Source organism: Fundulus heteroclitus, chromosome 21, assembly GCF_011125445.2.
Source record: "Fundulus heteroclitus isolate FHET01 chromosome 21, MU-UCD_Fhet_4.1, whole genome shotgun sequence".
Classification (NCBI taxonomy): domain Eukaryota; kingdom Metazoa; phylum Chordata; class Actinopteri; order Cyprinodontiformes; family Fundulidae; genus Fundulus; species Fundulus heteroclitus.
In genome coordinates, this window is record NC_046381.1 from 33,438,107 (window position 1) to 33,673,106 (window position 235,000).

General features: G+C 43.6%; 8 protein-coding genes across 14 annotated transcripts; 5 read left to right on the top strand and 3 right to left on the bottom strand.

The window, feature by feature from the left end:
* The first annotated feature begins 5,853 nt into the window (after positions 1 to 5,853).
* Positions 5,854 to 15,049, top strand: mcur1 (mitochondrial calcium uniporter regulator 1). The gene is made up of 9 exons (XM_036125772.1): positions 5,854 to 5,932; positions 8,053 to 8,169; positions 8,259 to 8,362; positions 9,969 to 10,070; positions 10,280 to 10,321; positions 10,480 to 10,551; positions 12,278 to 12,331; positions 12,476 to 12,590; positions 12,973 to 15,049. Exons 1-9 carry the CDS (start codon positions 5,854 to 5,856, stop codon positions 13,026 to 13,028), a joined length of 741 nt encoding a protein of 246 aa, XP_035981665.1. The 3' UTR covers positions 13,029 to 15,049.
* Positions 15,050 to 17,314: 2,265 nt separating this feature from the next.
* LOC105925034 (2-(3-amino-3-carboxypropyl)histidine synthase subunit 2-like) lies at positions 17,315 to 22,086 on the top strand. Its single transcript, XM_036125316.1, has 6 exons — positions 17,315 to 17,713; positions 17,863 to 17,975; positions 19,127 to 19,347; positions 19,422 to 20,111; positions 21,077 to 21,259; positions 21,373 to 22,086. The coding sequence occupies exons 1-6, from the start codon at positions 17,564 to 17,566 to the stop codon at positions 21,495 to 21,497; spliced, it is 1,482 nt and encodes a 493-aa protein (XP_035981209.1). The 5' UTR covers positions 17,315 to 17,563; the 3' UTR covers positions 21,498 to 22,086.
* On the bottom strand, positions 21,632 to 29,037 carry ncf2 (neutrophil cytosolic factor 2). 2 transcript variants are annotated; one of them, XM_036125313.1, is made up of 15 exons: positions 28,835 to 29,033; positions 28,529 to 28,611; positions 28,298 to 28,406; positions 26,347 to 26,481; positions 26,093 to 26,200; positions 25,869 to 25,928; positions 23,806 to 23,849; positions 23,436 to 23,577; positions 23,285 to 23,350; positions 23,025 to 23,079; positions 22,902 to 22,939; positions 22,631 to 22,779; positions 22,449 to 22,554; positions 21,922 to 22,045; positions 21,632 to 21,837 (listed from the first exon to the last, which is right to left on the bottom strand). In XM_036125313.1, exons 1-15 carry the CDS (start codon positions 29,006 to 29,008, stop codon positions 21,746 to 21,748), a joined length of 1,485 nt encoding a protein of 494 aa, XP_035981206.1. In that variant the 5' UTR covers positions 29,009 to 29,033; the 3' UTR covers positions 21,632 to 21,745. The 2 variants fall into 2 exon arrangements, with proteins under 2 accessions (XP_035981206.1, XP_035981208.1); XM_036125315.1 differs by lacking the exons at positions 21,632 to 21,837; positions 21,922 to 22,045 and adding an exon at positions 22,306 to 22,390 and having other exon boundaries at positions 22,424 to 22,554; positions 28,835 to 29,037.
* Positions 29,038 to 30,843: 1,806 nt separating this feature from the next.
* Positions 30,844 to 42,280, top strand: garem (GRB2 associated, regulator of MAPK1). Of its 2 annotated transcripts, none has more exons than XM_021312496.2 (6): positions 30,844 to 31,230; positions 31,759 to 31,899; positions 32,312 to 32,442; positions 34,932 to 36,116; positions 38,871 to 39,025; positions 39,118 to 42,280. In XM_021312496.2, the coding sequence occupies exons 1-6, from the start codon at positions 31,089 to 31,091 to the stop codon at positions 39,974 to 39,976; spliced, it is 2,613 nt and encodes an 870-aa protein (XP_021168171.2). In that variant the 5' UTR covers positions 30,844 to 31,088; the 3' UTR covers positions 39,977 to 42,280. The 2 variants fall into 2 exon arrangements, with proteins under 2 accessions (XP_021168171.2, XP_021168172.2); XM_021312497.2 differs by having other exon boundaries at positions 39,121 to 42,280.
* A 3,256-nt stretch (positions 42,281 to 45,536) lies between these two features.
* prkdc (protein kinase, DNA-activated, catalytic subunit) lies at positions 45,537 to 94,652 on the bottom strand. The gene is made up of 86 exons (XM_012855851.3): positions 94,428 to 94,652; positions 93,864 to 93,940; positions 93,662 to 93,766; positions 93,507 to 93,581; positions 91,811 to 91,919; positions 91,599 to 91,711; positions 91,274 to 91,373; positions 91,122 to 91,177; positions 89,963 to 89,993; positions 89,692 to 89,849; positions 89,437 to 89,583; positions 89,157 to 89,321; positions 87,600 to 87,768; positions 86,060 to 86,109; positions 85,854 to 85,961; positions 85,543 to 85,692; positions 85,353 to 85,462; positions 85,030 to 85,189; positions 84,800 to 84,886; positions 83,997 to 84,116; positions 83,474 to 83,633; positions 83,262 to 83,371; positions 83,023 to 83,110; positions 82,180 to 82,343; positions 81,945 to 82,097; positions 81,721 to 81,828; positions 81,426 to 81,652; positions 81,197 to 81,291; positions 79,682 to 79,784; positions 79,449 to 79,582; positions 79,114 to 79,344; positions 78,797 to 79,023; positions 78,499 to 78,707; positions 77,315 to 77,447; positions 76,172 to 76,330; positions 75,839 to 76,042; positions 73,958 to 74,146; positions 73,766 to 73,870; positions 73,519 to 73,686; positions 72,050 to 72,177; positions 70,922 to 71,129; positions 70,583 to 70,761; positions 70,331 to 70,499; positions 68,926 to 68,991; positions 68,781 to 68,844; positions 68,494 to 68,642; positions 68,235 to 68,375; positions 67,989 to 68,108; positions 67,287 to 67,430; positions 65,849 to 66,000; positions 65,350 to 65,481; positions 65,009 to 65,120; positions 64,790 to 64,914; positions 64,542 to 64,691; positions 63,311 to 63,484; positions 61,174 to 61,272; positions 60,860 to 61,070; positions 60,592 to 60,766; positions 60,283 to 60,486; positions 59,862 to 59,977; positions 59,624 to 59,755; positions 59,362 to 59,541; positions 58,302 to 58,510; positions 58,086 to 58,224; positions 57,740 to 57,928; positions 55,589 to 55,813; positions 54,751 to 54,859; positions 54,507 to 54,609; positions 54,261 to 54,423; positions 53,989 to 54,163; positions 53,723 to 53,916; positions 53,425 to 53,608; positions 52,336 to 52,496; positions 51,991 to 52,202; positions 51,799 to 51,886; positions 51,568 to 51,711; positions 49,535 to 49,742; positions 49,240 to 49,307; positions 48,943 to 49,163; positions 48,114 to 48,206; positions 47,865 to 47,948; positions 47,706 to 47,777; positions 47,424 to 47,625; positions 47,143 to 47,331; positions 46,254 to 46,393; positions 45,537 to 46,020 (listed from the first exon to the last, which is right to left on the bottom strand). Exons 1-86 carry the CDS (start codon positions 94,588 to 94,590, stop codon positions 45,816 to 45,818), a joined length of 12,327 nt encoding a protein of 4,108 aa, XP_012711305.2. The 5' UTR covers positions 94,591 to 94,652; the 3' UTR covers positions 45,537 to 45,815.
* A 3,298-nt stretch (positions 94,653 to 97,950) lies between these two features.
* Positions 97,951 to 132,372, top strand: LOC105920303 (rho GTPase-activating protein 29). Of its 2 annotated transcripts, XM_021312493.2 has the most exons (23): positions 97,951 to 98,265; positions 99,600 to 99,984; positions 115,704 to 115,847; positions 118,968 to 119,064; positions 119,461 to 119,533; positions 119,880 to 119,940; positions 120,277 to 120,423; positions 121,261 to 121,325; positions 121,410 to 121,520; positions 121,928 to 122,008; positions 122,583 to 122,765; positions 122,870 to 123,007; positions 123,093 to 123,283; positions 124,599 to 124,768; positions 126,481 to 126,609; positions 127,757 to 127,855; positions 127,953 to 128,116; positions 128,913 to 129,101; positions 129,342 to 129,479; positions 129,568 to 129,803; positions 129,922 to 130,222; positions 130,299 to 130,407; positions 130,507 to 132,372. In XM_021312493.2, exons 2-23 carry the CDS (start codon positions 99,708 to 99,710, stop codon positions 131,475 to 131,477), a joined length of 4,074 nt encoding a protein of 1,357 aa, XP_021168168.2. In that variant the 5' UTR covers positions 97,951 to 98,265; positions 99,600 to 99,707; the 3' UTR covers positions 131,478 to 132,372. The 2 variants fall into 2 exon arrangements, with proteins under 2 accessions (XP_021168168.2, XP_021168169.2); XM_021312494.2 differs by lacking the exons at positions 97,951 to 98,265; positions 99,600 to 99,984; positions 115,704 to 115,847 and adding an exon at positions 117,749 to 118,005.
* Positions 132,373 to 134,398: 2,026 nt separating this feature from the next.
* LOC105920304 (retinal-specific phospholipid-transporting ATPase ABCA4) lies at positions 134,399 to 186,924 on the top strand. 3 transcript variants are annotated; one of them, XM_036125048.1, is made up of 51 exons: positions 134,399 to 134,514; positions 134,632 to 134,962; positions 135,306 to 135,399; positions 135,501 to 135,642; positions 137,530 to 137,669; positions 140,527 to 140,654; positions 144,642 to 144,839; positions 148,890 to 148,979; positions 152,630 to 152,864; positions 153,571 to 153,710; positions 156,326 to 156,442; positions 158,743 to 158,940; positions 163,022 to 163,227; positions 163,299 to 163,475; positions 163,594 to 163,816; positions 164,302 to 164,523; positions 166,527 to 166,731; positions 166,812 to 166,889; positions 167,003 to 167,203; positions 167,517 to 167,694; positions 167,774 to 167,905; positions 169,076 to 169,215; positions 169,298 to 169,435; positions 169,567 to 169,745; positions 169,986 to 170,088; positions 171,194 to 171,399; positions 171,699 to 171,753; positions 172,155 to 172,238; positions 173,647 to 173,804; positions 174,517 to 174,641; positions 174,735 to 174,833; positions 174,911 to 175,100; positions 175,213 to 175,307; positions 175,406 to 175,438; positions 175,646 to 175,751; positions 176,539 to 176,613; positions 176,722 to 176,891; positions 177,050 to 177,227; positions 177,319 to 177,434; positions 179,371 to 179,518; positions 179,604 to 179,727; positions 181,150 to 181,279; positions 181,396 to 181,516; positions 181,621 to 181,683; positions 181,773 to 181,879; positions 182,167 to 182,308; positions 183,343 to 183,477; positions 183,609 to 183,712; positions 183,816 to 183,908; positions 183,991 to 184,237; positions 185,984 to 186,924. In XM_036125048.1, exons 2-51 carry the CDS (start codon positions 134,897 to 134,899, stop codon positions 186,101 to 186,103), a joined length of 6,954 nt encoding a protein of 2,317 aa, XP_035980941.1. In that variant the 5' UTR covers positions 134,399 to 134,514; positions 134,632 to 134,896; the 3' UTR covers positions 186,104 to 186,924. The 3 variants fall into 3 exon arrangements, with proteins under 3 accessions (XP_035980941.1, XP_035980942.1, XP_035980943.1); XM_036125049.1 differs by having other exon boundaries at positions 134,739 to 134,962; XM_036125050.1 differs by lacking the exon at positions 172,155 to 172,238 and having other exon boundaries at positions 134,400 to 134,514.
* An 8,325-nt stretch (positions 186,925 to 195,249) lies between these two features.
* LOC110367257 (very-long-chain enoyl-CoA reductase-like) lies at positions 195,250 to 224,870 on the bottom strand. 2 transcript variants are annotated; one of them, XM_036125568.1, is made up of 14 exons: positions 224,718 to 224,870; positions 205,231 to 205,291; positions 204,769 to 204,819; positions 204,590 to 204,641; positions 204,068 to 204,112; positions 201,393 to 201,496; positions 201,172 to 201,287; positions 198,610 to 198,715; positions 198,302 to 198,374; positions 196,617 to 196,660; positions 196,490 to 196,547; positions 196,294 to 196,382; positions 196,108 to 196,153; positions 195,250 to 195,739 (listed from the first exon to the last, which is right to left on the bottom strand). In XM_036125568.1, exons 2-14 carry the CDS (start codon positions 205,276 to 205,278, stop codon positions 195,612 to 195,614), a joined length of 960 nt encoding a protein of 319 aa, XP_035981461.1. In that variant the 5' UTR covers positions 205,279 to 205,291; positions 224,718 to 224,870; the 3' UTR covers positions 195,250 to 195,611. The 2 variants fall into 2 exon arrangements, with proteins under 2 accessions (XP_035981461.1, XP_035981462.1); XM_036125569.1 differs by having other exon boundaries at positions 195,250 to 195,707; positions 196,294 to 196,388.
* Between the last annotated feature and the right edge of the window lie 10,130 nt (positions 224,871 to 235,000).

Below are 235,000 nucleotides of genomic sequence, written 5' to 3' on the forward strand. Positions count from 1 at the left end.
GCCATTGTTCTACTTAAATAGCGGTGGAGGGGAGGTGGCGATCGCTACACGGGACCAGAGAAGCGGAGTCGATGCGCTGCAGTAGCAGCCGCTGGCGGCTGCATTACGCCCCCGTTCACGCGCTCTAGTACGTCTGTGGTTTACGCTGCAATGTCCCCAACACCGTATTCATGTCTGTGGCCGACACCCCCACCCATTTTACAAGACAAAAACACCAAAATAATCCGTAGTAACACAATTTTTTTGAACCTACCGGTGGCGGGTCTTCCTCTTCGTCTGTACTGACCTGCGTGTTTATGAGGTAGCTGTATGTCGCGGTACGGAGCACTTGGCCAGCATTTCACAGACTCGCTCCGTCCCTTCAGGCTTTTGCTGTGTGGATCTGGCAATCTGATACCATCAACCATCAACTTACTCTTAAAACGATCTTGTGATACGTTATCTAAAAAAGAGTTCTCTGTTTACATCCGCCATTGTGTTTGCCTTGTGCCTACCAGTCCGGCGCGCATGCGCGAAAAACCCGAATCAAAGCAATAATGAAGTGGTCTATAAACGGTTCGAGCAGAAAACATAAAAACTCTTTAAAAACAAACAAAAAAAATAAATTAATAAATGTGCAGTACACAAGACATGTATTAATATATATTTTTTTAAATGGGGGGGGGGGGGGTTGTGGGAATGCATCCCCCCCAGAGATGAAACATGAATGACCAGAGGGGGGGACATCACAACCAGAGGGGGGGTAAATCCCCCCCCGGCAAATCGCACCCTGCTTAAAACACAGACATATATACCGGTACTCTTATATTATGTCTATGACTTAAAAGACAACAAGGCAGCATGTATTTCCGGTCGGTACAGACTGACTGAGCAGGCAGCGCCCCCTGCTGTCCAATCAAGGGTACTGCCCACAAGTTACAGATCATTTGAAAATGAAGGCGTAACTTGTAACGTTGAATTTGTGACTCACAGCAGCAGATTTGTGCAGTTGTAAATTATTGATTTGTATTTGTGTAGAGGGAAAAAAAATAATTTGAACAGGTGTAAAAAAAAATTGTACTTTTTTTTTTTTATTCTACAAATACAAAACTTAGAATTTAACTCCTTCTACAACTTCAAATTCACGCTTACAATGCACAAATCGTATTGGAACAAGATTACCTTCATAATCGGAGGAAAAGAGCGGTGATTAATTAACAGAAAAAGTTAACATTATAGTTAAAAAAACATAATTTACCTGGTCGGGAACGGACGGGGATTTTATGAGAACTATATCGGTTTTTGTAAGTTTTGTATTTATTTTTATTCATTTTTACCGTGTTGTACTTTTTTCTTTTGGCGGGGAGCTAACGCTAAAAACACGTAGCTATCAGCGAAGAAATGCTCCGCCATAAACTGTTATCAGATCAATATGTTGGGTTTATGAAAGAAGAATTTATTTGTACAATTTGAGGATTTAAAAAGAGTTTTATTGTGTTGTGGCCTGTTTACACAGGTCGGGTTTTTTTTGTTCGGTTTGAAGCTCGGTCGGAGCGAAGATTGGTCTGCAGTGTGCGGTGTGCACATTCACAGACGGGATTCTAGATGGCGAGCCAGACCTAGACCTTCAATTCATCTTCTCCATCGCATCAAGGAGAGACTCTCCTGCGTATGGTAATTCGCTGCCGGAGCGGTAGGAATATCAGGAACTAGTTCGAATCGAATTGAACAGAACTGAGAACTGATTGAATAATTATTTTTTGGACTGAACTCAAACTGAGACTTTTCGTTGAACTGAACATCTGAACTTACATTGGGACTTGAACTTGAAGTTAAAGTGCCATACTTTGATTTTCATATGTTTGTGTCTCTGAATGTGATTTGAACAATTGTGGTCCGTGTTGATTTAAATTGTGTTTGAAGGTATTTCCCTACCTGTAAAAGAAAGGATAACGAGTTAACTCAGGAAGAAAAACAGGAATCTTAAAATAGGTGCAACCTAGGAAAAAAAAGAGACTGATCTAATTAACTCAAATTAGTCCGCCTAAAATAACCTAGGAGAACCGAGATTGGTCTAATTAAATAGATTAGTCTTATTAAAACAAACTACGTGAATTAAAGAGTAAAAAGAAAAAGAGTGATATACTTTTTTACCTTCCCTCTTTTCCCATTTATATTTACCTCATTATTAGAATCTGCAGGGTATTTTTAAGTTCATGTGTTGTATTTTATGTGTGTGCTCTGCAATCAGTAAATTGCCGGCCTTGACCATATAAAGCAGCGGTCTCTGGTGTAATTACTCTTGCTCCCCACTCCTTAGAGCCTAGAACTGGTCGAGTAGCGCAGTTAGTGGTGATACGGGTGCTTCATATAGCAGCATAACTATAGAGAGAACAAAAAGTTATAAGCTGAAATGACAACAGTCATTTCAATGCAATGAAATGCAAAACTGGAGAACAGTAGAAATCAGTAGAGTGAGAAAAATAGGCCCTGATGTCCTCTACTAGCCTACACCTATAGCAGCATAACTATAGAGGTAGCTCAGAGTACCACGAGCAGCTCTAACTATAAGCTTTGTCAAAAAGGAAAGTTTTAAAGTTTTACCCCCTTTATTTTGGTTTAACAAGGGTACCACCATGCAATAGATTTTTCTTTTGTCTCGTTTGTTTTTGGGGTTACTTCTTTGTCAATTTTTAAAAGATTACAAAACCAAAGAAAGCAGAATATATTTACCACCTATAGACAATCTTACGTGCCCAATTAACCTAAAATGCATATCTTTGGACTTTGAGGGGGAAGCCGGAGCACCCGGAGAGAACCCTTGCATGCATGGGGAGAACATGTAAACTCCATACAGAAAGATCCCAGCTAGGTTCAGATCAGGGACCTTTCTGTTAAGCCACACCAGCCCTTAAAACATGAGCCACCATGCAGCCCCATTATACAGATTGGGTCAAATTATATTGATTGCTCAAAAACATTTCCTGTATAAGGGAACCAATTGATTGCATCAAAGTCTTGACAAGCAGCATTTACTCCTGGAGAAGCGTCGAGCCACAGGGAGAGTCGTCTGCATTGTACATGGCTTTGAAGCAATCCCTCATACTGAGCAAGCATGGAGCGACAGTGGAAAGAAAAACTCCCCTTTAACGGGAAGGAAACCTCCAGCAGAACCAGGCTCAGTGTGAACGGTCATCTGCCTCGACCGACTGGGGGTTAGAGAAGACAGAGCAGAGACACAACAAGAGAGACAAAAAAGCACAGAAGCACACATTGATCCAGTAATCTGTTCTACATTAGATGGTAATAGCAGGTGATCTATCTTCTCTGGATGATGTCAAAGCTAACAAAACTCCAGACCAGGTGTACCTACTATGAAGAAAAAGGAGAGAGAACAAAAAGTTATAAGCTGAAATGACAACAGTCATTTCAATGCAATGCAAAACTGGAGAACAGTAGAACTCAGTAGAGTGAGAAAAATAGGCCCTGATGTCCTCCAGTAGCCTACACCTATAGCAGCATAACTATAAAGGTAGCTCAGAGTAACATGAGCAGCTCTAACTATAAGCTTTGTCAAAAAGGAAGGTTTTACAGTTTTACCCCCCTTTATTTTGGTTTAACAAGGGTACCTCCATGCAATAGATTTTCTTTTGTCTCGTTTGTTTTTGGGGTTACTTCTTTGTCAATTTTTTAAAAGATTACAAAACCAAAGAAAGCATGAATATATTTACACCTATAGACAATCTTACGTGCCCAATTAACCTAAAATGCATATCTTTGGACTTTGAGGGGGAAGCCGGAGCACCCGGAGAGAACACTTGCATGCATGGGGAGAACATGTAAACTCCATACAGAAAGATCCACAGCTAGGTTTCAGATCAGGGACCTTTCTGTTAAGCCACACCAGCCCTTAAAACATGTTCCACCATGCAGCCCCATTAGCTTTTTTTTCCCTCTATGTCTGTTTTTTTTGTTGAGGGTACAGTATATTATATTTCTTTCTTTCTTTTGTTTTGTTCCCAGTTACAAAGAAGCATACCAACTTTGATAAAGTTCTTGAATTGTTGAACTTATCCAGCATTTTCTGAATTAATTTGAGAACATGGTGTGATAAAGATATATTTGGCTTGACTGTCTTCTTCTTCTTGCTGTACTTTCATGTTCTTGTTCAGGGGTAGCTTTGATCCAAGCACCAAATTCGTCATCACCTTCGTTGTACTTCTCGTAGATGTAGATAAACCCATTGTGGGAAATATCTGCTACACAGTCTCTATTTGAAGCTGTTACCTCGGTATCTTCAACCTTGTATATATTTGTCCACACATCAGATATGTGTAAAGTGTGAAAACCCCAGATGCAGGCTTTGGCTGCAAATGACTGAGGAAGACGGTACAACTGGGTTCCATCTTTTACAGGAACGTCAATGGTATTACTAGTAATAACAGGACAGTTTAAACCCATCTCACTGGTTGGCAATTCGCGGTAAAGGACTATTACATTATTGTCATGGATAAACATTTTTTTCTTAAAGATGGAATTGCAGTCGATACAATGATCGTGGTCGAAGTCAACAACCATACGGTTAAAAAGAGAAGTGGTACTGTCGTATGGTTCTGGCTCTGGTAGTCCTAAGACTGGACCAGCTGAACAGTCCTCATAGCAGACAGTCTGACATTGTTCACAAATTGAAGCTCTATACGCCTTGGAAAGTGCTTTGATACCAGAACAATGTAACCTGGCCAAAATAAAATCCAAAAAGTATACTGGGTCGTTCTCCTCTGTCAAGTCAAGTGACGGCACATTTGCTAGTATTTCCATAACAACTTGGTAGATTTCCCTTAAGGTGAAATGTTTCCCTGGGTGCTGCATGGCAGAGCAGAGAAGTTTGGCACATAACGGACTTGCTGACAAGCTTTTAAAAATCTTTTCGGGATGCTGAGCCACAACCTTCCTAGCTACGCTCAGGTGCAGGATGCTCTGCATTGAGGCATTCAGCCAAGAGTTCTGAAAAGAGTTGGGAAATTTGCAAAAGAACATGGTGGGGTCAGGATCCTGATTTGTTTGACTGTTTTCTCCTTGGTAGCAACACTCTGTTTGATTCAGCACTTCAGAAATTATTATATTACCTGCACGTTCCTTGTTTATTTCTTTAGCTTGAAAGGGGTGGCTCGGTTCATTCTGTGTTATGTTTTCATCTAATTGAGGGGCTGGATGGGTTAAAGTTTTCAGCTCCCTACCACATCTTGTCCTTGTTGGTATATTTGCTGTACTTTCAGGGTTGCAATGTTCTTGTTCAGGGGTAGCTTTGATCCAAGCACTAAATTCGTCATCTCCTTCGATGTACTTCTCGTAGATGTAGATAAACCCATTGTGGCAAAATATCTGCTACACAGTCTCTATTTGAAGCTGTTACCTCGGTATCTTCAACCTTATATGTCAAAGCGGAGATCTGCCAGTCTATGGTTTATCGCTGTTCAATCATTTTTAACCTTTGGAAGAACATCTCAAACTGACCACAGATGGTATGAATGAAAGTAGCTATGGTCAAAGGTTTTCTTTGGATTTATGCGAACCAGCAGGTCTGAAAGTTCAGCTGATAGAACAGCTGACAACAACTTTCCTCGGTAAGCGTGTCTGTTGCTGCTCTTACAGTTAATTGATGAGTTATTTCCACCTGTGGCCACATCACCTGTCAGTGTTTATTCCCTCGCTTCCAGTAATTGAGCTGATAAACGCAGCAACTAACCAGAGATCCCCCCATGATTCACTGTTATGTTTTATTTAAAACTGAAAGAGTAACGCTCTAGATCAGTTAATTTAGCATGACACGGTTTTTTTTTTTTTGAAGAAGAAGAAGGGTCGGCATGTGAAACGATGTCCCGGTTTGACTGGGACATCGGCTGTCAGTCAAAGCAGCAGCCTCCACCTCATGAGCAACTGAACCAGGACACTCGTTAAATAAAATGACGAGGATTATGATGCATACAGATTATTAAGGAAACTACATGAAAACTAAAACAAATAAACTGCAACTACAACATGGACTGGAGAACGGGTTCTAACTGTGTGAGACCAGAGAAAGGCGATTCTCAGAGTTTTTGTAGTTATTTGTTATTTTACACGGAGTGGAGCGCGATGTGAAGCGACGCTGTAGAAGCGAGTCACACCAGAAACATGTGAAAAAGCCTCCTGTGGATCTATGGAGTAATTTTACTCCAACCCAAAAACACCTCCCAGACAGACAAGCTAAACCAGCCAAGGTTACCTTAAACAGTATATAACTTAACGCAGAAGTTTAATAAAAAAAAATTCTAATGAGAAATGTTCATCTTTAAAAGCAAGTTACGTTTTTTTTCTGATAAACTTTAAGCAATTTTACTAAACTTTTTAAAACTCTGACCTCCCATCTATGGATTTTCTATACCTGCTTTTCCATGCAGGTGTTACGTCATGCCGTATCTGATGGGGGAAACGCGGCTTGACGTAACACAGGGTCTTGGTTGACTATCTCCACCAGTCAATGAGGAACACAGAGTCCATCCTGGAAATGTCACTGGGCTAAAATATAACCGTTTTTATAAACTTAAAAAAAGTTAATGCCTTTTTATAAACTCATGAGTTGTGATAATTAATTGGTGAGCAATATGGGCAAAGCAGACACTGATTATTGTAATGTGCGATCTGTGTCGTGTTGGTTTTGTGTCCCTCTTTGTCCATGGCTGTGGTTGGCCTTGTATGATCATAGGATTGATTTATATTGAATGTGACAGTGGAGTTAATGTACAGGTGTGAAGAACATGATGTAATGACGCAAGCTGCTGTCTTTTGAATTAGCTGCAGTTTATGGAGGGTTTTGAAATTGTAAAGTGGAAAGGTGAGTGGACTGTGGACCAGTTTGGAAAAGTGTGAAGGAAGAACTTGCTTGATGCTGCAAAAATTAAAGTTAACCAGGTGATGTTATGGATGTGGAATGTGAAGGAGATTATGGAGAGGGCTGTCCAGGATGGCGCCAAGGCTCTGAAGCTGGAAGGTGGGAGAGATACAGGAATTGTCAATGGAACTACCAGATTTGGTTAAAGTTGACTTTGCACAATAAGCAAATGAGGTTACTAAGGTGGCATGATGTCCATTGTTTATATTAGATTGTGATTTTTCTATTAGATAGAGAGATACAGGTCTACACGTCCAAGTTTTTGTGACTTTTCTCCAAAATTGCATCTACTCCAAGAATACATCAGAGCTTTAGACATTGGTGAATAATATCTATCTATCTATCTAAATATCTATCTAAATATATATATATATATATATATATATATATATATATATATATATATATATATATATATATATATATATATATGTCATTCTGGCCAGCTGCCTCCACTTCCATTCAGCACCCAATTAGAAGCTCTACACAGGGCCGAAACAATGTATATATATATATATATTATATATATATATATATATATATATATATATATATATATATACACTTTATCCTTTTATTTCTAAAAGTGTAAAAGCCTATTTGGGCATTTTAATATGTATTTTGACACTAATAAAAAACATGCTTGTACAAAAAATATTTTTATTTTTTATTTTGCAAGCACTTTTCAGCATTGGAATGAAAACATATGGCTAATGGCTAAATCACTAATCATAACGCCCTGATGTTTACACAATGTATAAATAAATACCTGTTTTCATGCTGAAATATTTTTTCGCCTCTTAAACAAAGATAGACATGGTATTAAGCATTTACGTATAAGGTAATACTAATTTTACATTTCAATAAAGTCACAAGTTTTATTGTCCATTTTTTCACTCTCTCTCCCACACTCTCTCTGACCGGCAGTGAACTAAGGGGCATGGCCCCTTAGTTCACTGCCGGTCTGAATGCCTTGTGCTTCGCTTCATACACCTGTGGCCACGAAAGGGATTGGAGCACCTGGTTTCCTCATTACTCGATACCTAAACCATACCTGATTAATCCCTACAGGGTAAGCGGAGGCGGTGCCTGTTTACTTTAACAATTCTGCTTTATTTTTTTTTTTATTTTTTTTATTTCAGGACTCACGACCTCCTCCGGGGACCTCCAGTACGATCTGAAACCAAACATCCCAAAAACCGAAGGCCGTAAGCTGTTTTTTGACACGCATGCGGTTGTGCGACTCTTTGAGGAAAATGGTCAGGGTTTTTTATTTATTTATTTTTAAATTGTGATACATGCAGCCAATTAAGTCATTTCTCAGTCATTTTCCCTTTCCCGTCATCAGGGTTGAGCACTCAGCAGGCTGAGGTGTTGGTTAAAGTGCTGGTCGGGACGACAAACTCTAACATGGACGTCATTTATAGTGACATAGTGACCAAGGTGCAGCAGGTGAGACCTTCCAAGGAAGATGATGTGCGGCATATTTAATGTCCTGAACCCACAACCTGCCGTTTATTTTTACAACGCAATTATGACTGTTTGAGTTGAATAATAGCAGTAGTCCAGAGTTTGGTCAGGTTACTAGAAAACATTTTCAACCTTAGTGGGTTTCTTTACCCAGAGATTGGCATAAGAAGCAGCTCTTTTTGCCCCTCGTTGAAATTTAAAACTCTTAGACTGAAACCTATTAAGAACCCCAGTTAGCAGCCAGACATGTTCAGGATGTCCCGATCTCCTCACATGGTCCCCGATTAGCACCTTTTCAAATTATCGATGCTAGAGACCCTGACGAAACTCAAATCCTGATACCTGTTTCAGGTCGCAGCTCCAGCAAACCTAACAGACTCAAGGAAGTACAACTCATTTTCAAGAGCACGCCTCGTAAAAGCACACTATAGGTCGCTCACATTACTTTGCTGGTCCAAATGTTCTGGATTGTCCTGACGGTGTCGGTCTCGTTCACCTGTTACAACGACGTTCGCAGTGGAGGAGACTGTATTGGCTGCGACGGCTCCTGGTCTCTCTCTGTCACGTGACCTGCTCTGTGCTCAGATGTCCTCTGCTGTCCTGGCAGGGAGCAGCTGGAACGCCGGCGGTCGAATTGTGGTAGGAAAACCAAACAATAACTGACTTCCCAGACTTCAGGAACAAGGAAACAGTGAAGGGGTCAAGTTCCAGCACTTTACTGAGAAACGGAGCGGAGATTACGTAGAGGAAAGTTATCCCAACGGTCCCGCTGCAGCCTTCGTCTCGCCCTGTTTCTGTCCGGCCCCTGTTCTCGCCTCTTACTAATACCTGACAGCAGCCTTGCCGTGAGACAAAACAAAGACAGGCATATCCTGGACATTCATTATCCTGCACAGTAAAACACGCTGGCGTTGGCCTTGGCAATCGGCGGATAGCAGAGCTGATATACAGTTCTCGTGTCTCCAGCGCTCACGTTTGAAGTGGCTAATAGAGGATACTAAACCAATAACACAAATGTAGTTAGTGTTAGGAATATAGTGGTGGATGAGGTACCTGCAACATAATCACAATAATGTTCTACTGATGACAAGCAGTTTGCTCAATTACTGCTTATACATAGCCTAGGTTGTAGAAAATAGACTTATTGTCATTGAACAGCAGACTTAAGATGTACATTTAAAGTATTAACACTGCAAAAATGGAACTAAAAGTAGGTAACATTTTCTTAAAATTTGTGTATTTTTTCTTGATTTGTGCACCTAAAAAAGACAATTTGCCTATGGAATAAGAGTTCTGCACTTAAAATAAGAACATTTCATCTCCATCATCTTATTTCAAGTGCCGTATATCTAATTATCTTGTCTTAGGGGTAAAAATACAAATTCCATTGGCAAATAGTCTTATTTAGCTGCTCAAATCAAGGGAAAATATTATAACTTTACTTACTTTTAGTTCCCGTTTTGCAGTGAACCTGGGGCTATAATGGCTCTTTTTAAATCCTCACGGGACCACATCCAGTTTTCCTTTAGCCTTAAGACACTTTTCAATGCCCAGTTGTTCAATGCATTTTATTTTGTTTTTTCTCCAGGAAATCATGCTGCAGCAAGTGATGTCTAAAATAGCTGCTGTAAAGAAGGACATGATTATCCTTGAGAAGAGCGAGTTCTCCACTCTTCTGGCAGAGAACGAGGTAAAACATGGTTATCGTAGCTATCTTCAGCAGCAGGTGGGGGGGTTGACTCCTTTAGTGCACAGCTAAACATCAGGCGCCTGAACCCAGGGTGTTACCAGTAAGATGGCCGTCTTGGTTTATCTGCAGAGAATCGTCTAAATCACTGCGGAGCGTTTGTTTTTGTGTGTTTGTGGTCTGACAGTTTCGGTGTTTTCTCATTTCTCCAGAAACTCAAGATCCAGTTGCTACAGCTGAAGGTCCAGCTGGGTGTAAGCGCTCATGTTGATTGTTCTTTGATTTTTGCACGTTTCCTAATACCTTCATAAGCACTGTTTTGAAAATGCAACTTTTTTTCCCATTTAATTAACTGAATTCATTCAGCGTTGTTTTTCTCCCCTTGGTGTCCTTCATCTCCTCCGCCTGGCAGGATGTGATTAACAAATTGCGCTCGGATAATATTTTGGACTTGAATTTGGAGAAGAGCCGCGTAAAAGAACGGGTGAGTTTTAGAGTTGCAGTAAGATTATTTTGACCTCACTATACGTAATTATAGAGTTTAACACCGTATGTTGTTGGTAATGTGATAACGATAAAATGCATGATAAAAGACTATTGCCGGCTTCTTGTCTTTTTGGGTAACTTTGAGGCTGTGACTTCAGGTAAATTACAACCCCATAAATACAAATACTACCCTTAAAAACACATTTAATAATGTAACATATATTAAAACTAAATTTGAAATGTTTCATCTGGACATCAGGAATTGTATAAAGAAAAGTGATTTTTATCACTAAACTGCACACAGTAACAGCATTTAATTATATTTTTGAATTCATTGACATTTATTGATGCTCTGAAGAAACCAACAGTGGCGAAAATAGCTAAGATAACAATTCTGACAATGCTGACAGTTTCTGGGGGTATCATCATTAGCAATATAAACCCAAAATTTTCACGATAACGATAAAGGTCCACCCCTACTACATCACGTAGATCTGTGTTAGATATTTTGCGCCAGGATTTCTGGCACAAGACTGTCTGTTTCGTTACAAATAGATTTTGTTGACCCCGTTTTAGGTTCAGTAGCGGTCGCACGAGACCAGTGGGTCTCCCAGTTTGAAGGATTCCTACTAAAAAAAAAAGTTTATTATTGTAGAATAAAACCCTTTGGAAAGTTACAGCAGTGATTTACTCATCTGCGATAGAGCTAGATTAATCTTTGGGATCATTTAGTGGAGTATCTGGAATAAAGCAGTTAGAGCTCCTGATACTCAGTAGTTTCAGCTTCATGAGATAATATAAATGTTTTTCAACGAGTTAAGCAGTTCATGTCAACCTTTTCCCTGTATGATCACCGCGAGGCGACGCAGCGTCAGAGATGACTGCAGAGCGTGATCTGTGTGTAGGTTGCTTTTATCTTGTTGGGCTCTCTAAGTTATCAAAAATATCAGTTTATGTCTAAAAAAATGAGGACTGACTGCTTTTCATGGGGGTATAATACGGCGGCTGACCGTGACTTTTCCTGCTACAAGTTTTAACGTCAGCAGCACAGAATTGACCTGGATGTGTCTCTTAAATTGAATTAAATTGGTTTTAGTCTTTAAAAAAAGCCTTAAGTATTTCCAGATTTGAGTCCCAGCTTTCTAGTTACATCATAAATCTATTGTTGAGCTATGCACCGGCGACCGGTTGCTCCATGTGTTGTAGTCCTATTTAAGGAACTAAATCGTTTTAACTATAAAACTCATAATGGTGGGAATTAGGCCTCTCACGCTAAAAAACTTTGCTGGATCATCATTTTTTTTAACCATTTTCACATAATCTGATAATGGCATAATAACGCAAGTATATCCCCTGGAAATGCCGCCTCAGATGGATCAAGCGGTCGGCCGCCGTCATTTGGCTTAAATTAAAAAAAAACTCCTTACCTGATGCACATGTGGACAAAAGCAAGCACGCATTCGCAAATTATGAAGCTTATTTTAATTATGGTAATCATGATTAAAATTTATTGTGCAATTAATTGATTTATTGTTTATCGCAACAGGCCTAGTGGGAATCAAACATCCCCATCAGGAGGAATTTATCCCCTGAAATGTAGTCATTTCAAAAGTCAAAAGTGTAATTCTCAGGTTCTCTGTTATAATGTAAAGGTTTAAAGAGACCTCTAACCACATGCTCTAATTGTTGGGATCACGTTGAAAACCAAATGTTCTTGTTTCCAGAAAACGGAGCACGACAAGAAGCTTCTGGAAACGAGAACTGAGATTCTGGAAATGGTTTGTATAAATCTTAAAGCCTTATAATTTTTACCCATAGTAATCGATGTAACGCGCGGTTGGAAACGGCTGCATTCAGCGCAGTTCGTCCTGCTATGAACACGCCGTCTCTAGGCTGAATCTCCTAATTGCCTTTTTGTGCAGACAGCAGAGCAGGACCGCCATCTAACCCAGACAAACATGAAGATAGACACCGAAGTGGCCGGTTTGAAAACCATGCTGGAGGCTCATAAACTGGACACCATCAAATATCTTGCAGGTGAGAAATTGCTGTTTTTTTTTTTTGTGAGTGAAAAAAAGTTTCTTCAGAAAGTTCGGGACCTCAGCACTCACACATACCGGCAGCTGTGCTCCACATAGTGAGGAGACACTGCCCTTGGTGCCCTTGGAAAATAATTTGCTTAATATTTTTTGCAAGAAAGTGTTAAGCCAAAGTTAGTGGATGTTATTTTCTCACATCCACTAGCGGCCAACAATCTTCTGTGTTCTGAGAGGGAGGATGGGAAACATGACCCGCATGCAGCATTCACTCATACAAACATATAAACCTTGTAAATTACATCCTGAACTGCCTGCTTGGTGCTTTTGTAAGACATTCTCCTGGACTCCTTCCTATCAAAGGCTTTTTTTCTCTCTTTCAGGTTCAGTGTTCACCTGTCTCACCGTGGTCCTGGGATTTTATCGGATTTGGATGTGAACAGGAGAAAATTGACAACTCCTGTATGGACTGCAAGGATGCTGACGGTGAAGCCGCTAAAGAACAACTATTTCATGTTGGAACTTATTTTGTTGCATTTCATTCCCATTTTGCCCAAGAATGGGTCTGTCACTGTGTTCTATTTAAGGGCAATCCACTCATCAATGCATCTCGAAAGGACTGAGTAATTATTATTTCCCTTTTTTTGGTTTTACTTGAATACATTTGCTTTCCCTGGCCTGTGTTTATCATTTCTGCTACCTGTACAAACCAGCTGTGTGTTATTTAAAAAAGTTAATCTCTCTCAGGCGAGGCTGGTGGCTGCAGACTTTGTTTAGATGGAGACACTTCAGATCTCTTTTTATTTAATTTTCTAACCTTTAATTATACATGTCTCTTTGAGATCCAGGATCTCATTTACAAGAGATACAAGAGGTATAAACACAATATTTGATACAAATAATATTTGGTTCAAATTGAATAAGCTCACAAAATATAAGCAAAAAAGAGCAAGTTTTGTTGGAATATATCTGTAGTTATTGGCATCCAAGGCTTTACGGAGCTCATTTACATCTTTTTTTTGGTGGCTGGGACTGTATTGGTGCTGCTTCCTGAAACCACACTGATGACATGACAAGATGTTGGCAGCACACAACTAGTCTTTAAGCCAAGGTGTAGAATAACCTTGGCTAAAATACAAAGTTTTAAAATTGGGATGATAAGTGTTTAACACACGGGGATCACCGCCTTTCAGTAGTAGTTAGATGATGTTGGCTTGAGGAGAGAGATTAACAAAATGAGAGACTGGTCCAGCTATAACATGCTGTTAAACCTAAGAAGTGAGGAGAACCAATCAGCTTCAGTGTCAGATCTCCTTGCAGCTGCTCAAAGCTGATTTCTCCTGTGCAAGAGACTTGCTAATTCAGTGCTGAAGCAGGTACTTACCAGACCCCTAACTCTCCGTTGATTAAACTTAGCAAGTTTGTCATTAAAATGATTAAAACTATGGAAAAAAGGGTCCCAGGGAAAAACATCAGACAAAAACGCTTCCAATTATAGTGAAATAAATCATCAAGGAAGACACGTTCACGAACATCCTTCAAGGTTTTTTTTTTTTTTTTTTGACAAGAACCGACTTAAGACGGGATTTTAGTGTCTCTTACCACGCCAACCACGCAATGATCTGATTATTCGCAAAAGCTGCCATGCTGATGAAAAGAGGAAGAGAGGATTTGTCTGGATATTTAGAATTAGTGCAAGTAGCTGGTGGATTGAGTTTTTGACAAAAAGATACGATTATCAACAGGGCAGTCGGCTCTTCAGAACTTTAAGGTCAAAAGCAACTTTTGAAAGTCACGCAGTTTCAGGTCACTGTCTAAATGTGCTGTGCAGCAGGGAAGAACTGGCTTGATCACAGGGAAACAATCCTGCGATTTAAAGGGTTATTTCCTCTGACCGGTCGCAGAGTGGACCTGGCCTACTGCTGTGGTTCAATTCCTGGAGTTTCTCTGTCTATTTTGTTGCCATTTGATCACAGTAGTGCAGGAAAACACAAAGCCTAAGCTCTGCTCTCAAGGCTCCATTAAGAGCTCAAATGACGGGATCAGCAGCAGCAGCTTTATTTCTGTAGCGCATTTTAAAAACCACAGATAACGGCAACAAAAAGCGGACATATCTCATTTTTAACATAACTAAAGCTGTTATAAGATTTTAATAAAATTTGCTTTGTTTTATTTAAATAGATCCTTTCTTGTCTTTTTGATGATTAAAAATGTATTAATAGGTGTCAATTACAATTATCCTGCTGCTAAGGGATATTTTGATTTTCTTTTTGCAAACGTTTGACAGCAAAGCCAGCTCAGGTCAATATCTTATCAAATTATTTTAAAGGAACTATATTTTTGTATTCTGTATATTTTGTTATTCCCAATCTTTTGCATATTTCAGTTTGGATTTGTACTTTCAGAGTTGATTCTCAGATTATATTCACCTTAATCAAATTAAAGTTGCAATGACACAAACCTTCTTGTAATACTCGGGTGGTTTTGAGCATCGGCCTGTCAAACTGTCTAAATGATTTTAGATGTCTTTTTTTCATCCCTTGTGCATGGCTATTCATTTGAGCTACCTTACCGATGGCTTGCCAAAGAACCCCCGGCCAGTTGCTTGAAATGTGGCTGCGGAAAACAAATGGCATGGAGTTCTATCCACAAAAATGCCAAAGGTGACCTATTTTAACAGCTATAAATATTTTTTCATAAGATGGTTCTCAAAAAACTTCTATCTGAACTTGACATATGATAATGAGTTAAATGGTGATCCATCTCTCGATTCTTTAGTCAATGCATTGCCCGTTTTTTAACTGATTCTTGACTTTCATTTTGTGCTGATTCTTTTTTCTTAAATGTTTTTTTGGTCTGTCATGGCTTTAACTCTTGAATCTACTTAGTAATTTTCTTGTAGACATTTATATTGCTAAGAGCAGATTGTTGCACTATGCTGCTTGTAACCTAAAAAAACAACAAATGCAATAAAAGGTAAAGCCTATTACATAGACTGGCCGCAAAAATGACTAAAACAAATTTCCATAATAAGCAATTTTTGCCTTTGGGATGAACACCATGCCTCGTCAGTCAGCTGGTCTCCAAATAAGCCTCTTCACCACTGGAACCCAGCCTGGCTAGGCTTCTGGATCCTCCTTCCGTCCCTCTTCCAACTTGCCACTGTCTCCGCTCAATAAGCTGGATGGAATGCAGATCAGAGGGACACAACTTGAAGACAGGCGTCATTCACCTGGAAGATGTCCTTTGTCAGGTGGACATTGTAAAGTGCAGCATCGTCCTGTTGAAAAACCCAGACATCACCACACAGATGAGGGGGTCAGCATGAGAAAGGCCCTTACGCAACCTGAAGCTCTATGAAAGGATAAGCACCCCAAATCATGATGCCGCCTTCTCCAACAAAGCCACATAGAAAACGTCTCAGATGGGATCTCCTTGTCATGCCAGTAATGTTGGAAGCCATTGAGACGATCAAGGTAAAAAAAAAAAAAAAAAATCTCACCACAGAATAAAACTTTCCTTTCATTGTGTCATGTTTGGTGCTCCAAACATGACACAAATCTGCCAGTCCAAACTGGAGCTTCAAATCTGCCAGTTTGGACTGGCAGATTTGGGGCGTTAAAGGAGACAAAGCTTTGAAGACACTTTTTGAAGCCCTTCCCTCGCTGAAGCCATCTGATGATTATAGGGCCAGACTCAGCACCAGTAATGGCCTGAATTTGAGTCAAACATCCTCCCATCTCAAGATGGACAGCCAGTCAGATCCTCTGGCTTTTGGGTCTACCCCTCGGGTACCTAATGGATTTTGGGCCCCATGAAAAGAAAAAAAATTAAAATCATCCAGAAAGCTCATATGTATGTAATTTTCTGTTTTGGGCCCCCTGTCAGTCTGGCGCCCTTGAAATAGTCCTAACTTTCCCACCTATATGGCGCCCCTTCCACCACCAGACTTCTTTTGTTCCACAACCCTCAGGATCTTGTAAGAAACTCGAAATGACTGTCTCAATGCCTCCAGCCTCAGCGGTGATAGTGGGTTGTAAAAAGCCTTTCTTAATGTTACGGAGCTCAACAATCTAACCACGTTTAATGTCTGTGAGCTTTACCATCCGGAGATCGAAAACGACATGTAATCCAAAATGTTGCACAGATTTTGGCTTTTAAAGGATGTCGTCTTAAACTTTTGATCAGCTGATGAACAGCCAAGTTAAATTCTTTCAGTAAATTCCCTGCTCCAAAGTTTTTGCCTTTTGCTCCCATTTCTTTTTTTTCTTGCTATGAAGCTTCATAAGACCAAGCAGTGTGAAATTCTAATTCTTGGAAAATTTTTAACTGGTGTAGAAAATTTGATCGGGGAACACAAATAATCAATCTGGATCATTAGTTTTACGGCGGGGCAAGTATCACTGGTTTTTGCTGACATTTTTGGTATTGCTTGTTTGCAAGATACACATAAAAAACTCTCTCTCTCTCTTTATTTATATATATATATATATGTGTGTGGATTAATGTGGCAAAAATTATATAGTGGTTTTATACATTTTTGTTAATTATGTAAATCATTATGATGCAACATTACGTTGCATCATAATGATTTACAGATTGAATGTACTCCTTATAAAAACTAAGAAATGAAAGGTTCACTCCTGATCTTGATCTCTAGAGAGGCTCGTGTTTTATTTTGAAAAGTGGAATCTGAACCGGAAGTGTTTCTGCATGAGTTCCGGTTGAACTCTAGACATGTGTTTCCGACAAGCACACAACTACAGGGAGATTGGTTGTAAGTCACATATTGTGTGGACATGCCAGCTAATTACAGTCCAGTTTGTGCTTGGGTGCTTTTTAGGTTTAAATAAAAACGCCACGTCTCAGTGACAGCCGCAGGATGGCTGACTATTTGTTTACGTGTAATTAAAAGCGCACATAAACAAGCCTTTAGAGCGTTAGTTTGTCGGACATCAGTGGGAGTCTGCTGCCATGGCTGATGCGTTCAGCAGCAGCTCGGAGACGGTGATTCAGCGCGTGCTGGACGTTAGCCCGAATGGAAACACCCCGACGGAGGACCTCCGGGAGCTGTACCAGATAACCGAGACGTGTGCGTTCATCAGCGAGCACCGCTTTGCAAAGGTGAGGCCCTTTAACTTTTTAAAACACGTTGACCCGTGTGTTCACCACAGGCCTGTGGGATTAAACAAAATGTGTCTGAAAGTGGAAGGAAACTCCATGTCTGTCATTTCTCTATTATGGATTCGTTTGTGTTTTTTGTTTTTTTTCAGGTTGCTCTGCAGTTTCCTGATGAGCTGCTGGTTGACTCAGCGGCCGTGGCTGAGGAGATTGAGCGAAACAGCCAAGCCAAAACTTTTATTTTAGGAGATACGTCCTATGGCAGGTACTGTAACGTGTGTGTGTGTATGGTGGGAGGGGGACACATTTTTTATTGACTTCAACAATGCCCTACAACTTTAACATCTTGTCTTGTTAAAACCACAAAGTCGAATGTATTTTATTAGGATTTTATGATAGACCAATATTAAAGTGACACCGTATAACTTTTAATGACATACTAGAAGGGGGCGCTAGACGTGTAACTTCCAGGTCTAGCGCCCCCGAAGGCCACCGGCAACACTGCGCTGTCGCACAATGAAACAGTTTCCGTGTTTCGGAACTTGATAGCAGACCACTTTGGACCAGCTAATTGAGAAGTCATGGGGTTACTGGTAAATACAAGGCCACATTCACCCCTCTTGATTAAATCCTACATCAGAGAACCAAAAATATGTCTGATTAGGTGTCATATCTGTTTTGTTGTTACAGCAATCTGAACTCAGCCTGTGGTATTTTAGGAAGAGTCATGTGACCTAGAGTGGCGCTCTTGGTCAGACGTTGCATAGAAAGGCAGCCCACAAGGAGCATCGACACACGCCAAGTGCTGTAAATTGACCTGATGTTGACCTTTCTGCATCACCACCCCAACCACCCAGCCAGACATGTAGGGAAACGCTTGCCATCGAATCATCTTCCTATCACAATTGGACAAAGTCCAGAGCAAAGCACAATTGAGAATCTATTGCAAAACTTAAGAGCTGATGTTCACAGGAGCTCGTTACCCAGCACGACATAACTTGAGCAAAGAAGAGTGATCAAAAATCTAGAGGGCTACCTTAAAAGACACGCTGCAGCAGTAAAAGGCGGTTTTACAAATTCACCAGAAATCTACAGAGAAGTTGAATTCAAGTGCTCACCACAAAGCACACTTTTCAGATTATTATTGGTTATTATATTATTCATTTTCCTTCCACATAACACTTGCTCACTTCTCTGTTCTGGTCTACAAAATCATGAATCCAGGGAAATAAACGGAGTATGAATGCATTTGCAAGGCGGTGTCGGTCCTGCACAGTAACAAAAATGTAATAACGGTGTAACGACCTAAGTCAGAATCCGTTTTGTCAACTCGATGAAATGAACTCCCATGTGAAGTGGGTTTTTGTAAGGAGCGGGCGTGTGACCTCCTCGCTCTTATCCCCCTCTCCTGGGCAGCTGCTGCGTTGACGAGGTAGCCGCAGAGCACGTCGGAGCCGACTGCATGGTGCACTACGGCAGCGCCTGCCTCAGCCCGTCCAGGAGGCTTCCCGTCATGTACGTCTTTGAGAAGAGGCCGCTGGACATTCAGATGTGCAGCGCCTCCTTCAGGGAGCTTTACCCGGACAGGCAGACGCACGTCGTCCTCCTCTGTGACGTCAACTACGACCATGCCATCGGTAAGTTTTCCCAGAGAGACATACCCGGGTCTCTGTTGAAATCGGACTTCCTGGCTATTTGTTTTCTTTTTCAGGTGATCTTGCGACGCTCCTGATACCGGAGTATCCAAACCTTGTAGCCGCCGAGCTTGTTGTCGAAGGGGAACAGTGTTACAGCCATGGACGGATCAAGAGTATCAATCCCGAACCCTGTCCTTCTGAGGACGGCGGCGCTGAGATCGTCTGTCAGTTCGGACGGCGGTTCTCCTTAAAAAGCGGTTCGTCTCTGACGGATTACCGGATCTTCTATGTGGGCCGGGAGGGAGCCACGTTACGGAACTTCATGATGACCTGGAACCGCTGCTCCTTTTGCTCTTTCGACCCCGTCTCGGCGACGGGACGGGTCGAGTCCGTCAACGTCAACCGCGCTCTGATGAAGCGCTATTACGCCATCGAGAGGGCCAAGGACGCCGGCGTGGTGGGCGTCCTCGTGGGCACCCTGGGCGTGGCCGACTACCTGGCCGTCATCCGGCAGCTCAAAGAGACGCTCCGCAGAGCCGGCAAGAAGAGCTACGTGTTCGCCATGGGGAAGCTCAACGTGCCCAAGCTGGCAAACTTCCTGGAAATCGACGTCTTCGTGCTCATCGCGTGTCCCGAGAACTCGCTGCTGGACTCCAGCGAGTTCTACAAACCTGTGGTGACGCCGTTTGAGATGGAGGTGGCCTGCAACAGGGACAGGGAGTGGTCTGGGGAGTACGTCACAGATTTCCGACATCTGCTGCCAGGTTTGAATGCTTTCTTCTTTTTAATTCAGCAGTTCTCTGGAACGCTACAGAGAGCAACGTACCCCGGAGTGCAGCACCTCCAGATCTTAATAAGTATGGAAAGATATTTGTGCTTGACCACCCCTCCCCAAATGTTAATCTCTAACAACTGAAAACACAATTTATTCATCGTTTAATATCCACACCTTTTACATTCTATGTAATTTCATAGTAAATACGACCACATCTGTCTGAGGACCTTAACTCAAATGCAAACTTTTGTGCATTAAAAGCAGTTTTTTCAAATCGTTAATAAAAAATTTGCTAAATACAGAAAGTGTTTTCAAGCCCTGTTCTCATAATTCAGTTTTTATCAATGGAGTTTAACATAATATGTAAACTGGATGACCATTTTTTAATAAAGCAAATGGGCAAAACCTGTTTTTTAACTTTAGATCTAAAGTGATTTAACATCCCTTTCCTTCAGAAAATCTGACAAATTTGTTTAATTAAAACAATCATTTTGTAGAGCAGTTTAAAAAAAATCACAACTTAATGTGGTTGGCACATTTGGCATGACTAATTACCTTTATTTTCATTCTTTAAAGTCAAACCACTTTAAAAACATCTGCCATGAGGTCATAATCAGCTTTTGTTTGTTTTTACCTAAAATGCTCCAGGTAGAGCCTACGCTCTGGAAATTTGAGTCTTCAACATTATAGACTTTCACAAAGAGGAAAATTAGTCGGAACTATGCAGAAAAATTCATTATTCTTATTGTACATCTTGGAAAACATTTGAGTGGCCTTAATAAAAGCAGCGCTGAAAGGTTTTTCATTACAAAGGAACATCCTTGTTCCTTACTCCTCTCCATCTCAATTCAGATTCACTCCAGCATGCTGCTCTTTATAAAAAATAGCAAATAGTATTTAACTTCTGCATTCTTATTGATCCATTACATCCGCGTCTCTTTATCCCCGGAACAGGCGGACGGAGTCACGTGCCCATGGCTGATCAGCAGGAGGACGACGACAGGACGGACGTGTCGTTAATAACCGGAGCTCTGCGCTCCCACAACCTGCTGAGCAGCGAGCCTGTTCAGTCCTCGTTTGGCTCCTCCGTGGTGCTGAGGAACCAGACTCTGACTGTGGCCAACACAAACTCCGCGGGTACAGAACGACCACAGACATCTGCCGCGGTTATCCGACATACTTATTCCTGGTTGCATTTTCGTACAGCACGTTCAAAGCTGTTTTTTTTCTGCTCTTTCTTTGTTTTCCAGCATCTTTCCTGGCAGGTCGAAGCTGGCAGGGCCTGGAGCAGAAGCTGGGAGAGACTCCTGTAGTAAAGGCAGTGGAGGGCAGGAGAGGCATAGCCATCGCCTATGAAGAGGAAGGAACATCCTGATAATTTACTGGAAATCCTCACAGAAGCCCAAAGATAATTTCTTTTTTTCTGAATGGACTCAGTATAAATGTGTACATTTTTCCACCTGGAGCTGAATATATATGTTTCTTCCCTAAAATACCAGCCAGCATGACTTTTTATTTCAGTAATGTTTAATGAATACTTGAATGCAACACAACTTTAATCACTGCTTACAATTATTTCTTATCTGTTACATGTGCAACAAAATTCGTATCCAACTTCACTAGTTATGGTTCATTCGTTGGAACTTCCTCTGCAAACGATGCAGGAAATATACCAGTGTTCCCGTTACACTGCCCTTCCAACCAGTCCTGGTTTACTAAAGGGAAAAGACGAGACTATAGGTTAGACTTGCATCCTTAATGCAATAAGTTTCTGAAATGTTTAGTCACATGAAGCCCACCTCTGGAGAGCAATCGGATTTGATCTCCCTGCTGAAAGCTCAGGTCCTCTGGATTTGAAGACTCGTAGGAATGAAGCGCCACCAAGTGAATCTCTCTCTGAGTCTCTGACTTTCCGTCACTTTGCTGTAATCACATAAACATATGAGCAATCGGTTTAAAAATGACTGGTGAGTCTTTTTTTCTCCTTTATTTAAAATGTGTTTAGATGCATAAATGAAAAATTATGGAAATGTCCGTGGCTCACAAAACTTTTCACCCAGCCTATCGATGGGTTTCTGTTCTTGTTATTTCAAGGTTCTCATGCAAGGCTGCAAACTAATCTTCATATTGTTTTAAACTGTTAAGGATGGAGAACTCTAGAGTCTGGTTAAGATGGCAGGAACGCGGTATTTGCGTTCTCCACACAAGTATAAATTAAATTGCACGATCCCTGCGAAACATGTAAGTTTAATTACATTCTGTCACAAGCCTCTACCATGCTGTGTTGGCAGCAAGCCCAAGAACTGCACCATTGCCCCCACCGTACCTCTTTGGTAGTACACCACAGGGTGATGCGCCCACCCTGCGCACCGCTCCACACGTCCTTCATCTGCGTGTTGTTGTCGACGAGTCTTTTCCCTCGAGCATCTGAGCTGAAAACAAAAACCTCTGTGGGTATGACAACCTTCACAATCCCCGAGATGCCAGTTCAAAGGCAGACGCTTGTACCTCAGGGTGATCGCGGCGGAGGGGATTTTCAGCTTCTCGCTGATCTTCTCTAGCAGAACCACGTAAGGGGACCCGTGTGGCACCGAGACGGCGAAGTTGAAGGTGAAGTGGATTTTGACCAGGCAAGAATTGTTCGTTTGCTGCGTGGTCTGGGAATGGTTAAAGGAGTAGAAACATACACATCTAAATATCCAAACTGAATCATTGTCTTGGAGAGGTTGGCACAGAGGATGAAATTTATATGGACATGCAAGGAACACCCCTGGCGTACCTGCTGCTGAGTGTTCCCGCTGCTGCCGAGAGGGCGACCTTTCAAGCAGAGAACGAGGTAGAGATGCTTACATCTGGATCAATGATGTCTTTAAACTCAGCTTTGCTTCATCAAAATGCCTACCTTGACTCCTCTCTGGTCTGCTTGGAGCATCTCGGCTGTGAAGTCTAGCCACACCCTGTTGATTGCCGTCGATAATACAAAAAGGGATAACTTACAGGGACAATGAGGCGAGCTCAGAAATGTAGCATCTAATATATAATGACAGTCCCAGCAATGCGTTGGAGCACCGCTTAGGCGAAGATGAATGAGTCAGTTGAAATGTTTCCCAAAAAAAGTATAAACAGCACAAGAAATTAATCATACTGATAAGATTTTCATACCTTTACTGGTTTAGAACCCAGAGAGATGTCCAAACGTTCCAGGTAGTTGTAAGGAACAAGTCCCTTCTGCAATTTACATCATAGCGACCATTTATGAATTATGTTAAAGCATCAGACTACGCTGAACTGAAGTGGATGATGGCGGTCCTACCCTTTCATTGAAGACCACGTATGCCCAGTTGTCGGCCCCCTTCTGCAACACAAACACGATGTTGCCCGGCACTACAGCCAACTCATCGCTGGTCTCAGGAACAAACTCAAACAGCACGGTGTGGGCCTCCCCTTCCAGAGCTCTGTGACAACACCACATCCACATGGCATCAAGAGAACCGAGTCATCTTATAATACAGGAAACTTGCTTATTGAATCTACTGTTCAATAGATTGAATATATATTGAATATGAAAGTCAATTGAGCAGCACGCTGTAGGTGTAGGAAGTCAAATCTTTAAAAAGTAAGCAACTATGTAACAACTGTGTAATGTGTTTTTAGGGACGGTAACCCTCCAAAGAGCTACATACCTCAGCACCTCTGGTTCTTTAGGAGCAGCTGGACCGTCTTCTACCTTCAGTCAGAACACAGACTGGATCATCAGAGAGTAAACTAAATTTCACACAATACAGTTATATTAAATTCATTAGAAAATGTGTTCTAATAAGACTAATTTCTCAGATTCAAAATACATTTTGAAAATAACCTTTAAGCGGGTATAAAATATTGTTTTCAACAAGCCAACATTTCTCTATTAAAATGTTCTTTTAGTGGTCTGATGTAATCTAATCTTAAATGTAACTGCAGCTGTAAGCGGAAAATTATCATATTTAACTGAAATAAAGGCTTGAAACATCAGTCTGGTGTGTAATCTATAAAATGTGTATCACTTTGTGAATTAAGTTGCTGAATTAACTTTTTAATAATCTAATTTGTTGAATATGGTTGTACATTACAGGCCCATCTGTGAATGTGTTTGCATATATATAAAATATATTTTTTTAAATATTAATACGTGAGAGTTTGGAGTTAGGACCAGGAGCAGAGAGGCTCCCAGGAACGGCACAGTGAATTGAAAGATTTAATCCTATCTAAAACCAAAACTTACAGATTGACCCAAGGAGATCAGGAGATGAAACAAGGACAACGTTAAAGACTCACAGCTGAGACAAAGGACAGGGCAAATGGAAGAATCCGGCATGGAAGACTGACCAACACAGTGCTTATATGCTGAGGGAGGTGTGGAGAATGACAGGACGCTGGTGTTGATAATGAGGTAATATGGAGCAGAAGGTACGCAGGGAAACAGATTAACACAGAGAACCTGAACTAAAAGGAGGAAGGGTGAAGGACAGAAATAAACGGAGGAAACTGAACACAAATGGATGAACTAATATGGCAAGACCAAAACGAACATAAACAACAAGACAAAAGAAACTAAAACCCAAAGACATGCAGACTGTGACAAATACAACTAGATCTGAACAAACTGCAGCATGTTAAAGTTGAGAAGATGTAGTCCATGGTCTATTTTACACGTTTGGTTATTAGCATAAACATTTTTTTAGATTACAGCTTTAAAATGGCTAAAATATTCCACCCCATGATCCAGTCCCACTATGCCAGAATAAGCGCTGGATTTTTCTATGACTCAATAAAGCTCTGAATAATGGAAGCACTACCCATCACCCTGTAGCTGCATACTGCGTTTTTCCCTTGCTTACATTAAAAAGTCACCGTAACCCTTTTTGAACAACAATACAGTCTTTGAGCTAAGAGTGGCTGTTAAGCAGACGACCGAAGCCTTTCTGCTGGAACAGATATCCTGACCAGTTATCCAATCAAAATAACCTTGATGGATAAGTACTTCTTGCTAAAGTGCAGAACAGATGAACCAACAGCCTTCTGCACAATAAGCACTTGAAAACTGTTTCTAAATTTAGCAGGTGTTTATTTTTATTTTTTTAATTTATGGGCACTAGCAATGGGCAAGTATTACTACCTCCCTTCCTGTGTGCCTCGTTAGACATCTTGCAGTCTGGAAGTTATGGATCTGTTTCCACCTTTCGCCTGCCACACGATGTGGCAACAAACCAAGACTTTCCTAGGTTGGTGTATGTGCAACTGCGTGAATAAGCCTCATACAGCAAAATAATAACTGTTATAGGTGACATTAGCAGTAATAATTAACAAGTTATGTTATTTCTGGAGCTGTAAGAACACTTTGTTGCCTTTCTGTTTTAAAGAAAAGCAACTGGATCATGTGACGCAATTTTGCTTTAAAGCAGGATAGCAAAAGCTAAAGGATTTTTACAGATGATTGCCCGGATTGGTGACAAGTTGAAATGACACCAGTGTTGTTCACGTGCATGTCTTCTAAGGTAAGAAACCTATAAATATTGAAGTTAGCTAATGTTCTTTTGCTAATTTATCAATTACAGTGGAGACTCAACAAAGCAGCCAGGTGAACAAGAGCGTGCGGCGATTCATGCGCACCCCCAGAGGATTTTTCTTTCCCAAAATACATATGAGATTTTATAGACAAAAAGCTCATAACACAGAGATCTTTATCTTATATGAACCTGTTTCTCACCTGTGGCTGTAATGGGGCAAATCCAGAGAACTCGTCTTGTGGAACGACAGAGGCAAGAACCTGAGGATGTAAAAAACAGAAAGAGGCTGTAAACATCACGCCTGAGTCCTGAACGTAATAATATTGTAAATGAAAAGGAATCGGGTTACTTTAAAAAAAAAAAAAAAAGCCATTTACACAAAATTACGCAAAAGTAGCTTTGCCACTCAGTCGTGTTATACTACCTTTGCTTTACCCAGGTAGTCCTTCTTCTCCAGCTCTGCTACGTAGTTCTTGTTGGGTTTGAACAATGTTTTTAAGGGGAACTCGACTAGTTTGAAATGCTTTTGTTTCTGCAAATAAAAGACAGCAGTTTTAAACTATTCTCTGAGCATTCCACATGTTCTGAGGATATGAGGCTGAATGTACAGGTCTAAATGTCACGAGTACAACGAGCAGCTAAAAACGACGGGTTAGGTTTATAATAGTCATAACTGACCAGAGTTGCCTGCAGAGCTTTGTCGATGATGCTGAGTTTGGACTCTGTTTTGTAGTCGAGGGCCTTAGCCAGGTTTTGTTCGGCCTTTTCCCAGTTACCCAGCCGAGCCTCAGCCAGAGCTATATTGTGGAGAACCTGTGGTATGAAATATCAACGTCATACAACACAAGAAGTATTTCCCTTTTTTAGATTTCATCGTCCCCTACGGGTTTGGATATATAGTACCTTGCAAAATTATTTATAACTTCTTCAACTTTATCACATTTTGTCCCGTCACCACCCCAAACTTTAATGTAATGTATCACCCTCTACACCCCATCTTGAGAAGTTCTCAGATGAATCTGCCATAGTCGGCATCATCATAGGTGAGGACGACTCAGTATACAGACAGTGGAAACAGGAATTTGTGGACTGCTGCCAGCAGAACCATGTCCTGATTAACACTAATGTCTATGTTGTAAATGTATCTATCTATCTATCTATCTATCTATCTATCTATCTATCTATCTATCTATCTATCTATCTATCTATCTATCTATCTATCTATCTATATCTATATATATATATATATATATATATATATATATATATATATATATATATATATATATATATAGAACCAACCAAAGTCTGGAAAGCGTGGCCTACAATTGGAATTGGCCCCAGTGTCTCAACACTTTGCAGAACCACCTTTTGCTGTAACTAAGCTGAAACTTAGTAGCGGTGTGCCTCTGCCAGCCTAGCCTATCTACAAACGGACATGTTTTTCCCCATTCTTCTTTTCCTTTCTGAGCTTGATCTCAGTCAGACGGAATGAGAAATTCTCTGGAAATCAGTTCTCAAGCCCTGCCACAGATTGTCGTGTTGGCTTTAGGTCCGGACAGGGTCCATAATCACACATGGATATACTTTGATCTAACTCACTTCATTGTTGCTCTGGCTGTTATTGGGCCATTGTCCTGCAGGATAGCAAGTCCTTTATGGCTTCTATTTCTCATGCAGTATTGCCGTGTATTTCCTCTATCTCTTCATTACCTCTGGCCAAACTTCCCTGTCCTTGCTGAAGATAGGAATCCTCACGTCACACACCACTGCCATTGCCAACTTTCATTGTGGTGCCAATGTGTACATGGTGATGAGCAGTCTTAGTTTTCTGGCACACATTGAATTTTGCAGGGCTTTTGTCAAAGTTTAAATAGGTCTACAGATTTGTCTACTAGAGCTGCTGATTTCTGCAACTCCCCCAGAGTTGCCATGGGCCTCCTGGCTGTGTTTCTGCTGAATGCTCTCAATGCCAAATGTGTGCCTTCATGTGGATCACCATTCATTGGAACCCTTCCTTCTAAGTCTCAGGGAAGAGACAGCTCCTGCTCCCAAACAGGAGATAGCGATGGCTGGGGCTGCTTTTGCTAATCTTTAAGGTCCAAGGTGGGAATTCAAGACCCCATTTAAAAATTCACAGATCAATTATGGACCATTTGAAAAGTGTATAGGGTTCTAAACTTGTAGAATGTTTTATCTTTAAATAAACACTTTGACACATGTAGGCATGCACATAGGCAAGGCGAGCTTATTTTAAAGCACTTTTCAGGAACAAGACGATTCAAAGTGCTGCATAAATACACAGTCCTTGATCATAATAGCATCAGGGTCATAAATATTGCATGGATTCAAAGATCGCAGGAACATCATCTGTAGAATGCAAGATTATTTTAGCTCAGGGGGCCTGGGCGGAAGCGACCAAATGTAGGGAGCAAAAGGTCACATCTGATCGTCATGGTAACTCTGTGTGACGAAATGTAAAAAAATATTCCAAGGGAAGTGAATATCTTTGCAGGGCACAGTAAAGGTTACTTATTTTATGACGACTGGATGTTGTGACAGTCAGCTGAGCTCCTCTCACATCGTTCTGATGAGAGTTGAAAGGAGAGGCTTATAGTAAACTGCTTACCTCGCATGCATAGAGGATGTATCTGAGGCCGAGGGCTTTGTAATCTATCAGCTGGTTGTTTCTGAGTGCTTTGTAAGCTCTCTGAAAATCAGCCGAGCTCTCCTCATACCTGTAGACAGAGTGGGGAAGTGAATTACACGTGATAGCTGACAGCTAAATCTATATTCAGAGTTAGGCATAAAACAACAGTAAGAAAGTGGGCGTTTTATTGAGATGAGCTCCGTGACTTGCCTCTTCTTTTTGTAAAAGGTTATTCCTCTTTGAAAGAAGGCAACCGCCAAATGCTCATCCTTACGGATGCTGCAATCGAATGCCTGAGAAACAGTAGAAAAGAGTGTAACTTCCTCTAAAAGAACGGCAGAAAGCTGAACTACTTCTTCTTTCAGGGTGACTTGCACTTTCAGACACTGCCACATCGCTTTGTTTCATCTCACAGCCACACCAGCACAATCTGGAGGATTTTTTTTCTGACATGGTAGAAACAGCTGACGGTCTGGATAAATATGGCCGACGGTTCTCTTTGTGATCCGGACATACCTTTTCAGCAGCATCCAGGTCTTGATTGAGAAGATGGATGCAGCCGATGTCGAAACAGATTTTGGAGTTGGGTTGTTGAATAGACAGAAAGATGCTGAGGGCTTCGGCCCAGTCCTCTCTGTCAGCGCAGGTCACGGCCTCATCCCACTGCCGCAGAGTGTCCACGAAAGACATGGTGGCTGGCTACAAGCGCACTGAGAGCAAATTGGGGAAGTTCTTCTGATTTGTACCAGCAAAATCAGGAAGTGTGAGGACATGTAGGTGTTGAGTGTTTTCCTGCACCGCAACAAGTCTAAGTCCTATATCTATATATGGGAAATCTTGAGAGCATGACACATAAGGTGTTTAAATACAAGGTTGGAGAGGTGCTACAATCCAAGATATTTAATAAAATAAGCACACATACAAACACACACAATCTATCTATCTATCTATCTATCTATCTATCTATCTATCTATCTATCTATCTATCTATCTATCTATCTATCTATCTATCTATCTATCTATCTATCTATCTATCTATATCTATATAGATATATATATATAAAGTCATCCAATCTAGACTGAATTAGTTCAATAAAAATGTTATCAAAAAAAGAAATTATGGCTTTGGAGCACAGCAGACAAAAAATTCTGTGTTTTCCTGCAGCGCAACAAGTCTAAGTCCTATATCTATATTTGGGAAATCTTGAGAGCATGACACATAATGTTTTTTTTAATACAATGTTGGAGATGTGCTACAATCCAAGATATTTAATAAAATAAGTACACACACACACACACACACACACACAATATCTCTCTCTCTCTCTCTCTCTCTCTCTCTCTCTCTATATATATATATATATATATATATATATATATATATATATATATATATATATATATATATACATAAAGTCATCAAATCTAGACTGAATTAGTTCAATAAAAATGTTATCAAAAAAAGAAATGATGGCTTTGGAGCACAGCAGACAAAAAATTCTGGCTACAAATGTATCAATCCACAGGGGGCTTAATCCGACTTCACAGAGAAAGTGAAACTGATAAACTGCTGCGATAGGCTGGTCAAATTTGCTGATATGTAATTGCCGTGACTCAGAATGGTACTCAGAAGTTTTGCGTGGTCCCTGTTTGCTTGTATGCATGCCTGACAACGAGCCACCACCAAACTGTTCCTGCTGAACTATGTCAGCATCTATAGCATCTGACTTAGAATGCTCCTAGGAGGATGGACCTCCATGCCCTTCAAAAACAGCAGTGCACCAACTGCAGGTTGCTCAAGTGAATAGGTGTAGAAACGTATTCAGAAAGAACTGAACGAAAGTCTGATTACCTCTGATTTAAGCCTGTTTGCTGTTGCGATGACCTGGATAACAGAGAATTTGCACAAGCATTAACATTTGTTCATGACTTTAAGTTCTAAATAACTATTAAATTTGCTTTTCAGAAGCTTTTCAAGTTATTGTCCTAATTTATCGGGCTTTCTCTGTTTGTTTCCATCTGGTAAAATATTATTTATATATTTTTTGCTTTAGAAAGCTTCTAAATGTGATGTAGTGACATCTTTTGTTAAAAAAATGCTATTGAGGAGCGTTAGTTTTGGTTTTTTCATGCCCATAAGGCTGCACCATTTAATTTATTTCCTTGCCCCTGTTGAAGGGAGACATTCCCACAGCATGATGCTGCCACCACCATGTTTCGCCCATTGTGTTTTAACTCGGCGGCAGCAACCCGGGTTATTTCCAGACAAGTGAGGGATCTCCTCCTGATCTTTTTGATTAACTTTAAAGCACAACACACAACTTCCGGTCTACACCTTTAAAGTAAATTGCCTGTAAATAGCCAAAGTTCTCATTTGATAAACTATTATCCCTTCTACTATTAAAAATAGTGTAAGATAATTTGTTCGATGTTTGTAATGTTTGTAGAGTTATTTTCAAGGATGTTAATCACGCGTCTCCTTTACGTCTAAAGAAACAGCGCTCTTACTTCGAAAGACCAAACGTGCACTTCCGCTAGCCGTCGCTAGCTAAACAAACATGGCTCTGCTACCTTTTCGGACAACGGACCTTGACGATACGTAGGCCAGCAGGACAACGAGGGGGAAACATGCAACGGATGGAAAGGCGTCGTGTTGTTTTTTCTGTGCAACTTTAGCTTAAGGGGAGCGGCGTCTCCTTGTCGTTTTGGCCCGGAGAAGCCCTTCGTGGCCGCCGCGTCTGCAACGCAGCGAGCTCACCCCAGCTGGCTAATGGAAGCTAGCTGCAGCAAAATGGACCTTGGAACTATGCTGTACAACAATTTAAAAGATGTTACTTGGAGCACGACCTCCTTGCCTTTAGACCAGCTCGTCAGTGCTTATAAGCTGCCACAGATAGTCAGACTGGATAACGGTGAGTTAGCCCGGGGGGGCTAGCTTGGCGTTGGCTAGCAGCAAACTGAATGTTATAAACCTGTAGTTAATGCTACACTTTAGTTGATTGTGGTTCTTTTTTTTTTTTCTTTTTTTTTTTTAGTCGTTCTCTATGGTTGTACTCTTAAAGGGGAAAATCTGTTGTGCTCTCATGTGTCCAAAGCATATATGTTAGTGTTAAAGCGTCAGTGTAAGGAATAATTGATCTTTTTTTTTTTTTTTTTTTTTTTTAAACACCATGGAAACAAGCTGCACAGAAATGCAGTGTTCGCATAAAAAAAAGCTTGCAGTGCAAACTGTAGCTACCACAGTTATAATCAATCACCTGTAAACAGATTCAAAAGGAAAGGCGACTGCCTGGGCTTGTGAAATGTTTAACCTTCTGTCTCAGCAGCACCAGTAGAATCATGGTGAAAAAAAAAGGGCCAGACTGGTCTGATCCTAAGAGCCTTTTTTATTTTCCCCACACTGGGGCTTGTGAGCATTTGTCACTCTGTAATGTGTGCAGGTCAGCTCGTGGAAGGGCTCCGAGACAACGACTACCTCTTGGTTCACTCCTGCCGGCAGTGGACCACTATCACTGCTCACAGTCTAGAGGAGGGACACTACGTGATTGGGCCCAAGATAGAGATCCCGGTCCATTATGAAGGTGAGCTCCAGCAGCGAGGATGTCAGCGGCTCTGTGTGGGTCCACCAAGGCCTACGCCCGCTCTCTTCCCACATATTACCTTTTTTGTCCCCTATCTCCTTCCGTTGCGTTGCCATTTGAAGACTAATTTGCATCCGTGTATTTGGAATTTGACTGCAGTGTATCAGGAAATAATGCAATTTAGATAATCCAGTTTGTTATGGTAAAACTGATGCGATTAGGCAACATTTCTCCTCCATAATGCATTTTTGCACAATTCATTATAAGGTCCTGTATCTGTGTCACAAAAACATGTCCCAGGCTTGGGTATCAAAAGCAGGAAAAGTCCATAAACATTTGATGTGTTGATTTTTGCCAATGTCTCATAACTGGCTTGACTTTTTTCTGTTTTGTTTTTGTTTTTCAACTTCAGGTCAGTTCAAGCTTCTGGAGCAGGACAGAGATGTCAAGGAGCCTGTGCAGTACTTCCACAGTGTGGAGGAGGTGGCCAAGGCGTTCCCTGAGAGGGTGTACGTCATGGAGGAAATCACCTTCAACGTTAAGGTACATTCAAGCCGCTCAGCCGACACTGATTAAAGCTGCTTTAAGTGAGACATGAGAGTACAGGTAGACGGTACGGCCTCAACAATATTATCACAGTTTGTGATAATGGTGTTTCTGACGTTATAAAAAAAAGAACCCCCCACCCCCCCCCCCAAAAAAAACAAAACTCATGCATGACTTTGTTCCTACTAGCAGTTTTTATTTATTCAGCAAAAGGTTTTTTAAGCTTAAACTTAAATAACAGACACATTTAAGCTGAGCTCATCGGTCCTATCAGGCATTAAGTTAGACTGCAGTGCCGTAACAGCAAAGAGAAAGAACACATTTAAATCCTGGGATGTTATGGCTATGTTACATACGTAGGCTTGTTCAGTGGTGCTTAGTTTCCACTGATCGCCGCTGTCATATATTTACCTTCAGACCACATGCGCAGCTCTCCCTCTGCCGCAGTGCTTGTTTCTGCCTACAGGGAAACGGGAACGATGCGTTTCTGGGTTTATCCGTGAGCGTTTTCCTGCACGTTTTATAGGAGGCTGTGAGTTGTTTGCCATCTGTCGGCCTTTATTAAAAAGTTGCAACGTTCAGAAAAAAAGTTTCTGGATTGCATTTTTTGTTCTTCCAAATTTCCATTTACAAAACCTGTTCTTTGCTTGCAACAATAACGGAGCGAAATTCTCTCTATAGATGTTTAAATGGGGAGAGAAGTTTTGCTGATGATGCGGTTCTTCTTCTGGGCTTTAAATGCAGCTGGCAGAAGTGAAAGATGCATCGCAGCCAGCAGCTGAGCTGAAGCAGAGCCAGTAGGGTCTTATGGTCTCTAGATGATATCATGATATGTTGTGGTATTTACAAGGAAAGGGTTGTAGTAAAAAAAATTAAATAAATTCCTTACAGTCTCCTTGGCTATATTTCTCATAAAGTCAAAGCCCTACAAACAAAAACACTGCCTTTGAGGAGTAACTCGTTATCAAATAGGCTTATTTAGTACAAGTTGATCTGTGCATTCTTATTATTTTACGGCAACACAATAGTTACAGTCAATTGTATTTCTAAATATAAATATTTATTAATGGTCAATAAATGAATGAATCAAGCCTTCAGCTAAAAAGTTTTGACATTAATCATTTAATTTTTTATGTTATCTAAAACTTGTTAGTTGATTTTGACAGACTTAGGAGAAAATACGGCACAAACACCAACTAAATCTTGTCGTTTTCAACCACGTTGCGCTGAAGATGATCTTTTTTTTAATTCTTTTTTTTTTATTTTTTGCTGTTCTGCTGTTTATGGAAGAATGCAACTATGATGTGGGCTGGGCTGGTTTAGGCGTCCGGCTATCTCCTGGGGTTGCCAGCCTGCTGGGAGTGGCTATAATTGGTGGGAGCATAGTTTTAGCCAGCTGAGCAGCAGTGTGCAGCAGCGCTACACTGCAACGCTCCATACAACGTGAGAAAACTCTTGTCTCTCCTTCGCTTTCTGTGTTTTCTCAATACTAAACTCTTTTTAAACTGCTATAGAACGGTATGAAAGAAAAGACTTCCTGCTTTGAAGCGTACCTTTTCAAAGCCTTTGTACCTTGATGTCGATAACCTGCCCATGCTTAGTGGGAGACTGTGAAGCTGCACAAAGGACAGCATTCCTCTCACGGCTTTTTTATGGGCCTTGGCTCCAACAATAAAAGGGAAACGCGTGTTTGGCGGAAGGCAGACGAGTCCCAATCAGCTCCTAGATGTTTACGATAATGCATACCAGCCTCTTAGTCTCACTCCATCCCTGTGTTTGGTTTACCTTTTCTTTAGGGTAAAGTAAGAAAATCTCTTTTTGTCATTCAGCCGGTTTGTACCGGATGTTTTCTTATAGCACGTACTAAAGATAAGCACGTTTGAAGAACTAGTCACCTTTAGGAATGTGGGCTGTACTGGTTTGCAGCTGCATTCTGTATAGATTTTCAACAAAAGGTTATTAAAAAGACATTTAAACAGTTCTATGAACCACAGTCAGAAATACCTAATGTAACAGAGAACAGGATCCTGGCCTTCTGCTAGAAGTATGCCAACAGCAGCATAATGATTGTAATGGAGCTTTTATCCCTTTCTGTACAGTCATAGCTTTAACATAAACTAAGATTACTACCCTTAAAATGCTCTGGGAGGCTCAGAGGAGGATGTTGCAGCTTTCTAAACCTCTCATTCACAACATTTGAGTGAAATGGAGACACATCTGAAGGGGCATCCTTGTGATTTGGGTCATGGTAACTGAGCTAAAACAGGAAAAGGTGCGTCTGATGTGTCTTTCTTTATGGTGTGTATAAACTGTGTTGATTTGGACCTCTTCATTTCTCAATAAGGGGAGTTTTAAAATGAAAATACCCATAAATGTTTAAACGACGAAGCGGCTTTGTACTGCATGTTTGTTTAAACCCCTTTTCTAGTTTTCTGTCTCCTCTCCCGCTAACAGTTTGTTTTATTGATGCCACGTTTTGCCCTCAGATGGCTTCGGGCGACTCCAACGAAGACACGGAGGTCTACAACATAACACTAAGCACCGGGGACGAGCTGACGCTGATGGGCCAGGCCGAGATCCTTTACGCCAAGACCTCCAAGGAGAAATCGCGGCTCAACACCATTTTCAAGAAGATCGGCAAGCTCAACTCCATCAGCAGGATCGGCCGGGGCAAGATGCCCTGCTTGATCTGCATGAACCACCGCACCAACGAGAGCATCAGCCTGCCCTTCCAGTGCAAAGGCTGGTTCAGCACCTGCAGCCCGCTGGAGCTGCAGATGCAGGACGGCGAGCACACCATCAGGAACATCGTGGAGAAGACGCGGCTCCCGGTGAACGTGGCCGTCCCCGCCGCGCCGCCCCGCAACCAGTACGACCTGCACGTGATCCGCGAGGGCCACCGCTACAAGCTGGTCAACGTGCAGACCAAGACGGTGGTGGTGTGCTGCATCCTGCGGAGCAACAAGATCGTGCCCTTCCACTTCCCCTTCCACGCGGCCATGCCCAGGTTCCTGGTCCCGGAGGAGCTGCTGCAGGGCGAGCTGTGGCTGGAGACCATGGTGCACCGCTGGTTCTCCTTCTGCCAGGAGCAGTTCGACATAGACGGCTACTCGCGGGCCGTGCGGGACGTGCGCGCAGACCGCAGCGACGACGGCAAGAGCCCGAAGAAGAGCAGCGGGAACGGCAGCTGCGGCGGCGGCTCCAACGGCTGCCCGGGCCACAAGCAGGTGCCCAGCTCTCTGACCTACGCCCGAGACGAGCTCACCCAGTCCTTCCACCGCCTCTCCGTGTGCGTGTACGGCAGCAACCTGCACGGCAACAGCGAGGTCAACCTGCAGGGATGCATGACGCTGTGCGGGGACTGGGCCCCCCTGCCCCCCGACGGCAGCCAGGCCGAGCCGGGGGAGAGCGAGCGCCAGTTCCCCGAGCCGGCGGACTGCACGGGCCAGCACGCGTACCTCAACAAGCTGGACGTTCCCTACGAGGAGCTGTGGCTGGATCACCTGAAAGGGCAGAGCGGGAAACCTCCGGGCGACGGCGGGAGAGCCGCGGCCGACGACTGCGCGACGACGGCGGCGGCGCTGTCGTATCCGGTCACGTGTCCTCTCGGCGCCGCGCCCAGTTTAGACGTTCCTCTGACTCCACCGCCTGTCCCGCCTAAGTCTGAAGCTGTGAGTATAACTAAGGATCCGTAATGCTGTAGTTCTTTAGTGTGCCTTCAATGTGTTTCTGCTAGATTGGCTTTATTTCTGCTGTAAAAGCGTACTAGAACCCACCCCGGATCCACAGGCCTTAAGAATGGCTGCTGGATTATTTCAGCACATTGTTATGAGTTCTCCTTTAGTGAAGTGGATGGTTGTATGATCTGCTGGTGCTCACAGTGACTCTGTTTTTGGCTCTAAGGGATCACTCCATGGTGCCTTAGGTATTCATACTCTAACTTTTTAAAGTTTTTCCCCTTACAACCTCAGATACCGTAGTTTTCTGACCATAAGGCGTAAAATCTAAAGGTTTTAAGTGCGCCTTATAGTCCGAAGTATACGGTATTATTGTTGGGATTTTACGTTACAGCCCACCATAAAGCACTGAATCTCTGTGAAGTAAAGACATTTTTTCCCCCCTTTCTTCTAAAAACATACAACCACCTTTTGCAACTACAGGTCTAAGCGCTTTGGGTTGATCTTAACGTTCCTGGCTGCATGTCTAATGCCAGCAGCTGTGTTTACGTGGATGTGAATAATGGGAATAAAGGGCCGGTTGGAAGGTTGTGAACCTATTAAACTCAACCAGAACAATTTCCTGAATGAGAGACGGTGGTTTCTGCTGGCCGTCTATCCAGACAGCGTCCACCCGAACGCTTGTTCCCGTCACGTCATCCGGATTCGTGCAAACCGCTCTGACTGCGCACGTTGACCAACAGACACGCGTTTCTAAGCCTGTAGCGAGCGCCATTACGTCAAAAAACGCTCTTAGAACCCGACCCAGGTCCATTCTGGGCGTCCGGAGGACAGAGCAAACACACTTTTGCCTTTTTTTCTTTATGCATTTGTTTTAGTTTTCTTTGTTGGTCCACTTTTTTTAAATTTAATGAAATTTCAAAAACTAAAAAACTTTAGATTTTCCTCCGGCACAGACAGAAACAGAGCTTGTTCTGTGGTTTTTAGGGAAATATGGCGAAGCTGCTGCAGTCAGAGTGCTTGTATCCTGAACTACGTCTGGTGCACGTATGACACGATCAGATTGGTTCTGTGCTCAGAAACGACGTATTTGGATCATTGTTTCCTTGTTCAACTCGATCAAATAGTTTTCACATGTAAACGTAGCTGTAGTCCTGCTGGAAGGTGAAGTCTTTAGCTTCCTCTGATAGGTTTTCTTCCAGTGTTGTCCTGTCTTTAGCTCCATCCATCTCCCAAAGCCACTCTTCACTTACAGACAAGGCAGGGTTTAATGTTGGGCGCTATCATTCCGCCTTTGGGTACCCTAAATTTCCATTGGGTAACTCCTAGCACATTTATGCCTCTAATCATCAAGCAGATCTACTCTGTAGTGGACGTGTTGGAATCTTAGTCAGCAGAACACCAGTAGCACCAGTATGGACCAATATCTCTCCATCACAGCCCGTCCACGCTGAGATAAACCTGTTTACAGCACGGCAGACACACAGTCCTCTGCTGTACGCCGCTGTTGGACGAGGAACAGTATCCACACGGTTGGCTTTGCCGTCACTGCACAACTACACAATTAATATGTGGCTCAGCACGTTTGCCTGGGAAAATACTCCATCCTCATGGAAATCTCTGTGTAAGGCACTCTGTTGTAAGTGCTGCTATAATTAGCTTCCCTTTTAGTGCACGGTTCATGCGACGCTCCAGAGGAAAGCCGGTTATCTTGTTCCGGGACCCGAAGAGTCGCCCGTCGCCTGCTGCACTTGTCCAGCTCCTCCTTCACCCCGACTCTCAGCCGTCCGACACATTTAACGTCGTCCGGCTGCAGTCGGTTGTGTGGTTTGCTTTGAAATCCTGCACCACTGACCTGATGCAACGGGGAAATGGTGAAACTACCCCACATGTGTCCTTAGCTACCCCACGTTTACCACGTTTAGTGAGGTCATAAGCACCAAACTCACAGTGTCTGGTTGGGACTTTGTGTACGGCGGAGCAAAGCAAAGTTGGTGCATACCTGGAATGGAAAGGATGCAGGGTGACCTTCACCCAGATACCTTCACACTCCCCTTCATTAGTAAATAGTCTGCCGGTGTGCAGTTTGATCAATGCAGCTGCTCTGCAAAGGCCTCAGAGGTTTGTTCGAGAGTTTCAGGGAACAAACCAGAAACACAAAGACCAAGGGACACAGCAGAAATGTCAGAGGTCACGTTGGCAGACCTTTAAAACAGGGTTAGGTTATTAAACATCTCAAGCCCTGTGAACGAGTAGAGCTCGACTGCATACCCACCTACGTAGATCAGAGGAGCAGCCTAGAGGCCCTTGGTGTCTCTGGGGGAGCTGCAGACAATCACTCCTCAGGCAGGAGAATCAGTCAACAGGACAACTTTTAGTGTAAGGCGTCATTTGATAGAAAGATATTGGTAGACCTGCTGGCCCTGAACACACCGCCCTTACAGTAAAACACGGTAATGGCCGCGTCATGCTGATGGCAGGTTTTCTTCACTGCAGACTGGGAAGCTGGTCAAAAATACCAAACATCGTCATCATCCTTTCTCTTCACAGCTATGTACGACTTCATTTTGGTCTGTCACGCCACACTGTCTGTCACACGTTGATTGATGTTTGTGGTTGTTGGGTAAAAACCGTGTGGAAAGGCTGCAGGCACAGTGATACTGGCCCAACTCGGGCAACCTGAAGGGTATCCTGGGCTTGAATAATAATTAACAAAACTGTTTCAAAATGATGCGATGTGCTTTTTAGGTGAAGGAGGAATGTCGCCTTTTGAATGCTCCGCCCATCCCTCCCAGAAGTATGAAGCAGCTGCCGTCTTTGCCCATCCCGTCGAAGCCCCGCCAGCAGGACACTCGCTCTCCGAGTCCAACGCTTTCCTATTATTCTTCTGGTCTCCACAACATGTAAGACTTTAAAAGCCTTTTCATGCGATTGCGTGTCTACTTGTGAAACTGCAAATGAATCTTGGGGATTATTTTTTTTTTCTCCCCATTAGCAGCGGAGGAAGTGAGCAAGAGGGGGCCGACCTACTGGAGCAGAGCCACGTCTGCTACCCCTGCAGCTGGGGTAAATCCAGCAGCATGGAGAAAAGACCCGCCTCGCCCGGCGGAAGCCCGCCGTCCGACGGCGTGTCGTCCCGTTTGTCTTGGCCTAACAACTTCAGCGGGGGAGACTCGCGCTGCCTGGACGAGTTTGTGCCCGCGAGCTGCCGGAGCTACTTCAGCTACCCCAGAAAGAGGACCCCGAGTTCCTCGAAGACGTGCACGTCCAGTCTGGACGACTTTGACCGGCGGGAGCGCGCACGCTGCAGCGGGGAGTTCAGCTCGCAGAAGGGCCCTCTGGACCAGATCTGCACCAAATCTTCAAGCTACAACTCAGAAATGTACAGAAACAAGCCGATAGAGGAATCAAACAGTAAACAGAGCTTATCCTGCCCCATCCTCCCACCAAGAACACCTAAATCCAATGCCATCAAGGCGTGCCCAGACTTCCCCTCGGAGTGTGCCCGTGACGCCCCACAGGGGGCCGTTACTCAAACCGAGCCGGGACAGGACATCTGCTCCCCCTGCAGCTCCGCAGCTCCAAACTGTCGCCCCGTTTCTCCCACGGCGGCTCAGTGGCAGCCGCCTTTAGACTTGTCCGGCATCTCCATCGAAGAGGTGTCCAAGTGTCTGAAGTTCATCGGCCTGCCGGACGACATCGTTTGCCTGTTCGTGTCCGAGAAGATCGACGGCAATCTCCTCCTGCAGCTCACCGAGGAGATCCTGTCCGAAGACTTCCAGCTGAGCAAGCTGCAGGTGAAGAAACTGGTGCAGTTCATGAATGGCTGGAGACCCAAGAGTATGAAACACTAAGTGTGGTCGTGAAGCTAAGAACTCAATGCCTTCAGTATATACGCTATGCACAGAACGCCGCACACCGGCTGGGGATTTTCCTCCGATACGTTGAAGTCATTTCCGTTACTACGTCGTGGGGAACGTACTGCGGCTGGGTGATGTCCTCACGCTCTCCGGCAGCCTGGGACGTCAACCGAGCAAAACAATTTGGCACTTTCACAAAGGCATATTTACGCCAGAATCTTAGTATGTCTCTCTCTCCACGGCCTACGAAAGTCAATGACGCGAAAGAGATTTGAATCCACAAATCAAGCTCAAACGGAGGCAAATGTGATGAAACTAAGGATGCTAGTAAATTGATTACGATTTTTTTAGAGCACAAACTACATGTCTGTCTTAAAAGTAACGCAAAAAGTATATAAAAAAAAACGGTATTTTAACTACATCCAAAAATACACTATACTCTAGTTGAAGGGAAAGTTTTTTTTTTTCAAGAGGTTTTGTTGATTGATTATAAGCACTTTATATCCTACCTGCAATAGCTAACTCTTGCTGTCTTCATTAAATTTACTTTTTCTTTATCAATTCTTCAGTCTATTTTGCTGAAATTGCTCACATACAATAAAAATAAAAGGTCAATGTAGCCAATTTAGTTAGCGTAGGGGTCTGAGGCTGATGAGCTAGCTGGAGAGGAGCTGAGGCCAAAGCAGACTACCATCCGTAAAACAACGGCAATCGTACAACTGTCCCAGCGGGTGTGTGGAGCATACTTTAAGAGCTCTTAAGTCATCTTCATGTTTGCAGTGGGTGGGTATGTACGATCAGTGGCAAAGGAAAGGGTGAGTTGCAGCTGAAGCTTGTGGCTCAGCATGCGGGAGGGTCACTTGGCGACGGTAGCTGTTGAGTAAGAGATGATGCCCGACGAGGTGTCCATTATCAGTAATTAGTGGACGACGCGGAGCATTTCTGTTAATGGACACCTCGAACGGCATTATCACATTTATACAACGGTCACTTTCGAAATAAATATTAAATTAGTTACTAATACTCAAATGTTTTTTTTCCCCTGTTAAAATCATAACTTTTTCACAAGATGCAGCAAAGAGAACCATTTAATATCTCTCGTTCTGACGCCTTGCCAAGGTAACCAATGTGACTGTTGTCGTTACCAGCTAACGTTTGAGCTAGCTAATTTAGAGCAATCAGGCTATTTGACTGAAACTTTTTTTATTGGTTCCCTATAACGCTTTTTAAGGACACCTTCTTTTACTGACTCGGGACATAAAAAGTAAAAAAAACCTGTAAAACCATTTTATGGCTGACAAACTTTATGCTAACAAAAGACAGCTGCTGTTGCCTTGGTGGTCTGGCTGTTAACTCCCTGCTGGTTAACACCTGCTCTGACATAGCTCAACCACTTTTGCAACATTGATAACCTTTGCAGCAAAACTACTCACGTTGGCATTTTTTTATTTTATTTAATTTTTTTCTGCCAATAAGCAGTCAGTCATGCATCTGTTCCCACGTGTTCATGTTGGAAGGGTCTTTCTTTCATAAAAAGACCAATATGAACTGGTATATGGTGAAGCCCCTGTCCTATGCAATACAGAAGTTCAGATAGCGTGACATTCTCCATATATGGTACTCACTTCCTGTTTTTAAGACAGGAGTGGCTACAAAGGCTCTTTTTGTTGTCAAAGTGCGTTTGAAATTATTTCTGCCTTGACAAAACAACAGATTTAAACTTTTATTATTGTTTCTAAAACATTTTGTGTTAAAATGTTTACTTAATTATTGATAATCTATGACTCCGTTTGAGGTTTTATTATATGACAGTGGAAGTCTGCTTTGGGCTTGGCCCCTTTTGGACAAGCTGTGTATAAAAATCTTTGGGTCTTCAGACTCCAGGTCCAACCAATCAGATTTTCTGCTCGTGGTACTTCATTAGAGCTCAAAGCATCAGCCGTGGCATTAGTTAATACGAATGATGAGTGAATAAATGCTAAATGAACAAAACCAGGCTTCAGGAAAGTATTACACGGAAGAACATTTGCTTAAGTGACAAGCGCATAACCCGACCTGAGTTTGTTGTTGTGCCCGACAGAAACACGCTTACCTTATATGCAAACCGTGTTTATGATACCGTGTGAAGGTTACAATGATTTCCACCGACTACATGAGAGTGAGATTGTGCCCTAACTCTGAAACTAACATGACTCTGATCCTCGCCAAACACAAATTATGCACCATGAACTTTGGCAGACTCTAAGTTAATAATGCAGTTGGGTTTAAAGCCTATTGAAGTGTTTTTTTTTTTTTTTTTTTTTTATGCGAGTAAATTTTCTGAAACTGCAACGGTACGTCTGTTTTCTCGTCGCTGTTGTTTGTTCCAAAGTGTCCTCTAATGCAGGAAGTTTCTCAGCGCCTTAACCCAAAGCCCTTAACGATGTTTAGCAGTTTTACTTCTGGCTCCACATGTCGCACTCGGCAGGGAGTTATGTTGTGTTTTTAACCCCCCCCCTCTAAGGGGCATTGAAGCGAAAACCCTAAATTATCTTGCTTCTGTGGGATATTTGCGTGCTTCTGTAACGGTTTCCCGCCTTCGATGTATTTTTTTGCGGGGGATTTCTATGCGACGGATCGACGGTAAGCAGAGTATAGTTGGGAAGTGGAAGGTGAAACGATGCGTTGGTTTTTACGACGTTTATTTTTTCTAAACGAAAATCGGAAAGGTGTGGCACATGCTTGTATTCGGTGCCCCTGAGGCAGTGAATTCCAGTCTGGCCAGCCTTCCTGTCCTTGCTGAAGAAAATGATTCCCACAGCATGATGCAGCCACCGCCATGTTTTGCCATGGTAGTTTTCTGCCTCAGTGTTTATGAATGTCAGCTAAAAAAATGGCATTTTGTTCTAATCTGATGCAAGCACCTTTTTCTTTTTTATGTTTTTTTGTTCTTCCTATAATGACAAAGGTCTGATAGCTTATATTTAATTGTGTGGCCTCTAAAGGAAATTGCAGATTGTTTTTATGGGGAACAGAATAAAAAAACAAATAATTTTCCTTCTACTTAACAATTATGCACTACTTTGTGTTGGTCTAACATGAGATCTCCCCTGCTGAAATTTGTCTTTCCGAGGCTGTAAATATGCAGATCAGTTCAGCATCGAGTCAGGACGGTCGAGCCCTCCTCCTCCCCCCTGAGCCGCTTGTTGCCAAGGGTTGTTACATATTTTACTTTATTTTATTTTTTTTGTCCATGTATTTTTTTAAAGAAGAATAATTACTAATGTTATTTTTACCAAGATTTTGTGTGAATTCCTGTTAATAACTGTAAAATGTGTGTTTTTGTTTTTATTGAAATCATTTTTAATAATGATTTTGACCACGGGGGGGGGGGACTTCAGCAAGAATCAGCCACACTACATATATATATATATATATATATTAAAGGAAATTATTACTAAACCTTGATCGTGGTCTTTTCAGATTTCTGTTAGATTCTGTCCTTGTATCAATATGTGTGTAGAGTCGTCCATTAACGCAGGTGATGTTTTTTATAATAACCCAGGTTCTCTAAGGAGAGCTAGGGAAGGAAGGAACAGCAGCAGTGGAGACTTACACGAGGTTAAGATTCAGCTCCTGGTAGAAATCATGCAACGTTTCTTTAGATTATTTTTATTTTAATACATACAGGACGTATAGTAGAAAACCTTTTAATTTACCAGCTAGACTCCAAAAAGGCCTTCATGACTAGGCGTCTTTGGATTTAAGTCACATTTTCCTCCCGCCAATATTGTGAATTACCAGCCATCACATACAACTTTAACCAGTATTTTCAAAAATTATGTCTTTTATGTTTTTCTTTTTACAATTGTTTTCTTTACAGTAATTGCATCGATAATGTGAAAAAGCATTTACCATTTAAAAAAACAACAACTCGACTTTCTGGAGCTTTTTATACGTCGCTAAAGGAATAACGAGACTTCAGGTTAGTTTTAGAAATGTGTTGCAGGTCACGTCTTACGAAGATTACCAGGAACGAGAATGTGTCGATAGTTCTGCTTTCCTGGGGATTTACAGCTGCCGCTTCCTGCCTTACATAATCCAGCCCGGCTCTTGATGCTTCGTATATCAGAAGAGTTCTGCTTTTCTTCTTTAAAACATGTTACTGAGCATGTTTAATGGTTCTAATCATAGTCTTATCCCATGTACAGATGCTTTGTCTGAAGGCACAGGTGAGGCCAGTGGCGTTATAATCCTGGTAGCAAAACCAGAAAACAACCTTTAGAGGCCACGGCCTCATGATGCAACTCTAGATGGTTGTGTCACATCTAGAGTTGCACCATTTCTTTAGACAATAATGAGTAATGAGTTCCAGCACCAAGCTATATATATATATACACACCAATCAGTCACTCTCATTTAGAAATTTATCAGTCTGAAGTAAATTATTTCCTGTTGAAAATTTTCTGTCACACATTTTAAAAGACAAAAGGATCGTTTATTTTTTTTTTAGAATTAAAATATTGTCAAGCTCATACATAGTTTAAGATAAGAAAATCAACATGAGGTACTAATGCTAATTAGTAGTTATTTATCAGATCCTGAATGCATTTACACAGTCATATTCAGTAAATTAGATTACCAAAAAGTCAGTTGGTTTCAGTAACTTGGTTAACAGGGTTAAATCAGAGGCCAGACTTTCACTCAGTCTTTCTGAAGATCTCGACACCTGTCCAGGAGTCATGTTTAACAGAACAAAATCCATTAAACCATAATCTTTTGAACAATCATATTTTTTTCTGCTTGATATGAAAGATCTAAAAAAAAAAGTTTCTTTTTAGACCCGTGTGTATTTAACTTATTTGAGCGATCACACTACCTGTTGGAGAATCACAACTAAACTCTGAGGTAAAGGATAAGTGGTCCTTCAATACAATATTTTATAGTGATTTTGTAGTGGGGGTAATTAGCTTCATCGTTCTAAAATTAGTATAAAAAGATTTGTATAGATTGATAATTTAAACAGACCTGTTTTCTGCTTCTAACCTAACGGCAAATGTTTCTTTTCTTTGGACAATGCCCAGAATATTACAAATGTCAGCCCAGCTGTCTCTTTTTTTTGTCCTTCCACATCCCATATCTTTTTTTTTTTCTTTTTTAACAAAGCATGGGTTTAATATGTATTTATATGTGGTGATAAATTTATTTTTCAAACTTCCCAAATGTTCTCTAATAAACCAGGGAGGCATTGGTGGAACGGCTGTATTTCTACACGCAGGGGGACTCATTTACTAATTCATTTATGGATGGACTTTATTTTAGGGAATTAAGCTGGATGAATACGATGCACGTCTTTGTGAAATGTTAAAAACCATGCATCCTTTCCTTACCACTTCTCAGCTTATTTTCTGTAGGTCTATCACATAACATACGTAGTAGTAGAGTGACAAACGTGGAAGATGTCAAGGGGTGTGAATACTTTTCTTAGGCACTTTAAATAATCAAAGGATAAAAAAAAAAAAAATATGATTCTAATTTCTGAATATCACAGCTAAAATCAGCCCCACACGCCGACGACTTAGTAACATTTTATTTGAATCTAGACGCTTACAGCAATCTTACAGGATCACAACTCCAGGTTTACATTTGGTTTGATTTTGTTAATTTCTGTTAAAATGCAGCAATTTTTCCGTTTCTCAGTTCATGAAAGTTAATTTCCACAAGACAGTAGCCATTCAACATGTTTTAACCTTAAAAACGCGCTCACATCCAACATAGCAACAAGTTGGTCCCCCCCAACAATTACAACCATTTCATCCAACAACAAGTATCAAGAACAAACAGGCGATTGACATCACATCCATGGCTCCCAGCCCACGTAAACTCTGCTGAGCACATTTGGGTCCATGGCCTGGTCGAGCAGACAGTCCACCTGCTGCTCCACAGACAGGCCTGCAGCGGGATGCTTGGCCCGGATGTTGTGCTCCGCAGATCCCAAAGCCACCCCCTGCATCCCTGGGAAGGCAGCGTCCTTCTCGAAGCCCAGCTTCAGCTCCTCGCTGTTGGAAGAGACAAATCGTGAGACACGGGTAATATCTTTGCAGGGTAAGTAGGAGTCATGGTGGAAGCTGTATAAAAACCATTATTAGAAAAGCAGGATTAAATGACATGCAGTGCATTCCAGATTAGGGCACCGCATCTACTCATAATATGGAATAAAAAAACCTTGGCCTTCAATTTATACCCCCTAACTTCACTGTAAATCCCCAAATATACAATGAGGTGCAGGTACCTGGTTATTGTGGCAGGATTAGCGCCCTCTAGTTTCCTTCTGGCGAACTTCACCTTCTGCAGGGGGAACCAGTTGATTTCTTTGGTGTTGATGCTCTCGGTCCACGTGCCTCCTTTTTTCAGTTGTTTCATCTCGAAGTTCTGCGTAAAAGCAAAGGGGGAAAAAACAAGATTATTTTTAACGTATTTGTAACATCCCTGAAACTAATTCAGACAAATTAGGACCATGAAGTCCCCAACGCAACCATCAGATTCTGAAGCTTACAGATTTATATGGAAATAAGAGGTTGTGCAGAATAGCCCAATGGCTTTGAGACATTCACAAGAGATTTTAATTGGATTTTATTTTATGACTGTCTTAATTTTTACACTTAATAAAAATCGTTTTATGAATTTATTTATTTTTTTACTTTTTGTTTTTTACTAATTACACAGAACAGCACCCCAGCTCCACCCACCCCAGCATGGAGATCTATTTTAAAAAGTACAATAAGGAGCTGTAAACATTTCTGAAATTATTTCATTACATTTAGGATTAATCAAGCTCTTTCTCCAGCATGTCCCACTGTTGAGCTAGATGTTTGCTAATATCCTGTGTTGTAGAAAAAGCAGATACATTATAATTTTAATACTAATTCAATAAAAATCATAATGGAATGGGGGAAAGTTCACAGAAAAACAAACTAAAAAGTCACTTTCTGTTGAGTGGGATGGTCACAGAGTTACATCTGGATGTAACAGATTAGATAATGAATAATAAGGTATATCTCAAAGTCAAGATATGAAACTTGAGGAGAGGCCAGATACTATAACCTCCTATTCTACACAGAGCAATGGATCCATGATGGAGAAACGTGATCATTGGGAACCTGAGCAGTCCTTCTGGTTACCTTCCAGTCCAGCGAGGGCTCCTTTACGAACACATCCATGGTGTTTAGCAGCAGGTCCGGCTCGGCCCTGTAGGCTCGCAGAGAGTGGACCATGGTGCTCTGGATCAAACCGGACTCCTTCAACGGCTTCATCAGATTCACAAACTGCTGAGTCAGTCGGAAGGGCATGAGCTCCGGCACAGGGAGGAACTGGAGGGAGGCATGACAATCCACGGTGTGAGCAGACCTCATCAGACCTGGAACCATAGCACGTTTAAGGGCTTTTAGGGCATTAGGCACACCTGTGTGGCTGATCCAAAGGCGTGGCCGAAGTCGATGCCGATCATGCCTCCAGTTTCCATGTTGATCATGAAGTTGGAAAGGTGGCGGTCTCCGATTCCCAGAACCCAGTGGCTCACGCACAGCAAAGCGTGGGAGCTGGTGAAGTGGGACCGCAGGGAGAGGAACGCCTCGGGACCGTTGCACATCTTCAGGAAAGCTCTCCTGAGAGCAAAACATAAGAGAGAGCGACCTCCGAGAGGCAAACACTAATCGCTACATTTATTTTGAAGTATCGGACATACTTGAGCAGATCACTGGGCACGTGCTGCAAGATTTTCAGGAAATTGCTGACTGCATCGGCCCGTTTTGCTTTCCTAGTAAAGACAACCATGGAGGTAAAGTTGGGATGAATATTTCCCATCACATACAACAGAGATACGCAGCCCATTCACCCAGCTTACTTGTAAGACAGTCCATACAGGTGGATATCAGATGAAGAACCTTCTTTAAAGGTGGCGAGCCATTTTCTATAAAGGTCAGTACATCTGAAACAGAAAGAGAATATTCTGAAATAGAGAAATCAATGCAGTGTGCAACAGTACTGGAATAAGACCTGATTTATTTAATAATATCAGCTTTCAAATCTCAGAGAGGTTTCGTTAGCGTCGCAGATGAAAGGCTAAGTGTCGGTAAAACAATACGTAGCGTACTTTCCTGTCGTTTGGCTCTCCTCTGGCGTCAGGGTGTTGCAGATGAACTCTTTCAGAGTGCATGTATTTTCCATCCACTCAATTAGACCAATTCTGGAAAGCAAAGATAAGCAACTTATTGTCGTTTTATCCTTCAACACTGAATCGTTTTTTTTTACCCCTTATTTATTTCAGTGGAGTTATTGAACCAAAGGTCAGTGACTGGCAAAGGGATTCAAACCACTTTAACTTTTACACGTTTTGTCACGCTGTAGCCGCAAACGTCAACGTATTTTATTGGGACCACAGATTCTCAGTTGGATCTAGACCCAGACTTCATTTGGGCCATTCTAAAAAAAAAACAATATGCTTTGATCTAACCCAGTCTATTGTAGTCATCTGCTGTTGTCCACAGCCTCACACAGGTTATTTGTGTATAGGTCTTTTTAGCTCCATCCTTACCATCAGCTCTGACTAGCTTTCTTGTCTCTGCTCAAGATAAAATAGCCTCACGACATGATGCAGCCACCACCAGGTTTCACATTTAGATGATTCAGAGTTTGTTCAACACAAAGTAGGCCAAAAAATTCTATTTAGATCGGTCCAGGGCACCTTCGTCTACACTGTTAATGGAACCCAAACTCAAATGACGTTGAAATGTCACAGAATTTAAAAAATGCCACAAAATAGTAATATGTTCTTGTATATACTCTATGAGGCAATTAAGTTGGCAAAGGGAGAACGTCGTTAAAGCTTGATGGGGTGTCACCATATCCCTCTATAAGTCTATATAGTAGGTGTTAATGTAGACTAAAAGGTAAAAGGAGTGAAGAAGAGACAGGTCCAGTACCTGGTGGTTATGGGAATGACTTGATAAGTGCGGAGCTGCAACCCTCTGCGCGTGCAGGAGGTGTCGTGGCTCAACACAATGTTCATTACGGCAAAAAGCTGCTCGATGCGCTGGTCCTGCCGCAGGTCCTCCCCACCTTTCACCAGAAACGGGTGGTCCCGTTCATCGTCCCCTCGGATGACCAGACGTTTGGGACGACGCATGGAAGACATCACCTTTACCTGCGAGGCATATGCTGAACCCAGGTTAATACAACAGCTGTGTTCTCTTTTAAAGTGGATGTGCACAACTGCCTACCCTTTCATCAAAGCCAGTTATTTTTGCATGATACTCTGGTAATGGTTTAGATCGCCCATCATATTGTCCTGCAAAGAGGAAATAAAACAGCTTTACATTTAAAAAGTATCCCTTTTCACATCTGAAACATTAGAATTGTGATAACTGCAGGGCATATGATACAATGATACCATATTATATATTATAACTACATTAATTAAACACATTTCCTTTTTATTAAATTTAAGACAGAAAATGACCCAACACTCTTCATGCTGAGTTTTTTATAAGGATGATTGTGATCTAGTTGAGTGACCTGGAATCTCCAGCTCGTTGCTGAATGGATCGGCTTTAAATCCACTCAACCAGGGTGAGTACTCCTTCAGATTCCCCGGTTCCTTCTGAAATCCACGCATGGAGTCTGCCAGATTATTCACCTCTTGCAGAAACTTTTTGTCTTTCCTCTTCTCAAAAACATTGTTACCGTTACGTCCCAAGAGTTTCTCCACATTTTTGGAGAATTTCTGCAAGAACAGAACAGAGTCCAAGGTGACCCTCTCGTTTGATACCTCCGAGTCTAATCAGCAAAATGCAGTGAAAGGTTTTTCAAACACCTCAAAAAGGCATGTAACAATTGCAGTCAACTACAATGGAGTGAAAATTAACTGGACGTTTTTCAAAGTGGCGTGTTGTAAGGACGTAAACATGCAAGAGTTGAGTTGTACCAATTTTTTTATGTTTATATGAAACAAATGAAGGGCATGTAATTCTGCCAGACTAAAAACTCAAGCAAACGCAAAGCATCTAGTATTTCAATAATTTCTGCGTTAATATATTTAACGTCATCCATTAAACCATATGCACTTTTCTTATGCTACATAGCTTCCCTACAGGGTGCTGAGTAGAAGTAAAATAAAGAATTAGAAATTAGTATGATGAGAACTTCATGTAGTTGAATAACAGGAAATATATCAAACTTCTGCTCACTTCAATACACTATTGATTTTTCTCCAGAGACGGAATATTAAAAAAATTATTTCCAACTTGAGGTACTACCTACTGTAGCGAAATGGACTTTTAGGTCAGTAAAGGGATTCTCTGCTCATTTGCAGTCCATTTAAATGGACTAGCTGAGTTACAGCTGTAGCAATTTCTGTGTTGAGAAATATTAAAGCACATAGACGGTAAAAATTTAATTGGCATGAATCCTAAGATAAAATATCCAATAAATACTTCATTGCCAAATATATTTTGTACTTTTGTATTTACTATTTTGTTAATTTTTGGTGTAAAAAAGTCTTTTGTCTATTTTCTTACTAGCATCACAGCTAGCATAGCTAGTACTTGCTAGCTAGCTGTTCCTGCTAGCTAGCACAAGCTATTTAAAAAAAAAAAAACACACAAGAAATTATATAACATATTATTATTATGAATGAATTACAATCAACTAGAAATTATGTTATGAGCAGTTTGTGTAAATAACAAATAATTAGCATGTAGGATGGACGGCATGGAAAACATGCAATACAAAACATCATAACAATTTTAAACCCAATTTCCCTGCATAAAATCATAACTCGTAAAGAAAAAAACATTCCTTAACAGATTTAAATCAATCTGATTTAAGATCTCAGTTTGTATCAAAAATAACTGAAATTTAATAGCGTTCTGCACTTGCCTAAAACAGAGAAGTTTATTATTTTATTGAGTTGGGGGAAAACAAGAACAAAGTTTGTTCTGGCTAGGACATTTCAGAATCCAGAATTAGTTTCAATTGCCAGGCTGCTTCATTCAACAAGGGATTTTACTTTGGTTCCACTTTTCTCTCAGTGAAGAGATTTTAAGTACAATATACAAAAAAGTTCAATAATTATTTTTTTTTATAAATATGTATACATTTTAGTGAAAAAAGACATGACTGGTATAAATGTGCATGGTATTAATCTGGGCACTCTTAATTGTTAAGTGCTCATCAGAGTGACAGCATGGGGATGACACATTTTCTGTGTTGTCTGGTTTTTGCAAGTAAAGCTTTGTAGTACCAACCTGAAGATAAAACTGTAAGCAGCATGTGTGCAGGATGTGTGGGGTCTGTGGAGATGTAAGCTGTGATTTTGTTGTAATGTATTGCCATTCATTTGGTTTTAATTTTGTTCAGTGTCCTTGAGTGTTATGAAAGGCGCTTTTAAAAAAATGCATTAATATTATTATTAACTGCAAAAATGCAAAACAAATTAGGAATTCTGACTATTATAATTAGAAACTGCACTTTTGAAATTTTTATTTTGAAAAAATTTAAATACGCATTTGTTATGTAGAATATAAATTGCAGTAAAGTAAGGTACAAACTTGTATAAATTTCTTGCGAAACACTCCGTGGCCCTTGGTGTTTGGATCTAAGAGCAAGGAGTGTATCTCCTCATACATGTCACCCATCTGCTTCTTGCTGAAGGTAGGCTTCTCCATTTCATTTTTCACACTTTCCCACCAGTCCTGTGAAAGGCAGGCGAAACAGTGTCAGGCCAAAGAAAACACACAAAAATAAAGCTGTAGTTTGATTTTTATGGCACGGAAAATAACCTTAAAGATCATTTCAGGATTTGACAGCTGCTGCAGGGCATCCACAAAGTTCTTCACAGCGCCTCCTTTATCTAGTAAGCTCCTGAGCCTATTGACACATAAACATTCACAAAAAATTATACATAAAAAAAAAGAAAAAGTAAAACAATGAAAAATTGCTCTTTGAAAACAAATTAAACGTAAGAAGTCAACCTGTTGACAAATTCCCGCTGCTGGTGTCCAGTTGCCGACTCCTCAAAGCGGTAACTCTCACCGCTGATCATGAGAGGGTAGACCAGCGCTTGAGGGTAGCACTTCGCTACCTGCTCAACGCAGTGCTGCACAGCTACAGCCTCAGGCTTGTCCAGCAGAGCAACCATCTGGCTGATCCAGCTGATCAGGATCCAGCAGGGAACCGACATCATCTGAACACAAACAGAGCGATGGATCCACTGGGCTCTCATTCTTTTAAAATACTTGCCTAATTTACACAATTAGGTTTTTAGCGCCTACATCTGAAGGCCAGTTTACATACACGGTGTGAACGGGTAAACGCACCTCTTTGGTCATGAGGTCCAGCGTTTCGGAGGGATACAGCTCGATGATCTGCAGCAGACGCGGAAACTTGAGGCGAGCCTCCTCGGAGTTCATCTTCAGTGCGTTCAGCATGCTCTGCACTACATGCACAGGCAGGGCCAGGAGCTCTGGGAATTGACTGACTGTATTCAAATGCATGAGAAGAAGAAATGACCACCTTGGAAAATACTGTGACAATTTATAACAAACGAGCATCGTCTCAGTTACCCAGAAGGGGGAAAAATCCACACACATCAAATAATTAAATATCTGTCTTGCATATTTACAGTGTCTTGCCAAAGTATTCATAACACTTAAAGTATTTGGGATTTAATGTGATAAATCAACACAAAGAGGTGCCAGATTGCAGGGTGGATATGAAACAATACATAAAATAAACCAACATCTGCTCGTCTCTTTGTCTCTCCTAGCTGTGCACATCTAGGGACTAACATGTTTGACTGTCTTGCAGAATAGCTGAATATCAGACCAATATGATCTGTGGGCATAAATATTTAAGTCTTGCAGCAAATTCTTGATTGGGTTTGGTCTGGACTTTGACTAGGCCTTTTAAACACATCAAAATGCTCTGCTCTAATCCATTCCTTTGTAACTCTGGTTGCATGTTCAGGATTGTTGTCCTGCTGGAAGGCAAACCTCGGTCCTAGAACCAAAGTCTTCTGGATTTCTTCCAGCATTTCCGTCGCTGTTGACACAAAGCGTCCCCGCAGCATGATGCTGCCTACACCATGTTGTATGATAGGGATGCTGTGTCAGGGTGATGTGCAGTATCATTTTTCCTGTAGCCCAAAACGTTCAGCTGTATTTCTGAGATTAAACACTAACCAGATGCGCTCATTAGATTGGACAACAAAACACATGCAGACTGAATTTACAATGGAGTTGCCTTCTGAAGGCAATTAGGTGTGCAGAATTTAGCTTAAGAGGTATCAGAGTAAAGGGGGTTGATCATCACACACACTCCTGATCACGGCTTAAACCAGATGAAACAGGAAATGCTTTAGCAGGGCCCTGTAAATGTGCGGCGTTGATACTAAGTCGGTCAGTCACCGGTGTCGTTCTGCTCGACGTCTCGCAGCAGCTTGTCGCAGAAGTTGGCCAAAGCCATGTACGTCTCTGTGATGCTGCTGCTCTCCACGAAGTCCTGAGCAAAAGACTGCCGCTCCTCGTCGGCCTTCCTGCTCGCCTCACACAGCAGCCGCAGCGCACGCAGCTGCAGTCCCACCTCCGCTTCCTGCAGGCATGGAGGGCATAACGTTAGATGCTTTTCAACTTCATCGTTACGAATCACAGATGGAAAACCGTTCACCGAGTATGCTTGAGAAAGACCAAAGTGTTTTATGGGCACCTCTGGATTGTCAGTGGGCCACGCAGCTCCTGAAAGCTGGACGACTCTCTCCTTTTTGTCAGCTCCGAGAGTTCCCAGGACGGACGGACTTCTGCCCACAGCCGAGGCCAAGATGTGGAAAGACGTGCCCTGGAGTATCTTCTGCCGTCTGAACACTTTCGATTCGGCGCTCTGGCAGTCTGCCTCCAGCTCCTCTGCACAGGAAAAGGAGGTTACTCAAACATGGAAATGTTCCCCATGCGGGAGGAGAGGGTGGTTGTTATTACCCAGCAGCGGGATGGTCTTCAGCATGGAACCGATCTGCTCCACCGGCCCCTGCGCATGGCTGCGCTTGTGGTTATAGCTGCTGAAGCAGTGGACCCAGCGCAGCAGCCAGCCTCTGTTGCTTCTGGCTTCCCTGTGGAGTTCCTTCAGCAGCTTGGTGGTGACTGAAAAGTTTTTCTAAAACGAAAGAAGATTTTACTCTTTAAGGTGAGTCTGACAGGATAGGAGGGCATGAAAAAAAAACAAAACAAAAAAACACTTCCTAGCTGAATACCTGCTGACAGGCGCTGTCAGCCATGTGCAGCTTCATGGTGAACTTGCAGTCGTTCACTATCGTCTCGATGTCGCCCGCCGGGTCTTGTGCCTCGTCCACCTCCATGGTGTCGCTGGGGGCCGGGCCCCTCAGCTTCTCTCTAATCTGGTCTAAAAAGAAGCACCTGAAACACAGGAGGCGGGATGAGCCGGGCCGCGGCTCTCTAAGCTATGGGTGAAACAGCAAAAATAATACCCCCATCCTCACCGGGATGTGATGATGTCATCCCATACGGTCACCGGATCCACTTTAGCGTCGGGGTACCGGTCAGTCCAAGATCCGATGAGGCGCTTAAGAGAGCCCACAGACACTATCAGATGAAACACAGCAGGAGAGCGAAAATATCAAAATATGAAGAGTTCCAGAAGAAATGCTGGGATAATTAATTTGATGTTTTAAATTTCCAGTTATATGACATCAGATGCAATTTTTCAAGACAGCATGATCTCACCATCTCCCTTAATGTAGAACAGGAAGTCCTGGATCTCGGTCAGAGCCTGCACCGACTGCAGGATGGTCAGCCGGCTCTGAGTCAGAAGTGTATCTACGCTGGAGTAACTCTGGACGAGGCAAGCAGGTCGCACATGAGCCGGCGGTCTCAGCAACACAAATAAATCATGACCAGTCTTCTACTTGTTCACGAAATTCCTTCACATCTACACCGGTTATAAAGCTTTGGCCATGCTTTGATAGTCTGATCCAAACTGTTGCTCTGAAAGGGAAGTGATCAGAACGAGGAGCGACACGGCTTAAGGCTTGAAGGAGAAGTTGCTAGGTAAAGGATAGTCCTGGCTGGACAATTATCCCAAAGCAGGCTAACATTTTGCTACTGGAAGGACTCTATTCAAATTTACAGACAGGGCTTAAAAGCTGCTTGGGTTCTACTATTCCTGATAGGAAGAGGGATCAAATCTACAGCCAGGATTATAGAAGGACCTTGTTGTTGGCTGCACACGACAAGGTTACCCAAATGTTATGTACAGAATTAAGCCTCCTCAGTGTGTATTATATATATATATATATATATATATATATATATATATATATATATATATATATATATATATATATATATATATATATATATATAATAGGAATCCACCAAAGTTTATAACTTCTGCATTCAGTTCTTTATTTTGAAAAACAAAAGTTGAATCTCGTGTCATCAAAACAAAGGCATCAATAAAAGCCCAGAAGCGCTATTTTCCTGCCAAGCCGATGAGTGTATGTAAACTTCTGGCACCTGTGTATGCCTTTTCTGTTCAACGACTGGAGACACGGGGACGAACCTCTATGAAGAGCTGCATGGCGTAGTTGGTGTAGTACTTGGCGCGGTCGTAGTCCTCCTGCAGGATGTAGAGCAGGCTGAGCTCCTGGCTGTGGCGGCTCTCCAGCAGCTTCTTGCGCTCCTCCACCTTCATGGCCTGGTCGATGAAGCTGAGCAGAGTTTGGTCGCGCTCACCCAGCTGCAGCTGCTTCAACATGCTGCGAATCATGTGCTGCAGGTACATTTCCTGACAGGACAGGAAAGAGACGCTTCTTAGACCCAGGAGCCAGCTGTTTATTTTCTTTTGCTCTCATTTAGATGAGAAACGCACAGCAATACTGCAGAACCACACAGGGGAGGAGACTGAGACAATGAACAGGTGGTAAAGAAAATGGATTTTAAAACAAACAGAAATGTATCCATTTTATTATATAGCTACTTTACAGATAAATATGTAGAGTCATGCCCAAAGCTTTTAGCAGCTGCACTGATGGAAACCATCATCTCAATGAAACACGGTGATGGCGCCATCATGCTGTGGGGACACTTGTGTACTCTCCACTTCCAGAAAATAAGACAGATATGGTATAAACAATAATTTATACCTAATCAGTGAGGGTTTATAATCCAGTATCAAGCCAAAATACAATCTGACTGGGCTTGAGCTATTTCAAAGATTTACATGAGTATCATCTGCATAACTATTAATAGAGATGTGAAGCTTCCTAAGCAACAACAGTGAGAACAGAGTCTTGAGGCATTTCTCAAAAGATGCAGATAAGAAGAGCAGCGCGAAACCTCTGATGTACAACTAAGATCTGAATCATGCTAGTGGGAGGCCTTTAATTCACTCGTCTTTCTATTAAGACATGAGCGGAAATTATTCTTATGTCTGGTGACTAACTGAGAAGCATTAAAAGCAAAGATCATTATAAGTTTCCTAAAACACAAATACAACTTCGCTTTTAATAAAAAACTTCTGTTTGATCCAACTTTTTCTTTACTGGGGTATCAATTTGTTTCTTAAAGTTAAAATCACTGTCAAATACCACACCTATGTTTTTTTACATACAATTTCAGAAAAGGCACCCATCTACCCAGATCCAAAGTAGCCGTTTTAGAAAGAATAAAAAAACAAACCAGAAATGCACTGATTTTCAACAGTGCAAACGAGCAGTAGTTTAAGAGAAAATGAATATTTTTCCTTTAATTGAACGTTTATCTGAGTATGTGAGTATGGGCCTGAGCATAGATCCTAGAGGCACTCCCCCAGAGTCTGGGGCAGAGGACGAGGCGTTTGTTGGGTAGATAAAATCCAATCCATGTTAGTGCAAGGTGTTTAAAATCCACATTTAAGACAAGAATGGTCCCCGTCCGTCAAAAGAGAACTTCAGAAGTTATGAGGATGAACGTGCACTGTAAATTTACAAAGATATTAGGAAACTAATGAAATGTTTTGTTCTTATTATAACATATAACTCAAAAAATTCCGGACCATAAGCCGCACCGGATTATAAGGCACATTAAATATTCATCCCAAGTGTGTAATATCATTCCACCCACACATCTCTCTCCTGAAAGAGAGAGCTATCCGTCTCTGTCAGGAGGACAGAGTAGTTGGACTACACTGCCCTGTTTCTGACATAAGGCCAAAATAAACTGAACTTTTATATTGAATTAACTTGGTTTATTGTTGCTAGCACATACTCCAGGTGCGGGCTGCCTTACATGAATGCACTTCTAGTTTTTACAGTCAGGCAGTCTTGTGGACAGCTCAGGGGTCCGATCAGGTTGTGACACCGTAATGCTCTGAATATCCATTGAGCGGAGCGGCTTCGTTGCTTACCAAAGTCATACTTATACATTTTAACAGATGTTTGAGTGCATTGCACCACATAAAATCAGTCAGTAAACTCAACCAGTACGGTAATCATATATAAGGGCGCACTATCAATTTTTGAGACAATTTAAAGATTTTAAGTGCGCCTTATAGTCCAAACAATACGGTATTCAAACTACTAATGCAATGTTTGCGTCAATGCTAAAACATTTTGTGATGACAACTCATTTTGAATTGTTGAGCGCATATTCCATAAGAGGGGAAGATCCTAGTTTTGTTTGGCTTAAAACATAAATAATATTAAAGTTTGAGAGTTGCAGGTCCTTTTGTTACCTGGTAGACAGGCTCTGACCACATCCTCTCCAGGTCGGGAGGAGACTTCTCATCAATGTACACAGTGGAGCAGTACTGAAGAGACTTCCACTCAGTCAGCTGGTTATACGCCTCCAAAGCTGCGGTTTCCCAGAAATCCTTCTCAGAGTCAGTGGGTTCGCCATCCGGCCACTCCTCAGTGTTCAGAGCCTGCCAGAATAAAAAAAACAACTAATATATTTACATTGCTGCTAAACACAAAGAAAAGAACCTCCATCTGGGCTAAGCTTTAAGGTTGTGATCCATTATCTTAGACATACTAGGGGACTTGACCAACAGCTTCTACCACCAAGGCAGGGCGCCGTACCTCATTGTAAAGTTTGACGGCTTCAGCAAAGTCTGTGTTTGCTTCGGCTTGAAGAGCCGTACAGGTGATCGACTTTGTGCCAACTTTGCCACCAAAGATGCCGCGCACCACATCGTAATCCTCCAGCGCCCTGTAAAGTCTGCAGACAGAACGTTTTGCCTTTTTAACTTCCGGGTCCACTTCTGTAAGTCTGTGGACTGTAAACCTGCAGCTTACTTTGCCAGGTGGATCCATTTGTTGGTGTCAGGCGGGATTTCCCTGCGTCCTCGCGCCCGTTTGGCGGGGCGTTCCTCGGGTCCGGCGTCCTGCAGCAGACACTCCTCCAGCAGCAGGATGCCCGATGGCTGCTGGAGGCTCACCAGGCAGGTGGAGCTAATGGCCGCTGGCTCGAGCTGCTGCAGCTCCCTCTGCTGGTAGCACATGTCCTAAAGAGACGACAGGATCCACTGGTCAGCCTTTAGTAATAAACAGGGTTCCCACACCTTGGTGAACATCAAATTCAAGGACCTTTCAAGGACTTTCCAGGACCAATTTCCTCAAATTCAAGGACCACACGTGGCGGCATTTACCTACTGTGACCGCTGAATAGGTTATCATATTTTAATACAGTGCAAATTCAATAAAAGACTAAACGGCATAGAAGTTGTTGGGTTAGAAGCAATGCAAGAAAGTGGACTTAATTTATAGCCTACATTGATATTGATCATATTCATAGCCTACATTTATATCCACAGTACATGGCTATGCCATACTACATTACATATAAGATGTACATTAGTCTACCGTTTCATGGAATTTTATGGAAAAAAGTGCAGCATTGAGATGTTCAGAATTATATCAATTTGTTTCACTTACTTTCATCTTTGATTAAGCTAGTTTTTGACTTTGACTCTGAAAAGTCGCTAAAAATAGCGACAAAGTCGCTGAGTTGGCAACACTGCATGAATGTAACCTATTGGACGCACGTAGGCCTAAACCACAGCCTACCAACTAACGAAGAAGAGCGAACGTACTTTTGCAAATTAAAAGTCTGTGGAATCAACATCATTTTAAAAGATCGTGTGGTAGTAAAATAATGACACGAGTCGTCATCCGTGTGAACTTTCAACCCCACAAAAAAAATTCAAGGACTTTAATGGACAAGGTGTTTTTTGGCTGTTTTCAAGAACTTTCAAGGGCCTTGAATTTATTTCACAAACTATCAAGGATTTCAAGGACCTGTGGGAACCCTGAAAGTTTCCTCCCCCAGACCCTCTCCACGTTGCTAGCTTCTCACCTGCACGCACGCTATGAATGGAGGGAAGCAGAGCGTGCTCTTATTTAGGAAGGTGTTCATGTTGCAGCGCAGCTCCTCCTTAATCCTGCCACTCGCCTGCAGATCCTGTCTCTTATCCGCTTCTTGGAGGATGCCGGCAAAAAGGGAGCTGAAGAGCTGCTTGGCCAAAATCGGATCTCTCTAGGGGACAAAGCAGAAATACTCATGGTCCAAAGCCACAACGGTTTTCCGTACCCCTTTCTTCTGCCAGTGGCAGCCTTGCCTGAGCTAAAGCTTGAAGGGGAGCGATGAGGCTGCTGTACGGGATCTGGACATCCGGGAAGTCGCCCACCCTGTAGTTGCGATACAGAGTCACCTGGGCCTCCTTTCGCAGCCTCTGGTCAGCTTTTTCTTCCTGCGGGAGAGATCCAGCTGATATTAAGACGCAGGCCACCACCGGCTACACGAATACTGAATAAACACATTGGGTTGAGCGTCAGCAGCTCGGTCCTGAGCCTGACCTTCTTCCGTTTCTGCTGCTGGATCTCTTTTTGGGCGAAGCCCAGACTGACTTTCTCCTGGTCTTTCAGGAATCTGCGCCTCAGCCTCAGAATGTTGCTCCGTCGCTCGTTTTCAGCTGCCGACGACGCAGAAGGAAAACGTCACAGCATCTCCAGGGTTTCAGCAAAATGTTTCCGTCAAAATTGTAAACCTGGCCGGATGATCTCAGAAAACATTTTTAGACTATTTTTAGACATTTTTTTCTTCCACATGTTATTTTCTTCTTTCATATTATTGTTGGCACCTAAAGAAATGCTCAAGTCAAACTCCAGTGCTTGGCCAGACTCTTCTACCTGAGCAGGAAGTCAGCGTTTCAAGTTTCAAGTGAAGACCCCACACCTTCATTTCATTTCACCTTTCCAGAGCTCCTCTGAAACTAACCTCTGGTGCGGCTGTCCACCTCATCCGTGGACGCGGTCAGGCGCCTCATGCCGAAGCCCTCGCCTACTGGCCTTCTGGCCGCCGCCTGCCGCTCCGATTTCTTATCGAACACGAGCAGCGACGACAGAGACTCGGAGCTGTAGGAGTAATCTGCCAGGGTGTCCACGCTGCTGCCCGTCAGCCAGTTGTAGGCGGTGCGACGACCTAGAAGACCAAAAAAAACGACGTTGAACTGAATTCGCGCCGCGGCTTGAAACGTAAATCTCACTTCTCGTGCTTTTCGCTGCACACGCTGGATGCCGGCAGTACCTGGCGCCTGGGTTTGGCTAAACTCTAACGAGGTCTGAGTGGCTCGCAGCTTCCCCTTCATGGCCCCGGACTGGGAGGGCCCTGCGCTCTCGGGGCCCTGAGAGCTTTGGGTCTCAACAAACATGGGAGTCATTACCGTGCTCCTGAAGCGCCAGTTTGAATCAATCACATAGTCCTGCAAGTATAAAAAAAAAAAAAGGAATAAAAACATCTGGAGAGGGTCTATTTGGAGATCCTAAACGAAGAAATGAGGAGAACCTGCGCCGACCTCGAAGGTGCACTCTGACAGAGGAAACTCAAACATGTTCCGCTTGAAGTCGGGGCTCTGGCTGGTCACCTCCAGCAGCAGGTTGGTGGCCAAGCTCAGGAAGCAGCGCTCTATCTGGCAGGAGTACAGCGAACCGAGCACCGTCAGCATTCGCTCCAGGGTCGACGTGGGGAGGCGCTTCTCCTGACTCCAGAAGTTCCGGACGTAAAGCCTGGGGGGGGAAAGGACGGGAGCCGAGGAGCGTCGATTTGACACAAATCTAATATTTAGAACAATCTTTGGTCTGACAAAGGCTTCGGCTGCTGGCGACGTACTGGAGGCCTTGGTTTTCCTCCGAAAGTCCTTGAAGTAAAGTTTCTTTCGCTGCCTCCAGAATCTCCACAGAGGTGCCGTCGGCCATGCTTTCTTCATCGCTGCCGACACAAAACGCCGAGAAGAGACACGAGTAAAATCAGAGACTGCATCCGCTGATTAAGATATGAGATATGAAACGTAAAAAAAAAAAAATAAATCATTTGCTGTGATTGCAGCTGCATGATCTCACACTGCAAAAGTTGAGCCAAGTCCAACCTTCGATTCATGCCCATTTACACAGTGAGGGAAAACCCCACATGGAGAAACAATGGCTTTTAACAAAATCCTCCCTTTGCCAGATGTATTAGAACCCCTAAAACTCCTTTAAATACATACGACAGACATTTTTATTTACTAAACTTTTTAAAGACAATCAAAGTTTCTAATCATTTCTAACAGGTAATCCACGCCTTCATGTTTTCCTGGAGAATACGAATACGGCTCAGCACAACCGGCCCGTTTCTTTAAGCCACCAAAAATTAGACTATTTGCCAACCAGTGCTTTAGAAGTGATGCCAAAATAAAACCTTTTCTGTCTAAACGTCACAAACATCAACTCTACTAAGACTCTAGCTGGAGCTGTGTGCTTTGATATGAGGGATCCGTGACTGAGCTACAGAAACACTCCAGGTGGGCATAGAGTCAAAGAAAGGATGGATCTCATCACAGCTGCATACGGCGGAGGACGCTGCGGGCCTGTTTCCCTCCCAAAGACCCTGGGAACCTTATTAGTGAGCGCTGCGTCATAAAGTCTTTGTAGCAGGACACGTGTCAATCAATAGAGATCTGATGGAAACTGAAACAGGAGCATCACTGGGTCTTTGAGCAGGACAATGATTAGCATCGGTCGCTCACTCAAAGCGGACAGTTTTGTCCGTCCTGTGATCGACCAGACGGAAACTCAAAAATCCCATCTGTCCCAGTCAGTTCTAGACTGTGTTTAGACATCTAAAAGGTCGTGCTGTACAAAGCTAGCCATGTACGGCATCAGTGTGGCGTCTCAAACGCAGTCAGAGGAAGCAGACGTGGAAGGAGCTTTAAAGTTGAATTTTCTACACCGTTTTCAGTAGGGCTGAACGATTTTGGAAAATAATCTAATTGCGATTTATTTTCTTAATATTGCGATTTAATGCGATTTTTTTTCCAGTTTAATTTATCATGTCGTTTTAAACATATACAAACAACAAATCATTTTGTTTCCTCGCTGTGCAGATTAGTTGCTAAAAGACCCGCAGCATCTAAACTCAGAGCAGAAATAATTGCGTTCTGTCTACAATATATTTCAACCAAAATTGCAATTTTGACTTTTCTCTGCGTTAACCACAAGCAACAAAAAGTGACGTCTAAATAAAGATGTTTGTAAACAAGGACTATTTAAAACAAGAACTTTTAATGTTTCTATTAATCAGAATATTGTTCAAGAGAACAGCTTTTAGTTGATTTGGACATCAATCCTTGTTGAACATAAAGTGCAACCAACAAGCAAGTCTATGTATTAAACTGATTGACCTGTACTTAATGCTATGTATGATTATATAAACTAGTAAACAAGTAATAAAATTATATTATCTCACTGCTGCAACTGTCTTCCCTTCCATGTGCAGCAAACCCACTTTAAACATTTTACTGACGCCTAATGGACGTGTCTAATTCCCTGATTGTTACATAGCCAAAAATTGCAGACTGCGATTTGGAAATTGCGTTTTTTTAAATCGCGATTATATTAAAAATTCGATTAATTTTTCAGCCCTAGTTTTCAGACAGTTCTGTGATGCAGTGAGGCTGCCAGAGAGCGAGAGAGAGAAAGACATCCATCAGATACCAGGAAGGCCTTCCAGGTTTTAGCATCTTTCTGTTAGGAAGGTGCTGGATTTGGAAATGATGTGGGCCTTTTTTTTTAAAAAAAAAAAAAAATTTGGTTAAAATCTACGTTCTCTTGGAAAACATACAGACTGATGCTTGCAGACAGCAGCTTTCAGCGTGAGACCATGGTACGGCAGCCAAAGCTCATGTTAAGCCTTTTAAACATTTTAACCAGGGCTACCAATAAGTGAGTGACTATGATCTGTCGGACGAACGGCGCCCTGGAAGACTGACCCGTAGTTGTCCTGGATCCACATGAGGATGTCGTACATCCTCTCCCTGCAAACGGGCGACGGATGAGAGACGAACGTCGTCACGGCTCCCAGCAGCTCCTGCAGTTCCACCGGGGTCAGGCGGGCAACTATCTTGTGGATGATATCCAGACACACCCTCTGTCTCGCTTCGTCCCTGAAACATTTGTAACGCACAGCCGAGAGAAGGTCAGCGGCTGCACTTGTGACATGAGGAAGCGCGGGTGTTTCAAACGTTTCTGTGGTGCACTTCCGTTTCCGATTTCGCTCGACATCTGGAAGCCCAGCTCAGAAAGGCAATAAAGGAACCAGGGTAGAAATAACGGATGTATTCCTGGAAGTGCATTTGCTTTTTATTTAATACACATTTATCAGCCAATAGCGTGGTTGGTTGGAGGGAGGTGTCACCAGGGTAGTACCCAGAATTCCTTGCTTTAGCTTTGAGCCTATTGGCTGCCAGACGTGATTTACAGAGCAGCCATGACTTTATCCTGCATCCCTGCCATTAAATGAGACAAACTGCTGCCATCCCATTGTTGTTATTTACCGATACAGAAAACCTTGACCTCCCTCCATTCCTAGTCCTAGTTCTGACCCTGATCCACGTTGCTTGGCAAGGTAATTAATTGTGATCAAGGTTACTCATTCACCTCCTAGTAGAGCAGGACGATAATTCAATAACAGTATATATCGATCGATAAACGTATATCGATAATAGTGAAAAGGTCAATAAAAAGTTCAGCAGAATAAAAGTTTTCCCTCCTTATGCATTTTAACCATGTAGGTTAATATTTCAGTCGTTACGTCCTCCCAACCAATCACAAGCGCAGACCCATTTCCAGGCTCCGCCCCTTCAAAGAGTTCAGAGAGCACGCAGTCTTTTTTGTTTTTAAGAACTTGAAGTTTTGGTAAAAAGTTGGTTGACTAAAAGGGTTGCGTTTGAATTCAGTGTTTGTGTGTTCTGTAACTAATAACGGGTTGCTAAGCAACAGCATAAAATGGCCAGGGCTGCACTTAAAACATATGTTTTGAATTTGTTGATAATTATCAATATTGATCAATAGGATTTCTTTTTCTATTGATATGCTTTTTTTTTTCCCCTGTGTCGTCCAGCCCTACCTCCTACTTCACCTCTTAGGGCAAACAACACGCTGAGTCGTCCCCAGAAGGAACAGGACTGAGCCCTATGATGGCGGGAGATGCTTAGGACCCACCTGTGGCTCATCGTCTGAATGAAACCCGAGCTCTTCAGCTGCAGAAAGATGTCTGGGATGACGTCGGCTCGGCTCAGCACGCACTCCAGACAGTGAGTCTTTAAGACGCCGTGCAGCTTCGGCAGCAGGAAAAACACATGGTTGACGAACCTGAAACCCAGACATGCATGCATGCGTAAAACGCACTGACGCCAATCACTGCTATGAAAGAGGAAGACTGAGTTAGCCCGGTGCTTTTCTTCACCCACCGATCCATAAAGGGCGGGAAGTGTTTGGACACTTTGTTCAAGCAAATGATGAACTTGTCATCCAGATCTTTTTTCTTCAGAGCGGTTACTGCAGAAGCAGCGAGACTGAAAAGTTCTTGCTGTTGCTGTGATATGACGGAAAAAGATACAGTCAAAAAATATTTCAATGACTTTTTTTTTAGCAATAACTAATCAGGCGAAATGAGACAAAGTTGGTACGTCGCTTTTTTCGGCCATGTTCTTCAGGACGAGGCCAATGATTTCAGCTCCGGCCGAGTAGACCTCTTTGTATCTGGTAAAGGACACGTTGCTGCTGAGCGCCTGGATGTATCTGAAAACGCCAAACAAAGACAGGAAATCGAATTTATTAGCGTGCTGGAGCATCTCGGCTACAACACGCATTCAGTGGAAATGAACCATGAAGCTAAAACGCTACACGGTCAAATTTAACCTCCTCGACAACGCCTTTACACGCTCTTTACAGCCTAAGCTTCCACACATTACTGTTAGCAAAGGAAAATAACATTGAGTCTGAGCTGAAAGCGTCGAAAAGGTTCCACCTCTCGTATTGGATTCCACAGGAAGCATCGTAGGCGGGCAGGTTGTTGGCCAGAATGATCCCCAGCAGCTGGAGCCCCACAGAGTTGTCTTTGCTGTTTGGGTCGGTGCCACAAAAGCGCTCGTATATTAGACTAGTGAGGGAAAGAATAAAGAATGAGCTGGAGTCGTCATTTTCTACAAGCAATGTTTCATGCAGATTCACATCATTTTGTTTATATTATTAGCAAAATATTCAAATAATCTCAGTTGGTAATTAAGCTAAATGTGAGCCACGGCCAACGGTGGTCACAATATTTGGTGTTTGCGTGTGAGAACAGGTAATATTACCATGAGATGTCCTCATGTCTCATATTTGTCAGCTTTTTTGTTATTCTGGCCTAGAAATAGCTTCCATTCAACAAATCGTTTTTCCCCCTACATTTCTTTACAGAAAAGAGTGAACGGTCTAGCGTCCGGCACGTGACACGCCAACGTCTGTTCAGTGTGCCTCTGGGTTACCTGTAGGGCACATGCAGGCAGTCTTTCCAGCACTCTACCAAAGTGCGGATGATCTCCAGGTTGTGGCGGAAAACGGCCCTTTTGTGGTGGAAGCAGTTCTTCATGAGGAATTCCAACAGCCGATTGGCGAGGACTTCATCTCGCGGGTTTCCCTGGAGCAGAAGATGACAAGGCGGGTTTGGTTGTACAGACCATTTCAGAACAAGCACAATGCAAAGTGCTTTATGTGATTAAAACATAGGACAATAAAAGCAAGTACAAAACAGTTGGAATAAAATGTAGGAAAATTGAAACAACATAAATACACAGGAAAATGGAAATAGTTTATTGTCATTATGTGACAATAAATTGGTGGTGAGGCAGACACCACATAAAATGCACATAAATACACATAACACGCACACTCAACAACACATGAGCTTTCCTTATTAACAAAGACTGTAATTTCCCTCTGGGATTATTGAAGTATTTCTGATTCTGAAATAGTTAATTGTACTGCCCAACAACTATTGTCCCTTAGGGGCTTAAAAGTGCATACAGGCCTTAGTAGCTAATGGACTTATTGTCAAGTCAGAAAGACAGCAGTGTCCGATAATTTAGTTGAAGAATTGTACAATTTGCATGGATGTCTAACCATACAGCCCCTGAGAGAGTGAGAGATCATGATGGTGAGACTGAGGAAGATGTCTGAGGATGAAGATTATGAGTCTGTAAGGGATTTAAAGAGGTCTCAAAAGGAATCAGGCATTCAGAAAACAGCCTACAAGTTAAAGACATGCCCATGTCTGGCCATGCCAGTAGGTTCACCCTGAGAGCAGACCGCAGGATGCTAAAAGAAGTCTCCAAAAACCCTAAAATGTCAACAAGAGTCCTCCAGCAGGCGTTGGTTGCTGTTGATGTGACCCTGCATGTCTGTACAACAGGAGAGAGACTTTACAAGTTGACCTTCCAGTGGAAGTGTTTAAGGACAAAACCTTTGCTCCATTGAGAGAATGGTCTGTAGACGAGGAGCAGGGCTTCCTAAATAATGTTCTGTGGACAGATGTTTTTAAAGTCTGGCTTTAAGAGGGAAGGCTGTCTCATCTTTAACCCAGCTAAACTACAAAAACACCTTTATAACGATTTAAACAAGGGCGGTTTTTGTTGTTCACCTGTAATTAAATCCCCTTTATTTTTTTTAGAGACTAAAACAACAGACATCAATGTGTGAACATTTCTGGTGAAAAAACTAAATATAAAAATTTTTTTGACGACTGCATGAGTGAAAAACTAACCGCTTCAATGTTTTTAGATGACTTTGCTTTCATACATCAAAGTTTTTTGAATTGTATTTCTATATTATACTCAACGATGGCGACTATTACTGCGCAAAAAGCCCGCAATTAACATGATCCAGTGTCCATCTTCCGATTTTCTGAACCTTCGCCGTTTGGCTAACCTTCGGAGTGACCAGGCCGGTCCAGGACAGAACCGTGACCACGATCTCCACCACCATGAAATGGATCCCCACTCCTCCGTTGTTTCCGGACACCACCAGCTGCAGCAGGGGCCCCAGCCAGTGCTTGGCATACGGCCGGAAAACCTGCAAAACAAAGAAAGAACCCCAGCCATAACAAGGGGAAGGGTCGGGCGCTGCAGCGAAACGCCAAAGTATCGGCACCTCCTGAATGCTCTCAAACGTTATGTTACAATAATCCATTTTCATTCATTAGGGCTCCGTGTGATTGGCCAACACAAACCAGTGGACGACTATGGAGCGCAGGAATAGTGACGTATGGTTTTAAACGTTTTTTTACAATTAAAACCTGAAAAGTTTGCCTGCGTTTTTTAGTAAGCCTTTATGGCTCCAGAAGTCCCCTAACTAGCAAATAGAGCCCGTCTGTGTGTAATTTCATCTCAGCGTGGATCCAGATGTTCTGTCAAGGCTTTAGAAGGTTGTTAGAGAGCAAGCAGCCTGCAACATGGTTTAGAGTGGAGTGGTTGATGTTATTTATGCACAACTTTGTTGCAATGTTGCATATAATCTCAATATAAAGCACATGAAGGTTTGCGGTTCTGATGTTGTGAAATGTAAAAGCAAATTGTTCAAAGGGTGGGAATAGTTTTGTGAGGCAGTGTTGAGAGAAGCAGAGGTACTCACCTCCTCTGTGTTGGTGATGAGCTTTGAGAGGAAGAGCCGAATGTTGAGGGGTGTTGCTGGATTGGCCAGCTTTCCGTGCAGAAACTTCATCCACGGAGGGAGCTCACTGGGCATAATTCCCTGTTTCACACAGAGCATCACGGCTACATAAAACACAAAGGTCTGGGCACAAACATAATCTGATATTTTGATCGGAGGCCAAGGACCCCAGCTAGGCGTGGGCACGCAGCAAACAACGCTGCTGACCTGCTGGACGTTAGGCGTTATGTTGCTCCTCTGCATGTGCTGTACCAAAGCCGTCATGGTCGCCATGCACTCATGCTGGTTCAGCTCGTCCATCTCCAGATCCACCGTTCCGTCCTGGGAGGGACTGCGGTCCTCGGCTTCCTTCACACGCAGGAAACCAGAACAACCACAGCCCAGCATTAGAAACGGGCCTAAAACCTGGACCCGTGTTACTGAGATGGGTTGATCTGACGACGAGACGAGGAAACGGGGGGCAAACCTTTTTCACCCGGGTGCGTTTTTGTCCTTCTGGGTTCTGTGAGCTGAAGGAGAAGCTTTGGACCCCCGTGGAGAAATCGAACTGACTCATCTCCTCACTCAGGCTGCTGTCGGCCATGTAGGACTGGGAGGAGAGGTAGACGGGCGCCTCTGTGGAAAACACAAGCCGTTTCCTGAGCAAGGCACTTCTAGGATCTGAACCGTAACAATGCTGCACCACTGGCTAGAAATGATGTCATTTGATTTTAAACAACAGGGTTCAGAAACACCGCTGGGAGCGAGTTATACCTCCGGTCTCGTCGCTGACTTCTTTTCGAATCATGAAATATTTCTTCTTCCTCTCAAGCGGGACCTGGAACGCCGAGGAAAGGACGTCACGTCAAGCTGTGCTCTCAACACACTTTGCTCGATCTTTTTTTCAAAGACAGCCTACCTCAATCTCAATGGGAAAGTTGTAGGAGCGTTGAACATCAATGATGTTTTCAAGAATGAACTGATTCTGGGAAAGAAAAAACAAAACAACAGCAACATAGTTGAGGAAGCGCCTTCAGTCACAGGGTTTTGTCATCTACGGCTGTCGTTGGGTCCAATTTCTAAAGGTTTATAAGCAACAAGAGACTACTGATGACTTTAGCCGTACACACAATTTATTCGCTGGTAAAAAATGATAAAAACTGAGATAAAAAAGTCTGTTCAAAGGCAAAAAGACAAGCATTAATAAAGATCTAGTAAAGATCTAGACATTTTTGTGACTTTTTTCTTGGACTCGAAATACTGGGGTGTTGTTGACAAAAAGGGAGCAATGAGAGCTCGCTCATACTCATAACCCAAAAATCTCTGCTTTTCTAGATTAGCGTTTCCTTTTCTAACCTATCCTACAAGCGCAAAAGTATAAAAGTTCGGTGGCAATCTACGGCGGAGTTCTCAACAGGCTTTTAATGTGAAAGAGCGATGAACAGAGGTGTCTGAGGATGGACAGACGGACAGTGGATGGATGGATCGAAGGGAAAGGGAATAAAAGTCTGGAAATACATATTTATTCTTATTTATAGTAGCTAAATCCAATCCTTACATTAACGTGTCTCCGTATAAACGGGGGCTTTTTCGTCTAATTCCAAAGCCCCTATGGACGGAGAAACTGGTTCATCTGTAAGTGACTGAAGCTCACGCTGAAAAAACCCACGTTTAGTGTCAAACACGCTTCATGTCAGACTCTGAGCTGGTTTGTTTTTGTGAGCAACAAGAAGTCAAATCTCCTTCATCCTTGTACCCCCCCACCCTGAGAAGAAGGTTGTGGGTTTAACTCCAAAGGGGCCCAGCTGGTCTGCATATAGCAGTGTGAATGTTAGTGAGGGTGAATGGGAATCAGGATGGCCATACAGTCACTCCTCGCTGCCAATGAGGCTCATCGACAAAATGTACAAACTGCTGTTTGCAAGAAGCAAGTCAAACAGGAACAAGTGAAAAAGTTCAACCCTGTAGGGAAAGATCCAGCTGGAGAGGTTTCTCAGCAAAGCCTTCCTAGATCATCCCTGAGCCACCGCTGCGTTTCAGTGTACGCTGCATTTCTCCTCCTTCAGACAAACTGCGGGGCCATAGATCTAAACACAGTCCCTGTTTTGAGTCATCACCCCAGAGATCTCAGAACCTCAACTATGTTTAGATACATGTCAGCAAACTGGACCTTTGGGTCAGTGGTGACCCAAAGGTGTCTGCCGCACCGTACCTCCAGACCACAGCGTTTTAATCTCCTGCATCCTTCCACCTGACTCGTAAAAACTCTTCATTTTGTCTAACTCCTGAACCTAATTTTGGCTCAGACTGAGGCGGGGCGCTACCTTCTCGGGTTTCTCGCTGAAGAGGAAGCCCTGGTAGAACCTGGGCTCGCTGAAGCTGCAGCTGATGACGGCGATGGCGCAGTTGTACGCAGCGCAGTGGTAGCTTCTCCTGATCTCCAGGAGCTGAGTCTCACCGGCCATGTTCTCCGTGAAGGCTTCGAAGCATGACCTGTTGCACGAAACAAACAGATTTAGGATCCAATAAGGAACAGAAAAAAAAAAAAAAAAAAAGACATTTTAGTTGAGATGTACTTGATCAAGGTTTTGGACAACTCGTTTCCCTCCGTTTTCTCCAGGCGAGAGTAGGCCTGATTGATGCGGGACTCCTTGGAGTAAACTTCCTCTTTAGGGAGCCGGGAATAGAGCAGCTCCATCAGCTTGTAGCAGCCGTTCTTCTTCCGCAGCTGGAGCTCGAAAGCGCTTTCACTTGACTTCAACAGACAAAGACGCACGTTCAAATTCACCAATTACCTAATTGGTGTTTATGTATAAGGATAGGAAAAGTGTATCAATTCTCACTTAAACGCAACACCAAAAAAACACAACAACTACATTTAAGCAAACGCCAACAACGGCCGATGAGAGGCGAACCTTTGTGAAACGACTCTGCAGGAAGGCGATTATGTCAAAGACGTTTGACACGAAGAAGTCGCTCAGGGCCCTGGTGCTGCAGTGGGAGGCCAGAGGCAGCAGAACCCTCTCCATCATGGCCTGCAGCGTGGAGCTAGCCGGCACGTCGCCCTGCTGGATGACCTCATGCACCGCGCGCAGCAGCTGCAGCTGCCGCTCCGCGCTCGCTCTGAGGGGACGGACACAGGCACCGGGGTCAGGTCAGGGCTTCTGGACGTCTCAAGCCTCAACTTCCTAAAGTTCTCAGTCCTTTACACCCATTTCTGAATGATAAACCGCAACTGTGAACTCCACTGGTTGGACCGCAAGGAGGAAAGGCGGGAGAGGATATGAGGAAGGAAAGGCAACCAGGGAACGAGTAAGGGAGGAAAGAAAGGAAGGACACGAGAGAGGTGGGAAGCGAAGGCCACGAGGATTGGAGGGACGCAGGACACAAAAAAAAAAGGAAGGAAGGACACAAGGAAGGAAAGACGGGAAATACACAAGAAAAGGGACTAAAGAAGAGGTAGAGCAAAAGGGAAAACGAGGGAGAAAAGAAGGACACAAGGAAGGAAATAAAGAAGCTAAGGGAGTAGGAAGGAAGTGAGACAGAAGGCTGGACAATGGAAAGAAAGGAAAGAAGGATAAAAGGCATGAAGGAGGAAGGAAGGATTGACAAGGGGAGACGTGGAAGGACAGAAGAGGGGAGATGAATGGGACAGAAAGAAGGAAGGAGATCCATCCTGCCTGCAGCCATCAGCATCTTTAACAACCCATTCAAGAAACCAACATAACAGGAGGTACATCTAATTTCAATTCAGAAATAAATTATTTCTGAATTGACAGAGGGAAAGAAAGAAGGTAGGAAAGAAACTATAAGTAGGGAGAAAGTAGGCAGAAAGGACAACAATGGGATAGCGAGTAAAGTCTGTAAATACAAATATTTTTTCCCACAGTGTTATCTTCTTTTCCCGTACTCATCCAGGACCAGAAAATCCCGAAATCAGATTCCATACTTTGGTCCACAAGGATCCTGTGTGATGCCACTTCTGTATCATTCGTTCACACGGGGCCCTACAGGGACTCCTGCACATGAAGAACTTTACTAACCTCTTTGCAATTCTTTGGAAACAGCCTTGAAACTGCTCCTCCATGATGTGCTTCCCATCCCGACACAGAACCCCGGCCATCAGCCGCAGCAGCAGAGGACTCTGGGAAAGCTCCAGGGCATCCAGCAACTAAAACGCAGACGTTCACCTTTTATCTTTTCATTTCTCCCTCTTCTGTTATGTTTCAGCACACTCAAGTCACACCCGCTGTTTGCCTTCCTCGTCGGGTGACATCCCTTTCTTAAAGGTCTATGTGAGGAGAAAGCAGGCCCTCACATGTTTCCCACACTCTCTCCTATTTTTCCACAGAATGGCACCTTTTTGAATGGAAATTATGGCATGAATGGAGTGAGCTTATGGAGTGCATCAGTATTTTAGTGGTAAAGTGGGACATTAAAGTGGGACGTTACTTATCACCATCCTTTTTAAAGAAACAAGCAGAAAATAGGTCAGATCTGTGACACTTTGACATGAAAACAACTGAACATGCTGCGCAGTGAAGGCTTCATGGGTTAAGACTAATTTCGCTGTAAGACTGCAGTCAGTCTTCCCAGGTTTACCATATATGGTTTCCTGAAATAAAAAAAAAACACGTGTTGAGTAGGGGTGTAATAATACATCGATCCACATCAATATGTCAATTAAATGATTAATGATCCAATTAAACAATACATTAATGCAAAATGTAAATATTGATCCATATCATCATTTTTAACAGGGTTTGCCCTGCTGTATTATTTACTTTACTCGCCCCCCTCCCCTCGCCAGTCTAATCGTTGTTTTTACTTTTATTTTTATTTCAAATGCGTCGATATTTCAGAGCAACAGAAAATGGTCAGTAAAGTTAAGTAAAGGAGAAAACCTCCCGGTCATAAGCTAACACGCTAGCTGTTATTGGCTCCACGCACACTACGTCCACACTGCACCCCACCCCAGCTTCCACAAGAACATATCCGCGCGCACTTCCTGGAACCCACCACGGCAAGGATTAGCCCACCTTCTGTGGGAAACCCTGTTAAAGGTGCACCATTTATTTATAATAACAGATCAACTTTACAGTTGATCTGTTATTATTATTATTATTTTGAAATTAAAGGAATGATGTTTTTGATTCAAATGCCTGCTTAGAAATAAAATGGTCAAATCATATTTGTTTTTTTGCGAGTTCATGTCAATGGACGTAATTTACTTACTTTCTTCAAATTCACGGTCCCTTAGTCTCTGCTAGAATTGTCTTTTGTGATTTTTTTGTAAACTGCAATGTGAGAAATTGATGCAAAGCAGGAGATTCAGGACCGTTTTTTAGATGTCGGTCTTCAGATAAGAAGAACATATTTCTTAAAACTCCATTTTAGGGTAAAAAACATGAACACAGAAGGATGAACTGATGGCGCTCCATTAGAAAAGCGACTGACGTACATCCCGTTAAACTCCACCCCACTGTAACTTTTCTCCGGACTGTAACCTGACCTTGCGGATACAGTCCATGTAGTTGTTGCGGTGAAGCGAGCCCTTGGCGAACTCATCGGACTGCATGGGGAAGTGGGAGGCGACCAGAGCGTCGAGAGCTTTCTGCAGCCCAGCGAGCGGCTCATCTCCCAGCGTCGTGAAGAAAGGCAGCACCAACAGGGCCTGGCTCTGACGGGATCAGAAGGGTTCCGCTGTTAAACTCAAGCGCCTGCAGGATTTGAACAAAATGAAGGTAAAGACGGGATACCTTGAGATTCAGAGGTAGATTCATATCGACCAGCAGCAGGGTGAAGGTGGAAAACACCTGCTGGAACGCCTTGTGGTTTACGTCGGAGCAAACGGAGGAGTCGATCTAGGTAGACAGAAGATGCTCATCAGGCTACAGTCAAGCAAGTTGGCCTCCTCACATTGGACCGCTTTGTTTGCTTTTTTATTCCACCTGGAGGAGCTTGGCGAGCAGGAGGAGGGTGGCGGTTTTACTCTCTGAAGTAGACGAGGGTCCCTCCCACCACGACTGCAGACTCATCCACCTCCTCAGAACCTCTTCCACCAGCTTCTGGCCCTGCGTCTTCCTCACAGAGCGCTCCCTAAAGCTGTGGTCCAGCATGCCGTTCAGCAACACGCTCACCTGAGGGACACGGAGAAGCCATCGCTGTAGCACAAGCAGGACTGGAGGACATGACCTTTACAGGGTTCCTGTACAACGCCCACAGTTCCAAGGATCTCGGCCCCTTTATTCCAAATATTAAGGTAGAAATAACAAAACTGGACTGTATAGCAGAGCTTTCCACATTGGCCTGGCTGGATGTGGGAGAAAACACTGGAGGAACTGCAAATGGTTGATTTAAGGATGAACAGATACAGTGGTGGCGTGATGGAAGGATGGATGAATGGACGGACATATAGATTAATAGAAGAGTGACACGACAGATGACTGGATTTATGAATGAACGAAGAGATAAAAGGATGGGGTGATGGAAAGAAAGATGAGTGGCAGATAGATTGATAGAGGTATTGGTTGGATGGCTGGCTGGCTGGCTGGATGGATGGATGGATGGATGGATGGATGGAAGGATGGTTGGATAGATGGAAGGAAGGATGGTTGGGTGGCTGGATGGATGAACAGACAGAATAATGGATGGAAGGATGGATGGTTGGATGGATGGATGGATGGATGGATGGATGGATGGATGGATGGATGGATGGATGGAAGGATGGTTGGATAGATGGAAGGAAGGATGGTTGGGTGGCTGGATGGATGAACAGACAGAATAATGGATGGAAGGATGGATGGTTGGATGGATGGATGGATGGATGGATGGATGGATGGATGGATGGATGGATGGACAAACAGACAAAATAATGGATGGATGGAAGGATGGATGGATGGATGGATGGATGGAAGGCTGGACGAACAGACAAAATAATGGATGGATGGAAGGAAGGCTGGATGGATGGATGGATGGTTGGTTGGATGGATGGATGGATGGATGGAAGGAAGGATGGTTGGTTGGATGGATGGATGAACAGACAGAATAATGGATGGATGGAAGGATGGTTGGACGATTGGTTGGTTGGTTGGTTGGTTGGATGGATGGATGGATGGATGAACAGACAGAATAATGGATGGAAGGATGGATGGATGAACAGACAGAATAATGGATGGATGGAAGGATGGTTGGATGGATGAACAGACAGAATAATGGATGGATGAAGGAAGGATGGATGGATGGATGGATGGACAAACAGACAAAATAATGGATGGATGGAAGGAAGGATGGATGGATGGAAGGATGGACGAACAGACAAAATAATGGATGGATGGAAGGAAGGCTGGATGGATGGAAGGATGGATGGATGGATGGAAGGATGGACGAACAGACAAAATAATGGATGGATGATTGGTTGGTTGGACGATTGGTTGGTTGGTTGGTTGGATGGATGGATGAACAGACAGAATAATGGATGGATGGAAGGAAGGATGGATGGATGGATGGATGGAAAGATGGACGAACAGGCAAAATAATGGATGGGTGGAAGGAAGGATGGATGGATGGATGGATGGATGAACAGACAGAATAATGGATGGATGGAAGGAAGGATGGATGGATGGAAGGATGGACGAACAGACAAAATAATGGATGGATGTCAGGCATGCGGAACAAAGAAATAAATATTTTCCCATGCCCTAATTTCCTTTTCCAAATTGACAACTTCTTAACTCAAAGCTCAGAGTTCGTCCTTTCCCTCCGACTGTGGACCGTGTAGGACCCCCCCCCCACCCCCGCCTAGAGCTGACCCTGAGTCAAACGTGACCTACCATGCTGGGATTCTCTGAGGAGGCCTTCAAGAGGCGCGGCACTGCAGTTTCCAGATTCTTAAGCAGCTCGCCGTTGATGGTGGCCTGGAAGAGGCTGTAGAAGTACTCGCCGTGGGAGAAGCTGAGGAAGTTGTGGCTGTGGCCGCCTGAGATGGGCACAGACAGCATGATGGTGTTCAACAGCAACTCCACCAGCTGCTCACTCTGCAGAAAACCACACGCAGACCAATCATTCTTCACGCCAAATGCTCTGGTATCGATGTGGTGAACTGACAGGCATCGCCGTTACCCAAACACGCTCTGCTGTGTTAGCTAAAAAGCACAACGGCCAACCTGCTGGCTTATAGAAAAGGAGAGCTGAAGCAGTCCATCCGCGAGTCTCCTGGTGTTTACGTCCAGGGATGGAAGCGCCTTCCTGTCTCCTCCAGGCGCTATGCCTTTATACACCGTCATCAGAAGCTTGGAGCCGAGACACTTGCCCGAGGCTGAATCCTTAAAGAGAAACGCATAGAAACGCAGATGATGGGAACTTTTCTGTCATACTTTTCAAACCTAGAGGCTTTTATTTTGGTATTTCTACAACTTTCCTTCAACTGGAAGGTCAGCCTCCACCCCCAGGCTTGGGCACTTTACAGGTTTTCTTCCAGGATTGGCCTGGATTTAGTAGGGAGGGGCTTAAATCACCAGCTTTAGCACCATGCGATGTCACATCGATTTGCTCGGATGATGATACAATACATGTCGACATCCCAATGTTTTTCACGATTTCCGATCAATGCGGTCGATATGATGCGATATCATCTGATATCCACTAAGATGATCAGACCATTTTATTTCTAAGCTCCTACAAGTATCAGGCATTTCAATCAATAACAGCAATCTTCTCATTTTAAAATATTAATACATCACCTATTCACTATAGTCTCATGCCTGAATATTTTATTTCTGCATCAATGTGATTGGATCTTTAGTCATTTAATCGACACATTGATGTGGATGGATGTATTGTTTAACCCCTTTACTTAGCTCCATTTATCTTTGCATCAACTCTGACCAGCTTCCTGCTAAGGATAACCAGTCCCACAGCATGATGCTGCCACCCCCATGCTTCCCTATGTGGACGGCCTAATAACAGCTAAAATCTGTTTAATTATTCAATGATTTAATAATGAGACTGGTTGCACTTGATTTTATTGAGGTGTAACATAGTAAAGAGGGCTTTACTATGCTTCAGATTTGTCATAAATGTGGGAAAACCAGGTGTTATTTCCTTCCACTTCCCAGCTGTGTGCTGCTCTGTGTCGGCCGATCACATTAGAAGTCCCGACAAATCAGGCTGAGGTTTGCGGTTGTGGTCTGTAAAAGTTCCCTGGATATTTAAGATCCAGCTGTATGTATGCAATTCTTTTAGATTTCTGGGTACATCAAGAGAAATACACGTAGCAGTCTTGTTAATGGACAATGCTGAGTTCTTACCTGGCTGTGCAGAATGGAGCCGAGGATGGCGGCTTTGTGGATCTGCTTACAGGACGAGAGCACCATCTCCATTTGCTCGTGGCGACTGAGAGTGGCCGAGCCGTACAGGTCTACCTCGCACAACTCCTCCACGCTGTGGCACGCCACGGAGCAAATACAGAAAAGGAGAAAAAAAAAAAACACCAGACGTTTAACTGATCAAACAGAGTCTAAAGCGTGCTGATCTCCTCTATAAACGTGAAGTTCCTTCACAGGAACTGATAGAATTATTTTTACTACTTTCTACATATTTTATGTTATTTACTATGTTCATTGCATTCATAACGTATTTACTCTTTACTACTAAGAAGTTTTAAGGTTTTAGTTATTCAGATATTAAAGTGTATTTCATGTGACTGATCTCATTACAGTGTTTGTGTTTATTGTGTTAATCATATATTTGCTGGAATATATAAACCAGTGGTTACCATATTATTTCACTATGTATGTGTATTGATTTACTCTCTCTCTCTCTCTCTTATCATTGCAGAAAGCAGAGAAATATGTTGTGATGATAATAAGTAATAATACTTATTAAGCAATAATAAGTGTTTTTCTAAATACGTCTGAAACTGTTATGAACTCTATTCAGCCATCTGGACGGCTGTACTGTGTGAACTGCTTGGTATTATCTCGAAGGTCACAGAGTGTTTTGCTTTTGCTTATTTGATTCCTTCACTGCAAAAACGGATGCAAAAACAAGTGAAATGTTCTTAAAAGTTAGTCTATTTGTCCTCGATTTGAGCCAGTAAATAAGATTATCTGCCAATGGAATGAGTATCTTTACCCCTAAAATAAGATAATTAGACATCCTGCACTTGAAATAGGATGATGGAGATGAATTGTTCCTATTTTAAGAGGAAAAATCTTATTCCATTGGCAAATAGTCTTATTTACCTGCTCAAATCAAGGACAAATACACTTATTTTAAGAAAATTTAACTTATTTTTAGTTCTGTTTTTGCAGTGTTTGGATAATAAAAACAGAGGAGGCGACAGCGTGTGCTTTAGAGCGAGTAGGAGATCTGTAGTTAAGCACCTCCGTTCGCTCTCCTTGCAAGTTTGAAAACTAACTTTTATGTTGTCTCTCCTCCTTGTGATTGTTTAATGAACGTTTTAGGTATCTGAACCTTCACAGGAACCAACCTTTTACGGGAGATTTTGGCCCGCAGGCTGCTCTCGAGGCGGCTGCTGTAAGGCGAGGCCATCAGAGCCTTGAGTAAAGGCACGCACACCTCAGGTAGGTTCCTCATCACCTCCACGTCGGCCATGTTGAACCCCACGGCGGACGGCTTGCACACCGCCGCCGCCGTTAAGTCAAAGAGCGGCGCGCAGAACACGTCTTGTTCCAAGAGCTGCGAAGAGCATCACAAACGCGCCGTGTCAAGCTTCTGGTGGAGATTTCCCCGACGGCAGCCGCTACCTCTCTGCAACCGAGCGGTACCTTCCAGAACTCCTGGTCTCCTTTGACCAGAACCATGGAGGCGAACTCCAGCAGCCGGACGGTGATGGTGCACTTGCTGTAGTTGTACTGGTCCACCTCTCTGGGGCTGAAGTGAGACGTCCTCTCGCCGAGGGCGAAGCAGCTCTCTGCGGCCGCCAGACCGCGAGCCGCCAGCTCCGTCAGGAAGAAGCGCGTGGCTTTCAGGAAGCGGGATTTGTCCTTTGACCCTTTGGGAGGATGTGAAGAGCTTCAATGAAACGGATGAAGACACAAAATAAAAATAAAAAACTATATATGTTGACGGGAGCTGAAATTACTGAGAATGTGCTCCGGCTTGATGATGTGTAAGCTGATGAAGGTGTTGTAGCAGTCCAGCGCGGCCAGCAGCAGGTCCATCCACTGCAGGGCGGCTCGCACGCTGAAAGGTCCCGTCAGGTCCCTGAGCGTCGGCTGGGAGAGGAGCCCCCCGCCCTCGATCCTGCAGATCAGGAAATCCACGCCGTGGTCCTTCAGCATGCCCTCTAGCCACTGCGGCGGAGACTTCCTCCCTGATTCGCGCAGCCCGATTGATAGTCAGATTCATAACCAGATGAAAGCTGTTTTGTTTTTGTGTTTTTTTTTTTAAATCTGCGTCAAAGTGTGCTGTCCTCACCTGGCAGGAGGGGAATGAATTCATAGAGGAGCTCCATGCATTTGTGGCGACACTCGGTCTGCGGCCGGCCACACTGCTCCAGCAGCCAGACGACCATGTCTGACAGGCACAGCTTCTCCTCAGGAGGGAAACCCCTAAAACACATGGATGCAGCATGGGTGAACCCTAGCACCCAGCAGGCGTCCCCGTCAAGCCCACAGCCGGCACAGGCGCGTGTAACACGGCTCACCCACCTCGGGACGCGTCTCTTTGCATTGTGCTGATTGAGGCTGGGGGCTTTGCGGCTGATTATCCTCTTCAGGTGGTCGATGGCGCTGCCGCTCTGCTGCACGGTCCCTGGAGAAACGAGCAACGGAGCTTCCAGTCACGTCCACTTCTAGGTTCTCCATCGTAAAGAGTTCCTTAATGCTTCGCTTCCTAAATCTCTACGTTCGCAAACTCAAACTTAATAGCGTTTTCAGATGCCTGGGCACAATTGTTTTTACCTTGTTGGGTTTTATGTTCTTTAAATCAATACGCAGTACAATGGTTAAACTGCACTGGTTTATTAATGTTATTTGTTAGGGAAAATTAAACTATCTCTACAGTAAAAACCATAAAACTATCCAACATTTAATACATACTCTTTAAAGCACATTGTCTCAGTTTTTGATACCTTTATTATATTTTACAAAAGTTCACCAATTAAAGAAGCTATATCTGGGTAGGAAAAATGCATTTTATGCAATGTATTATGAGTTAAAAGACGTATTTTGATAACAACAATTGACTGATTGCCGTTGAGCTTGTCCAGCATTTTTTTTTTAGTAGAAATAAGCAGCGACCACCACCAGCAGGCAATTAGGGGGAAGTGTCTTGCCCAAGGACACAACGACTGAGACTGTCAGAGAAGGGGATTGAACCGGCAACCCATGAATTGCAAAGAGAACTCCCTAACTCCTGTGCCACTGTCACCCATACAAATACAGCTAATGACATTTTAACTGAGACCAAATCCTCCTAATGCAAAAAAGAGGTTGTTTTATGCCAAGGGGAACGTACTCCTGCTCCTCAGAAAATGCCAAATATTAAAGACGAGATGATGGTCAAATTAGGACTGAACTTGATACTTTTGTTGGCAATGTTTTCTCTAACTTATGAGCAGATACCTTTGCTAAAGTCGGCTATGCTGCAGCAGACATCTTGTCTATGGAAATATCTTTTTTCTTTCTATCTGGACTCTGTAAAAAGTTCAAATGACCTCCGTTCCCTATTCTTTTAAAATGTCTGCGTGGAACATCTTCCTATGAACACGATGTTCCACTACCAGCCTTTTTTAGTTGCAATTATCCGACGGACTGTTGCTAACGGCATTTTAAACGTTCCTGCAAACTCTTTGGTATGTTCGTATTTCTTGATAAGGACTGGTCTTTGGTAGCCGCTGTTGAAGAAGAGTCCAGTGAAGTCTTAACCTTTTGGTCTACATGCTCAACACCAGCTGCTGCTGAATATGACTCCCTGTCACCCTGAACATAGCGTCCAGCATCATGCTGTGGGGATGTTGTTCTTCAGCAGGGACAAGGATGCTGGTCAGAGTTGATGGGAAGGTAGATGGAGCTAAATACGGAGGCAATCCTGGAGGAACACCTCTGTCAGGGTCCAAATGACTTGAGACTGGGTTGGCGGTTCACCTTCGAAGGGTTTTTTGAGGGGCAGCAGTATTTTTGACAGGAACTGGATATGTGTCGCAGCTGTAGGGGAGAACATACCCATGGATCGCTCGTCTGCGTGCGCCAGAGCCAGACTTTCAACAAATATGACGAGAACTTCGAAGATGAACTGCTCCACCAAGGAGTTTTCCTCCCTGAAACGACAAAGTTACAACAACTCGGTGACAATGAACTAAAATGTCAGAAATACGGCTCGGTTTCTGATTGGCTTTTAGATGAGGGAACCACAAGCGATCGAAGTGAACCGTTGACCGGCTCCGTGCCGTACCTGAACTGCCTGTAGATGCTGTTGAAAGCCAGGGCGGCGCCGAGCCTTTTGAAGCCGTTGGGGTGGAGAGCCAGGCTGTAAATGCGCTTGAACAGGGACTTCATGTTGGCGGGGCTCCTCTCCTGCTGCTTGGGGGTGGTCTGCTTGATCGACCACTTGACGAACTCTTCGATGCACCGGCCGCAGAAGTCTCTGAGAGTGCTGTCCGTCGGGTCGATCACCCCGTCCTAAACACAAGCTTGCTTAGCGTGGCGGCACATAAAACCGACCGGCGGAGTCCCGACCTTTCACTAACCAGAATGGCCTCCAGGACGGCTACGGTGTCCTGGCTCTCGAACTTCTTGTTGTTGGTGAACCAGTGGATCAGCTGCATGACCAGGGGCTCAAACAGCTGCCGGGTCACCTGCAGCAGAAATCAGAAACGTGAATTCAAAATGCTTAACCTCCAAGAGGTTTGGGGGCGTCTCCTCCAGATGACTCCTTAAACACGTGCCCCTCGACTGGAAAGCGCGTAGGTACCTGATCGACGTCGCAGGCCAGACGCAGCAGCACAGGGAACAGCTTTTTGTGCAGCTTGTACATCGGAGGCAGCCTGTTCTCCCCCTCCGCCATCTGAGCGCTCTTCCCGACCATGTAGACCACCAGGCTGTGGAGCAGCTCGCAGGCCGCCACCTGGGAAGGCGAACGAGAGGAGCGGCGATGAGCCCAGTCCCCGAATGAGCCGGGAGGATCTATGGGGCGGGCGAGGACGTACTTTGGTCTGTCTATCGCTTGTGGACAGCGCCAGCTCGCTGATGCGGGGCAGAAAGGGGTCCAGGTAGATCACCGGCTTCATGTCTGCGAACGGCACGGCGAAGCTCAGCCTTTTCTCTGAATCCCAGGCGACGAATTTCTTCATCATTTCTTCTGACGAGACCACTGCAAGCCACAGGGAGGGGAAAACACTGAACAAAACTACCACTTTGTACCGTGTAGTCTTTAATTAAAACTAAATACCGGGATGTAGACGGAGGAAATCAAGAGTCGTACGTATTTTATTGTTCTCGTTCCTTTTAGCCTCATTTTCACGGAGAGTATTTAAGATATATCAGCCAGGCTTTAAACGCGATTCCCAGCTAAACCAGCAAACTGGGAAGAAGCGGGAGGTGCGGCTGAAGGAATTATGGAGAGAAGGACGTAAACGAGGAAAGAAGGGAGGATGGAGGAATAGTTGGCAGCATGATGGACAATCAGCTGGAAGGATAGATCAGAAATGGATGGAGGCAGGCAGACGACTTTTAGAGATCGAGAACAACACGAATGAAGACGCGATTATTTCCCATGATGCTTGTTCCTTTTTCGTGCTTTTCCAGATTAGGCTCACACACCTAAATGAAACGCCATAGTTTCCCAGAACGTCTAGCAGCCCTAAACAGCCCAGAACTAAGATGGAGCTTTTTAACCTGGGTTTGTGGAAGGTCTGTTTCCATCCCAGAGGTCATAAAGAAATCCTTTTCGGATTTCTTCTTGGTACGTCAGAAACGTGTGGAAGACAGTTTGTATTTTTGTCAGTGGGGCTAAAACCCCTCAACGTTATACTTGGTGTTTAAATCTGTACCCGTCACAAGGTTCCTGTTCAGCTTCCCTCCAAGGTGACCGAGCAGCTTCACCACCCTGAGCCTCAGCATGGCGAGAGGAGCATCTTCCTGCACAGAGGAAACCGTAGAAGGATGCAGGAAAACAGCATTCACGTCCTTTTCAACATTTTTGTTGCACATCGCTAAATAGTTTATGACTTTTTGGAGTCCAGGGGGGGTGAATTAAATCAGAGCCAGTTTTTCTCTCCTCATCTCTCACCGTGGAAAGCTGGTTGGATTTCTTCAGGAGCCTCCTCAGCACTCGGCTGTATCCTTTCTCACGTGTTGAAGACAAAGAGGACATCACCTCCCAGTTGCTTTCATCTTTGTCTGAAGCAGAAAGGATCGGATTTAGACCTTCAGCTGACACAGGGTGAAGAAAAAAAAAAAAACCACCAAAGGAGCCCCAGCATCCCCCTCGGTGCTTCCTACCGCTGGAGGAGGTGGTTTTCAGGTATCCGTCCAGCAGCGGCAGGATGTCGGCGTAGCAGGGCTGCATGGTCTCTGGGGGGAGGTGGGAGGACCAGTCCTCGAGGGCGTCCAAGGCTGCGTTGGCCAGAGGAGCGTGACTCAGACCCAGCCTCAGCGCCGTCTGGAACCATTCGGGAACAAATGTGAAGTGCGCCGGGCGGCCCCCCCCTTTTCAGCCCTCCCAGTTTTAAACGCACTTGAGAACAACATGCAAATCTGTTGGGCTCTCTTTGGCATTAAGACAGCAATTCTTAAAGCTACACTGCCAGACAGGACACATAAAAAAAAAAGTGAACGTCTTTAAAACCAGACAGTTCATCAAGTTGCTGAGTCTGTGCAGCAAGTGTCAACAGAGACAAAAGCAGCCGGACATTTCCATCATTTATCCTTCCTTATAAACTGTTGGCTTCTATGTTAACTTATCATTTGATTCTTAAACCCCATCTACCTCGCTAAAACAGAAGAGATTTAAAGGAGCGGTTACCTCCAGAGCCGGGCAGTAGGCCTTCATGTCCAGAGCAACAATGCTGTGGTGCAGCGAGAGGACGAAGGTCAAGCAGGAGGCCAGCAGCTCATCCTTGTACTGCTTCATCCGGACACACACCTGGAGAGAAGCACGAGGGAGACAATGTGTCCCAGGCAACGCCCCCCAACAGCTAAGGCTGCGTTCACACTGCAGCCTGAAGTGACCCAAGTCCGATTTGTTTTGCCCATATGCGACCTGTATCTGATCTTTATGACAGTCTGAACAGCACAGATCAGATTTTTTCAAATGCGACCCAGGCCACTTGGATATGTGTTCCTGAATCCGATACGTATCTGATCTTTTCAAATGTGACCTGTGTCTGTACGGCCGGGTCGCATTTATCCGACCTGTACGTCACGATACTCAACAAACGTCACTATTCTGCGTCCTGCTGTGCAGAAGCGGGAAGAAAGACGACACCCATAGTGGACTACAATGAGAAGAGCAGTCAATGGAGGGAAAGCTCCGGTTAGAAAAAAAGAAATTAAAGATCGCAAAATGCGCGCCAGCATCACAATCCATCTTTACTTCCACAAACACTGAGGACGCTTGCTACGTGTGACGTAATCACGTCCTCAACTGTGCTTACAGGACACTTAAGTTGTACGACTTCAGTTCACACAGGAGATCACATACAAGTCGCATATATTTGGAAATGCAAACGGACACGCAGAAAAATCCGATTTCACCAAAAAAATCGGAACTGAGCCTCGAGGCCTGCAGTGTGAAAGTAGCCTAAGAGCTCCACGACGGGAAGGTACCTCTTTTCCAAACTTTGAGAAGAGAGCAAAGCACGCCCTCCTGACGGTGTCATCCTGAGGGGACGCAGAGCTTCTCACAGCCACGCCCTGATCAAAGAAACATTCACATTAATCATCCTACACGGCAACCTAAGGTGTGCGTGTGTTGTAATGTTAAAACGAACGGTTCATTAAGTGCGTTTTTTTTTTTTAACACAAATGAAATACAAGTTGAATATAGGAGTTACGACCTGGTAGTACTTGATCTTCTTGGCGACTTTCATGGCGACTGAGAGCAGCTTGTAGAAGCCGCTGACGAGGGGATTGCGTATGGAGTGCAGGATCAGCTCGTGGCTCAGGGGATACATCCAGCAGTGGAAATACTCCGTGTGCTTGTTCAGCAGCAGCTCGCTGCAGAGGAGCAGAAAATCAAAGTCCTCCTCAGTTTAGAGCTAATTAAGTGATGGTTAAAAAAAACTACAACCTTGCTGTGTTCAAAGACTTTAACATAAGGATGTTTGGGTGATCTGACCACAGAGCTGAGCTCGAGGCGCGCCCGGCCACGTCTCTGTACCTGCAGAAGTCGACCAGGTTGATGAAAGCGGTGAAGTCTTTGATCTTATTGGGCAGCAGGTGAGCCGTGGGGTCGGAGGAGGGCAGGACGTGTGCCGCGTCGTCCGGGTCCTGTCCCACACAAAGGCAAGCGCCGACGGTTAGTCGGGATCACCAGAGAGAGACGTAGAAAGATAAAGACCAGACCCCACCTCTTCTCCTGTTGCTATTTTCTGCACGGACAGGTCCAACTTTTCCACAATGCGAAGAATTGACTTGACCAACTCTTCGTACAGAAGACGGCTCAAAGAGCCGAGGGCGGCGTTCTGACTTTCAAAGGCGCCGTCTAAAAATCCAGAATCCTGCGAGAGAAACGACGCCAAATACAAAGCTCTGCTGCACAAACCTTCGTTTCTACCAACAGGGAGGTGTTTAAACTAGACTCCCAATGTAGTGGAACCCTCAGACAAAGTCATAGCTAATTTCTCAACTTGATAGTAACTAAAGTAAAACCATACTCCACCTTCAGCTGATCGCAGTCCAAAAGCCCCTTGTAGAGGGGGAGGTAATTGGCACTGGAAGGAACTTTCCAATTCCCAGTCCGAACTTCCAAGGATTCAGAGGAACCGTCCTAAAAAAAGAGCAGAAATAACTGTGTTGCAGCAAAAACGGGACTGAATGTTGCATTGGGCAGAGTCGTGTGAATCGTGTGTGAACAGCTCCACTGACCTCAGACTGCAGGACGGGTTTAGAACAGACTCGGATCAAACCCTGGTGCACTGAAGCAGAAGAGGCAAGGCAGGCGTTAACGGGACTTCTGTGCAAGGCGTGCAGAAACGACACGTTTAACATTTGAATTGAAAGCCAGAACACGTTGATATCACATACGCCGTAAACACACCCCTGGCAAAGAGTCAGATGTCTGTGACAAAGAACGATGAATCGTTTCAGAGCTTTGACCCTGAAAAAGCTGCATAAAATCGAGCACCTCCTTAAAAATCTGAGTGAAAACCTGTACATCAAAAGCTGCATGTGTGTCCTGGTTGCTACTGGTTGCCGGCTACATGAAGCAACAAGGTCCTGTATTCTCTTTACATCAAGACTAAGGAGTAGGATTGCATGACAGAAGCCCTTTGTCCCAAAAAAAAAAAAAAAATCAACCAGGCTGGCTGAAATATCCGCATAGGCCAGTCGGATTGATGGTCTGATGAAACCAAATGTGAACTTTTGAGTCACCAAGTGGCATGTTTGACACCAAGCAACACTGAGTGTCACCAAAAGAAGCACGGTTGGACGGGTGTATTAAAGGGTCGATGGATGGAGGGACAGTAGTCCGAAAGGGTGCATAGACGGTTTAATGTAGAGATGCACCGATACCCGAATCGGTAGAGATGCACCAATCTGATACCCGAATCGTATATTGGCTCCAATATTGACTAATTTGCTGGATCAAACATCGGATGAATGAGACCGATCCAGCATTCCGATCCAGTTGTTTCTTTTTCTATTTATATTATAAACAGTGATAACAGTTACCCTGATCTAATCACTTCAATTCTTATGTTTCAGGCATGAAAACCAGTCAGGGGCGAAAAAGGTGTGAAAGATTAAACCCCTCCAGGGGGCGTCCAGGGGCTTGCTCCCCCAGAAGCACCAATCTAGATAGAAAAAACCCCCCGCTGAATTTCGCCGAAAGGCGAGTGATTTTCGTGTCTGATGTTTGCAGCGGCTGTTATGTCATCATGGAAAGCAGCTAGTAATGAGCAAACCGAGCCAAGTCTGCTATTTGCAAACATTTCAAATATGATAGGCCAGCATGTCCGACCGCAACATGCAGCGTCTGCAATACGAAAGTTGCAGATGGTCGTGGTAAAATTGGTAAAGTCAACGCCAGAAACTTAAATAATCACCTCCAAAAGCACCATGCTAAAGACCACACTGACCTTTTTTTTTTTTTAAACAATGTTTGTGTCAAGCCTGATGCCTTCACTCACATGCCAAGGCATACGGTTCATTCATTCAACAGTAACATCGGATCAATATCGGGAATCGGCCGATACGCTCAGCCCAGGTATCGGTACGGGATTGGCTCGGGGAAAAAAACCGGATCGGTGCATCTGTAGTTTAAATGGATGAATGGCTGACTAACTGGTCACTGGGTGGATGGACAGAGGTAAAACACAGGGAGATGAATGGCTCGTTCCACCAAATCCCATCCACTGCCCACGACGTCAGCCACCAGATGCAGATGTTCTGTGCATCGACATACCCACTGAGCTGATGAAGCTCCACAGCACCGGTCCCTTGGAGGCCACGGCCACAAAGACCTTCAGGATGGACCTGCTGCAGGCAAACTGCATCCTCTCGCTGTACTGAGGGAAGCTGTCGATCTGCACCACGAGGAGGCGCTCCAGCAGTGGGGTGTACACCTCTGGAATCTGAGTACACAGGGCGGACGTTTGGTGTTAGAATCACTTTTACTATTCTCTCCATGTTTTATTTTATCTACCATGTTCACTGCATTTATCACATATTTACTCCTTACTATTAAAGGTTTGAGTTTATGCAGATATTAAAGTGTTTTTCAGATGACTGACATCTCTCTCTCTTATGTTACAGCAGGGGTGTCAAACTCATTTTGGTTTAGGGGCCGCATACAGCTTAATCTGATCTCAAGAGGGCCACAGGAGTTAACTCATTGCTAGATTAAATAGAACTAATAAATGTGGACTTGTTGTTGATTTTTATATTAAATGAATTTCTCTTTTACACAATATATTATGAATAACCTCAGCATTTTTAAGAAAAGTATGTGCAATTTCACCAATACCTTTACTCAGTTAAACATTTACTTGTGCATTATGCATAAGAACTGATCACAAAAACACTGTCCTGCATGACAAAATACATCAAACAGATAAAAATTAAGAAATTATTTAAAATCAATTTTCCACATCTGAAGCTCAGTGCTACCATCTGCTGATTAAAACACAGCACCCCTCGTGGACAATATAGGAACTGCAGATTTTCAATAAAACGAAGTACATGTTTTTTTCAATAATTGTTTTATCATTCTCTTCCTTTTATCTCCTCTTTCTTTCACCTTTTCTTTTTTTTCTTCTTGTTCTTCCTTTCCTCTCCTACTTTCCCATTGTCGTGTCCATATCATTTGAGATATTCCCCACATGAATCATAATAAAACTATTCACATTCATAAATCAAGCGGAGCACTATGGCAAAAGCAGTACTGCTCCACTTGTGAAAGTCAAATCTGATGAACTCTTTTTGGCAATAAAAAAACAATTCTTATTGCCACATTGCCAGACAGGACACTGGATTAAATATATATTTTTTTATAATGATAATGCATTTAGCCACCGGGCCGGACTAAATTGTTCGCCAGGCCATATGTTTGACACCCCTGTGTTACAGAGTAAGGCCCTGTGCAGACACAAGCATCGTGATAAATGTTGTTTTTGCAAGTACTATCTGTGACTGTGATGAATTGCACCCAGCCATCTGTTGTGACTCCCGTTTCCAAGAACTGATCAATTGTGAAGGATGTTCTGCATAACTGAACTGCTAGTGTATTATATCAAAGGTCTGTAACCAGGGGCCTCCCTGTTGAAGATAAAAAGAGAGGGGCGGCAGGAGATCGTAACTGAGCACACCTCTGTCCATTCTCCTTGCAAGTAAAAGAAAACTAACATCTGTTGTCTTTCCTCCGTGTTGTTTAATGAATGTTTTAGGTGCTTGAACCTGACATTTAGCAAGTCGTTCCCTCTCAACGCAAGGCATCCCCCCCCCAACCCCCCCGTCTCTTTACCTTGTCCAGATGAATCAGGACGCTGGCGATGGAGTCCAGGAAGCTGGGCAGCTGGTAGAAGCTGTCGTCTTCCCCGTCGGACTCGGTCAGATACATCTGCTTGCAGCGCTGAATCAGCTCCGTGTACATCAGGTCCACGTCTTGGGGGCACACCTTCTTGCACGGCTGCGGGCACAAAGCGGGGGTTTACGCTCCTGCGACTAACTATCGCGGCCGCGGCAGGAGGGAAAAAATGTGACCTTGACGTTTTTTAATAAACCCGAGACCGCGGTTGACATACGGCTGCAAAGAAGCCGTATCCGCGTATGGCAATCGACAGCTCCTTGTGGGTCGAGTCCATGGTTTTGATGATGCCGCAGAACTTCTGCATGAAGAACTTCAGCTTGCTTTTGTGCTCCTCGATGTTGTCCGCCACCAGCAAGGCCACCTGGGAGGAGTTCAGCGACGGCACGGGACGTCGGGTTAATAAATGGAGGGAGAGAATACGCTTCCACGGTTTGTATTGGTTCTATAAGGTTAGGAGGTGTTCCTCAACCTGTTTGAGGAAGGCTTCGAGCGCGCTGTAGCTCGTCTTCTTCATCTCGGCGTTGATGTGTCCGCAGAGCTTACACATGGTCTCGAACAGGGCCCTGTAGTGGTCCATGAGGCAGCTGCTGAACTGGGACGCGTGTCTGGCAAACAGCCGAAGCCCGGCTGTCAAAGAAGCACACACTCAGGGGATATTTTACTGTGATCTAACAACGTTTCAACGCTTTTTGATGCCGTTTTGCTAAAAAAGAAAAAAAGAAAGAAGAGGAAAGCCTCACCGAATGTGACGGCGTAACGGTTCATTTCCATCTGCCAAAAAAAGTAATAGCCACAAGGTTTTTTTAACTATATAACAACTCCAACGCTTTGATAATGTTCCAACCACCAACCCAAACAAATGTTTTTTATTTACTTTTATTTACTGTGATGGGACCGACAAAAAAACAGCACATTGTTGTGAAGATGCCAAAAAGAAGTGGCATTGAGCTCTGGGAATGCTTTTCCTCAGCGGTCAACTGACCCGTAGATGGAGCTAAATAAATGCTAGAGGCTACCGAAGGATAGAGACTGGAGGCCAGGATTCCTAGCCTCGTGAGACCATCCTGATCTCGCGAGCTTTCAAGGTTTCACTCGCAGATCAGTCTGGCTGCTCTCCGTTAAAGAAAATTTGGAGCCGTTCACCAAACGAACGTCCAATCAGCGTTGGCTTTGAGGCGGGTTGAGGTGTGACGCAACGAGAAGCGCGACAGTTCAGTCTAAAGAACATGGCAGCTTCAGCCGATGAAACTAGTGTTAGCGTGGCTATCGAGCAAGTTTTATCGGAATTACAGAGTATTTCTCTGCTGAGCTAACGAGCCTTTACCTGCAGCAGCAAGAGTAGCTTGGCTTGTGGTTGTGTTTTCGTCGTCGCTCTGTTACGAGCGACGACGAAGCATGTTGACGAGTACGTCATATGCTTTGTTGATCTGATTGGTTTATTTGGCCCGTCTATCACCAACATAGGCCAATCAGCTAACCAGTATTTTCGCCCCTTCCCAAAATTACTTCAACAGAAGGTTTCCAGATGGATATGCGAAGCAAATCTATCTGGCGGCGTCAGGTTATAGGATTCCCCTCAAGGCAGGACATACTGCCCAGGCCACGAAGGACCAGTTTAGATCCCACCACATTTGTATGTTAGAATGGTCTAGTCAAAGTCCAGACCTTGATGCTATGGAAATAGAAATGTAAAAGCTGGTAGCGACGGCAGGACGCTAGGATTGAAGCTAAAGGCAGGTCCTGCATCGTAATGACTCAGAGGACCACAGAGCCATGCCTCCTTTTCCTTCAACTTCACAATAATGCGCTACTTTTTGTTGGTCAGTCTAAACATTCCCAGATATGAAAAAAGTTCAACGGTGTATAAACAGGTAAGAGAGCGTATAAACGACAGTAAACCTGGGGAGTGATGGCCTTCAGGGCATACTGGAAGATCTCCTTGGACGTTGCTGGGTCTGCGAGAGATACAACAGATGTCGGTTGAACCATTTATTTTACCTCGATATCATCAGACCCAACATCAACAAGTGGATCACCGCAGCGACACCCACCTTCTTCCATGCTTTTGGTGAAATTAACCATCAGGGCGGTTATGCCTCGCAGACATCCAGCCACAACCAAAAGCCTCGGTTCCCTTGTTGAGGAGGTCATCTGGGGGGGGGAGCAGAGACTCAATCAGGACAGCACACTGGAGCGATAACGACAGACGGCACTTTGCACGCGGGTCCATCCCTAATTTTAGTTACAAGCTGGGGGAATTAAACCAGCGGGCGCTCCAGATTAGAGCAATCAGTCTGCCGGCGTCCGTCACACGCCCCTTATCTTTTGGTGGCTGCAGGCACCGAATGAAAGACTCTGCAATCTGCAAAAGCCAACCTGCTCTTTCAGCTCCCCCAGATAGGCCTTGTATAACTTGTCGGAGCTGTTGACCATGTCGCTGGGATGAACCTCCGCCAGGACGCCTAGCAGCTCGTAGATTTTGCCGAGAACTGAGGAGCAACGAGAGCAGACGATGTTAGCGGTTGTGCTTTTCACACCAGAGTGAGATCACAGGGACCGGGGGGGGAGGGGGGCACAGACAGGCTCACCCGAGTCAGGCAACTTGCTCCTCTGACAGAGTTCGCTGTAAAACTTGTTGAAAATGTCGCCGATTTTAAACTCCACGGCCACGCTGGAGGCCTTAGTTGTTTGAAGAACCTGCAGAGAGATCGATGAGCGATGTCAAAACGAGGCCTACTTTGAAGGCAAGGCAAGGCAAATTTATTTATATAGCACAATTCAGTACAGAGACAATGCAAAGTGCTTTACATGATTAAAATATAGGAATAAAAGCAAGTAGGGATAGAATGTAGAAACAAAAAAGAACATTAAAAACAGTAAAACAGTTTAACTGGAACATTCAAAGGCAATTTTAAACAAATGTGTTTTTAATCTCGATTTAAAGGAACTCAGGCTTTCCGTACTTTTACAGTTTTCTGGAGGTTTGTTCCAGATAAGTGCAGCATAGGAACTAAATGCTGAGATGCTTGAAGATGCAGAGCAGTGAAACAAGTATACACGCCGCACTGTTTCAGATCGTCAAACTAATCTAATATCAATTTTTAACAAGCAGCTTTTAAAAGATTCTATCTACAAACCCGGCCCCATGTGGGAAAGGGGCCGGCCCATCAGGCCTATGATGGGCCGAAGGCAGACGTTGACGGCAACATCTGCCTTCGAGCGTTTCTCAAAACCAGCAATGAGTCTTTCACATCACTGCTGAAGAATTGTCGCCCACTCTCATTTGCACAATGCTTTTAAGTCGTCCACATTTGAGGGGGCTTCAATCATAAAGCTGCTCGTTGGAGGTCCCAACCAAATTTAAGCCCAGACTTTCAGGCAGAACTGACGTTCTTTAGTTTTTTAAAGCCACTCGGATATTAACTTGCTGATGTGCTGTGGATCGTCGTCACTCCCAGGAAGGTTCAGCACTCTTCCATGTCTTCTTTTCTTTCTTTCTTTCTTTTAATTCTACAGGTCAGGCAGGAAGCAGGCCTGGACTAGTAAAACAGAATCAAAATCCCAATTGCAATAAGAGGGAAAATCATATTGTCACATAGGGCCAGCTTGGCGTGGAGAGCTTTTTCCCCTTGATAAATTGAATCATCAACAAAAGCTAATTGTGTTTACGCACGTTCTCGTTTGTCTGATATCAGGTTTGTGAGTGAAACAGTTCATTGTGACAAAAAGAAACAAGACCTGTGTATAAGGGCAAACACTTGTTAACGACCAATACAGGGTTTTTAAGGCCGATACAGGTTATTTTGACCGATCACCCTATGTTTTGAAGCCGATATCGCTTTTACATTCTATAAATTACACAACAACAAATGTTACAGTCTCAATTTAAACAAGAAGGAAACATTTATTAACAAAACAAGCAAAAACATTAACAACGGATAGCAAACAACGTAGAACATTTACAGATATAACAACACATGTTTGTGCACGCTATGTTGCAGCATGAGACCTTTGCAGCGCACATGACCTTCCAGAGAATAAATAAGCAATATGATCAAAAAAAAAAGAAAAATGAAAAAAGAAATGTGAACAATCTGAACCTGAGTGCGCTAATGGATCTGCGAACACATGCACGTATCGGCCAATGCCGATACAAGCGAAACACAAATATCGGCCCGATGTATCGGCCGACCTCTAGTTAAAGGCGCTTTATTCGGCAGGAAAACTTTATTTTTAACCAGTCGACACAAGCAAATACGTGCAAAAACTAAACAAAAAAATTACCTTTATAAGCAACTCCAACACCGGGGTCCGACATTTGGCAACTTTATCCTTTGTGTACGCACCCATGCACATGTCCTGCGAGACGGAACAAAAGCAACGGATAAAAGCATCAAACTGACTGTAATATGACCGACAACCTCTGCGGACAGGCCTACTCTTATGTCCCTGGCGTAGGTTTTGTCCCAGCCTTTGAGTCTCGGTGACACTTTGTCCAAAAACTTCTCTAGAAACTGCAGGATCTCCACCCGGGTGTCCCGCAGCTGGGGGGGAAAAAAAAACAAAAAACAAAAACAAGTTTTAGATTTTCAGCAGACATTGAGATCGTTCAGTCATGACAGACCAGTGCAGAATGCTCACCTCGTCCAATCCCAGGGACTTCCTGAGGAAGCTGAGCAGTCCGTAGTCTTTGGAGAACAACAGTGATGTCTGCAAAGCTTTGGCAGACAGAGACAAAGTTAATGCAGCATTCAGTGCTTCTCTGTCAGCATGCACAACAGTTTAATTAATGCCACTGAAAGAAACTGATGAAGCCTTAATCAGCCCTTAACTGCCTTTGGTAAAACACTGTATAGGACCAGGGTCTGTTAGTGTGGCTGGGAAGTGTGTACTTTGCAGGGTTTGAACTTCATAGGCTCTTTGTTTTGCTCAGAGTGCCATGTGGTTTAAGCAACAGGAACTTAGGTGACGTTTTGGCGGTAGATCCTTATGGGATACCAAATAAAGAGGGGGAAAACAAAGGTTATCGCGCTTATCAAAGTATTTTCTGCACGACGACCTAACAGCTATCTCGTGTGCTTGGGCAGAGCGCCTTCATCGTCTGTATGTGGCGCCGCTGTCTGCAGCTCCGGCACCGACTGGCTTTAAACAGCCATTCTGCGAACGGAGTTTGGCGCCGCTTGTTTACGTTATGGTCCGTCCTACCCAGTTCACTCTCGCCGGAGGTTAGCATGCACTCCTGTCCCAGGTCGCCGATTATATCGTGACATTTCAGGGCTGCGGAGCGGATGTCGTCGTCTGAAAGGGACTCGTGAAGTTTGAGAAGAAGCCCCTGGATCCCCGACGCCGGGCTGCTCTGGGCAGACATGACTTCAGCCAGCGGTGGCAGCCGAGCCGAGGAGGCAGCAGGCTGCGTTACTAACAGCTCGCGGCGCTTGACGATCAAATCCTACAGCAGGAAGAGCGAGAACCGGATGTCACCTGGGGAGTTTCAAAATAAAAGCCAATTCGGAGTGTCGCCATATAATGTCTAAGTATTACATTGTAATGATACTGTCAGAATAACAGAAGAAAGAAAAAAACGGGTTCAAATCTTTGTGGAAAGACATTTCCAAAAAACTCAAAATAAGTGTTTCACTAGGTGAACTGAGTTATTGAAATAAATTGAGCTTTTCAATAATTTTATTTAAAATGTAATCTTTTGCTAATTTGGCAGACATGTTTTTTAACTTGAAGTTATTTAGTTTGATTGTTTAGTTACTTTGTTTGATTTAGGCCTACTTTACTCAAATAATCTTCTTACTGACCTTACATTGCCTATTTTATTTCATTTAATTCAAATGTTTCATTGTACCTAAAATACTTTACTTGATTTATTTTATTTGGTTCACTTACTTCACTTTACCTAGATTACTTACTGCATTAAGTTGATTTGTTTAACTTAATTTACTTTAGTTTAGTTTACTCTGTTCAGATTAATGACTACAGATTAATTTCTGTACTTAATATCCATCCATCCATCCATCCATCCATCCATCCATCCATCCATCCATCCATCCATCCATCCATCCATCCATCCATCCTTTTTACTTCTGTTTGCTTACTTTACCTGACTCACTTATTTAACTTATCTCACTTAAAGTACCTCACTTTACTTGTTTTGTTTTTCAATTTAGATTATTTTGCTTAACTTTCAATAATTATTTCACATTGCTTTACTACCGACGCACTTTAAAACGCCATGGTAAGACTTTGAATGGAAGAAACCAAAATGGACAGGTTTAGAAACAAGTACGTGAGATGGACAACTCACGTTGAGCAGTTTGCTGACAAAGATACAGAGACAGGTCTCCTGCAGAAAAAGGTGGTTGTACTGGTGGAAGGCTGTTGAACTGGATGATTTGCCAGAGAGGAGGGAAGGTGAAAGACTATGGATAATGTTTGTAGAAATGAGGGAGAAATAAACAGTTGACAGCTGTTTATTTCCCCATTATAAAAATCTGGTGTTTTCTTTTAATCCAGAACAATAGAGAACAGTTGATATGAAGTCCTCGTGTGTTTAATGGAATTTGATTTAGTTTAAAACCCGGTTCTGTGGCTCTTAGCAAGATCATCCTGTTTGATTCCATTTTTACTAGAATACACAAGCTCTCCTTGAATAGATTCAAACGGGTGGGAAAAAGTGTCAGGGGTATCGTTTGATAAAAGAGAATCAGCAAGAATGAAAGGAAAGGTGTACAACACGGTAGAGGAGCGATGTTGTCTGGTTTAGAGACACTGGCGGTTAGGAAGAGACAGGAGGCAGAGAGGAAGATGTTGAGCTTTTCTTCAGGACTAGGATGGGATCAGGAATTAGTTCAACAGAGGGACAGGTCCTGTTGCATTGGAGATGAAGCCAGAGAGGCCAGGCTGAGATGGTTTGGACACGTACAGAACAGAAGGATGCTGAGGATCCTGCCAGGCAGGAGGCCAAGAGGAAGACCAGAGAGATTTATGGATGGAGTGAAAGAGGAGATGGAGGTACTTAGTGTGAGGGATGCAGAATTCTTTATTAATATGGCATAGGCTACTTCTGTAGTTCCCACAGTTGCAGTTAAAGGTTGCTCTAAACCACGATGTAATAATAAAGTGCTTGATGCTTCTGAGGTCCAGCTAAATCTTTTTGGAATTAAGAAAAATCTTCTTATTTTTGCTCGACATCTAACAATATAAGCATAAAATATAAGCATAAAGTGATACAACTGTATATAATTATTCACCTGTTTGCTTGTTTTCCATGAATTCTATAAAACCCCACAAACCCGTCGTCTGTGAGAGTATAAGAACATTTTATAGTGCTTTACAGATCAACCTTTTAAATGTAATCTCTAAAGAATGACTTCTTGGCGCATTTTTGGGAATTAAGCGACAGAGTAGTGACTGCACCACACGAAACTGCCCAGCAGATGTCACCAGTGAGCGCTGTTTGCCCGCAGGCCCCCCTGTTCACACCGCTAACTGAAAACCTGGCACTGAGGGGCCAAAATAAATGTTTGGCCCTTCAGTGCCCTTCAGTAAATGTTGAGTGCAAAACGAGGAACACTTAAAAAAATTAACCAGGGCAGTTGTCCACTTTATGGTGACGTTTCATTACCAGTTCACACGTACAAAAGTTGTTTGTTTTGGGTAAAACAAAAATAAATGCAGTGTTCACTTAAAAAATAAATTCTCCAGATTACTTGTGTAATTTTTATTGATTTATTTATTTATTTTCTGCTTGGTGGATGTTTAATGAGTCTAACAAAACCTAAAAGTGCTTTGCCATTTGGTTGTCTGCTGGTCATGTGCTAAATTCTATTATTATGTGGTTCGGTTCCTCCAAGAAAACAGCACAGGTCCAAACTGCAACGGACAACTAGGTCTGCAGAATGGATCATCGGGGCATCCAGGACCTACAGGCCTAAGGTCAGAAAAAGGACCCCCCCCCCCCCCCACACACACACACACACACACACACACCATCATCATCATCATCATCATCATCATCATCATCATCATCATCATCATCATCATCATAACCAGCCACTGCAGAAACAGTTTCTTCACCTAGGATGTCAATCGGATGAGCACTTGGAAGTCAGAGCACCCAGGTCTACACGATCTATATTTGCCCCAATTCAGCCATGTCTTCCCTTTTTTCTTGAAAATGTATAAATTCTTATGGAGAACAAAAAAAATTCATTTACCTTTTTTGTATGTTGTGCTTGAATCTCTTCATTGACAGCAAGGTGGAAACAAAGTCGAATTCCTGGTGGCGTGAAGCAACCTGATTAAACGTGGTTCTTATTCTGATTCATGCATCTATTTATTTATGACCAGGTTGTGTTAATCTGTGCTCACAATAAAAATAAAAAAATTAAAAACAGAAAAGCCACCATTCAGAACTGTAGTCTGGCTTACTTTGATAATTTTCTTACTAACTCTCCATCTGTGACTGCAATTAGGTTTGACTTGCGTCTTGTGATTTATATCTTTTTTTCACAGCAAATGTAAATGTTCTAATAAATGTACTCTCTTCTATACATCTTATTACTACTATTTAAACGACTTCTTTATCGAGGGCCTTTCAAGAAAAAAATTCCCTTTAGTTATTGTCTTATTTGTTTGATTTCTGTTTCTGGCGTTTTATGTTGAAAGGCCGCACCGGATGTGCCGTCCTCTACGTCTTCCGCTTGACCCTTTGAAACCTCGGGGCACCTGTTGTTCCCAGTGTTGCATACTAGGAAACTCCTCCGCCGCGGCGCGTGCATACCTTCACGCTCTGCAGTGTGCGTCGCGTGGAGAGAGAACAGAGCTCCCACGAAGAGCAGCCGCGCCGCGCCGCGCTCAAGTTTAACGGCTTTTTACGTTGCGACGGAGACCGAGAAGGAGTTCACCCGTGTCCGTGTGGATTATTTCATCCCTTTTTTTTCCGCTCTGCCGCTCGCTGGATTTTTCCCACCCGCTTTAGGACCTTTTTCCCCCCCCTCCACCCTTCCTGTGATGTTTAGGGATCCAACAGCAGGTGTGTACGTTTATTTTCTCAGCTAAAGCTTTTTGACTAGCTTAAAAAAAAAAGAAGAAGAAGAAGAAGAAGCTCATCAGTTAGCGGAGTACCGCGGCGGGGCAGAGATTTATACTCTCACAAATAACGCAAACTTCAATGTCTCTTTTGTTTAGTGTTCTTTTAATGAATACACCTCTGTATTATTTCGAAAAAAATAAATAAACTATAAACTAGCTTTTTTTTTCTACCGCCAACCACTTCGGTTCGGCGTCCGTTAAAATCCCGAACTCTCTCGGCTCGTTAGGAGTGAACGTTCTGCTGAGAGAAGAGCCAATAGAGGTGGAACCGCGACGCTTCAAGTGGAAATGTGGCCCCTGGTGGATTGTAATGTGCGGCCCCCGAGTGGAAGTGGACCAATTTTAGAGAGCAGACCGTGAGGATAGGAATATAATCTGATAGACCCTTTTTATTTGAAGGAAAAACGCCAAACAAACAAACCAACAAACAAAAACAATGACGCCGATCTGGTTCTCATGAACGAAGAGACGCAAGTTTCCTTAGAATCAAGACTTCTAACGACGTCTTAGTACGAGTAGATGATACAACTTACGTAAACGAGCGAACACTAAACTTATAAGAGTAACTTCTAACCTTGTGAAAGTCATGTTTTATTAGATCAAAGTGTTTTCACGGTTTGTTGATCAGCCTGGCTGGCACTCAGCATCTGCTTCAGACGGATGTTATTCCCACCATAAGGCCCGCCTGACTGTTAAAGCAGGGGGGGGGGGGGGGGGTCGTGTGATCAGAAGTTGCTTATTTGGACTTTAACATAATGTGGGGTTTCTTCGTTGTTGATGTGATGAGGAAAAAGATGTTTAGAAACCCCCTTTGAGCGTTCATTTCTTTACCTAGGAGTAGAATAAGGAATTAAATGATTTCAGTCGTCTTCATCCTCGCTTTGAAATTAACAACAAAGGCCCATCCAGAAGCCCACAGAAGGGAGCGTGGCTTCTCCCATCTTTTAATGACGGATAAAAAAAAAACGTAAAGATTGGCATTAAATCCCAAGCCCACTGGCTTTTAGCGGGGCTGAATGTCACTGGCGGTCACGTTGCGCGTTTGAACACGGCAGATGGAATCTAGTCGATGACGGTACTTGTTTCTGGGAGCCTCTGACCTTATGTGTGGTGAGGGGTTTACCCCACGGTCAGAAAGAGGAAGTAAAGGACAGTGCGGCGTCGTTCCTGCTCCCTGATTGCACCCCTGGGTGTCGTGTCCAGAGCAGGGTAATAATTTCATCATATTGCAGTTGCTTGTGATCAGATTGACGTTCTTCTCTCTTTTCTCGACAGCCTTCTCCATCCCTGTTGCCCAGCGGCGGCTGGCCTGAATACAAAGCCCAATCAAAGGGGGTGGGCGGGTGGGGGGCACCAGGATTTTGGGCCGCGGGACCGGAAGGCATGCTGGCAGCCATGCTGCGGCAGAGCTCTGGTGGCGGGGGATCAGGGGGATCAGGCGGCGGCGGCGGGGGAAATAAGCTCACCATGGGCATCTCCCGGCTCTCCAGCTCCAGCCTGGGGTCCGGAGGCCACCCTAGGCCCACCAAGAGCAGCTCGGTCAGCACGGACAGCCAAGACGCCGCCCCCGCGGACCCACACTACATCATGCAGCTGGTCGCCGACGTGCGCAGGTTCGCCGACGTGCTCCTGCAGCTCAAAGAGGTGTTCAACTCCAAAGGTATGTCGGGAAGCTGTCTCATCTCCTGCTTGCCCCCCCAACCCCCGCGCTGATGATGTAAAGGGGCTGAGGCGGTGGGTTCCTAGAACCTCTCTAAGAGCAGCCCCAACCTAGACGTCACTCAGACGGAGTTCTCAAGGTGTCATTTGAGGAACCTGCAAAAGATGTTTCCACAACAGCCAGGTGGATGTGGGCTTTGTACTGAGTTACACATCATTACGTTACACTTGGGTGTGTGTGTGTGTGTGTGTGTGTGTGTGTGTGTTGTCACATATGAGCAGAGCGATCCCTCTACAAGACATCCCGTCTCTTAGTGCTTTGTTGTTGTTTTGTTGGCCTCCCACATGAGTGCGACGCCCCCTTTGACAGTCCGAGCAGAAACCGCTGTAAGGCGTTTCTAATGGATTGGTCCCCCCCCCCCCCCCCCCCTCTGTGAACACGCTGTTGGTCTGGCTGCGGTGGGCGCCGTCCCCTGGCCCGCCGCGGCCTTGGCTGCACGGTCGCTCAACCCGCCTTATCTCAGGTCTCACCGTAGCTCTTATCTCTTCCTGTAAAGGAGAAAGTGACGTTGGTTTTAGTGCGCTCACCAAACATCAGTGAGAGAAAATAAAAGAAGGGGGATCGTGTCAAAGGCCTCAGAATAAATCAGCCGTCTGTTGTTGCTGCATAGAAATTTCAGTCAAATCCAATCAGCTTTTATTTGAGGGCGTTTATCGAGCGAGGCCAAACATCCAGAATAAGTGTCAGCAGAACTGCCTCCTGAAATGACACGGCTGATGACATTATTTTTTAACTGAAGCATTTTTTTTTAAATAATATTAGCTTTTTCAGGCTGATCAGTGTGACTGAGCTTACAGCAGTCCATGAGCTCCTGTTTTCCTGGAGGACGACAGGCATGACCACTCATCAAAAAGGGAAAGTCAGGAGAACATGTTGTTTTATTAAGGCCCATAGAAGCTGAGGAAAGCAGACGCAGCTTGTCCTAAGATGCCTTTGGAGCGCGGATCAAACGGTTCCAAACAAGGGGACCCAAAACGCCGCTGTGCCAAACCCGGGTTCAAGCAAACTCTGTAGCGGTTCATTTAGGATGTGAGTGCAATCCAGTTCCCGGGAAAATGCTGCAAGCTTGAGCCCGACGCCCTTATGAGGTCTGGTTAGCATTGCATTGTGGGATGTGGTCGGGCCAAAGAAAGGAACAAACGGCGGCGGCAGGTGAAGCCCTACACAACTTTCAAGATTCCTTGAAAGTCTTCTCAAGATCCCCCGGCCTGCTGCTCAGGTCGTTCTGTCTGAGACGGCATCCAGAAACTAGAGGCCCTCCCGTATTGGGAATTTTCAATAGCTCACCTCTGGCTAGCTGGCTTTTCAGGTTGTCCATCTTTATTGACTGACCGGAACGGAAGTACGGAGCCCTAGAGGGGTCATCGCAAAATGTTTTGCATGTTGAGAGAATGTGCGCTCGTTTTACTACATTGTGACGTGCTGCGTAGCGTCTGCTTCCAAAGAAAAAGAGAAATCAAAAGCTGTGCGCGTGAATGTTTTTCTGACCTGACCTAAGTGAAAAATCATGAATACATAAAACCAACTTTATCAGCGTCAAGCCCGAGCCCTACTCGAGCCCGTGCTATTTATTGAATTTAAGGCCCGTACCCGGCCCCAATTTGCATATAGTGTTGGGGCCCGTCGGGTCCATGAACACAAGGTCCGCTTCCAGTCTTTACGTCTGGTACCCCCGGCCCGGGACTCATGGGACCAGTAACGGGAGCGACCGTCCTCGCTTGGTTTGTGCTCACAGGCTTTCGTTTCGCTCGTTTTCTTTTTTCTCTCTCTCTTTGTGGAACAAAACCCAGCCTGAAAAAGTTTGTTAGCAGAAAACCCTCCCTGTGTGTGTGTGTGTGTGTGTGTGTGTGTGTGTGGTCAGCGCCTCAGGTCCACTGCGGTTAAGGACGTGTGATGCTGTGGGCTTGGGGAGCGGCGTGGAGCCCGCTGCCTCCTGTGGCAACTGAGTGAGGTCGTCTCTGGAGGTCCCTAAGGTAAAGGCTGGGTCTTTGTCATACTGTCGGTAATTACCAGGCATGGCGGCAAACGTTGACAGCTCTGCATCAAGTAACAACTCTTTCTCCATCATCAGCAGTAACCGTGGCTACCAAAAAGCCCAGGTCGCCTGACAGACAGCGTCTGGAGCCGCCTTTCAGCCGACGCTCGTCACGGTTCACCGTTGTCTGACTGAAGCCTGGGGGAGTCGGGTACGGTTGCCGTGTTCAGTCCTCCTAGCACCAGGTTGAATGGGTTCGGCGCGCGGCGTGTAGCCACAGGTCCTCGCAATGCAGCCCGGCCGCATAGCTGACAGTTTGGCTTTGCAGCTCAGAGCTCGTTGAGAAACCAGTTTGTGATCCCCGTTCACGCTGGGTTGTAATTACCCATGATTGCTGGCGACAAACATCCTGCAGCCAAACGTCAGCGCCCCGTCTGCGCTAGGAGGCGTTCACGCGGCTCCCGTACGGCTCTGGTTTCTCCTGTTGTTGTTCTTGAACAGACTGAAGTCCATGCGTGCCAGCCCGGGCTAGCAGAGCACAGACTCCCCAGAGGCGGCTTAGCTTTGTCTAATTACAGGAAGGGGCAGATTTCTGCTGCTGCCCCGCAGACCGAGGGAAACCTCTGAACACAGACGGCCGCAGGCGGTGCTGGCGTTAGTGAACGTCACTGCAGCTTTTATCAGTCGGCTTCTCTCATTTTCTGGGGCTGAATTAATAAAAAAAGGTTATTTGGAGTTATTTGTGTGGTGATTGGAGATTGAGATCTGCCCCTAATTTATGGCCACATTGTCTGTGAAGCACAAGACAATACTGTAACCCCCCCCCAGCTTCACAGAGCCACATTCAGCTGAGGGCCCCGTGGCCCTCGCAGCAGTGTTCACGCTCAGCGATGTGAGACTGACGCTCATTGTCCCAGGAGGCATCTCCAGACCCGCGCTGCTGCTCTCTGGCAGCTTTCGCACAAATCTGTCGTTCCCAGGTCAAGAATAGCTTTTACTGGCGGTTTCCCCCGGGGGGCTCCTCTCCTCTCCTCTCCTCGGCCACTTGTTTTATTTTTCAGCCTTACATGGTTCCCCGGTTATGGGTCCGCTCAGTCCCTGGGAAAGAATGCCGTCTCGGCGATTCACCGCCAAGTCCACGCTGGAGGTCTTTAACCATCAGCGGCTGGCCTGAGAAGTCCTGACCCGCCCCGGTGAGCGCCTGTCACAGACATGCCCGGGGCGGGGCTTTTATTTTGAAGGCCGCTCTTAGGGTCACAGAGGAGGCTAGGTGGGCTGTGTGGCTTCAGTGCTTAAAGGGGGGTTGTGATGCTCTCTATCAGGGGATCAGTCTGTCAACAGGGAAGCAGTGTTGGCTTCTTCTGGAGATCAGCAGGCGGTCGTTGTTTCATGATGTGTTCAGGGACTAGACCTGTTTGTTCTGGAGCCATAAGCCTGCCTTAAAGGCACAGGTGTAATCAGGAGCTTTAGTGCTCTGCATCCACCAACCACAGCGGTCACCAAATCTGTCAAGGACAAAAAAACAAAACAAAGTAAAACCAAGGCATAGTGGTGCTGTAGATACAGGCGTGTACAGCGGGCTATTAGAAACGTCCTCTGTAGTTTATGTGTAAATTAAAGGTCAATACAAAGTATAGCTACTGTTGATTTGGTCATTCTCTGCCGTGTTTTTGTTTGTTTCTCGTGGAAAATACCTGGAGCACAGCTTGTGTGTTTAGCTGCATCTCTTCCATCCGCTCAACTATTTCCAGCAGCCGTTCCTGCTGTAAACCGTGCACACTCTTTTAGAAAGGACCCCTGGTCCAGTGCTCCTCTCAGTTCCGTCCCAGTTGCTGGAGGTTCCTTCCTGGTAGCAGGACGTTGTTCCAGTCAGTACCTTGGTGCCATGCGGTCCGCTGGGCGTCCTCAGATGCGGTTCTACCTACTGGCAGTCTGATTTTAATGGTCTGAACGTGGTTAGATCTGAATCCTAAATGGTCGCTTTGCTTTGAAACAAATTGATAGATATAGATCAGTGACTGATTTCTGATCTCCAGGTTTTCTGAAGTTTGAAACGGCCACCTCTGGTTCCTGGTCCTGGTTCCTGGTTCCTACCCTGAGTGGTCATTATGGATCAGGAGCAGGGACGAGGCCGCGCTCTGTGCGGGCGGAGAGTTGCTGTGAAACAGGCTTTAACCTTTTAAATTGCATACATTTAGGAGAGATTAGTAGGATTCTGAAAAGCTTACCAACATTTCCAAATCAGCCATAACAGGAAAAGGTTGGAAGGTCCAAAGGACGGCTGTCCAGCTCTAGTCCTGGCAGGACCTGGGGGTCCAACAAGCCTCAGTCGCCTGGCTGCAGTGCCTCATAAGTTTTCCTGTATATTATATATTATATTCTAATATTTAATTTAGTGGTGTTAAGGCAGAAGGGGACATCTAGAAGTTCTAGGGCACTGCTGCCGAGGGCCGGACCGACACCTGGACTCTAAAACAGAACCGTTGCTGCATCAGCTGATCAGCAGGTCTTCAGAAAAGAGCCGCCCGGCTCCGCCTTACTGAACCCGGCTTAAACCCAGCGAACCTGGTCTCCAGCAGCACATTAGAAACCAGCGAGAGCGTGACTGGCAGCCATGTTTTTATTGGCTGCTGTTAATGGATGGCTCACTTTGACTCACCGGCGTTAATCAGTGTGGGCTTTACCGGCTCGCTCTGTGCGCACGCTGGGTCTTAATCATTGACTCGTACCCGCTAAATACGCCCCAGCGGACCTGCGCACCGTACAGGCACGCGTTATTGTGACGGGCTGAATGTTTCCAGGACGGCTCGTCCTGAAACGCCGTTTCAGCCGCTACGCCCGCTCTCCCTTTTTCCGCGGGCCTTGAAGACGTGGGAAAAGAAGAGCGCTCTGTCCTTTTTAGAGGCCGCCTGGAGATTCTCCGCCGATGCAAACGCTCCGTGGGAAAGCGCTTCTGCTGCGGGTCCTCTGAGAAAGCCTTGATGGCGTTTTTCTAAATCACGGGGCTAAAATTAGCCTCGGCTCGGCCTTTTTCACAAACCGTCCCAGACTTGCTTAATGACAGCAGCTAAGCTTTGTTTAACTTTAGACAGTCTATCCTACTGGGGCCTGAATCCACTGTAAAAGCTGTGCAGCCTCCAAAAACATCCTTTTAAGGCCCTTCTTTTTTTTACTACTGCTCCCCGGTTTAAAGTCCCAGTAAATTGTCCGGAGTACGAGACCACACAAGTTTTTGTTGTTTGCTGAGCATCCCGTCAGAGTCGCAGCCTCCCAGACCCCCCTTCCTCTCTCCATGCTGATTAAGCTGCCTTTCAGGATGTATTACATTAGCTTAATTGTTCCAGGTTCATCCTCGCTTTAACGGACAGATGATGTCCTTCTGGCACTAAACCTCAGGGTTTTGTGGCATATGGTAGACCCCTTTATCCCCCCCCCCCCCCCCCAAATCTGGAAAGGACCACCCGCCCGGTGCACTGTGTGGGTGATAACTGCATGCTCGGTGCAGGCGGCAAAAGCCCAGCTCACGTGGCGAGCGTACAGGCCGACTGTGCTAAAAGGTTTGGAAGATGTTTTCATGCTGGGAGCTCCCTCTCCGTTTATCTGTACCTTTTTTTTTGTTTCCCTTCAGAGGGATTTATGGTTGTGGGTGCCTCCGCCCCTCCGGCTTTGCTCTAGGAGACGTCTGTGACTCTCTAAGGTCAAGCTGCAGGATTCCCACACTGGGCCATGAGAAGCAGGGGGCTCGACGAGGAGGAAAAAGCCGGTGCTGGCTGATTTAGGTGACGCCGGAGTCTCGGAGTTGTGTGAAAACGAACGAACGCTAAGATGGCAGCAGAATCTGTTTGGTAGATGGAGGCATATGCGTTTAATTAAGGGCTCAGGGGGGGCGGGGGGGTTCCCCTTTACCCTCCTGGGTTTAAAACAAACAGATGTGTCGAATTGATCCTACAAATAGGCTTAGAAGGTCAGCAGCATTAGTGAAGAGGGCTTTGCTCCTAACCTGTTTATATTGCCCAAAATAAGACGGAGATAAAAGAGGAGGCGTGTTTGGATGGTCGCCACTTCCCGGGTGATGAGACTACAGCAGTGTGTTCATAAAGCCCACTTGCAAACGTCGACTCCGGCTCTTCGGGTAGCCCTTTTTTATTGAGGCATAACTCCAACGAACCGATGGAAACATGAAGACGACAATGAAAGTAGCGCCATTTGCCCTGGGCCCTTCCCCAGCCATGATGCTATAGAGCTCCGTGTGAAGTCAGGTGACATGCGCAGTCAGGGCATGTAGCCACTGATCTAAGACAAAGGTTTCTAACAGGATATAATTGCTTTGTTTCAACCAGCAGCGTCTCCATCATTGTTACATGTCGTTACCGTTACTTTAAAACGTAACAACCTAGCAACACCTCACATAACGCCTCAGTCCAACAGCGGGAGAGCAGCTGATCCTCGCCTGTCCATCACGTGTTTGGGGTAAACCGTGGTAGCTGTCTGTCAGTAGATAACAGGAGCCCTGCTCCTTTTGTGGCGCATTAATGGGACTCTAATCTGTAGGAATTGTATGTGTTTAAAAAAAAAAAGTGGTTCTGAGGAACCTTTGGTGTGGCCGTGCTCACGTATGACCTGTTCTGCCTCTGGCTGACTGAAGCGGGTCAGTAGACGGGGTGATGAGCAGGTGTATTCCTTACTGTGTCTGTCCCCAGCTAGAGGAACAGAGGCCCTTCCTTCTCTGCCGTTTAAAACAAAGCATCAGGATCGACGACGGGACTTCCAGTAGCTGCTGCTGCTTCATTTTAAAACCTGAAGCCCCTTTATGGTGATGAATCACTTCTCTTGGACAATGGAGCAGGAAGAAAACAAGAGAAAATGGTTCATTTCTTGCATCTGTCTCTAAAATCGTGCTCTCATCTGTCGGATGAATTGATGAAAACATGGTAACTCCAAGCTAATTTGCCTTCCTCTGCAGCGGTAGACCATCCACGGCCCTGTGAGCTGTTGGCTGCCCGTGGGACTGGAACAGTGCCAGTCTTTCTCCAGGGAGAACTGCAGAGCAACGTGGCTTTACATGCTGCTTTTTTTTTTTGTTTTTTTTCTCAGGCAGCCTGCACAGAAAGCAGCACAAGAAATGAACCGCAGCTTTTGCGGCTTGTTCCTTCTGTCTTCTAGATGCAACTTGCTCGTAGCCCCCGGATGCTTCGGATCTGCTGAACCGGCTTTGTAATCCAGGGCCATGTTTGATCCGATGCTAAACAGGCAGACCCGTTCCGCCTTGATGCCCTCGGGACGCTGTGCAAAGGCTTCAAAGGGAGAAGGTTTGCTGCGTTCAACCTGCGTGTTTGATCGCAATCAGAAAAAGTGAATGAATTAAATTAAACATTGTCATGTAGCCGTGTTGACAGAATCAGGGAAAACAATGTTTTTTTTACGGACTGACTGAGTTCACCTGGAGACGCTTCCTGTGCCTCACCCTCTCATCGGTCTGCTCTTCTTTTTAATATATTATAATATGCTTCCAGGCATTTCTAAAGTCCTCCACCTTTAGGAGACACCAGGTCCTCTATGGGTACACGCTTCAAATAAGTCTTCCAGCAAGGGGACGCTGACCTTGTCAGTCAACCAGCTGTCTGATGAGCTGCAGATTAAAGGGCCGGCTGAGCAGAAATGGGGCCTTGTTCTCACACCGGTACTATTTTCTATTCCTTAAAATGGAATAGAGGGATCCTTTACTGTCCCACAGGTGTGTCAGCAGCAAGTAAAGGGGGAAAAAAGTGTCTACAGCAGAGGGAAAAGTACTAGAAAGATCTACACTGCAAAAAAAGATCTAAAAATAAATAAAATCTTCTTGAAATGAATGTATTTGCCCTTGATTTGAGCAGGTAAATAAGATTATTTGCCAATGGAATGAGTATTTTTACCCCTAAAATAAGATAATTAGATATACTGCACTTGAAATAAGGTGATGGAGATGAATTGTTCCCATTTTAAGTGCTAAAATCTTATTCCATTGGCAAATAATCTTATTTACCTGCTCAAATCAAGGGGAAATACATTCATTTCAAGAAGATTTTACTTGTTTTTAGTTCTAATTTTGCAGTGTAATAAATGGAATAATGAGATGAAAGGAAGTGTTCAGCTGAGTAAGGTGAGTTGAAAGTCTATAATTCTGCATAATAAACAGGGACGCTGTTTATGCTGGGGTCCTCCTGTCTCCCACCACCTGGCCTGGGTGGAAGGAGAGCTGCCCTAATCCGTCTTCATTAGCTGAGAAGCATTTCTTTGTGACACAGAAATGTAACGAGCGGTTTAAGAACAGATTCCTTGATGGCTGCGACGGCGTTTTTCTCAGGATCGGGGGGGCGCTCACCTCCCCATCTTTGCGCCTGAATCCCACAGCCTCCTGCTCCTCTGGCTGCTACGCACCACCAGAGGAGCAGCCGTGGTCTCTTCAGCCAAATGCCTGAACAGTTCGGCTGCCAGCCAGAGGTTGCCCAGTGGGGGGGGGTCTGCACTTTCTCTCTAACTAAAGCATGGCTGGAATGCCAGCTTTCAGAGCTTTGCATCAACAGTAGGCGGTGGAGGTGGAGTCCATGTGGTGGTGGTGGGGGGTGCATTTAGAAAGAAAGGCTCCCTGTCCCAGGCTTCAGAGAGAAGCGCTCTGTTTAACGTTTGCATGCAGAGTCAAAGGCCGAAATCTGATCCGAGGCCGCTGCCTAAATCTTGTTAACGGATGAGAGTTCAGCCGTCATTGATCATATTTTTTTTTTTTTTCTCATCTGCAGTCACTGAATGCAAGCTAACAAGCTTAACCAAGACAGTTAACACCCCCCCCCCTCCCTCCCCGTGTAGGTGGAAGGTGCTGTGTGTCTCACACAGGGGTCTCTTTTGAAACTCTGCCTTTGTGGACGCAGTCACGGGGAAAAATGGCTTCAAAGGTTAAGAAGCAGGGAATGTTTGAGTGTGAGCGTGGAGGTCTGGGAAGGCTGCATGTAATCTGCTGGTCCACAGAGCAGAGCGGGACGGGACGGGGGCCGCAGACCACAGGAGATACGCTGGGGAGGGGGGGGGGCACCGAGCCTCACGCTGACCCTTCATCTGCACTGACCCTGCAAAGTGCCAGAGGTTAAGTGGACCTTCTTTTTTTGTTTTTTTGTGGAGACCACCACAAAGGGCTGCAAATAGCTAAAATTCAGACTTAAACAACGGGGTCAGCTTTAGACATTAGTGAAGAATGTGGGGTTTCACCCCAGGCCAAAGGAAACAAAGGTGGTTATTACCAGGCCCGCTTCTGGTTGGCGCTCCAAGAGCCTTTCCAGGCCCAGAATCATTGGGCTGTCCGACGGCCACCCTTCAAACACCCCCCCTACTGAGGGGTCCTTCTCAGAGGAATGTCCAGCTGTGGTCCAGATCAGTGGGACAAATGAAGCGCTTCAACGATGGCGGTCAGTCAGCGCGATCCACCTCCCCCCACCCCCCGAGAAGCCGCGGCGTGCCATCAGACCCGGTTCTGATTTCCTCTGGGTTTCACGTAGACGCGAGGCACAGGCTTCACGTCAATCCCACAATGCTCAGCGCGTCACCGAGCACTGCTAGGATGGCAGCGGGAGAAATGCCGCGCCGGGCCCAGGCGGAGGTCTTAGGATGACGGCAGGAACGGAAGTGGAACCACGAGGATGCTTTTGCTCTTGTGAAGGGCCGCTTTACGTGGCGGCGCTCTCCAGAACGTCAGACGGTGACGTTTGAACACTCGCTTAACGTAAAGCTCTTTATGTTCAACGGCGCCGTAACGCTGCCGCCATGGCGTTGTATTTCTGTGGCTTCTGGAGCACTGAGGGGAGAAAAAAAGGGTTGTCATGCCCGCCGGGGGACATCAGTGTGTTCTTTGTGTTCAGGCCGGGGCTGGAAACAGATCTGTTTTAAAAAAAAAAAAAAAAAAAAAAAAAACCAGGTTTGAACTTTGGACATGTTGCAAGTAAACGTCGGCTCTGGCAGCTGCCTGCACTTTGAGCCCCTTCCTGTCTGCTGATGTTTGCTGCTTATTTTTTTTCTTTCTGCTGCTGCATAATCTGCTTTTCTTTTGACAAGCATCATAATTTCACAGCAGATTTCCCATCTCTGGGTATTGTAGCGCTTTGACCTCCTGACCCTAAATTAAGCTGATTTTTATTTTATTTTTTCTAATTTCTCTGTAAGTGTAACATTAAAAGACTGAAGAGCATTCAGACTGTTCTCTTTTTTCCAGATTTCTGGAACAACAACCAAAAGGAAAGAAATGATTGTGAAGCTGAGACTGTAAACGGTTTTCTTTATATTAGTGATTGCTGTGGTTAGCGTAGCATTGCTAAACTCTGTGTATTCCCTAGAAAACATATACCCTTAATCTCCACTGTATGTTTTCTAAACATGGACGAATGAGAAAACATTTCCAAATCTCACATGTTCCATAAAACAGAAGTTGAGAGATTAACTGGATAAAACGGCCTTTTTTTATGCAACATTTAGCCTTATTGTTATCTACTAAAAGTCCTGCTCCCAAAGCATGGCTGACATAAAACAGGCAGTTTTCTACTTCGCAGCATCTCACACGGGTACGATTCCCTGACTTGGTTTGCAAACAACTCGCTGACATGAAAATACTCGGCTTTTGGTCATCTTCACCTGCTACGGCGCCTACTGACGTATGGTGGCTTGGGATGGGTTTACTGCTTCTGACCAGCCAGGACCAATAAAGCAGAGCAGGAGCTTATTGCCACTGCATCTCAGTTCTTGGGTCTGTTAACGAATCGACGATGGCAAACTAGGTACGACCTTTTATCGTTTTTCTGTGTGTGATCCACACAGACTACATGGTCTTTTTTTTAATTGTTTTTTTGCTACTGTGTGAGCTGCTATCCAGTGTTCTGTTGATCATCTTTGCATCGATCTCTCATCAAAACGACGTTTGCCCGCTAATTAAAGCTCTGCAAAGTCTAGACGAGGCCCGTTTCTGGCATCGTACGACATGCTTCACACAGAGTCGGTCCACGGAGCCAATTTTCCACGTCATCGGTTCATATCTAATGCTATGTTCACGCCTCGCCTTTTCATCACGTTGTGCCGGCGAACAAACCGTCTTGCACTTGCATATTTAAGCCAATTGTATTTTTGGTCGGTGGTTAAACATACTAGATCACCGAGAAATGCACAGATCGGAAATGTGTTTCAGATGAAGTGCCAGTCACTTTCTGAGGACTTTATGTTGCACCCTGTTTGGTTTGATCCCGTTTGGTCCAGTTGACCCTTCTGAATGACGAACATATCTCTGAGCAGCCTCTGCTGAACGGCAGAAATGCAAACGAGTGATGTAAGCTGTGAAAAGACTTTGTTCTCACTGTACCCGGGAGCCCCTCATAATTTGGGATGATGGGCCAGTCACTTCTGAAAAGCTGGGCCGCTGCAGCATCTGCTGTGTTTCAGGACTGAGATGTCACCTCGATTGTGAGTGATCTGGCAATGTTTTCATTATAACCCCCCCCCCCCCCTCCATCTCGACCCCTTGCTCCTGCAGCTCCTGCCCCGGCTCCCACACAAGAGGCTGGAATGTCGGGTTTCCATGACGCTGATGAAGTGAAAACCTGGCAATTTGCTGCTGGCGGGCTCCGGGCCGCTCCTGATCCGCGGCCTCCTTCTCATCGGGATCCGAGTCTGATCCCCGTGTAGCCTTCATTCAGCAGGGCTTCATTATGCCAAGGAATGTCTCTCGCTCTCTGCTTCTCCCCTAACCGCAGATCAAGCTGGGGTGTGGAGCGCGGGGGTAAATCTGGGACACATCCCAGGGGCTAGTGCAGTCCCCCAAAACACGGCAACTTCCAGCCTTTTCTCAGATTCCCACAGTCGCCGCGCTCCTCCGTGTAGCGCTCCCTTCCAGAAGCTGCTACACCAGGAGCATAAACTGCAAAGCTCCTCTTCTGGAGGAGCAGGAAAGGCCGTGGGGGATTTATGGGTCCGTAAACGCGGCGTGTCCACAGGCGACCAGGCTCAGTGTCGGCCCTGCGACAATAGTGAGCCCTGGACACTCCAGACCTGAAGGTTTCCCTGAGAAAAAACAAACAGCGTCTTAGCAGCATGTAGCTTTGTCTATTTAGATCCTCTCCATATAAATCTCCTTTAGCTCCTAAACGTTTCATTCGTGTGAATCCCACTACTTCCACTAAAACAGATTGTCATTTAGCGGACCCTTCCCTTCCCGCTGGGAGCAAGCCTTCCTCTCTGGGTGTTGAGCCCAGAACGGCAACCGAAGGGTTAATCAGTCCGTCTCTGCATTATCCTGCGTCCTGCTGGGCTGAGGGATGCAGCTTTAATGTGGGACTAATTACCCCCCTTTAGGATTTTGGAACAGGCCAACTGGCCACCATCGGTAAGTGGAGCACCTGGAGATTTGGGACCCTGCGTCTTGCAGGCAGATGAGTTTTTATTTATTGGATCTGTTGCTTTTCTGAGCTCAATGCCTTCTGGATCTAGGATTCAGGTTGCCCCTCGGATGATTAAGCATTTGGCTTCGCTGTAGAGACGCACAGAGAAATTGGCCTGCGACCAAAACAGGCCAATTTTCTGCTTGACGTGCGCTGGCCGGTTTGTCCTGTGCACCCTTGGAGATGCACTGCATCTCGTGGGATCACAATGGGAAAAGGGTCTAGTCAAACCTCGGCTAGTATTAGCAACAATCAGAGCTGCTTGTGGTAAACCTTGTCCCGTATCCATAGCCTTCTGGTTTTAGCCTGAAAGTTTAAAAAGAATTGATCTTTTAGAAACGCTGGAATGTGCCAAACATGTACGAAAAGAAATGTCAGAAGCAACATCCAGAAGCTCCGTCGTGTTTATCGCTAGAGGCTGATAGTAGCAAACATGATGTTTGACAGTAAGCATGAGTCATCGTATCTGTTCCCTGTTTTCCTATGGTGAGACGGTGCAGGTGAAGGATGATTGATGAGACCCGGTTATGCTGAAATACGCGGCCTCAGTTTGACGGCGAAGGAACCCTGGCCCGCTTCCTGCCGCCTGCGGCTCCAAGACAAAAGCAGAAAAACACACCAGGTCCTCTGGGCTGGTAGGGTCTGCAGTTGGCAAATGATGAAGATAAATGAGCGCAGTTGCTATGGTGAAAGGCGGGACTTTCCAGGTCCCGTGGAGAGACTTTTTAAAGGTTCGGAGCAACGTTGTGGCGAGCAGCTGGTTTTGGAGTAAATGCCGTTGGCAGGAAGTTGTTGGTTTATGTTGAAGGCCGGAGCTGACGGTCGGTGTCTGAGGCTCGTCTCTTCTGATCACAGGTATACCGATGTGTGTCTTGGCTTTTTATCAGCCCAATTATTTCCTGAAGTGTTATGAATGCTAGCGGTAATAAATGGAGATTCTGAATTTGGGGCAGAAATGGTTACAAAAAAGTCCAATTTGTTGGGCCTGCAGGCAGGAGTCGACAAAAACATGTCTCTAAAGAAATGTAGCCTGGCCATGAGTATCTTCTGCTTTAATGTCAGAAAGTGTAACCACGTATTCACCCTGTGATGTCCTGGGATGTACTCTGATTTGCGTTTTAATAGAAATAACAGTTTTAAATGATGCGTGCATGGAGATGATCCTGTAGTCTCGTTCTTTCTAATTAGTTTCTATCTTCCTCGCTCAAAGAACCCGCACCTTTTTCTCCCTCCATGTTCAATAACCCGTATAATTGAACAAGTCTATGAAAACAAGTCAATGTTTTGACCAAAGATTGTCCCATTAAAGCTTGGCCACACACGCAGGCGGCTGATCAGACCCCAGAATACACCAGAAATCTAGACCGGCTGCAGAAAGACCATTTTCATTCATTCAGACGGGGCACAGTCACAACAAATGCCACCTGAAGACGCCTTCCAAGACGACGTGGGCCGAACCATCCGGTTTTAGCGACCCCAGGCCAGATTCCCTCCTGATCCACCTGGTTTGTCCCACTAACATCCAGTCAGTGACGTTTCTTGGTGAAACGTCGTCTCTGTCAGGAAAGCCCAGCTGTGATTGGGTCACCAGCTCTGGAGCCTGTGGTGAACACTAAATATCTTCCAGCTAGCCAGCTCTGGCCGTCATCACAAGTCACGACCGTCCGTCGGGTCGGCCACCGCCTGTCAGTCCGGTCAGCACCCAGCACTGTCCCGGCGAGACCCCCCCCCCCCCCCCCCCCCCCCCCCCCCCCCTTTGTCTCCCCCGGGGAAAAGAGGGCTCACAGATGAAAGGCGAGGCCGGGAGACGGCTAAAGTCTTCCTGATCCCTCTTTCCATGACGGATAATCCGGGTCCGGTCGTCAGCACAAAATGTGGCTGCTGTTGCCTCAAAGCGTCCCGTGAGCGTTTGCAGGCGAGGCGTGCCCAAGATGCAACCAGTCATTTGAACCCATCACCAAGATGATTGCAGTCCAGGGTGTGCTTGAAGCATGGCATGCCAGCAGCCTGCGTGTTTAACGCGTGTCGGGCCGCAGCGTCTCCAAGCCTCGCCGACACTGTCCAGGAAAGGCTCCACCAGCCCGTATGACTGCTGCTGCTAGCAAAGCTCCTCACCGCTTACCTACCTGCTCTCTGACAGGTTCTCCTTTCCAGCAGGGTCAAGGTTATCTGATAACAAGGAGCATTTAGTGCTTCTGTGAAGGGGCTAGACTCACTCATGAAGTGCACGTACCCGGATGCCTGAAATAGCGAGTTCTTCAGAATAAACCCACCGGACGGCCCACAGAGTCGTTCTTCCCTCCGCGTTTGGTCGGCAGCTCAGTGCTGCTCCTGATCGATGGACGGCGCCTGCCAGCAGCGACGGAGCCGCTAACGAACATCAGAGCCAGTGGCTTTCATTTAGTTTGCTGGTGGATTACTGTAGGAAACTTTGAAAGGTTGTGTTGAAATGACAGCGTTTAGAACTAGGGCTGGGCGAGATGGCTTACAAATAAAATATACATATTTTCTTAACTGAATCCGATTACCGTATTTTTCGGAATATTAAGTCGTGTTTTTCCTAGTTTGGCCGATCCTGCAATTTATATTCCGGAGCGACTAGTAGTCCGAAAAATACGGTAATACATTTTCTTCCCTTTTTGTCTCACAGAATCTAATTGCTTAAATTATTTAAAAAAATACTTTTACTTCAATTATCACGTCTGGGAGTGGACCTGGATTATTACGAGCTTTAAACTGACATAGTGCAAAGCTTCATGGAAGCCCGGGGAGTGTGTATTGGCAAAAAACAAAATTAAATCTTGAGGAGGAGCAAATTTGAATGAATTGGTCAGCCCGAGTTCTAACCCTGGCAGAAAAGCTTCAGTGGTGACTTCAGTGGTTAAGAAGCGTTAGTAAGACCGCTATCTTGTGCCGGACAAAGGTGACGGAGATGAAATGTAGGCGGTGCTGAGCTGGGTCCCTATTTATGCCATCATGTAGAAGCATTCCTCCCTTTTTCCATCTTCACTGTATTTGATTTAGATTTTACCTGACAGCCTCTTTGTGACCTCACAACTGTGCACCGTTTTGTCTTGATTTTCCTCCTAACTTTCCAATAAAATCCAAATGAGACAAATTCCAACGTGTGGATTCGTTTCCAAGGCAACCAAGAAACGTTCTAAACAGAAATTGATGATTTTGTGACGTGAAAGCGGCGATGGGTGGAACTAACCGAGGCCTTTCTCGCTGACTTGCAGAGCACCAGGACTGCCTCCATCAGGCGGTCCATGAGCGGCTGGGGGAGCTGCTGCGCGTCCTGAAGGCCATCATCAAGAAGCACCAGAGCCTCAACTCTGTGGACATCCTGAGCAGAGCCGGAACCGTGATCGCCACGGTCAAAGGTGAGCCCAGCGTGTGCCAGCGCTGCCTGAGACGCTGAACACGCCGTGCGGCTGGCAGGTTTCCTGTCAAACACGTCAGCCTCTCCTCCACTATTCCTTTGCTCTGTTTTCTGTCTCTGCCCTCTCAGATCCTCAACACTCATGTTCTACATGCTGCAAGCAGATTAACAAAACTTCCTAATGTAGCTCTAAAAAAGCGGTTACATGATTATGTTCCCCTTTATGTAACCTGTGGGTCCAGTCGGTGCATTTATCGATAACTTGAGGCGAAGCGACTTCATGATGCATCTATTCACAAATAGATTAGAGGTTTAACCAAAGTTACAAACTGTGTTTTAAAGAATCTGTTTTCAGTGTCCTCTAATCTAGTCCAGGTTTGATTAGACCCTATTTAATAAATCTGTCTAACTTCAAGGTGCTTCTAGTAGTAAATAAAGTGTTGGAAATACTGCCTTTGTTTATTTTCCAAACAGAATCTTAAACTGATTTTTTATTTTAATCCATGTTTTCTGTAAAGAAAACTGAGATTAAAAACAAAACTCATCCAGTCCAGGTTTAGTTGACGTATTTTCTGATTTTCCACTGACTATGCGATACAAGCCACGCTCACTAGTAGTGTAGTATTGTCCTCACAGGACGCACCAAAGCAGATGCTATCAGTACCGTGTCTACTGAGTACCCAGAATGCAATTAGACAAACCATTCAAATCTTAATCCATGCTTTTGGAACGGACAATCTTCATTAGTCGACTCCATCGTACCAAGAAACCACCTCCAGAGCTACCTTGTGTCCTCCTTCACAATAAGAGTCTGAAACTAGACAGCAGAGCGTCGGGCGACCGGACCTCCCCGAGACGGGAAATATTGTCGCTTTTTTTCATCAGCGCGACATGTTATGCCACACAATCTTGTTTGGCCGCCCTCCCCACAAATTTACCCTTTTTTTTTTTTTTATACAAAAAAATCTAAAATAAAAAAACTACCATTCAAAGATGAAATAAAATAAAATGAGCTGCACTTTTTAGAATAGTCTTAAAGAAAAAAAAGAATATTGCAAGCTCAGCGTTCAGGAACTCTTTATGGTCTAGATCTGACCCGCCAGCTGCTGTCGGTGAGCCTCTGCCCTGAATCATGACCTCATGTTGCAGCCTGTGCTACATCACACCCTGATATGTTGCTAAAGCGGAGCTGAAGGATTTGATTATTAACCCATTGTGACCTGCTAACCTATAACTAACCTATTAACATGTTATGACCTACTAGGAGAATGTTTAAAGCGTGACCACAGTAACATCTTGAAAATGTTTCTGGGAAAATGTGGAAAGTGTTTATAACGCAGAGATACTGTAAGCTGATGCCTGTTGACCGTAACGTCTAATATAAATCACATTCAGAATGAGGCGGTGTTTGCTGCTGATTGGCCTAATTGGCGCACCAGGATGAATTCCTAAGCAGGTTCCTAAAACGACTTGTGTTCAGTGATGAAAGCCTCATCAGTAAACGTAAGCATTAAAGCTGCTAATGACTCATTTCTGGACTCTTCTGCCACTGGGTGGTCAGAAATGCTCACTTCCTCACCCTCCCTCTCACTGACGGTGCGTTACTGTTCTGCCTGCCAGTAACTCTTAAAACCAGTAAATGGTTTTAGGACCCCCGCTCGCTGATGGCTGGCCAGGTCTTCTCCTCTGACAAGTGCCTGGACAGTGCGCTGCTTTTCCCATACAAACAATACCATTTTTCCTCGATGATGCAACTTCCACATTTGGACCGCTGGTCGGGGGCCTGAGCGAGTAGTGGCATTGTATTCCAGCAAGCCTCAGGATGTCCTGTTGGGGGTGGGTGGGGGTGGGGGGGCTAGAGGAGGAGGACAGGCAGCGACAGCAGTTGTGTGCGTTTCATTGGAGGCGGCCGCAGTAGCTGCTTTGGGATCGCCAAGAAGCTTCCCGAGGACAATGATCGCGGTCCGAGTCGTCGTAGCCTGAACCGTCACCTGGGGGCCACTCAGAGAGGATTTTCACTTTTTTTTTTTTATCAATGGGTCTGTTTGGCTCCCGTCTGGATGGAAAGACTTGGATATTTTCTCACCTTTACATCTCAGGTTAGCTGCTAGAATCAACAAGGATTGTCTCGGTCAGGAGACCAAAAGAGGCTTTGAAAGGTGGGTCGTTTCTGATGAAACTCTTTTGTGTGTAATTTTGCTGAGATTAAAAAAATAAATAAAAAAGATTTGGGAACTAACATGCAGTAAAAGCTTTGGTGGCTCATCAGGTGGCGAGGCTCGGTTAAAATGGCTGAACTGTCGATGTTTCACATTTTGGTCAAGCTATGGAAGATTTTTAGTTTAGTCATGTTCTTAGAGAGCGGCTGAGCTATTGGAGATTTGACTTTCTCTAACATTAGATTGAACCTCCCCTAATAAAATGAACAGATTATATAAAATAAAAATAAGAGAAAAAGGCTCAAATGTCTTTGGTCATTGGAAATACGTCTGGATTTCCGCAAAGGTTTCTGGTCTCTCAGCCTTTGAACTCTAGAAATGTTCATTGTTCCAGTGGAAGGGAAGGACTGAGGAAAAGATGGAGGCAGCAGAGCGCTCCGTGACATCACCCACTCATTGTTGCGCATTTTCTCCTCTGCTTTTTGTTTGACCATCTCTGTTTTTGGGTTTATTTTCTCTCTTCTAAGTTAGAACAGGAAGTTTATTGTGGAGGCTGATTGCAGCCCCCCCTTCATTCTGTCCTCAGTCATCGCCGTGTTTAGACTCGCAGCAGGAAACTACTGCTTGGCCAGATTACAGCCAAACATACACACTTGCAGTCCCTGCTTATCTTTACGGACTACAAAGTTGTTTTTGGACGCTTCTAAGGGGGGGATTTTGGATTTCTGAAATCTCAGCACAGCAACAGATTGCCAAGCACTTTTTTTATTATTGAGGAGGACACTGCAACTCTGGAACATTTCATTGCCTCCATGTTTGACATCATCAACAGGATGGTGAATCATCCCACGGAGCTGAGGCATCCAAACAAAGGGGGCCCGAAGCTTTCGTCGGTCCGGTACCGTGCCAAAACCTGACTCGGTCTCTCTCTCTCTTTTTTTTTTTTTTTAACCTTTCGCCAGGAGTGAACTTCAACGAGGTGAACGAGGAGAACAAACAGAAGCTTTTTGGTGAGATCTACACCGCTATCGACACGTTGGCGTTCACCTTTGGCAATGTGTAAGTCTAACTGCGGCGTTTGCCACGCAACAAGCAGGCTTTTCTTTTCTCTTCAGTGGCTTTTGAACAGGTTCTGCTCATGTTGTCTGGTGCAGTTTGGGCTGGTTAGGGTCAGGTCCTACCTGCACCAGTCGGGATGAAGGAGTGCCTTCGTTTTACTCCCTCAGCTGAAAAACTTACGTCCATGTTTTCTGTCTTACATGTTTATAGTGATCAGAAAAAAATAAGATCTACATTGATAAAGTCAGAACCTGCAGGTCACAGCTGAAACAAAACCAGAACCGTTGCATAGATTTCTGAGTTCAGGAACAAAAGCCATTTATTGAGAGGTGACTGCTGATGCTCTGATAACTCTGTTGCTCAGTCTAATGTTTGGTTTTCCGTTTCTTCTTTCAGAGTGTCTGACTTCCTTATGGGAGATGTAGAGAATGGCTCGGTGTTGGGGCTCCCCCTGACTAAGAGAAGCAGGGTAAGCAAAGTAAAGTTTTTCCCTCCGTAGGGTTTTCCTAACGTACCTGAGCAGCAGGGCGTGGCTCGCTGAAGCCGACACGCGGCAGCTTACCCTGCCGGTGTTCAGGGGTGACCCGTTGGCCCCGAACGTCCTCCTCCGGTGATAAATGGCGGCTGTGCATTGTTGTTTTCCTGCTGGAGGTTTTACTGTAAAAGGGGTCTGAGGAGGAAGGCGGGCCCTCTGATAAGGATTGTTTCATGCATGTTGCTGGAGCGTTCTGTTTTCAAGCAGGAAACGCTTCCTTTCCACCCTGCTTTGAGTGTTTCTTTTTTGTTTTTTTTGAAACATTTTGTCTGTTTTTCAGTCTTCTGAGAACCTCTCTGTGGAATCTGGAGGATCCGGTCCTGAGAAAGATGATCCGCCAGGTAAGACAGCTGCTGTGCTCACCGTGTGACCGGGTCCGGATGAAAGCGGATCTTTTTGGACATAAACTGCACATACAGGACGTGCTAATTAGTTTTCACGTGGAGCTACTTTTTATTTCTGGATTAATTTTCTGGATTAATTTTATCGAACTGCTACCTGCTTTGTCTGAAGTATTGAGTAGGCACCAATACAAATTCACGTCTGCTGTCTGTGCTGGTTAGCCTGGATGGTATTAGCCCATGTAGGCACTAGCCATGTTCCGATTGGGCTTGGTCTCTCACTTTAGAGCCCGCCTCTTACAAACCGCTGTACTGGATTTCATTTGCTCCTATCAGGGCCTTCTCCACCGGTTCGGCCCGAAGAGGTGGACAGGACTCTGCAGCGGCAGGACAGCGGCGTGGAGTCGGTGCTGCTCTATGCCAAGGCGTGGTCCAAGTACACCAAGGAGCTCCTGGCATGGGTGGAGAAGAGGCTCAGTGTGGGTGAGTTAGACCACCGGTGCATTTCCAGTTGGGTTTTTTAAGGTGCTGGTAGAGAAGGGTTCTGGATCACCATTCAGTGAACCGCACTCTAGTTTCTCATAAAGACCCAAAGACGTTTACCTTGGCCAGTTCTGCTCAGAGAAACGAACTGTTGAGCAGAATTGGCCAAAGGATTAGTCTGTGAATAAAAGGCCGATCCGATGGTGACAGGAACCGATTTTCTAATGCGACTCGCCCTGACCTGCGATTGGCTAGTTAGAAACTCAACACTTCTGTCCTCGTGAGGTCACTGACAATACAGACGCACGGGCAGCAGCACGCTCTGCTGTGGAAGGTGTTACTGCAGGAAATAAAGTCAGCTAGCTGTTTAAAAATGAGATCAGAGAAAAAATCAGAGAGATCAGTGTGCTGACCTTTTCTCTTTATGTCTCTATTTCAGTGGTACGGATGGGATTTTATTATAATTCTTTATAGCATTCTCCTGTTTTCATTCCTACGTCTCTTGGTATTAAATGAACTCCGGTTCCTAGTTTTCCGTATCGTCAGCACCGTTTGGTCGGCTTTATATCTGGTTTTATGTCCAGATAAAAGGTTTGGGAGCGAGCCTGAATGTGGGGGCATTTACTGGATGTTTGTTTAATGATATTATCTCAGCTCAGGGTTTGAGTTTACGGTGCGAGCTCTTTTGTTTGTCCGACCAGTTAATGAGTGGTTTCAGCTCGAACGTGCAGAGCTCCCGTCAGGCACTGTACAGGACAAGCTGTGCAGCAGCATTGATTCATGGGAACAAAAGCCGTGTTCAGGAGGAGGCTGGAAACGTTCTGTTTTTCTCCGCAGACATGGAGTGTGCCAAAAGTTACGCCAAGATGGCCGAGACGGCCAAGACGCTCGCCAGTCAGCAGGTGAGAAAGCGCAGCAGCTGATAGCGTTATCTGACACGTTCCAAAGTGCTGAGCTCAGCGCTCTGCCTCCCACGTTTGTCTCAGGAGTTCATGCCGTTCTGCGAGACGTACATGACCGCATTCAAAAACGATGTGGAATACAGTCAGCTGGTACTACAAACTGCAGCCGTACTCCAAAGCAACAAGTTTGTGCAGGTATTCTTTTTTTTTTAATATATATATGTATATATATTTATACTTTTTCACGCTTGCCTGCCACCGTACACACTGCAAAAACAAACTAAAAATAAGTAAAACTTTCTTGAAATGAGTGTATTTGTCCTTGATTTGAGCAGATAAATAAGATTATCTGCCAATGGAAAAAGTAATTTTACCCCTAAAATAAGATAATTAGATATACTGCACTTGAAATAAGTTAGTTGATGGAGATGAGTTCTTCCTGTTTTAAGTGCAAAATCTTATTCTATTGGCAGATTATCTTATTTACCTATTCAAATAAAGTACAAATACACTCATTTCAAGAACATTTTAACTTATTTTTAGTTTAGTTTAGTCGGTTTTTGCAGTGCAGTGGAAACTAGAGGTGTGTGTTTTGTTTCCAGCCTCTCCTGGCCAGAAAGAATGAGCTGGACAAGCTGCGGAGAGAGGTGAAAGAGCAGTGGCAGAGGGAGCAAAAGAAAATGGTGAGTTGCTTTTTTTCTTTCTTTTTTTACATGTGGTCATCCACTATACCAGTATGTTTCATACTAAATAACCAGAAATGACTCAGACCATGAAATTCCCACCATATTTAACAAGTCCTTATGTTAGATTTATCACTGCAGAATGGTCAGAAACGTCTCTAAACATGTCATATTCATCAGATGTGGAATAGATGGTGGTTTTACCCATGAGTTCACTGCAAAAGGGGAACAAAAAGTAAGTGAAATTTTCTTGAAATAAGTGTATTTTTCCTTGATTAGAGCAGACTATTTGCCACTGGAATAGGATTTTTACACTTAATTAGACATCCTGCACTTGAAATAAAATGGAGATGAATTGTTCCTATTTTAACTTATTTTAGGGGTAATAATACTCATTCCATTGGCAAATAGTCTTATTTAGCTCCTCAAATCAAGGAAAAATACACAAATTTCAAGAAAATGTTACTTACTTTTAGTTCCCTTTTTGCAGTGTTGCAGGTTTTTAGTGGTAAATGGAGCAGATTCTGGGTTAAGTTCCTGCCTGTGAACGAACTTTCTCTATTTTGGTGCCCAGCAAGAGGCAGACAGCGCTCTGAGGAAGGCCCGGCTGCTGCAGGCTCAGCGGCAGGAAGAGTACGAGAAGGCCAAGGTGAGCACCAGCCGCCTGGAGGAGGAGCAGGCCGCGGCTGGAGGAGGCGCAGCCGCAGCCAAGCAGCTGGAAAAGAGGCGTAGGCTGGAGGAGGAGGCCCTGCAGAAGGTAGAGCGCTTCCTCCCTTTAGATTCCTTTCAAAGCTCATCTTCCTGCTAATCCATGCTGCAAAAAGTCATATTTACTTAAAGAAAAGTTGTGATTTTTGACAGGCTGAGGAGGCCAGGGAGCACTTCAAGGCTTGTCAGGTGGATGTCAGTGTGAAGAGAGTGGACCTGGCCAACACCAAGAGCGAGATCATCACTCAGATCAGAGAAATGGTCTCCCAGTGCGACCTCACCCTCAAGGCTGTAAGTTCACATCCATATAACGCGCCGCGTGTTCACCAGTGACCGAGCAGGGCGCGGCTCACGATCCGGTGGATCCTCGTTGCAGGTGACCGTCAACTGGTTCCAGCTGCAGCAGGCCCAGGTCGTGTCTTTACCCGTCAACCACCAGAGTCTGTGCGAAAACGCCAAGCAGTACGAGCCCGGTCAGCGTTACATCGACTTCGTCAGGAGTCTGCCCACCGACGGGGCTCGCCTGGAGCCGCACTCGCTGGATTCCCCCGTCACGCCAAACCCGTGGTGAGGTGCCGACCGCAGCTAGACTCCCCACAGACTCCCCCAGTGGCTTTAAAGCGCTGCCAGCAGGAGGCAGACGTTACTGGACAGGGCGAGTTAGACGTCTGCTTTACTGTCGGCCCAACATTGGGCCTGTAGCCTTTGTCTGTTGATAATTGGTTAGATGTTGAAGCCAGCATCCTAGAAGAGACCCTAGAAGCATATGAATTAAGTTTGACGGATAATTAGATTGTAATGAAGTGTAAAGCAGAGGTGTGACGTAAAGCAGTTTTTCAGGTCTGGTTTGCAGGTTCAGAATCTAGAACCTGAGATTTGTGAAACAAGAACGGTACATTATCAGTCTTTTTTTTTTTTTTTTTTTTCTTTTTTTCCCACGCGGATCACCTTAGACCCAGATAAGCAGCTGCTTTACACCCTCAGTGCTAGAAACACGCTGGCCCTCACTACTGGGAGGTGGAGGGACGGAGTGGCAGGGATTGTTTTTGAAAGCGTGAACCAAGTGGGGGCGGCGGGTGCTTCCTGTGGAAAGGATTGTGGTCAGCGGACGGAGAAACCAACACTGCTTAGCCTCAGTCAGCTGAAGCTCTGTCATTTTCAGGCCCCTTCTCTAAAAGTGTTTTTTTTTTTTTGGTGGGGGTGATTCAGAAAGGGTATTGTTGACACAGGTTTGTAATCTCTCATACACATTTACACACTCACTACCCATGCACATACCAGACAGATGGGAATAAGAGAATGCTTTGTTCTCACTTCGTTTTCTCCCACCAAGATCCAGCCCTGACCCCCCCCCCCCCCCCCCGACTCTGATCCCTGTGATCAAGAGTTCAGCTCAGGAGAGGAAATGAAACTTAGGCACATACTCACATCCTCGCTCACATTGACCCACAACACTGCCCCCCCCCCCCCACCCCCATAAGCTTGAATATAGCCCAGTGACCCACTTTAAGGTGTATTGTGGGACACTTTGGTTAACAATGCAGAGCTGGCCCTCATTATCCACTAATTGACTGCTGTGTTTGATGTCCTGATCTCATGATGTCAGGATTAGTGCGGGATCCTGTCATTGCTGATGAATTTGTGAGCACGATCAGCAGCTTGATGCTACAGCCCAGGAGGATTCCTATGTCCTAATCTACGGATAACTCGGCGTAGGGAAAAACGTGATTGGCATATTTCTATTAGAAGTGCGTTTAAAAGCGTCTGAATTTTAAACCCACTTCTGGGTTTATTTTTCTGAGTTTTGGCTCATCCGCCCTCCATGGAGTTCAGTTTTTTATCTTTTTTTTTTTTTTTTTTTTTGCTCCCTTTCCATCCTCAGGTTGCCTTCAAACAAGCGTTCGCTGAGTGGCAGCCACTCCTCCCACAGCAATCTGTCGCAGGCATCCGTTACCACCGACGTCCTGGGGGGGGAGGACGTGGACGGTCACAGCAATACCCACCATGCCAAGCTGGCAGAGAGACGCTCCAACGGCGGCACCGACATCCAAGGTACTAAAAGGCACTAAAATATACCGGCTGTGCAAATGGGAAAAGTGCTGTTTCTGAAGAAAGCGGGCTCACATTCTGCAATGTTTTCAGCCAGTTTCCTCCCTATGAAACCCTTCAGTAACTCCCAAATTAGCAACAAGAAGAATTGTTTTTAAATCCTATTTAGTTTAGATTAATAATCTAAAGCTGCCCTATTTGAATTATAAGATTCTCATCTTCTATTCACTGTCTAAATATTTTCAGCATGTTTTCTCTTTTTCTTTTTAGATGTGCGATGTATTTTCCATGCATAAAGCGACTTATAAGGCTCATTTATAGTGTTTCAAAGATTAATTAGCAAACTGCCTCAAACTGAAAACGTTTAAAATGTTGATTTTATCAAACTAGACTACATTAGTCCACGGCCCCACTAGGGCTGAACGATTCTGGAAAATAATCTAATTGCGATTTTTTTTTTTTATCTTGATATTGCGATTTAATTCGATTTTTTTTTTTAAGCTTAATTTGTCGTGTCTTTTTAAACATATACAAACAACAAATCAATCTGTTTCATCGCTGTGCAGATCAGGTGCTAAAAGAGCCGCTGCGTATCAACTCGGAGCAGAAATGACTGCGTTCTGACTACGATATATTTCAACCAAAATTGCGATTTGATTTTGACTTAACCACAAGCAAATAAAATGGCCTCTAGATAAAGATGTTTGTAAACAAGGACTATTTAAAACAAGAACGTTTAATGTTTTTATTAATTAGAATATTATTCAAGAGAACAGCTTTTAATTTATCGTAATTGAACATCAATCCTTGTTGAACATAAAGTGCAAAGTGCAACCAACAAACAAGTCTGTGTTAACCAGATTGACCAGAACTTAATGCTATGGTGAGATTCCTGAAAGTTTCTAATAAAACCGTATGACAATATAAACTCTAAAACAAGTAATTAAATTAGATTATCTCACAGCTGCAACTGTCTTCCCTTCCATGTGCAGCAAACCCACTTTAAACATATTACCGACACCTAAAGGACGTGTCTAATTCACTAATTGTTACATAGCCAAAAAATGCAGATCTCTGCGATTTGGAAATTGCGTTTTTTTTTAAATTGCGATTATATTGAAAATGCGATTAATTGTGCAGCCCATGGCCCCACAGTGATTGGGTCCTGCTCCGACTCGCCTGTTAAGGTGAGGCTTTCAGAAAGCTAAACGCGTTCAGCTTCATAGTCGTGGTAAAGCTGCTTTCTCCTGCTGGTCTTTAATGTGGAGCAGCTCAGTGACATGCTGTTGCTAGTTTGCCTCCTAGAGTTTGTTGGATCGCTTCATTGTTGTATCCACATATTAACACATGGTGCAGACAGAGCACAGTGTGGTTTTACCAGTGGTGGAGCTGAAACTGGGCTGTGATGTTTAAAAGCATGCTCCATGCTATGGAGGTTTTCCGTTTAACCAGGTGTTTTATCAATGAGTAACCCAAACAGGTGATGATGACCTTCTGAAGCAGAGCTGTTTAGGGGAAGAGAGTACAGGACAAGCTGTTCTCTCTGCTTTACTAGTAGCACTATCTGGGATTAATGATCTCACAATGTTTACCCAAAATATGGAGAATCCATTAGACTTGATTTGTTGTAAATGTAAACATCAGAGGCGACTTTATCGACGCTCCCTCCAAACACCTGCTTGCATTGTTTCATGTGTGTCTGGATTCCTTCGCAGCGCTTCGCCTCCAGGGTCCCTGTCGGCCCTGGGCCTCCGCCGGTCAGGCCGGAGGGATGTGCAGCGACTCAGAGAGCGCCGGGTGGAGCAGCGAGTCGCGCTCCATGGACTCGCCCACTGCAAGCCCAGGTAGTTGGACCCTCCCTTACTGATTTAGCTCCACCTCATTCCCTCCCCACCCTACAGCACGCACGTTACACCTTGACGCACTATTTTAATGGCTCGCTGTCACACCGAGCCGTAGAGGCAATAAATCCTGCCATCCAGAAAGCCAAAGCTTGCCAAAGAACAACGGAGCTGCCTCCACGCGCCGACAGCCAGGAGCAGAATGAGGGAGAGACGCCGCCCATCAAGGCTTTCTTCGTTGCCGCGGGGGCAGAGAACGTTTTAGTGGGAGCGAACTTGATGTTCACCCAGCGCTGTCGCTCTGTTATCACCCCATCCAGAGGCTTAGCAACCAGGCGCTGCCTCGTCTCTTTGTTCAGTGTTTTGCAACATGTTGCTACACTGCAGTTATGTGTCACTTTCTGTCACGTTACAATCACAAACCCAGACGGGTGTTATTAGGGTTTGTGTGACGGAAGAACAAACAGCAGTTCATAATTAAACAGAGGAAAGACTTCATTCCTCAAGCAATCCTGAAGTTATTGTACTCTAGGTCTAAACGTGCAACAAATGGTCTTCAAATGTACCTGATTTGCTAAAGGTTTAATACAGGTATAAATCTACCAGGGCTATCCTTACTAGTCACAAAAAGGCTGTGGAGATGCATCTCAGTTATAAGGCCATTTATTAAATTCTTTAGGCTCATCTTTTGTTCTGAGTGATTACATTAAACATAAATAATCCTGTTTTGGTTTATTTAAAAAGCAGCTCAGGGAAATAATTTGTTATTCTAACGAAGCCGTTTGGGCAGAGCTAACCTTTGCCGATGGCTGGGGGTGTGGATGGCGGTGCACAATTAGCATAATCACTGGTTACACATCATCTAGGATGCCCACAGCCCCGCTGACCGACATGAAAGCGTGAACGATGTGCTAATTCATCCCTGATTAGCCTCCTCATGAGCTTCTTCACAATCAGAGCCGCCTTAATAAAAGGAAGCCTGTAAGCGAGCGTTAATCAGCCGGCGCCGACACCAATCAGCGACCACGTTTGGGCATCAACACGTATCGCCCTGCTGCATTAAACCCGCCGATCTTCTCTGTATTTTCACTCTGAGCAGCAGGAACAGACGTGATGTGGTCTCTCATGTGTGTTCTGCCTTATTGCTCAGGGGATTTCAAGAGAAGGCTGCCAAGGACCCCCTCCACGGGCACCATGTCGTCCGCAGATGACCTGGACGACAGAGAGCCTCCCTCGCCGTTGGACAACGGTGAGTCAAAGCAGCACCTCCTTTAGGACTCCTGATCGCTGCCTTTTCTCTCCGGGTTTGTATGGAAAGCTTATCGTCCCCTCTGCCGCCTTCTCAGGTTTAAACGAGATGATCATAGAGACGGCCAGCTCCCCGGGACCCTTCAGGAACACCCAGATGTCCAAGGCAGCCCAGACCCACAAGCTGAGGAAGCTGCGCGCTCCCTCCAAATGCCGGGAATGCGACAGCCTGGTTGTGTTTCACGGAGCCGAGTGCGAGGAGGTGAGCTCACATTCCTCGCTTTATTTGATTCGTTTCCTTTTTTCTTTTTCTTTTTTTAATGAACAAAACGAAACCTGATCTGAGCCAAAACCTTTAGTGTTGGAACCTTTTTAGTAGTTCCAGCTCGCTGCATTCAGACTTTCAGAAGAAGAGTGCCAAAGTTGCACAACAGCTTCTTTTATGGCCCATAGGAGCAGAAAAATGTAACAAAAACAGCAGCTTTGCCCTCAATCAAAAGGCTCGAATGGGAGGGAATCAGAAGGAAAAGTGGGAAAACGGTCACATTCTCTCCTCAGAGACCAAAGCCGCCGCCCGGTCTCAGTCAGAGGAGACTGGAGAGGCTTTGTTTGTCCTCTGAGGAGTCCTCGCCATCATCCTCGTGCAGCTCTCCCTCTCCTGTTGACTTTAGAGCGAGTTTCTGTCCGCGTGTATTAGACGCTCTGAACAGGACAAAAAAAAGGAGGTGCTGGAAAAAAGATGGATTCTGTGACAGCGGGTGACACATTGACAGGAAACTGACAGGAGCATTCATGTGGCTGCAGTGTGTTGGAGCCTCATAGTGCAGAAGGTTTGGCCTCATCTGAAGTTCCCATGAAGTATTTATCAGACTTCTATTTGTGGCTGCACATTTACGCATTTCCTGTTCTTTTTGTGTTTGTTTTGAACCGAAGGAATGTTTTCCAGCATTTTGGACATGCATTTGAGCTCCTATGCTGATAAAATGGTGGAAAAAAAACAACTTGTACCATGTGGTCTGTTGGTTTTATTCTAATCTATTAAAACTGCTTGTTTGCAGTGTTCGTTGGCCTGTCACAAGAAGTGCCTGGAAACCCTGGCCATCCAGTGCGGCCATAAGAAGCTCCAGGGCAGGCTCCACCTGTTCGGCATCGACTTCACGCAGACGGCCAAAAGCACGCCTGATGGCGTCCCCTTCATCATCCGCAAATGCACGTCTGAAATAGAGAACAGGGCGCTCAACATCAAGGTATTTCTCTTCCACTTTCTGCTGTTTTTTAAAATGAACCTCAGGGACCAGGATGAACTAAAGTGCAGCCTGGCTGCTGTTGGACGGCTCGGTTTAAAAGTTAAGCAAACAGCTTTCAGGCTGCGTGGCCTTTCTGCCCGTTAATGTTGTCGGGCCGTCGGCCCCGCTTTCTCCTTTGTGAGTGAGAAAAGGCCATGTGAGTTTCCTGTGCTGAAAGAGTTTTGTTTTTGTGCTCTGAAGGGGATCTACCGCGTCAACGGGGCCAAGTCTCGGGTGGAGAAGCTGTGCCAGGCGTTCGAGAACGGCAAAGACCTGGTGGAGCTGTCCGAGCTGTACCCCCACGACATCAGCAACGTGCTCAAACTCTACCTGAGACAGGTAGAGACCTTAGCTGCTGATTTATTTTATTTTTTGTGACAATTCTCTTATCGAGTTTGGTGCTGATTGTTCACTTTGCGCTCTCCAGCTTCCAGAACCGCTCATCCTGTTCCGGTATTACAACGACTTCATCGGTTTGGCGAAGGAAAGCCAGAGGATCATCGTGGAAGACCTGGAAGCCCGGCGGCTCAGCCCCGGCGCCGTCACGGCGGCCGAGGTCAGCGTGGAGCTCAACCGGGTCTTGTTCAAAATCAAGGATCTGCTGAGGCAGCTGCCTCCAGCTCATTACAAGACCCTGCAGTTCCTCATAGAGCATCTTCACCGGTACGGGAGGCAGGAGGACTCCTCCAGCCAGCACGGGTCACCGTCTTCTCCTCAGACTCATTCTTGTTAAAACGAGACAGTTGGGGGGCTTAAAACCGTTTGTGTTTTCTCTCCTAAGGGTGACCGAGTGTTCGGAGGAAAACAAGATGACGGCCAGCAACCTGGGCATCATCTTCGGCCCCACGCTGATCAAGCCGAGGCAGGCGGACGCCGACGTTTCCCTCTCCTCTCTGGTGGACTACCCCTACCAGGCCCTCATGGTGGAGCTTCTAATCCGCCACTACGAGATGCTCTTCGACACGCCACTCAGCCCGCTGCGCCGCGCCTCCCCCACCGAGGCCGACTGTCACCCTCGCCTCAGCCAGCCGGAGAGGGAGCAGCTGAGCAGGCACTCCAAGTCGCTGGGAGACATAAAGGAGGTGAGGCCTTTCATCCGTTTGGCCTGCTAGCTGCAGCCTGTAGCTGTCGGCTAACGCGTGTTTCCTGACATTACAGCAGAGCTCCAAGGTGTTTAAGAGACATTCCTCCATAATACCGTCTTCGCACTTACTAGCCGAGGTCCAGGAGACCGTGCCGACCCTCGATGGCAGCGACTTTGAACCCGGTCGGTGTCTGTCTTAACTTTATGAAAAAAATGTTCCCCTTGAGGCGGTGAAAGATCTGGATTTGTGATTAATTTAGACTTTCTGATCCGTCTCTAAAGGTGACGAGGTGGACTCGGAGATCCTAAACGGGACGTTGTCGACGAGCGTCCCCGACATCCCCAAACCCGGCGAGAGGGGCGTGTGGCGCTCCCATCAGGCCGCGGTCAGCAGGGTCCAGCTGCGGCACCCTCGCGGCAAACTGTCGTCGCGGCCGATGAGCATGCCGGCCGAGCGCGTCCTCAGCCGAGGGCAGGTGGACGAGAACAACAGCCGCAACAGCGCCAGCCGCGAGAACAAGAAGGGAGGCGGCTGCAGCCAGTCCATCGAGGAGGTGGACGAGACCGACAACACCAAGCTGCGAGCGGGCGCGCACTACCGCAGCACGTTCATCGACACGCAGACGCTGCGGAGAACCTGGGACAAACAGTACAAGTACGACGCCGCCTCCAGGGCCGCCAAGCTGGCGTCCAGCTCTTCCTGCGACGGCGCCGCGCCGGACGCCGGCGTCGTGTCGTCGGCCTCCGTGCCGTCCGCCTTGAACCTGGCGACTGCGGGGAGCGCCATCAGCACCGTTTACCCCAGCAGACCTTACACGGTGGCGGTGCGGCCCTGCAGGACTCTAAAGAGGGAGGACAACGTGGCGAAGAACAGCACCATCGCTACGGTTTTCAGAGCTCCAAGGACTCTCCAGCCTCCTCCAGGAACGTTCTACAAGCCTCCCTCAGAGAGCAAGGCCAGAGGGCTGCAGAACTGTAAGCTAGCTAACAGCGCAGAGGAGGAAGACGACGACGACGATGAGGAGGAGGAGGACGAGGAGGAGGACGATGAGGAGGAGGAGGAGGACGAACTGGGGATTGAGATGGAGGTCTCGGTGGACGAGCCTCTGGAGGAGGTTGAGCAGGCAGCCATGTCTCATTCGCCCAGCTCCAGCCCTGAGGAACTGGGTCAGAACCAGACCAAACCGGTTTACCAGAGACTGAGGCCCAGGCGCCTTCAAGAGGTCGAACACAGAGAGGCTCATTTCGTCTGATCAGCTGCAGGTCAGGGTGGAGGCGACTGTGGCTGAAGGTGAAGGAGTCCCATTTTATTCCATGAAGAGCAGAACCATCCCAGCTGCTGTACAGGACGCACTTAACCCCCGCAGACCCTCACCATCCTGCTCCAATCACACGCTCCCATCACTCGCCACCATATTTATAATTTCTATTAAACTGTGCAATGATGTTTCTTGTTTTTTTTATATATATATATATATATTTTGTACAAAGTTTCTATACCCATTGTTGATGTTTGTTTTAATGCCAAAAAGTTGTGAATCATCAGATGAGAGCTCATGATTCAGATGACAACACTGAACTAAATTCGGTGCACTTAACCCCACATGAATCCTCCTCTGCAGACCTGACGGAGCTGGGAGAAGCGAGGGTTTTAATCTGTTACAAGTACGTCGACTTCTGATGATCCGCGTGTAAAGCTGGGTAAACACAGGCCCTCATCGGGTGGCGGTTCCGGCAGCAAGAGCTGTTTGAAAAAGAAACGAAACATCGCTGAAGCTGGTTAGCCGTTATGTTTTTAGACTTGGATGACGTCAACTTGTCGGACGAGTTTTTACAAATGCCACTAGTGTTGTTGTTGTTTTTTTTTTCCCACTTTGTTTCAATATCACCTTTACATTTTAATCGCCAAAGCTGTGTTTTTTGTTTTTTGTTTTTGTTTTTTACAACTTTAGTACCCTATCAGTAACACAGACCTTACATGTTCATTGTAAGTCAAGGGAGTACACCGTTTATCGAAGCTGTTTTTTTCATTGTCATGTTCATGGTTGACAAACTGTTTCATTTGTAAAGGAAAAAAAAGGAGAGAAAAAAACAGGTACATTTAAACACCCTTTTGTAACTTATTAAAATATATCTTGCAAATTCTAACAAAGATGCCCGTTTTCTTTACATTGACTCTTCACCCATATATATATATATATATATATATATATATATATATATATATATATATATATATAATCTCAATCATAGCACTTTGAATTGTCTTGTTGCTGAAAAGTGCTTTGTAAATAAACTTTCCTTCTATCTAGATGGGTAAGACTATATGCTGTCATTTGCAGGCTGCTGGTCTTTATTTTTAATGTTCAACTTGGATAAGTCTTGTTTAGTTTAAAAAACATTCTCATTGTCTTTTTATTGCAGTGTGCATGAAATTACAAATAAAACATACAAAGCAACAAATTGGAAAGAAACACAGTAACACTTCTAGGTAATCTGTTCTAATTTCATAAAATGTTTAATAGTTTGAGAAAATTCAAACTTCAAGACCAGTTTGTTTTTTTAACATATCACTGCAAAAAGGGAACTAAAAGTAAGTAAAATTTTCTTAAATTAATGTGTTTTTCTTTTATTTAAACAGGTAAATAAGACTATTTGACAACGGAGTGAGTATTTTTACTCCTAAAATAAGAATTCGATGTCCTGCACTTGAAATTAGATCACATAGATGAAAGGTTCCCATTTTAAGTGCAAAAATCTTATTCCATTTTTCAAATAGTCTTATTTACCTGCTTAAATCAAGGAAAAATACATTAATTTCAAGAAAATCTGACTTACTTTTAGTTCCCATTTTGCAGTGTATAGAAACATTGAGTTGTGGCCTGTACACTGAGATTTGTCCAGAAGTCATTGACGCTGCACAAAGAGGGCTAAGCCACACAAGGTTGTTGTAGAAGAAACTGGCTTTTCGCAGAGGGTTATCACATCAATGGAAAGTTGAGTGGAAGGTAAAAGTCTGGTAGAGAAAGTTATGTCAGCCGGCTTGAGAAGGCTGTGAAGCAAAGTTCGTTCCAGAGTTTGGCAAGGTGGGGACACCAGCTGGAGTCGGTACTTTAAGAGCAGTCATGCATACGTGTGCTGAAAATGGGTTACAACTGTCACATTTTTATATTAAGGGGGCACAGTAATGGATTTTGAACATAAATAGAAAACAAAAACCATATATTCATCTTTAAACAAAAACATATAACATATGCCATTTGGTCATTTTTGAGCCTAAAGAGAACTTTGTACCGGGTGCAATCAGAAGAACTACCAGAAAGCAAGATGGCGGCGACTGGTGCAGCTACTGTAGGAGCCAGCAGAGCGTCCTGTAATACCTCACAGTAAAGTGACGGCTCGGCGAGGTCAAAGACCATCCTGATCTACAGGGTTAGGGTTACTTTACCTCTTTCTTTTCGCAACTCCGCTGAGCGTCGCCGACGTAAAGCCCTTCTTTTACTAACAAATCGAGCAAAAACGAAGTGTAGAGTACAGAAACAAAATGTAATAAGCCAACGGTGCGATCATTCAACCGGAAAACCTTTGTTTGCAACCAGAGTGGGCTACCGACGTAGAACCCCGTAAAGTCTTGGTACGTGACTAGGCCACTTTAAGCCACTCCTAAACCAGACACAATGTTGAATCCAAAGCAACTCAATAAACTTTTTATTTCAATTGGAAACTGAGGTCCCAGATTTTGGAAGCTGGGTGGAGAGACATAGACTCCAACCTGCTTCAGGTCCAGTATGATGTTTCCACAGTCATGGATGGTTTGGGGTGTCATGTACTCTGCTGGTGCTTTCAAAGCAACCTGGACCTCAGAAAAGCCACGGACTTTCATTGGCTGTTTGCCCGAACAGTTCATACTGCAAGTAAATCGTTATAACATTGTAGTTTCACTTTCTGAATACTTTTCAGTGCTACTCTAATCTATAGAGCTGGACATGCTGAGTTATGAACAACGGCTTTACTCACGCTCCTCAACAAATGTAGCGCCATAACAGTAATTATGCCGTGTAATGGAGGCTTGGAGGGTTGAGGACACGAAAGGCCTCTGCCAGTGGGAGAGGGGCGTTGGCCGTCTCTCCCAACGCTAAGAAAGTAGATTAAATCAATCCTCTTAACTATTCACGAGGTCTGGAAACGAGCTGCGTTTGCAACCGCAGGGAACACTCGAGAGAATATGGGCTCCGCTGTTTTACCCGATATTTCACGGACGTCGGTCCACCGCTAAAGTTGCCTCCTGAGGTAAGCGACACATCGGTGTGACGTATGTAACGTGAACATACAGCGGCTTAGTGGCAAAAGGTGCGCTACAACAACCTTAAAGAAGATTAATGCTCGCACTTTTGCTTGCTACCACAGATACCCGTTGCAGAGTATTGAAGTTGAGGAACCCCCCCTGTGGCTTTTATTCTGTGTTGAGCTCATTAACCTCTTGAATGCTGGCCTCCGCATGGCTCCTTCTGCAGCTGAATGGGACGATCTGGGATGAGCGCGGCCCTGCCACGGCTACGTGTCTGTGAAACAAAGGACAGCTCTTCTCGCGACGGCGCGTCATTCCGGACTGGCTGAATACCGGTCGGCCGGGGCAGAGCCGCCCCCCGCGGCGGGGCGAACAGGAGGCACCATGGGGTCAGGAGGACAGGTCAGGCTCCTGCTGTGGAAGAACTGGACCATCCGCAGGCGGCAGAGGGTAACTACTCCTCGTCCGGGGCGCACCCGCTGATGTTAGACCGGCGGCGTGGGGCACCGATTACTGCATTTGGTGATTAAGCCGTCATGGCCCAATTGTCATTTTCAGCAACCCAAACACCGTTCTGTTAAATCTGTTTTCAATGTTGCACGTTTGAAGGCCTGTCACACCCAGCTGAGTCTGAACAGGCATGAAGGATTACAGGCCTTTTTGTGCCAGACTGTGTGTTGCAGTCTTGTGTTTAAGAAACGGCTTACATGTAAGAGCACAGAAAGGCTCTGAAAACAATCATTAGAATAAACTTTGCTCTTAGATGTTCTTGTTTTGCTTTGTCGGGAATCAGATACGGTTCTTCATGGAGATCATGTGGCCTGTGGTGCTGTTCATGGGACTGGTGTGGCTGAGGAGGGTGAACCCACTCTACCGTCAACATGAATGTGAGCAGAGAGCTGCTTCTGCTGTGCAGGCATTCCTTTCCCTCCCTAAATGTTCTGTAACTGTTTAGTAATGGTATGTTTTGTAATGTTTTGTCTCTCAGGCCACTTCCCTAACAAGGCCATGCCCTCTGCGGGCATCCTGCCGTGGATACAGGGAATCTTCTGCAACGCCAACAACCCTTGCTTTCAGTACCCCACCAGAGGCGAATCTCCGGGTCTGGTGTCCAACTACAACAACTCCATGTAAGCAGCAGCAGAGGTGGACTTTTACTAGTGCCCTGCAAAAGTTAGATAAGTCATCTGACGCATTACAACAGCTAGCCCTGCTGTATTTTATTGGGTCATCAATAGAAACTAGGGCATGACTGTGATGTTAAATAACAAATATGTAGGTGAAGATTCTCAGTCATCCAGGACATGGTAAGTCTCAAAAAGGTTGCAGAAAGCCCCCCCCCCCCAAAAAAAAAAACAGCTGGGCTCAACCACAAGAACTGAAGTCCAGCTGGGTTTGAAAAAGAACAAAAGAACAAAAAAAAACAATCTGCAAGAGATCTCAAACTGTGTGATATTTAAGAAAAAGCGTTCTGTGAATGTCAGTCTTCAAGTCTTGCCACTGAATTTCAATTGTTTTTTGGTCTTTGACTAGGCCATTCCAACACATGAATGAACCATTTTGTTTTAGCTCTGGCTGTTTTCAAGGTTATTGTTCAGCTGACGGGTTCTCTTCCAGAGCCAGTGGTGGTTCTAAACCAAATTTATCAGGTAGGGCACAGAACCAAAGAGATTAAACAAAAACAAAACCCTCAGACCCCTCAGTTTCAGTTTCTGTGTGAGTGCATATCATAGGAAATTGATTTAGTATTAAGTCTTCAGTACAGGGGCCAGGACTAGTTCTACGGGGGACTGGCATCTGTTGGCCCCTGTCCAGAGCCGCCCATGTGTTGGCTCCTTCGACCTTCACATAAACCTCGATCAGATTCCCCTTTCCACGTTGAAGAGCAATCCTCGCAGCATGGTGCTGTCGCCACCTTTGTTTCATGGTGCAAGTGGTGTGCTCAGTGATGTGATGTGCGGTTAGTTTTCAGTCACACGTTGTTTTGCATGAAGGCCAACAAGGTCAGGCAGCCCTCTTCCACACATTTATTATTTTATTTATTTATGTTATTACATCCATGGGTTGTGGCAAACTACTAATGGGACTTGTGATTTTCTTTCAAAAATGTAGCTGCTTTGTCGACAGATTCTCTCTGTAGCTCCTCCAGACCTGAAATGGCCCTCTTGTCTGCTCCTCTGAAGAACGTCGTCCCCGTCAGGCCTGACAGTTTAGCAAGACCTCCATTGCTCTGTTGGGTTTTGTGCCTGCACCGTTACTCTTCCGACTTTTCAAATGTTGGCTTGAACAGAGTGTGTTCTCTGAGAAAAACCTGCAAATCATGTGTCGTCATCAGATCTGGGGCTTAATAAGTCAGAACACACACACATCTTGGATCTTCTGCACCTTGACCCGTACTTACAGTATTGAGAGACATCATACACTTATAATGAGCAGCAATAACGGGATTCAACAGGCATGTAAGGGTAATGCTGGGTTTGTTGATGTGAATTACATCAACCTGCAAAGGGACAGCGGATGAACATTAGCCAAAGGCAGCGATCTGGCTCATTTCCACGTTAATCTTCATTAACGGTCTGAATAACATCAATGAACGAGTCTGTTCTCTCTCAAACGTCTAAGACCTTCCCACAACAACAGCTCTGTTTGCACCGCGGTTACATCACATCTGAGGGGAATCGCCTGCATTGGGTTTTATTTAGGGGTGTCAGAATCAAGGGGGCTGGATATAAATGCAAACCTCAGTTCTCTGGGCTTTAATTGCAAATTCTTTGCAAAAAAAACATCATTGTCCCTTCTACTTTAGACTTGTGTGTCGTCTAAAATCCGTTAAAAACTGTGAGAAAGCTGAACTGGTAGGGGTATGTTTTTTTTTTTGGAGGGTCCTGCGAACAAATAAAACCGTGAAGAGACCTTCAAGCTGTCTTCACACACCCAGACATGGGTGTGTTGTATTTCTACGTGATGCTAACCAGGACGGGGAAGTGTTTGAACTGTTCCTCACTTCTCTCCGGCAGACTGGCCCGATTCTACTCGGACGCAGAGGAGCTTCTCTTCAGTGACCCCGAGTTTCTGCAGGTCGGTCGCCTCTGGAGGGAACTGAATGCCATGAGCAACTTCATGGACACGCTGCGCACTCATCCTGAAAAGGTCTCAGGTCAGTGCTCCGGGCTTTTATGACCACACTTCCTGCAAAACCATCTAGAAAAAACAAAGAATTAAAGGGACGCAAGCGCAACACCCTTTAACCTGGGAGCTGTTTTATTGGGACTGGAGCTACCGGTCAATTTAGGGCGACTGTGGCTTGATGGGTTGTGTAGTTGTCTGGCAATCAGAAGGTTATGGGTTCAATTCCAGTTTCCCCTTGCCACACGTTGATGTGCCCCTGGGCAAGGCACTTAACCCAAGTTGCCTAACGAGCTGCGACTCGGTGTATGACAGTGCTATATGAGTTCAGTCCATTTACCATTACCGCTGCAGAAAAACAGCTTCATTTGTGTTTAAAGCAGCGTTACCTGAGGTTACCTTTAGCTTCTGCCAGAATTCATGTCTGTTTAAAGGCACCCAGTGAGATACAGGAATGAGTTCATCTCCTGGGATTTAGGAAAACCCTGCTCTGAAGGTATCATCTAATTTAAAAGGGCATCTGAGGTTCGTTACATCTCACCTGCCTTCCCGTCTGTGTGTCTGGACCCTTTAAGTCCATTATATCACGCGGGCTTAAGACAGGTCCGAACCATAAGCCGCTTAATTTGCCGCCGACATGTTGCCTGCGCGTTGGAGGGCTGTCTTTCCACCGTCACCCTGTCTCGGGGTCAGAACGCCGTCGCTTCGCTTCCGTCTTGAACATCGCCCCGTCGACTGCTCTCTCAGACGGGAGTTAGGCGTGCAGCGCCTCCTAAGCTTTTCATGCTCCTTGAACCTTTTTTGGACTCAGAGGGTCTGTGTGCAGCAAAGTTCAGGCCTTGCCGCAGACTGTCAGTCAGATGCAGGTCTGGACTTTGACTGGACCGTTCCACCAAATGAATTTGGTGTTGCTGCTGGAGGGTGAACCTCCACCTGGGTTTCAAGTCTTGACTCTGTTTTCTTTCAGCTCTCCTGGTTTTAGTACAGCCCATCTTCACCTGTACTTTGATCATAGTTCCGTCGAGACTTTCTTTTTGCTCCTGTTCCATAAAGGCAATCGGTTGCACGGGCTTTTGTTTAGGGATGTGAAAATAAAGGGGACTGGATATAAACACCTGCAGCACCTCTTCAGGTGTTAATTTGCACAAGTCTGATGAAGACAACGCATCATTTTTCCTTCCATTTCACATTTATGGGGCGTGTCTGTACAGATTCTCAGTTATCCGGGTCGTGGCACCAGCACACGGCTTAAATCAGAGACTAACTCTGTATTTTTTTTCTTTTAAACGTTTCGACGCCTATGCGGGAGTCAATTCTGGCGGCTCGTGCTTATGCAACCTGGAGTTGGAGTGCAGCTGTTTTTAAATATGTGGTACTTTGTGTTAGCTTATCACGCCAAATCCCCCACAAATACGTACATTGAGGTTACAACAGTCCAAGCGGTGTTGTTTTTTCTTTTTTGCAAGGCACGGTAAACATTCCCTGTGCAAGCAGCATCATGCTTTGAGAGTTAGGATTCCCCATCAGTTGAACTTGATATTTTAGGCATAATTCACCCATTAAACCAACATTTTATTATGATTCTGACTGCTCCTCTTTAACTAGTCACACCAAAGGATTTAGCACCATCAACCTCAACTTTTATCCTGACTGAAAAATACTTCCCACGGCATGATGCTGCCACTGCCAAAGAATGGCTTTCTCCTTCGTCCTGTGAAGGCCCGGTTCAGGGAGTCTGTGATTCGTCGATTTTTAATAGTGAAGGGCGCTGAATGCAAAATGCGCACCACGATCTAGTACCTTGCAAACTATGTTGGTTTATGATAGGATACATTAAATGGACTGAACACTTTTCCAGTCATACCAACCACTTACAGCACTGTACACTATAGCCACATTCACCCAATCGCACATTTATACACTGATACGCAGCTTGGGTTAAGTGCCTTCACATCAACATGTGACAAGCGGAAACTGGAATTGAACCCACAACCTTCCGATCGTAAGACGACTACTCACCCCATCAACCCACAGTTGCCCAGCAGTGTATTTGTCATATTACCAAATATAATCTTTACAGGGTATGTGTCATTTTTAAGTTACCGTACATGTACATCCCCTCTGGGCGTGTGCAGTGACTCAGAGTACAGTGCGGTCCGTGAGCAGGTATGGCTGCCCTCTGTGCCGCCGCTGTCACAGAGGAACATGAGCGGTGACGACAGATTTACAGACCTGCATTCCTGGGAAGTTCTCTTCAGCACAGAGAGAGAGAGAGAGGAAACAGAGGATTCATGAGAATGCGGCTGTGAAATGTATTTTAACTTATTTTAAGCAAACTCTCCTTGAGGTGGTGCTCACCCAGAGTCTTCAGAAAGCTAACGTTTCACTTAGAAGGCCCGCAGTGCGATTATGCTGCTTCCCTTGTTTTTTTTTAATGGAATCAACAAGTTCCCGGCTTTCATGCTCTTACATGCTTTTGACATCGCATGCAGTTTGCGCCGGATCCGCAGCTAAGTGAGATCACCGAGAACAAAAAACGGGCAGAACTGGAAGGAGACCAAATGTGCAGTCGACCTTTTAAAGTAAACTCTGTTCAAGCACAGGCAGGCTGGTGGAAACACTGTTACAGTGTGGAGGGTGGGGGGGGGACGAGAGGGTAGCACTCATCCCGTTCCCGAATCCGTCACTGAAACTCACTTGTTACAACTGGTCCGTGGTATGTGCTAATTGGAATCAGGGCTCTTCCACCCGGACCGGTTGTTTCAGTGCGCAGCCCTGTTATCCGTTGATGCCAGTGGTGCATGGACACACACACACACACACACACACACACACACACACACACACACACACACACACGCACAAACTGCTCCCATCGTTTCACGCAGGTCGAGGTGTGAAGGTGGAGACGATCCTGAAGGACGACGAAACCCTGACGTCATTCCTGCTGAGGGACGTTCCTCTGACGGAGTCTGTGGTGTATCATCTGGTCAATGCCCAGATCAGGCCTGAACAGGTACGCAGACGCTGACACACGTGCAGAAACACACACAGAGAGCCTGGACCGCGGACCGTTTTACCGGCAAAAGATGAACGTAGCTCTGAGCCTTTACACCCAACATCGAATAAAGTTTAGAACGGCTGCTTTGTTCAGCCTCATGAGTTGGCTTGGGCTGGTTATGAATGTCAAGGTGTGCGAACGTTTTAAGAAGCTGCGGGTTCAGAACCGCGATAATTGTTGGTCGAGCCGTTCCTGGTCCCCTGAGAAGATGGTGCCAGCCTTTCTCTCAGCCGTACGGACCGTAGAGTAACGTAACGCGGGCCCGTCCTCAACCGTTGCAACAGACTGCCAGTCAGCTGGCTGAAAGAAGGCTCCTACACTTCCTCCTCTCTGCCTATCAGAAATATGTCCGTTCAGAAAAAAACTTGGACAGTCATGGAGTGGAAGCTAAAGGAGCGCCACTCGTCACTCCTAGTGGTGAATGTGTTAATCAGCAGGCTGCAGGCTAGCTACCAGCAGATAGCTTGATTTATAACCTCGCCAATATTAGCTTGTAATATCCATCGAACACGTCTTCTTACGTATTAATCATACATTTTGCGAGTATCAGTATTTTTCCTGAAGTCTGTATATGAAAGTCAAAAAAATAAATAGATGGTACAGATCAAACTGTAACGACCATAATCATTAATGTCTTTTTATTTTTTTTTCTGATTTGAAACAAAAAAGCAGTTATTTTATTCTACGTGTAACTGAGGCTGTGAAAGCGAAGGATTTGTACTCAGTGTTATCGTTCTTTAAAAAACACTTCATTCAGTCATGAGTTATGGAGGACCAAGTCTTCCATATCTAAAAATAAATACAGAAATAAATAAATGCTCAATAAATAAATAAGCATACAATTAATTGCCACCAAATTAATAAATGTAGGTAGAAATTAAATTATACAGTGAGACATAAATGTATATATCTCTTTTAATTAGCTTATTTATTTATTTGCCTTTGTAATAATTACCTTATTTATTTATTGTGCGTTATAATCTTCAACTTTATTTATTAATTACTTATATTTTTTAACTATTTATTTATGTGCATGTTATAATATTTTTGTCTGTTTTATTCTTCCTTTGTATTTTTTTACCCTATATATTTCTGTGATGCTATTTATTTCTGCCTGTCCTTTTTACATTTCTGCCTGTCCTTTTTACATTTCTGTATGCATTTCTGCCTCATTATGCAAATGAGGAGGGGTGTGTCTTAAGTGCTCAACTTCTTCCCATTGGTTGGTTAGCATTTTACTGCATCGGTCAAATCTACATGGCTTTTCCCCGACATGAAGCATTGTTTAGTAATGTCAAACTTAGCAGTCAGACGTTCAGTGTCCGACCTCTTAAGGGAAGCTGCTAATAGACTGGAAGAATTAGAACGCTGTACATTTGGGATCTGAATGTTTTTTTATGGTTTCAGATTCGGCTTTTCCAGATCAATAACTCATCGGCAGATGATTTATTCTACAAAACAGACACCTCTCCGCAACCACAGCAAGGCAGACACTGAGCTACAACCATAGTTTCCTCAAAACGAGTCTCCCATCGCGCTGGGTGAATTACATTGGACCCAATGCAGAGCTCGCTTGATAAGAAAATACTGTAGTTGATTATAAAAGTCCCGTTGACTGCACGGAGTCAACAGGATCAAGCTCATGGTTGATCCGGTTGAGGGACTCCGATTTCGGCCAGCGTCTCTCAGATGCTCCCTCCTCCCACACGCGGTGGTGCATTTAGGGACCGTCAAAAAAAATTTGAACCAAGCACTCTTGAGAAACAAAAGTCAATAAATTCCGTATCTTGTGACCACCTATGACAAAACTACTATAAAATCAAGCCACTAAAAAACATCTGTAAGGAAAAGTCCCAATTTTTGTCTTGAAAATTAAAAATAGCTTAAAAATGAATAAAAACAAATGTGCCTTACAGATTTTACCTATTGATATCAATTTATATTAGTTTATCTTAGCTGGTCACAAGATAATACATTTATTGGTTTTTATTTCTCAAGAGAGCTTGGTTCAAAAGTTTTTTGATAGTCTCTAACTGCACCACCGCGTGTGGGAGGAGGGAGCAGCTGAGAGACGCTGGCCGAAATCGGAGTCCCTCAATCGGATTAACCATAAGCTAGATCCCGCTGACTCTGCGGAGCTTGAATGTCCAACATTCAACTTCACTGCGGTGCTGGATCATGCTTAAAGACGCAGCGTGAACCCCGAGTGTTGCAGCTGAGGGGGAAATGTTGGATCGGCTTGATGAAACTCCGCCTCCTTCACAAATTAGACCAACATGGATAGAATAATGATAATATGTAGTGCTTTTTATTGCCTGGATGTGAATCTGATAATTCATATTGTGCCTTTTATAATCAACTACAGTATTTTCTTATCAAGTGAGCTCTGCATTGGGTCCAATGTAATTCACCCAGCGCGATGGGAGACTCGTTTTGAGGAAACTATGGTTGTAGCTCAGTGTCTGCCTTGCTGTGGTTGCAGAGATGTGTCTGTTTTGTAGAATAAATCATCTGCCGATGAGTTATTGATCTGGAAAAGCCGAATCTGAAACCATAAAAAAACATTCAGATCCCAAATTTACAGCGTTCTAATTCTTCCAGTCTATTAGCAGCTTTCCTTAAGAGGTCGGACACTGAACGTCTGACTGCTAAGTTTGACATTACTTAACAATGCTTTAGTGCGGGGAAAAGCCATGCAGATTGACTGATGCAGTAAAATGCTAACCAACCAATGGGAAGAAGGTGAGCCCTTAAGACACACCCCTCCTCATTTGCATAATGAGGCAGAAATGCATACAGAAATGTAAAAAGGACAGGCAGAAATGTAAAAAGGACAGGCAGAAATAAATAGCATCACAGAAATATATAGGGTAAAAAAATACAAAGGAAGAATAAAACAGACAAAAATATTATAACATGCACATAAATAAATACTTAAAAAATATAAGTAATTAATAAATAAAGTTGAAGATTATAACGCACAATAAATAAATAAGGTAATTATTACAAAGGCAAATAAATAAATAAGCTAATTAAAAGAGATATATACATTTATGTCTCACTGTATAATTTAATTTCTACCTACATTTATTAATTTGGTGGCAATTAATTGTATGCTTATTTATTTATTGAGCATTTATTTATTTCTGTATTTATTTTTAGATATGGAAGACTTGGTCCTCCATAATGAGTAACATAGGGCTTCTCTCTTTAGGTGAAATACACTCAATTTTAATTTTCCTTATTAAACTTTTTGAGAAAACACATGTTTGGAAATGTCATAATGTAGAAAAGTCATGTAGCGAAAACAAAGCAATTATTGTCTCACCGCCCTCTGTTTAATTGTGATATATTTTAACAGCTTTATCATAAAGATGAAAGGACCTGCTATTGAGGAGAACAGGGCTAGCAGCGTTGATGATGATATCCCAGCCATTAGTGAGATTAATTTAATAAAAAAAATGAAAAAGCATAAATTAACCGAAGAACAAAATTCTAAGAGGCGATAAAAGGAATTGATTTCCCTCAGCGAGTTTAAAAATAACCTTCCCGGTAAATATGTGACGTGTTTTTCCGCTGAAATTACAAACCGCTTTATGAGGAGGAAAAAATCTCTTCCTATGTTTCTTCCTCTGTTTTTGCCTGTTGCGCAACACCCGGGCCTCTTGCTGGCAGTGACTCTCAAAGCCACGAAAACCTTGACCGTGAGCATCTGTGCTCGGTCGCAAACAATGCGACAGAAGTCGTGTCGATGACAACAAACCAAACAGTGAATTATTTAACTTCGCTATGGCTCCAAGGCCCAAAACGTTTGGCCCTGTGCCGTATTGGCGAATCCCTGCAGCGTTTGTGATGCATCAACAGTGTTTGTACCGGAGTATTGTAAATGTGATGCTAAGATCCCATGTCAAACCAAGCGCTCGCCTGTCCACTGCGTTCCAGTTTGCCTTCGGGGTGCCAGACTTGCATTTGAAAGACATCGCCTGCAGCCTCAACCTCCTGGAGCGATTCCTGATTTTCCAGAGCCACAGAGGACTCTATTCTGTCCGCAACGCCATGTGCATCCTGACCCCGCAAAGGCTGCAGATCATCGAGGACAGATTCTACGCCAACGTGGACTTTTTCAAACTCTTCCGGCTGGTCAGTGTTATTTTTATTTCTGAGTCTTGGATTTAGAGGGGCCTGACATTGAGGTGTGCTTTTTTAATCAGTTTCATGTTAAAATTGATAATAAACCATCCAACAATAAAAAAAAAAAGAGCTCTGGGCGCAAGTTTGGATTTATTGTGGATTTTCTAAGGTGCACATGGCCAAACGTATCCAGACACGCCAACAAGTTGCACCTTGACGGCATGCCTTTTTTTTTTTTTTTTTTTAATCAGTCAACAAGCTTCTGGCACTGTTCTGGCAGCATGTTTGACTGCTCCACCTGGCAGAAAGGGGCAGAGTAACAACCAGAAGTTAACCTCTCAGCCAAAGCTTGATTCTGCTCGGATTTAACAGAGACGGTGTTTACAGTCTGTCTGGACTTGACACGCCCTCGCAGCCGCATCTTATCTATTGATTTACCAACCTTTAGGTTAATCCCAAATTGGTTTTATGGATTTAGTTTTTTTTTTTTTTTTTTGTCTACAGGAAAAACCGCAGCAGGTACTTTTTAATGGTTTTAAATCCAATAAGATAGTTTTAATCCACTGTGTCCCACAAGGCTGTGTTCTAACACCTACGCTCTTCTCTAGGTATAGCAACAATTGCAGCAACAATTGCAGACGCAGAATTATGATACTTGTGAAACACGCAGATCGCGTGGCACTGCCGGCTTATCATTAAGCATGGCATTCACCAATTTTGAGCAGGACCAGACTTTTGCAGAGGACTGTTTGCTACTAAATAGGGCTGGACCATAAAGACAAATAAATATAGATAATTATCAATATCATATTGATAGATATTGATAATTATCAACAAATTCAAAACACATATTTTAGGTGCAGCCCTGGCCGGTTTATGCTGTTGCTTAACAACCTATTTTTAGATACATGACACACAAACACTGAGTTCAAACTCAACCCTTTATTCAGCCAACTTGTTCCAAAACTGCAAGTTTTAAAAAAAGAAAAAAAAAAGAAAGCTTGCTCTCTGAACGCTTTGAACGGGTGGAGCTTATTTCCTGGGTCTACATTTGTGATTGGTTGGGAGGATGTAATGAATACAAAAGGAAGAAAAACTGTTATTTTATTGAGCTTCCTATCTCTCATCGATATACGGCTATCGATCAATATATATTGTTATTGAATTATCGTCCAGCCCTACTACTAAATGGTAGTAAAACAAAAGAGTTGTGCTGTACGGGCTGAAGTTAGACATCAGAGCGTCTTCTCAGAGCGTCAATTATCCAAATGGGAGCAGGTTGAGTCCTTTAAACGTCTCCACATGATCAGGAAAAGGAGAAACCCTTCTAAACAAGAAGTTGTCACAGTTACATCGCCTTCATCTGGTTAGATCTGGTGGGACAATCGTAGAATAACCAGCATATGGGATTCTGAAGGGGAGGGAAAAGGATCTAAAATGTTTCTAATTTTTATCTTTTTTTTACTCATGATAATCCTAAAGGTCTGTGCCTTTATTTTCAGACCCCTTCACTCTGGTTCCCTAAATAAAACCCGCTGCAGCGGCCTGCCTTCAGAGGTCAGCTAATGGAGTCGGTGTGTCTTATCTAACATCGTTAGAGCTGTTCTGTGAAAGCCTCTGAGGTCTGAACATGTCCTGGAGCAGCATTCATTCATGATCTGAAAACAGAAAAAAAATGCACATCACCCTGAACTCAGCATGTCCTTGTGGGAAACATGGGGGTGATAGCATCACTCACTTGGAGAAGCCGCTCAGAGTGGATGGGGAGATGGATGGAGATAGATACAAGACTGTGGAAGAAGAAAAAACCTGATAGAGGCTTCAGAAGACTTCAGAAAACATTCAGCCAGAGCTACAGAGAAATAGTGGTCTTCCACCCTGGGGACTCTGAGTCTGAGACGTGTCTCTGCTCCAAAACACCTGAAACCAATGATTAGATTACATCCTGGCAGCCACCAAGGGCTGTAGCGGCCTATTAATCACCCGTTTATTTAAGTCAGATGTGTAAGCGGGGAAACACCTGAAAGATGCAGGACAGCAGGTCCTGAAAACCAGGGTTAAAGAGCCCTGGTTTAGATTAAAGTATTCAAGGGTTAGAATGGCCCAGTCAAAGTCCACACCCTAAATCCAACTAAAGATCTGCCAAGAATCAAGAATCCTTATTGAATCAGGAATCACCTTGATTCAATAAAGATTCAACATCTTTGGCAAGGCTTGAAATCTTACGCTCACAGACTTTCTCCATCCAGTCTAAGCGAGCTTGAGCGCTGATCGTTTTTCCTTATTTACATTTTATGCGTCTGCATTCCACACCGGCAGTTTGGGCTCATTATCTCAACCCAGTAGTAAAACCTTCAGGAGGACAGAAAGTGCTCCCGGCGTTACGCAAACATTCAAAGGCAGTTGACAAAAATAAATAAATAAACATCTGTTTGTATCCCCCCCCCCCTCACCTCACCTTTTTTCTTCTGCTTCGCAAGGTGCATGACTCATAGGGCGGAGCAGATGTTTTTCAGGGAAATGCAGCGCAAGTAAACACAGCATTGTTCAGCTGTCATGTTGAAAAGAAAGAAAAGAAAAAAAAACAACACAACCGGGGAAGCACAACTGGAGACGATCCAAACATGCGTGTCGTTTTACGTTTATTCAATACACCTCATTGTTCTCATTTCTTATGACAGTACTCCCTCACTGCACCCCGTTACAATCTTTGTTCGCCTGCTCCCTCAGTCAGGGGTCGCCGCAGCGTATGCTCCCACAAATAAACCAATCAATGGAAAAAGACTAAATCAGGAACGCACTTGAGCTGAAATAACCGCGGATAGTACCGACGACCTGTGTCAGTAGCCAAGCAGACAGACCTGGTCCTATTATTAGCCCAGCGCATAGACAGTGCTCATTAAAGAGTGTGCGCTAAGGCGTAAACAAGGCCCACAATGAGACAGACAACAACAGCTTCTGCTGTCTGCCTTGTCCTCACGTCCTCACCCCGGCACCGTGTCCAGGGGGGAACCGTGCCAAGAGGTATTTAGCGGCGTTGCGTGTGTCTGTCTCCGTGTGTGCGGTTGCATGAACGTGCTCCGAGCTTTCTCAGCAGCAAATCCCCCGTTCAGCCCAGCACCGGCTGCAGCTACCGACAGGTGGGGCATGAAAACTGAGCCCCCCCCCCCCTCCCATTCATGGAGACAGAAAGCAGGAAGGATGTTTCTGATGGCAACTCTGTGTCTTGGCTTGGTCCAACATCCTGAATCTTTCTTCTATTGTCTTGTGAGCTTTTCTGGTTGCTGTTTTGGAAAACCCAAAGAGTACTCAAGTAAAAGCATAGGAAACCAAAGGCAGACAGAGGCTTCAGTTTTCCAGATGTTTTACGTAGACTGTTTTCTGTATTTTATGAGCAATTATTCATACACTTGGAACGTTTATTTATTTAGTGTCTGATTAGAATCCCAAACCTGAAGAGCATGCATAGTTTTCAGTCTGGCATGGATGTCAGTAAAAAAAAAATCCAACCATCTTCAGACCTCACAGATTTCATAAAGAGTCCCCCTATTGATGGGGCAACTAACAATCATGTACCCTATAAATTTTACATTTATGGAAGCGTGTCCAATAGGAAGGCATTATGGGTGGTGGCAGTATCATACTGTCACAGCCAGAGCTGGGCATTTTATGGAACATCTAAAGGGAACATGTAACAGGCCAGGTTGTGTATTATGAGATTTTTTTTATTTTCCCCTGCCCTGCATGTCTTTTATATACCTTAGAACTAAACAGAGAAATCTGCCAAATTAAAGGCTTTTGTGGCAAAGTAATTAAACTTACCTTGCTTGCAATTTCATCTTTATGTTTGTGCCACTGACATTCTGTGAAAAAAAAAAAAAAATCCAATACACTGGAATTGAATTTCTATTTTGACTTTTGTCTACCTTGGTGTTAAAATACCATTAAAATTCAAGATAAGGTTGAGACTAATTGTTCCTGGGCAAATTTTCCCATTCCCCAGAACAGGTAGAAACGACAGCCGTGCTCTCTTTAACCCATAGATCCGTTTCTCCTTAGCTCCCCCGCATTCTGGACAATTACTCTAACGGCATTGACATCCACTTCTGGGTCCGCATCGTCTCCGCTGCTTCGGACAGACTCCGAGAGGTAAGAACCGGCCCGCCGAGCAAAGCAGTAGCTCCTCGTCCAAAAGTTCACGGCTTCCTATTTTTAGCCGGCAGGAAACAGTTGCTTCCTCTTGCCTGAGTTTTTACGCAAACAGAGGGTAGGGGGATATTTTCTGGTGCCTGTTAGGAAATCTAATTCCAGAGCAAGCCCATTCAGCCTGAAAAGGGAAGATAAATCATTACTAAAGGACCATACTGATGGGGTCTTCAGTCCAGGAAAAGTTCTCTCTATTTTGTCTTCTCACCTTAATAAACATCACTATGTTTTCATCACTAAAATCTTCTAGTAAGCCTGGGCTTAGTGCTTATGAAACAAGGTTGTCTGTGAACACAGATATCAGAATGTAAATCTAATTCCTGTCCTATGGTTGACTTCACCCATCTATCCATCTTGAAATACTTCTGTGTGAGATGTGGACCGTCTGGCTTCCTGTTAACCAGATGGCTGTCTCTGTCAGACTAGACAGTGTAAGCTTGAGGGAGAAGATGTCAACATCTCCCTTGGTATAGATCAGATGAGGAAGATCCTAAAACCTGCACCAGTAGAGAGGATTGAAAGAGCATTTTTCAAAATTTCATGTTTTGCTTTTTGTGTCGAATCCCAAAATTAACCCTTTTTCTGTCCTGCCCAGCAGTGTTAACCTGACTCCGCAGGATAGATTTGCTCTGCATATCCATCTGGAAACCTTCCGTTGAAGTAATTTTGGGAAGGGGCAAAAATACTGGTTAGCTGATTGGCCTATGTTGGTGATAGACGGGCCAAATAAACCAATCAGATCAACGAAGCATATGACGTACTAACAGCGACGACTAAAACACATCCACAAGCTCTTGCCGAAACCAGTCGTGAGGATAGCAAAAACATCTTTTCCTCTGAGAAAAGCCTCCAGAGCAGTGTTTTGCTCTTCTTTCAGTGAAGAAATACTCTGTAATTCCGATAAAACTTGCCCGATAGCCACGCTAACGCTAGTTTCATCGGCTGAAGCCGCCATGTTCTTTAGACTGAACTGTCGCTTCTCGTTGCGTCACACCTCAACCCGCCTCAAAGCCAATGCTGATTGGACGTTCGTTCGGTGAACTGCTTCAAATTTTCTTTAACGGAAAGTAGCCAGACTGATCTGCGAGTGAAACCTTGAAAGCTCACGAGATCAGGATGGTCTCACGAGGCTAGAGCTGTATAGCATTAAGAATTGTTGTCTTAATACCAAAAAGAGCCCAACAGATTTTACTTTCTCAAGTGGAGCCTTACTGCTTTCGCGCTTGTGCCCGCATGATTTATATGCAATAAGCTATAAGTTATTAGCTATAAGTTATTAGATTTTATGCGGGGACTATTTCATGTTCAATTGACACTGAAACGGGAAGGTAGAAGAGAAAAAGATTAAATGAAATGCTAAAAGGTTGAAAAGTTGAAAAAATGCAGGAGATAAACATGAGAGAACAATATAACATCCTTGGAGTCTGTTTCTACACCTGCAAGAAGAGATATAAAAAGAACAGCAAAGCAAACCGATAAAGTATTACAGGAACAAAAAAAAAATGCCTTGATAACATCACTGAAGAATATACAGTATTATTTAATACGGCATGTATAAAGTGACAGCTAAAGCTAATATTAGGAGTTTTCTGTATAGAAGTGAATCTGTAAGCACCTGAATACAAGCACCTGTAGGTGTTTGTGAGAGTGCACTTGTGTATGTAAGGTTTATCAATAAGAAAAATGCTCAATAGTGGTTGTGAGAAGCCAAAGACCCGCCACACAGAGCACTGAGGCAGACACCAGGGGAACCAGAACCCCAGATGCCCGAAGGGACCCCCAGAGCAAAGGGGGTCCAACAAAAAATACAATAAAGAATAACCAGAGTTAATACAAAATGCAGTTTCTTTTTTCTTTTTCTTTTTTTCACCCAGTGTCCTGTCTAGCAATGTGGCAATAAGAATTGATGTCTTAATGCCAAATAGAGCTCGACAGATTTTGCTTTCACAAGTGGAGCAAACAGCTTTCGCCATAATGCTCCGCTTGATTTGTGCATGTAAATACCTTTATTGTGATTTCTGCAGGGAGAATTTCAAATTATATGGACACTACAATGGGAAAGTAGGAGAGTAAAGGAAGAACAAGAAGAGAAAAAAAAGAAAGAGAAGAGGTGAAAGAAAGAAGAGATAAAAGGAAGAGAATGATAAAACGTCCTCTGTCTGCTCCATCACCTGGAAAGAGACGCAAAAAGAACAGCACAACCAATAGACATAAAGCAACAGATACAATCGAATAAAACCTTGATACCATTGCTAAATCATATGTACTATTATTTATTTTCAAAATGCGGTTTCTAAATGCTGATATCTCTTATTAAAGGCACAAAAGCTATCAAATCCGTCCAATTTGAAAATATGTATAGCCTCACCTTAGTTAAATTATGAATTAACTGTTGCCAAGCAAGTTTTTTTCTATTTCAATTCCACAAGCCACACCTAGCCTTGATTACAGCTTTAACTCTACAATTAAGAGTTCCCTTAAGCAAAACCTGTGTGACAACATGAGCACGTCAAGGAGTGATCCAAGAGATCACAAAACAACCCAGAACAACATTTAAAGCACCGTTGGCCTCACCTGTCTGAGGTAAGGTCAGTAATTAAGGTCAATACTATAACAGTGGGGGACAAAACAGCATTCAGGGGAGATGTCCAGGTGAGAACCATCCCGGGGGTCTTGATGATCCCCAAGACCTTGGAGAAAATAATCTGGGAAGTGACGAGACAAAAGGTGGACTGGACTGGGAAAAAGGCAGGAGGTAGTATTATGGTCTGGGCTTGCTTTGCTTCTTCAGGACCTGGAAGATTTCCTATGATGGATGAAACCAGGAGGTTTCCAGGTTTCATGATGAAGAATGTCCGACCATCTGTTTGTGACCTTAAGCCCAAAAACACTTGTTTGTGCAACAGGACAATGATTCAAAGCGTAGCTTAAAATCCACCCCTGAATGGCTCTGATGACAAAAACAAAAGTGAAGATTTTTTAAATGGCCTAGTCAAAGTCAGGACTTAAAACAAGCTGCTCATGCTTGAAAAACCTCCAGTGTGGCTTAATTAAAATAACCCTGCAAGGAAGAGAGCCCAAAATTCCTCCACAGCTTTGTTTAAAGGCTGTCATGTTGTTGTGGACTGGTACCTAACTGCAGACAGGAGAAAGGCAGTCTCATGTTGGAGGTTAATATAGAAGTAATAGTAACAGTATGAGGGTACGGATAACGTAATGAATTATCGAGGGTGGGAGAAAACTGACCGGCTTTTAATTGCTGCAGAGGTGATGAATGACATGAGAAGCAGGTGAGACCAATCTGCAGAGGGCTGAGTGGGAAGTTGTAAAGAGGAGCTGATGGAGAATGATTATTAAACAGAACTAAATGGCCACAAAAGCTACACACAAAAGTAAAAACCTGAACCGATACACTAAAACCAGAAAGTAGAACAAAGAACAAATAATCCCAACACAATACAGTGAACCAGATACGAAATACAGGAAACGACAGAACCTCAACCGTTTCCTTCCAACCACAAACCCGTCATTTATAACCAACATCGTGTCTGAAGGGTTGCCGATTTCTCTCTTCTTCTCCGGTGTCTTCCCAGCTGTTCCACAGGAGCAGCTCCAGGGAGCTCATCCAGGTCGTAGCTCCTCTGTTCCAGAGCAAGCCGTCCTTCAGGGAGGTGATGGCGGCTGCCTCCAGCCTGGTATGCGGCTACACAGAGGGGGCTTTCTCCAGGGTCGCCTCCTTTAACTGGTACGAGGACAATAACTACAAAGCCTTCCTGGGTATCAGCAGCGGCTGGGCCAAGGGGGACTACGCTTACGACAACAGCACCAGTGAGTTCCTCGCCTGTTCTGAGAACACGGTGGATCAGACCACAGGTGGCGCTCCTGAGGCCCAGATTCATCAAGCCGTTTACTTTTGCAAATTAGGGTTTGTGCATTTGGTAATTTCTCAAACTCTATGCAAAGGAAGCTCTGGAGCTGAAACAGCACCATCCACTAAACAGCGGCTATCAGCAAAGCAAAAGTTTGTTGAAGTTTAGACGAGTTATTATTCACTAATGTTTAAATCCGCTGATTTCCAAGTCTGTTTTTGCAGCTAGATTCTTAAAGACCAGCGCTGATTGCATCATGCAGATAAAAACTGTAAGATTAAAGCTGGTTGTACACAGATGCAGGAAAGAAACAGGAAAAGAAAATTGAACTATGGACTCCTGGCTTTCCAAAAGATACGAAAAAAACAAAACAAAAAAAACAAGGCAAGGCAGGGACGCCTACTTCCAGTGTGTCTCACATTTTTACAGCTGGTCTCTTGTGTCAATTAAACAGTATAAACTCTTCCTAAAATCCAGCTGTAGCCCTTTAAAAGTCTCAAAACTTAAGCCTGATGATAGCAAAAGACTCCAGTGATTTCATTTGTGGTTGTAGAGGTCTTGTATCGTCTCGGTTCCCTTGTTAATTGTCGCCTGGATCTCTAAGAGTTTTTTAACGCATTCCCACTGCACCGGTGGTCCCACTGACTGCCAACCTTTTGCCCCAGCCCCTTTCTGCAACGATCTGATGAAGGAACTGGAGTCCAATCCAGCCACGAGGATCGTGTGGAAGTCGGTGAAGCCAATGCTGATGGGACGAGTCGTCTACGCTCCAGACTCGCCGGCGGTCAGGCAGATCATAAGAAATGTGAGCACCCGGCTAATATGAGGCTTTTTTAGAACATTGTTGTTGGTATTTTTCTTCACACATTAAAAATGATTTTGGTGTTAATTATCCTCATTCTTTTAACCTTTGACAAGCAGTAAGCGAGCTGAAATAGTGTCTGGCAAGAGTATTTTTCCCAAAGTTATAGCCACAAACCTCAGTTTATGTTATTAGACCTTTATGTGAAAGAGACACAAAGAAGCCCTGACTGTGTAATTGAATAGAAAGTATATATTGTTAATTTTTTTTTTCTTCAATTAACAATCTAAAAGGGAGATTACCTTTGTAGTTCGCAGCCAAACATCGCGTGAAGGGAGGTCATCTGGTCAAATGAGACATGACCAAACCCCTAACAGTGCACATGGCCAAGACCATGCCAGCCACACGGTGACACGTGATGGTGGCAGAATCATGCTGTGGTTTTTTTTTTTCCACAGCAGAACCGGACAAACTGATCAGAGTAGCTGAATTCTGGGTAATCCTAGAAGAAACCCCGTTCAGAGGCTGCAAAGGTCTGAAGACTGGAGCAGAGGTTCACCTTTCAGTAAAACTAAACCCCGAGGCCGTATGTGTTAGCTTAGTCAAAGTCCAGACTCAAATCCAGCTGAGAATCTGTGGCAACACTGGGAAAGTGATGTTCACAGACCCGGTCCATCCAACTGGACCAAGCTTGAGCTTTGTTGCAAAGAGCAATGTAAAAAAAATAAATACATACATGTCTGGATGTGCAAAGCTGCTTGAGTGTGTGTGGTGGAGGGAGGGAGGGGGGGGGGGGGGGGGGTGAATACAAAAGCCACAGTTTCAGTTTAAAGATTTTTCTGTGCAGTATTTTGCCTCGGTCTATCACACAGTCCCAGTAAAGTCTGTTCAAGGTTGTGGCTGTAGTGTAACAAACGGGAAAAACTTCCAAGCCTTTGAACAACTTTGCAGAACACAGTAGATACATGGTAGAATATTTGGGGGGAAACTGCAACATCTGATAGAGCAGCTACGATGCTATTTTAAGTGAAAAGTGGTTTAAAACGGAGCAACGCTGGAGAGGCATAAGGAACCCCCCCAAGCATCGAAGATACTTAAACTGAAGGCCTAGGGAGAAACCTAAATGAATATGGTATCACAGAAGGCCACCCAGACATCCTTTCAGTCTGTCACTGACATCCATATCTTTGTTTTTCTTTGGAGCTGGCTACTCTGATGCAGCGAACAATGCATTTCCCCCCCAAAAAGGGGATCGGTTTTCTCCACGTTGTGTCCAGGCCTTTGTATCTAGATGTAGATAAGTGTTTGTCAAAGCCTTTAAGCTGGACGGGGGTGGGTGGGGGTGGGGGGGGGCAGCAGTCATGGATGGCTCGGTCGCAATGGAACAACACAAGCCGATCGGCTGTGATGGCTGCTGCTGCACGGGCCGTCGGCGCTGCGGCTTCTCCAGAGTCACGCCATGGCTTTCCCTTAAAGGCGTGCGGGAGCCCTAAGAGAGGGACACACACACACACACACACACACACCCGCATGTTTGTTCCTACCCGGCCTTTGTAAACCTCTTTGTTTTCCTCTCGCGTCAGCTGGAATCTTAATTGCACTAAGAATGGTGACAACCGCTGGGTTAATCCGTTACTTTACAGAAGGGGGAGAACAAAGACCCCGGCGGCTCTTTGTTCGCATGCATCAGAGTGTTCCAGAGGAAGCGCTCTTCAAGAACCGCGTGTTTGACGAGCACGTTGCCGTCAGACGTGATTGCTCTCGTGGAATACGGAGCAGCGCTGCTCTTATCTGCATCCCGTCGCACTCACCGTCACCAAGCCATGTTTACCAGATTTTTAAGATGGGTTTTTTTTTTTTGTCTTTTGCACAAACTCTCTGTGATTTGAAGGCCAATGCAATTCCAAAACATCAACTATTTCGCTAGAACACTCCATGTCTTAGCTCCTACTCCCTTTTACAAAATCAGCCTTGAGGAATCTCCCAGTGCCCCCCCCCCCCCCCCCTCCTCTTGTGTCGCCTGCTGTTTCCAACTGTCCCGTGGAATGAGGAAGCTCCCCGGTTTGTGGGAACCTTACTGGGATTCACTGGGCCGGCTGAATGCATTCAGCCGGTTGTCACCAACGGCCTCCATTGTCATCCCGGCTCCATTGTCCCCTTTGTCACCCGGAATCAGACACACACAAGAGGAAGGCGTTTAATTGGGTGTACTCTTGAGTGCTTTTACCCCCCCACACACTACTGCACATGGCTGAATGCTGAAGTAGCCAACCTTGGGTGCGCGCCACACAAAGCACAGTTACACGTCCAGGGTTTTGAACGATAAGCGTGCAGTAAATATTTGACGATCTGGCACCGAGCAGCGCCCGTCGCAGGTTATCTGCAAAGGCCGGCGGGAATTCTTCGTGGGAGAATGTGCGTGTTGTCTTTGCAAAGCCTGTTTTCGCAGAGTTTGATGTGGGAATGGTATGTAGCGGGAGATTAGGGGGTGTGTGTTTTGCGCACAAGTTTGGATTAGGGTTAGGTGGTGTGGTGCCCCCCCCCCCACCCCCCCACCCCCATGCAACCTGCATGTGTTTCTGTATTTTTGGATGTTCACACGTTCTCCTCTGCTGCAGGCTAACACCACGTTTGAGGAGCTGGAGAGGCTGAGGATTATGGGAAAGGCCTGGGAGGAAGTGGCTCCTCAGATCTGGGCTTTCTTCCAAGATGGAGTCCAAGTCAAGATGATCCGGGTGGGACAAACGTCACAGTCTGGCTATATAAATAACTTGCTAGGTTATCTCGTACCAGATCCACTGTTTGAGACAAACGAGATGATGATGATCTTTATCGCTGTTGCCATCCAGCTGAAATTCAATGCCGCCAATTGTCCCATTTGAATGAGAGTTTAAATGATGTTATTTTATCCCGAGCTTCTTCCTGACCATTTAGTTGGAATTTCCTGCTCGAACATGGAAAGCTATGCTACTGTAATAACGCATCTCTTTTGCTTCGCGGTTCATTTCTTAAACCGTGAATCTAGGCCAACGCTCAGGTTCTGAGCAACATGCTCTATCTGCAGTTGAAACCAGATATTTTTATACCCTGTATAAAAAGTAGCAACCTTTTCTTCTCACGGTCTGATAGAACCAGACAGAAATGTTTCCTGTTTCAGGTCACTTAGGATCGACAAAGTCATTTTGATATTCTACATGCCAGAATAACAAGTGACAGGTAAAAAAACAAACACCCTTAGCCTTTTAAACTGCAGGACTTGAGTCAAATGTATGCTCTTCCTCAAGCTTCTCACATTGACCCCTTCCTCCTGAGAAAGCCGGTCCAACTGAGTCAGGTTTGTAGGTCCGCCTCGCGCGCCCACATCTTTTCAGCTTTGCCCACAAATTTTCTACGAGACGGCGAGATCTTTGTGGCGACCACTCCTAAACACTGACTCTGTTGACCTTAAGCCACTTTGTCACTAATCTGGCTCTATGTTCAGGGTCATTGCCCACTTGGGAGACTCATTTGTGTCCAAGCTCTTCAGTCACTGGTTGACGTCGTGAGTCGTTTCTTTAATATTTCCACATCATGGTCTTTCCTCGTGGTTTCCTCCATTTTCCTCCTGCAGCAAAATAGTAGCCCTCTAAATCAGGGCTGTCCAAACTTTTCGCCACTTGGGTCAAAGTCAAAAGTACCCAAGGGCCAAAATATATAATTAAAAATGTATATTACCAAAAAATTATATATGTATAGATACATTTGTTTCTTTTTACCCGTTCCACAAAATACGAGCATAAAATATTCTAATTATCCAAAGTAGCCAGATTTTCTATGAGAAAGGGACATGTAAATAATTTTAGATCTAACACTTAAAAACGGCATGAACATTTTTTTGGAGCTCGATAGAAGATAAATGTGTCTCTTCAGGATTAGGGTCAGTGTTTCTGTCAAAAGGCTTGCTGTATTTAGACAATTTTAAGAAATGACTTAAAAGCAGATTTTGGTGCACAAGGGCTGCATTTGATTTAAAGTCAGTGGATAGATGTGGGCCTGTTTACTATGAAATCAAAGAGAATGCAAAAAAATGTGGTTATTGAAAGAACAATACTTTTTGTTGAACATAAGATTTTAAGTTGACAGAACATATGAACTAATAATTTTGCCCTAATTAAAAATAAAAAGTTCATGTGCATCAACCACCAGTGCTGGTGGGCCAAATCACTCGCTACCTTTGAGTTAACTGGAGGCACACTGGTGGATGCATTTAAAGGTGTTGCCCTAAATTCATCCACCTTGTGGAACATCACATCCAGGTGCTACAAATGGCCCCCGGGCTACACTTTGGGCATGCCTGCTCTAAATGGAACAGTTGTCACTGCTACCAAACCTCTTCCTTTGATCACACCTGAGGACATGTCTTCCGAATTTGAAGTTTTTGGCCCTGAGTGTATTCGCAAACTGCACCGACTAATGACTTCTTCCTCGCTGACTGGCCTTTCAGCCTATGTCAATAAAAAAAATAGTTTCACCCATTCTGGAACACAGAACCTTTCTGCTTCCTGAAAAGTGCGATGGCTGAACATTTCAATGGTGCGTACACTTCCATAATACTGATATTATATGAGCCGATGAAAATGGGACTTGTAGACCCTGGACATCCTTCCCTAGGGTGAACCAGACTTGTGGCTGGCCATAATTTTATTAATGATATTTTCTTTTAACCTTTCCATGATGTCGTGTGAGGTGGATGCATTTTAAGGCAACATCTTTGAATGCATCCACCAGTGTGCCTCCAGTTAACTCTAGGGTAGTAAATTAACCTGAGAAATGTTTACAAAGGAAATGACATTTATATCTGGGCTTTCCCTCCATGTTTAAAGGGATTGTAATCTTTATGGATTTGAATATAAAAAATGTGATAAATTACCTCCTTTTTCATTACTGTGGCATTATGTGAATAGAAGTACCCACAGGTGTCTTTTTGTACAGCGAACGTAAATAGATGGTTTCCACTGTTCTTGTGCAAATCAATGACAGGTTCATTTTGTTTCAGGACACTATCCGCAATCCCTCTGTGATGGATTTTATTGACAGGAACCTGGAAGAGGCCCCGTTCTCCTCCGAACACATCCTTAACTTCCTGCACAACGGTCCACGGGAGGAGCGCCGTTACGACATGCCCAACTTTGACTGGAGGGACATCTTCAACCTCACCGACCGCGTCATCCGGATGCTTAATCAGTATGGGGATGTGAGTAGGTTTTTGGGAAAAGACATCAGCCCATTTCGTGTTTTTTTTTCCTCTTGCAGAGAGCGGTCACGTATGCCTCAGAGGGTTGATTGTCTTTATGAGTTACAGTTGAGGTATTAGAAACAAAAGTCTTTCCTCTGCTACTTTCCAACTGCTGGAGCGGTAAAAAAGAAACAACATATAATTTTAAGTGTTCACTTTTGTGGGCAGCTAATATTTTGCTTTCATAATTTGTTGAGCCCAACAGATAAAGAACAGATCATTTGCGTTTATTGTGTGAAAAAGCCTTAAAAGCAAGTAATCATTTAGTGCAGTATCATTGATTTCACATCCTCTAATTTGAGCACATTTATGCAGTTAAGAAGGGATTTTCACAATCTTTTGCACCCCTTACATCTCCTAAAAATACTTCTGAGGTTTTCATAATGTCTATAAAGTTCCATGTAATGAAAATGGGGGACATTAAAGTCCACTTCTACAAGCCTCTCTTCAAAATGGGAAAGGCAAGAGAACATGCCATTCACATTTTCAGGCAGATGTGTGTGTTTTTGTAAAGTTAGGTTAACTTGCCCTCAGTGTCAGAGTAGCTTTTCAATGAAGACTTTAATCATTCTTCTGACCGCTGCCTAGTTTATCTGTGATGCCTTCATCTTTCTCTGGGCGAACACTGCTCCTACTCAGAGGTGACCTGGAAGTTGTAGCCCAGGATCTCTAGCAGGACCTAGCGGGTATAATACACAGTGCTGCCATAAGGTCTCCTACAGCGGAGTAGACACGGAGTGCCTGCAGCTTAGTCATGGTCTTATTTCTCAGGTGAGTTGCTCGTCTAGGCTTCATGATGAGGCTCGATACCCATTCTTGAATGGCAAGGATCAGTATATACGTCTTCCCCTAACTTGTTTTGCTATAGTATCTGTGTTGTACCTCGTCTGCCTCTATTTATAAAAGCAAAATTCTGTTGCAGGCATTGAAACACAGTGCCAGTAGTTTCTTGGAAGTGGGGGTTTTTGCAGCTTTTATAAGTACCATGTCCTCTGCATACAGGGCTCTTTTAGTGGACTTACTGGTATAGCAGCTTCTCAGTAGTTTTCTTTTTGGTCTTCCCTAATCTCAGATTTCAGTTCCTTTAAATCCATGGCGGTTGGAGCAAGGTTCATCAAAATTGAAGTTATTGTTGCCCTAATGAGCCAATTGCATTTAGCAGTAAATTTCACTTCTTTGCGGTACCCAATTGCTCTCTTTTTCCCCCTCTAAGCTACACTGGCATGTACTAAAAGACTCGTCTCTGACATGTTTTCATCAGCCTTTCGCAATCCAAACGTTTGACTAAATCCGACATTTTGGCCCGGTGGCGACACAAATACATTCCAACAGCTAGTCACCAGTTTCCCCAGATAAATCTATAGTTTCAGGATAATCATTCAGCTTCTTACCTATTCTCTCTTATGGGTTTGATGGTAAGGATTGGGACTGTATTTCTATTGTGCTTCTTCTTGAAATGTCAGGCTCTGGTACAGGCCTTTTCATGGAATAATCCAATCAAGCGCTGCATTTGTTGAGCTTAATGCCCTGGAAGCAAAGCACTGTGCACTAAGCACCACTCTTGACATTTTTAGGAGATTCTTGGCTCTGCAATTTGTTCCCTTTGTCCGGAAAAGTGGTAGTCCACCCAGGTGGGCATGAGCCAAAGCTACGAAGCAGCTTGGCCGCTCTTTTTGTTTAATGGTGATTGAGTAGAAGTTAAAGAACAAAAAGAAAACCTTCTGTACCGCTTCTCATAAGGGCCATCCACATTTGTTGGGGAGGGGGGAGTATTTAAGACAAAAAGGGCTAAACTGCCCCTTTTACTGCAGAGGCTCATCGGAATGAGAAGTATATTGCGCTGAAGGGGTTGAGGACAGGGGGTGTACCTGGGTACAAGGCTGGGTAGGTGGTGGGTGCACTTTGTTTTTGTCCAAGTTGAAGCATGCAGCACTTGAGTTTGACAGGAAGAGTGGGAGCGACTGAGGCCGATTCGACACAGCTGTCACTCCGTCTACTATCCTTTATAAAGCTGCAACAATAACGGTGAGCTTAATGGTTGGCTGGCTCACGTTGGTGGCATGTATGCATATCACACCACCCAGTGGGGCTCCACTGCTCACGCTGGGTGAAGAATTCCCTAAACAGAGATTCTCTTCTACATGTGAATTATATATCGAGCATTTTAAGTGTGAAGCTATCCCAGGTCTTTTATTTTTGGAGCATAAATTGGTCTCCATAGAAAAAAGGGTGTTTGTATGTGTTTTGGGTTTAGGGGGCTGTCGGTAGCCTTGGTGGTAAATGGCTGTTTTGGATGGATTCCTTTTGGACCGCAGCCTGTCCTTATTTGCATGAGCTTTCGCTGAATGGGTTTATCAGACACGCTTTTCAGGAAAGAGACAAACACTTCTTCAAATGTGTGAGGGGGTCTTTGGAGTCTTGGGACCAGCGCCGGTATTTGTAGGATTTTTTTCGTCTTTTGAGCTGCGCTGAAGGCATTGCTGAAGCAGTGGCAGCCCCAATGCTGGCAGGCAGTTCACAACTTCTTTTCAGGCAGAAGAATCTTTAGACCCACACAACCCTTTAGTCTGAAATAATTATATTGTTAGCCTCCAAATGAATTATTCATGGTTATGGATGTGCAACCAGCAAAAAACACACCTTAAAGAAGAGGTTATTAATTTTTTTTTTAACAACACCTCAGGAGAATGTTTCAAGTACATTTCAGTCTTGAAGTTCTGGAAAAGTATAGAATACTCCTGTCCTTATTTGGCAAATACAAGAACTACATATTTTTTGTAATAATAATAATATTAATCATCATCTTTATTGTCATTGTAATATACATTCCAATGAAATTTGGCCTCTGAATTTAACCCATCCATCGGGGAGCAGTGGGCTACCACTGTGAGGTACCTCGGGGAAATAGAGCTGGTTTAATTTAGTCCATCTGTCCGAAAAAACTCAACTACACTTTGAAAAGCCTAATCCTGCAATGTTGTTTAGTGATTTATGGAACCTATTGATAAGAGCAATATTTAAGCAGTTCATGGGGAATATTTTAAAATCAAATTCATTAAAATTGCAAAAATAAAAATAGAAAATCCTTCCTCTTGTTTTTCATCATTACAGACAAGACCATTGTTGATTTAATTTTTAGATTGATGTTTCCAATGCCAAAATTTAACACAAAGGTCCCTAAGGATGTGAATACAAAGGGAGAACGGTGGAAGTTTCTCACAACTCCCAATATCAAAATTTAAAAAAATGACAAAACAATAGTCAGCAACAGTTTAGACAACATGTGTACGTCAGACAACACTATCTCATTAACTCTTTTCATCACAAAGTACTCTACAATCTAGACAACACGTTGGTACAGAGAAAATCCAACTTGCTGTTAGCTTGTGTTGCTAATGGTAGCTTGAACACATCAAGGTGACTCCCACTGTTTTTTCATCTAGCAACTAGAACGTGGATAAGCTGGGCGAGAAATTATTCCCAGGCCCAAGTTCAGAGGGAAATGAAGTTAAGCCTAAAGAGCCACCGTCCTCTGGTCGAGTTCACAGCTGTGGTTCTCCAAGTGTTTTCTGGTTTACTTATAGCAGTTTTTGTCTGAAGCAGAATGCTTTGTGGGTAAACACCTCATCAAAGTTAAGTTATTGGAAATACTTCACAGCAACATTTCTTATGAGTGCTCTTAATGGCAGCCCATGTACTGTCAGTAGTCCTGCAGTTGGAGAACCCTGGTTTCAATGGTTTTGGCAAGTGGCCTTGCAGTCAATCGCTAAAAAAATTACTCATTTTTTAACTTTTTGATTGTAAATAAAATGCTGTTTTATGCTAAACTACAGTATTAATTTTAGTCATTCCCATTAAAACTGCAAATGAACATTTAATCTTTAATTAAAGGCAAATGTTTGCATGCTAACATGCTAAACTGAGTCTCACCATTGTTACTGAAAGATGGCGCCATCTTGTTCCACTCTACTCATGCTCATAGCTTACTCTGGTCCATAACCTGACGCTGTTTGTCTTTTATTCATTCCCTCTATGCCAGTGCTTGATTCTGGATAAATTCATACCTCTCCCTGACGAAGATACTGTGACTCATCGTGCCTTGGACCTGCTGGAGGGAGGCAAGTTCTGGGCCGGTCTCATCTTTATGAACATGTTCCCTTGGAGCACCAGCGTTCCACCTCACGTCAAGTTCAAGATCCGTATGGATATCGATATGGTGGAGCGCACAAACAAAGTCAAAGACAGGTTAGATTCGACTTCCAGCAGAATGTAGCAATGAAAGACACAGGAGCCAAATGTGTGTGTGTTGTACTCAGGTACTGGGACCCGGGCCCCAGGGCTGATCCGATGGACGACCTCCGCTACGTCTGGGGTGGCTTTGCCTACCTTCAGGACATAATAGAGCATGGGATCATCCAGACTCACACAGGGAAAGAGTGGCCTCTGGGTGTCTACCTGCAGCAGTTCCCCTACCCCTGCTATGTGGATGACCTGTAAGTGGAAACGTATCGGTTGACACAGCCCTGGTTTCGTCTGTCAGTAAGAATGTTCTCATTACTGTTCTTTTCTCTCTCTCTCCATCCCCCCACACACACACACACCTTCCTCCAGTTTCATGCTGACACTGAACCGCTGTTTCCCCATCTTTATGGTTCTGGCCTGGGTCTACTCTGTGTCTATGATAGTTAAGAGCATAGTTCTGGAGAAGGAACTCCGCTTAAAGGAGACCCTGAAGACCATTGGGGTCACCAATGGTGTCATTTGGTCCACCTGGTTTATTGACAGCTTTTTCATGATGGGTACGAGCACAGCTCTTTTGACCGCCATCATCATGGTAAGAGCGCCGTGACATTTGTACCTTCATACCGGCGTGTCTTTCACCTGAAACAGCTAATCCGTCTCTCTAAATGCCAAGCAGTAAACCGATCTGCTGTCACTTATCACTCCTTTTGCCTTGGACCAAATTGATAATTGAACTGAATTGATAAAAATAGCTCACTGAATGGATACTTTCTCAGTGAATCATTAGTCAATGAACAACAGCTACCATGACATCATGCGTGTTATGTAAGAGTTCTGCAAGATTTGCAGTAAATGACTTGTAAATGATTAAAAGAGCTGTTACAGTCAGCGCCCTCTGCATTGCAGTACGGTGGTCTTATGTGACCCCTTGTGGACGCTTTCGTAGAGCATTTCACCAAAATGTAAACATTTGTGAAGACACGCCATGCTTTGTTTTTATTTTTGACTGGCTAACGTAAAGATAATAGATGTTATTAAATAGTATCTGAAACCCGTGTGTTTCTTTCCTGTCTTCAGGGAGGGAGGGTTCTGAACTACAGCAACCCTGTCATCCTTTTCCTCTTTCTGCTCTCCTTCACCACTGCCACCATCATGCAGTGCTTCCTCCTGAGCGTCTTTTTCAACCAGGCCAACCTGGCAGCGGCCTGCTGTGGCATCATCTACTTCACCCTTTACTTGCCGCACATCTTCTGCTTCGCCTGGCAGGACCGCATCACCAAAGATATGAAGATCATGGCGGTGGGCGCCTCCTACTCAAAGCACGCCTATACGTCTCTTTATATACACGAATGGATGCCTTGAGAGAGAATTCACACCTCTCAAACCTTTCCCTGTTTGGTCATGTGACAACCACCAACTTCCATGGATTTTTATTGGAATTTTATGGTATAGACCAGGGGTCTGCAACCTGTGGCTCTGGAGCCGCAAGTGGCTCTTTCTACCTTCCACACTGACTCTTAATAACTTTCGCTACAAATTATATTTTTATTATGTAATGTTAATGCGGGTTTTAGCAGTTTTTTATTGGAATAATTGCTTTTAATTTTCACAACAGAATGATGCTAAAAGTGCCCGTAATATTTAATTTTAAATCAATATTCTTTCATTATGTTGGAAAATGGAAACTAAGATTTTTTTTACATCATTATCCACACATATCAACATTCCGTCTATCCTCTTTTTTTAAACCTCAAATTAGACATAAAAAGGCGTTTCTTTAACGACGACAACATATTTCCTACAGTAGATCTTTATCAAAAATTATAATTTGTCTTTTTTCAAAAGGCCAGGCAACATTTGTGGCTCTAAACGAGTTTAATTCAAGGGGACTGTAGGCAAAATGGCTTAATAGACTGTAAAGGTTGCAGGCCCCTGGTATAGACCAACACAAAGTCTGAAAGGTGTGACTTTGCGTTTGTATTCAGCCCCCTTTACTCCGATACCTATAAAAAAATCCAGTTGCCTTCAGAATGCACCAATTTAGTAAAACAGAGTCCACCTGCACTTTGCAGCACTTTGAATATCTTGTTACTGAAAAGTGCAAAATAAATAAACTTACCTTACATTACCATACTTTACCCTGTGGGACATTTAATCTCATTATAAAAACATCTGTTCTGTGAGGGCATCGGAGGTTGGTTAAAGAGAACAAACAGCATTATAAAGACTAAGGAAAACTGCAGGCATGTCAACGAAAAATTCTGGAAAGGTTTAAAGCAGCGTTTGGTTCTTAAAGATATCTTCAGCTTCGAACATTTCACAGAGGGATATCACCAAGAATCAAAAGACTGCGGCTCAACTGCAGACCCACCCAGACATGGCTGTGCACCTAAACTGACAGGCCAGGCAAAGGGAGCGTTAATACGAGAATCAGCCAAAAAGACCCGCAGTAACTCTGGAGGAGCTGCAGAGATCCTTGGCTCAGGAGGGCCAATCTATTGGCAGGACAATTATTCTATGTAAACGCCATGAATCTGGCTTTAATGGAAGAGTGGGGCCATAAGTAAAGGCATTGTGATGTTAGTTTTCCACAAGCTTTAACAGCAAGCAAAGCAGAAGAAGTGGCTCCGATCACACGAGGCCAAACTTAAGCTTTCTGAAGCACAACATGTTTTCTGTGGCAGAAGATCAACACTGCAGGTTGCCAGATCACCTTCTCAAAATTCAAGACAATCGTACTCATAGTTTTTGGGAAGATGGATGGAATCAGATTTAGCGATATGTTGATAGAAAGCCTGTTCTGGGCAACTTGTTTTGAGACGGGGGCAGATGGTCGCCTTCCCGTGGGACAATGACCCTAAACCCGCTGCCCTCCACTGTAGCCAGACATAGCAAATGCTGATTCTACAAAAAGGTGGCTGACTAGAAATGGGTGCTGGTGGGCATTTCAGATTTTTACTTTAGAAAATATTAAGTAAACCATGTATCTTTTTCCTTCCGCTTTAAAACCATGTCCTAATTTGTGCTTTTCCATCATATAAACACAAGTAGAATACATTTAAGTTTGTGGTTGTGATTTGACACACGGAAAGGTTTAAAGGGGAATGAATACTTGGGCAAGGCCCTGCACTGTATGCTCTTATGCACTATAGTACTTATGTCTTGAGCTGCTCCCAAACATCAGAACCCATTACCCGATTAAAAGTAAACGTGTGGTGTGCAAACTCAGTGATACTGTCAAACACTATAGCAATGTCAGAAAGACTTTAACTAATATGAACAAATATTGCCTCCTCACTCAGAGTCTACTGTCCCAAGTGGCATTTGGCTTTGGTACTGAGTACCTATCCCGATATGAGGAGCAAGGCATGGGCCTGCAGTGGGACAACATCCAGACCAGTCCTTTGGAGGGAGACGAGTTCTCCTTCCTCACGTCCATCAGCATGATGGGCCTGGACACGGTCCTCTATGCTGCTGTAGCCTGGTACCTGGACAACGTCTTCCCTGGTCAGTGTGCTGAAAAGAATCACAAGGTGTGTTAACCCCGCAAAAATGTGCTAAGGCTTTTCTCTCTCTTGTCGCCACAGGACAGTATGGCATCGGTCGGCCCTTTTACTTCCCCTTGCTGCCCTGTTATTGGCTCAACAGTGTTGCTCCAGCCTCTGGTACTTCATTCCTAGCCTACAGTTATGGTTTTAAGGATTCAATACCTATAAAATAGGTGATCACGCTAAACAGGACTTTTGTGATATGCTGTGATTTGCTCCATTCTCTGAAGGGAATTACAAAATGGAGCAGGACAATAAGGGCTTTGATAATCTGACAAACAAGGAGCAAGGAGATAAAAAGGCTGGTGAGGAAATGGCTGATGGGGTGCAACCCCAGACCCAGGAGGAGCAGGAGATACCCTCATGTGAGCACCACGATCTGCGGGAGACGTCTGGCCAGACGGCGCCTGAGAAGAACCAGCAGAAGGATGGTAAACCAGCAGATGACTGTAACTGTGACTGGGATCATTGTGCAGAAACGTGATGACCTTGTGTGTATTTGTACTTGCTGGCGTTTGTAAACCAGCTCTTCCCCACCAGTTTCATGCTGAGTTAATCAGTAAACATTTATTTTTTTAAACTCCACATTGCATTCCAGAGACATGATTTAATCAATGTGTCGGGAACAAAAACCCAGTTGTTTTACTCCCTCGTGTCTGAATATATTCAAACTCAGATACATTACAATTCTTGCCTCAGAAGGCAGAAAAACAAACTGTTTTTTTTTTTTTTTGGTGTTCACAGAGGAGCTATTCTTTGAGACAGAGCCAGCAGATCTGGTGAGGGGAGTCTGCGTCCAAAACCTGGTCAAAGTCTTCAGCAGCTGCTCCTCACCAGCTGTCGATGGACTCAGCATCAACTTCTACGAGAGCCAGATTACGGCATTTCTCGGCCACAACGGAGCCGGGAAGACCACCACCATGTACGTCGCACGGACTCCGCGCTTAAATGTAAACTGAATGCGGAACGGGAGAAAAATCTTCACGTTGTGTTTCTGCCAGGTCAATCTTGACAGGAATGTTCCCGCCCACCTCGGGGACCGCCACCATCTACGGCAAGGACATCCGCACGGACATGGACAGCATTCGCACGTCTCTGGGAATGTGTCCGCAACACAACATCCTTTTCCGGCAGTGCGTAACTTTTTAACTTTATGCTGGCCTACGAAAAAAAGTATCGTTGCCCCTTATTGACCAATTCAGATTGTTTTCTTGCCACAACGACAAACTTGCACCTGTTTTTATCACGCTTTGTGCCATAGACCGACACTGCGGCAAGAAAAGAAAAGAACATGTTGTGGCTTTTACACATAAAAAACGTTTGAAAACGTGTTGTGCATTTGTACCCAGCTCTTCTCAGTCCGGACCTCGGCAGGTCCATGCTAACACAAAGGAGCCATTCTTTTGTAGGTCTGTCGGCATGTTTTGGGTTGTTATCTTGCGGGAAGGTGGACTCCTGCCCCAGTCTCAAATCTTTCGGAGCCTCTAACGTTAGCGCTTTCCACTAACATATTCCTTTGTCTGCATCCTCATTTAGGCCAAAGGGTTCAGAGATGGTCTTATCTGACCAGAACACTTTTCTTCTGCATGTGGACTCTGTCCCCTACGTAACTTGTGGCAAACGGAAAACAGGACCTCTATGTATGTCTGTCTTTTAACAATTAGTTTCTTTGGGGAAAGAGTTGTGGCGTGTAAAACTAATAGTTTTGTCCTGTAGTCAAATTCTCCCACCTGAACTGTGGTTCTCTGTAGCTTCGCCAGAGTTACCGTATACTCTTTCCTTTTTTTTCGGATAATGGATTGAACAGTGCTTCATGAAAGCCTCAAAAATTGTTTTATAATCTAATGCAGTTTTCGGCTTTCCCGCAGATTTATCACTGATCGGTTAGAGGTGTTCTGTGACCAACCTTCGAGGCCAGAAACAGAACAGGACGTTAAACTACACCCCGCTGGACTTTGCAACCCCTTTACTAATTGGGTGATTTGCCAAGGCAATTGTTTTCCCTGTATTTTGTTTAGGAGCGTCTGATCAGAAGGGGCTGTATAGAAATGCACACCACGCTTTCTCAATGGAAGCAGTTTCTTGAAGCCACGGTCCATCTATGGTCCTTCCACTTCACAATTGGGCATTGATTTTCGGTCCATCAAACAAAATCCAAATAAAAGACCTCCAAGTTTTTGGTTTCAACTTGATAAACTGGAGATTTCTCGGGGTATACAAACTTTTGCAACACAATCTTCTTTTTTTTTTTTTTTTTTTAATCACAACAGTGTACTCATTTGTGACTGCTTGTTCCTTCTCAGCATGACCGTGGCGGAGCACATCCTCTTTTACGCGTTGCTCAAAGGCCGCCCAATAGCCGAGGCTGAGGAAGAGGTGGAGAACATGCTGCAGGATCTGGGCCTTCCCCACAAGAGAGATGAACTGACCCAGAATCTCTCAGGTCCTTTTAGAAACACACGCGTTCATGATTGCTGGTACGCACGTAGAAAACACGCGCACTGATTTGTGGTTTCATAATCCAGGGGGAATGCAGAGGAAGCTGTCGGTAGCCTTGGCTTTTGTTGGTGGGGCCAAGGTGGTGATCCTGGATGAGCCCATCTCAGGGGTCGACCCTTATTCTAGGCGCTCCATTTGGGACCTACTGCTGAAATACCGGCTGGGTAATACCCGTTATTCTAATTTACCAAGATTCACAGCAGAATTTGGACCCAAAGCACCCGCCATCAGAATCATCAAACATCCCTCCTTCTTTCCTTCCCCCACCTATCCTACCTTGATTTGTGGGTTTCAGGACGCACCGTGATCATGTCCACCCACCACATGGATGAGGCTGACCTGCTCAGTGACCGAGTGGCCATCATCTCCCAGGGTCGCCTTTACTGCTGCGGTTCGCCCATCTTCCTTAAGAACTGTTTTGGGGCAGGATTTTACCTCACTCTTGTTCGCAGGATGAAGCACGAAACTCCTAATGTGAGGAAATAAGCAAATTAGATGATTTTTTTTTTTTTACTAGAGCAAATTAACATAGTATTAATTCATTCAGAGCAAGCTTCATTGTCACTGATATCTGTAATGATGTCTAAAAAAAACCCCATTTCTTCCTGAATGAGCCTGAGGGAGACATAGAGGCCACGATAAGCGGGATTGTAAAAGTACAGAAACTGCTTCTCCCATTATTTCATCTTGCTGTGATTTCATGAAACCAACCAGGCCGGCTGCGACTGCACACAGGACTGCTCCTGTACGTGCTCCAAGTGTTCGAAGTTTAAGGCCAACCAGGAAGAAAGTCCCAGCCCAGACAGACAGCTGGATGGTAAGATCTTCCTCAGCTCAGTCACTGTAGCTACTAGTCTCATTGTGATGTGTAGGTGTGACAACTGTGGTCACTTTGTTTTAGTTATTACTATAATTTAGATGGAATCAGCTGAACATTCAGATTTACATTTGAGTTGCAATGTCAATGTGTGTTTTTTAATGTTCTATTTCACAGACTCTACTGTGCAGGCAAGCCCTAAACAGGCACAGCTAAAAGGCATATTGATAAGTCTCTAAGAACTTCTGAATAATGACTTCCTGTTTCCCTGGGGTGTACAATGGTGTGAAACAGACGCCCATTTCTATTGACAACTCCTCAAAATGGAAAAGACAAGAAAAGACACTTTTTAACCAAGGAAAATGTGTGTTCACCTGTATGACCAGGAACATCTGCTAGCCTGAACTTGCCCTCATCTACTACAATATCCGAAACACCTTGCTTGATCTGTTTTCTTGGTCTGGAAATTTCTAGATATATTTTTAGTATATTCTCAACAGTAAAAATGGGATATGAGTCAGTGTTAAGATGAAAAATGTTTCTGGCATATAGCCATGTTTCGTGACTGGGTGGGACCTTTTTTGGTTGAACAAATAATGAGGCATGTTTATAGTTCTATTTTTTTTATATTTATAATTTATTTGCACTAGTGGCCATGATTTGACTGTAAACAGACAGGAAAACATGCAGCAGAGGTCCATAGGCCGGGACTTGAACCCGGGATTGAGGCCTCTGAACGTGGGTCTCAGGCTCTACCCCTGCGCAGCGGCTTGGTCCGGTTTATGGTTCTATTTACAATGAATTTAAAATGAAAACGGAAAACAAGGTTAACTGAAATGCTTTATGTTGTGCCTAACAGTAGCCGTTTTAGGAAAAATTTGTATGCAAAAACCTTGCCCTGTGATATTTAAGGAAGTATCCATCAGCATCAGCCATCTTTGCTGTTGGGCCAAATTTCTACTATTCTTCAATTGTGGACGACACTCGCAAAATCCTGAAACACATTTTTCCCTGCAGGAAGTTGAGGACTGTCAAATATTAACAGTTAGAAAGATGAGATAGAACCATCCTGGTGGAAAATTTTACCTCTCCCACCCATCACCAGGTAACCTGGAAAGCATCACAGCCCTGGTCCATCACCATGTCCCAGAGGCTCGTCTCATCGAGGCCATCGGGCAGGAGCTCACCTTTCTGCTGCCGAATCGCAACTTCCAACCCAGGGCATACGCCAGCCTCTTCAGGGAGCTGGAGGAAACCCTAGTAGACATCGGCCTCAGCAGCTTTGGCGTGTCCGACACATCACTGGAGGAGGTGCGTGGCACTAATAAAAATAACTAAGGTTTCCAATTATAGACACATTTTAAACCTATTGAAAGTCTCCTGGACTGTACCAAGAACATTGTCTTCACTATGCTTATTGGTCCTCTTTGTACAGTGCATAGGGCAAAGGCAGTAGAGACATAGAAGGGTCTGTGTCAGCATGTAGAACATTAAAGAACCAAAAATAAGCCATAAAGCTGCTTAAAAGGTGTAGACTTTTTTTATCCAAAGGGAAAATGGTACACTGTTATTCTTTGGTCCCACTAATAAATTAATCTATTGTCTTGCAGATTTTTCTGAAAGTCACTGCAGATGGGAATGCAACCAACAGGAAATGTAGTCAAGGTATCTCCAAAGCCAAAATAAAAACATTAATTCTCCCCTTCACCAAACTCCCCATTTATTATCCATGTGCTCATTTCGCTCCAAGCTACTACCATTTCATACCTGTGAATGAAAATTGTACTCTCCAATTTAGCCCTTTAAAAAAAAGAAAATTTGTTCTGATCATCAGTTGTCAAAGTGGAAATGAAAAATGCCCAGGGTACCAATTGAACTATGGTCGTTCTGTGTGATGTGACTTCTTTTCATAACTGAGAACATTGGGCTTAAAAGTACAAACTGGACAAGGGGCGAAATGACCAGCATCCCCCAAAAAGTGATTTTGGCTCTGTCTCCTTGTGGCTTTAACCTTTCTTCTCAATCTACCCCCAATCTTGTGTGTCATGTCTTTGTGTCATTGTCAGACCACAAGAAATCATTGCAACAGATTTCTCGAGCTAGTCTCTGTGGACTCAACAGGGTGGCTGTTGATGTGGAGGCACAGAAAGGTGACGGTGGCTCTCAGCTCAAAACAACCGCAGCTGTTGTCGGGAAAACCTGCCGTTTGAGTTCTTTTCTGCAAATCTTGACGCTGACGCTAAAGAACAAAAAAAAAACAACAACAGACGAATGATTTGACATTCTGAAAAAAATTTGTCGATATTGTTTAAGAGAGAAAATACCTGAAGAGTAATTACAGAGACTGCTAATGAAAATTGTTAGCGCTGTACAGAGACAGTTATTTGCAATGGGAGGTTGACTTGATTTGGTCCAAAGCAAAATCTAACCAGTAGACTTCCAAAACAAACAAACAAACAAACAGACAAATAAACAGCCAACCAACAGAGAGACACAGTGCTCTGACTGATACAAGCTGTTAGCTTGTTTGTTCGTCTTTAAGCTAAGCATCCTAGCGTTTAACCCTCTACATTTTTCCGTGGGCTAAATCATCATACAGTAACTCCCCTCTGGATACTTCTTCAAGATTGAATAAAAACATTCTTTAAATCTGAAATAATATTACTACGTTTTTATACTTTAGCACGTTTTTCCGGACAACAGCACAAAGGGCCTCACATCGGCTGATTCTAACTAGCAGCCTACCGGGACCTGCTGCTTTGGTTTTAATGAGCCTGTCCTGCTTCTGATGAGCCTGGGAGGTCTGGGACCTGGGAAATGTGGGAAAGATGTTGGACCCAAGTGGAGCGCGTTGGAATTGGAAGTTGGAAAGCCACACAGTAAAAAGAGAACTAAAAATAAGTAAAATTTTCTTGAAATTAATGTATTTGCCCTTAATTTGAGCAGGTAGATAAGATTATTTGCCAATGGTATGAGTATTTTTACCCCTAAAATAAGATAATTAGATATACTGCACTTGAAATGAGGTGATGGAGATGAATTGTTCCTATTTTAAGTGCAAAGATCTTATTCCATTGGCAAATAGTCCTATTTATCTGCTCAAATCAAGGAAAAATACTTTAATTTCAGGAAGAAAATTCTTATTTTTAGGTCTATTTTTGCAGTGCAGTGAAAACCTAATGGAACATGTTCACAATTAGATGTTATACAGCACTGTCTGTTCCACTGGTTCACTGACAAACAAGCAGTTTGAAGTGCTAATAGATGATGCTTGGAAGTTTCACCGTATTTTATATGCATGGCCGCTATATTGGATATTGAACTCCTCTCTGTTTACGACTTTATATCTAACTCATATGTTGGAAACTCCAATTTCCAAACGCTCCATTGGCCACCAACTTTCTCTTGCACCATTGGGCTGCGAATAGTAAACTTTATTACTCTTGCTGAGTAATAGATTTTGACCGCTGCACGTAGAAAGCAGTGCTTGGGTACCTGCTGTTCCTAATTAATTTGTGCAAGTTACTTTCTGCCAACTTGACCAAGTTTTTCTTCCAGAGGCCAATGGCCGTGACCCAAATGAAATCCCAGAGGGCAGCGCAGGGAAGGGATCCTACCAAGTCAGAGGCCTCTGTCTTATCATCAAACAGTTCTTTGCTCTGCTGATCAAGAGGTGGCATCATGCCACACGCTCCTACAAGGACTTCATTGCCCAGGTTACCTTTCATACTAAACCCTACCAATGTTGCTTGACTTTTCAGCTAATATGTATTAAACTCAATGTGCTTTTTGATAGATTAAACACCTATATATGATATTTAACATATTTACTGTTGATATACTTCAAAGCTGAAGTTCACAAATGTATGTTTTTAATTTTCTTTCTAAGAAAACAGCAGAAAATCAATACATTTTATATATGTCAAAAAAAGAAAAAAAAAGAACTTTTGCCTTTTAAAACCATTCAAGCCCCCTTTACATCTTATCAACATAGAACTACCATTTTAAACAAATTTTACTGGGATTTTATGTGATTGGCAAACACAAAGCAGTAAGAAAATATTCTAGAACAGAAATCTGCATAGTGTAAACTTTTTGTAATTTTTTTGTATCCGTTGTGCAATTGTAGGCGAGTCTGGCTTCAATCAGTAGATTTCCTTGCAATCGTTAACAGAAGATGAAGTACAAATGTTTGATCCTCAGAAAACAAAAAGCATTTTTCAAAACCATTTATCCTTTTCCATCCCTTCTCACATGGATGCACTACTTTGTGTTGGTCTGTAACGTAAAACCACAATAAAATGCACTGAAGATGCTGGTTATGGGACTGAATGTGAAAACGCTCAGGGGGTACAAAGACTTTTGTAAGACACAGTTCAGGACTGTTTCCTTCTTTTTAAAGCGCAGTTGTTTCGTTGGCTCTGGCAGATTGTGCTTCCAGCCAGCTTTGTCTTCTTGGCACTGATGTTTACTCGCATAGTCCCACCTTTTGGAGAGTATCCGAGCGTGACCCTGACTCCCTGGATGTATGGAAGACAGTACACGTTCTTCAGGTGGGCACCTTTTATTAAAATCAGAGTAAAATATGAACGGCTGAAATGAATGAAACAGCATAAAATGAAGTGGCCAAAATGTGTCCATTGCAGCAATGAGCGTCCCCTGGATGCACAGATGAGATACTTTGGTGAGGTTTTGCTTGACAAGCCCGGTTTTGGGACCCGCTGCATGGCCGACGAACCCTTGGAGTGAGTAAAGAACACTGTGCACATATGTGTTATTTTTGATTTGGTTCACAGAACTGCTCGATTTCATCCCATACTAGAGATTTCCCATGTAATAACATCACCACAGAGTGGGAGATGCCCCTCGTTAACCCTTCCTTGATAGAAATGCTGGAGAGCACAAAGTGGACCCGCCTTAGACCCTCTCCAGAATGCCAGTGCAGCACCTCCAAGAAACTCACCATGCTCCCTGTGTGTCCTGAAGGAGCCGGAGGCCTGCCACCCCCACAGGTGGGTTGCTCAGGTGGTACTTAACATGTCCCCACTTTGGGCAGACAAGACCAAACATTGCTTTAAACAAATCATCTGATGAGAATCTAGATTTGTTTTCTTTTCTTTTCAGAGGATCCAGTCAACTGGAGATGTTTTGTTTGACCTTACTGGTAGGAACATCTCTGACTACCTTGTCAAGACCTACCCTACCCTGATCAGGACCAGGTATGGAGGCTTTAAAGCCCTTCAAAGGATATATGCAGACATGGACTGCATCGGCTCGATATGAAATCCTGTAATAACTCTGTTTGATCTCTCTGCAGCTTGAAAAGCAAATATTGGGTGAATGAACAGAGGTAATCATACATTTCCATCCATCCTATATGTTGTAAACATACAAGTAAGACCACGTTATGACAGCTCATTTTCATCTAGAGGTGCATTTCATGGAAAGATGTGTGTTTGTATTGGTGCAGCTCGCCCTCTTGTGGTTATTTTGTATACTGCAATCCCAGTGCTGCAGAAACAGCCCGCTAAATCTGAGATTCCTCTGTGGTGTGCAGGTATGGTGGTATATCAGTGGGTGGACAACTTCCTGTTTTAGGAGTGCAGCCAAAGACACTTCAGGAGTTGGCAACTCAGCTGGGACAGCTTCTTAACATTACCGGGGTGAGGCTTAAAGGGATGGTTAAGAACTTTTGCATGAAGTTGTGTTAAAAGCTTTTAAGTGATTAACATCTGACTTGCAGAAGATAGCAGCTTCATTTTGATGAACCCAGATTGGCTGGTATGAGAAGCTAAATCTAATGGCTAGTCCAAGAAGGGCCAGAACCAAAGTGGTCTTCTGCATCTTAGGATAACTCCACTCTCCAAAATGTCATTGCACTTTACATAAACGTGCTTTTAACTTTCAAATTGTCTTCCCTTTTTTGATTTGGGTGGTTATTTAAATGGAAACTGGTGGATAACTACAAAGTTAATACAGGTGGGAGGAGGTGCGGCACCAAGTTTAAGTCGGTGGTTTTTCATGAAAACCACCAACCTAAACTTTTAGGTCGACTTTCTGTTCCCAGTACCTGTTTGGCACAGGAAGATGGTTGGTGGTGCACCGCCTCCTGCCTACATTCTGCGCATTACTTGTCACTGATTTCGTGGTTAATCTTTGTCCAATGCAAACATGAGGACAATTTAAAAGTTGGTAAAATAGAGTTTGCAACACTTACAACAATGATTCTGACCTTAAAACAATTAAAGTTCACTTTGGTATTAGTCCCTCTTGGACTAATCTGGATTTGTACTAAACAAAGACACCAGGATCTATCTACTGCTTAAAACCTTTTAACTATCCTTTTATACAATTGTTTGGGGTTGACCTCCCTGTTAAAAGCTATATTAACACATTGTTTTTTTTAATTTTAATATCTTTTGAAACGGTAACTGTAGCTTTTGTCTTCAGGGTCGATACTCCAAACAAACCCTTGACGGAATAGGGAAGTTCCTCAGGTATATGGAAACGCAGAACAATGTCAAGGTTAGTCCTGTACACCTCATCGGTTGGATAAATGATTTAGCTACACATGAATTCAATGAACTACCCAGGACATTCAACCTCATGTTAATCAGTGGCAGTCTTTTCCAGGTCTGGTATAACAACAAGGGCTGGCATGCCATGGTATCTTTTATGAATGTGGCCAACAACGGCATCCTTCGTGCAAACCTGCCCAAAGGAGCTGATCTGGATGAATACGGGATCACGGTCGTCAACCATCCTCTGAACCTGACCAAAGAGCAGCTCTCTGAGATCACTGTGTGAGTCACCGTCAGCCTCACGAGTCTCTCCCCATCCATTTCCTTCTGCTGCAAACAGGAAATATGGATTGTTCACCGGTGGTTATTGTTAGAAAACAACAACGTTTCCCTTCAATCACAGCTCATGGAAACTCCTTTTCTCTCTCTCTTTTTCCCAGTCTGACTACCTCAGTGGACGCAGTGGTTGCCATTTGTGTCATTTTCGCCATGTCCTTTGTCCCTGCCAGTTTCGTCCTTTATCTCATCCAGGAGAGGGTCACTCAGGCCAAACACCTGCAGTTTGTTAGCGGCGTTAGTCCACTGGTGTATTGGGTGGCCAACTTTCTCTGGGACATGGTACAGTAACCTAGTTACATTTTGGAGTCAAAATCTAGGTCATGTAATTGGAGCTTGAGCTGAGGCCTGTGCTTTTTGTGTCCATTTCCAGGTGAATTACTCTATCAGTGCTGCAATGGTGGTGGAGATTTTCCTGTTTTTCGATAAGAGATGTTACACCTCATCAGCCAACCTGCAACCCCTTATTGCTCTGCTCATGCTTTATGGGTGAGTTGCACTAATTGACATTCTCCGTTCGAATTGTCCACATCCTTCTCTTTTCCAGTTGAGGAACAAAAACGGAAATGGAAATAAGCATAAAAACTCCACAACTAGTAAAAAGAAAACTCTACTTATTATTTAGCAGTGCCCTCCACACCTATTGGCAACCCAATATGTAAAAGTGAAGATATGTAAAAGTCCCTCAGGTAAATTCATATTTTAGCCTTTTCACAGTCAATTTGAAAAGAACATGGTAAGAAAAATCATCTTGTTACCCCAAACTTCTCTAGTAAGTGAATCCTCACTATTAGTGGATTTCCTTTTGGTTATTCAAAGTATCTAGTTGCTTTTAGTGGGTCCATGAGCTCCTGTTTCCCTGGATATAAGTATGATGTGACCCAGGGGCCCCTTTTTCTTGGCCACTCGTCCAAATGGAAAAGACAGGAGAATAAGCAAATAAATGAACACAAATATTGTACGTATTGTTCTTTAGAAATCTGGACGTGGCTACAAGAACATGCCTACTTGCCTAAACATGCCTACATCTATAGTCAGTGAGTTAATTAAACAGTTTAAACAAACACTGCTGTGACAAACGAGGACTGATCAGTTAGTAGGATGGTAAAGATGGCAAAAAATGTCATCTTTAAAGTGAATTTTTCCAGAACTGCAACCTTTTTTTTCATATTGTTTTTAATGTATTTAATAATACTGATACTATGTCAGTTTTTTACGCGTCTATAACAGGTGGCCAGTCATTGTGGAGGATGGTGTAAATATAAACTTGGGTTCTGCAGGATGCTAATGTAATGTAACGTCAGTCTAAAAACAAACAACTGATCTTTATCCATAGTCATTGGTTGGTGATGATTGGTTCGGCAATGCTTTTGTTTAACGGGTTAAATTAAAACGTTACAGCAACCACCACACTTAGTTACACCCCTGGTGAAGCCATATTGAATATGTATGTTTACTTGTCTTTCCCCTTTTGAAGAGTGGCGAAGAGCTTTGGGGCTCACGTTTGTTTCATGTTTATACTCCAGGCACACAAAAAGTCATGGATAATTAATTAAATGTTCCTAGACAATTTTATGCACTTAAGATAGTATAGTAATATATTTAAATAAATGCTTTAATCACATTAAATTTATAGAAAGTGTTTGGGATGTCAGTAACTGTGACACTGGTTTTTTTTAACTTACTGAATAAATATCTTCACACTAAAGGTTGAACTTTTCTAAGAGTTCATTGGGATTTTTAGGTAACCTGTAAGGCTTTTTACCTGCGGTGTCAATAACCGGAGGCAATAACTGAATTTAGAAAACGTTGTCATGAACGGCTGGCAAAACAAAAGTAAAGAAGAAGTTGTCTTCTTCTTTACTTTTGTAAAGATTCGAACCATGACACGGTGACGCGTTTTAAAAGATTTATTGAAAATAAATAAATCACTGCCTGAGGCCTGAGGCAGGTCTTTGAGGCTGGCGTGGATCAGGAGATGGCTGACGAGGTCCGATGGGCTTGGCGAGATGAGTGATGGTTAGACAGTCCAGGTTGTGTCCAGAAATCAGCGAGCCGATGAAGTGTCCGTGCGAGGGCAAGGTGAGACAGGGAAATCCAGGAAACAGGAAGCTTGATTAAGAAACAGGCAAGACGGGCAAACAATGCCTGGCATCTAGTCATGGTTAGGCTTTCAGATTATCTGGCAGTAGGTTTCTATGGAGGCTCAGAATATAACGGGGAAAATGGTCCTGCCAGTTGTGTTGCAGGTGCTCACAGCAATTAGGAGAAGCAGCGAGTGAGATAATGGTCAGCCGGCCAGAATCATATTAGTGTCAGTGAGACACAGTCGGCCCGCTAGAATCAGAAGACAGGGAGCATTGTCAGGTGTGATTAGTTGGCCTTCATTGTTTCGGACTGATCCCACTGTTGATCTCTTTGTCAGCTGGTCCGTGACGCCCATGATGTACCCCATGTCCTACGTCTTCAGCGTCCCCAGCACAGCCTACGTCTCTCTGTCATGCATCAACCTCTTCATCGGGATCAACAGCAGCGCCATCACCTTCATCCTGGATCTGTTTGAGAGCACCACAGTGAGTCCACGGCGCACATCACCCTAATTTCTTCACACGATTTTCTTTCTCATGCTCTGTTTTTTTTTTTTTTTTTTAAATCTAGGCTCTTTACAGATTCAACCAGATGTTAAAGACGGTGTTGCTCGTCTTTCCCCATTACTGCCTTGGTAGAGGTCTCATAGACATGGCCATGAACCAGGCTGTGACTGATATCTATGCTCGCTTTGGTAATCACACCTTGTTCCAATATCTCTCAGCAAATACTGACAAATGCTTCAGCTTTCAACCACCGTCTGAGCGCAATGAATGTCTAGTCACTGCATGTATCACACGTTAGACTCCATAGCAGAACTCTAGACAAGAGGACAGTGCCTTGCAAAAGTATTCAAACACCTTGGACTTTTTTCACACTTTGTAGCATTTCAACCCGAGCTACGGTGCATTTTGTTGGGATTTTAGGCGACAGACCAACATAAAGTTGTTGATAACTGTGAAATGGAAACAAAATCCATCCATCCATCCATTTTCCGAACCGCTTAATCCCTCATGGGGTCGCGGGGGGTGCTGGTGCCTATCTCCAGCGTTCACTGGGCGAGAGGCGGGGTACACCCTGGACAGGTCGCCAGTCTGTCGCAGGGCAACACAGAGAGACAAACAGGACAAACAACCATTCACACACACACCTAAGAACAATTTGGAGAAGCCAATTAACCTAACAGTCATGTTTTTGGTCTGTGGGAGGAAGCCGGAGTACCCGGAGAGAACCCACGCATGCACAGGGAGAACATGCAAACTCCATGCAGAAAGACCCAGGGTGTACTCGAACCCAGGACCTTCTTGCTGCAAGGCAACAGCGCTACCCACTGCGCCACTGTGCAGCATGGAAACAAAATGAAACATATTTTCCTACACGTGTAGAAGTAAGTCTAAAAAGTGTGGCATGATCCACAAATCTGGCCTTTGGTGCTCAAGTGGCAAGAAGAAAGCCGAAGTTGAAAGAAGTCAAAAATAGTTCCTTTATTAGTTTGCCTGAAGCCGTGCAGGAGACCCAGCATTCGCGCTGTGAAACTGACACTACACTTCACCTGGGCGTACTATTCCCGCAGTGACACTGAAGATGGGCGGAGTGGGTGGGGAAATATAGCTAAGCACAGGGCAGCCCTAGAAGAACGCCATGCAAACTCATCAGAGGCGGCAGAAGACTTGAAGCTGCATTGGGCGTTCATCTTCCAGCAGCAAAACAACACTAAACATGCAGCCAGAGCTACAACACAGCAGTTTATATCAAATCGTATTCATGAGATTGAATGGCTCAGATGAAGCATGGATCCAAATCCAACTGAGAACCCGTGGCAAGACGTAAAAGCTGGTGCCGACGATGAGACGTGCAGTCGTAGGTAATCGCTGTGAAAGGTGATTCAACAAAGTCCTGACTCAGGGGTCCCGAACTCGCATGCACGCCACTTTTTGAGATTCGTCTGTTGTCTGAATTCTAATAAAACACACTGAAGACTGCAACTGTGGGGTAGCAAAATGTGAAACAGTTTAAGTGACATAAATACTTTTGCAAGGCAACGTCCGTCAGTCTGAAACAGCCAGACACAAGGAAGCAAAAGTTACAGGTGTGCCGTGTCTGTCCATCCCCTCAGGCGAGGATTATAGTCCAGATCCCTTTCACTGGGACTTCATTGGGAAGAACTTGTTCTACATGGCTGTTGAGGGATTCGTCTATTTCATCCTTAACATCCTCCTTCAGTACCGCTTCTTCCTGGATCACTGGTAAAGGACAGGAAAGCGTCGTAACTACAAGGCTCAATCGAAGACGTACTGTCACTTTCGGGTCAGCAGACTGGATTTGTTAAGAACGGTTTTGTTTCCAACCGTCGTGATTCTAGGATTCCAGACGGCCCGAAGCCTCATCTTTCGGAGGAAGATAAAGATGTGGCCGAGGAAAGGGAGCGAATCCACAGGGGTGTGAATACGTATGATATTTTACGCATAAAAGATTTGTCCAAGGTGAGACATTTCATCACTCACAGGTTTAGGCTTAAAGTGAAATGACGAAAACCTAAAGACGGCGAGGTTTCTGGTTCACCCTGTTTTCCTCTGGCCTTGGTTAGACGTACAGAGGAACGATCATCCCTGCTGTGGATCGCATCTGTGTTGGAGTTTCGCCTGGAGAGGTTTGTCCAGTCTTCTTTGAATCAGTTCTGAACAGCAGTGAGCAGTCAGATCACCTGTTCTCTCTCTCTCTCTCTCTCTCTCTCTGCAGTGCTTCGGTCTCCTGGGGGTGAATGGAGCCGGGAAGACCACGACATTTAAGATGCTGACTGGAGACATAGATGTGACGTCAGGAGAAGCTTCTGTCTCTGGCTACAGGTTCATGACATAAAGAAATGACCACTTAAAGGATTACACTAATATTAAAAAAAGAGAATTGTAAATGCCTTGAGTGCAAGAGAGAATATGTTTCAAGTTTTTAAAAAAATCCCATGAAACATTAGAGTTTTACATGCACTCAATGCATTTAATGAGATGTAAACATATCTCATTGAAAGCGGCATTTCAGCATGGGGTAGGGGGCTAAATCAGTCACCTGTTTAGAAATCTACCTGAGAAAGCGCCTTTCAATGCCGTGCTGTGTTTCCGTTGTGTCGCCCTCGCAGCATTTTGACCAACATCCTGGATGTGCACCAGAACATGGGCTACTGTCCACAGTTTGGGGCCATCGATGAACTTCTGACGGGAAGAGAACATCTGCACCTGTACGCCCGCCTCAGAGGGGTCCCAGAGTCCGAGATCAGCAGGGTGGGATGCAGCTTTCACACATAGATGATGCACAGGCAGACCAGTCATAACGCTTGGTTTCTAAACGGTTCTGCTAACAACCCGAGAGCATTACCTGAATCCTGGTTTCGATGGCTGGATTTAAATGTATTTGTGTCACGGTGAACCGGACCGGATGTTTATCCTTTTTGCAACTTTTAATACAGAACTTTGCTCAGACTTGATGCTGTTTTTTGACAAAAAGTGATTAATTCTGCTGTAGGCCGATGTCTCTCATATGTCTTTGGAATAACTTGAGGATCTAAGCCAGGGGTGTCCAAACTTTTCGGTACAGGGGCCAAAATTGTCCAGTTAAAGGAACTCGAGGGCCAAAAACCCCCACAATTATTATTATTTTAAAAACCCAAAAAAATTCTGTAAATGTTTTTACCTGCTCTACAAAATATGATAATTTTAAAAGATAAAAAGGGTAATGCTTATTTGTCATATTAAAAGATTTTCGTCCAGCTTGCAAATTATTTTGAATGATTAAATTTGACTCTTATTGGTTTAGCCATAAAAACAATATTTGGCTCAGTTGTTCTTTGAAAACACTTGCTGTAATTAGCAAATTTTAATAATTGAATTCAAAGCAGATTTAATGCACCAAAGTTTCTATTTGAGTAATTAAATGTCACTGAATAGATGTTACCATGAAATTAAAGAGTATGTCAAAAGTGTGTTTATTAAAAGATGAATATTGAACTTAACATTTTCAATTGTAGGCTTTTTACTTTTCTGTCATAATTTCGCCCTAATTAAAAACTAAAAAACTTCCATCTGCATCAGCCACCTGGACCAAATCTTTCTTGGAATGCTGTTGGGGGCCACCCAGAATGAGTCCAGGGGCCACAAATGGCCCCCGGGCCGCACTTTGGACATGCCTGATCTAAGCAAAGAGCCTTGATTGATGTCTTCTTGATCAGGACCCAGAGAACGGGAGGAACTTGAATGAAACAATTGAAGAACAGAGATTTGACAGAGTCCCGCTTTGCTTAAATGTTTACCTTTTTCAGGTAGCTGAATGGGCCATCCAGAAACTGGGTTTATCAGAGTACGCAGGCCGAAGTGCTGGGACCTACAGCGGAGGGAACAAGAGGAAGCTCTCCACTGCCATTGCCATGATCGGCTGTCCTGCTCTGGTGCTGCTGGTGAGCAGTAAACCACTTGGCATTCATGGTTTTCAGATGATGATGATAATAAGGAGAACATTCAAGGTAGACTTCACAAAATTCAGTTGTGAATATATTATTGTCTCCGTTTGTTCCCTTCTCCCTCACAGGACGAGCCGACCACAGGCATGGACCCGCTCTCCAGACGCTTCCTGTGGAACTCCATCATGAGTGTGATTCAGGACAGGCGAGCCGTGGTCCTCACCTCGCACAGGTAAACCTTCCATTGCTGTCCGCCATACCGTACGCGCGCATGCGTGTGTGTATTTATGTCTTTACAGAGGTGGCTCCACAGTGCGATTGTAATTTTCTTACAGCATGGAAGAATGCGAAGCGCTGTGCACCCGCTTAGCCATCATGGTTAACGGATCCTTCAAATGTCTGGGAACCATTCAGCATCTCAAATACAAGTCAGTCATTTCACTCCTCGCTCAAATTTCCGATATCAGTTTATAGCACACGTAATGTGACAGCCGTTTGGTTGCGGTCCAGGTTTGGCGACGGCTACGTGGTGACCATGAAGATCAGGGCTAAGCCCGGCTGTCCCCCCGACCTGAACCCGGCTGAGGCGTTCATGGAGAGCACCTTCCCCGGCTCCGTCCAGAGGGAGAAGCACTACAACACGCTGCAGTATAAGATCTCCTCGCCATCCCTGGCTCGCATATTTCAAATGGTGCTGGCTAACAAGGACAAACTGAACATCGAAGACTACTCTGTGTCACAGACGACGCTTGATCAGGTGAATATGGATATTCACAAAAAAAAAAAAACAACATTCTTTTGAAAAGCGCTTACTTTTGCTTTTCCCATTGCATTTAAACTCAATGTAAAGTCATTTTACAGTAGTTCTCCTAAGTGTACACACCCGTTAAAATGGCATTTTTTGTGAGTTAAAAAAATCCAAATCATCATAAAAGAAACAGTTTAAAACTGTATTCCACCCATCCTTTACATAGAATATAATGCCTTTAGTGCCATCTCATTGTACAATGTACAGTGCAGGGTAGTATCTTTAAATAGCTCCATAATTTAACAATAATTAAGATAATAAAAAAGATTGTGCAATTCTTTGTGCAGAAATGAAATGAACAAAAGTGAACATTTTGTAAACATCTTACATGTGGAAGAAGAAGCAAGTCGGTTCAATATGTATCTTTTGACTCTATTGCAGAGTCAAAGTTCTATTGTTAGTCCAGAGCAACCACGGTTCTGGGGGCAGGAACAACTATTTTTCAGCCTGTTTGTGTATTGGGGATTTGTACCCCCTCCGATATGGCAGCACTTCCAATAAGTTGCATTGATGAGTAGAGTCCTCGCAGATGCTTTTGGCTTTCCTGAAGCATCGTGTGTTGTAGCTGCAAATTTCCCCAAGTCTATCAGATTGTGAGGAGATCTCTTATCGGTGCTCCTCTTAAGGTGACGTCACAAATTTTCATGTGATGCCAGCTTTGACAAAACAAAGTCCCTCTTCATCGACAGCTTTCATAGAGGATGACTTGAAGGTTTTGGGTCAAAGCAAACTGGTATTTGGACTTCAGAATTTCATTCATTTTGACACGGGAAAACAAAAACAAGAAAACAACCCAGATTGTCTTCTTTCTGATGAAAAGCAACCTCGTATGGTTTATTTATGTTTGGTTTAATCAGAGCATAATATATTCCATCACAATTTTCTAAATATTTTACCCAAGACTGTTCAAACTTAATTGTAAAAAATAAATATCGCCTTAAATGTTCTATATCATGCTTTTTAAGGCCTTCCAAAGTCAACTATATGCATATATAAGCTTAAATATTGCATTTGTCCCTATGAGGAATTCATTTGTTGTGAAATAGTTGTTTTCCGATGCTATTTTTCCAACTGGGGAGAAAGACAGTCGCCTTCAGTGCAACTCCCCCGCTCTCCATGTGGGGTCGCCGTAGAGCTGCTGCTGCCTGGCTTAAAAAAAGAGTAGTTGTTGTTGCTGTGCAGATTAGGTGCTAAAAGAGCCACTTCACCTCAACTTTGAGAAGAAATGATCGCGCTCTGGCTCACATCACCGCTGGTTGGGCGTGTTGTTTACTGGGCAGGGGCGGCGAGGCCAAGGTAGACCAGTAATGAACCAGTAGTTTTTCAGGGCACAGAGGGGCTCCTGCTCAGAGAGGATTACTCAGACATCCATGAATCAAGCCAAATTCCACTTTTGGGCATAATTTTGATGAAGGAATAACATCATCACATAAGTAAAAGTTCAAAAAGTAGATTTTCCATGATCTAGGCCCTTTAAATTTGAAACTCATGTCTATTATCTGGCCTTTTTACCTTACAAAAACCTGAATGTGTACAATGTTGAGAGCCAATGTGTGCGTTTAAGTCCTGACTAATGATTACATAAAAATATGAAGCTGTTTTTTCTCCCTCACTGTTTGATGTTCATGAACAAGTTTTTCCCCCCCTCCAGTCCTTCTTCCACAAAGCTTTTCTGATCTACCATTGTCCCTGCAGGTTTTTGTGAATTTTGCCAAGCAGCAGTCCAGAGATGATGACGCTACTGTACTGCACCCAAAAGCTGCTTGGGCACAGCGGTACTTTGAAACCACAGCGATCAAGTCTCATAGGAAGTGACCTAAACCGGATGAGAGCTCTTGGTGTTTGCGTCATGGGTTCATGGACTTTATCTCCACTTTGGACAGACAGCAATGAGGCTCAACCTCTGAAAGGATCACTAGAAGTAAAGAAAAAGAAAAATCTCTGAAATCAGATCTAACCGAGCCTTTCTGGATACAGTAAGCAATCCTTCTCATGTGGTAAAACCAGGATGGAAACCATGTAAATTATTTTTAAATTACCCCTTTTTAATTACATTTTTTTTTTGCTTTTCCATAAAACAAAGTTAGTTAGTGGAGCATTTATGTGCCTGCTGCATGTTCCACATCCTGCTCGCCTTAGAACCGGGTCTAACAAATGTTAAAAAGGACAGTGACGTCTTCTGAGGGAACGTCAGAAATATGCATACGGTGTTGCGTAGTAAGAAAGCATAGCTTTTTTTGTACTTTCCGCTTCAGATGCCAAGCACAACACTTTTGAACTGCCTTTATGACCCTCTGAAAGAAGCACTTGAACAAGCTTAGTTGTTTTGCACTTTATTGATTACAAGCATCTCAATTTATCACTAAGATGTTTTGACATTATTGTAGTGAAATACATTCGGTAATTATCACAAAATCCTTCGGCTGATGCTGCAGCTGCAGCAAACTCATTTAAGCCCATCGGAGCACTTTTGTTTTTATGTTCCGTCTTCTTTACGCTCTTCTTGTTTGTGTCCAGAGCCGATTGTTCACTCACATTTATCACATTTGGTGTCATTAGCGGGTGAAGAATGAATGGGGAAAATAAATGTTTGTATGAGATGCATCATATATCAAATAAAGTTAATGTTTCTTTAAGACGTGCACCTTTATTTGCAGTTACATTCACATTGTTAAGAAAACCTGAGATTAGACAGAATTAGTTCAAGAATCAAAGGTTTTTAGAGCAACCACATGGCAAAGGCATGTCGATATCAAAGGGCTGCTGCACATTTTCACAGTTTTTACTAAAAAGCTGGAAGGCTGCATGACTAAATGTCTGCTTCACAAGCATTATCCCCTGAGAGCACCAAAGATATTCAAAACTCGTAAATAGATGCAGTCGTATTTGAAATGTGCAAGAATGCAACCTCTACCACTTACATGGGGCATTCATTACTTCTAACATTTAACTATTGGCTGAAGTTCCTAAAATTGGATTTGGCAACAATAAATAAATAAAATAAATGAGTAAAAAAAAATTATACACAAGTTGAAATAAAGCTTAAGGAATTAGATCTATTTAAATGACATTAACATAGTGATGTTGAAGGTCAGTCATGAAGGATCAGTTTCCTGCATGTTTTAGATGTTTCCCGGGTACAACATGAAATTCCATGAATTTCTCATTGGCAGGTTCCCACTTAGGTTGATGACATCATAAGCAACTGATTCAGCTACTGAATTTGCTGAGTTAGAGCAGGGACCCGTATAAAACATGCGGGCCACGGGCCCTTCAGGACCTGAGTTGGACACCTTTGCATCAAAATATATTACCTCATAGAAGAAAATCTAGTCAGGATCAAATGTTTTGGCAGTGACACGTGTGTTTTGTGGCCTAAATATGTCATATATATATATATATATATATATATATATATATATATATATATATATATATATATATATATATATATAGATGGTAATGCTGGATTCAACTAAAGAGTAAAATAGACAGTTAAACTTAAAACAATTACACATTAAAAGTGGTAGTTTTTTAATTTAGAGAAGATTGTTATATTTATTTTATTGTTATATGTTTTACTGCAGTTGGCTTTTCTTTGTTCAACTGTCGAAAAAGATTGGTTGCAGGGGGGGGGGGGGGGGGATGCAAAACTTTAGGTTACTTTCGTAACCCCGGTTCTCTGAGTAGCATGAGTGAGTGTCTCACATTGGGAACGCCTTCAGCGTGACCTCATCAGAAGCTCCTTTTACATTACGCCAGCCAGGATTGGCTGGAAAATAAGCCTGTCAGTGTCAGAGAGGGTAGAGTCCCTCCCCCCCTATATAAGGGGCTGACACTGCACTGACAGTTATTCAAAAACAATCACCTCTTCCTCGCAACGTTAGAGCAAGGAGGGTGGTTTGGTGAGACACTCACTCATGCTACTCAGAGAACCGGGGTTACGAAAGTAACCTAAAGTTCTCTTTCATAGCATTCGTTTCGTGTCTCACATTGGGAACGAAAAATATTCTAACTCCCGTATTGCTCAGCAGATCCCACACTACGTGCCTGCTGTCTCCATCATAGCTTTTTTTTTTTTTTTTTTTTACTTGGTGCTTGTTGTCACACTTAGAACTGAATGAGCCAGTGATGGAGCTGTGACATCAAGTTTGTAAAACCGAGTAAACGTGTGAGATGATGCCCAGCTTGCTGCAGCACAAATCTCCTGCAGGGGTACTCCTTTGAGTAGAGCCCATGAAGAGCTTAAACCCCTAGTAGAGTGGGCACGCAGGCCCTCTGGAGGCTGATGTCCTTTTGAGCTATATGCCAAAGAAATTGCATCAGTTATCCAATGCGCAAGCCGCTGTTTTGAAACAGCCTTTCCATAATGATTTTTAGCCCAGGAGACAAACAGCTGGTCACTTTTCCTGACCTGATTTGTTCTCTTCAGATAAATCTGTAAAGCTCGCACAGGACAGAGACTGTGTAGCCTCTCTTGTTCCTGTGATGAAAAAGGTGGAGGATGAAAAGCCATCAACTCAATGGGAGAGTATGACCCCAACACTTTAGGCTCAAAAGCTGGGTTGGGAAGTAAAACTACTTTGGTCCCGTTCGGAGAGAATTTCATGCAAGATGGATGCACTGATAAAGCGTGAATTTCACCCACGCGCTTTGCAGACACCAGTGCCATTAGAAGTGCTGTTTTTAGAGCTACTATCTTTAGTTCCACCTGATCCATTGGTTCAAAGGGTGTGGTTGTGAGAGCATCCAACACCAGGGGTAGATCCCACGATGGAGCGATGGGTCTGGAAACAGGGAGCTTTCTGCGAGCTCCCCGCATGAAGCGGCAGACCAAGGGGTGTTGGCCGACAGTTCTCCCCTCAAAGCCAACGTGGCAGGCTGAAATTGCTGCTAGATAGACCTTAATAGTGGAAAATGCTTTTCCTTTATCAATCAGGTTCTGTAGGAAGGTTAGAATCACAGCCACGGAACACTGAAAAGGTATTTCTTGTGTTTCCGAGCACCATTTTTCAAAAACCAACCATTTGTACCCGTACAGAGAGCGTGTTGCAGGAGCTCTAGCATCCTGTATCGTTTCGATAATATTTTGTGGGAGCCCTACGGACTGTAGGTTAAACCACTCACGGGCCAAGCCCATAGAGCCAGTCTTTCTGGGTGGGGGTGAAAAATCTGTCCCCGTGCCTGAGACAGCAGATCCCTGCGTGCAGGGAGCGGCCATGGCTCCTGCCAGAGGAGCTGTGTTATCTCTGCTAACCAATGTTTCGCTGGCCAATTGGGTGCAATGAGGATCATTGTCAGACCTTCTGCTCGTACCCTGGCTAGTGTAGGTGAGATGAGAGCTATTGGGGGAAACGCATACAGCAGAGTGCGAGGCCAGGGGTGGGCTAGTGCATCTACCCCCAGAGGTGGGTTCCGATCGTGCAGGGAGAAGAACATGGGACACTGATTGTTCTCTTGAGAAGCAAAAAGGTCCACGGATGGCTGACCGAACCTCTGCCAAACCATCCTCGCCACCTCTGGGTGGAGCTTCCACTCTGCGTATGTGGGATTCCCCCTGGAGAGAAGATCTGCGCCGCAGTTCAACACTCCCGGGACATGAGTGGCCCTCAGAGACAGAAAATGTCTGCTGCTCCAAATGATTAGTTTGTGAGCCAGCGTGTGGAGCCTCAGTGATCTTAGCCCCCCCTGCCTGTTGATATAAGCCACCACTGTTGTGTTGTCTGATCTGATCAGCACATGGTGAGCTCTCAGAATGGGAAGAAAATGTTTTAATGCTAGGTGAACAGCCATGAGCTCCATGTAATTTATGTGCTCGGACTGCATCTTTGGACCCCAGGTTCCATTCACCATTTGCCGTTCGCATATACCTCCCCAGCCTGACAAGGAGGCATCTGTTGTGACAACTTTTCTGTTCTGCACAACTCCCATTGGGACCCCCTGAGTCAGTGCATCTCTGTTCCGCCATGGGCGCAGCGCTGCTGTGCAGGCTGCAGTAACTCTCAGCCTGCGCTGAGGAGTATGTGGCTTTAACCCCTGGGAGGCTACCCATCGCTGGATTCCTCTCATGTGGAGACGTCCCAGAGGGATTACCACTAATGCTGCGGCCATCAGTCCCAACAGTCTTCTGCAGAGTCTGAATGATACCAGGTTTCCTCTTTGAAACATGGACAAACAGTTGACCATTGCTTTCACTCTGTCCTCCGTTAGGCTTACTTTGGCATGGATTGAGTTCAGAGAGAGACCTATGAAGGATGTTCTCTGAGAGGGCAGCAGAGAACTCTTTTCCGGGTTTATTTTGAAACCCAGATCCATCAAGTGCTGTTTTATCACAGCTGTGTGTTGTGTGGCTTCCTGGTGGGACGACGAGGCAATCAGCCAGTCGTCTATGTAAGTTGCCACACGTATTCCCTGCCTCCTGAGCGGACCCACCGCTGCCTCTGTGCACTTCACAAACACCCTCGGGCTCAGAGAGAGTCCGAAAGGGAGGACAAGGTATTCGTAAGAATTCCCTTGAAAAGCAAATCTGAGGTATTTTCTGTGTGGAGGGTAAATGGGGATGTGAAAATAAGCATCCTTGAGGTCGATAGATGTAAACCAATCGCCTGGACGCAGGAAGCGTAGCAGAGAAGCATGTGTCAGCATCTTGAATTTGTATCTTCTCAGATGCTTGTTCAACGCTCTGAGGTCTAAAATTGCACGCATTCCTCGGCCGCCTTTCTTCGGCACGAGGAAATAACGTGAATAAAAACCTTCGCTGCTGTGTTCTGGTTGAACCAGCCGTATCGCTCTCTTTTCCAATAACGAGGAAATCTCGTCCTGCAGGAACCGAGCGGCTTGTCCCTCTGCCCGTGACTGAATTATTCCTCTGAACCCTGGGGGAACTGCAGTGAATTGCAGTCTGTATCCCCTCCTGAGAGTTCTTAACACCCACTCTGAATTTGTGCATTTCGCCCAACGGTGGATTTTCACTGTCAGCTGGCTGACTGGCCAGTCTGATAGCGAGCCGAGAGCGCCCTCTTTGGGTGTAGGGTCGTAAACAACCCCGTACTGCACTGCGCATGCGCGAGGCGTCTGGTGCGCCGTAGGGCTGTTCACGTTGGGGATGCGTCTCACTTCCTCCGAAAAGGAAGGGACCAGATCCCCAAGTGAAATTTTGTGTTTGTTTTTCAACATTTTTGACTGCGCCCTTGGTTCTAGACCTGGATGCGCCAGTCTGCAAGCATTTATTTCTTCGGAACATGAAGATGTGCTTGTGACACATAATTGGGGTTCGCTCTGGATACCCCTGCCCTGAACAGAGTCTTTGGACTTCTTGGCGTGATGAGCGGGATGGAACGTCCCCTCGGCCATACGCTGTGTCAAGCTGAACTCGTTGAACAGGCTCAGGAACGGAGCCACGGAGGAGAGCGATCCCTGCTCGCTCTTTCCATCCAAGGCAGGTGTTAGGCCGGTCGCTTCCTCCTCCTCACCACCGTGGTGGAGGTGGGGGGTGGTTGGTCTGTGCGAGGACCTTCAGGCTTTTTCTGCCAGTGAGCCTTGGGGGCAGGCGTCTTCTGTGCGCCTTGCGGAGCTCCATGAGCCTTTGGGAGCTTTGGGATCCTGAAAGCAGGAGGAAAGCGGGCTGCTGCCTGGGCAAAGGTCTGGCGCTGGGGGGCCGGGGCCGCAGTCCCAGTGGCAAACGTGCGTCTGGGAAGGCACAGCTTTAGGGCTTCGTCGTCCCTTTTCTTCTCCTCCCACCTCTTTTGCATCGAGGTTACCGCCTCTCCGAACAGCCCTTGGGGTGATATGGGTGTGTCCAGGAGGTCCTCCTTCTCCTTAGTCGCCAGAGTTGTGAGGTTCAGCCACCTGGCTCTCTCCTGCAGAACCATGAGTCCCATGGATCTGCCCATCGCCTGGATCGCTACCTTATGAAGCTGCAGGCAGTGATCGGTTATGACGCACACCTCCTCCCAAAGCGCAGCGTCTGGAGCGGCGGTCATTTGCTCTTCCAACTCTGCTTGATAGGCCATCAGCAGAGACGACGCATTCAGAGCGCGGACTGAGAGCGCGGCTGCCCTGTAGGACTTATCAGTCAGGCTCGACTGAAAGCGGTCCGCTCTTGACGGAAGGGCGGGGCCTCCGGCTGACATGGAGGTCTTCGGGTGCAGGTGCGTGGCGACGGCCGGCTCGACGGGTGGTATTTGGCGGAGGCCGCTATTTTCCATCCCGTCGCAATCCAGGACCGAACTGCCGGCCACTGGGTGCTTCTCCTTAAATGGCTTGCTGCGCCAGGAGACGGCCAATTCTTCCAGGAGCTCCGGGAAAATCGGTAGGAGCTGTCTGGATGTTTTGCGGGTCTTCGGCAGCCTTTTCCCGTCGAAACGGGAGCGGGGAGCTTCAGATTGGACCTCTGGCCACTGGATTTCAAGCTTTGCAGCGGCGCGTTTGCACACGTCGTGCAAGTCAAAATCCAGCTCCGATGAGGACCCGTCATGACCAGGTTGGCCAGAGCCCACGGGAGCGGGTTTTGCAACCCGCACCGGGGGCGCGGGAGATGGGTCATAGTCCTCATCGTTGTCCGAGAAGGGCAGCTCCGACTCCCAGTCAGAGAGCTCCTCGTCCCCTTCAGGCAGCAAGCCGAGCTGGCTTGAAGTGAGACCGAGCTCGGGCATTCCCTGTGGAAGTGGGTCCACGGCATCGAGGATTTCTCCCCAGCTTGGTCCGGCTTCTGGATCGGTGGAAAGAGGACCAGCCTGGTCGGCTGGTTCTTGAGCGGATGCTGTAGAAGCCATCACCGGGTCGTTAGCGGACATCGTCGATTGACGAGCCAAGCGGCGACGGAGAACCTTCAGGGAGAACCGGCTACAGTGCGAGCACTCCTCCGTGGACTCGAGGGCTGCCTGGGTGTGTTTCAGACCCAGACATACCACACATGAAAGGTGGGTATCCCAGCTCGAAATTTTATTGCCACACGGGCAAGTCCGTCCCTTTGGGCTCACCTCCGCTTTCGCAGGGGATTTAACGATCTCCATTATTTCAGGGAGATTCGTTGTAAGGCTACACAAAAATTAGCTTTTGACAGCTAGGCTAGCCAGGCGTGACTAGGATGGGGACGGCGTTTCGGCCACCCGGGGTGTAGCTCGAGAGTATTGCTACTCTGAACCGATCAACTTACAACCGTGAGGCGGTAGTTGACTTTGAGTATTGCTACTCGCGTAATGGTATTTCTACCAGGATAGCTTCACCGTGATACCGAACCCAACTCAGAGCAAAGCGCCCAGCGATCGAGCTTGCGCGTGGATCTACGGACAGTTAAGCTAGGCTCCAAGAAAAGGCGGGACAGTATCAGAGAGAGAGCTAATCGGGAACTTCTGCTCGTTGCGAGAAGAGGTTTTTGAATAACTGTCAGTGCAGTGTCAGCCCCTTATATAGGGGGGGAGGGACTCTACCCTCTCTGACACTGACAGGCTTATTTTCCAGCCAATCCTGGCTGGCGTAATGTAAAAGGAGCTTCTGATGAGGTCACGCTGAAGGCGTTCCCAATGTGAGACACGAAACGAATGCTATGAAAGAGAACTTTTAAATCACTGAGGCTCCACCAAGAAAAGTTTGGGAACCACTACATTAAGGGAACTGTTATCCATTATAACATCACACAACTACACTTAGAAACAGAGAGCTTTAGTGCTTAGAGTGGGTCATAATTTGCTGGCTTCGGTTCACCCATCTGTTGACAAATGACCCCAGGTTCTCAGGGCAGTTAAGGTCTGAGGAGCTTTCTTTACCATGGGTTAAAAGTTTCAGCGGTAAAGGGCCTTGGAAAAGTATTAATATAAAATGAAAAAATCAGAAAAGTGTGACATGCATTTGTGTTTGACTCTGACCAGTTCTCCTGCTGAATCGTTCCCACCCTATGATGATGTTTACCTCCATATTCTACAGTGTGTGACATACAGTGTTAGTGTTCTGCCACACATAATTGCATGTAGGCCGAAAAGTAATAAAAATACAACATTATAACTGTGTCCCTTTACAACAAAGATGACTTCTTACTTTCTTTCAAAAACATTTCCACCCCACTTTTCCAGGAGGATCAGACTTCTGCAGTGCATAAAAAACAGTCGTCCATCATCACTTCAGCTATGAACCTCTGCAGCTCCTCCAGAGTTACCATGGACATCTTGGCTAGTCCTCTAATTAATACCAAATGTTACTTTTTTGTGTAACATACCTTTTCCATTTTATAGATGATGGACTGTTGGGACGTGGAATGTCACCTCTCTGGTGGGGAAGGAGCCTGAGCTTGTGCGCGAGGTTGATAGGTTCCGACTAGAGATAGTCAGACTCACCTCGACGCATGGCTCTGGCTCTGGAACCAGTCTCTTTGAGAGGGGCTGGACATTCTTCCACTCTGGAGTTGCCCCTGGTGAGAGGCGCCGAGCTGGGGTGGGCATACTTGTTTCCCCTCATCTTGGTGCCTATACGTTGGGGTTCACCCCGGTGAACGAGAGGGTGGCCTCCCTCCGCATACATATGGGAGGACGGGTTCTGACTGTTGTTTGTGCTTATGTGCCTAACAGCAGTTCGGATTACCCACCCTTTTTGGGGTCCTTGGAGGGGGTACTGGAGAGTGCCCCTCCTGGGGACTCCCTCGTTTTGCTGGGGGACTTCAACGCTCATGTGCAATGACAGTGGGACCTGGAGGGGCGTGGTTGGGAGGAACGGCCCACCTGATCTGAACTTGTGTGGTGATCTGTTGTTGGACTTCTGTGTTCGTCAGTAAGGTGTCCATCACAAACACCATGTTCAAGCATAAGGGTGTCCATATGTGCTCTTGGCACCAGGACACCCTAGGCCGTAGTTCAATGATCGACTTTGTTGTTGTTTCATCTGACCTGCGGCTGCATGTCTTGGACACTCGGGTGAAGAGAGGGGCGGAGCTCTCCACTGACCACTACCTGGTGGTGAGCTGGCTCCGATGGCGGGGGAGGAAGCCGGTCAGACCCGGCAGGCCCAAACGTATTGTGAGTCCCCCGTGAGACGGAGCTTTGGGATAAATCAATATGCATCTGATTATTATGTATTACTATCTGAACAAATTGGCTTGTTGCTACAAGTACCAAACACAAAAAGTTTTTGAAACCTAGTATTAATGCCACTGCCAAAACCTTTGTCCATGTCAGAACAGAAAATAAAATTATCTCAGAAATCTTTAAAGGCTCGGCTATAGTGCATTTCTATGTTATTGCTTCCCTACAAATGTTATTCAAGCCCATTCATCAGCATAAAAATTGCATAGTGCTGTTCTCACAGGGTGCAGCAGTGCAGGCCTAAGCAATTATCAAAGAATCAAAGGAATAATAGCCATCCGAACACTTGGATAGTCTTTGAACTCTCGTATGTAGGCTTTGTGCTTCCCTTTGGCCCAGATGGTCATCTGAATAAACCCAAATAAAGTGTATATTGCCACTGCAAGATAAAATATACAATGAAAAACCACTGCTGCCAAATAATCTGGTATGTTATTGTAAATGCTGATTTTGACGGATTTCTAGGGATGCACCGAGTGTTGTATGCAATCTTAGATCTCTGGTTTTTGTAAAACTATAAGCTGCTGACATGTGTTTTTATCCATTTACATTTTTAAATAGTTTGCCATGAAAAGTCATTACTAGTCTTGGTGCATTCACTAATCGGAAAAGACCCTATTTTTGAGTTTTAGGTTGGCTGTTTGTGGCTCAGGGCCAATTAAGCTGAAAATCTGCCAATTCTTGTCACCAACCAATTTCCTGGTGCATCTCTAGTAATTCCATCAAATGGATGCATGCATCACATACCTGGAAGACATTGGGTCATGACTGTGAAGCTTACCCAAGCACCAACCTACAGATGTGAAATGGCAATATACAGACAGATGGAGATGGTAGTTAAACAACAAATCTTAACAACCGTTTCAAAAGCATTGATGTCACCTCATATGTGTAATTTGTCCTGTTACAAAAAAAAAATGCTTTAAATTTTACCTCATATGTATAATTTGGACAGGATACAAAGAAAAACAGCCATGTGAAGGGATTCTTGGTTGGCATAGGAAACCTTCTTAGTCTGAACCCTGATGCTTCCACACAAAAGAAAAAAGCAAAGTAGAAAGTAAAGGAATTTAGTGTGCCTAACTGATTTTTTTAATTAAGTAAAAAAAACTCAAGATCAAGAACTAACCATCTACTCTGTGATTACTCAGACTCATATGAATGGAGAGGTTTCCCATTTCACACATCTAAAGCAGAAATTCAAAGATCAGAAGTCTGAGTTTATCTTTGTCCATTGAGAATGTCAGTTTACATACCGCAAATGTGAATAGTGCATACTTGACTTGAAGTTCTCCATATGCTGTAAGAGAAATATGGCAGCTTTCAGTGCTACATGAAATATAAAAACACCAATAAATAAATATGCAATTATTATTATTATTATTATTATTATTATTATTATTATTATTATTATTATTATTATTATTATTATTATTATTATTATTGCTGTTGTTGTTAAACCTTGTTTTTCTGCCTTTGTGGGGTCCATGAGTGGTTGTGTACTTGACATGTGGGGTCCAATGGCTGTGTGAGGACTTAAAGGTTAAAAATCAATCCCAATGGCATTATTAAAGTTACAGAAAGAGTATCCCTTTTGGACATTTGTTGAGAAATTACCTGAAACTGCCTCCTGCATGTCTTCAAGCTGCAGTCGATCAGCCATTTGATAGATACTAAGGATTAAATAAGGAGCACGTTGCAGCCACCTAGTGGTCAGAGAGTGAATGTCATCCACTTATGATTTTTCCCTATTAAGATGTGTTTGAATCGAGAAGAGAGTCTCTGCAGTACCTAAGAGGGAGTTTCATGCATGTGGGAGGAGTTTGTTTTAGACATGATTGCTCCAATGATCCCTACTTGTTTCAATCACACTAATACTGTAACACTAACATGGATTGTACATAAACTAATGCCTCTTATTAGACTTACACAAACATCTACTGTTTGTGCCAAATTCAAATGAACAATTGCTATTTACTTCAGCTATCCTTGACAGCAAAAAAATAAAAGAATATTTTTTTATACACTTGCAATAAGAAGGGGTTTAAACATAAGTTAATGTTAACTTATTTTTGTAGTGATGGTCAAGTATGTTGGATTTATACTTCCTTTGAACAATGTTCAGTGGGATTATAATAGGGAGTTTATAAATCTTGCATTGCACCATATTGTGAGTAAATGCACAAATTAACCCCAAATACACTGGATCAAAATAGGAGTTTGGCCAATGAAGACAGTACTGGGGAACCCTGTTGGCTGATGTTCCCGTCTAAAGTGTCCTATTACCTAAGATATCACAGTGGTTACATTTTCTACCATTCATCTCAAAATCAAGCCATAACTCCTCCCATATAGTCATAACATTAGATCACTAACAGTACAATGAAAATGTTTAAATTACATTGTAAATCCAGCAAATGTTGGTGTTTAAAAAGAGTTGAGTTTGTTACTAGTATATGCAAATTAGCAAGAAGCATAACGATCAGGATATTATGGTACCAATTTTGCTACCAATTAACAAGCCAGTCTCACTGAAAAGCGTCTAATCACCAAATTGGTCCACAGGGGGAAATGTAGTATTGTCACAATTTGGCTCCTCAATAGAACCGTGCGCACATAGCAACCACCATGGCAACGGTAGAAAAAGAAACCATCTCAAGACTTTCAGAGAATGCACTCAAATCTTCGGCGAAACTAATAAACGAAAAATTGTTTTCATGTCCCTGAATAAAGATTACAATTTTTTTAGGCATACTCCTCACTCGAAATGTCATCAAAATGCATATAAAGGCAGATGGTTAGTTTACTTGTCGAGTTTTCCAGGGGAAACTTGGTAGTCACATGACCTGGTTGCAGGCCAACGTAAATGAATAGGCCAAAAATAAAACACAGGACTGAAAGATATTGAGGAGCCAAACTGTGACAACATGGTTGGACTTACATGGAGGCGTATAAAGAGGGTGGTTGATGTAGTAGGCTAACCATGCGGAAAACCCCCAGTAGTAGGCACAGTTCTACAGAGATAAAGCAACAACATTGGAAGACGACATTGTCAATTGCCAAAAAAAAAAAAAAAAACTGCTTCAAACGTACACAGTGCTTCAAGGGAAGTATGCTACTGCTTTTTAATATTGTGCAGCAATATTCATGAAGGGATGAGGGACAGTTTTATAGAGGGTGTGGAGTTTTTCAAAGAAGAAATAAGTGGTCAAGTTCATCTTTTTTCATGTGTTAGTTAAAAAAACTCACTTTGACTATTGCCCTGAGTGGCATGGTCCCATGGGAGAACCGATGCACAAAGATGGTCTCCATCAGCCTCTTCATGTAGTGGAACGTATGGCAGACACAGGCCAGTCTGGGAGACAAAATGAAATAAGGTCAGGGGTCTAAATTAGCTGGAAACTGGATCTGAACATTTGGAATATTTTATACAGAGGTGCTGTGAAGTTATTTCCCCTTACCTTTAGCAGTCAGGTGATACATGAGTTTACAGTAAAAAGAAAAGATTCTCAGAGTAATTGAAGGAAGTTCACTGTTTGCTTTTTATACTGAGTTCAGACAGTGCAAGTGTTTTGCAGTAACTACGTGCAATAATGTGCTGTGTTTATTATTATTATTATTATTATTATTATTATTATTATTATTGTGTTACATTATTATGTTATAAAGGTCACTCATTCCTGCTGCTACCTGATCATAGCTTTATAAGTGTAACTATTAGAGTAACGACTGCAACCATGCACCATAGCTGCAACAATAACTGTAATAACTTATGTGCAATAAGCTATTTAAACAAGGTGCTATAATCCGTGCATTAAGCCTGTGCAATAATCCTGTATAAACTGTATAAACTGTGCAATAAGCCTGTGCAATAGTCCTGTATAAACTGTATAATAACATATGTGCAATAACATATTTATACATAGGAGTGTACAGAATTGTATATTGTATATAGCTGTATAACTGTATCTAACTGATTCTACTTACCTACTTTGACACCTTCTTCTGACTTTTGACTATTGAGCCGATGGGACAAGTGAATTTCTCCACTGTGAGATCAATAAAGCTTATCTTATCTTATAGAGTTCAGTGATTCAAAACCGCTGAAACTGAAGACCCAAAAAGACTTCTGTTAAGTTCGATGCTGCTTTTTTAGCCAAACAACGTCTGTGGTACGATGATGATTAGCTTGATGGGTCCTGCCAACTGTATCAAGCTGTTTAATCTGATAAACTATGACTCCTTACTCTCATCGGATAATTATCAGACAGCTACAAGAATGATTTTAACTTGGTAAGATAATTAAATAGTAAAGGTTTTAAATAAATTAAAGTATTACATTTTATCCATCCATCCACTGTTTATATGTACTAACACTGCAAAAAGGGAACTAAAAATAAGTAAAATCTTCTTCAAATCAGTGTTTTTCCCCTTGATTTGAGCAGGCAAGTTTAAATAATCTGCCAATGGATTGATTTTTTGTATTTATAATTAGATAAAATGCACTTGAAATAAGATGATGGAAATGAGTTCTTCCTATTTTGTTATTTTAGGGTAGACAATACTCATTCCATCGGCAGATAATCTTATTTACCTGCTTCAATCAAGGACAAATACACACATTTCAAGAAAATTTAACTTACCTGTTGTTCCCTTTTTGCAGTGTATCTGTGCATGGTCGCGGGTTGCTGGTGCCTATCTCCAGTATTAAATAACTTAACGTACTACTCATTTGACCGCTCTACGGCAATCATGGACAGCAAACAGACCTGATGTGTTGAGCTTGCAAACCTGGCTGGTGTTGCTGTTTCCTGAACGACATGAAAGATGCCACACACATTTTCCCATTCCATGTTCTGAATGAAGACACATGCTGCTGACACCAGTTCTTTTATGTGCAATAACACCAGACGTATCAGCCCACTCTTAGTCCACCAGGAGTGGAGTGAAGATCTCATTGGTGCAACAGCCTCCATGGTCCATTCCTGTGCTTTTTCAGCTCTTATTGGCTGATAATTGTTCAGACAGGCTGAAGGGTGATCCTTCAGGTTTATAGCTACAGCGGGCATTCTCCAAAAACCGTTTTGTATCTGTTACACAGATATTCTTAGATTGAGAAAGCCTCAAATAACTTGACATAGGTCTAATCTTAAAGTGTAGCCGTTCAATATCTTCTACTCTAATGTCGTATCACATGGATATACCATTTTAAATGGCTTAAATCAGCTAAAACATTAGAGTTATGACCTGATTTCAAAACTTATTCAGATTACTGCGTGCTGTGAAGACAAAAATGTAATTAGTAAGTGGATAATACGTGTCTGAAAAGAGATGTATCATACATGAACATGAAAGTCTTATTCAAGTGAAGGCAATTAAAGTGAAAACATGAGATATACTAAATACGGGGTGAATTAAAAGCCTTTCTGTGGGGGCTCTTTGATGAATTGACAAAGATGAAGTCCTTAACAGGACGCAAGCTGCGGATTGCTCAAGTGAGCGAATGAACACGAGGACAATCTAAACCATCCTGTTCGTCATAGCGGCACACGAGAAAGATTTGTTAAACAATCATATTCTGAGGATGGTGGACTGTAACAAGATGATGTGGTCACTCATCCCGATTCAATTAGACCGACAGACTTGTAGATAAATACACGCCATGTCGTGTTGTGATTAAGATTAAGGTGGCAAATCTGTCATGTGCTCAATGATATGCTCAGGACGAGGCAGTTAACAAAATAAAAGCCTGTCATTGGCTTGTAGCCCCTCATAACTTGTACTTTGGTTGACATTTTGTTTTCTACTTACGTGACAACAGAATGGGGGCTGGAGGTGAAGGCCTGTGTGTGAGAGTAAATATATGGCACTCGAAAAAAGAAGAGGAGGTACGTGAGCAGGGCCCCCATGTATTCGGCAAAAAACACCTAAAAGAAACAAAATAGGCTTCTATTACCTATATGTAACTCTGGTGTTAAGATATAAGTGCAGTAAAACAACGCGTTAGTAAAATCTAAGGATAGTCTCCTCACCGTAGTCCAACCTAGCTGTGGCCCGAGATCTTCGAAGTACATAGTGGCGGTGGTTCCCACTGGTAGATTCTGTAAGACCTCTTCATCTCGGAGGGATTTTCCCTCTAACAAAAAATGTTCACATTTACTCAAATTCAGTCGCGGCACATTTCTGATACTTTTAGAGTAGAACAGACTAGCAATATACTCTATTCTTCCACATTGGAGAGATTTGGGTGTACCAGCAGCAAAGTCAAAGGCAAATGGAAATTTGTGGATACATACAAGGATAAAAAAATAGAAATGAGTATGATGACTTAAGAAAACGCACGGTCTAGCAGCAGCTGGGAGGAAGGATCTTCAATAACGCTCCTTGGAGCATCTAGGATGCAGCGGTCTGTCACTAAGAGCTCTCCAGCTCTGCAACAGCTCCATTCATGGGATGGGACACATTATCCATCAGTTATGGGATTTTTTTTTAGTTCTTGGGGGCATCCTAGGACAGAACTGGCCTCATGAGCTTATCTAATCACTTTCTGTAATTTGTATCAAAACTGCTGCTCCAACAAACTACAGCATAGAAGATGGCTGAAGACTCTGACTCTTCCTGTAAAGAGCATCAGTGTGGTGACTCCAGTCCAGTTTACAGTCCAGGTGAAAACCTAATACAATTTGATGAATATTTCTGGGAGAGTTCTTTTCAGACGCTCCCAAAACCTGGCTGATCCGACCATGACCAAACAGCATCAATAAAGACGTGAGCGCACTCAAAAACTTTAATAGGATGTCTCCTTAAGCTTGGTGTTTGGGACATTTCCTTATGGGCATTAGTGTAGCAGTCTGAACACAATCAGTCCTGTGGCACAATGAAGAACCCACCTCTGAACTGAAATTGCTTCCCCTAAGCACCAGGCTTATTAGCTCAACGTCTCTGGCTTTAAAAAGAATGTCAGTGTTCCTCACTTTCACAAAGCACTGTTTGCAATAAACGTGCATGGAGGAGCTGCACACGTTTATTGCGCTCTGGTTTTTAGCCCCGTAGCCATGCTTAATGCTGTCAAAACACATGTTAAAACCAGGTGAGAACAGAGGCAAAGCAGATTATAGATGGCATGTCCTACTAATTGGATGGCATTTTTAGAATTTCCTCTGGGATAATTGTCCCTAATAGCTGTTGAGGAAGTTTAATCTGTGCAGTTTTTCCCAGCAAGGTAGATGTGAAAGCCCTGAGCAGACTGATCTGAGGGGAACCATGTAGCAGATTAACCTACAAAGACAACGCTGTCAACCAAAACTGACAGCAAAAATAAAAGAAGCAACCTCAGATCTGGTGGGAGCATCGGTTGATGGGACAATCATTAGTTGTACACAAATCTGGCTTTAATGGAAGAGTGGTAAGAAAAAAGAACATTCACAAGAGCCAGCCAATAGCAAGTCCTGTTTGCCATTGGTCACAAGCCATGTAGTGGACACAGCAAACACAGAATATAAAGCTCTGGTTATGTAGGACCTAGAACAATGTAGTAGCAGTTATGTACATAGTCACATTTTACAGGAGGCATGTCCAAAGTGCGGCCTTGGAGCCACTTCTGGCCCAGGTACTGATTTTGCATTTATGCATTTCAAGAAAGAATTTGGCCACCTGCAGGTGACTTGGGCAGATAGAGACTTTTTGATTTTAATCAGGGCAAAATTATGACGGAAAAATTTAAATCTTACTACTGAAAATGTTAGGTACAACACAAAGCACATGTATTTTAATAACCATGCCTGTTTACATTCTCTTTAATTTCATAGTAAATGTGATCACATCCAATGACTTTTACTCAAATGTAGACTCTGGTGCATTACAATCTACTATGATTTTATTTGTTAAAATTGGCAAAATACAGCAAGGGTTTTTAAAGAAACACTGACCCAAATCCTGTTCTTATATTGCTAAAACCAAAATACATTTTTTTTTGTATGGCAAATTAGCAAAATCCTTTTAAGAAAGATTTGGATTGACACTGATAACATTTTCCTACAAAAAACTCTGACTAATTTGTTTGTTCAAGATTTTGAAGAACCGCCCAGGACTGGCGACCTGTGGAAGGTGTACCATGCCTCCTGTTCATAGACTCTCCACTAAATCTGGAGATGGACCTAAATCGGAGACTTGGAAATTGCTTCTTGCATAGTTTCAGTGTCTAGATGTGCACAGCTGGTAAGCACAAATCATTAAACCGACGTGTCATTTTCCTTCAACTTTACAAACCTGCACAACTACAGATAAATATTTTTTATGTTGTAAATTTGCTCTTTGCTGCTGGTATGCCTACATTTCCCCATAATTGGGCAATATATGATGTTTCTATCCTGTTCTATTTCATTCTATAAAATACCATGAAGTTTGCAAAGAGACAAAATGTGATCAGGTTAAAGGAATAGGAGTGCTCTTGTTAGGCACTGTAATAATTTACAGACATCCCCATCTTTTGACAGCCAAGGGTACTTGGTTTTGGGGGATTCTGATGAAATATTTAAGTTTACAATCTAAATCCATTTCCCCAGTTCATATCTATATTAAACTCGACAGGGCAAGTGATCCAAATGTAGCAAAACAGTAGCACAAATTAGATCATCATCACTTCACTCTTATGCTGCTGCTGAAATACATGTATTAAACACATTTAATAACAAAAATAGCTACTCACTTGGATCCAGTCTTAGTGCCTGTCTTGCTGGGTACCACTGAGGATCTGAGCAAACACACACATATAGAATACATATACATTTACATAGATGGGCAGCTAGATGATGCTCTCATTGCATAAGGGGTTTTTGCTCGAGGCCCTATAATAATTGACCACGATGGAATATCGTTAAGCTACACTGCTCTAATAGAGGCCTCAGGCTCGGCGAACATTTAGCAACATTTCCTACTGGAGACGAGTTTATGGCAGAAACCACTGGACGCTTCGAAGAAATTGTTTTCAGGATGCTTGAAACCTCAATGTATTAATATTCATCTTTTTTCAAAAAAAAAAAAAAACATGGGACGAAGTTAGTGTTTACAGTAAATGAGCTGAAAGAAAGAACTATAAAATCTTTATATTATCATAGAATGTAAAAGTACAGAATTATTGCCACATTAGAACGATGTGAGGAGCACAGCGCATTAAAACAAATTTAGTTGTACAGTATGAGAAGTATATGAATTAACTCCAAACACTCACATGATTTGTAAAAGAGGCTCTTAATGTCTCCTATTGTCGAGTGAGGATCCACCTGACCAGAACACAAACAGAGAGAGAATCCCTTTGGATTGAAACCCATACATCTTGCAATCACTGCAGCGGTGATGCGGTGCATCAGTTCAGTCCAGCATGGTGTAACGCCAAATCTGTCGGCATACCTTATCTAAAAAACAAAGCTGTTCCTTTGTCTTGGCATCAAGGACCTCCACCTGGAAAATAATATACAAACCCTATTTAAGATCCCTGAACCAATTAATACAGATTATTCTGTGTTTCTACTTATACAGTATGTAGATCATTTAAAACATTAGGGCATTAATCTTGGCTCAACTCTAAATTTTAATTCCCATCTCAGAAAGCTAAGAAATGGATTGAATGTATTGGTAATACTATTGAAGCTTGTAGTAACCATTTAAATACGATGATTATCCCCCATTTTCTGTTATGTATCATAAACTGCTCTCAGGAATGTCAAAGTCCTCCGACTTCTTGCTTCATTTCATACAAGTGCTCCAAAGATTCATGATAGAAGACACAGTCAGTTCCCCCATTGTCATATTCTTAGTATATCTATTATTCTTAACTTTAAATATCTTAAATATATTTGAATGTCTGCTTACTTTATTGAAATAATTCCTAATGGTGCTCCACTTCCTTTGTAAAAGCATGTTACTCGCCGCACTGAAGAAGCAATAAGAGCAAACAGATGTGTTTTAAGGGGAGAATGCAGCATCGTAAGGTAAAGCATCAGACAGAAGATGAAGCTTTTCTTTCATAGCTGTAGACCAGTTTACTTCTCTAGCTGTAAGACTAGCTGACCTAGTCTTATGTGTTGATTATTGGTCCTTCTCAGGCTTTGGATGGTATTGCAACAAACTTCACATGTTTAAAGTGGTGTATTACTGGATATGTGTTTAGAGAAGTGGGGGTTATCTTCTGAAACCTGTCTGTATTGTTTATTTATTTATTTCATAATTTTTGTGCTGTGAAGTATCATGCTGCAATCTACGTTTATTACATAGTTAAAGTGATTCATTTGTGTATCCCTGAAGGTATTTTACAGCTACAACTACCTGCCCAGGAAAAAGGTGGAAAGTGGCAAATCTGCCATAACCTGGTATGACTAAAAATATATTATTCTATCATCTATTCATATTCTGGTATACAGATACATTTTGCATCTTAGAAAAGTAATCATTTAATATCATTTTTACTACTGCAAATTCTACTCACCTTTTTAAAAATCAATAAAATATTCAGTAAATGGTTTCTGATTGATAATAAAGTGAAGATATTGAAAAATACTGCAAATAGTGTTAGTTTTTATGTTGTTTTTGTTTTGTTTAGAGATCAGGATAAACTAGGATCACGTATATGAGGATAACAGACCCTCTCTTATGTAGAAGAACATGCTGGGCAGAGACATACAGCAAACTTAGAGTTGACCTGGTTCTCCAAATTAATTATTTAGAGCAGGAAGTACAAAGGCAGTGTCTGAACCACTTGGTAGGAGGATGTCTTATTGTTTTCCAGTTGCACTGTACCAAAGTCTATACTACTGACACAAGCAGCTAACCCCCTTCCTGGCAGGTGTCAAGGTGGTGAGTCTGCAGCGAGTGCGAAATCCTAAAGCTGGAGGGATTATCTGAGGAAACACATGAGATAGTAAAGTTGTGTGGACTACTGCCATCCATTTGCTACAACAGTATTTGGTTTCCATGGAGACCTTGGATGCAAGTAGGTGGACAGACATTGCTGAGAAAGGAGTTACACAGATTTCGTAGACAAGAGATGACTGGTGCTACTCCCCAAAAAATGTAATTAGACAATACTTCAAATCAAAAACTTCGGACAACAGAAGCACAATATCCATCCATTTAATATATACAGTTAGTTCTCCAGCTATGGATCACCACCTATCTAGAGATTATATGCCTGAACTGCCTTAGTTTAGCTGGAGAGGTTGCAGCTTTACTCCAAGCTTCTCCTGATGAGCTCAGCTGACACAAAGAGGACAATTATTTCTGTTGTTTGCTTTGGGGTAGCCTGACTGCAGCTGATGGTCAGATGTGGAGGGACATGTAAATTAAGGGCTCCCCCCTCTGGTGAAGAATTGGTCTTCTGGTTACCACCACAACAAGCTCCAAAGACTTTCAGGCCACAACTCGTAGAAGTTGCATCTTTAGTAGAGGTCCTGTAGACCATGTCCTGGATCAATGTGTGCTTCTGTGCTTTTTTGTCTCTCTTGTTGTGTCTCTGCTTTGTCTTCTCTAACCCCCAGTCGGTCAATCATTCGTCGATCGTTCATACTGAGCCTGGTTCTGCTGGAGGTTTTTCCTTCCCGTTTTTGGGGAGTTTTCCTCTCCACTGTCGCTTCATGGTTGCTCAGTATGAGGGATTGCTGCAAAGCCATGGACAATGCAGACGACTGTCCCTGTGACTCTACGCTCCTTCATGAGGAGTGAATGTTTCTTGTCAAGACTTGATGCAATCAACTGGGTTTCCTTAGATAGGACATTTTTTGACCAATCTGCATAATCTGACCCAATCTGTATAATCTGATTGAATTTGACTTTGGAAAGTGCTTTGAGATGACATGTTTCATGAATTGGTGTTATATAAATAAAATTTAATACATTTTTTTATTTATTTAATGTCCCTTAAACATGGTCCCCTGCGAGATGTTCCGAGTTCATGCTAACTCCTTTGGGTTGCAATGTCTGTCCAATAGCCTTCAACACCACCAGATCCACTCACCTCTGTGTGGGAAACTATTTTACACCTTTCTTCTTAGTCTCCATGAAATAACACTGCAGTATTTAGCCCAAATCTACTTGGTGTTTCTTATGAACATGCCATACTTGGAAAAGAAATCCAACAAACAAAGATAACTATCATCACCCACATGGGCATTAAAGTTCCCCAGGAGCATTACACAATCGCCAGTACACTACCCAGCGACTCCAAAAAAGGCTGGGAATCTGAACTGCTGTTTGGCACATAAACATAGACAACAGTCAGAGTCTTTTCTCCTCCTGCAACAAAGCGCTCTGCAGAGGGGTTGTCAGCATTGTCCCACACAGGCTGACACCTCTCTCCATGGGCATCTCTAGAGTAGAAGCAAGCCCAGCTGTGTGTAGAGATCTAACTATATCTACTTGGTATCTGTTAAACAAAAGAACATTAAATATCCCCAGAGTGAGATACTCTGATTTTTCCTGCCACTTGATTCCTATGGCACCTGACTTATTAGTTGGCAGCAAGAAGCTACAAATTTTTATTGCTGTTGGCTTTCAACAGACAGAGCAACAATGACAACAACTGCCATATTAAATAAGAACATTTCCTAGAATAATCTCCTAAATCAAGAAAAGTAATCCAGCCAAAGTTCACTCAGCTATTGAGGTCTTGCTTCATCAACAATATTGATTTGTTTTTTGATTGACCAATTTGCCATGTGAGACCCTACCAGGGGCTATGCCAAAGCCCCTAATTATGTATCCCCCAAAATCATAGGAATGCTCAACGCCCTCTGCCAAATTAAAGCAGCACTAAATAACATTTTTACCTTAGTATATCCTCTTTTAAGTCACTGTGATGGTAATCTAAGTGTTTATGAGATGATTTTGGGGTCTGCCATCTCCCCCTACTCTCACTGGCCGGAAAATCCCACTTGCAACTTGTTATGCTACGACCAGGAGGCACTGGCAGTCTAGTGGCTCTGTTCTTGTTCTCGTGGTAAGATGAACAGCTTTACAGCAGCCCAGTGTAAGCTCTTTGTCATCAACAGCATGTTATGCCATGATAGTGATCTCAGATTGAATCCTGAACAGTGGATGATTCAACAAAGAAAGTCCACTCCTTCTGCAAAAGATAAGGGGGGGCCAGGAGAAGCCTTCCTCTCCCTCTCTCTCGCTCGTCCCTTCTTCTCGGCAGGAGGTCAGCTGTGACCACCTCCTTACAGATAAAAGACACAGCACACCTCTGCCCGCTCTTCTCTTCGTCTCTTCTCCTGACTCCAAGCTGCTGAGACACACTGAGGACCAGCACTCAAGGAGAGGGGGGAGCCATGTGACTGAAGGCCTCCCGGAACCATCGATGGGGCCTGGAAGAGGCCGCGAGCTAAGTCAGAATGAGCGTTTCTGAAACTCAGTTCCTCCCTGGCATAGGGAGAAACTGCCAGCCGATTGAAAGATAAGTCTCTCACTTCTGCTTAAACTAGGGTGACCATATTTTCATTTGGGAAAACCAGGACACCTCGGAGCGGGGGGGGGGGGTGGGGGGGGGGGGGGGGGGGGGGCCGTAAGGCAAACGCGGCCGGGCGGGGGGTGGGGGGGTTTGGGGGGGTGGGGAGAGAGACAAGCGCGGCCGACAAGCGCGAGGGAGGACTCTATCTTCTGATTAATAACAAGGCTGCCCACACTGACGCGGCTCAGGGATTACGTCACACACAGCGTGACGTACCAATGAAGGTACTTTAAAAAACAGGACATTTCCTCACTTTATAAAAAAAACCCGGGACGCCCGGGACAGGACGTGAAATACGGACATGTCCCGGGAAATACGGACGTTTGGTCACCCTAGCTTAAACAGATGCCGAAGTGAAGGAATCCGTCTATGCCAGCTTTGTTCTGCTTTCTCAGCGCACCACAGACGGAGCTGGTTCCAGGCAACGCAGAGCTGAAAAGCCGGCACAGAAGCAACGTCCCCATGCCGAGGAGAGATCTGCTTAAATTGTGACTGCAACCGGGGTCAGAGTCTGCCTGGAGGACCAGGCCTCCAACCCAGACCACGCCGTTAGCCACATGCTGCTGCAAGGCTAACCCTAGCCTGCCAAGAGCTAGCGCTAGCCAACAACTTCCCTCCTTCAACGTTCTTCCCGTGAATGGCCAAAACTGGACCAAACTGACACCAAACAAAGGACAGAGGTTTGGGCAGCGGTCTGAGGGTGAAGTTAAAAAGGTTTATTTAAGAAATGTTTGTAAACCGTGGGGTTTAGAACAAAGGGCTAACCGGTAGGTCGCGCTAGCTAACAGGATATGAGCCTTGCTAACATCCGGTTTCGGACCCCTAAAAAGGAGTCCGTTTTAAAGCGTAAAGCGTAACTGTTCCCCAGCAAACACGTCCAGGTGGGGCCCATGTGGGCCTCACTTGGGCTAGATGGGCTTCAGCTGGGCATGGGCTCAGGGTGGGCTGTGTTGCTAGGACCCATACAGTGTATGCCCGGCTTGGTGCAGTCTGATCTTATCAACTATGATACTTGGTAGTAAAATGTAAGACAAGCAGTTTTCTTTCAGTTTATTCTCAAATAAAATTGAGTCAATTTTTTATCTTATATGAAACTGCATACATGCATTCTCAGAGTGTCAGAGCCACCCCTACACGCACCTGGATCCTGGCTGAGAAGGAAGGTGCGATCATATCTGCCAACTGTGATTGCAAGGCTGGCCTCGCTTCAACCTGCACCCATGTCGGTGCTCTACTCTTCAAGCTAGATGCTGCGTCATGGATAAGAGAGAGGAAAACAGTGACGTCTGAGAAGGCTCACTGGACGCTCCCCCCTGCCATGCGTGACTTGTTATCTCTTAGCGCTGAGGTGTCTGCTGTAGACTTCCAATCGTCTAGGAGAAAGCGCTTGAAGTTGGATGAAGTAATAGACAACTCCCCTTCTCCACTCATGACGTCCACTCCCAAACCTGCACTACCCGCTAATCCAAAGCGAACTGTTCTGTCACCAAATCGACAGGAGGCTTTCTGGAAAGCACTCAGTGTGCATGAGCCAAGAGCCAGTGCCCTCGCCATCCAGCCGAATTATCAAGAACCATTCATGCCTCGCTTCACTCTACCTGAATTCCCATTGCCCCTTCTGCAGCTACGCGAGGAACGTTTCTTGGGAATGCAGCGCCAAGAACTTACAGAGTATTGCAGTGAACTTGAAATAGCAGTTACTGCTAAGAAGGCCACTGCAGTGGAGGAAGCTACCCAGGACCAGGCAAACTCGAAGCTGTGGTACACATTTCGTGGTGGTCGCCTCACAGCGTCAAAAGATGAAGGCCATATGCAGAACTTGTGTGGATAAACCAGCACCGAGCCTCATCAAGGCTGTATGTTACCCGGAGCAGTGCAAGTTTAAAAGTGCAGCCACTGCCCATGGAATCAAATATGAAAAACAGGCTCTAGAAGACTACGTCAAAATCATATCTGCTAGTCATCAAGATGTTCAGTGCTACAAGTCTGGACTTAGACTTAACCCTGTCTATCCTGAACTAGGTGCGTCACCGGACAGTATGGTAAAGTGTGGCTGCTGTGGAACTGGTGTGGTTGAGGTCAAGCGTCCTTTTACCATACCATCTCCACAGCAGCATGACTGTTTTCAAACAGACTCATCAGGATCACTTGTGATGAAGAAAGACCATGAGTACTACTATCAAGTACAATCTCAGATTTATGTATGTGGAGTAGACTATGCAAACTTTGTTGCATGGGTACACGGTACCATGGTTATAGTACGCATATTTCCAGACAAAAATTTCTGGTCTGATGTTTATCCAACAGCCCAAAATTTTTTCCGAAAAGTGGCTTTACCGGAAGTTTGTGGTGCGTGTTTTTCTAGAAGAGAAAATAAATGTTTTTCTCCTACTAATTAAAACAGATATGAAATGTATTTTTCTTAGCATTTTGAGTATACATTTTTGTGTTTAGTAAATCATATTTGTGAGTATTACAGGGTTTGTAGCGGTCTTTGAATGTGCAAGGAATGCATGTATATGCATTTTTAATCGAGTGTGAAATTTTAATAATAGATTCACATGTCTCTGGGCTGCTAAGTTTTAAGTTCTTATAATAAGTTGCATCTTGTGTTTATATTTAATGGAATATCCCTGTAATAGTCCATGAAAGGTCAGAAAAATCCTGTCAATATATCTTTTGTTGTGTTTTGTGTATATCAATAGAATGTGTGTGTGTTCGTATGTGCAATGTTTAATAAAATTACATACAACACATTAATGCATATCTGTTTTATGATCAGTTAAGTTAAAAAGGACATATGTACTGTATAATAATGTAGGAATATTACCATTTTATCTTATTGCCAAAAGTTGGTTTCACTGTTTCACAAATTATTGGTAACTGATTCAAGATTAAATAAAGATTGAAAAGTGATTTTTAAAAATGTTTCTTTAATCAATATATATCTATATCTATATCTCTATCTATCTCTCTATATATAGATCAATACATATAGAACAGTTAAACAGCATCCATCTAATATATATATATATATATATATATATATATATATATATATATATATATATATATATATATATATATATATATATATATCCCACAGTCATGTGCTTGGTAATGACTTGTTGCCTGTTGGCACCAAGCCACCACTAGGCACATGGCTTAGCATGCTTACACCAAAAATGTTAAATAGTAAATTGGCTAACATGTTATTATAAGTGTAAACACAAACAGAACATTAAGTTATAACAAATTTATTAAATCACAAAGCTGTCATTTCATACATAGCACAATACAGTAAAACCTGTGTATAACGACCACCTTGGTCTTTCATATTTATAATAGTCTATTTAGTATAGCATTTTGGCTAAAACAAACGGTGTTGTCCGTTCCAATGGGGCTTCCTGTCATTCTGGTGCACTTCCAGGTGACTATCACCTGGAAGTGCTCCAGAAGGACAGGAAGCTATTGGCCAGGTGGTCGTTGTAGACAGGTTCTACTGTATAAAAAATACATGAAGACAGCAAAACAAATAGTGACATACACAATGGAATGACCACTGATCGGACTGGCTTACCATTTAAATGCATTTTAAAATGAAAGACTGATATATATTTTTGATTCAAAGAATTTTTAATTATTGTTCAAAGTCAATAAATGTACAAATGTAACCATGGGAACTGATCATACTGGCAAATGAACACATGTACCATAAAACCCCTTATAAAAGATATGAGTGGTTTTAGGGCAAATTTGTATTACTCAAAAGGATTTACTGTTCTACAAAGATTATTTAAGTAACAGGCAACTTTAACTATTTTATCCATAAGAGTGAAGTTTTCTTTATCACGGTTTGCAACATAATCAATCGGAACTGGACCACCCAATATTGTATACCTTTGCCTAATGCAACTTATCACTCGCTCTACATGTATTCTTACATTGGCAATTTTACGGGTGTCAATAACATCAGCTGTCGACAACTGTTTGCGACCTTTCATAAAAGCAGGTATTTTAACTTCAGCACACATCAGGCCTACCGAATCGCTAATGTCAAACCCTCTGTCAGCCAAGACTAAATCCCCAGGTAAGAGATTGTTTAGAAACCCTGAACTCTCTGTGATGCTTTTATCGGACACCCGCCCCCCATATGCTTTAGAAATAAACGTGACAGCACCTTGAGGGCATATACCAATCAGAAATTTTATTGTGTTGTGATGTTTGTAATTAGACCATGTTGTTGCTTGAGCCACAAGATTGGAAGACCTATCAATAAAAACTTCAAAGCAATCAATGATGACTGCTACTTTAACTCCAAAGTGCTTACGGAATTCCATAGGCATTGTGTTCGTTAGATACTCTCTGGAGGGCCATTGTAGTGTGAAGCTGAGTCTATGAAAGATTATGTCAATGACATTAGAGATTACACGTGAGATGGTTGATGGTGATACATTGAAGCGATATGCCAGATCTTGATTGGTGAGGTTGAGTCGAAGTTTCATGAGAGCTATGAGCATTTGTTGGAATTTTGATAGCTTGCTCATAGCAGTGTGACTCAGTAAGTCCTCAATGCTCTGATAGACAATCATGAGAACAGCAAAGGTCCTAAGGCCAGTGTAGAATCTAACGCAATCATCGTCCCCTTCCATCATCTCCTGTGAATAGGAGCTACGTTTCAACTCATCTCGCAACTTGTAATTCTCCTCCATTAAGCGTGTCAGCTCCTTTTGCTCCATGTCTAGCTGCTCCATGGTGATGTCAGTCCGGCTGCTGACTCCAGACCCGTCGTCATCAACATGCTCAATATCCATGTCCACAGGTAGCATGTCTGATATATTGAGATCATCTGCAGAGAGCTGGGTGACAACTGACATGGAATCAGCTGACACTTGATGATCCGTTGACAGTAGCAGTAGACTCTCTGCTGCAGCCAAGGTTTGCTGCCTCGGGTTACGTTCTGCCAGCCTAGATTTCCTAGAAGCAGCCGTTGCCCCAACTGGCTTCACCTTACTGTGGCCTAGACACAGGGATGGTGCCCAGTCAACGTCATCCTCCATGAAAAGAGCAGAGGGTTTGCCTGAAAAAATATTCAAATATGTTAAGGTGACCATTTATAAATTAAAGATATTTCTATCATACATTAATATGTGTGTATTTTCTAATATCAACAGTTATCTATGAACACACACACACACGAACCATTAAACTACTCAAATTGTGAGGATAATAATAATGCAAAATATGTTATTTAATATTCTTTCCTATTATATTATTTTAAAACTGCATTCAAGTTTATTCAATAAATAAATTTGACACTTCACACCATCGATTTGTTATATACACCAACGATGATAACCTATGTTAATGGTTATAATCTAGTCAGCTATGCAAATCTCTTAGCCCCGCGTACACCGTATGAGTTTTTCTTCTTTTCGGGTCGATTCTTCAGTCGTGCGCCATGGGAGGGAGGGGAGCAGGCATCCCCAAAGCGACCTCCGCCCGGCCCGGGACCCGCGGTCACAGATCGTGAGCGGTGAACTTTTTAAACCCCGCGGTTCCGTAGCACAGTTTGAGATGTATATAAGTACCACGACTGAAAAACTCGTACAGTGTATGCCCGGTGTAGGTACCAGATTGACTCGGGCTGCCAGATTGACTCGGGTCCAGCGCCTTCAGATGACGTCACTATACATGGTTGGTTTAACGTTTGCTCAATTGCGCAAAATATTGTAATTGGTCTGGACAACTTACTAAAGTAATTATAGCGGGGTGTAGGTTTTATTCGAGAGCGGGATTGCAGTTTGTAAACGGACAATTTTACGAAGAAAATCGCCATGGTCCCTGCGCCTCCCAATGACGTCACCTTATGGCAACGCCACTCAAACAAACTACATAGAGCCCGCGGTCTGCATTTGTAACGAATCAATTTTATTAAGTTAATTTAGCTGTTTCTTTTTTCTCAAAAGCTTGAACGAATATTCAAGCCATTTTACAAAAAAAACAAAAAATAAAAAAATCAACAAATATTTGACAATAGGGCTTGGTCGTCATGACGTATTACTTTGTGTGGCCGCCATATTGAAAGCCTCCGCGGCTCCGCCCCCGCTACTCAGACTACTGCCTATGACTACCGCATACTGTACTCCCTCTCTCAGCCGTGTTTTAATTTGATTAATTTTTACCGTAACTTCATTTCAACCATGGTAAACCGTTGCTGTGTTGTGGGCTGTAACAGCGCAACACATGATCGCCATGGGAAAAACATAGAAAATGGGTTAACTTTCCACCGCTTTCCTGCCTGGAGGCGCAACCACGGGAGAGACAGCAAGCGCAATGGAGTTGTCGGCTCGCTTGGATCGCGGCTTTAAGACTACCGATCATAACTTTCCACAGTATCCCGATGTCTATGAGAGTATGTTCCCTCCATTTTCATTCTGGTAAGTTAAAGCTGCACGGTTTTATTTAATAGCCTACAGTTTCTTTCTTTCAGCCGCACACCACATACATGCACATAAATACTAAAACGGCAGCGGGAAAAGGCTCAAATACGTGAGAAACCCGGAGGATTTAGGGAGGGCTGGCAGTTAACGTTACTAACTAAACCTTTGAAACACATAGCAGCTAGTTAAAAGTACATTACATGAGTGAGCGGTTGTTAGCACTAATGGTTAGCAGGTGCCAGAGCCCGTCTGAGCACAGCTGACCTTTGTGTTCCCACTGTTTGCTGGCTTTATAATCTGCCGCTCCTGAACCCATCCATTCGTGAACTGCACATGAGACTCCAAGGACTTGTAGCTTTGGAACTTTTATGAAGTCTAGGCGCTCACACCACAAACTAGGTAGCCGAAGATGTCCGATATGCAAAACAGTGGCAACAAGTGGTCGTCGGCGCTCTATAATAATGCTGATTTTGTCAACATACCGGTCCCTGATTTCTCTATTTAATGTGTCCCGGTAAATTTCAGATCCTTTTCGGGATTTTAACATATTTTTTCTATCTATTCTTTCTCAACTCTACTTCTACGTCTCTTCGTTCAACAACGTTATGTCAGAGGTATTTTAACGTTGCGTTGCTGTCAATATGGCCGCCACGTCCCATAATGCAACGCGGATCCCGAGCCCTATTGGCTCAATGTTTGGAAGAATATTGTTAACAAAAATGGAAGGGCTAGCCAGACTAATTTATCCAGCATATATCTTAAATGTACCAAATACCACAATAAAAAAATAATCAAATTGATCACAATTTCATCTGGAATAATAAAAAAACATGTGATCAGAAAGAACAACATCAGTACAAAAAGGAGGAATGAACGTTATTGATTTTACAGTGATGAATGCCGTGATAAAATTAAATTTGGCTGCTGACTTTTATTAAAAATGAAATTAGTTTATGGTTTAGTTTCCCTTCACAACTTAAAAAAAAATTGGAGGAATTAAATCTCTCTAAGGTTGTAACTTCTTTGATCCTGCAAAATTACCGATTAAATTGTCAGACTACCACACAAGTATTCCAAAATGATGTTAAAAGTTTTCATGCCTCGACTAATTTACAGGAAAATAACCGTAAATTAACAAAATAAAATAGATTTGTAACAAATGGAGACCGCGGGCATAATCTAGTTTGTTTGAGTTGAGCTGCCATATGTAGACGTCATCGGGTAGCCCGAGTCAATCTGGTACCTATACCGGCTTTTTTTAGCCATGAAAACACTGTACGAGTTAGCAACGCCATAGCAACGCCACATGCCTAGCAGTCTATCTAACTAAGTACTACTCATGCTACTAGACCGTTCCATTAATTTAATTTACAATCAACATATCCATTGATGAATCAGCACCTTACCTTTTACAAAGTGATCGCTGCACACGCGTGCATTGTTGATGTTCACGTTCTCCAGATCAGCACGTGAAATTCGTGTCAGCCAAACATGCCGCCTGCGCCTTGAAAACTCAAGTGTCTTAGCACACTGCCAGTCTATTATAGTAGGCAACCTATAGAAAGACTTTGTGTCCCTCCCAGCACGATTCCCGCAACCAACAACGCAACAGGTTTGCACCATATTGAATAGTCTTTTGTAAACGCTCCGCCGGCCATGCGAGTAATAAGCTAACTGGGCCAGTGCAGTGGTGGGTAGTTTTCTTCTTCTTCTTCTTCTTCTTGATTTTATTGGCGGTTGGTAACAAACTTTAAGCAGCATTACCGCCACCTACTGGTATGGAGTGTGGTTCGAAATGGACTATCAACTTATATAAGTATTTGTATCTTCCTACTCCTACCTTTAATATATAAGTTAACTAAATGAATTTCCTATTTATATATACCTACATACTCTCATCCATTTTTATATATATCTTTATAATCCACCGCCCTAGATCATGCACCCATTCACACACACACCTATTTTAATCATATTCTTTGAAATAATTTAGTTTTCTTTAAATATTTAATAATTATTTGTATATGTTTACTCCCCGAATTCTTCCTCAAAATATCTATCAAATTTATCTTTTCCTTAATACATTCAAACTCTCCTTTCATACACCTTCTTTCTCTTTCATACTTATGGCATTCTAACATAACATGTTCTATCGTTTCATATCTGTCACAATAATCACATTTTCCATTATTATGCTTTTGTATTTTAAAAAGTGTATAATTAAGACCTGCATGCCCTAATCTTAATCTTGTTATCACCCTTCCCTCCTTTCTATTTCTTCTTTCATTTCTTTTCTCTCCTACTATCTTCTGTATTTTATAAAACCATCTTCCTGTTTTTTCTTCATCCCACCTTTTTTGCCATTTTTCGATCAGTTTTTCTTTAACCATACTCTTTCCCTCATATTTACTTGTTTTAACTTTATATAACCAGCTGAAATCCCTCCGCCTTATAATGCACACATTGATGTAGTCACCTCTGTGATGCAATATACTCAAAACAAATCTAGCTTCACCTAATGGACTTAGATCTGTGATTAACCCCAGAACATTTTTTTTAACCAAATCATTTGCAGTTGTTGGTTGGAGTTCATCTGCTGTGTTTAACATAGCTAAAAGTTTCTTTTTATTATTATTATTATTTTTTTTTTTAGAAATAATGTCTTCAGAAAGAACAAAAAGGAGAATAAAGGCAAAAGCGGAGCAATATTTGCTTGAGCTTGAAAATAAGTCTATGGCTTTGTTGGCAGATAATTCTGAGAACGTGGATTCCATGGACACTTATGATGCTTGTGTTGACAATTTATCAAGTAATCATTCAGAAAGAACGCAAAGGCAAATATTGGCAAAAGCGGAGGAACATTTGCTTACCCTCGAAAAGGAGTCGGCTGATTTGTTGGCAGTTAATTCTGAGTTCTAAGTTGAACAGTAATCAATAATTCAATTAATTGGCTGTTATAGCTTTGGTAAAGCAAAAAATTCCTAATTCTATTATTTCAGCTTCCTAATTAAGAATATTTCGGTCTTCTTCATTTCGGTTCATTCATGGCCATAAACTGAGTATCTCTTTTTGTGGACAGAACAAGGGATTTGAGAAGCATCAACATATTTCAAAATGTTTTAACATTTCATGATTATAGCAACCAATCTATTAATTGTTGAAATAATCAACAACTATACAGTAATCCATACCAGTAGATTAATCAACAATGAAAATAATCTAGATCCCGAGTTTTTGTTTTTGTCAAGTTTACCACCGGTCCTTTGCCACATGTTTCTCCCCTTTCCTGTCAGTCTACTGTCAATAAAAGTGAGCCATTAGAAGGTGCAAAAAAAAAAAATTAAAAAAAAAATTTAACTTTGTACTGACTCTGTTCTCCCTTAGATCCCTGCAGTGGCAGACATTGGAGGGAGCACTGTGGGTGAGGCCATAAGACGGATGATGGTCTTCATCATGGACCATGACCTGTCAAGGCTGTATAATTTTGTGGGCCGGAATGGCAAGCGGGAATTCCGGTCTTTAAAGCTGTTTGAAGTTATATTTGGTAAGTGCATAATGGATAATTAATAACTGTAATATAGTAACTTTTGTCAAGATACATTTACACTCATTTATTGGCTATGGTTATTACTGAAATGCCATTTCAGTCATGCTAGAAAGCTTAATTTAATGTAATTGGGATATTAAAGTAATCAGTTTTTGGTGAATATCACTTCAACATGGTTGACTTTACAATCCTTGCTGAGAGTGTTGTTGGCACATGTGAAGTGACCGTAACATATGTTTCCTGCAGGAGCTTTAAAGAAGAACAGCCTAACCAGCCAGATCACCAGGAAGGATGTGGAGAGGGCAGTGTCAAAATGGCTGATTAGATCACCACTAATCACATCGTGAAGTTTGCAGACGACACAACGGTGGTGGGCCTGATCAGGGATGACAACAACCAGGACTACAGAGAGGAGGTGGAGCAGCTGGTGGGCTGGTGCAGAGACAACAGCCTGATCCTGAACGTGGAGAAGACGAAGGAGATCATCGTCAACTTCAGGAAGAACCAGCCTCACCACGCTCCACTGCTCCTCAACAACTCAGCTGTGGAGGTGGTCAGCAGCACCAAGTTCCTGGGGGTGTACATCACGGACAACCTCACCTGGACTGCGAACACCATGTCACTGGTGAAGAGGGCACAGAAGCGACTGTACTTTCTGCGGAGGATGAGGAGAGCCCGCCTGCCCCCGCCCATCCTCACAACCTTCTACAGAAGCACCATAGAGAGCATTCTGACCAGCTGTCTCTCTGTGTGGTGTGGAGGCTGCAGTGCCTCCGACTGGAGGAACGTGAGGAGAGTGGTGAGGACAGCAGAATGGATCATCGGGGCTCCTCTTCCCTCCATAAAAGACATTTCATCCCAGCGCTGCATGTCCCGAGCCCGTAACATCATCAGGGACCCCACACCCCCACCATGGACTGTTCTCCCTGCTGCCCTCTGGGAAGAGGTTCCGCAGCATCCGCTGCAGGTCCACCAGGTTCTGCAAAAGCTTTTTCCCTGCTGCCATCAGACTGTTGAACTGCTGTTGAACTGCTAAACTACAACCCACAAACTCTGCACAACATTTGCATTTTTTGCATCATTGCAGCTCATATAGCATTACAAATGCTATATCAAATGCTAGTCTAAAATTGCACAAATAAATGCATTCATGCACAAATGCCCTTGCACAATCCAATCTGTACATAAATGTCTTTTTTGTTACATTTCAATTGTTTGTATACTGTATACTTAAAATCTACTGTTTACTTCTAAATCTCTGCCGCACCTAAAACTGTAATTTAACTTCTACTGCGATTTACAAAAGCTGTATGAAACAAAATTTCGTTCTGTACGCACTCTGTGCATACCGAATGACAAATAAAGTTGTCTAAGTCTAAGGGACAGGGGAGGCAATAGACAGGCCAGACCGGTCCGTCCTTCTCCCACTAGATCCACTTCTCGCTCAGCCGAAGAAAATTTGTTATGGGACCATTTTTTTTTTTGTCTGTTCCATTTTTTTGTCTTGTATAAAACTTTCATAATCTGTATCATATTGTGTGTATTATGCATCTGTAAAATACATATGCTTTTGAAATAATAAAAAACCTTGAACAATGACATGGCATTTTTATTTATATAGTGCATAGAGGCAACTCGCAGTTGACTGCATCAAAGTCTTCACAAGCAGCATTTACAAAAAATAATACATATTACAATAATAACACAAAATGACCCACTCCAAAATTAAATAGCCTGTAATAATAAAGGCTATACAGTGTAGGACCCATAATCAGCCGAGGGTCCCATGTGGGTGAAAACTGGGTTGCCCATGTGAAACCCACCCTCAGCCCATGTGGGCTTGCCCACAAGGGGCCATCATGGAACCCACTGACACAGCTGGGGCCCCAGCTGGGGCCCACTCACCAGCCCACATCCAACCCGCATGGGCCCCTCATGGGTGTGTTGGCAGGGTCTGCTCTGCCATCCTCCGATGGTGTTATAAGCCTTATTCCCGCATCAATATGGTATATTAATGCCGATTTTCAAGGCAATTTCGGCAACATTATGTTGTAACCTCTTAGCCACCGAGTTGCCACAGCGACCCCATGCGCCCGGAGGGAGAATCGCATTAACAAACTCGGTTGTAAGGGTTAATGATTTTACAGGACAAACCGGTCCTCAGAATATTATTTTAACAAATAACGTTTTGTTCAACTTGGGCTTTGCATTGTGAATGGATTGAAATACATGGCAGATGTTTTTTTTTACTCCATTCCATGTTTTTGTTAATCAGATCTGCAGTGAACCAGGATTCACTGAAGTATTCTGATTATAATCAACCACTTTTGTTTGTCTTTTGTTTGTTTTGCATGTAAATAGTTCCTTAGCTTAGCTTCTTTTTATCTTCATTTTGCTTAGTAGTTTAGTTAAGTTTCACTAGCCTAGTAGAGAGGATTTATTAATCGAAATATTGTGTTAATTCAGGTAAACAGCATTACATAGTGATGTTCTCTGGATGTTCATTTTATTTCTGTTATTAAATTCTTGAACTTGAAGAGAAGTTGTCACTCCTTTATTCTATGTGTGTGCAGGTTTTGCTGTTAAAAGATCGCTAGTGCTCGAATTCATCCCTTTCAACCATTGTCCTGATATCAGCTTAAGAGCTGATCATCACCAGACAATACTTAACAGACAGAGAGTTATTTATGAAACATTAAATAACTTTAAACAGTGTATAATTGCACAACAAGCAACATGCACTATTCACAGGTGATCATAGAATACTTTATGATTTTGGAGGTTTATGAAATGGCAGAGCCAGGAATAAAGGCTAAGATAATGTAAGATAAGAAAATAAATTCCTTTATTGTCCCACAATGGAGAAATTTGGGCGTGACAGTGGCAAAGACACAGCCAAAGTTACACAATTAATAATAATGAAAAAAAAACTAATCTATCCAAAGGTAGTTCTAAAGCAATAGAGGATGAGCTTTATCAGAAACGGCAAAACTGAATGTAAAAATAAATGCCAGAGTAAATACTGCACAATTATTGATATTATGGCAAACTTAGGTAAAAAAGATGAAATATTCAAGTTAACCAGTGGAAAAACACCAGCCTGTTCACAGAACAATATCACATAGTATGCAATATGCAGGATAGTACAGCACTTCTTGAAGTAGCTAGAATACCTAGGAAGAGAAAAAGTGAATCTGATGGGGACAATGCTCGCACAACTATATATATATATATATATATATATATATATATATATATATATATATATATATATTAGATAATGTATAATATATATATATATATATTAGATAATGTACAATGATACCCACCTCTTCAGAAATTTTGTTGTGATATGCGTCTTCCTGCAGCTTTGACAGCGACAGTGTGCTGTAGCTGTGGGGTGCGGGTCACGCAGAGGGCAGTCAGTGTTTCTGACAGCGTTATTCTCAAAAGGTCCTATAGGGGGAGCACCACTCAGAAATGTCTTGAGCAATGAGTAATAAGCAAAATGTCTATATTTTAGATAGAAAGAACTAAAAAATAACCATGCGAAGAACTAAAGGTAATATTTTTGATGGACTATAGCATGATGTCATACCGCAGCTCTCTGATTTATGATCTCCTGTTTATAAACCCGGGCCGAACCATGTGTGTACATGTGTGCACGTACGTGTATGTGCATATGAAAAGCTGCCATTCAGGGCTCAGCCCCTCCCTTCCCTAAAATTCTACCATCAGAGCAGCGCAGTGCTCTCCGCCGTGGAGCAACATGGTGGAGAGCATGCCAGCAGATCAAAATGTTCTGTAGCTAACAGTATTATGAAGTAATGAGCTAGGTACTTCTTCACTTGAAATGTTCCTCTGAAAGGTGTTGCTGTTTTGCTGTGTAGATGGTGACTTGTGGGCAGGGGTGCTGCCAGGAATTATGAGCCCTATGACAAAAAATCTAAATCACCCCAAAAGCTAATATAAATATGGAACATTTTCTTTTGGGGGTCAGAGGCCATTGGAATTGTCCTAACCTTTCCCCCCTATATGCCCCTGCTTGTGAGAAGGGAAAGGAGGAGCTTCCAGAGCGGCTGGTGAAATATAGTGTTGAAATATCGCTCATTGCTCCGTTAAGCTGCCAATTCTACTGAACAGGTTTCAGTATACTTTTTTTTCTCCCAATATGGACTATCCAATAACCTACCCATTACTTACAAATACTCCTATTAGCAGGTGTCCAAATATTCAAAAATCTTACTTTGAGTAAATAAAATCAAGTTTGTTTCTCTAAAAGGGTCTGTGCTGCTCTCTTGTAGCCACACAGTTTTCTATCTTAATTAGTCTATGTCAGTGGTGATGTACAACATATGCAAGTAGGGTGCTGGATGGACCCACAATTTGCCCTGAAAGCATTCCGTACTTTGCTGCTCAGCAGAGCTGTCCAAGTTAAATTGGTTCCTTTACTGGACAGTGTAATAATCCACTAATGGATACCTGAAGATTTGCTGAGTGCACAGTCAAGGCAGAGAAAATAAGAATCAAAGGGGGGTGGGGGTGGGGGGTTCTCCATATGCATTGTAGGAGAGTATTCATTAAAGGAAATTAAACTTGCGCAAATATTTCTGCACATTAAGGTTTCAAGAAAAAGCCTAAGCAATAGTCTTCAAGGCTTTGCATTAGAAGACATTAGAACTCAGACATTAGACATTAGAAGACTGGAGTGGATATTAAATTGTCACCAAGCAACCTTTCATGAAAATATATCTGTAAGTTAGAGAGTGGTGTACTGGGGTGTAATTAGATGTGTTGAATAGCAACGTTCTCTTACTTGACCTTATAAATCAGTATTACATTGCGACTGCTCCTTTCTTTACTGCAGGTCTCATGCATGCAAAATTAAAAAACAAAGAAGTAGAGAACTTTTAAAAATCTGCCCACCTAAATAATTTTTTTTTTATTTAATACTATTTAACCACTATTTACTACAATTTTACGGGAAACCCTTCCGGTGAGACTTCTCCTTTTAACCAATAAGATGAGTCAGCTAAGCAGTTGGCTGACTAAGGACAGGCATGTTTAAGTCATTTATGTGCAACATTCAATGTACAAAAGCAAATGTTTTATGTTGAGTATTTAGCTATCAAAATTACATTTTTGTCCAGAAACATCTCAGTGGAAATTCTTATTTGTCTTTATTTTTTTTCTTTTAATATTTTTTTCATGCAGGCATACACTAAAACGAATGTTGGCAAAATATCCCAAATTTGGGTGTTTTAACCCTTTAGATTGTATATGTTAACTGTGGTCGGGTTGAGAGAAAGTTTCTTGTTTTTGGAAATATGTTTATTTCCTTTAAGCTCAGTGAGATGCTCCTGTTTTGTATGCTGAGCAATTAGTTAGGTTAGCACCTTGACTGCAAACAACAAGAAATCCTGCTCTGCTCTGAAGATACGTACTTTCTTTAATTAGAACCTACACTGTAGGGAAACAACTTTAGGTACTTTACCATGAAAATTAAAATAGCTTTCAGACTGACTGCATGTTTCTCAAGAGATCAGGCGTGAGCAGAACACATCCTCCTTATAAACCGTTTAAATATTTTTCAATTTGTCTTACAGATTTGCTGTAGAGCTTCTAGGGCATGGCAAGGTTCCCAGAGCACGCTGTAATTAGCTATAGCTCATAGGCTTGTTGCTCCCATAAAAAAATACTTTTCTTCTTCATTAGTGATCATCAGACCATGAGGGACATGACTAAAGTCAAGAGGGAAAACAAAACCGAAAGAATGTTTAGAAGGCCTATAATGTTTACACACTTTCCTGAGACTTGCTTCTTTTTTTTTTTTTAGGTCACATGACAGTAAAAGTGTCCGCTGACTTACCTCAAAGAACGTTGTTCTGCTCATTGTGCTTGATGGCGGTTATTATGTCCTTTCTGTGCCAGCAGAAAAGAAACACGAGGCAGATACTCATTCCTCTCACACGCACAGACAGAAATAGCTCTTCTCCTTTTCAGGACAATCCCCGGACTGACCCTTATTCTTTTCAGCCCTCTCCTCTGCCTCGCTCCCTCACTTCATCCGAGGCAGTGGAGAGACACAGAATCACAAGAGGCGCTGCACTCATCCTGTACCATGCGGTCTGATCTTTTTTTTTTCCCCAGTACTGCTGCCTCCTCCTGTTTTTTCTTAATTAAGTCATCTTTCGAGAAATGGCTTAGCTCAAACAAGGAGAAAAACCCAGTGGAGACTGAGGAAAGTAAAGTTATGCCAGAGGGAATGTATAAGGCACAAAAAATTTACGAGACACTCGGCAGGCACGGACTATATTGAAAAACAGAATACTAAAACACTAGAATATAACAGAATGTTATTGCTAAATAGATTGTATTTACTGGATCTAGCGCTTTCCTAGAAACAATGACCACTTCGTTCTTTACCCCAGAGCCACATTCAGCTAACCTCACACACATTCATACACCGATGCACAGATCAGTAGGCAACTTGGGGTGAAGTTCTCAGTCAAAGGTTCACAGTTATGGAACGCTTTACCACAGGATCTAAAGTCGCTGTCTAAAATCATGGTTTTCCCTGCAAAATTCCAACACTGGCTCAAAGAACAACAGTACTGTGAACATTAAAAATATGATCTGCATATGTTTTTTTGAATTTTACTTGTGCAACTTATCTTGTAATTTCATGGTAGTTCTTTATCTGCATTACAAAATTCTTAATTTTATTTAATTTTTTTAATCAAAAAGCCTAACCGGGGATGGGGTCTGTAAATTAGCCTTTGGCTATAAACTCTGTACATGCTACACAGGGTTTGATGGGTGATGATGTTTAATTGTACTGGCCCTGTAGAAATGAACGAGTAAATAAAATAAATGAGTAAATACAAGTAAAGTTAGTAATTTAGGAGATTATTCTAGGAAATGTTCAGTTTTAATAAGGCAATCGTCATTGTTGCTCCCATGTCTGTTGAAAGTCAACAGCAATAAAGAAAACCCACAAAGAACACACTGATTCATTAGTCAAGTGTACAACATGTTTACATTTTTGTTTCCTCCAAAACTTATCCAATGTGAAGTGCACTTGAAAACTAATTAAGAGCTCCCGGCATGAACAAATGCAGATGACAAGGAACAACACTATTGGTAAAATCAGTGAAAAAGCTGTGTAATTTGCCAGTGGATTTCCACAGTGATCATACTAGTAGCAAAATAAGCTAGTAACAAAGTATCTTTAAAAATTTCATAATTTTGAACACAACAGCAACATTAAAGGTCCCATGACATCACTGTATAAACCATTTCAAGTATTTGGTATTGCTGCATATGTAAATTCTCCAAAGAATTTCATAAAAACTTTTTTTGTCAGCTTGTTGTTTTCTCAGGCCAAATGTCTCTCCTCAGTAAAACGGTTGGTTGCGGTACAGACATACAGCTCTACCAAGTTGACTTCATTGTGGTTTACCAAATGCCTTTTGAGCATCAAGGGGATCAATTTACATGCCGCCTATTGTGGACACGCCTCAAGGGGTCCTGCGGTGCGTCACACACTGCGCATTTCGTGCTGCAAATTTGGTTTGACACGCGTTAAACGCCTCTCAAGCAGCTGACGCAAGAGTTGGAAAATCTGAACTTTTGCAGCTGGATGCAGGGCGTCAACCAATCAGAGAGACTCTGCTATGTGACATAGAGGGAATTTTCCGACAGGAAAAATATTTTTACTTCAGATCACTGATAAATGTTTGTATTGAGATGTCCACCAACCTGAGACAGATGGACAGATTCTCTTCAGCTGAAACCAGGACGCCTGTAGTTCTCCTGATGGGAGATGGGGGCAGCAGGTTGTGAAACTGGGCTGGGTGAGCATAAGGAGCGCAAAAGGCGACCCTCATCAGCATGCAGCTCCCACAGTAGGTGGTGATACTCACCAAACAAAATGCCTCTGAATTATTTGTGAATTGGGACACGGCGCAGAATATATTATTTTATTCAGTACATAAAGCCAAGCCACTCTCTTGATTTCATCCGCAATTTTCCAAAGAGTCCGGTGAGGGAAAAGAACAGGGTAGCTTCTCCACATGGGAGCCTTTGTCAGACGTGCCATCATTCATCCCTAGATCCTCATGTCATCTGTTTAGTTTCTGTTCAGCATTTATGTTTATTATATTTTCTGGTATTGGTCAGATTAGTTCATGTCTGGTTAGCTATGTTCTTTATTTCTGTTATATCTGTTCCTTCTTAATTTAGTTAGATTCTTCCCATGCTTGGTCCATTATCTTGTTCTGGTAATTTCCTGGACCTGCCCCTCCTTTCCTTCAGACTGATTGTATCACTCAGTTCACCTGTGCCTAATTATCATCCTGTTTTTTTTTTCCTCCGCCTCTTCTCCTTTAAGTTCAGTCCACAGTGTTAGACTCATTGTCAGGTCCTCCTTCCATCATCCATGCATCAACCCTGCTTCTTGATTCCTGTTTTTCCCTGACTCTCTGTAAGCCTTGTTTTATTATTTAATAAACATCACCGCCACATCACATGCGACTCCCCAAGCTCTTGTCTGTGCTTTGATCTCGTCCCACAAACGCTGACAAAGAAGAGTTTTGTATACAGTTGACTGGAATTTATATAGACACAACCCAAATGTAAACTAAAACTAAAAACGCCAAATTAGAGAAAAAAGGTTAGACCTTGCACTTAAACGGATAGAGTTGACTAGAAATACACAACATATATAAGTAATACACAATCGTGAAAGGGGAGGAAGATGACACATGGGTTTGGTATTCATTTATGTTCAGCCACCTTTATTTCAATATACCAAAATAAAACCCGACTCATTAAACAATTGTCTGCAGAAGTCATTGCTTTAGTATATAGAGTTCACCTGTTAGTAAGGTAATTTCAGCCTAAATTAGGTTTCTCTGTGTGAGAAGTTTGTGAACAAAGAGCATCCCAAACACGAAACAGAAAAGGAGATAAGTCACACTAATTTTTAATATAACAATATCCTTATTCAAATACATTTATATGTGCACTGCACTCTTCACCCCATCCTCAAACTATGGAAGAAGTACGACACTGCTGTAAACCCACCATGTCTGGCCACCTAAACTGACAGACGGGGCAAGGAGCACCACTCTCACAGTGAAAACAGTCATTGCTGTGGGGGTATTTTCCTTCAGCAAAGACAGGGAAGCTGGTTAGAGGTAATGGGAAGATGTGTGGAGAAAAACACAGAGCAATCATGGAAGACAACTTGTTGGAGCCACACACACACACACACACACACACACACACACACACACACACACACACACACACACACACACACACACACACACACACATAAACATAACTGGAGACTTGGCCAGATATCAACCTCCCAGCAGGATAGCAAACCAAGGAATGGTTTGGAAAAAATCACGTCCATGTGTTACAGTGATCCAGTCAATGTCCAGACTTAAATCCTAGAAAAAATCTGAGCAATGTTGACCAACTTCAGATGTACAAATCTGGCAGAGACATTCCTCGAAAGATCTGGCAGTGATAACAGCAATAGTGGGTTCTAGAAAATACTGACTTAGCTGGGACTGAAAGAGTGCTCACAACATGTTTTATTGTTATCGATAATAATCAATTAACTATTTAATGAGTTACAGCAGTGGGTCTCCGCCTTCCAGTCACACACTGCGTTAAGAGCTCAGAGAGAGGCACAATCTATGCATGTAAATAAAATGAGGTTATTTAAGTTTATACCAAACAACCTCCAGTCTGTCACGTATTGGCCTGTGAATAACAGGCCAATTTGTTAAGGATATTTAGATCAAATAAATGATTCAAGCTCCAGTATTCTCAAACAGCAAACCATGCACACATATGGAATACATTTGTGACAACTTCTCATCAAATGTAAGAATTAATTATCAGAAATTATTCACCTTCAAGTCACGCATATTTCAATCTTTAACTAGGCTAGTGAAACCTAACTAAAACTTCTAAGCAAAATTAAGATTAAAGAAACTAAGAAACTATGTACACACAAAAAAAAACAAAAGGACAAATACAAGGCAATTCAATGATTTTAAGGTTCCATTTGGATCTTTATGTTTGAGAGCCAATGCTCATCTTAAAGAACTTGGAAGGAGATCAAATTAGCTTTAACTAATTCAGAACAACACTTGGTATGTGTTCAACTCATTCACAATGCAACTCAAAGAGTTGGATAAAACATTATTTTGAGAAACTATTTTAAAGAATGCTTTATCACATTAAAACCATTGACCTTTAGGGCATTGGATTCTTAATACTATGTAGTAATTTCTCAGAAAAGAATAGTTTTTAATTGGCAAATTAAAAATGCAAAGGGAAACATTTAGAGAGTTTGGAGCGCAAAGGAAGTAAGTGAAATCATATCCGGTTCACCACTAGCTAACCAAGCAATTAGCAAATAGCTTTATGTAAGTTCCACAAAATAGCATTAATTAACATTAAAGGAGCAATAAGCAACATTTACTAAAGGTAATATTTCAGATGGACATCACACCGCATCTCTCTGTGTTGTTCTTCGGTTTCTTGTTTACATGGCCAGCATTTTAACGTTACGATTCACTTACTTCTTCATTAGAAATGTTCCTTTGAAAGGTGAAACTGTTTTGCTGTGTTTTTATCCTTTACAGATATGCACATAGGAGGCAACAGGTGAGAAGGGAAAGGAGGGGCAGGGTTGCAGCTGAAGTGAAGGTAAAGAGAGGCACCACTTGTCATACATCTTGTTTTAGTCTACAGACAGTGCTCAAGCACCATCTAGTGGTGAAATATCGCTTATTGCAGCTTTAATGTTTCTTATTAATGTTATACAAACGCTAGTGGCAGATTATGTAACGATTATATCCAATGATAATATAGTCCTTCCATACATCTACAACTAGTAGTTAGCGATAGCAAGCTATTAGTGTCAGCAGCTAATGGAACATCAGGGAGCTTGTTTAAAGGATCTTTTAGTAAATTTTCAGCATAACCAGTAGATCAGAAACACAAAAATATGTTTCTGATCTACTCTTCTCTGTCTAATACTCTGTCTGTAACGCTAAGAGCAGGGCGACCAGTTCACTTAATAGTTCTTGTTGCGCACAACATTTTTTTCTCATTCATAAAACTCTGAAATAAGGGACATTTCCTAGGACAGCTTGTACTGAGGACAGAATATCCAAAATGAGGAATGTCCCTGTAAATCAGGGACGTCTGGTCACCCTACCAATCTGGTGACAACAGGTTGTCCATGCATTGAGATACGTCAGTGTTTCACAGACGGCTTTGCTGCGGCCCACAATCGCTCTGGGGAGCTTTTGCAAAGCTAGCAAGTGCCTCTTAGGCTTTCAGGTTCTGGCTGTTTGCTACGCTGTGCTCGGATCGGTCCAAAGAAGGCTACCCTCGGTCACAGCTGGAGTGGGCCCCTGGGGAAAGCTCTGCTGGTTCAGCTTTTTCCTGCAAATGCTGAAAGAAAGATCGCAGACAGCTTGTTTCTGTTGTGGCTGTCTGCTTTGGTCATCGATTTCGTAGGAAACAAACTGTACTTAGCTTTAGTTCCAGTTTGAAGAACTGTTTTTTTTTCCCCTTTTTTGTTTTGTTTTCAGGCATCCCTCAATGAATGACTGTTTTGAAAATTCATTTGCGTTTGTTCCCAGGTGCTGCCTGCATGGGCAGCGGGAAAAGGATAAGGTGTTTAGTTGGAACGGCGCTTTATATTGGACTCGGGAGGGGTTCAAGTTACATTGCTCCGCCTTCAGAGCTGTCCTGAAAGGGTTTGTCTTACCGTCTGACAAAGTGGGATGTGTGTGTGTCATCCATCCACTGTTCCTATTTCTCATGGCTGTGAGGCACAACACACAAACACCAACCAGCCAGCACATAGCTTTGTGTGACAATCATTTCCTGTCCACCTCACCATTATGTCATATGGTTGGTTTATCACACAAAATTCCACTAAAATACACTGTTTGAGGTTGTAACATGACACACTGAAAAGATTCAAGAGGTACAGTATGAAAACTTTCACCAAAGCACTAAGTAGGACTGAGGTTAAAGTGTTTTTCCACACATAGCTATTTACAGGACAGTGCATTTGATTAAATAAATGCATAAATTAGGACTATGAAGTTTTTCTCTCATTCAGAATATAAGTCCCTATGTCACTGTCACTGCATCTGTCTAAGAAGTTTTGTGGTGTCCATAAAACCTTTATCATATGAATTGTGTTGTGAATAATAGCCAATGCACTCAGTCAGCTTTAGATCAATGTTTACACACAACGGTGACTAAGAATATAGCTGTTAATCAAACACCCGTTCTGCATAACAGCTAGAGTCTATTCAAAAAGTGAGGTAGGTGCAATTGTGATGCAACCTTGTATGTCCTTCAGTCCTCATACTGCAAGCGGGATGAAAGGCGATGTCATGAGAGGGCCCTCTACTGGTGAGTTTGGTTAGCGTTCCTCCGTGACAGGAATGCTGGTGATCTGATTTACTCTTAGCTGTGGCTGCTAGAAGAAACACTCAGTATTTATATTTCAAACATTGTAGAGAATTCATCTGTTAAGTTTATCTTTGTCATAAAAGGACTTTTGCTAACAAAGTCAACTTGAAAGGGAAACATTAACTGATATTACATTAACTTATTTTTTTCAGAGTGGACGTATTTTTATGTTTTAAAGTTGTAACAGAAGGGAGACTTTGCTTCTCTTTTGAAAATAAGGAGAACATGTTGGATTTGAGAAACCCAGCCGTTCCCTTTAGCAGCTTAATGCTTACGTTTTTGAAATCGCTTCCTATGATCAAAAGTCTGAGGCTGCATCCCAGCTGGGGCCTGCTGCCTGCTGATCCCATGGGTCATTACTGGCTTTTCCATCAAGCTCCATCACCCACTAACCTGTTAGGGTGCCAGCTCAGGGCAGTCTGAGGTCTTTTTTTTTTTCTTATCAAGATGTGGAGTTCAGATGGAAAAGGCCTAGAGGCTATGGCTAAACGTAATGGAGTCACTGCAGGGTGAGGAGCTGGGATGATGGCTGGGAGGATGTTTCCTTCTTCTTTCCCTGCTGAGATCTGAGGCCATGACCCCCCGAGAGAAGCCTCTGTTTGTCCATGCAATACATGTTTACCTCTGAGCCTCTGAAGTTTCATTATAAGCTGGTGGCGGTTCAGATGAAAGAAGAAAGTTCAGAAATGATACAAGAATGGGGTCTTGCCCTGGGTTAATAATGTTTTCTTGAAGTGTTGCTTCTAGCTAAAAAATGTTATGTGTATGTCAATACCATGTAAATGCAGTGGTGGCTTGTAAAAAAAGCAGTGCTCTGGGGCGCTACCACATCAAATTTATAGGACGAAAGTGTCGACAGTAAATATAGATGATGAAATAAAAACTAATTATCACATCTTCGATGTGAAAAGGTGCAGAACAACTTCTGCTCAGTCAGCATTTATTAGTGAAAGGATTACAGTTATGGAACGTTTTACCACAGGATCTGAAGTTGTTGTCAGATATGAAGCTTTTCTCAACAAAACTGAAGCATTGGTTGAAAGAACATCAACACTGTGAACATTAATAATCTGATTTGGAGATGTGTTTTCTTTATGTATTTTAACTTTGCAATGTGATTTGTAATTTTACATTAATTTTATATGGTTGTTAAATTTGTAACTTTGAATTTGGACAAGCAATTTAATATTTTTAATTTGTTTGCCTGGATCTGGGACAGAGGCTGTAAATGAATCCCTGTTAAAGTAAATAAAAGGATATGAAATATAATGACTCAAAATGTATCTGACTTTTCATTTTTTAGTATTCCCATTGTATATTGGGTTCAATTGATTTTTTTCCTTTGTTTTAAGTCACAATTTCTAATGGTGTGGAACACTGGACAAATGTGTGTGTGTGTGTGTGTGTAACCTTTCAACTTCCACAAGTTACATTACTTCTTCTTCGCATAATATGCGGACATAGACAGAAAGGTAAGGAAACCTAAACTTAAGGTGAGTGGATTTAATTCCTAAACTTAATTTCAAACCTGCGGTTTACCCCCGCCACCTGAGGGCTAACCCTAGCTCTAAACGTGTGTTCACAATGTCACCACTTTTGCTTGCTGTCGCACACCTGACATTGTCACCGGCCGTTCGCACAGTGGGCGACAAGCCAGAAATACAGCAGTACAACGGCGCTATCTGGTGACGTTTTCACTTCCCTCCCACTCCAGTCTCCTTACACTTTTCTCCATCCTAGCTCCTTTCTTAGACTTGTCTCAGTAGTAATAATTGGTTTAGTCATACAACTCAGGCCGACCGCACAACGTCACTGTCAGTTTTTCTTCCATGTAGAATGAAAACTTGCTTCATCGCAGTCCTTCACCCCACGTCACAGCCATATTCAGCTCCTGATTGGTTGTGACAAGACACCTCACAGGTGTCGTGTCACTCAGGCTTTGCTTCAATTGCAAATATTACACGTTTTGCATTGCAAGAATTGCCTCTGTGGGGCGCAGCGGGTAGCGCGAGCACATGTACGGAGGCCTTAGTCCTCGATGCGGTCGACCCGCATTCGACTCCGACCCGCGGTCCTTTGTTGCATGTCTCTTTCCCTCTTCCACCCCCTTCCTGTCAGCCTACTATGTTATAAAGCAAGCCACTAGAGCCGCGAACCCCCCCCCAAAAAAAATTGCCTCTGTGGCCTTGCTTAGCGTCACTTTGCGACATGTCGTTGGGACCGACTTCCGGCAAATTTGTTAGACCTCCGGTGTCTGCTTCTGGTATTGATTGTAAAAATGGCGGCGCCTTGCCACTGCAGTACGGTACTCTTGGGAAATGGGGCTATAATACAGTAAAAGGAGGGAAATATCAGCGAAGGGAGACAGTGGTAGAGAAATGCACATGGCTGTGAAAAGGGAGAACAAGAATGCTGCATCAAGGTTTTTCTACAACTTCATATTGGTCATAGGTCATCTTTGGTCACGGAAGATCTAAGTTGGTGGTTGGTGCTTCTGTCACCCTGAATGACCACAGACAGTCAATTCAAGCTCATGACCAGATATTTTCCTTGATGACGAAACATCTTTGTCTCTGACAGCTGACAAATTAAATTAAATTCAATAAAATCTTATTTATATAGCGCCAATTTATGAAACATTAACCTGACGCCGCCAGATAGATTTGCTTCGCATATCCATCTGGAAACCTTCCGTTGAAGTAATTTTGGGAAGGGGCGAAAATACTGGTTAGCTGATTGGCCTATGTTGGTGATAGACGGGCCAAATAAACCAATCAGATCAACGAAGCATGTTGACGTACTCGTCAACATGCTTCGTCGTGAGCGACGACGAAAACACAACCACAAGCCAAGCTACTCTTGCTGCTGCAGGTAAAGGCTTGTTAGCTCAGCAAAGAAATACTCTGTAATTCCGATAAAACTTGCTTGATAGCCACGCTAACGCTAGTTTCATCGGCTGAAGCCGCCATGTTCTTTAGACTGAACTGTTCCGCTTCTCGTTGCGTCACACCTCAACCCGCCTCAAAGCCAACGCTGATTGGACGTTCGTTTGGTGAACGGCTCCAAATTTTCTTTAACGGAGAGTAGCCAGACTGATCTGCGAGTGAAACCTTGAAAGCTCGCGAGATCAGGATGGTCTCACGAGGCTAATGAAACATATCATCTCAAGTCACTTTCCAAAGTCAAATTCTATTAGATTATACGGATTCGTCAAAAAGGTTCCTATCTAAGGAAACCCAGTAGATTGCATCGAGTCTTGACAAGCAGCATTTACTCCTGCTGAAAGAGCGTAGAGCTACAGGGACAATCGTCTGCATTGTTGATGGCTTTGCTGTCTTCCCTCGATGATGTCACAACTAACAGGATGCCAGAGCAGGTGTACCAAAAATGAAGAAAAAAAGAGAGAGAACAAAAAGTTAAAAGCTGAAATGACAACAAGCAATGCAAATTGGAGAACAGTAGAAGAACTCAGCAGACTGAGAAAAATAGGCCCTGATCCCCTCCAGTAGCCTAAGCCTACAGCAGCACAACTATAGAGGTAGCTCAGGGTAACATGAGCCACTCTAACTATAAACTTTGTCAAAAAGAAAAGTTTTAAGATAAGATAGTCTTAAAAGTAGACGGGGT

Excerpts from the sequence above, each read along its gene's own strand:
- ncf2 (XM_036125313.1), bottom strand. The coding sequence starts at position 29,008 with ATGTCTTTCGTGGACACTCTGCGGCAGTGGGATGAGGCCGTGACCTGC. Across the intron at positions 23,578-23,805 it reads AAAGAACCAGAGGTGCTGAG|AGCTCTGGAAGGGGAGGCCC; the intron begins GTATGTAGCTCT and ends GTGTTGTCACAG. Across the intron at positions 22,940-23,024 it reads CAGACCAGAGAGGAGTCAAG|GTCGCCCTCTCGGCAGCAGC; the intron begins GTAGGCATTTTG and ends TCTGCTTGAAAG.
- prkdc (XM_012855851.3), bottom strand. The coding sequence starts at position 94,590 with ATGTCTGCCCAGAGCAGCCCGGCGTCGGGGATCCAGGGGCTTCTTCTC. Across the intron at positions 85,463-85,542 it reads AAATAGCAACAGGAGAAGAG|GACCCGGACGACGCGGCACA; the intron begins GTGGGGTCTGGT and ends TGTGTGGGACAG. Across the intron at positions 68,992-70,330 it reads TCAGCGAGAAACCCGAGAAG|AATCAGTTCATTCTTGAAAA; the intron begins GTAGCGCCCCGC and ends TTTCTTTCCCAG.
- LOC105925034 (XM_036125316.1), top strand. The coding sequence starts at position 17,564 with ATGGCTGATGCGTTCAGCAGCAGCTCGGAGACGGTGATTCAGCGCGTG. Across the intron at positions 17,714-17,862 it reads GCGAGCACCGCTTTGCAAAG|GTTGCTCTGCAGTTTCCTGA; the intron begins GTGAGGCCCTTT and ends GTTTTTTTTCAG. Across the intron at positions 17,976-19,126 it reads GGAGATACGTCCTATGGCAG|CTGCTGCGTTGACGAGGTAG; the intron begins GTACTGTAACGT and ends TCTCCTGGGCAG.
- LOC110367257 (XM_036125568.1), bottom strand. The coding sequence starts at position 205,278 with ATGCTTTTACAAAGGAAGTGGAGCACCATTAGGAATTATTTCAATAAA. Across the intron at positions 204,113-204,589 it reads GAGCCTCTTTTACAAATCAT|ATCCTCAGTGGTACCCAGCA; the intron begins GTGAGTGTTTGG and ends GTGTTTGCTCAG. Across the intron at positions 196,661-198,301 it reads CCCTCTTTATACGCCTCCAT|CATATGGAGAACTTCAAGTC; the intron begins GTAAGTCCAACC and ends TTTCTCTTACAG.
- mcur1 (XM_036125772.1), top strand. The coding sequence starts at position 5,854 with ATGTCCCGGTTTGACTGGGACATCGGCTGTCAGTCAAAGCAGCAGCCT. Across the intron at positions 5,933-8,052 it reads GCAACTGAACCAGGACACTC|GACTCACGACCTCCTCCGGG; the intron begins GTTAAATAAAAT and ends TTTTTATTTCAG. Across the intron at positions 10,071-10,279 it reads CTCTTCTGGCAGAGAACGAG|AAACTCAAGATCCAGTTGCT; the intron begins GTAAAACATGGT and ends TCATTTCTCCAG.
- LOC105920303 (XM_021312493.2), top strand. The coding sequence starts at position 99,708 with ATGCTGGCAGCCATGCTGCGGCAGAGCTCTGGTGGCGGGGGATCAGGG. Across the intron at positions 119,534-119,879 it reads CCCTGACTAAGAGAAGCAGG|TCTTCTGAGAACCTCTCTGT; the intron begins GTAAGCAAAGTA and ends TCTGTTTTTCAG. Across the intron at positions 129,804-129,921 it reads CTCATAGAGCATCTTCACCG|GGTGACCGAGTGTTCGGAGG; the intron begins GTACGGGAGGCA and ends TTCTCTCCTAAG.
- garem (XM_021312496.2), top strand. The coding sequence starts at position 31,089 with ATGGAAGCTAGCTGCAGCAAAATGGACCTTGGAACTATGCTGTACAAC. Across the intron at positions 31,231-31,758 it reads GATAGTCAGACTGGATAACG|GTCAGCTCGTGGAAGGGCTC; the intron begins GTGAGTTAGCCC and ends TAATGTGTGCAG. Across the intron at positions 36,117-38,870 it reads TCCCGCCTAAGTCTGAAGCT|GTGAAGGAGGAATGTCGCCT; the intron begins GTGAGTATAACT and ends TGTGCTTTTTAG.
- LOC105920304 (XM_036125048.1), top strand. The coding sequence starts at position 134,897 with ATGGGGTCAGGAGGACAGGTCAGGCTCCTGCTGTGGAAGAACTGGACC. Across the intron at positions 167,204-167,516 it reads GAAGAACCAGCAGAAGGATG|AGGAGCTATTCTTTGAGACA; the intron begins GTAAACCAGCAG and ends TGGTGTTCACAG. Across the intron at positions 176,614-176,721 it reads AAACGCAGAACAATGTCAAG|GTCTGGTATAACAACAAGGG; the intron begins GTTAGTCCTGTA and ends AGTCTTTTCCAG.